Source organism: Desmodus rotundus, chromosome X, assembly GCF_022682495.2.
Source record: "Desmodus rotundus isolate HL8 chromosome X, HLdesRot8A.1, whole genome shotgun sequence".
Taxonomy (NCBI): domain Eukaryota; kingdom Metazoa; phylum Chordata; class Mammalia; order Chiroptera; family Phyllostomidae; genus Desmodus; species Desmodus rotundus.
The window spans coordinates 2951833-3240190 of NC_071400.1; the positions used below are offsets into that span (position 1 = coordinate 2951833).

Here is a 288358-nt window from a genome sequence, read left to right on the forward strand (position 1 = left end):
AAAGCTGAGAAAAGACTTGGCTTCGGAAAACCAAGGCTTTATATACATAGAACAGGATGCATGCTCAGAAAACACTTCAGTTTTCTAACCTTTCACCCCTGGCTGATATTTATGTTCAGTGGGAGCAGAAAGTGAAGGGTAAAGCGGGGTTGTGAACAGACTGGCTAAGTGTTGAAGGGCTGTACCAACACAGGACCAGTTTACAAATATTGGGAGAGTATTTTGTTGTTTTGCATTTAGGTGTCTAAGGAAATCACTCTCAAACCATTAGATGACCATTAAGGTAGTGAAACAGACTTCAATGTCCACACGTGACAAAGAATACAGTCTTTATGAATATAGTTTAGAAAGTTTACTAAGCAAAAACTACAGCATCCAACAACAACAAAACATGGGAAAAGAGACTCTGATTTCCAGTATGCAATTTCCTTAGGAAACTAAAAATGGAACTGCCTTTTGACCCGGCGATTCCACTGCTGGGCATATATACCCTAAGAATCCTGAAACACCAATTCACAAGAACTTATGCACCCCAATGTTCATAGCAGCAAAATTTACAATAGCTAAGTGCTGGAAGCAACCTAAGTGCCCATCAGTAAATGAGTGCATCAAAAAACTATGGTACATTTATACTATGGAATACTACGCAGCAGAAAGAGAAGGAACTCCTACCCTTTGCAACAGCATGGATGGAACTGGAGAGCATTATGCTAAGTGAAATAAGCCAGGCAGTTGGTAAAAGACAAATACCATATGATCTCACTTATAAGTGGAACCTAATCAACAAAACAAACAAGCGAGCAAAATAGAATCAAAGACGTTGCAATTGGGAACAAACAGACAATAACCAGAGGGGACGTGGGAGGGGATAAGTAGGGGAAAGGGGGAAGGGTTTTTAGGAACATCTATAAAGGACACATGGACAAAACCAAGGAGGGGTGAGATCAGGGATGGGAAGTGGGGGGGACTTGTGGGGGGAAAATGGAGACAGCTGTACTTGAACAACAATAGAAAAAGTTTTAAAAAAAGACTCTGATTTCTAGAGTTACCATATTATAATTTTCAAAATGTTCAATTGTCAACAAAAAATTTATGAGGCACATAAAGTAATAAAAAGTATGGCCCATTCACAGAAGAAAAAGAGAAATTAAAAGAAACTATAGCTCAGGAAGCCCAGACATTGGACCGATGAAAACTAAATCAGCTATATAAAAAATGTTTAAAAAGCTAAAGGAAACCATGTTCAAGGAACTAAAGGGAACAATGCCTCACCAAACAGAGACTATTGATAGACTATAACATCCAACAACAGCAACATGGTAATATGTGAGGTAAAGGATGTGTTCACTACTGGTAACCTTATAAGGTTAACATATCACAACATATACGTGTATCAAATCACATGGTACACCTTAAGCTTACATAATTTTATATATCAATTACATCTCAGCTGGAAAAAATAGAGCACTTTTTTGAGAGGGGAAAATTAAGAGATATCAGAAAAAAAAGAATCAAATAGAAGTTCTTAAGCTGAAAGATACACTATTAAAAAATGACTAGAGAGCTTCAAAATTATATTTGAGCCGACAGAACAAAATAGTGGACATGAAGAGAAGTCAGTTACAATTATCCAGTTGGAGAAGCATCATGAAAAAAAGAATGAATAAAATTAAGAGAACAGAAGAGAGGTGTGAGATACCATCAAGTACACCAACAAACACATGATGAGAATCCTCGCAGGAGAGAAAATACAGAAAAAGTATGGCTAGAAACATCCCAAATTTGATGGAAGCCATGTATCTACACATTTAAGAAGCTTACCAATCTCCAAGTAAAATAAACACAGAGTTCCCTAGCACAACAGCCAGCCAGAAAGGGAATTCCGAACATACCAGGAGAGAAGTGATTTGTCACTTGAAAAATTCTCTGTAAGATTAACAGCCAGTTTCTCATTAGAAACCAAAGAAGTCAGAAAGCAGTGGATGACATAGTTAACGTTCTGGAAGAAAAGAATTTAATCAAGGATTCTAGGTGGGGTGGGGTGGGGATGAAGGGATTGAGCAAAAAAGAAAAAAGACAAAGAACTCGGGAGTTATTTCACAATGAGAGTTCTGATAATTTCAGTATGGTGACTGTGGGGATGGGCGTGCGTGGAGGTGGAAGAGGGTATAGGGGGGATAAATGGTGGTGGACAAAAATAAAATAAAATAAAAATAAGTAAAAAGAATTCTATATCTGGCATAATGATCCTTTAAAAATGAAGGAAAGCCCTGGCCAGTACAGGTAGCTCAGTTGCTTAAAGAATCATCCTGATACACCAGGATGTGGGGTTTGATCCCTGGTCAGGGCACAGAGAGGGATCAACAATGAATGCATAAATAAGCTGAACAACAAATCAATGTCTCTGTCTCTCTTACCAATAAACAAACGTTTAAAAAAACAAATGAATAATTACAGCGTCCTTGGCGGTCCTAGGATCTGTCTCTTGCTGCAACAGGGTTTTGGATGGAGCAGACCTAGGGATGCACTTTCTGTCCAACTACCCTCCAACTTCTTTTCTAGTCACCACCTTCTAAACCACCTCAGCCATTCTCAGCCTCCGAGACCAGCTGACACCATTTTCTTTTTACCTTAACTTCTCATTCCCGAACAACGACGAGCTCCCAAATTCGTCAGAGTTATTCCATGCAGGTACAAGCTGCTGTCCACCGCCTGGCCACCCTGTTCCTGAGGGCTGGCCACACACCTACCTCTCTCTGGGCTTCTATTTCGACCTGAAATGTGGTTCTGCAGGTCGTGGGCTACTTCTTGCGACAACTGAATTGGCCGAGGAGAAGCATGAGGGCTATGAACGTCATTTAAGCTGCAAAACCAGCACGGTGGCCACATTCTTCTCCAGGATGCGGCAAAGCCGCGTCAAGATGAGTGCGGTAAAACTCAGGACGCCAAAGAAGCCGCCTGGACCTTGGGGAAGAACCTGACCTCAAGCCCTTTTGGATCTGCAAGCTCCGGGTTCTACCCCCACAGACCCTCAGCTCTGTGACTTCCTGGATGAGGAAGTGAAACTTATCAAGAAAATGTACGACTACCTGACTCACCTCCACAGGCTGGCCAGCTCCCAGGCTGGTCAGCTCCCAGGCGGGCGTGGACGAATATCTCTTCCAAAGGCTCACCCTCAAGCACGGCTAGAAAGCCTTTGGAGCCCAGAGGCCTTTGAGGGGCCCCTCTGCATTTCCCTGTGTCTGCCTTTGTCTGCCCGAGCCTCTCCCTGAAACTAGACACCTTTTTAACCACCCTGGAAACTGTCTCCCTTCCATTGGACCAAATGGAAACGATAAAACATTTTGCAGCAAAAACAAAATGGAGGAAAAATTAAGATAGTCCCAGATAAACAAAAGCTGAGAGAGTTAGTTCTAGTAGATCTGCCCAACAAGAAATGCTAGAGAAAGATGGGAGAGAGAAGGAAATACTAAACATTAGAGTGGAGATATGCAAAATAGAGAATAGAAAAACAATAGAGAAAATCAACAAAACCAAATGTTTTTTTTTAAAAGATCAACAAAATTGCCCTGACTGGTGTGACGCAGTTGGTTGGAACATTGTCCTGTGCACCAAATGGCTGTGGGTTCCATTCCTGTCAGAGCACATGCCTGGGTTTCGTGTTCTATTCCCAGTCCGGGCTTGTGCAGGAGGCAATTGGTTGACCTTTCTCTCTTACTCTTCCTTCCTCTCTCTCTAAAAGCAATGAAAAAATGTCCTTAGGTGAGGATAAAAAACATAGAATTTTCTTGATGTGCCTGCAAACTAGACAATTTGGGTTGTTTTGACTTAGTTATCTGCTTAAAATTCAGTATCTCTTGCTGTTTTTTTTTCTTCGGTCAGCCTATTGAGGTTTTTACTTCACTCTATTTATAATTAGGATCTCTATTTTGTTCATTTAAAAATATATTTATTTATTTATTTGATTTTAGAGAGAGAAAAGAGAAGATAAGAGAAGAAAGAAGAGGAGGTGAGAGGAGGAATGAGAAGGGGAGAAGAGTGGAGGAGAGAGGAGAGGGGAGAGAGAAGAGGAAAGAAACGTTGATTTGCTGTTCCACTTATTTATGCATTCCTTGGCCAATTCTTGTCAGGAATGGAACCCACAAACTTGGGGTGTCAGGATGATGTTCTAACCAGCTGAGCCAGCCGGCCAGGGCTCTGTTTGGTTCATTTTCAAATACACCAGATTGTTTTCTTATTTTCCTATTAGTAACTCTTTTGGAAATATCAAAAGAATTAAAAAGTGCAGTTAAAAACCTTATTAAATTGACTTAGGGTTGGACTGATAAAAATATTGCATAATTTATTGAACTCCCAGTGGTTTATTAGAAGGTATTGGTTTGGAACTATAAGAATATGCTCCTTTGGTGGTTTACTTCTTTTTTGAAGTATGATTAATAAACATTATATTAGTTTCAGGTGGGCAACATAATGATACTATTAGTAAATCAAAAACCATTTTTATTGAGAGATAATTCATACATAACATTAGTTTCAGATGTACAACATAACTCAATTTTTGTATATGTTGCGAAATGATCACAGTAAGTCTAGTTAACATCTATCACCATTCATAGTGACATTTTTTCTTGCGATGAGAACTTGTAAAATTTATTGTCTTAACAACTTTCAAATATGCAAAACAGTATTATCAATTATAATTGCTAAGCTGTACATTACATCCTCATGACATATTTATTTTATAACTAGAAGTTTGTACTTGATTTACCTTTTTTAAAAAGAATTTGACTAAGTTGACTATGGACTTCATTTTTTTAATTGTATTTTTTCCATTACCATTTATTACCCTTATATCCTGCTTCTCTCTATAATGTCCACACTGTTGTCCATGTCCACAAGTCTTTTTACCTTCTTTTTGATCCCTCTACCCCCTAACCCCTCCATAGCCATCAGCTTGCTCTCTATCTATGAGTCTGTCTCTATTTTGCTTGTCAGTTTATTTTGTTTATTAGATTCCACATATGAGTGAAATCATATGGTATTTGTCCTTCACTGTCTGGCTTATTTCACTTAGCATAATGTTCTCCAGGTCCATCCATGCTGTTGTAAAGGGTAAGAGCTCCTTTCTTTCTGCTGTGTAGTATTTCATTGTGTAAATGTACCACAGTTTTTTGATCCACTCATTTATTGATGGGCATTTAGGCTGTTTCCAGCCCTTGGCTATTGTAAGTAATGCTACAGCGAACATAGGGGTGTTTATGTTCTTCAAATTAGTGATTTGGGTTTCTTCAGATATAGTCCCAGAAGTAGAACTGACTTACTTTGAAAGATTCTGTTCTTCTCTATAATTTTCATAATTTAAGTGGGCAGGTGGTTTTAATTTTTTTTATGTCAAAAAACTAGACAGACTTAAGAGAAAAAAGGAATTGCTGCTTTACGATTTCAATTATATTCATTTTAATGGATTTTTTTAGTCATTTTAGGTTCACAGAAAAATTGAGCTGAGAGTACTCAGCATTCCCATATACCCCTTAGCTACCCCATTTCTCTAGTTTACTTTTGTTGCCTGTGCTTTTGTTGTCACGTGAAAAAAAATTGCCAAGTCTGATGTCCTGAAGGTTTTCTTTTATGCTATGTTTTCTTCTAGGAATATTATAGGTTTAGGCCGTCCTGGATTCACATCATCTGGACTTTACATCATCCTGTCTCCGTGGTCCAAGGTCAGCAAATCTCCTGGAGCTCAGATGCCTGAAGGTCGGAGAATGTATCTTTTGAAGTTAGTTCCTAGGATTCTTATACAACCATGCTGTTCATCTACAAGTTATGTATTAGTCAGAGTCAGCACTTACAGAAATAATGGCAAAAGAATTGTGGGGTGGGTTACAATTTCCCACTGTTACAATTTTCCATCGTTACATGGATTGACTAATTTATATAACCAGTGCCCCACTGAGGAACATCTATGTCACTTTGATGTGACAAATAACGCTGCAGTGAATAGTCTTGCAGACATCTCATTTTTCACATGTAGAGTGTATCTGTTGGAGACATTCCTATTAGTTAAATTGCATTTACCAGGGAATAAAATAAAAATTATGTAAATTGTATATTTAAATGATATTTAATGTGCGGAAGGAAGATAAGAAGAGAAGCAGTATTCTAGATATGGAAGGCTGGTTTCTACAGATGGCAATGGTACCCAAATATTTGAAAGATGACTTGAAATGTGTACAGGCTTCTCTTGATTAAAAGATTGTCTGAATCTATTGGGTTTTCAAAGTATTCCATTCCAAAAAGGCTCATCACTTTGTATTCCAGTAGAAAGCAGCAACCCTGTCGCCTAAATACAACAGGCGTTCTTGCACATTTCAAGAAAAGCTAATGGAATGAACTAAAACGTATCTGCAGAATACACTCGGAAAATTTTTGAAACAATTCAATTTTAGGAAGCTGATTTGTGACTTGTAGAGATTACCAATAGATAATTAAATTATAGAACACGAAAGCAGAAATCATCCAGCCGTACCTCTGTAATGAGGAAACAGACCTAGGTTGGTTGGTTTGTGAGCTAAGCATCACATCAGACTGGGGAAACGGTCTGTGTGTGGGCGTGTGCCTGCATACACGTGTTCCAAGCAGCAGTTTAGAGTTTACAATGTATCCAATATTGCAAGAGTTGTATGCAGATCTCAAGTTGGTCTGATGACGTATCTATCCACGTATATGTGTATATATATACGGCAGGTGGAATATTGTATATAAAACATCTAGGAAAGCTGGTGTGCTGAATATTATACATAAAACATCCAAGAAAAGCAATGCACTTGATGATAACCTGGAATATTAGAAAATATTTAGGGTCAACGCATAGATTAATGATGACGAGTGAAGTGTCTGGTCGGAGTCTAACTATTGTGGGATTTGGTGTCTTGGTTTCCTCATCTGGAAAACATGTCGGTAACTAGCGTGTGTCTGCCCCAAAGGGTATAAGGATTGCATGAAGTCATCTGGATAAAGATTTAGTATAGTGCTAGGCGTGTAGAAACTCCCCATGAATGTAAGTTGGTGTCATTGTTTTGCCAATATGTGAAGGAAGGAGGATGTATCAAAACGCATTGTCCGAATGAAGTCACAATAGTCAGTAGCACTTTCAGGTCAATGGGACTAAATTGGAACCCCTAAGAAAAGGTGGAGAGGATCAAATGACTTAGACCGCCTTAGCAACAGGCCCCCAAAGAATGTGAATTTCCGTAGCCAATAAGAATTCGCGGTGTGGAGGAGGTAGCCAATGGATGATGGAAAGAGGAAGAGGGAGGACGCGCCAATTCTCCTGCCTGAGCCTCGGCCCAACAAAATGGCGGCGGCGGCGGCGTCGCTTTGTTTCCGCGGCTCCTGCAGCGGTGGCAGCGGTAGCGGCCTTTGAGCTGTAGGGAGGATTCAGCACCAGCCATAGTGACGACCAACAGCCGAGTGCATTTGTGTCATAACCGGACGCCAGGGAGCGCGGAGCGGCGCCCTGCGCTCTCTGAAGCCCACAAGGCTTTGAAGCGAAAACATGACTGCTGAGCCCATGAGGTAAAGCACAACCCGGTCTCGTGGGTCTTAGCGTCTTTGGCCTAACGCGCCTTCCGAGTTGGGTGTTTGGCAAAGCTTTGGCTTGGTGGCCCAAGCCTGTCCGTTGCTTGGCGGAAAAGAGGCGTCGTTTTCTCTGTAGGTGAGAAGCGTCTAGGGGTTTGGCAGTAGGTTCCATCCCCGGGTGGGGGTGGGGGTGGGGGTGGCGTCGGTGGAGGCAGCGGTGGGGGGGCGCGGCCTGGCTGGTGGGGCGCCCCGTTTTACCTCCCCTAACCGGTGAACCTGACTTAGATTCCTCCGTCTATTCTTTAATGCACGTGGCATTGAGACCCCCAAAGTCGGAAACGGTTTTCGCTGTCCTCGTCATTCTTTCTAATCTTTGGGCCTAGAAACTGCGTGGGTAAGAAGCGGCTCGGAGCGGGGGGAGTGGGAGGAGGGGGAGGGGAGGGCGGGCGGGATAATGTGAGATCCTGGGAAGACTTAGTGGCATCCAGACCGCTGGAGACGGGAACTACCCCGGCGTTGCTGAATCGTTTTTTTTTTTTCTGCAGCTCCTGGGGACGAGCCCTTTTTGGGGGGAGTGAATGGATGGGTCTTGTCAGGTATTTGCATCCCTTCTCTCCTCCCGATCGTGAAGGGTATCCTTGGATTTACCTCTTGGCAGGGGGATACTAAGGTGGGGTTTTGCTTCCAGGTGGCCCCAGCTTACTACTTATTGGTGAAGTCTAGCTTTAACGGGTGGTAGGGCAGATCTCGAATGTTTCGCCACTTTCTGAGCATGTTTCGATCAAAAGTCGTTAGACCCTATTTTTGTTTATTTATTTATTCATGGGGGAAGGGGAGCAGGTAACCATAGATTGATGGGAAGTAAGATTTATTGCAAGGGAAGCTGTCCCTCGTAGGATGCCTGTTACCAATGAAGCACGTTTAGTAGGTTGAGGCTGGGTTTTTTTTTTTTGTCTTGTGTTTGATATATCTCTTGATAGTGTCTAAAATATGGGTTAATTTGAACTGTATACCACTTTTACACAGGTGACTGGCTTGCTTTTCACACAATTTGACATTTGGCTTTTCACTCCTTGTGAATTAAGTAATTTTTCTACTCTGAGATGTATTCTTGGCACCTAGTAGCAAAATAAATAAAATAACAGGGAGCATGAATCAGAATTGCATTCGTAGTTGCCAAAATGTGTGTCTTTGAGTCACTATTAGGATGGTATAGGTGTATAGGGCTCTTTAGCTAGGATGTAGAATTTCAGAATGAACCTGTGATACTTACTGTGTCTATTTTTCTGCACTGACAAGCAATAGATAGATGTTTTCCCTCCCTTGAGAAAAAAAATACACTTTAGTTCTTACATTATAGATCCCTGCTTGTGTAAAGATTGTGGCCTTGGTTTCTGAATTTATTGACTCAAGTATAGTAAACCTTTATATTTGGGGTATTGAGCACATAGAGGTCCCAGTACAACTTGTTGGCTGGTTATTATCAGGTGCTCATGTTCAGCTACATAGAGGGTATACTTACAGTTAAATATGACCTCTAGACTTTACTGCATCTCACACAATCTGCATTTAAAACTATAGGTTTTCTGAATTTGGATTTCTCCCTTTCTCTAGGGTGAACAAACTAACTGTGTATAGACTTTCTGAATAGAATTATTTATTTTATGCCAGGGTTAAATTTTCCTTATGGGTCTTGAATTTGTGTAGATCCTGGTGGTAAGAATAAGAATTCTAACTAAAATTGAGTGCTTGTTGATGAGGTGGAAACTGAGGCATAAGTTCTTTGAGATCGAAGAACTTGACCAGACTTATACAGCTTGTAATTGGTGCAGCTGGAATTGAACCCAGTCTTGACTCCAGAGCTTATGTTCTTTTTTAAAAGATTTTATTTATTTATTTTTAGAGAGAGGGGAAGAGAGGAAGAGAAACATCAATGTGTGGTTGCCTCTCACGTGACCCCCACTGGGGACCTGGCCCACAACCCAGGCATGTGCCCTGACTGGGAATCAAACCAGCGACCCTTTGGTTTGCAGGTCGGCACTCAATCCACTGAGCCACACCAGCCAGGGCCAGAGCTTATGTTCTTAACCACAAGGAATTAATGCCTCCTTGAGTTGCCAGATATAATGTGATTATGACCACTTTAATTTAGCCCAAGTATTATGACGGAAGAAGTTCACATTAGCCACTGCTGTGGTCATTTGTTGTAGCTTTGAGTTGCTAGGTGTTTATAGTATTTTGCCTCTAGCGTCCAGATGAGACAGTGAGATAACTGAAACATAAACTCCAGCAGTCTTTAAGCTATGTGAAAAGCCCTTTATAATGAACCGCGTAAATAAATGTAGAGAACTAATTTAAAAAAGCATGATGCTCCCTGTATATTTACAGTGAAAGAGCTGCAAGTGGGTATTCAAAAGAACTGTCTCAGGCTGAAGTGTCATTCATTTCAAGCCATAATCATAGATGATCAGACGGGTAATGCTTGAGGGAGTTGAACCTACAATACCAAATCACTCTTGATTGTCTTCTAATGTAAGACAGATAATATGAACAATTCTGTGCGTTATCATTAATTTTGTTATACAGTCGTTCCAGAATTTCTTCTTTGTCAGATCTTCTGCTAAGCACTTGATTAGTTCTGATTTTTACTTGTGTTCATAAAAAATTTTCTAGGATACTGTGGTGAAAAAAATACCCAAAAGACAAGAGGGAAGAAAATAAACTGATGACCTGGCTAAATTATACATTGAAAAACCAGTGGCTCAGTCTTTAAAGGTTTTCTTACTATTTTTAAAGGCTTTTGTTATTTGTTTTGTTAGAAATATGATTGGCTTGTTTTTTCAAATTTTTGCCATTATGAAAGGTTAGCTTCTGACTGACAGATAAACTTTATTTTCATATAAAGATCTTAGAGATTTGGTGGGACTTGTCATTGGAATCCTTATGGCAAACAGATTATTTGAAAAGCTGACAGAAGTATAGCTTGTTACTGGACTTAAATTATAAAAGGCAGAAGTCTAAATTGAGAGATGTTGGGAAAATGTCTTTCGAAAGTCGCTAGCTGTTATGTTTAATAGTTCTTAACATTGGTATACTAACCTAACTTTTGAAAAATGTTATCTGTGTAATACTTGTATTCCCACTATGTGAAAAGCATTAAGCCAGGTCTGTGGAAGGGGAGTAGATGCAAATTTTATAAAGGGTTTTGAAAACATTTAAATACCAGCTGTTCGATTATGTTATTGTAAGTGAGGTGAAAAGAAAGACATTTCTGACTTTAATTTTGATCAGGCCAGTTATTATTGCCAACCCTTGGTGTAGTTGGTCATGAGCTTTCAGTTATATATTGTATTTCTCGAGATGAGGAAAATGCAGTAGTTAAAGGAATTTCTATATAGATATGGATGTGTGAAATATTTTTCTCTAGGGAAGTTATGTATTTAATATTTATGTGCCTTTTTCAACTTTTGGAGTCTGAATAAATTCATGGGTACAGGTAGTTCTTGGGTTTACATGAAGTCCTTTTCCCCAGACCTTGAATATTCTCTTGGACTTTGGCAGAAGCTGTTCAGATGGTTTAAGCTACTGGAAAATGACGTATATAGATCTTCCTGTAGGAGTGTTGAGTGTAGCAGGGCAGTAAAAGGAGTGTCTAAGTGGGATCTCTGTGTACCTGTACGCTAATGCTTATGTTATGATTGCCTTGATGGCTGAGATGTAAGATTTTTAAATTCCATCTGTAAAATGGGAGTAAGTTTAATAGATATTGATAAAATCTGCAGTTGTTCTGGAGCAGGTAACATGGTTATAGCAGCAGTTCTTAAAAGACAGTAAACTAAAGCTTTTGGGGGTCTTTGTTAATGTTTAAATGTTTTAAGAGCTTAAAGAAGTCCTAGGTACATTTACACAATGGGATACTACACAGCACAAAGAAAGAAGGACCTTTACCCTTTGCGATAGCATGGATGGAACTGGAGAGCTTTATATGCTAAGTGAAATAATCCAGGCGGTGAAAGACAAATATCCTATGATCTCACCTATAAGTGGAACCTAATCAACAGAACAAACAAGCGAGCAAATAGAACCAGAGACATGGAAATAAAGAACAAACTGACAGGAACCAGAGGGGAGAGCGAGGGGATAAGGGGAGAAAGAAGGGGAAGGTCATCAAGGAACATGTATAAAAGCACCTGTGGACAAAGCCAAGGGGGGGGGTAGGATTGAGGGTGGGAGGTGGGGGGAAAATAGAGACAACTGTACTTGAACAACAATTAAAAAAGCAACGAAGTCCTAGTACTAAAAGTTTCAGAACTGCTCGTATTAAGGAATGAACACTGAACTGTGAGCCAAATCAGGGTTTTGTAGTTATAAGTCAGTTGCTCAACTGATTGTATGACCTTGGACAAATCACTTATCCTTTCTACGGCTCTTCTTTGTCATTTGTGGAATGAATTTGTACTATATGTTATACAGAGTTATTTAAAAATAATCCTGCTTATGTGAATATCATTTAAAGTTTTATTTGCCTTGTGAGATAGAAGGATAGTGATAAGAAGTTTCTTTATTCATTGTATGAACATCTTTTTTTGCCTAAAAACTTATATGGTTCAGGTACAGGTGTTTTGTTGCTAATATAATCTGTGATAATATCATTTACACATACTTGTACAAAAAACACTAGAAAAGAAAACTTTTTGGTGGGAAGTTTGTTAATTATTGTGGCTGAGGACATGTTCTATTTGGAAGATTACTGTATTCAGTTGTATTTGTACCTTTTTAGGATTTCAGATGAGACTTTTGAAAAGACCAGTTTTTTAAAAAAAATTATTCTTAGAGAAAGAGGAAGGGAGGGAGAAAGAGAGGGAGAGAAACATCACTGTGAGAGAGAAGCATTGATCGGTTGTGTCATACCCCCAACTGAGGTTCCTGCCCACAACCCAGGCATGTGCTGTGACCTTTCAGTTGGAACTCAGTCCACTGAGCCTCATCAGCCAGGCCAAAAAGACCTATATTAATTGAAGCCAACTGTGTTTTTTGCCCTGGAAAAGGGTTCTGTGAATTTTGCTCTGTAGCCACTATTTTCAGATACTTTCTCTTAGACTTTGTCTCTCAGTTTTGGCTTGAAGTAGCTATTCTTACTATGTAAAGTTTAGCTTTCATGTTAAACGTTCCATACAATATTTGTTTAAAAATTATTATATTGCAGTGGTGTTCATGTCTGTATGTACTACGCTCCATATTTGGGGGGGGGGATTGCTTTTTTTTTTTTCCATCCTCACCGAAGGACATATTTTCATTGCTTTTAGAGAGAGAGGAAGGGAGACAGAGAGAACCATCAATGTGAGAAACAGGGATGGGTTGCCTCCCTTCCCCTCCTGGATAGGGGATTGTACCCACCTGAAGGGGGATCCTATGGGCTTCAGACTGGGGATCACCTGCAACCTGGGGATTTGCCCTGACCGGGAATTGAACCCACAACCCTTCAGTTACCGATTGACTGGTCAACCAACTGAGCCACACCAGCCAGGGCAGGGGGGTGCTCTATTAGTTGATTATATACCTGAGTATCAACTAGGGGCCAGGTAGGTGGGTATGCAAAAGGCTGAAAAGGCAGAGCCTTCTGTGAGTCCCCTGCCATCCTCTAGACTCAACGTCCCTCCCTCCACCAACTGGCTCAGTGCAATGCTCCCATCCTGGATGGGGTTTCTTCTATGATACTGTCACCACAGCCCCTAGGTCCCTGTCCTAACCTTGTTTTTATGGCTTAACTGATTTTGAAACACAATGAAACTGCAAAGCTTGTTTGTCTTTATTCTCACCTGGACTTCCACGTGCTCAGCCGCAGTCTAATATGTTACAATCCAGAGCGCAGCCTCCTGTGGGCACACCCACTGCTGTCCCTGATAACACTCCTATGCAGCACCAGGCCCCGTTCCTGTCTCCCCTTCCTTTTTTATGGTGGAGGCACCTAATAAATAAATCGGCTAATTTCTTGAGGGGGGAAACTTATTTTAAGCTATAACTGTAACTCTGGGATCCCAAAGGACATTTCCCCACCTCAGGGGGCTTGTAAGAGAAAGAAAAGGAAAAGCCAGTGTAAAGAGAATTAAGTATTTGCGTTTAAAGGCACTTCACTGAAGTGGAAGATTCACTTAGGTGTTTTGTTTTTTTTTTTTTTTTTTTTTTTAAATCTAACAGCAGCTCAGCCCCAGCCTGGTGACACAAGTAGTTTACCTCCCTGGGATAGTGGTTGCTTTTTAATATTGCCACCTTGCCTGCTTTCAGGTTGAGAGGCTTTTAAGTCTAGTGTTTGTTACATTAAACATCACCAAAGGGAGAGATGGCTGAAAGGTTTCTCTCTTCACAAAATTTATGCCTCCTTAAGGCATTGTTCATCTAGCAAGGGAGTTAGCAAGGGAATGAGCAGTTACAAAGCAGTGCTAAAATGGAGGTACATTGGTTGTGCTAGGGATCAGAAGTGAAGGAAAGCCTAATTTGGGAGCTATCTAGGAAAAGTTTTGCAGAGGCGATGGTATCTGTGTTGGGTCTTGAAGATGAGTTAGCAGTTAAGGGTTGGCTCTGAAAAAGGACAGTCCAGGCAGAGGGATTAGTATGGCTAAAGATTAGTCTTATTTTCCACATAGCACAGGAAATAAAGCTGTTCACATAAATAATTTTACAGGAGTGTATAAAGTGGTAAATGCTGCATTAGGTAAAAACTAAGTTGCTGTGAGAGTTCAGAGTAGGAACACATTTCTGAAGGGGTCCAGGGAAGGTTTTATAGAGAGATAGCATTTGAATCCGGCCCTTGGAGAGTGGGTAGCTTTCATGAAGGAGACCGGACTGGGGGAGGATTCTATATGTGAAGTATAACAGCTTCAGTAAAGGAATGTTGTATATGTTTGTGTTTTCTCTTCTGAAAAAGGTTAACCTCGAATTTTTAACTCAACTCCTGGACAAATATTGTGTAACCATTGGGACTTAGTATGTTTTTTCCAGCTTTATTGAGCTACAATTGACATCTAACATTGCGTAAGTTTAAGGTGTACAATGTGATGATTTGATATATTTAAAATATTTTAAAATATTTAAAAACAGTGACCACAATAAAGTTAGTTAACATGTAATTACCTTTTTTTTTTTTTTTTTTTGGCTGTTGTGGTATTAAGTTATGTATTAAGAGATTGTTAACTGTAATCACCATGTGTACATTAGATATCCAGAACTTACTCATCTTATATTATAGTTCAGTTTCTGGGTTAACGTTTGTGGCTTGATGATTTTGTAAAAGCCATGTGTGCCCTTGTGAGTGAGCCCAATGATTTCAGTTAAGAAACACCAAAAGTTTTCCCTACTTTTTAAAAAGATTGTGTAGAATTTAATGCACAGATCTTGAATGACTGCACTTGTTTAAAATGTATCTTTAGTTTTCTTTATTTTGGTCATCAGAAGTGGTCCATTGACTTTTGGGTGGTGTTTGATGTATGGAATCTAAAATAAAAAATAATTTATTTTCAAGTAATACTGGACTTGTTATTTTGCTTATTTGAATTATGTTAGCAACTTTTTGGTGTATTTGATAGCATTTTAAACTTAATTCTGATATAATGCTTGTTTTGAAATGTGAATTTGTTCCAGTAAGGGAACAGTTTGTGCATAAGACAGTTTTCATTTGTTTATGCAGTATTTTGTCTGCAAGGTTGGGGGTCAGCAAACTATTTGTAAATAAAGTTCCATTGGAACACACCCAAACCCATTTGTTTACATTGCCAGTGGCTGCTTTTGTGCTGCTATCTCAGAGTTGAATAGTTGCAAAAGAGACCTAATGGCCCACAAAGCCTAAAATATTTACTATCTGGCCCTTTATATAAAGAGTTGGTAGGAAACTGCCTGAAGCTGAACTGAGCTGCATTAAAATACTCACATATGCATGCACACACCTCAGACATCTGCCAGCTACCTCAGTTCACCCCTAATGTTTTGAACTGCACTCATCCACATCTGTTACAGTTTTCCATCAGATTTCAGATAACCCTCCTTCCATCGCTTGACAATAATTCATGAGCTGAACCCTTCAGATGGCCTCTTCCATGAGCGAACTGAAGGTCTTTTTCGGGATAAAGTGCCATATTCATCATTGGATTTGTGTATTTCTTAAGCACTTGATATGTGTAAACTGTAAAATTATGCACTGTTTTTATTTTATTTTGAAAAATATATTATTTATTTAGTTTTTAGAGAGGGGAAGGGAGGGAGAAGGAGAGGAACACTGATAGATTGCCTCTCGCATGCTGCCCCAGGGTACCTGGCTCCCAACCCAGGCATGTGCTCTGACCAGAAATCCAACCAGTGACCTTTTGGTTTGTAGGACTTCGCCCAACCCACTGAGGCACACCAGTCAGGGTTATGCTACCATTTTTATTAGGTTTTTGTCTTTTTTAAAAAAGTGTCACTGATGATGTTTTTTTGAGTGTTGTGCTTCTAACCCATTTTTCCTATGGTGTTCATTGCGCAATTGTGCGTAACCCGGTGAGTTTTTAGGAACTCCTGTTACGTGATTGCAGAACTGACTGTAATTGTCATCCTGCAAAAAGTAGTAATTCATTCACCACCTGTTTCTTGGGCTGTATAAGAATTAAATGAGTTAATGGACACCAAGCACTTAGATTAGTGTTTGGGACATAATGATTACTCAAATGTTGGTTATTACTGACTACTGTTACCATGTGCCAGGAACTGTTCTAAGTATTGCTTATGTGAACAAGACAAAGTAAGGCCCTGTCCCCATGAAGCTTACACTATGCTTTTAAAAATCTGTATTAATAGACATTTTGACTAGTAACACAGTGGTCTCCCCTACAAAAAGATGTTTTGGTGTTTTTATAGATGATATTTTAAAAATATATATCCACATATCAAAGGGATTTACTTAAAATAACTTCCCAGTCAATGTCTCCTCATTCATCTCATGTAATATTTTATTAAATTGTTTTAATTTTTTAAAATAACTGTAACCTCAGGACATGAATCTGATCTACTTTCAAGGCAATAAAGAATAATCATCTCCTTTTTACTATATTTAAAAATGAAAAAGTTAAATATAATTTCAGACTTACAGAAAACTTGTGAAAATAGTACAAAGATTCTCATGTCTTTCACCCAGATTCAGCAAATGGTAATCTTTTACCACATTTACTTTTATCATTCTCTCTCTATTACTATTTTTCTGAATCATTTGACAATAAATTGCACACATGATGCTCCTTTACTCCCAAATACTTTCCCCAAATAGGAATATTCTCTTATGAAACCTTAGTATAGTTAGCAAAATTAGAAGTTAGCATCAGTGCAGTACTATCTCTAATCTCCAGATCTCCTTCACATTTTGTGAGTTGCTTCATAATGTTTACAAGTGCAAGAAAGACATTACTTTTCTGGAGCAGGATTCAATTCTGGAACACACATTACACTTCATTGTCATGTCTCTTTAATTTTCTTTAAGCTGGAACAGTTCACCTCGCTATTTTATTTCCTTCCAGTTTTTGAAGAACTTGGGCCAGTTAATTTGGGTTTGTATGATGTTTCCTTGTGATTTATGTATTTTTCTAGGAATACTATGAAGTGATGTGTCTTTCTCAGTGCATTTTATCAGGATGCGCATGTTATCTTTGCTTTCACTATATTTTAAAATGTTTTTGCTTTTAATGCAAGATTACTGGTTCATTCTCTGTCATTTAATTTAGAGAATTGAAGTTAGGAGTGGTTAATTTTTACAGTTTTATTTATTTCTAGGGTTTTTCTGACTATGTTGATTTCTTGTTTTAAAAAAGATTTTATTTATTTATTTTTAGAGAGGGGGAAGGGAGCGAGAAAGAGAAACATTGATAGGTTGCCTCTTACGGGGGACCTAGCTTGCTTAATTTTTATAGAGTTGGGAAGAACTTTCCCACATCTCATTTTTCTTGCCTTTCCCTATTCTACTTTTCTCAGCTACCCCCAAAATTCAAAACCAAAACATTCTATTTATGAATCTTGTGTATGCTGAGTATCTACTAAAAATAAAGGAACTGAGAGTGACTGTTTCATATTAAAGTAATTGGACCTGTTACTTGTTAAGTATATGTAATAATATATTTCTTTCAAAGACTGAATATAGTGCCTCCAACACAGCTTATTGAATATATCACTTTAGAGATAGAGGGGAAAATACTTAGAGGTACTAAATGACTTCAGGTTTTTCTAAATATGCGTAACAAATCACCACTCTTTTAAGGAATTCCTGAGCAGGCATTATCTTCATTTTAATAAACATTTATTTTTCTCTGTACAAGGCAGTTTGCTATTTCCCACGTGGAAAAAAACTGGATGAACCCAAACCAATTTCCTCTTTTGAGGAGCTTACACTTCAGTATAGAGAGTACTTTGAGTTTTCAACAAGGAACTAGAAGCAGAATGTATTGCTTATTATATATAAGAGAAGTAAAAGAAAACTTAATGGAAGAAGAGGGAGGGGAAGAAAACCTTTGAGCTTAGTTATCACAAGGTAGTATTAGAAAGTCATGTGTAAATTATCTTGCAGAGCTTTGAATGCTACGCTTAAAAGTTTGTACCTTCTCCTTATTTATAAACATTGGGAAGCTTTTGAATATTTTAAGTGTGGCAATGGCAGATTGAAAAACAGATTTAGAACCTGTTTAAGAAGGCCAAGCAGTATTCCACATAAAAAACATAATTTCAACCAAGACATTTTCATTTTCAGTATTAGATTCTAAAACCTTATAAAATGTGATACAGGGATAGGAGATGAGTAATGAGTAATAATTTCTAATAGCAAATAAAATTTACTGTTTATTAAAATGGATGTTTTGAGGACTCTTTTACATATTTACAAATGTCTATGCATTTTGGGGAATCCAACTTCTCATAAAAGGCAGTGTAGTTGAATGATAACAAAGACCTGGGTTAAAATCTTAACTCAGTTCCATACTTACTTTGGACATTTATTCAGTGTCTCTGATTATCTCCACTGAAAATGGGTATTAAAAGTATAGAAGTAACTGGATCAGTCTATATTAAATAAGATAATGTCATGTGCATTTTAAGTATTCAATATTATTAGTGATTAGGGCAAGTGTCCTAAGATGGAATGTTGCAATTTCACAAGGTTCTATCTTAAGAGGAGGAAGGCCATAGCGATAACAGGGTCTTAGATTTTGTAGGATTTGCAAGAAAACCTCAGTGATTTGGCTTTCACTTTATTACTTAATTGTGATAAAATTTACACAACTAAAATGTATTATTTTAGCTATTTTTAAGTGTTCTATTCAGTGGCATTAAGTAATTCTCATTGTTATACAATTATTACCTCTGTCTCCAAAACTTTTTATCATCCCAAACTGAAAATGCACTGTACCCATAATCTCCATTCCTGTCTCCCCCAAACCCCTATTAACCACCATGCTACTTTCTGTCTTTGTGAATTTGACTATTATAGATATCTCTATATAAGTGAAATTGTACAATATTTGTCCTATTGTGTTTGGCTTATTTCACTTAGCATAATGTCTTCAAGGTTCATGCATTTTGTAGCATGTGTCAGAATTTCATCCCTTTTTAAGGATGAAGAATATTCCTTCATTGTATATACCATGTTTACTTTATCCATTCATCTATTGATGGACATTGGGTTTTTTTAATCTTTTGGCTATTGTGAATCATGGTGCTATAAACATTGGTATATAAATATCTGTTCAGGTCCCTGCTTTCAGTTCTTTTAGCTGTGTAGTAGTTCCCCCTTATACGTGGTTTTGCTTTCTGTGGTTTTAGTTACCCGTGATCAACCATGATCCAAAAATATTAAATGAAAAATTCTAGAAATAAACCAATTCATAAGCTTTAAATTGCATGCTGTTATGTTCTAAGTAGTGTGATGAAATCTATCTTTGTCCTGACCCTACACGAATTATACCTTTGTCTAGCCTGTTATTCACTTAACTTAGTAGCCATCGGGGTTATCAGTTTGACCACCAATGCTTATGTTCAAGTAACCTTATTTTAATTAATAATATCACATTCATAAAACTTGTATTACACTATGTTGTTATACACCAGTTGGTTGTCTCTTGCACGCCCCCAATTGGGGACCCTACAGTATATTGTTATAATTATTCTGTGTTTTTATTGTTATTAATCTCTTACTGTGCATAATTTATAAATTAAACTTCATAATACTATATTTAGGATAAGACATAGTATATACAAGTTTCAGTAGTAGCCTAGGTTTCAAGCATCTACTGGTGGTCTTGGACCATATCCCCCTCAGATAAGGGAAAATTATTGTATACCTAGAAGTAGAAATCTATCTTTATATCTTTACTCTCTTGAGGAACCACCAAACTGTTTTTTTTAATCCTCACCTGAAGACATTTTTTCCATTACTTTTAGAGAGAGAAACATCAGTGGGAGAGAGAAACAGATTCCGTTGCCTCCTGTGCACACCTAGACTGGGGTTTGTATAAACCCAGACCAGGGATCATATGTACCCAAACTGGGGAATGAACCCACAACGCGGGTATATGCCCTGTCTGAGAATTCAACCAGCAACCCTTCAGTTACAGGATGATGCTCCAACCACGGAGCCACACTGGCCAGGGCACCAAACTGTTTTTCACAGCAGCTGCACTTTTTTTTTTAATTGTCACCTGAGATTATATTTTACTAATTTTAGAGAGGGGAGGAGAGAGAGAGACTGATGGAGAGAGAGGGAGAAGGGGAGGGGAGAGAGAGAAAGACAGACATCAATGGGTTGCCTCCCGTATGTGCCCCAACCAGGGATTGAACCTACAACCTAGGTATGTGCCGTCACAGGGAATCAAACCCACAACTTTTTGGTGCACAGAGTGACATTCCAAGCAACTGAGCCACCCAGAAAGAGCAATAGCTGCACTGTTTTAAACATTCCCACTTGCATTGTATGAAGTTCCAATTTCTCCACAGTCTTGCCAACATCGCTTTTTATAGTCTTTTTTCATAATGATCATCCAGATGGGTATAAAGTGTTCTCATTGTGGTTTTAACTTGCACTTCCCTAATGACTAGTGATGTGGAGCATGTTTTCATGTACTTGTTGGCCATTTGTCTGTCTTTGGGTTGCAAATGTCTTTTGAAGTTCTTTGCACAGTTTTAAATTATTTTTCTTTTGTTTATTTGTAGGAGTCATTTATAAATTCTGGCTATTAATCCCTTATCAGGTATATGATTTGTGAATATTTTTCTTAGCTTGTTGATTGTCTTTTCACTCTCTTGGTAGTATTTGATACACAGAAATTTTCAATTTTGATGAAGTCCAAGTTACCTATTTTTTTTCTTTGTTGTATGTGGGTTTGATGCCAAGCAAGAAATTTCCAAATCTAAAGTCATGAAGTTTTTCCTCTGTATTTTCTTTTAAGAATTTTATAATTTTTGTACTTATATTGAGGTCTTTGATCCATTTTGAATTAATTTTCATATATGGTGTCATATAGGGGTCCAACTTCATTATTTGCATGTGGATTTCCTGCTTTCCTAGCACCTTTTTAGTGGTGTTAGTATCATTGTCTTCTATTATTGGTTGATCATAGATGTAAGGGCTTATTCCTGGGCTTTCTGTTCTGTTCTATTGGTCTATATGTCTATCCTTATGCCAGTATCGCACTGCTTTGATTACTTTAGCTTTGAAGCAGATTTTGAAATTGGGAAATGAGAGTATTCCAACTTTGTTCTTTTTAAAGAACTGTTTGTCTATTTGGTGTTCCTTGAATTTCCATATGAATTTTAGGATTGACTTTTTCATTTTTGCAGTAAGGCTGTTGCAAATTTTATAGGGATTACATTGAATATGTAGGTTACTTGGGGGAGTATTGCTGTCTTAACTATTAAATCTTTCAGTCCATGAACTTGGGATATCATTCCATTTATTTCACTCTTGTTTAATTTTTTTAAGCAATGTTCTGTAGTTTTCATTGTACAAATTTTGAACTTATTTAATTAATCATTCCTACAATTTCATTCTTTTAGATGCTATTTTAAATGAAAGTGTTTTCTCAATTTCTTTTTTTGGAATGTTCATTGTTAATGTATCGGAATATGACTGATTTTTGTGTGATGATCTTATATCCTGCAATGTTGCTAAATTCATTTATGAGCTGTAATCATTTTTTGTGTGTGTGTGGATTCTTTAGCATTTTCTATATGTAAAATGTCATCTATGATATATTTCCCTATTTCTATGACTTTATTCTTTTCTAATAGCTGTTGAATAGAAGTGGCAAAAATGGGCATTCTAGTCTTGTTCACTGTTAAGTATGATAATAGCTGAGGGTTTTTCATAAATGCCTTTTATTAAACTGAGGAAGTTTTTTTTCTCTTACTAGTTCTCTGAGTGCTTTTATTGTGAAAGGGTGTTGAATTTTGTCAAACGCTTTTTCTGTGCCAATTTAGATGATTATATAATTTTCCCCCTTTGTTCTATTTATGTGTTATATTACATTGATTTATTTTTGTGTCACTCTTTGCATTCCTAGGGTAAATCCCCCTTGGTCATGACTTAAAAATTTTTAAGTGTGTCTTTGAATTTTGTTTGCTGGTATTTTGTTTAGGAGTTTTGCATCGATAATTCATAAGGAATATTGGTCTTTAGTTTTCTTATTTGTGATGTGTCTTTGACTGTGGTATCAGGGTAATGCTAGCCTCCTAAAATGAGTTAGGAAATGTTCCCTTGTTTTCAGTTCTTTTTGGAAGAATTTGAGAGAATAGAGACCAGGAATCTTACATTCCCAGACTGGGGAATGAACCTGCAACTCAGGCATGTGGCCTAACGGGAAATTGAACCAGGGACCTTTGGCTTTGAGCCATATGGATCGGGGTAAAGATAAGCCTTTTACTAAAAAGTTTAATGACTGGGGTGTGACTACTCACCACCGCAGGAAGAGCCTCAGGCAGGTCCTTCAGAGATAATCCAGGAGGAGGCATTGTTATCACAGGAGATACAGGCCTTGGCCCCGAGCTATGTTATTCTCTTTGAAGACATTCCAGTGGGTCAAATTGTGGTTATACTGCTGATCCTGATCTTGTGTAGGCCTAGGGTAATTTGTGTGATTATATCTCAGTTTTTTTAAAAAAAGTTTAAAAAGTAAAAAAAAGAAAAGAAAAGAAAAAAGCTTATGGAAAAGGTTATAAACAAAAACAATACTTTTGTACAGCTGTATAGTATGTTTGTGTTTTAAGCTGAGTTACTACAAAAGAGTCAAAAAGTTGAAATTTAAAAAGTTCATAAAGGAAAAAAGATACGGTAAGCTAAGGTTAACTTGTTGAAAAAAAGTATTAAAATTACTTTCATGTGGCCTGAGAGTGTTTATAATGTCTACAGCAGTTCCAGTAGACATTATGCCCTAGGCCTTCACCCGCATTCACCACTCGCTCACTGACTCAGCCAGAGCTACTTCCAGCCCCATTGCAGCCCCATACATTGTAGCCTACTGTAAGCCCCATTCATGGCAAGTGCCCTAAACAGGTATACCATTTTGTATCTTTTATACTGTATTTTTACTGTACCTTTTCTATGTTTAGATGTCTTCAGATACACAAATACTTACCATTATGTTACCATAACCTATAGTATTCAGCACAGAAACATGCTATACAGGTTTGTAGCCTAGGAGCAATAGGCTATCCCATATAGCCTAAGTGTATAGCAGATTCTACCATCTTAGGTATGCCCCAATGACAAAATTGCCTAAGAATGCATTTCTCAGAACATATCCCCATTGTTAAGTAAGGCATGTCTGTATTTAATGTTGTAACCGTGGAAAAATGTCTTCCTCCTCCCCAGGGTTTGTTGTTGCTGCTTGATTTGGGTTGTAGTTTTTGCTTAATGAGCTTCCTACGCTATTTTCATAAAGACTGTATTTGTCATGTACAGAAACTGAAGTGTTTGTTCTGGTAGCCTATTGGTCATTTAGTGGTTTGACAGAACTTTCCTTAAATGCCTAGGAGAAAACATAAAACAACTCTTATTTTTGCAGACTGGATCACTTATGGGATGCATATCAGTGCTTAGCCTGTTCATTTACAACTTTTCCCTAGCCCTTACTTCTTTGCATGGAGGCTAAAGGTCAGCAAGAGGTGAAAGCTTATGGCTTTCTCATGTCTCTTTTGACTGTGTGTCCAGCTCTGGGCATATGAGGGGCCTTCCAAATTCTGTGATTTATGCAGGAGCATTTTAGAGCCTTTATTTCCTCATGTGTTTCTTTCTCCAGCTTCTTCCAGTGCTTTTATGTCTGTCTAGTGCCTGATCCATTTGTTATTCCTCATCCCAGGTGGCTATGGATAGTATATTTGCCTTAAAATATTTTGGATAAACACCACTCATCTGAAAGTTCTGAGGTGGGTGAAAGAAAGGCAAACCCCTGGCACAATTCAACAGATAATGACTGAACGGGTGAAAACACACAACCACAATTCTTTAAGACTAAGGTCCACATTACTTCCTTTGGCATCTGCAAGTTGCATCAGGAATGTGGGCCACTGTCTTCGTGGCTGCCACCTACGCTGGGGAGTGGGGCATGGTAGGTATATAAGTTAAAACATCACAGTTGCCTTGACCTGGTGGCTCAGAGGCTTGGCGCAACATCCTATGCACAAAAGGTTGAGGGTTTGATCCCCGGTTGGTGCTTGTACAGGAGGCAACTTATCAATGTTTCTCTCTCATGTCGATGTTTATACCTCTCCCCCACCTTCCTCTCTCTTTCCCCCCTTTCTTCTCTCTTCCTCTCTGCGTCTCCCCCGCCCCTCTCTAAAATCAGGAAATAATTATTGGGTGAGGAGAAAAAAAAAAAAATCACAGTGCGCTCGTAATGAAGTTCAGCAGCTTATCCTCTCAAGTGTTCCCCTGATCCTTGCAAGTTTTGATTAGATTCGATAGTTTCAAAAAGTTGAAAATGAAAAAATGATGAAAAGTTGAAAAGTTCAAAAAATGATTCTGATCATTTTTATAAGCATAATTGTTGCCTTAATGGAGGGACACAGTTTCAGGGTACCTGCTCTACTATTGTACATGGTGTCGTTCCTGGTGTGTTTGTTTTGACCCCTCTGCCAGTGCCACATTTTCATAATAACTATAGTTTATTTTGTAGTCTTGATACCTGCTAGGGTGTGAATGCCCACATTGTTCTTTGTATGTACTGTCTTGGCTGTTCTTGAGGCAGTACTGTTCCATATTATATATCCCTTTATTTTTCTAAATTCTTCAATAAATGTTTTATTCTATTTTGATAAACCCTTTAAGGCCTAATGTGAGCTAAGCATTGTTTTAGATCAAAGTTTCTTAACTTTGCATTATATAGACTTTTGGTCCAAATAACTGTTGTGGGAGGCTATCTGTGTGTGCATTGTATCCCTGGCTTCTACCCAGTAGATAGGAACCAGTAACACTCTTCCCCTGTCTGTAGCAACCAAAGATGTTTAAATATATTGTCAATGGTCCCTGTAGGTGTTGGGGGAGTGGGGGTGACACAATTCTCGTATGTGAGAACCACTAATCTAGATGATAGGGATTCACATATATTTAATACTGGGCTAAATGGAGGAGTAAATGGCTGAAATACACTGTGATGGGGTTAAGTACAGTTACAGAGATATGAACCAAGAAATGTGGAAGAACAGCAAAAAATTGTGTTATATAGTTGGTGGCTCATATTCTCCAAAAGACAGACGTGGTAGATTTTTTAAAAAGATTTTATTTATTTATTTTTAGAGAAAGGGAAAGGGAGGGAGAAGTAGAGAGAGAGAAACATCAGTGTGTGGTTGCCTCTTGTGAGCTACCCACCAGGAACCTGGCCTGCAACCCAGGCATGTGCCCTGACTGGGAATCGAACATATGACCCTTTGATTCACGGGCCTCTGAGAGCACTCAGAGCACTCAGTCCTCTGAGCCACACCGTCCAGGGCCCCATTGTTCCTTGAACTCCCTCAACATGCATGTATATCATGTTCACATAGGTATAAAGGTTTTGATTAAATTTGGGAAATTGTTTTTCATTTAAAATATACTTTTCAGTTATTTTTTAATCGTTTTGATCGTGGTAAAATATACATAGCATAAAATTTACCTTTTAAACATTTTTTCTCTTTTTTTTTCCAATTAAAGTGTATATTCAGTTTTCTGTGTATTAGTTTCAGGTGTACAGCATAGTGGTTAGACAATCATATACTTTTTTTTTTAATAGTTTGTTTTTAATTGTATTTTTTCCATTACTTTATTCCCTTATACCCTCTTCTACCTCTACCCACCCTTCTCCTCCCCACATTCACCACACTGTTGTCCATGTCCATGATTTTTTTTTCTTTTTTGCTCGATCATTTTTCCCCCACCCCCCACAGCTGTCACCTTGCTCTCTGTCTTTGAGTCTGTCTCTGTTTTGCTTCGTCTATGTCGGTTTGTTCATTAGCCAAGATTTGGAAGCAGGCCAAGGGTCCATAAGTAGACAAGTGGATGAAAAAGCTTTGGTACATTTACACAATGGAATCCTACGCAGCTTTAAAAAGAAATCTTACCTTTTGCAACAGCATGGATGGACCTAGAAAATGTTATGCTAAGTGAAATAAGTCAGTCAGACAAAGACAAATACTACATGATTTCAGTCATGTAGAATCTAATGGACAATCATATACTGTACAAAGTGGTCCCCTGGTATTTCAGGTACCCACTTGGCCCCATACGTAGTTATTACAATATTATTGATTACATTCCTTAAGCTGTAATTTACACCCCTGTGATTATTCTGTAACTACAAATTTGTACTGCTCAGTCCCTTCAACTTCTTCACCCTATCTCCCTCCCCTCTGGCAACCATCAGTCTGTTCTCCGTATCTATGAGTCTGTTTCTGTTTTGTTTGTTTATTTTTGTTCTTTATATTCCACATATAAGTGAAATCATACAGTATTTGTCTTTCTCTATTTGACTTCTTTCACTTAGCATAACACCCTCTAGGTCTGTCCATGTTGTTGCAACAGGTAAGACTTTATTCTTTTTTTTAATGGCCAAGTATTCCCTTCCGTATAATGTACCACACCTTTTTTTATCCACTCATCTACTGATGGTCACTTTGGTTGCTTCCATATCTTGGCTATTGTAAATAATGTTGCAGTGAACATAGGGATGCATATATTCTTTTCATGTAGTGTTTTTGGTTTCTTCAGATGTATACCCAGAAGTGAAATTGCTGGGTTATAAGACAATTCCATTTTTAATCCATTTTTAATTTTTGAGGAATCTCCACATTGTTTTCCACAGTGGCTGCACCATTTTTCATTCCCACCAACAGTGCATGAAGATTCCCTTTTCTCTACATCCTTACCAACACTTGTCTGTTGGTTTATTCAGGATAGCCCTTCTGACAGGTGTGAAATGGTCCTGGGGAAGGGGAGAAAATGCAGACCACTGTAACTGAATAAAAATAAATTAATTAATTAAAAAGAAAAAATAAATTTTATATATATATAAAAAAGAAAGATTATAATGGGTGGAGGTGGAGGATGGATCAATACATTCAATGAAAAACAGAAGTAGTTTTTTTTTTTAATCAGAATTAAAAGGACCATAAATTTTCTTTTAACATGTTCATAGACATGTCTAAGAATATACTCTTTATATTCTTTAGCTTTAATAATGTGAGTAGATTTTTCTAAGTTTTGTTTTATTGCTGGTATTGTATTTAAATTTGCCATTTCTCTAAAACCACACTCTGAAAGTTTTTATGTAGCTAGGCTTTCAGAATTAAGATTTTCATGGCTTTCAGTGTTATTAAATGGTATGAATAGTATATTGCCTTTTACGAAATGGCTAGGGCCATATCTATAGCTACATTTATTTTAATTACTATCTCTTACTAATTGTATTTTTGATTTTCAAGAAAACTGCCTAAGAACAATTTTTCCTGTATTTGGATAATATTTATATTTAATATTCTTCTAAGGAAACATGGGTGTGGTTCATGTTTCCTTAGTTTTGAGTAGTGTGGCCTAGTTGTGATCCAATTTCAAGAGTGAGGAGTTCAGAACATTTCCTTTATTCATAAGTTTGCTTTTTTAAAGTTACTGATACAACCAACAATTATTTGTGTAATGAGAGGTAATACATTTTGGTTATTTGTTGCATGCACTTTTCTAAAAATTAAGAAGCATGACAGGGGGAAGAAGTTTGTCCTTACTCTCAGGCCAGATCTCTGTGAGGATTGTTGAGTGTCCTGCTTTTGACAGTATGATAAGTTAACAAAGATGAAGTTAACAATGATGGGCAAAGTAGATTTACTATATGATGTATTTTCCATTCATTGATGACTACTTGCTTAATTTCCACTTACACTTAAATAGTTTGAGAGGGAATGAAAAAACTTTGAAACTTTGGGTAATATAAAATAAGTCAAGACCTGGCCAGTGTGGCTCAGTTGGTTGGAGTGTTGTTCCGTAAACCAAAAGGTCATGGGTTTGATTCCAAGCCAGAGCACATGCCTGAGTTTTGGGGTTGGTCCTGGTTGGGGCACTTACAAGAGGCAACTGACCAATGTTTCTCTTTCCCATTGGTGTTTCTCTCCCCTCCTCTTTCCCTCCCTTCCCCCCCTTTAAAATCAATAAGCATGTACTTGGGTGAGGATAAAAAAAAAAAAGGTATTTTGGGGTCATGGGACATAGTGTTATTAATAGAATGAAATACTGAAAAAACACTGGACTAGGACCATGCTTCTGTAACTTTTAGTTCTGGGTCTTCTAACAGGCCATAGGCCTCATTTTTCCTTTTTATCTAGTCTACTCCCTCATTTTAAAGTGCTTTTAGCTCTAAAATTCTATCCCTATGACCTGGTAGGTTATATAACAATCCTGTGACTTACTTAGATAAAAAGAAGAAGGCGGTAGCATTTCAGAAATACAGTTTGGGGTGGGTCTCCTTAAAGGAGCTAGACATTTCCTTTAGTCCAACGATGGGGTGGATTAAAATGTAGGAATGTTGTTGGGATTAATACATTGCAGAGAAAAAGGGAACTGCTAATTGGGTATTATTTCCAGGAGTGGACATGCACCTGAGGTACTCTTAAAATCAGGTTGGATTGATGATCTCTTTGCGAAGGCAAATTTAATGGCTGGAAGGTATCTATAACTGTCACCTAGTAAAGTTCTCTCATTTTATAGTGAGAAAACTGAAGTTGAAGTTCGCTTAAGATTGGAGATGTGTGACTATCAGAAATTGAGCTAATGGAAGTCCTACAACTACAGAATTAAAGAAGAAACCACCTCTAGGCTGGTAGGAGGGGTGGAGATGTAGAATAGGCTGGTGTCACACCGACATGTGGTAGAGAAAATTGGGAGGAATATCTCAGGAGCGAAGGGTCACAGCCCCACACTAGGCCCCATAGTCCAGGGTTCCAGTGCCAGGAAGATAAGTAAGTCCCAATAACTCTTGGCAGTAAAAACCAGTGGTGACTGAGGCTGTGGAAGACAGAAACTGCTGGAGTCCCAGGCAGTTCCTCTTAAAGGGCCCACACACAGACTTACTCACACTCCCTCCCTCTGAGTTCCAGCATGGGGCAACAGATTGAAAGGAATCAGAGATATACAGGGAGGAACTGAAGTGTCTGGCACAAGGGTGAGAGCTGAGGGGCAGCTTTCTCCTAGACAGGAAGCACTGGCAGAGGGTCCTTTTCCCACAGAGTCACAGACCCAGCAAGAGGGTGTCATATCTGAAATTCCATATCTGGTTCACACTGTTTGCCCCACCCTGGTGATCCCTGAGGCCCTGCCCCTCCCAACTTTTAGCCCAACCAAGCTGTTTCCAGTGGTTTTTCCATATGAGTGGCTTGTCTTGGCACATGCCACAGACTTTCCTAAATAATCTCAAACAAAGAGTATCTAGTTTCAGCTAGCCCACTACCTCTCTAAGTTGTCCCAGGCATGGCACTAGCAGCAGCTGGCCTTGGTTCAAAACTTGGGCTCCCCTGGTTCCTCCAAGCCCAGCACAAGTATTAGCCATTCGCAGATTGCTTTGTAGCTAATGTTGTGTTATCCTGGACAGAACACAGGCAGTGGCTGACCTTGGATTTGTCAGTAGCAACCAAGGCACGACAACAGGAGGGTGTACACAGCCCACACAGAGGGCACACCTCGACTACCCAGGTTGGGTGATAGGGGAGGCTGTTCTACTGGGCCCTACAGGGCACACCTACTATATTAGGCCAAGCTACTGAGACAGGGGATCATAGCAGCTCTACCTAATACATAGAAAGAAGCACAGAGAGGCCACCAAAATGAGGAGACAAAGAAACATGGCCCTAATGAAAGAACAGACCAAAAGTCCAGAAAAAGAGCTAAACAAAATGGATACAAGCAAGCTACTAGAGACAGAGATCAAAACACTGTTTATAAGGATGCTCAGTAAACTTAATGGGGACCTGAGCAGCATAAAAAAGGGCATGGAATCCATAAAAATGAACCAGTCAAATGAAGGATATACCAATTAGAATAAAGAACAATTTACAGGGAATCAGCAGTAGAATGGAGGAAGCTGAGAAATCAGTGGAACATAAGGATGTAAAAACAACCAATCAGAACAGTGAGAAGAAAAAAGAATCCAAAAAAATGTGGATAGTGTAAGGAGCCTCTGGGACAACTTCTAGCGTTTCAACATTTGCATCATAGGGGTGCCAGAAGGAGAAGAGAAAGAGCAAGAAATTGGAAACCTAGTTGAAAAAATAATGATAGAAAAACTTCCCTAACTTGGCAAATGAAGTCGACATTCAAGTCCAGGAGGTACAAAGAGCCCTAAATGAGATGAACCCAAAGAGGTCTACACTAAGACACATCATAATTAAAATCCCAAAGTTTAAAGACAAGGAGAAAATTCTAAAAACAGCAAGAGAAAATCAGTTAGTTACCTACAAGGGAGCTACCATAAGATTGTTAGCTGATTTCTCAAAAGAAACTTTGCAGGCTAGAAGAGACTGGCAAGAAGTATTCAAAGTGATGAACAGCAAGGTCCTACATCCAAGATCACTTTATCCAGCAAAGCTGTCATTTAAAATGGAAGGACAGATAAAGTGCTACCCTGACAAGGTCAAGTTAAATGATTTCCTCATCACCAAGCCAATGATAAAGGGACTTACTTAAGAAAAAGACCAAAACCATGAACATTAAAATGGCAATAAATTCAGAACTATCAACAATTGAATCTAAAAATCAAACTAAGCAAACAACCAGAACAGGAACAGAAGCATGGATACAGAGAATGTTTTGATGTTTGCCAGGTGGGAGTGGGTTCGCTGGTATGGGTGAAAAAGGTGAAGGGATTAAGTACAAATTGGTAGTTACAGAATAGTCGTGGGGATGTAAACTACAGCATAGGAAATAGAGTAGCACATATGTGTGAACCATGGACATGGACAACCATGTGGGGATTGCCTGAGGGAACAGGTTGGGGTCTGGGTACAGGGGGGACAAATGGGAAACATTGGGACAACTGTAATAGTATAATAAAGAAAATATAATTTAAAAAGTTAGGAGCTCTAAAGTGCAATTAGGACTAGAACCAAAATTATTTGACTCCTCCCAGTTTAGGATTCTTGATATAGTACTATGTTTTTAACAGTCTATTAGGGGTTTTTATGTATTTCATAATAACTCAGTAATAAAGTAAAAATTTTTTGTATGTAGTGTGTCAGAACTGTTGTTCGAGAAAATTGAGTACATTTGTTATGTCTTAGTAATTAAAAAATTTTTTTTAATCCTTACCTGAGGATATATTTATTGATTTTAGAAAGGTAGGTGGTGGGGTCATAGAGAGAGAGAAAGGGAGAGAAGCAAAAACAGAAACATTGATAGGTCGCTCTGGTATATACTCCCACAAGGGATCAAACCTGAAACCTGGGTATGAGCCCTGATGGGGGATCTATCTCACAGCGTTATGGTGTACCAGGATGATGCTGCAACCAAGCAAGCCACCCAGCTAAGGCATCTTACACTGATTTTTACATTTTTCTGTCATTGCCACACTCTCAAGGAAGTGAATTAGCCACAATTCTTATTGTTGTGACAATGGATTATTTAGAATCTTCTTGATACTTACATTTTTGTTTATATGCTTCAGAGTTGTTTCCTTACTGTTTAGATGAGGTAATTATTTAGTGAAATCACTACATTATAGCTCAAAGAGCCTAAGGGAGCTTTCCAAGAGTGTGCAATTAGTGAGATAGTTGTTTTTGATCAAAAAAGTTCCTTTTTCTAATCGCAAAGTACTTTGTATGTGTTCTTTGTTGCAATGTGCAGTTTCTTTTTTTTTAATATATTTATTGATTATGCTATTACAGTTGTCCCATTCCCCCCCCACTCCACTCCATCCTGCCCACCCCCCTCCCTCCCACATTTCCCCCCCATAGTTCATGTCCATGGGTCATACTTATAAGTTCTTCTACATTTCCTACACTATTACCCTCCCCCTGTCTATTTTCCACCTATCATCTATCTACTTATTCTCTGTACCTTTACCCCCCTCTCCTCCTCCCACTCCCTTATTGACAACCCTCATGTTCTAGTTGTTTGCCTAGTTTGCTCTCGTTTTTGTTTTATGTGTGGTCGTTAATAACTGTGAGTTTCCTGTCATTTTTACTGTTCCTATTTTTGATCTTCTTTTTCTTAGGTAACTCCCTTTAAGCAATGTGCAGTTTCTACGTTGGATTTACATAGTCCATAATTTTGACCCTGTTTAAAATTTAATATCCACTTTAACAGTATGACTATTAGAGGTCAGAATAGATTCCATTTACTAGGAAGAGTAGTCTTGATGCCTACTATAGCAGGAGGGTATCTGGAGTGGGAGGGAAAACATGAGAGGAGTAAACCAATTCTGGTCTTAATTAGAGTTATTTTTATTCACTTTTCTGCTGTGAAAAATATTCCTTGCTTGACTTTTCCATTATGTGTTTAAGGGACCCATGGAGAAGGACAATAGTGGGGGAGGGGGATTGTCTTTGGGAGCAGGGATGGACAGGGCGGGGGAGAGTAATGGGGGAGAATGGGGACAACTGTAACTGAAGAACAATTAAAAAAAAACAAATCAGTCAGAGAAAGACAACTTCAATATGATCTCACTCGTGGAATCTAATGAACAAATTCAACTAATAAGCAAAATAGAGACAGACTCATAGATAAAGTAGGCAGACATTTGTCAGTTAAGGGAGAAATGGGTGGGGGGAAATGGCGGGGTTGATCAAAGAAGGAGAAAAAAAGAGAAAACGTGTGGAGTTGGAGGACAGTGTGGTGATTGCCAGGGGTGTCAGGTGCGGGGTGGGGGGAAGTGGAGGAGGGTGAAGAGGGGTCAAATGGTGATGGACAGAGACTTGACTTGGGTGGTGAACACACAGTACATGTGCAGATGATATGTTGTGAAATTGTACACGTGACACCTGTATAATTGTGTTCACCAATGTCACCCGGATAAATTCAATAAATACTTCCAGACATGGTATTATTTAGAACTTTTAAAATAAACTTAGAACACTAAGGGGTGTTTCCTTAAAATTATCTGTTTGCAGAAATATAACATTTTTTTCATTTGGTACCAGTACAAAGAACAGGTTGCCTTCTTGATTTCTTTTAAGTGACAATGTTTTCAGTGTGTGGGTTCTATAATATTTTGTGGTTCAGAAGCTATTACACACACGTTATTGAAGTATACACTTTTAACATTTTATTCTGAACATTTTCAAACTTAAAGCAAACTTGAATTTTACATTTACTCACCACCTAGATTCTATTGAATACCTTTAACATTTTACTATGCTTGTTTTATCTCATATGTATCCATCTATCCAGTTGTCCAGCAGTGCAGCAATTCATCCTATTTTCTTACTCATTTCAAAGTAAATTGCAGACATTAATGTAATTGAAGTTCAGTTTTTAAAGTTGCCTCTTCAGTTATCAGATTGTGTGTGTGTAAACTTTGTTGTTGTGAACAACTGTTTATATCTGAAGTTCAGAGTTGTGACAACTCATATAGTCTCTATGGTTCCATTGCTTCTTACTTTGAACTTTGCTTTTATATACTGCGAATCTGTCTTAAAAAGAAGTTCGTATTTAGCCAATACTAAGTAGAGTGAATAATAGGGTTTTGCAGGTGTGTTTTCACTGGTCTTTAAAAATATATAGTCTAGAAAGTCATTGTGTGTTCCAGGGTGGTACACTAATCGAGTATGCTATTTTTGGAATCTGTTTCAAAATTTTCCATTTAACAATGACTCTGAGAGCCAAAAGTCATTGTTTTAGTGTTCACCTCTTTCTTTGATCTTGGTATTCTGTGCAGTGCCTAAATATACTTTGATCTCCACATGACTTCATAACTTGTGACAGAAAAATCTGTTTACTGTATACATGATGAGCTTCTTGAATGCTCGTAATAGCCATATCGTAAATGTTTGTTGAGTAGATAGGGTGAGGCTGATTTATCAATTCTTAATCTTACTTACATTTTTTGAAGTTTTTCTTTACCTTTATTATCAAGCTTTTGATATGAAGGACTGAAGGAAGTATGAAGTTTTTATTCTAAATACTTTATTAGCATATTTCAGATTTAATGTAAACAAATAAGGTGTGAGAGTTCTAGAACATGTATACTCTGAATTTATTGTTACTTTTTATTAAATTCATTGGGGGTGACATTTGTTAATAAAATTATATAAGTTTCAAGTGTACAATTATATAACACATCATCTGTATATTATATTGTGTGTTTACTACCCCAAGTTGAGTCTTCTTCCATCACCATTTATCCCCCATTTACCCTCTCCTACCTTCCCAACCCCCCTGTATTTATTATTTAATTTGGAAATATTTCAGACAAAAATATACACCTCTGCACCTACCACCTAGTTTTATGAAATCTTATGTCATATTTGCTTCAAATATCTTTTAAAGAAATAAAACATCACAGATAGAGGTGAGGTCTCATGGATTTTAAAATATTTTCTGCATACAGACAAATACACATACACATGGACAGATATGTAGAAATGTATTCTTAAACATAAACATTATTTACCTCCCAGGCTGGGTAGCTCATTTGGTTAGAGCGTTGTCCTGATACACCAAGGTCACGGATTGGATCCCTGGTTAAGGCACATACAAGAAACAACCAATGAATGCATAAATAAGTGGAACAACAAATTTATTTTAATTATTTGCTCATTGTTACTATATTACAGTTGTCCCACCTTTTTCACCTTTGCTCTCCTCTGCTCATCCTAGCCCCCCTTCCACAGTCAATTCTCACACTGTTGTCCATGTCCCTGGGTCATTCCTATATGTCCTTTGTCTAGTCCCTTCCCCTTTGATTCTCATTCTCTCTCTCTCTCTCTCATATCAATAAATAAAACAAAATTTAAGAAATCATAAACATTATTTAGAATTTTTTTCAGTTTTATAAGTTTATGTACACCATATAGAATTTATTATCTTTTTACTCCTCACCTAAGGATATGTTTATTGATTATCTTGAGAGAGAGAGGAGGGGGGAGGGAGGGGAGAGACAAATGTGAGAAACATTGATTGGTTGCCTCCCATGTGTGCCCCAACCTGGGATTGAACCTACAACCTATATATGTGCCCTGACTGAGGGTCAGACCTGCAGCCTCTGGTGCACTAGTGATGCTCCATCCAATTGAGCCACCTGGCCAGGCCAGAAATTTTTGTTCAGTGTTTCTGGAATTTTGAGTAAGCTTTAGATCTGTCCCGTCCAATACAATAGCCACTAATGATCTGTGGCTAATGATTACTTGAAATGCAGCTAGTATTAATTGAGATGTGCTTGAAGTATATTTGAAGACTTGGTACAAAATAAAATTATGTGAAATATCTCTTATTACTAGTTCCCTTATATGGATTATATATTGAATATTTCGCTATAGTATAGTGACACATGACTGTCTTCTCTCGGGAAACCTAGATTTTGTTTTTATCCACTTTCCTCTTTTTTTTGAAGATTTTATTTTATTTATTTTTAAACAGAGGAGAAGGGAGGGAGAGAGAGAGGGAGAGAAACATCAATGTGTGGTTGCCTCTTGTGCACCCCCTACTGGGGACCTGGCCCACAACCCAGGCATGTTCCCTGACTGGGAATCAAACTGGCGACCCTTTGGTTCGCAGGCTGGCACTCAGTCCACTGAGCCACACCACCCAGGGCTAGCCACTTTCCTCTTTACCGAAAGAGGAATGAGGCTTTTATTTAAACTAGGTAAGTACTCTTTGCATTACAATGTATAGTTACAGAGATTGACTCTGAATCAAATTCTAGAGGAAAACAGGTTTTCTAACAGTGAGCAAAGTAAAATTGCATTTCTGCTTCATCTGAGGGTAGTTTGTCTTTTAACTTACTAAATATAAATACATTCCCTTTGAGCTAAAATACACTTCATCGTGATAAAACCTTTTAAAGGTTTCTTTTCTGAAAGAATTTCACATGCTTTTTTACAAAATAAAGGCAGTAATACTTATACTTAACTTTTTGTGTTAGAGTGAAAAGAATATATATTGAATTTAGTTAGACTTGCCTCTAACTAAAACAATAAATCTAAACTTTTCAAATATTTACTGCATATTCCCCACCTGAGTTCTCAAATGCATTTTATGGTAAGTTGCTTATTTTCAGTTTCATCTTTTTTCTTTTTAGCATAGGAGTGAGGACTTCTAAGCTCCTAACATGTCATACCTGACTGGTTAGTTTTTGTTTGTTTGTTTTAGAAATGGACCCATCTGAAATGCCATAGCTGTCTGTGGCTTTTCTTTGTTTGAAGTGCTTGCGTAAGGAACGCTTTTCAGATCTTGATCTTTGTGAGGATCAGGTTCTAATTTCAGTTGGAAATTTTAGGAATTGACTTTAAAATGACTTGTTTTCCTCATTGTTATCCTGCTACATTCAAATAAGGATAGTGTGGTAAGCACAGTGGCTTAAGCATGAGCAGTAAAACTAGAGATCTCAGGTAATTTCATGTGTTCATAGACTGTTTTATTTAAAAGATGAGTATATATAAAACAATAACAAAGATAGCAATGAACAAAGATAAAAACTTTGGAAAAGTATGCTATAGAGACTGAAAGTAATTTTGTGGACATATTAGTTTATCCTTAGTTCTTTCAAACATTCGGAATTTGAGAATTATATATCAAGGTAACTACTACTTTGTTATTCACTATATTATAATTAGCCAACTGTGCCTTGAGTTTCCCTAAGTGATACTATAGGGTAGGCTTTGGTTAGAGACAGAATTCTTGATTTTCCACTTAGCAATTGCAAGTGTCAATGCCTTTCTGAGAGTTAATTTACTGTAATAAAGTTCTCATGAGGTTTATTTTTGTTTTGTTTTAATTAAAAATTTTTTCAGTTACAGCTAGAATTCAATATTATATTAGTTTCAGGTATACTCATGAGGCTTAAAATCAGGCCAGTATGTATAAAATGCACATGCTAAAATTTGGTAAGGAAACCCACAACTTGTGTACCCACTAAGAAAAAATCTGTGGTTTATCCTAACAGCTGTTCTTCCAGTGGTTGATACTCAGTTGCATAGTAGAAACCTGTACAGGCCTGTATCACATTTGGAAATAAAATCAAGGCATAAAAATGTTATGGACAATTAGACTTTATTTTATATGCTTACATAGTTACTACCTGGCATGTTTTGAAAGGATTTCTTATAATTTTACCTGAATAAAAACATAAATTAGGAGATTTTTAACACTTTAGTGAGTAGTAAACTTGTGGTAAATAAAGTGTGGAAAGAATTTTGGATTAGTGAAAACTCAATTGTGAATTACTGTTTAATTTGTGAGTAAAGCAATGGATACTAACAAATAAATGAGCTATATATTTTATAATGTATTATGAACACATACAATAATTTTAAAACTCTAGAAATACATGCACGTATGAGTAATTTCTTCATTGGAAGTGGATTGCCTGAAAAACCTTAGGAAACTATTTTCAACTTTTAGCTTAGGTTGAGTCATTCATGTCTAATCTTCATTTATGAGATATAAAAGGAAATTACATGAATTAAAAAAGAAAAATATTACAGCATTAAAACAATGAATTTATTATATCATAAAAAGCTAGAAAAATATGACCTGTAATCTTATCATCTAGATAACACCATTAACATTTTTAGTATATTTTATTATATTTTAATGTGTTTTAAAAAATTTCCTATGAACTGTTTTCAAGATTTTATTTATTTATTTTTAGATGGAAAGGATGGGGGAGAGGGAGAGAAACATCAATGTGTGGTTGCCTCCCATGCGCCCTCCCCCTCCACTGCAGGCCAGCGCTTGGTCCACTGAGCCACACCAGTCAGGACCTTTCAATGTATTTTTAAACATAGTTGTAATCATTCTTCATGAACAGTTTATAGCCTGGTATTTTTGATTAGCATTGTAGCATGAACTATTTTTCATACTGTAATTGCACTTTGTGGATTTTTTAAAATCATTTTTTGTTACTCTATTACAGTTGTGTCAATTTTCCTTCCTTACCCTCCTCTGCCCATCCCACCCCCTGCTCCCACAGTCCATTCCCATCCTGTTGTCCATGTCTGTGGGTCATTCATACATGTTCTTTGACTAGTCCCTTCCCCTTCATTCTACCATTATCCCCCACCCCCTTCCCCTCTGGTCACTGTCAGTCTGTTCCATGTTTCCATGCCTGTGGTTCTGTTTTGTTCACTCGTTTCTTTTGTTCATTAGATTCTTTTTTAGGTGAGATCATATGATATTTCTCTTTCACCAACTAAAACCCCGAGTCACCAATTCGAAAGGACTTATGCACCCTGATGTTCATAGCGGTGCTATTCACAATAGCCAAGTGCTGGAAACAGCCTAAGTGCCCATCAGTAAATGAGTGGATTAAAAAAAGTATGGTACATTTACACAGTGGAATAGTACTCCACAGAATGAAGGAAGAAACTCCAACCTTTTCCTATAGCATGGATGGAACTAGAGAATATTATGCTTTTTTGATTTTTTGTTAATGGCTAGTATGTTATCATAGGACTTTTATGCATACCTGTTTACTTAGCCATTATTATACATTTTAATTTATAGTTTTTTGTTATAAATAAATCATAGCTTAATCTTTTGTAATTGAAGTTATTAGAATTTTCTTTGTATAAATAAAAGGCAGAATTAAGATAAGATTGATGTAAAGCTTATTGCTAAGTTGTTTACTAAATGCTGCTTGTATTACCAGCAGCCCTCTGTGAGTGTTTCTTGCTCTTCCTCTTCTCCTTCTGGCATTCCTATGATTTGGATGTTGGAATGTTTAAAGTTGTCCTGGAGGTTTCTGAGTCTTTCCTCATTTTTTAAAATCCTTGTTTCTTTATTCTGTTCTGGTTGAATGCTTATTTCTTCCTTCTGGTCCAACCTGTTGATTTGAGTCCCAATTTTCTTTCCTTCACTGTTGGTTCCCTGTACGTTTTCCTCTATTTCACTTTTCATAGCCTTTACTTTTTCCTCCATTTTGTGACCATACTCAACCATTTCTGTGAACATCCTGATTATCAGTGTTTTGAACTCTGCATCTGATAGGTTGGCTATCTCTTTATCACTTAGTTCTACCTTTGGAGTTTTGATCTGTTCTCTCATTTGGTCCATATTTCTTTGTCTCGGAGCACCTGTTACATTGTTAGGGGTGGGGCCTTAGGTATTTGCCAGGGTGGGGCAACCCACATCACTGCGTTGTGGTGCAGTCTGAATCCATGTTTTTTCTTAAATTCCTTGGTTGTCAGACTTACATATAGTTCAATTTTCTGGCAGTTTTGGTTACTTTTTGTTTTTAAATTTGTTGTTCTTCGTTTGGTTGTGTGAGGGCAAAGTGTATCTACCTACTCCTCCATCTTGGCTGGAAGTCCTAATATTCTTTTCTTCGTGTATTTTTATTTACTTTTTTAAATGAAAATGGTCATGCTTTTTTCAAAAGGTTCTGTAAGGAAGCCATAGCAAAGTAGTATGTTTTCCATTGTCTTATTTATTTTTTGTTAGCACAAACACATTTATGTGTACTAACTAAAGGGATGATCCTAATTAAGCCAACAGTTGGAAATAGTTGCGTGTAAAATGTTTGTGATGGGCAAAATTGAATACACAGTAATGAAAAAAGGAAGCAGTATGAAGATTTGCTTATCAAACTCAGCTTGCTTATTTTTAACAGCTAATTCTTCTGTAAAGTGAGGGTTGAATTTTTTTATACCTTTGCATAGATCCTAATAAGATGACATTGTTCATAACACACTCCATTATTTCCTATCTTCTACTTACAGTTTCCTTCTCATCCAGTTTCTGATTTTGAACAATGCACCATTTGTAAAGTTGAAGATAGTATGAGTTTTTCTGACATCAAGTGTAGTTTCTTAAACTTCTCTCCCAATTTACAAGAGAACTGTTTTCAAAATGCTCTCTGGTTCTATGGTGAGAGTTTTGCTGTCAGAAGTGATGACACAATTTGACTTGGCCATTGTGTCCATTTTTTACAGTGCTACTCTGACACTTACTTCATCATATATTCATCAAAGTCATCTTTCTACCATCTGATGAGTGGTGGTGATGGTGGGTGCGGGAAGCAGGGAACTTGGTCCTGGGTGGTGTGCTTTGCCTCACCCCTTTTTTCCCCTGCGTCTGTTTCCCGAGCCCAGAGGTGCAAATCAGTTCTACTCAGGATGCAAGGACTTCTCTGGCATCTCTGCAAGCCAAGGTGCTTTATTATTTTTTTATTATACCAATTAAAAATATTCTCACATTTAAAATATAAGTTACTGGAATATTGTAGATAAAGCTAAAGTCCCTTTTGAACTATTTTTAAATCTATATTGATTCATGTTCATTCATTTACTGCTATATACTTTTCCATCATCGGAACATATTGCAGAATCTAGGTGGTGAGTAAATGTAAAATTCTTTCAACTTTGCTTTAAGTCAAGAAATCATCACCAACTCCAATGTCATTAAGATTTCTCCCTGTTTTCTTCTACAAGTTTAATAGTTTTAGCCTCTATACTTAGGCCTTTGATAACATTTTGAGTTAATTAATTTTTGTATGTGGTGTTAGACAAGGGCCCGACTTCATTTTTTTTGCATGTTTTATGTTTAATTTTTCTTGCTTCATTTGTTGGAAAAGACTCGTCTTTCCCCATCGAATAGTGTTGACACCACCAACTTTACTAAATTCATTTATTTAACTAAGAACTTTTTGTGATCTCTAAGGTTTTCTGTTTTTAAAATATCATCTGTAAACAGAGATACTATACTCTTCCAATTTGAATTATAATATGTATTTTAAACACTCATGAAGTGGACAAAAATTTTAAGTTAACTAGCATTGATGTTTCTATAAAAAACATTTTGGTCAATATACCAAGATCATATAGCCAAATTTCACAGACTTTATGTGGTTCATTGCTATGTCATAAAGGTACCAGTCCATCTATAGCAGCAGATGGATGGATGAGTGACAATCAAAAACAGTTTTTTAAGATGTTAACATTATGAAAAATGGAGTAACAGATACACAGGATATTTATGCAACTGCCTGTGAATCTACAATTATCTCAAAATGAAAAGTTTAATTAAAAAAAAGGCTAGTTCCTCAATGCATATAATTCTCTAAAATAACTACAAAAAAGTTGTAATATGAAAATATTTTTGGAACTCCACAATTCCTCATGGAAAAAAATATATAAAGAAGTAAAGCATTCTAGAGAAAGAACATGGCCCATAGTTAAGAACATTGACATTAGGACTCGACTTGTCTAAAATCCAGTCTTTTATGATATGGTTTGTTTGCTTACATTAGGGATTTAGATTTTTGGGAGCTCCACTAGCCAGATAGGTAGATCAGGTCTTTGATGCAGGTCATCTGCATCAAAATCATGTTTTTTAAAAATCCTTACCCAAGGACATTTTTTCATTGCTTTTAGACAAAGAGGAAGGGGGAGAGAGGGAGAGGGTGCGAGAAACATCTGTATGAGAGAGAAACATCAATTGGCTGCCTTCCCATACATGTCCTGAATGGGGATTAAACCTGCAGCCTGGGGTATATTCCCTGACTGGGAATTGAACCCATGACCTTTTGTTCCACGGGAGGATGCTCCAACCAGCTGAGCCACATAGGCCAGGGAAATTGTGTGGCCACGAGCATGAATGCTGACCATGTTCTTTAAAAAAATTTTTTTTAATTAATTGACTTTAGAAAAAGAGAGGGGGAGAGAGAGACATTGATTTGTTGTTCCACTTATTTGATTGATTGATTCTTATTTGTACCCTGACCAGAGATTGAACCAGCAACCTTGGTGTATTGGGACTACACTTAAACCTACTGAGCTACAGGCCTGGGCCTGTTCACATTTTTCTTCAGTGGAGATTTTTAACCACTTCTCAAGGATCATTATAAGGACTTACCTAGAACCTAGAGTTAAGTGGTATATAGTAGTGGTGGAGTCAGCTTAATGTTTTGATAGAGGGAGGAAGAGTGACAACCATGTCTTCATTAAAAATATAGCTCCTGATAGTTCACAATTGTGAAACTGGTAAGTTAATGTGTGCAGCTTGGCCTTAGTAAAAAGGTTCTTCAATTTACAAAACAATAAGTGCTGCCTTTTTATACAGTTGGTTTGGTGTGTTTAAAAATACCATTTTTAATAACACTTAATTCTGAGGACCACCTTTAATGCTTGAGTCTGGAAATGAGGCAGGTTTTTAACTGAAATCAGAGCTTTTATATACAAAATGAACATTTCCCTTCTAAGGAGTCACCCTAAGTGGCCATACTGATAAGCAATGATGTCATTCCTGAGGACATTTTGAGAACTCTTCTTGTAACCAATTTAGAAGTCATACAAGAAAATACATTTTCAGGAATATTTTGGATTTTGGCAAAAACTGATTTACCCAAGTTGATAGACTTACTCTTTCATTATTCATCATATTTTTACTTTACATGACATTTGGGGTATTTCCAAAAATCACATTCATCCTCATCCTCATTTGATTTTTCAAATGAATGGGCAAAATTTTTTAAGTATCAAATTTTTTTTTACCATTGGACTTGCACCTGGTCTCATAATTTGTAATATATGCACTTCTATAGTTTATAATATAACAGCACTTTTATGCATAAAAGTGGTATTCTTCACAGAAGAGAGTTGTACTAACTCTATTGTTTTTATTTTTGTGTGTGGTGGGTACTAGTAGTGGGCTGCCGCTGATTTATCCATTGTCCTGACCTTGGCAAAGCTACAACGTGAATTCATGTGATAGCTAAGCAGGCTTTGTAGTTGGATTCCTGTGAGTTTGAGGAATGAGTCGGACAGTCATCATTTTGTTGGTTTGTTGTACTCCTTTCTAATGAACACCTTTTTGCTCTTGGCGTTATTTATTGATAGGACAAGAGGTAGGATGACATCATTCTGATGTGGGTTGACATGTTGTATATTTTCCTCTGGTTTCTATTTTCTAATTTAAGATTAAGGGCACCCCAGTGACTTGATTTTTTTCCCCTTGTACATCCTAACCCCTTTTCCAAAGGAAGATTTTAGCAAAAGGTAGAAATTCTGCGGACCCTTTGAGCCTTTATTTTAGAGGCAAATTAGTTTCAAAATTTTGTAAAACAGCCAAAATCATACCCAGGATCTCTAGTTGCAGTGTGGCTGTTATCTCAGGGGCCACTGGCCGTGGGGCCCAGTGTCCTGCTGGACTGGGGGCGGCACCTGGTGCCGATTCATGTGAATCGAAACACGATTCACGGTGTTTTAATGTGCATTCTGTTGATTATTAGTGAGGTTGCAGTGCTTTTTCTCTTAATTTTTTTGTTACACCCAGTTGTATTCCCCGTTAAAACAATCTTGTTTCTGTTTTTATTAATTTATCTACTAGGAATTAGCATTTTTTAGAAAGTATGTTTATTTCTATTTTCAAGTTATTTTACCTTTTAAATTTTGGTTATTTTTGAATGTGCTGCATACATTTTTATGTAAATAGATATGTATATTTTGGAATTTCTTTTTTTGCCTTTTTTATTGAGATAAAATTCACCATTTAAACCATTTTAGTATACAATTCAGTGGGTTTTTTTGTAAATTCACAATATTATACAGCTGTTACCACTTTTTAATTTCTAGAACACTTTTAATGCCCCCAAAAGATAGCCCATACCTCCTAATTCCCCTTTCTCCATCCCCTGTCAACCACTGATACACTTTCTGTCTCTGCCGATTTGCCTATTCTGGACATTTCATTATGTCAACGGAATCACTCAGTATGTAGCATTTTGGGTTTGCCCTCTTTAATATGATGGTCCAAGGGTCATCCATGTTTTGTCGTGGATTTGTAGTATTTCATTCCTTTTTATTGGGGTATAATATCCTATTATTTATTCAACAGTTTGAGTACTCTCTACTTTTTTGCTATTATGAATAATTACTGCTGTGTGCAGTTTTTTGTGTGGGGGGCATATGTTTTCATTTGCTTGGGTATATAGCGAGGAGTGAAATTGCTGGGTCATTTGCTAACTTTATGTTTAACTTTTTGAGTTCCTACTAAACTGTTTTTCATAGTGACTTTACCATTTTACATTCCTACCAACAATGTATGTGGGTTTAGCTATTTCTATATCCTTGCCAACCTTTATTGTTCATTTCCATTTTTTAAAAAGATTTTTTATATTTATTTTTAGAGGGGGGGAAGGGAGGGAAGAAAGACAGGGAGAGAAGAGTGCCCTGTCCAGGGGCTGAAACGGCAACCCAGGCATGTGCCCTACTGGGCATCTAACTGGCAGTCATTCACTCTTGCAGGATGTTGCCCAACCAACTGAGCCACACCGGTCAGGGCTATGTTTCATTTTTAAAGTTATTATCATATCCATTCTAATGAGTGTAAAATAGTACCTCTTGGTTTTTATAGGTATTTTCCTAATGAATAATATTGTTGAGCATTTATCATATGCTTACTGTCCATTTGTATGTCTTTGGGGAAATGTACACCTAAGTCCTTTGCCAATTTTTAAATTGGTTGTATTTTCGTTATTTAATGGTAAGAATTCTTTGTATTATTAAAGATTTAAAAGGATATATGTTATTTAAAAAGGCTATTAATTCCTTTGCAGATACAAGATTTCTCCAGTAGTATGGGTTGTCTTTTCATTTTCTTAATGACATGTGTTGGTGGACAAAAGTTTTCAATTTGGATAAAGTCAGTTTTAGCTATTTTACCCTCTTGCTTTTAAGTTTAGGAAGGCTTACTAGAAATAGGAGGTCGGAGCCCTGGCTGGCGTGGCTCAGTGGATTGAGTGCCAGTCTGTGAACCAAAGGGTTGCCAGTTCGATTCCCAGTCAGGACACATGCCTGGGTTGCAGGCCAGGTCCCCAGTAGGGGGCACATGAGAGGCAACCACACATTGATGTTTCTCTCCCTTTCTTTCCCCTCCCTTCCCTCTGTAGAGTTAGGTAAATAATAAAATCTTTATTTTTTATTTTATTTTATTTTATTTATTTTTTAAAATTTTTTATTGTTACTCAATTACAGTTGTATGCCTTTTCTCCCCATCCCTCCACCCCACCCCAGCCAAACCCGTAAATAAAATCTTTAGAAAAATTAATCTGTTCCAGCAGTAGATAGAGTAGTAAACAAACAAACAAAAACTACTGAAGCCTTCCAGAGAGCAAGTGCTCAGTAAAGATATTTGATAAATTACTGAGTTATTATTTTAAATGATGCAAAGCAAAATTTCATAATATCAGAATTTTACATCAACAATATTTTGATCCTAGGTAACTGTACAGGTAGGTTGTGTTACTCATATTTTTAAAAAATACATTTTATTTATTTTTAGAGAGATGGGAAAGGAAGGAGAAAGAGAGGGAGAGAAACATTGCTGTGTGAGAGAAACACAGTTGCCTCTTACACGCCCCCAACTGGGGACCTGGCCCGCAAACCAGGCATGTGCAGACTGGGAATCAAACCGGCGACCCTTTGGTCTGCAGGTTGGTGCTCAGTCCATTGAGCTACACCGTCTTGGGCTCATATTTTCATATCCTCAGAGAAATAAGAAAATTCATTTCCTTTAAGTTTTAGTTTTAATATGCATATTTTCAAACCACTTATGGTATGGATATAGTTTCCGTTTGTTAGAACTTTACATTTAATTAAATGTGTGGTAGGCTAAGGAAATTCTTCAAATTTTGTTTTGACAGTGAAAGCAAGTTGAATACATTGGTGCAGAAGCTTCATGACTTTCTGGCACATTCATCAGAAGAATCTGAAGAAACAAGCTCTCCTCCAAGACTTATGATGAACCAAAGCACAGGTAAACTGAAAAAGAATGTGTGATATCTTCTAGCCTATATTCCATTTATTTTTTATTTTTTTAAGAATTTCTTTTTTATTTTTTATTTACTAATTTTAGAGAGAGAGAGGGGAATGGAGAGAAAGACAGAGAGACAGACATCGATTTGTTTTTTCACTTATTTATGCATTCATTGGTATTTTCTCTCCACTCTTCCCCCCTTTCTAAAATTAATGAATAAAAATACAAAATAAATTAATTGCCAACATAGAACTCTGTTCAGTGAAAATGTCTTTCAAAAATGAAGGTGGAATAAAGATAAAAAGCAAGAACTAGATGTCAGCAGAATTATCAAGAGAAAATACTAAAGGGTTATTTCAAATCAGAAGGAAAATATTTTGAAATGTCAATATCACAATTCAGGAAGTAATGAGTAACAATGGTAAGGGTAAATAGGTGTAAAACTAAGTATGTACTGTTATATAGCCCTTGTTTTTATTTTTAATTCACAAATTGTCCCTACAGTGTTTTACAGGTAAGCCCTCTCAACCCAAGTCCAGTATTCAGTTGAAGTTTACACATTGCATATAGTTGTCTTGCCTTATTAGTCTTTAAAAATCTGAAAGAGCCCTGACTGCTGTGTCTCAGTGGATTGAGCACTGGCCTGCAAACCAAAAGGTCGCTGGTTCGATTCCCAGTCAGGGCACATGTCTGGATTGTGGGCCAGGTGCCCAGTTGGGGGTGTGCGAGAGCCAACCAATTGATGTTTCTCTCCCTCTCTTTCTCCCTCCCTTCTCCTCTCTCTAAAAATAAATATTTAAATTGTTGTTAAAGTACAGTTGCCTTCATTTTCCCTCCACCGCTCCCCCCACCCCAGCCATCCCTCCTCCCACCCTCGATCCTACCCCCCTTTGACTTTGTCCTTGTGTCCTTTATACATGTTCCTTGACCACCCTTGGGAAGGGTTGTAAAAGTAAATAAGTAAAACCTTTAAAAAAAAAGTTCAGATGGAGAAATGACTTAAAAAAAATCCAAAACAATTTCTCTGTCGGAACCATGACATTTGGTGATTGTCTCCTCAATGTGGATTTTTCTGATTAGTTGTAATTACAATAGATTAGGGTTATTTATTTTTGGCAGGATTACTACTTAAGTGGTATTATGTTCTTGTCAGTACATCATTTCACAAGGCACATGATGTAATCTTTCTCCTCATTGCTGATGTTAGGTTTCTTGATTATGTAAACTGTAATTGAAATATAATATTTAACCCATATTCAGGAAAAAAGAAGTCAATGGAAACTCTTGAGTGTGCCCAGTGTTTTGTAGTTATTCACATACTAATCTTCAACGTATTTTGTTAGATATTTACCTAGGTGCCTCAGTTTTTGGGTACTATTTTAAATTGTCTTGTTTAAAAATTTTCAAATGGAAAAAGTCAAGAATTATGATTTCACTCAAAGGTGGGTTGTAAAACTGAAAGCAACAAAGCAACAAGACAAACAAAAACACCCTCATAGAAAGAGACAACATACAGAGAATAGTATGGTGGTCACCAGAAGGAAAAGGGGGTTAGGGAGCTGTAAAAGGTAAAGGGACGAAATATATGGTGATGGAAGATGATTTGATTTGGGTGGTGGGCACACAATGCAATATAAAAATGGTATATCATAGAATTATACACTTGAAACCTATATACTCTTATTAATCAGTGTCACCTGAATAAAATTTAATTAAAAATGCAAAAAACCCTTTCAGATTCCATGTGTTCATTGCAGGTATATAGGAATCCAGTTTTCTTTCTTTTTTAGATGACCTTGTATCCTGTGAACTTGCTCTAGGAAGCTTTTATTTCCCTTTGCTGATTTATTTGGATTTTGTACTTAATTTTGTCATCTGTAAATAGGATCAGTTTTATTTCATCCTTTCCATCTGTGTGCCATTTAATTTCTTTTTTTTGTCTCATTATGCTGGGCAGGACTTTCTGAATTTTCCATTATTATGCTCTAGAAGAATGGTGATAGCAGACATCCTCTTGGTCATTTTGATCTTAGTGGGAATGCATTCAGTCTTTCACCATTAAGTACGATGGTTTCTGTATCTGTGTTGTGTAAGTCCTCTTCATCAAATTGAGGAAGTTCTCTATTCCTAGTTTGAGATTTTTTTTAATTGACATTTTTATTGAGATACTTGTAAGTTAGCTTGCAGTTGTAACAACTAATACAGAGCTCTTGTACACTTTGCCCAGTTTCCCACAATGGTGACATTTTACCATAACCAGTTTATTGATAGTTAATCAATCTGATTGAGGTTTCCTCAGTTTTACTTGTACTTGTGTATGTTTATTAAGCTCTGTACAGTTTTATTACCTTGGTTGATTCATGTATCTCTCACCACAGTCAAGATACGGATTAGTCATCTTGCCCTTTTATGACCATGTTTATCTCCCTATCTCCAAACGTAATTCTGCCTAACACCTGGCAATCACTAATTTGTCCTCTATTTATAAAATTTATAAAAAATTTTCATCTCCAGCTCAAACTCTGTTCCCATTAAACACTAACTTCCCAATCCCCTGCCCCCCAGCCCCTGGCATTCTATATCGTCTTTATGAATTTGATTACTTTAGGAAACTCATGCAATGGGATTATACAATATTTGCCCTTTTGTCTCTAGTTTAGTTCACTTAGCATAATGCCTTCGAGGTTCATCATTCTTACAGCATTTATTGAAATTTCCTTCCTGTTTAAGGCTCAGTAAGACTCCCTTGTTATGTGTACACTATACTTAGTCACTTATCTGTAAGTGGGCATTTCGGTCAGATACATGATTTGAAAATATTTTCCCTCATTTTGTTGGTCTTTACTTTTCTTGATGGTGTCCTTTGAAGCACAAAATATTTTAATTTCGATGAAGTACAGTTTATCTCATTTTTCTTTTGTTGATCATGCTTTTTGGTGTCACACCTCTAAGAGTCCATCACTAAATCCGTGGTAGTGAAGATTTACCTCCATATTTTCTTCCAAGAGTTTTAGTTTTAGCTCTTTGGTCTTTGATGCATTTGGAGTTAATTTTTGTATGTGGCTTGATGCAGGCCTTCAAATTCATTTTCTTGCATGTGGGTTCACAGTTGTGACAACACCATTTGTTGAAAAGGACTATTCTTTCCATATTCAGTGCTTTTGGCATCCTTGTTGAAAGTCAGTTGACCATAGAGATATGGATTTAATTCTGGACTTTGACTTCTTTTTTTTTTTATAGCAAAACTATAAAATAGTATTTTAATAGCAAACTTACAGGAACAACATAGAAGACAGACTACGTTACAACCATGTACTTGCATATAGGGCAAGTCAGTTAGAAAAGTATAGTGGAATGGATGGAATCTACTGTATGATAAAAATGCTACAAACACCATTTAGTTGCCATCAATAAGGAATTTACTTGTTTTTTAAAAATCCAAATGCTGGCATTGTCCAGAAAAATTTAATAGGTGTATTTATATTATTGTTATAAAGTTGAACAGCTGAAATTTGTTCACTGAAATACCTTGACTTGCAGTATTGCTTTATGTCCCCACATTTACATAAAAAAAATACACACACAAGTGAAAATGGAGAAACTGCCAATACCTGATATCTGTTCTGTTTTTCACTTGCAGTCATATACTTAGGTACCTTTTGACCCCATGGAAAAAATATATCTAACGTGAAGACCCACCAATAATAGGAAGAAGAGAATTTTTAAAAAGATTTTACTTATTTATTTTTTTAGAGGAGGGGAGGGAGAGAGAAAGAGGAGAGAAATGTTAATGTGTGGTTGCCTCTTGAGCGCCCTCTACTGTGGACCTGGCCCACAGCCCAGGCAGGTACCCTGACTGGAAATCAAACTGGAACCCTTTGGTTTACAGGCCAGCACTCGATCCACTGAACCACACCAGGCAGGGCAAGAAGAGAATTTTCTTAAAGAATGAAATGTTGCCCATCATAGTGGATTCTTAAGCACGTTCTCCACATATGTGGTATTCTACCTGGATGTCTCTTGGCATAATTGTTACACATTTGGCACAGATAACACACAGGTTGGTATCTTCAAAAAGGCCAAGCAGATAGGCTTTACTTGCCTGCTGCAAACCACTAATAGCTGCACTCTGGAAGTGCAGATGTGTTTTGATGTCCTGAGCAATTTCACACACCAGACACTGGAAGGGAAGTTTGCAAATCAGAAGTTCAGTGGACTTCTGATAATATCTAATTTCATGAAGTGTCACAGTACCAGGCCTGTACCGATGAGGTTTCTTCACCCCTCCATAGAGGGTGCACTCTTGCGAGAGCAGCTTTGGTAGCCAGTTGCTTGCTGGGTGCTTTACCACCGGTCGATTTGTGGCCATTCTGCTTTGTAAGAGCCATGGTATAGAGATCTGTTTACTTACTCCCCTTCTTCTTTGGGCTTTGGAACTGGGCTGGAGCTGGAGCTCCGCGAGCTGGAGGCTCTGGTGTTGGTAGAGAGCAGCAGTGGCTGCGAACACACCTCAATTCTTTTGACTGATCCATAATTCTTTTGCTAGCACTGCACTGTTTTATAGTAAATTTTGAAATCAGGAAGTATGAGTCTTCCTTTTTTTTTTTTTTTGGAGGTTGTTTCAGCTATTCTGGGTCCCTTTTACTTCTATGTGGAATGTAGAATGAGTTTGTCAATTTCTACAAAGAAGTAAGCTGAGATTCTGGCAGGGATGTTATTGTGTCTGTAGATTAATTTGGGGAGTGTTGCTATCTTAACAACTTTAAGTCTTCCAATTCATGAACGAAGTGGTATTTTACTATTGATTTAGGTCTTTACTTTCTTTTAGTGGTGTTTTAAAGTTTTCAGAGAGTAAATTTTGTACTTCTATTAAATTTGTTTCTAAATATTTTATTTTTGATGCTATTATAAATAGTTAATTATACTTTCAGATCATTCTTTGCAAGTGTGTAGAAATAGAATTGATTTTTGTATCTCATTCTTGTATCCTTTAACATTTTTGAACTTGATTATTAGTTCTAATATTTTTTAGTGGATTCCTTAGAATTTTCTATATACATGATAATGTCATCTTCAAAAAGAGATGCAGGTGACTCTTGAACAACACCAGGGTTAGGGGCTCTGACCCACCCCCCATTGTAAATAAATCCACATATAACTTTTGACTCTCCAAAAACTTAACTACAGTTGTCCCTCAGTATTTACAGTGGGATTGGTTACAGGACTCCCTGTAGATACTAAAATATGCATATGTTCAAGTCTCTCCATATCTGGGATCAAAAATACTGTCTTTCTTCTGGTGTTGGTTGAGTTGGTTGACTCCATGGATGTGGAAACCGATGAATATGGAGGACCGACTGTATGTTTATTGAAAAAAAAATCCACATATAAGTGGATCTCTGTAGTTCAAACCCTTACTGTTCAAAGGTCAATTGTTGTTTTACTTCCTCCTTTTCAATCTTGAGGCCTTTTATTTCTTTCTATTGCCTACATGCTCTGGTTAGAATATCCATTACAATCTTGAATAGAAGTTACAAGAGTAGATTTTTTTGTGTTCTTGATCTTAGAGAGGAAAAGAAAACATTCAGTCTTTCACCACTAAGTATGATACCTGTGGATGTTTTGTAAATAGTTGAGGAAGTTCCCTTTTGTTTAGAGTTTTTTAAAATAGATTTTATATTTCAGAGCAGTTTTAGCTTCTCAGAAAAATTGAGTGGAAAGTGCAGAGATTCCCTGGATATTCCTTCTAGACGTGCACAGCCTCCCTAATTGTCATCATTCTGCATCACAGCCATACAGTTGTTACAATAGATGAACCTACATTGACATGTCATTATCACCCAAAACCCATTGTTTACATTAGATTTCCTTCTTGGTGTTGTCTATTTTAGGAATTTTCACAAATGTATAATGACATGTATCTACCATTGTAGTATCATTACAGGTTAGTTTCACTGCACTTAAAAATCCTCTGCTTGTCTCTCTATCCTTCTCCCCCAACCCCTGGCAAACCCTGATCTTTTTATTGTTTCCATAATTTTGCCTTTTCCAGAATGTCATATAGTTGGAATCATACAGTATATATAGCCTTTTAAGGTTAGTTTCTTTCAGTTAGTAATAATGAATTCAAAATTCCTCCTTTTCATGGCTTGATATCTCGTTTATTTTTTGTTGTAAATAATATTTTATTGTCTGGATGTACCACAGTTTGTTTATCCATTCACCTTCTAAAGGATATCATGGTTGCGTCCACATTTTGACAATTATGAATAAAGCTACTTATAAAGATGTTTATATAAATAAAGATGTTCATAAGAATCTGTGTGCATGTCTTGGAGTTGACATAGTTAATTTTTATTGTTGAAACTATTACAGATGTCCCCTATTTTCCCCTCGTTTACCCCCATGCACCCAGGCCCTGCCCCCTGGCCTTAACCACATTGTTGTCTGTGTCCATGGACATAGTTTTTAACTTAATTGGGTAAATATCAAGGACTGTGATTGCTGGATCTTACAGTAAGAGTGTGGTTAAAATGTAGGAAACTGCCAAACTGTCTTCCGAAGTAGCAGGACCATTTTGCACTCCTACCAGCAATGAATGAGAGTTCCTGTTGCCCCACACCCTTCCCAGATTTGGTGTTGTCAGTGCTCTAGATTTTGCACATTCTACTAGGTGTGTAGTGGTATCTTGTTTTAATTTCCAATTCCCTAGTGACATATGATGTGGAGGATCTTTTTATATGCTTATTTACCATTTCTATATCTTTTTTGGTAAGATGTCTTAAGATCTTTTGCCTACTTTAAATTATGTTGTTTATTTTATTGTCCAGTATTAAGAGTTCTTTGTATATTTTAGATAATAGTCTTATTATATAACGTCTTTTGCAAATATTTTCCCCCAGTCTGTGGAAGAAAGATTTGTTTTTTATTCTCTTGAAGTTTGCTACTATATTATTGGACTTTTGCATCTATATTCCTAAGTGACATTGGTCTGCAAATTTATAAGTGATACTGGTCTGTAGATTTCTTTTTGTGGTTTTGGTATGATAGTGGTCTCATAAAATGAGTTGGGGAATGTTCCCCCCTTTTATTTGGAAGAAGTAGTGAAGAATTGGTATTAATTCTGTTTTTGTTTTGTTTTGGTTTTTGGGTTTTTTTTTTAGTGTTTTGGTATAATTCAGTGGCTAAGCCATCTGGACCTTTGCTTTTCTTTGTGGGTTGGTTTTTAAAAAATTTCTAATTCAGTCTCTTCAGTTCTAGATCTATTTGCATTGTCTGTTCTTTTTAAAAAATATGTTTATTGATTTTTAGAGAGAGAGAGAGAGAGAGAGAAACATCTATGGGCCCCAACTAGGGGTGGAACCCTCAACATAGGTGTGTGCTCTGACCAGGATTTGAACCCCTAACCTTTTGGTGAATGGGGCGATGCTCCAACCAACTGAGCCACACTGGCAAGGGTACATTGTCTATTCTTGAGTCAGTTTCAGTAGTTTGTGTGTGTTTAAGAATTTGTCCATTTCATTTAGGTTATCTAATTTTTTGATGTACAAGTGTTCATGATATTTTTTATAATCGTTAGAGTGACATCCCCTGTTTAATTTCTGATTCTAGCAATTTGGGTCTTGTCTCTTTTTCTTGGTTAATCTAGTCTAGGCTTTGTCAATATATTTTTAAATATTTTATTTATTTTTATAGAGAGGGGAAGGGAAGGATAAAGAGGGAGAGAAATATCAATGTGTGGTTGCCTCTCATGTGGCTCCCACTGGGGATCTGGCTTGCAACCCAGGCAAGTGCCCTGGCTGGGAATTGAACTGGTGGCTCTTTGGTTTACAGGCCCGTGCTCAATCCACTGAGCTACACCAGTTGTGGCAGCTTTGTCAGTTTTTTTCACCTTTCAAAGAACTGCAGTTGGCTTTCCGTATCTGTGGGTTGCGCTTCTATGGATTCAACCAAACATGAATGGACAAATTTTGGGAAAAGGATTTTATATTGTTGGTGATGTGTACTATGTAGTTAGGCCTGTGATGGTTCCATCTGTACTGAATATGTACAGGTTGTTTCCCTGCTATTATTCCCTAAACAATTCAGTATAACAACTATTTATGTAGCATTTACATTGTAGGAGGTATTACAAGTAATCTAGAGATGATTTAAAGTGTATGGGAGGATGTATGTATTGTTTCTTGCCATGTATAATGTGCACTTTTTTGCCCCAATTTTTAAAAAATTTATTTTTAAAGATTTTATTTATTTTATTTTTAGAGAGAGGGAAAGGGAGGGAGAAAGAGGAGAGAAATATCAATGCGTGGTTGCCTCTCACATGGCTCCCACTGGGAACCCGGCCACAACCCAGGCATGTGCCCTGACTGGGAATCGAGCCAGCGACTCCTTGGTCTGCAGCCCGTGCTCAGTCCACTGAGTTGCCCAAATTTTTGAGGGGAAAAATAAGGATGTGCATTACTCATGGGTATAATGATTACACACCATGGGTTTAATGGCATAATAATCCCATGTTTAATGTGCACAAAAATGTTGGGTGCACATTATAAATGGGAGTGCATTATACATAGCAAAAATTTGTTACATGTTATATGCAAATAGTATGCCATTTTATATAAGGGACTTGAGCCTCTGAGGATGTTGGTTATCAGCAGGAAGTTTTCAAACCAATCCCCCGTAGATGCCAAGGATGACACTAACTTTTGGTTTCACTGATATGTCTCTATCATTTTCACATTTCCTCTTTTACTAATTTCCTCTCTAATCTTCATTTTCTTCTTTGTGCTTGCTTTTTAAAAAATATTTGACATTTTTATTTAGGCTGCAAAAACAAGCAAGCAAATAAGCAACCAAGAAAACTTGAAATGAACTTGTCAGATGATAAAAATACATCTTTCCAGGGAAGCAGCAGGTAGAACAGTGCAGTTTATCCTCCGAGGCCGGATACATCCTGCTTCACTGCTGCTTGCACTCTGCTGGGTTTTGATCCTTCTTTGAGTCATAGTCTAGCTCATTTTCCTCCTCATCTTCTTCTCTTTCTTCATCATAGTCATCATCATCTTCAATAGCTTCTCCAGTAAAGTGCAACAGTGATCTCAGGATTATATGCTAGCATAAAAAGTAACCATTTCAAAGCCTGCAGCAAGGATAGCTTCAGCATCATCACCCAGATCCCCCCTCTCAGGAACTTCAGGAGGGGCAAATAAATGAAGAATCATTGAAACTGTTTTGTTACAGTGTGAACTGTCCCATGTCTCTTGTGTTTCTGCTTCTGTTTAGTGGTTTTCAAAGTGACATTCTTCCCTTTTCTCTAATATATCTGGCACTCTGTACAACCCATAAATTCTTGTCCCTTAAAAGAAAAGGGATCAGAATCATCTGCTTCTGACCTCATCTTACATGTGTTTATCAACACTTCATTTGGGAAATATTCATTGAGTTCAAAGTGAAATTCTAAAACAAAACTCATAGGTTGGCCAGCATCTGAGAACTTCACTTTAATATCTTTTAAGTGCTTCAGAATAGGCTCATCATGTTCTTGAACCATATCACTGAGCAGATCAAAATTCTTAAAAATAGTCAACCAAAATTTAAGAATTCCCTTGGGGTCTTGTTTTTTTTTTAAATTTTTTTCTCATCTTCAGTCTTGGCCTTTTCTTTCAGCCTCTCTGAAATTTCATCTTCCTCATCTGGTTTCCATTCACATTCTTCTTCTCTAGGTTCATAAATTATATTAATGATCTTGAATTGCTTATCATCAAATAAAGATAGAGAACAGCATACTTTCTTTCAAGATCATGAACTTCTTCCTCATAGAACTTGGCTTCTATCTGTGTACATTTAACTTAAAAGTTTTTGAGAGCATTCACTTGTCTTTTAACTACTTTAGGCAAATTTTCCATGTGTCCTGTTGGTGTTTCTATCAGAACATCTAGTGTTTCTTGGAGGACTGCAAGATTCTGAGAAATTTGCATCATTGGAACAGTCAGCTGACATACTTTTATTTGTGTTTCTTCACCACTTTCTTCTTCTTCTACTTCTTTGACATCATCCAAATCTTGATCAAGTTCAGACTGTTCTTTGTTGTCAGTGTGCCATGTTGTAAGAACTCCAAATATCAATGACCAGCACAGAGAGCCAGGTAGCTAGAGCTGCACAGTTAGTGACTCAGGGCAGTACAGGGAGGAGCAGGAGGCGGCGTGCTGAAGAGGTGATGCCTAAAAAACTCTGCTTTCTTTAGATTTAGTTCGTTGTCATTTTTCCAGTATCTTTTGGTGGAGGGAAATACAATTTATTAATAGTATGGTTTTATTTTTAGTAGAAGATGAAGCATAAACATTTTTAAAGAGAATAAACCTTAGACAATTATAGTAGGAAATGTTTTGATACCAGACTACTCTTTTTCAAAATTTAATCCTTTTTAAGAGGGGGTTAGTTAGTGTGTCTAAAGACAGTGATTTTAGTCAGAAAACTATTCTGGAAAATTTCAATGTGAGTATTTTATTATGAATACTGTCATGCTTCACAGATTGAAAAAATGGGTTTATAGAGTTGTAAGTTTTGGTGTTCTGTTTGATAATATATTGAAGAGACAAATAATGCTTTTATTTTTCTTTTAAGATAAAATCAGTGGTTCTGGAAATAACTCTGACATGATGGAAAACAGCAAGGAAGAGGTAAGAATAATTTGAAACATTTAAAAGAATTGCTAATAACAATTAGTGTACATGTCATCATATTTAATGCATGCATGTGTTTAAATTTACTGTTATATCCAAGTATCATTATGATATTTCATTTTGGGTATTTGTCCATTTTTAGAAGATGTTGAGTGAGTTTGTTATTGTTGTGGTTCGCTTCTGCAGTATCCCAACAGTTAGACAACTGGGGGCTTACCAACAGATAGATGATGGAACATTACTATATTGGTACAGTGATGCTCAAGGTAGTTGTTATGGGCAAGAAGACTCCATGGCTCTGAGATCTGTCAAAACTGGATATTCCTTCATGTGATACCCAGGCCTACACTATGTTTTGAGGTTCTTTCCACATAATGTGAAATATTTAATCCAATAAAATATATGTAGTATACTGGCAAAATGAGGGTCAATTTAGCATCTCCAAGCAAATTGTACAAGGTAGTCTGTGCCATAATTAGGGCAGAGAAAATGACACACTTTTAGATCCTTAAAACTCTCTACTTCTGTTGGGATCTGTTTACTCCTACATCTTTGTTTTGTCTTTGTTGACTTGGGCCAAGATCATGATACTGAAATGTATCCTCTCCCACCCCCCAAAATTGAACAGTAGCAATTTAATGAAAACTCAAAAAATTACCTTAAATCCAGGAAACCTGAGAATAAATGAGAATTAATTTTTAGGTGCCTTTTAGAAAAGTATTTTAGGCATATATATAATACTCTATTATTATATCAGTATATCAGAGGTCTTGACATAGGGAACTAGTTTATTGTAGGGATGTTTCTTTGGAAGTTTTACTCACCTCTGTGTTTATTTCTCAACGTATAGGGAACTAGCTCTTCAGAAAAATCCAAATCGTCAGGATCATCACGATCAAAGAGGTTGGTTGATATTTAAGGGGAAAAGGTTTTTTTTTTTTTTTTCAGGTTGTTTTATTTTTTTTCTAAGAATAATAAACTTTTCACTAAACTTAATTCATGCGCTTTTGTTCTAAGTAAACTTTTTGAAAAACATAAATAAAATGGGCAGTATAGTACAATGAATCTTCTATTTATTACTTGGCTTCAACAATTATGAATTCATTTTGACATTGAATTGTAATTGAATTTTCTGGGGAGAATTTATTATATACTAGTGATCTTGCAATATCTAGATCACTTCTTTTATATCATATATGTGCTTTGAAAAATGTGAAATGAAATTTTGAATGCCTCATGAGGCAGTATGGGGTTTTTTAGGGTTCTGTGAAATTGTCTAGGATGGGGAGGGGTAACCATTATAGTTATGAGGAGGTTACAAGGAGATGAAGAGTGGTACAAGTACTTTTCTGTGTAAAATTGTCAGCGAATTTTATATAATGAGTGAAACTACTTCCAAGCATACTGTAGTGCATAATATACCGTGTAGTATAGTTTTTATTAGAAGTTTGCAATTTATTCTTTTGGACTTTTGTTGTTTCTAACCAGTGGGGATGTCTCTTAATAAACATGACTTGCTTATTATTAACTTTTTCTCTCGAAAGTAGTGATTCTTAACCAGGAGTTCCCTTCATGATTCCTTGGTAGCTTTTTTTGAATACACATGTCCTGGTCCTACCTTCTGAATTGTAATCTTCAGTAATTCGAATAGAGATGTATGCTTTTCCTAGGTGATTTTGATATGTATGCCTGCTTAAGAGCCATTGCTCAATCTAAGTAAACATGTTATTTATATTCTTTGGGTGTTGTTCCAGTTGTTAGAAGTGTCCATAATTCTATGGACGTAATTCTTTCATAGGAAACCTTCAATTGTAACAAAGTATGTAGAATCCGATGATGAAAAACCTTTGGATGAGACTGTAAATGAAGATGCTTCTAATGACAATTCAGAAAATGATATTACTATGCAAAGCTTGCCAAAAGGTAATGTGTATTAATTTTTCACATGAAGTTAAAGTTAAAATGTATTTTTAAATATCATTATTATAAAATTGGAACTTGATTACTGTTAACTGTGTAAAGGACCAGTCTGACACTTTAATAGTGATGGTCTGGAAAACTATTAGTATGTTAATGATAATGTGTTTTATTGAGGTTAAAAATTTAGAACATTCAGTCAGCTTTGAAAAGAACAAAATTTGTTTTCTCTTTCTATTGGGTTCTAGAAAAGGGATTTTAGTTTTCATTATACTTGATTGTGGAAGTTGGTTTAAAAGTTTCATATATTAAGTTTTGGTTCAGTAAATTTTAATGTCCTTGCTTTATAGAGAAACATAATAAATATTCTGAAGACTTTTTAACAAAAACATTGGAAGTCGAGTTTAGTCTTACTGTATTCTTAAATTCCCTAAGACTCAAAGCCAAAGTTAACTGTTGAAGAGAGATTTAGCTATATTTCTTGCAATTGTCCCTTTAAAAAGCTTTGTCATATACTTCTCAACTGTTGCAGTTCTAGCCATAAAACATCATTAATTAGTTTTGGACAAAAAAGCCAAATGAAAATCTTGGACTTTTCAAAGTCCAAGTCTGAGAGCAGAATGATTGATTACCTGATGAGAGAACGGCAAGGGTCTTGGTAATTTCAAGGTGTTTCGAGTCAAAAGTTTGGACTTTTTTTCTTTATTAAATAGTTTAAGGCTCTTAGCAGATTTTTCAAATTATTTTGACAGCTGTGTTTACTAAATTTTGTTCTCTATCTATACCTATGTTTTTATGACACGTTTCTTGATTGCAGAAATTTTAAAAATTGGTGAGTAGGAGGACAAGACATTCATTGACTTGGACAAATTAGAAGATATAGTAGATGAAAAATGAAGTGAGGACGAAGAAGTAAATGAGAGAAAGAAGAGAGATAGAAGGAAAATTGATGGGCCTGTCATTTACTTGGTTTTGTAAATCATTTATGACAATATTATGTAATGGTTTTGGTGGCCAAGGGGAGAAAAAACAAAGCTGGAGTCCTATAGGCAGTGACTCATTTTGGATTACTACATTGTCAGTGGTTGTCACTGGGAGTCCTTATTATGGCCACTGGGTGAGCTAAGAACTAGGAATTCAAATCTTTTTTTTTACTGATGTTGTGGAAGAAAGTTAGTATGGGATGTTACTAACCTGAACTGAAGCATAATGCTCTCCCATCAAACCAGAAATAAACTCATTCAATACGGGAAACTTGAGGGAGTATAATTATTGTTAATAATTCTATATTGAGTATGTATAGATACTAGACTGTTACAAAATTAACTCATTTAATCTTTAAAACAGTGTTTTTGGTAGTTAGTTTCTACTTGTAGAGATAAAGGAACAAATTCAGAGCTCAAGGAAGTTTTTCAGCTTTAACTTGAGAAGTTAAGGTTTGAACCCATGTCTGCCTTAATCCAAAGCTCTTTCCACTCTGCTGCTTTGCTTCCATTTAGAGGAGAATCCTCAGAATTCCATTATTTTTTGTTAGTTATAAATCTTCAGCCTTTTTCAAATGCTGGGGCTTCTCTGAGAGTATATACTTGAAATAGTTGTTGTGGATTAAGTTTTTTTGTGGAGATTATGTAAATTCACCAGTTTGTGAAATCTCAATCCTCTGTTCCCTCTTTCCCCCTTTTCTCAGACACTCATAAATTCATTTAGCAAGATTGCTGCCGGAATAACATAGGCACATAGTTCAGGGGAACAGCCCCCAATGACCAGGTTTTACTTTGTTAAATGTCGTTGGTAATGTCCAATTACTAAGCCCAGCAATGCAGATAAATGTGAGACCTGGACCCTTTTTCTATTCCCCTGCTTTATTTATTCTTGAGAGATTATAATGAAAACCTAAATTAACAACCTCTGTCTTCAGTTCACATGTTCTATAACTAAGAAAGTACATTCTTTCTAAAATATTTCCATAGGGACTAACAGTTGATGCTATTCTACAGTTCATTGTTCGAGCACTTGAGCTTAAGTATCTTAAAGCAACCTTCTGTAATGAAACTCTTTAATGACTTTGCAGGGTTCTGAAACTTCGACGTAGTAGTTGGGAAATGCCTCAGAATAGGTACAGCAATAATACCAGAATTAACTTCTCATATTGTCCCCTATTATTCTCCTCCAAAGCAATTTAAAACAATTCTTAAAAATCTTTTCTCACTTTGTTAGTTATAAATGTTTAACCACTGTGTTGTACACCTGAAAGTAATACAATATAGAATGTCGGCTGTGATTGAAAAATATAAAAAAGAAAAAATAGAGAAGACCTCAAAAAAATCTTTTTCTGAGTTTATGATTTGGATTATGAGAAGAATAGGATGTCTTTTTAAAATGTTCCCTTCTGGTCATTTTATTTTATAAACTCTTTATGGAACTTAGCATGGATGTTCATATTCAAAATAGCTTTTGCGATAGGCACTATAAAAATTCAGAACTAGGCTGAGGCTTTCTGCTTTATTCACACATTTATGTTATAATTATTTCATAATACCTCCCTCTCCCATTTTTATGAGCTATATTCCAAAAAAGTAATCTGATTGTTGACACCTGGCCCTTTTACTAGTTCCCTGTTTTATTTTCTCTTGAGAGGTCCTCACACAAGTATTGAAAGCTTGAAAGAAACAAAACTATGTACCAGCAATGTTGGCTTTATCTGAAGTCTTGTACTTCACTTGCACATTTAATATGTGTAATGGTTTTTTAAATGAAATCATTCTAGGTACAGTGATTGTACAACCTGAGCCAGTGCTGAATGAAGACAAAGATGATTTTAAAGGGCCTGAATTTAGAAGCAGAAGTAAAATGAAAACTGAAAATCTCAAAAAACGCGGAGGTAAATACAAGTGAAAATGAAAACATGAGTTTAAATTGCTGTTTATAACCATATTGGAAAATCTGATGTGCTTACTAAAAATACCTCCACTTTTCTGCCCATTGTTTATTAAAAGCACTTCTTAAAAATAATTTTCTCTCTGAGCTGTGAAGCAGAAAAGGTTAACACCATTTATCAAAACACCTTTGCCTTCAGTGGCTATTAAATTATTTCAAGAAGCTTAGCATTTCCTTCTTGCACATGTTAGTTCTGTATTGCCTATATGCCAGAATACTATGTGTTCCCTCACCCCGAAAGAATTTTAGATTTGGACAAAATCTTGCCTGTGGCCTTCAGATAACTTATACATATCTAAAATGTTGTTTCACAGAGTGATGAACATCTGCATTAGTGTTACCTGGGGTGCTTTTTAAAATTTCAAGTCCCTTGACTCCATTCCAAACAAATTAGAATTTCTGGGGATGATGTCAAAGACATGCCCCAGTTTCTTCTTATGTACATTAAAGCTGGAGATCTAGTGATCTAAAGATAGCAGTGCAGAAGTGAGTAGGAAAGAAAAGGGAGCTAGAGCTAGTAATCTTCCTTCCATCTGTCTGAGCTGTCTCTCCCTTTGTCTGTCTACTCTCACTTACATACACTATTATATTGACTTATCACCTGTAGAAAGCTAGTATAAGGGGGATTCATTTAGAAATTTATGGCAATGGAGTATGTATCCCATTTGTTTGTGAGCTTTAAGTAGTGCCTATATGTATTTTTTGGCATATTAACAGAGTCAGAATCCATGATTAAAAGGAATGAATCAATAAAAGGTAGAACACGACACTAAATTTCTGAGTAGAAGTATAATGGAACTGTTTCTATTTAATATTTATCATGTTCATTGTGAAATTGTAGCGTAGTTATATACTGATGAAATTTTCTGTAGATTTTTATTTGAGTGCTATATGACTATCTGTTTAAAAAATCCTCCCTTGAGGATATATTGATTTTAGAGAGGGAAGGAGGGGGAGAGAGAGAGAGAGAGACACACACACACACACACACACATACACACACATCGATGTGAGAGAGAAACATCGATTGGTTGCCTCTTGTACATGCCCCAACTGGGGATTGAACCTGCAACCTAGGTATGTGCCCTGGCCAGGAATCACTCTCTCAACCTTTTGGGATGATGCTCCAACCACCTGAAGTAACTGAGTCACCTGGACAGGGCTATATAATTACCTTGATGGAGCCAGTGAAATATATCTGTATTTACAAAATACATGTCAGTTTTCGGGTTAAATAATATTTTAGTTGTTGGAGAAAACCAAGGAAATGTTGTTCAGTCTTTTGTCTACAATGGGGTTTCCTACCCCTTTCAAGCATAAAGAAGATTTATTAATCTAGTTCATAGTAGGATAATTGCCATTGCAGCAACAAAGGTCACCAAAGCTAAGTAGTGTTCTTAAATCAAGAGAATCAGTAAGTAAAAGGTGATAAGTAACGACAGTAGCAAGAGCTTCTTTTCTTCTGATTGTGGGTCCTCTAGAGAAGACAGATAATTAAGTATACTGTATTGTGTTAAAATTAATATCTAAATGGTGTCTTCTGGGGAGGGACTCTGGAGCACGCAGTGTTTGAAATGTCGATATGGGCTGAAAAGAGAATACAAAAAGAACCAGAGTTGTTGGGGAGGGCGTTCCTAGTGCCACTGTGCTATGCTGCTGGTATTTGCTCTGAGCTGATAGGTTTCTGGAACATTTTATTGAGTGTTCTGTGTAACAATATGTATATTGTACTTAAGGAAATACCTAAACCTATGTTTATACCCAGGTAGTCACTTAAATCTTTCATGGTAATTTTTGTCTTAATGATTTGCTATATCTTTAAGCTATCAGAAATCACATAGGAAATTTAACTGTGTACTTATATACACTTGTATGAATAAACTAGTGATCTGAGGTACTGAATTGCTAGTTAATATTCAGACATCTAAGGAAAGTTACTTCTGAAATTGAAGCCAAGTTTAGGAAACTGAAGAAGGTGAACTTTATATATAAAATATTCTTATTGATTTGAAACAAAATTAAACACAAAGATATTGCTATATTGACCATTTTAGGAGCCATTGTTTTGACATCCTTTTCCCACTTTAATTGTTAGAAAACATATTTTACACCTGATTTTTCCATATGGCAGAATCATTTTGTTTTCTTTTTAAAACTATTACAATATACTGAGCTCAGAAATATAAATGCCACTTTCATTTACATACTGTATTATCATTAAGACATTTTATAATTAGAAATCAAAATTTAAAACATACAGTAGAAACAAGTACATAAGGCAAAGGAACATTTCAGTGTTTTACAATATACGCTCCAAATATCAAATAAAATGTTGGTTCAGTCCTACTCTCATCAGTTTCCCTTTCCTACTGTTCCTCCAGTAATGGTCATCATGGAGTTTGTGTACGTGTGTGTGTCATTTCCGTGCACGTTTTTATATTTTTCTATACATACCTTTATTCATAAAACATTTACTTTTTTATTTAAATGTATACAAAATAGTTTCCTGTATGTATCTTTTTGCAACATTTGTCACGCCACATTGTTTTTGAAACATATCCATATTGGAAAATGTACATAGAGTTACTTGAGTTTTCACTGCTTTGTGGAATTCTGTTGTATGAGTAAACCACTATCCATTTCCCAACTGTGAAGTTATTTTCAGTTTTTTTGTTTTCAAATTTTTCTAATTTCCTAATTAGTGCTACAGTGACTGCCCTCTGTACGATTCCTTGTGCACACTGGGAGAAAGTTTTCAAGGTATCACCTAGTTTTGTTTAATTCTTGAGTGATATAAGTGCAAAAAGCACGTAGAAGATGCTTAATAAATATTATCTAGCATGGAAAGAACTTGCAAAGTCTAGCTTTTATTTATCTTATTCATCTGAATGCGATTGTTATTTTAAATGAAAAAGCACACTATTTGTTTCTGTTAAAACAAATACAGAATATATGAATACTTAAGATCAAGCACTAATGCAGGATAATATGATTTAAAATACAATATTAGCAACTTATAGTAAGTCTTCAAATTCTCTGTAGTTTTGGAAAGTATGATGGTGCCCTTATACCTTGGATAAATATTTTTAACGTCTCAAATAAAAATATTTGTGATAATGTTTGGGTCCATAGTGCTTTGGGCCTTAAAAATGAGTAAACAAAATAGGAAATTAAAAGGTGAAAAATGTGTATGTTGCTTTGCCCTTTATTTAGGAGTAGAGACAGCTTCTAATTTTTTAGTTGCTTCCCTTTTATTTGTGAATGCACGCATTTTGAATCATAATCTTTTGAATCATAATCTGCCTTCTTATTTGGATCAAGGTTTTGATTGCACATCAGAGTCAGCCATAAAACTTAAGGAAATGTTATGGGATTTTTATTTAGTGCTTTAGGGGTGGGGATAAGTATCTCTGTTTTTAAAAAGATTCACCACATGATTCTAATGTTCAGCTCACTTCCCTAAGCAGAATAAGAGTGAGACAGGCAGGAGAGATTTCCTCTTATTCTCTGTTGCTTAGGTTATCTTCAGTCTGTTTTTCTGCGGACAATGCCAAATGCCGCTGTGCCTTCCTCCCCACCCTCCCTCAACCATTCTGATGCTTTGCTGCCAAGATTAGAAGTACCTACAAGTTTTATTTGGAAATAGTGCCTGTATGGAGTAGACAGTGGAATAGACATAGACAGATGGCAGCTTAATGGGGATTGTGTATAGTATTCCAGTAAGTCTTAGGAACAGATTGGTAATATAATGTTATTAGGTTTTCACATACATACTGTATTGAAAGGATCTGTACAGGCAATTCCATTTTGAGGATAAAAACTTTATAGCATACCTAACTTAAGTATAGGGTTGAAAAAGAATCTGTTCCATATGTGTCACCTGCTTCTTGATAATTTAAGATGTGATACTGAATTTATTTGCAAATTAATAGCAAAATGAAAAAGCTCTTGACCCCTAGTTTTAGAATTTTTATGGAGTCTCTTCTTGTTATATCAAGTTGTTGTGAGAAATAGGGTTTGCATTTGTAAAGGGAAACAAGTTAGGGTTTTCAGCTCTGGGATTTTCCAAGGTTGTTGTGTTTTTATTAAGTTCATAAAATTATTAACCTTTTTACTTGTGTCCAAATGTCATTTTCCCAAGGATTATTAGGTATTTAATTTCCAATGTGAAAGATGCATAATTATGACTAAAATAAATATCTTTCTGTGTGTGTGCATATGTGTTAATAACGGTTACTCCTTTCTCCTAGAAGATGGGCTTCACGGGATTGTGAGCTGCACAGCTTGTGGACAACAGGTCAATCATTTTCAGAAAGATTCCATTTATAGACACCCTTCACTGCAAGTACTTATTTGTAAGGTATGTAATGATCTGATAATTCATTCCACAAGTAATTGAATGCTTATAATGTATCATACTTTGGTGCACAGTGTTAGAACTTTGCTGCATAATGATGAAGATGGAAGTGGTCTCTGCTCTTGGAGGGCTAATACTGAAGTGGGGAAGACAGAGATAAGCCCGATTAGTGCCATGATAGGGGAGATGCTGTGTACTATGGGTACACACAAGAATCCTTGGTATTTTAGAGTTGGCTAGGGGGCTTTATAATGAAGATGATATCAAATAGCGTCTGGTCATGGCAGGATGGCTCAGATGGTTGGAGTGTTGTCTTGTAAACTGGAAGGTTGCAGGTTCCATTCCTAGTCAGGGCTTGTGCCTAGGTCCCAGGTTTGGTCCCAGGTTGGGGCGTGTGTGAGAGGCAACTGATGGATGTTTCTCTCTCACATTGATGTTTCTCTCCGTCCCTTCCCCTCTCTTGAAAATCAATAAGCATATCCTCAGATGACGATGAAAAAGAGAAAAAAGGTACCTGGCTGGGCTGGGTAGTTCAATTGGTTAGAGCATCCTACTGATACACCAAGGTAGCAGGTTTTATCCTTGGTCAAGGCACATATAAGAAGCAACCAGCCCTGGCTGGTGTGGTTTAGTGGATTGAGTGCCGGCCTGCAAACCAAAGGGTGGCAAGATTGATTCCCAGTGAAGGATTCAAACCTGGGTTGTGGTCCAGTTACCCAGTAGGGAGTGCACGAGAGGCAATTGCTCATTGATGTTTCTTGATGTTTCTCTCCCTTTCTCCCTCCCATCTTCTCTCTCTAAAAATAAATAAATAAATAAAATCTAAAAACAAGCAACCAGTGAGTGCATAGCTAAGTGTAACAACATACTGTTCTTGTTCACTTTTCTCTCTCTCTTGCTCTCTCTCTAAAAATTAAAATGGTATCTGAAATATAAATAGGAATTAGCCTGATGAAGTGGAATTGGTTCAGCATATTCTAGGCATAAGCAACATGGTGTCAAAGGCTGGTCGGTAAGGGAGAGCATAGTGTGTTTGAAACTGAAGAGTGCATTTATGCACACATGTGCATTTTGTAACCTTCCCTCCACTTTTCATGCAAAAATATTGTTTTCTTTCCATTTAATTTTCTTTAAATACACATTTTTATATAATTTGAGGTCAGCTGACTGTACAATTTTATATTTTGACTAATTTTTCTTATTAAATTATGAACATATTCTTCCTTAATTGAATTTATTGGGGTTACATTGGTTAATAAAATTATACAAGTTTCAAGTGTACAATTCTATAACACATGTGTAAATTGTATTGTGTTCACCACCCAAAGTTTAGCCCTGTTCTGTCATCACTTATATGCCCTTTACACTCATCTACCTGCTTCCACTCCCTTTCCTTCTGATAATTACCATACTGTTGTCTGTCTGAGTGTTCTTCTTTCTTTCTTTTTGCTTAATCCCTTCATCTTTTCACCTAGCCCCCCCAACCACCTTCCCTCTGACAGCCATCAGTCTGTTTGTTATATCTGTGAGTCTGTTTCTGGGTTTTTTTTTTTTTTTCATTAAATTCTACATATGTGAGATGACAATGGTACTTGTCTTTCTCTGTCTGTTGTATTTTGTTTGGCATAATACACTATAGGTCCATCCATGCTTTCCTAAAAAATAAGATTTCCTTCATTTTTATTGCCAAGTATTATTCCATTGTGTAAATGTACCACAGCTTTTTTATCCCCTCATCTACTGATGGGCACTTGGGTTGCATCTAAATCTTGGCTATTGTACATAGCACTGCAATCAACATGGGGTGCAAATATTGTTTTGAGTCAGTGTTTCATGTTTCTTTGCATATATTCCCAGAAGTGGAATTACTGAGTTAAAAGGTTGTTCTATTTTTAATTTTTTTGAAGGATCTCCATTTGTTCTTCTTTCTGAAGATTCTTGTGGCTATTCGAGGTCTTTTGTAGTTCCATATAAATTTTTGCAATATCTGCCCTAGCTGGTGTGGCTCAGTGGATTGAGTGCTAGACTGCAATGCAAAGGTTTACTGGTTTGATTCCCAGTCAGGGCACATGCCTGGGTTGCAGGCCAGATCCCCAGTAAGGGGCACATGAAAGTAACCACACATTGATGTTTCTTTCCTTCTCTTTCTCCCTCCCTTCCTCTCTCTGAGAATAAATAAATAAAATCTTAAAGATTTTTTTTTTTTTGCAGCATCTGTTCTAGTTCTGTAAAATCCGTCATTGGTATTTTCATAGCAATTGCGTTGAATCTATAGATTGCTTTTGGGTACTATGGATATTTTAATGATGTTATTCCTGTCCATGATCATGGTATATGCTTCCACTTACTTGTATCTTTTTCAGTTACTTTCTTCAGTGTCTTATAATTCTCCAAGTATTTATCTTTTACATCCTTGGTTAAATTTATTTCTATGTAACTTAATTTTTTATGTGATTGTAAATGGGATTGTTTTCTTCGTTTCCCTCTCTGATAGTTCATTATTGGTATATGAAAATGTTACCAATTTCTGACTATTTTGTATCCTGCTACTTTACTGAATTCATTAATCAGTTCTAGTATTTTTTTGGTGGAGACTTTAGGGTTTTGGGTCCGATAGAACTAATGCCTGCTTGAGTGTGGTTACTGGACTAATAATATGGGTGTAATAATTTATAGTTTTAGTTCGAACATTTCACCTAAAATGTCACATGTGCTTGACTGTGATATTGTTATCTTACAGAATTACATGCTTATAATTTTGTAATAAAAAAGGAGCATTATTTGTGCCAGACCCTGTATATAGTATCATGTCATCTACCAACAATGACAATTTTACTTCCTCCTTTCTGATTTCAATGTCTTGTATTTCTTTTTCTTGTCTGAACACTGTGGCTAGGACTTCCAGTACTATGTTGAATAAGAGTGGTGGAATCAGACACCCTATCTTGTTCCTGATCTTAAGGGAAATGCTTTTATTTTTTACCCTTTGGGAATGATGTTGGTTATGGGTTTGTCATATATTTGCCCTTTATTATATTGAGGTGTGTTCACCGTATTCCCACTTTGCTCAGAGTTTTTATCATGAAAGCATTTTATGAAATGCTTTTTCTGCATCTGTTGATGTGATCATGTGATTTTTATCCTTCATTTTTGTTTATGTGGTGTTTTATGTTTATTGATTCATGGGTATTGTACCACCCTTGCATCTCTGGAATAAATCCTACTTGATCATGGTGTATAATCTTTTTAATGTATTGCTCTTCCCAGTTGGCTATTACTTGGTTGAGGATTTTTGCATGTATGTTTTCAAGGATATTGGTTTATATATAACCTTCCCTCTCCTGTATCCTGATTACCCAAATCTAAACTGTTTGTGGAGCAGGGTTTTGACATAATTTGGAGATAGTATAATTAAAAGGGTTTGGTGTGTGTTAACAGTTTATAATTTTATTAGTAATACTTTGGAGCTTATTTTAAATATTTATCATATCAAAGTTATAGTTTCTGCAACTCATATTACTGGTAAGATTATTCCTGTGTTAATTTGTTTTGCAATAAGATGTCTCCTTGAAATGCAGGGTCTGACTACACTTTCCTCAGAGTTCTAGTTCTAGATTGTTTCTTTTATGCATTTTTGATAGATATAGACCTACTTAAATGTACTAAATTTTTCTCCTTCAGAATTGTGTTCCTCCTTTCCTTGAATTCAGTACAGCATGTACCCTCTGTTGGGTACATGTTGTTGCCTCAAGTTTTAAATTTTGACAGGTAAATTTCATATCGCTGCAATATGCAATGTGCACTCCAAGTCTCTCTCATATATGTGATTGATTATTCTCCCAAGGGACAGTCTGTTGAGCCTAGTCCATTTCAGTAATAGTTTTCATGAATGTGTATGGAGCCTTCCCTTTATCCAGTCCCCATTAAAGGAATTTTGTGTCAGTCATACTTGGATTAGAATACTGTCTTTGCCTCTTACTAGTGGTATGACTTCAGCAAATTTATCCACATATTAATGAACCTTAGCTTTTACTCTTACATAGGGTATAATACCTTTGACCTTGCATGATAGGTATTTTGAGACTTAAAGATAATGTATGTTAATGTAGGATAATGTTGCTAAGTTGTACACATAGTAGTCATTACTATATGTTGACTATTGAATTTACTATGTAGCAACAATATGTGATACATTTTTTCCTGATTGATTTTATTTTTATTTTTTTAATTAACTTTATTGGGGTTACATTGGTTAATAAAATCATATAGGTTTCAAGCGTGCAGTTCTGTGTATATCATCTGTATACTGCATTGTATGCCCACCACCCAAAATCAAATCTTCCTTTACCGTGTGTTTGACCACCTTTATCCTTTACTGTCTCCACTTACCTTCCCTCTGGTAACCACCATACATTGTCTGTGTTTATGAGTTTTTGTTTGTTTTCTTGTTTGTTCATTTGCTGCTTTCAATTTTATATCCCACTCGAGTGAAATCATATGGTTCTTGACTTTCCATCTGACTTAATTCACTTAGCATGATATTTTCCAGATGCATCCGTGTTGTCGCAAATGTCAGTATTTCATCTTATGGCTGAGTAGTATTCCATTGTACATATGTACCTCATCTTCTTTATCCAATCTATTAAAACTACAACTGAAAATTGCAAATCAGAATTGCATATCAAAGCTACAGTGAGATACCACCTCACACCTGTTAGAATGGCTATTCTCAATAAGATAATTAATCACAAGTGTTGCAGAGGTTGTGGAGAAGAAGGAACCCTCATTCCCTGCTGGTGGGAATACAAACTGGTACAGCCACTATGGAAAACAGTATGGAGATTCCTCAAAAAATTAAGAATAGAGTTACTGTATGACCCAGGAATCCCTCTTCTGGGCATGTATCTGGAAAATTTGAAAACATTAATTTGCAAAGGTACGTGCACCCCTATGTTCACTGCAACATTATTCACAGTGACTAAGACATGGAAACAACCAAACTGTCTCTCAACATCTAAGGCATTTTTATGTAGAGCTTTAGTCATGTGAAATTTGACTAAATTTGACTAAATTCATTAATTAGAAATTTGCTTTACCAAAATCTTTTATAATTTTTTATATACAGAATAGTTGGCTTGATGATACTAAAATCTATTTCAAGGAATTAGTTTCTTCAGCTATTCCTATATCTGGACAGTACCAGTATTGAGTAGTTCATAGTAAGTGTTTTACTTTGCTTGTCTAAAATACACACACACAATCATACATACATGTTCCCTTCACTTATTAATGACTTAAAAGGTAAAGTTTTTGTGCTTTATGGATATTACCAGTTTGAAATAAAATTTTCTCTTCCCCTTTTCTTTTAATAGAATTGCTTTAAATATTACATGAGTGATGATATTAGCCGTGACTCAGATGGAATGGATGAACAATGTAGGTAGGTACTGCGTCATGATTAACTAAAACTCAGTGTTGTTTACTGTTTTGGAAGGGGGGATTCTTATATAATCTGTTATTAGATCTATTTTTTGTTGTATTATCATTGATGTTTTTTCATGGTAGATTGTTCTTTTCCACAAAGCCTTAGGTGTATGTCTGTTTTAAGTTTCTAACAAAGAATAAGCAGGTGACCTAAATTGCTTTACTATTAAAATTGTTTGCAGGGAAATTTAAATTGTTTTAATAATGAAAAAGACTTAAAACGAGTTTCATTTGGGAATAATATTTTAATTTTTAAATAATTTCAGATGGTGTGCAGAAGGTGGAAACTTGATTTGTTGTGATTTTTGCCATAATGCCTTCTGTAAGAAATGCATTCTGCGCAACCTTGGCCGAAAAGAGCTGTCTACCATAATGGATGAAAACAACCAATGGTATTGCTACATTTGTCACCCGGAGCCTTTGTTGGACTTGGTTACTGCATGTAACAGCGTATTTGAAAATTTAGAACAGTTATTGCAACAAAATAAGAAGAAGATAAAAGTTGACAATGAAAAAAACAATAAAGTATATGACCATACACCCAGATTTTCTCCAAAGAAAAATAGTTCAAGTTGTAATGGAGAGGAGAAGAAATTAGATGATTCGTATTCTGGTTCTATAACCTACTCTTATTCAGCACTAATTGTGCCCAAAGAGATGATTAAGAAGACAAAAAAACTGATTGAGACCACAGCCAACATGAACTCTAGTTATGTTAAGTTTTTGAAGCAGGCAACAGATAATTCAGATACTGATGCTGCTACAAAGTTACGTCAGCTTAAGGCTTTTAAATCTGTGTTGGCTGATATCAGGAAAGCTCATCTTGCATTAGAGGAAGATTTGAATTCAGAGATTCGAGGTTTTGATGCTGTAAATAAAGAGAAAAATACCAAAGAACATAAAGTCGTAGATGCTAAGTCTGAAACTAAAGCACGAAAAGGAGAAAAATTCTGTGCTTTGGAAAGGAAGGATGTTTCAAAATCAGAAGTTAAACTGTCAAGAAAGCAGGTAGATAGCGAGCACATGGATCAAAGTATTCCAGCAGAGGAACAAAAAGCAAAGAAAAGTGCCAGCGGTGAGCATGACAAATCTGACAAAAAAGAAGAACCTCAGTATGAACCTGCTAACACTTCTGAAGACTTAGACATGGATATTGTGTCTGTTCCCTCCTCAGTCCCAGAAGATATTTTTGAGAATCTTGAGACTGCTATGGAAGTTCAGAGTTCAGCTGATCATCAGGGAGATGGCAACAGTTTCACTGAGCAAGAACTGGAGAGTGCATCTTTAAAATTAAATGCTACTTCAAAAGACAACAAAGGAGGTATTAAATCAAAAACTACAGCTAAAGTAACAAAAGAATTATATGTTAAACTTACCCCTGTCTCCCTTTCTAATTCCCCAATTAAAGGTGCTGATTCCCAGGAAGTTCTACAAGATAAAGATGGCTGTAAAAGTTCTGGTCTGAGCCCCAAGCCAGAGAACTGTGAACTTGGACAGGAAAAAAATGATAATGCACTTCTGCTTGAATGTGAAGTTTTATTACCTTCAGAAGAATCTGATCTTCGAAGATCCCCACGTGTAAAGACTACACCCTTGAGGCGGCAGACAGAAACCAATCCTGCAACATCTAATTCAGATGAAGAAGGTAATGAAACACTTAAGGATAAACAAAAACTGTCAGGTCCAATGAGAAAAAAAGATAAGCAGAATTCTTCTGACAGTATTATAGATAATCCTAAAACTAATAAATTGTCTAAATCTAAGCAGCCAGAGATTGTGGATCAAAATTCAGATTCTGACGATGTGATAGCAGTCCTTAAACAGGTATCCAGAATGAATCACATTTCTTCCTCAGATACTGACATTAATGAAACTCTCATAAACCACGAGAAGACTTTGTATGATTTAAAGACTCAAACAGGGAAGGATGATAAAGGAAAAAGAAAACGAAAAAGTTCTACTTCTGGCTCAGATTTTGATATTAAAAAAGGCAAATCAGCTAAAAGGTGTATACTTGCTAAGAAGAAACGAGAAAACCAGTCTGAATCTTCCAATTATGATTCAGATTTAGAAAAAGAGATAAAGAGCATGAGTAAAATTGGGGCTGCTAGAACATCCAAAAAAAGAGTTCCAAATAAGAAAGATTATGATTCTTCCGAAGATGAAAAACACAGCAGAAAAAGAATGGATATTCTAGGGCAGCGAAGTTTGAAGGCTGCACAAAGAAGATTATCTGGTGAGGCTGAAAGGAAACCAGAGAGAGACAGTTTTTCTTCACCAGATGGCACAGTTGATAATGACAAGACCATCTTAGAGTTAAGAGAGAGACTCTCTAAGAAGCAGCAGCCAGGTGTTTTCTCTGATGCTCCTGATAAGCCTTCTTCTGGCAAAGAGGAGAGTTGTAGTTCTCCAGAAGACAGTAAGGTTGCTGAAATAAAAGCAAAGAGTAGGCATCTGAAAACCAAAGCCTGTAAGAAAGTGCAGGGTAGCGTATCTGATATTGCCGAGAAGTTCTCAAAGAAAGAGCACAGCGATGACTCCTCTGAAGATGATAAAAAGCAGAGCAAAAGGGGAACTGAAGAAAAAGAAAAGAAAACCACACCAATGAAGAAAAAAGTACTTAAGAGGGAACAACTATATGAATCATCATCTGATAGCAATGAGAAATTACCCGAGGGAGAAGTTTGTCATTTTCCTGAAGACATAAAACAAAATAAGAATGCCACAACCAATGGGGAGAAGAGAAGTAAGAAAATAAAAGACAAAACTTCTAAAAAGAAGGAGGAATTATCTGATAGTGTTGAGAAGTTACAAGGGAAACGAGATGGTTGTGCTTCTTCAGAAGAAAAAAGGAGTAAGAATGCAGCATCTGGAAGAGAGAAGAAAAGGTGCAGCTTGCCTGAAAGGAGTTCAAGGAAGAGACAGGATTTTTCATCATCTGATACTGAGAAATATTCTGTAAAAGAAGATGGTTGTCCTTCTTCTGATAAGAAACTGAGAAGAATAGAATTGAGGGAAAGACGAAATTTAAATTCAAACAGAAATACCAAGGAAGTACAAAGTGGTTCATCTTCAGATGCTGAGGAAAGTTCTGAAGATAATAAAAAGCTGAAGAAACAAAGAAGTTCACCTAAAAAGAAGTCAGGCAATGTCAAGGAGAAAATGAGAAACTCCCTCAGAACAAGCACTAAAAGGAAGCAAGCCGAAATTACTTCCTCATCTTCTTCTGATATAGGAGATGATCAGAATTCTGTAGGCGAGGGCAGCAGTGATGAGCAGAAAATTAAACCTGTGACCGAAAATTTAGTGCTTTCTTCACATACTGGATTTTGTCAATCTTCAGGTATGCAAAAAATAAATTTAAAAGTGTGTAATTTGTACTTATCCTTTCTTGAATAGCTACATTATTTATTTTTCCCTTGAAGCCAGTCAAATGCAGGGTTACCGTTTGGGAAAAGACCATTTAAAAATTCTTTACAGATTTACTAGAAACCTTTCTCCATTTATTTTAATGTCACCATTGGAAATTATTTGAAACATTGGTGTTATTATGTATTAGGTATACCAAATTTCTTAGTTAAATAACACAATTTTTAATTTAATGTTTCAGAATGTTTTTTGAAGTAATGAACAGTAGTACTTTATGAAGGAAAATCAGACTGGTGCCAGTAGTTCAGGAGGTGTCTGTTAATGTGATGAAGATAAGTGTTTCGTACTAGTGAAACATGGTGTATGAAAGTTTTAACTGATTCATCATGTATATGCCTTTTTTAGTTGGCCAGAGTAACTTTGTATCCTATTCAATCCTCTGAAAAAATTAATTTCATTGAAACTCCTTGCAGATCTTCTCATCAAGTTTTTTCTAATGACATTGACAGATATTTCTGTCTTTAGTATTAAAGATGAAATAAAGGAAGAAAGAAATGCAAAGAGTTAGATGGGTTACCCCCTACCCTGATGAGGTAGAGCACTAGGACACTTAGGGTTTGGGTCCACTGGTCAGTGATACTGCACTGCCCACCTCAATACTTATAAAAATAACTTTAATCATTATAGCAGTTCTTTTTTCAAATCAGTTGTATAATGAATGTAATCTTGTCACACATTGTCCTATTTTTTTAAGTCAGTAAAACCTGTCAGTTAAGCAGGGAAACTTGAAATTTTTAACATTTTTATGAAGTAGATTTTTACTTATAATGGACATTGTTCCCAGGACAAGCCAAATATTTACAATTTTTCTTTGATTTTTTAATGCTAGGACTTTTCATTTTTTCCAGTTGAATTTTAGTGAAATTAACTTGAATCTTGTCTTATAATAAAATTTTAAATTCTTTTATGGAGTGGTGATCTAATGAGTTGATTTGAAAACCAAGTATGATATGCATGGTGTATTCAGTTTAATACTCTGTTATATCACATGCCTAGATGGAACTCGGCCTGTGTGGTTACTGTAGGTCCACACTTTTTGAAATTCTTTAGCCTAATGTGTTTCAGAATTTTTAACTCTTTGGTTCTCTGAAAGATAATATAGAGTAGTTACCATATATTATATAATGCCTCCAATAGGGCCCAAGGCAACATATTATCAAACACACTAGTATTTCTGCAACGAAACATAAGAGAACATTCACACTTAGAAGAATAAACGGTTCAGATTAGTTTTGCTGCCAGATGAGCTTTCGCACCACCTTACATAACTTTTTAAGTTTTGAGAGCTTTTTGGATCCCAGAATTGTGTGTAAGAGATTGTGGACTTGCATTCAAAACACAATCTCGTAATGCAGCATTATATACAGGAGCCAAGATTTGGAAGCAGCTTAAGTGCCCATCAGTAGATGAGTGAATAAAAAAATCTGTTGTTCATTTACACAATGGAATACTACTGAGCCATAATAAAGAAGGAACTCTTACCTTTTGCAACAGCATGGGTGGAATTGGAGATTATTATACTCTGAAATATGCCAGTCAGAGAAAGACAAATACCATATGATTTCACTTACATGTGGAATCTAGTGAATAAAATAAACTAACAAAATAGGAACAGATTCATAAGTACTCAAAACAGACTGATAACTGTTAGATGGAAGGGGTCTTGGATATCTGGGTATAAATGGTGAAGGGATTAAGGAAAAAAACCTCACAGACACAGACAACAGTGTGGCAGTTGCCACTGGGAAAGGGGTTGGGTTGAGGTAGAAGAGGGTAAAGGGGGATAAATGGTGATGGAAGGAGATGACTTGGGGTGGTGAACACAATACAATATGCAGATGTTGTGTTGTAGAATTGTACACCTGAAACCTGTGTAATTTTATTAACATATGTTGCCCCAATACAGTAAAAATTAAAAAAACAATCTTACAGTTACTTTGATATCAAATCAGTGTTTCTGTTATCAGGTTAGTTGAGCAAACTCTTATTAAGGAGTATAAGAATAATAAATTATAATTAGTCACATGGAGTATTCTCTTTAGGAAATTGTAGGCTATTGAGCTAATCTTAAACTTTGGAAAACTGATCTCCATGATTAAACAGCTTCCCTAGTGAAATCAACATGTTTGATTTGAAATACTAATTTTAATTTCCTGAAGTCTAATTTGATATGACACATGTTTGGAACTGTTAATACCTAGTGTAGTATGTAACAATGTGTTCATCAGATCTTAAGAAGAGATGGTGACATATGGCAAATACTCAGAGGGTGCATTTCCCAGTACTTTCTTAACCCAGCACTAGTCTAGATCACGGTGCTTTATTTTGATTCATGTTACTTCATTCAGAAAAACCAGTGTGCATCATGGGCAGGTGAATCCTTTCTCATGTATATATTTAGAGAAGCCTTGAGAATTCAGCATGTCAGCAGATGCCAGTGTCTCAACTACTGTTCCGTAGAACAAACCTTGTTGTTCAGATTTTGTTTACCCTGTGTATTTCTTGGGACTCATTATGTTAGATGGAAAAAAAAAGATAAATTTGCTAGGGAGTCAACACATCTCAGAATTGGACTGTGTCAATAGAAATACTTAGGCAGAAAAGAACACGAAGGGCATTGAAAATAAACATTATGTAAAAAGTACTGTTTTTCAAGATAAGTTTTGGTGTTAGCCAATGATGCAAGTGACATTCCTTAAGAATTTGTTTGCATTGCCCTGGCTGGTGTGGCTCAGTGGATTGAGGGCTGGCCTGCCAACCAAAGGGTCACAGGTTCCATTTCCATTTAGGGCACCTGCCTGGGTTGTGGGCCAAGTCCCCAGTAGCGGGTACTCGAGAGGCAACCACACATTGATGTTTCTCTCCCTCTTTCTCCCTTCCCCTCTCTCTAAATATAAATGTAATTTTTAAAAAGAATTTGCTTGCATGTATATATAAGCAAGCTAAATGTATTCCCCTAATATGTCCAATTTAGGTGACAATCTTCATGAGCTCTTAAAAAGTCTTCCCTGCTTTCATGAACTTAGAGGATTCCAATTTATTCAGCAATAATTGGGTGTCCTATTACATGATAGAATATTTTCTGAGAAATTGGGGCTTGTAGAGGGAGTAGAATTATTCCTTTATAAACTGAACTGTAGTTCATACAATTTAATTTGCTGTAAATCAGTGTTATTCATTATTGTTTCCAGTTGTGAAGGCAAGAATGTATATAGATATTCCATATAGTTCATACTGAGTACCTGAATATCATGTGTTTTCTCCAAGCATATTTGTACTGACTTTTTGAAACTCAGATTATTTTTACAGAAATAAAGATTCATTATTAAAAGCAAAAGAAATTGTGTTTGCGAATGGCATAAGCAACCAAGATTAAGAACACAATCCTAAGGCCCTGGCCAGGTAACTCAGTTGGTTAGAGCCTCATCCCCAATATGCCAAGATTGTGGGTTCATTTTCCCGTCAGGGCACATATAAGAATCAACCAATAAATATATAAACAAGTGGAACAACAAATCAATGTGTCTCTCTCAATAAGTTAAAGAACACAGACCTAGGAGATTGCAGTCTGATGAGTAAGATAGACACAGATAAATCTTTTTTTAAAGAATACCAAGAGAAAGATAAAAGTAAAATGGGGCTTTGTGACAAATAGCAAGTGAGCCTCTTAATGTAACTATTGAAGAAAGACTTAAAATAACAGCATTTGAACACAATTTTAAAGGATGGGTCAAATTTTGAAAGATACACTAAAGAATCAGTAATATTGGTGGCAATATTATATTTGAAGATTGGTCTATTTGAATGAGGTATTATGAGTTTGCTAGGTTATTGTGAGATTTATTTTTGCCTTTATATATTTAGTGTATTTATATTCTGAACATGTAGCTTATGTATTCTTTATGGAGTTTTCTGTCCAACATTTTCTTCAAATATTATGGAAAACTTCAATATGCAGAAAAGTTTCTTTCATTAACATTGTAGCATATTTGCATATGTATTTTTAAGATACCTATATGTCCTTTATTCATCAATGCAACCAAAACTTTTTGCTTTTTTAACTTTTTTGAAATAATTATAAATTCACAGGATTTAGCTACAAAAAAAATTGTACAGGGTGATCTTGGATACCCTACATTCAGTTTCCCTTAATTGTAACATCTTGGGCAACTATAGTGCTCTGTCAAAACCAGGAAATGGAAGATTTATTCAGATTCACCAGTTTTACATGCACTTATTCGTGTGTGTATGTGTGTATTCGTAAGTATAGTTCTATGAAATTGTACCATTTGTAGCTTAGTAAATCACCAAAACCAAGATACTAAACTATTCCATTACCACAAGTTTCCCTGGTGCTACACGTAATGCACAGCTTCCTTGCTTACCTCCATTCTTAACCCATAGCAAGTGTTAATCTGATTTTTATCTGTGCTTTGCTATTTTGAAATGGAATCATGAAGTATGTAACCATTCAAGATTGGCTTTTTTTAATTCATGCTCTTGAAATTTTGGATGCATTCCAAAGTAAATAATAAACATCAGCATACTTCATCCTGCTTCAGCATATTTAGTATTAGTAAGAGTTCAATATTTAAGTTTGTTTTTGAGGCAAATTTACATATAATGAAATGCCAAATCTTAGTGTCTTTGGAGTGTTAATCAAAGGATAGAAAAAGTAGCTTTCTATAAGAAAATAAGTTTTACTGTAGTTGAATGTGGGTGTGATTCTACTCATTAATACTATACAAATCAAGTATATTTTGAAATTACTTAGTACTACCAAAATATTGATAATAATTTTTCTGTTCTTTATTGATACAGGAAAAATTATATATGTTAACTTTAAATTTAAAGATCACTACAAAGCTTATTTCATCAAGAAACTTATGCTAAAGTGATGGTGAACGACAAAGAGTTGTTACCTGAAGGATGAGCTTTAGAATTCTTGTGCTTTGAGAAGGAACTTTGAAATATAAGACCTAACGTATTTTATCATTTTACTACTGGCACTTCTTAAATTCCCCGTGTGCTTTTCTTATAAACTATTTTTAATCATGTTTTGGATCCCAGAGTACAGTTTAGAACCTGCTACTTGTTATTAAAGTTTTAGGCTTTCAGTTTTATTTTACATGGTTTTACTTGTGTAGTTAATTTAGAACTAATTTTAAGTATCCTTTTTCCCTTCAAGGAGATGAAGCCTTATCTAAATCAGTGCCTGTCACAGTGGATGATGATGACGATGACAATGATCCTGAGAATAGGTATGGTTCCATCTGTAAGGACTTTAAAAAGGTTATAACACACCCTAGGCGTGGGCGTAAACACCAACAGAAGCGCAAGCTGGTTGTCAAAACCGAGAGTGGCTGCTTTAGAAAGACTCGCTCACAGTCTTCCTGCAAGTTTGAAAGAAAGGCCAGAAAGTGGGCTAAAACTCAGAAACCTTAAGAGACAGTAACTATATTAACACACCTAGCATAGGGTGTGTTATAAATACAGTACTGTCAATTTTATGTTTTCATGTAAACTGTGCTAATTTTTGAGAATATCTTAATTTTGACAGATTAATTTCTTGATGAAAGTAAATCGTATGTTGGTGATAACAGGCATCTTTTTCCTTGATATTTGATTATTGTTTTTAGTTGTCATTCACTATGGTGGTCCCATTTATTAAAACCTGTTCAAAGTGAAAAAATGGAGATTGCTCAGATATTTAAGATATCACTATTAGAATCAATTTACAAAGTGTCCAGTCTGATAAGATTTTTAATTATTTTTTAAAATAAAATAGAAGTATGATACTGTTAACTTTAGTGAGACTTAACCAATACTTGAAGATAAACAGTGTAGCCTGTACAGATATATTTAAGTAAGGGATGGCTGGAAGAAGAAAAGCACGCAAGGCAAAAGAGAATAAACGATATTACAGAATATAACCATAATTTTTAAGATGTCATTTCAAATCTTTCCCTGTACTATAGTGTTCCCCACACTCATAATTTTCAACCAAGTGTGGTGTGGTGGGGGGCATTTTGGAGCAGTGGGTATAGGAATATCTGACTTCTCATGGTAACTTTTCTAATAACTGTCTCTGTAATCTTGGGCAAGTGACTTAACTACTCTGCCAGAATTTTTTGTTCCTTAAAATGAAAGTGCTGGATGAAGTTTTCTCTGATTAATTCTAGCTCCAAAAATCTGCAATAGACTTGATGAGTTTTACTGAAGAGCACTAATTAACCATTCATTTATTCTGAATACTAAGCTTTAATATTAAGAAAGCACGAAAATATACATGTCATTTTTGTGTCACCATTTTGTAAGGAATTAACTTTGAGCTAGTAAATGCTGTGGAGAAAGCTGTTATTATTGCTCTGTTTTTTGTCTTGCTAATGCTGATAGGTTTTCCTGTTACATAGATCAACATTCTCCTAATTGATAGGAGAACATTTTTATTAAGGTGAATGAACAGTTTTATTTTGCACTTTTGAGTAGAACTTAATCATGGATACAAAAACAGATGTTGCTTGCCTACTTATTTTTTGATTAAAAATATATATTCAGTTATTTTATGGGATGGGGTAGGGTTAGGGTTAGAATGGAATGGTAAGGACATACATTTTATTCATCAAGGATTTTATACTATATGATCACCGAGAGATTATGAAAGCATTTCAAAATTAATTCTCTTTTAAAATGTTTTAATTCCTCTTCATTTATTTATGCTATTTGTTTCCTTGTAACATATGAGCCCTCAAATGTTATTGAAATGCTAATAATGTTTAAAACATGCTATATGCTAATTTAACTGTTAATGATGAACTTTAATTTCATATTTAGCCACCAAATGAGAGTGTCATTAAGGTATGATAATTTTATATTTGTGTTAGAGCTTATCAAAATTAAACATCATTTCCATCTTTTAAGTTAATTTATTATGTCTCTCTAACTGGAAAGTACCATATTTTTCAGACTATAAGATTCACTTCCCCCCCAAATTTGGGAGGAAAATGGGGGTGCATCTTATAGTCCAAATGTAGCTTGCTTAACTTGCTGGGGGTGGAGGGAGGGGCGGCCGTGGTGAAGCAGGGTCACAGGAGGCAGGAGCAGGACCACATTTTTTGCTTGAAATTTTTTTTTCCTATTTTCCTCCTCTAAAACCTGGGTGTGTCTTAATGGTCTGTGCATCATATAGTCTGATAAATACGGTATTTTATTGGAAGGTATCCATAATTCTACCTTGTTTGTGATTAAAAAATACAACTCTCTTGAGTACTTTTCAGAAGAATTTAATTTTATCTTGAGCATGTTTTTCTTTACACTCAGATTAGTGTGCTTTTATAATATATATCTGCAATTTTCAATTGGTGCACCACAAGAATTTTTAAAACATACAAGACCTGACTATTTAGTCAGGGGCACTGACCTATTTTCCCTTAGATTGTCAAATTAAAAGATGACAACAGCCACTACAATAGCCATCTATTGTGAATGAGTCAAAATTATACCTATTTTTTTGTCAGGTCAGAAAAAATATATTTTTTAGTGTGCCGCAGAATTTTAGTAATTAGTTTGTGTGTGCCATGAGATAAACAAGGTTGAAAATCACACACACACACACACAATTAATAACTTGTTTCATATCCAGTATACTAAAGAGGTATCTATGACCCATGGGTCATCTAATGATGGAGATACAAATACCTTCTTGAACTATTTTAGTATAGACGATGTATTTGAGCATATTTGAATATGCATTAAGTAGCTTATAGAAATTTGCAAATCATGATTAAGTCTTAGAATTATTTTTACCAATCTTACATTTTTGAGTAAGGATGTATTATGGTAGCTAAGATGTACTTGTGTGTAACTTTGTACACAGTTGTGTAATTGTATATAAAGTGTGTGTAAACTTCATATGATTTGCTTTAGCAGTATTGTAATACATTTTCAGTGTTGATGTTATGGAGTGGTAAATAGTGTATTAATGCAAATGCTTAACTAATTGGGTGCAATAAATTTCTGTAAAACTTTTTTCTTGTTCAATCATTTGATTTTAAATATAATGTATCTTTTCATGGGACTTGAAAGAAAGAATTGAGATATTTAAGTGGCCTTTTAGCCAAAGAAATTTTGATATTTCTGAAATTGAGGAAGTAAATACTTTATAATTCCCAAAACATTTATTATATTTAACATATACTTTTATATGATCTATATACTTATATATTTCTGTGTAAGTTTTAAAACAGATTTCACTGTTGTTATTTTTACTATTTTAAATCTGTGATATCTTCTGAGATCATTAAAAAAGACTTAGCCATGTCCTGAATATTTTAGTAGGTGTGAATAAATAAGTTACTGTTATTTTAGCATACTATTATGTAGCATCATTCATATTTAATAGTAAATGTATGTTATTATGAGATAGAGTGGTGTAACTTGTAAATTTCTGTGCAATTGCATTTTCTAACAAACAATGACAAAATATAGATTGACAGTTTAACTTTCATTACTTTTTTGGTTGAGGCTTTTAAAAAATATAAATAGTAGACTGACTTTATCTTTTGAATTTTCCATTACTGAGAACTCACTTCATATTTTATAGCTTAGTCTTTATGTACTTTTTGAAAGGGGGAATAATTAATACCAAACAGTTTGTCAAGCTGTTTAAATTATATACATAATCTTACAGTTATTTGAATGTGCCATTATTTTAATATTGCATTTTGATTACCTGTTAATTGTGTTTTAAATTAGTTCTTTCATTGAAAAGATATTTATTCACAAAATTTTTTTACTATGGTTGCAGTTACAGTTAGGCTGGCATTGAAAATGCATTATGATTTCTTATTGTTTTAAATATAAATGGCCATATTTTGACCAAAATTTCTAATAATGTTATATATTTTAATTCTGTCACTGTCAATGAACTTTACTGATAAGATGGTATTGTGTTCAAGTTTAACAGCATTAGTGTTGAGGATCATTAAACCAAGATTTGTCTTTAGAGGTTGCATACTACAACAATCACTTAACAGTCCATTCTTTCTGAAAAAGTAGTTGTTCTTGTAATATTCTTTATTTGTATATTGTGCAGGGTACAGAAATATTTAAAACTGAGCTTTTAAGAGGAAAAACACATTGCTAGATTTTTTTTTCTAAATAAGCATTCTCTCTCTTTTTATGTCAATTTTGATTAAAAGCTGAGATTTTTATATGGATACCCCTCCCTGCCACACATGCACATATATTTACTGTATAGTTGAAAGGTGCTTAATTGGGTCTAGTAATACTCCATAGTTTTTCTTACAATTTCGCTGTCAGTGGGACTAGATAATTTTTTTCGTAGAAGTAAAATTTGGTGTGGAGATTGCTTAAAGAAATTGCCCTTTGTTAATAGAAGTTTTACTTAATTATAGTAGGACTACTTTCCTTTTAAAATTGGAAAATATGCTAATCTTTGTTTTTTCCCTACTAGCTTGGTGTATGTATTCTGATGATGAAGACTCTGTGCTTTTAATTTAGCATATTTTGGGAACTGATTAATGATTCTTGGATGTTGTTCATTAATGAAAATATTTAATGACTGTACCTGATTTCAACAACGATTAATGGCACAAGTGTCTCAAGTCCCTTCAACATATGACTTACACTTGATTTCCATTTTAAACTTTCCTTGTCCAAATGTTTATCTTCTATATCTGTGTTTATCTATTTTCTGTACTAAGTTGTTAAATGTGGAATAATTTTTTTCTGTTAAAGTAATTTTTTTATGGTTGTCCTGTTTGGTTAGCAAAATTGCTTTGGTTTTTTTATGTGTATAAAAGACAGAGGTAGCCCTGGCTGGTGTGGCTCACTGGATTGAGTGCGGCCCTGCTAACCAAAGGGTCATCTCATCAGTTCGATTCTCAGTCAGGGCACATGCCTGGGTTGTGGGCCAGGTCCCCAGTAGGTGACATGTGAGAGGCAACCACACATTGATGTTTTTCTCTCCCTTTCTTTCTCCTTCCCTTTCAATCTCTCTAAAAATAAATAAGTAAAATCTATTTTTAAAAAGACAAAGGTAGCATTTTAGTTTATTTTAATTTTTTTAATTTATTTTTTAACTTTATTGTTGTTCAAGTACAGTTGTCTACATTCCCCCCCCATTACTTCCCCCACACACAAAGGTAGCATTTTAAATTAAGTAATTTGTTTTTATATTTAAGTAAGGATTTTAAATAGCAATTTTAAGGTAATTCTTTCTCAATTTAGTCTGTCTTTATAGCACAGGTAAGTATTTTAAGTCATTTAAGTACAGGGTCTGGCAGAAGTAGTAAGGCCTGCTTGAGTGTAGTTGGTAGGGAAATAATATGGGTGTAATAATTTATAGTTTTAATTTGGACATTTCACTCAAAATGTCATATGGCATACTTGAGTGTGATATTGTTATGTTACAGAATTATATGCTTATCATTTTGTAATAAAAGATTTTGTAATATAAAGGGGCATTATTTCTGCCGGACCCTGAATAACAGGTATCTAGCCAGTAGATAAGATCTGTTTGTAGATATCTAAACTGTTTGGAGTTGCTACCAGCTTTGTTTATGCTAGAATTCTCCACAAAGAATGGAATCTGGTCAGTAGTGGTGATTCTCTGCTTAATATTTAAACATCATAACCAGCCTTCCTTTCATGTTTCTATTCTTTGGTGATATTCAGATTTTCAGAAAATGAAATATCCCCAACCAAGACTTTGGAATTTCGACTGTTAGCAAAAATAATTCATTTTTCTCAATTTATATATGCCTCCTTGTCTTTAACTTTGAAATTTAAAAATAAAATCAACACAAGTAAATCTTTTTACTTTTTAAGTATAAAAATTAAACTAGTTCAGGGAGGTTAAGAATAGTATAGGAAATGGAAAAGCCAAAGGACTTATATGTGTGACCCATGGACGTGAACTAAGGCGGGGGGGGGCATGCTGGAGGGAGGGAGGGTGCAGGGCAGAGGGGAATAAAGGGGAAAAATTGGGGAAACTAATAGCATAATCAATAAAATATACTTAAAAAATTAAACTAGTTCTTTAATATGGTCAAATTTCCTAAGTATATATCAATGTTTAATAAATTATTTCTTGTTAAAATTTCATCTAAAACTGGTTTAGATTTTTTAATAAAATCAAGGAATTCACATTTTATAATTTAATATAAATTGGTAATAAAATGTATGTTTTTATTATCATACAGTTTTTATTTTTACATTTGTATGCATTTTTGAAAATGTCCTTTGATATTAATTTTCCTGGTATCCTCGCTATAAAGAAAACAGTGCTGTTTTTCCTCAACTGCAAACATTGTAGGACATATGAATACAGAAGTTTCAAATTGTTGTGTAGCCTTTAAATTATTTAGTGAGTTCATTATTATCTCACAGATTCTACCATGTTGAGGTACAGATTATTATGCCTTAAAGATTTTATTTATTTATTTATATAGAGAGAGGCAGGGAGAGAAACATCAATATGTGGCTGCCTTTCAGGCATCCCCACACTGGGCACCTGGCCGGCAACCCAAGCAGGTGCCCTGACTGGGGATTGAACTGGTGACTCTCTGGTTCACAGGCCATCACTCAATCCACTGAGCCACACCAGCCAGGGCCGTATTTTTTATAGGAATGTTCATATATCAACATACTGATTTTGAAATGAAAAGTTAAAAAAATATGCTCTGACTTGTATGGTTCAGTTGGTTGGCTGTTGTTCCACAAAGTGAAAGGGTTGCAGGTTTGATTCCTTTTCAGGGCACATGCCTGGGGTGTGGACCTGGTCCCTAGTCAGGGTGCATGCAAGAGGCAACCTATTGATGTTTCTCTCCCTTTCTATTTCCCTTCCCTTCTTTGTAAACAGAAACAAATAAAATCTTTTAAAAAAGAGTTAAAAAACACTAATACATATTTTGACAAGGAGGAACTCCATAGTAATAGTGAGAATTTTTTTATTTTTATATCTGATAACATTTGTTAAAACAAAGCCTCAAGCTCTACTAGGTGAATATGTGTTCACCACCACCCTGTTCTCACAAAAAAATATCTTAACATTATTTGGCTGTAGTCATTTAACTTGTTTTCCATATCAGCCTTTTAAATGTTATGTTTTAGCACTGCATAGATAGTTGTTTTGTAACTCTAAAGGGCATGTATTTAAACCTATAATCGTATTCAGAATTCTGTCTTAACTAATTATTCTGTTAAATTGTGCACAAAATGTAAAAATAATTTTTTAAAATTTTCTAAAATATGTTTGGATTGATTCACAGTATATTGGCCTTCTAAAAATGTGTTTTTCTTTAGCAGTTTCTTTAAACCTGTTTTCAGACCCTGTTAAAAGGTAAAACAGTAGATTGTAGGACATGTGTTAAATGTCCTGTCAGCTCATTTTAGAGATGGACCATATTGAAGTAATGATGTTTAGAACACCTTTTTAAAAATCTTTCAAAATTAAAGTTTGAATTAGTTCATTTGTAAGTACATATATTGCAAATCAGTGAAATATAGGTGTCTTTAAGAATGTGCCTATAGTGTATTTCCCCAAGCACTCATTTGGACAGAAGTAGTGAATAAGTAGAGAACATAGCATTGGCATAGTAAAATTAGTGGCAGATTAGGACTCAGGATCTTAGGTGCTACTCTGGCTTTTCCACTAACTAGCTTTGTTTCTTTGGCCAAATCATTTCCCCTCACTTAGCCTGTTTCTTCATCTGTAAAATGACAGAATTGGATTCTAAGGTTTCTTCTTCTAGGTCTAACATGCTTTTCTAATGGCTATTTCTCTAAAGCTCCCTGGTGCAAGTGATTCTTGTCCTGATCATTCCTTTTTAAGAAATTCAACATTTTAAATTACTGATCTACCTACCAGCAAGAGACTGTTGACTTTCTTTTCCTGTTTGAGTGCTTAAACAACAGACATCACTCATTTCGTTTTAGACAGGATCAGAATTACTAAAGGCTTTCTTGGCTTTCCCTCTCTCTTTTTTTCTCATTTCTTGTCTGTGTTTGCATTGTTGGGCCCATTCCTTATTTTACTTTTGCTTCCCTTTAGTAGGTGAAGGTGTAAGGTATAATAAGGCATTATCTTGATATTCACTATGTGATTGAGAAGACTTAGCTTGTTGGTTTTGGAATTCTATTTATTCTCTCGTGCACCAGTTCCCATCATCATTTGTTTGTGGGTTTTTACCCTCCCTCCCGTATTGTTTTGCTTTCTCCCCCTCTCCCTTACCTCCCTTTCAGGAAAATGGAGGAGTGGCTCCATTACTTCCAGCTCTGCCCAGGTTTTCCACCCCAAGAGTGCACAGCCTGTGCCTCTAGTGCTTCTGATAGAGTCATGACTGCTTTGGATACTACACCTGCCCCAAGACGTAATATTGAGCATTGAGATTTCCGGGGCAGTACTTTGTTGCCTGGATGATATTTCTCAGAAACGTCCTGGAAGCCTCAAGAAAGGAAACTTCAGAGCAAACAGAATCAACTAGGGATCATGACTATACATCCATCACATGCATACCAGCACGGGTCCAGCCGAGGCCTCCAAAATGATGGTTTGCCAGCCTCAGCTGGTTCTCAAGTGATGATGTCCTTGAAGTCTGTGGCCTGTGACTCAAGAGTTAAGGTAGTGGAGTTTCCCTTAAAGCATCTCACAGAAGTCTTTGTAGATGGGACACGTCTCACCCCAACATGGTTGCTGACTACTGAGGGTGAAGGTCAGCATCAGCCCTTAGGTCCTTCTACTTAAGTTCTAATTTTGAGGTGTAGATTATGTGATACTCTAGGTTTATGATACACTGGGTCTTTGACATAGTGGAATTCAGCCATCAGTCGCAATTTTTGTGAGCTGATTTAGCTGTATGATCCTTTTTACTGCTTAATACACATCGCTGTACATGAGGTTTCCCCTTTGGTCAAAAGGTGTTAGAGGGCAAATCTAAAACATCTTAACGGGGTACCTGTATTTTGCTGTGTATAATACCCATGTTTTTGGCCCAAACTTTCAGGAAAAAAATCTGTCATTTTATTTTTTTAATTGAATTATTTATTTATTTATATTTAGAGACAAAACCGATTATCGTATTCCAGGGTATTATTTTGCATACGTATATCATTGTTGCTTTCTAGAGTTACACTTTTAAAGCATAAAATAAAAGAATTAAGAACATTTATATAGATATGGAATTAGTACTACTCTTGTATGATGCACATCCTTATTGTTCCCTCAAAAATATGGGCAAAAAGTGCATACCATACACGGCAAAATAACGGTAAATTTTAGGGAGTCTCCATTACTCTATGTATACCTTTCAATTTGGAGAAAAATGACCATTCTCTGAATGTGTGATTTTGTTTCTGTTTCTAAAGTGGCTTTGATTGTTCTATGTATTATGATCTTACTCAAGGTTTTTGATAAATTGTATAATTCTTCCATGTGTGGATCTCATTTCAATCTCCATGATTTATTAGTTGGCATAGAATTGTATCTTATTATCTCATGTATGTCATATTTCTTAGTGGATGACAGTCAAGAATATGAGTATGGTTCAGTTAAGTTTACATATTTTGACCTATTTAGTAGATGTATTCTTACGAGTCTGTAGAGTTTGAAAGGAGAAAAATTATATGGTTTCTTATAATTAGCAACCAAGTCTTTATAGGTAATAGGGCATTGGAAACTTTTTGAACTTTTAAATACAAACTGAAGTCAGGTGATTGAACTAACCTGTAGAGTCACTTACTTAATTGTATTTTTGTTGGCTATTATTGTACCACTGAAATAATGATATAATATCTTGTAACTTCAAGTGAACTGTGCTTTAGTAATTTGTATTTTATTACCTGATGCTTTAAACTGCACACGTGCATGCTCGCACATTTCTGTTTATCCCAAAACCGTGGTTTTACCCAAATTGACTGGAGAAAGATTTTTCTTATCTGTGGGAAATGACAATGTGATGTGTATTAAAGATGATTTTAGAGAGTATTTTCAGAAACATGTTTTCATTAAATTTAAAGAACCCCCCTTTATTCTGAAACTATTTCCTAATTTGTATAGGGTGTGTTGAAATAATTCTTTATTTTATAAAATGATGGAAGTGAATGATATTTGGATTTAAATTTTCTTTTGGCAAAATGAAAAGTTGGCGATCTTATATCAGCCTCCATTTTAAAAGTTTATTTTGTGCAATTCAAGTCAGAAAACCCTGGATTTTAAAGTTTAAAAGCAACAATTTTATACCTCAAGTCTAGTATGATTTAAACTAGAATGATCTGCTCTCCTCTTTATTAAAGTGTAAATCATGGCTGAAAATTTCAGAAATGTAAACTCATCTATGGTTCCTTTTAGCACATGGTAACTCTATGTTGTGTTAATATTTCTGATTCCTCTGTTAAGAAAGGGGCTACCAGGCCCTGGCTGGTGTAACTCAGTGGATTGAGTGCAGGCCTGTGAACCAAAGCATTGCCAGTTCGATTCCCAGTCAGGGCACATGCCTGGGTTGCAGGCCAGGTCCCCACTTGGGGGTGTGCTAGAGGCAACCATACATTGATGTTTTTCTCCCTCTCTTTCTTTCTCCCCCTCTCTCTAAAAATAAATAAATAGTTTAGAAAAAAAGAAAGGGGCTTACCAAAAGACACATAATAAGCATTTGAAGAAGTGATTATCTATTTTGCTTCTCTCTGTTTAGGTACCTTTGCTATATATCTTTGAATGTTAATAGCAATGTACATTCTACTTTCTATACAAAACTAAGAAGACATTAACATGCATTAACATCTCCTACTATTAAATTAGTTCTTGACTGACGTGTGAATGCATGTTAAAAATATAGAGTAGTTTCAAATCCAAAAGTAACAAAAGTTCCATAATTTCAGCCGCAAGTTTTTGAGTTAGAGAGTTGGTCAGACTACAGTGTAGATATTTATCCAATAAAATTCAGTTTATGGAAACTGAGAATCATGCCATCTTCCTCTTGAACCTTTCTGTGTAAGTTGTTCCTTTGTTATTATAATTTATGAATTTACATCAAAAGGACATCTAGGTTCAACACACCTGGTCTTGCACAAAAGTTGCGTGATTGCTTTGATATTAAATATGTGTTCCTTTAGTGCAAACATGGACATTTATTAGGAATTTTTTTTAACATAAGATGGCATTAAAGAATTACTTTGTTATACTTTTGGCAGTTAAGTTTTAATTAGCAAATTGTTCTTTGAGGAGCATCTTAAGAAATTTGAATATGGGTACTGCTGTTGCCCTTTCTGGTGTTTTTTTTTTTTTTTTTTTTTTGAAAGTGAAAACTCATTTATTATAATTTGCATTCTTTTACCGTGTGTGTAATTAATAGCACTCATATTCCTTCTCTGCCCTGGCTTGTATATTATTAGGGCTTTCTGATTGCTTCAATACTTAATGTTTAGTGTGTGCTTTCATTTGGTTAATAGAATTTATGAAATAAATTGAAATTTAAGGGCCAAAAATACTATCCCTCAGTTTGAGGCAGTTTCATAATGAAGTAGTTTATTACACATTGATTTTCAAGAATATGTTTTGCTGTGGCATAAATCTTCTCCCAGAGTTTTGTCTTGGAATGCCATTTGTGTGAATAAGTAAATTTACTATTGTGGGCCTGTCTGATACTGTAGTTGTTGGCTAATGGCACCAGAGCAAGTATAGGCTGGAAGGTTAACAATTATGAAGTTGGAATTGGTCAAAACAGTTAGTGAAGATGTTCCTCAGAATTTTCAGCACATTGCAGAATTACTTCGAATTGTGAAAATTTCAGTGCTAAGAGCATTTTCAAAAGTTTTCGTTATTAGCTTAGGTTAAAACATGGTTTTGGTAATCTTTTATTTATAATATACAATTTGTCTATTTTTAAACAGAATGTTTTGTTTTTATTTTAATTCATCACAGTTCATCTCCAAATATAATTTATTGTCTTTTTACTCTCAAGAATTGCCAAGAAGATGCTTTTGGAAGAAATTAAAGCCAATCTTTCTACTGAGGAGGATGGATCTTCAGATGATGAACCAGAAGAAGGGAAAAAAAGAACTGGAAAACATCATGAAGCAAATCCAGGAGATGAGGGTGAGCACCCCAAAGAAAAGTATAGGATGCCATAATTTGATTGTTTGACCAGTTCAGTCTTTGAAGACTATCTGGCCATAGCATTTCTTAATACATGCATTTGAAGTTTATTAAAATGTTTAAAACTTGACTACCTTTACTTTTTATGAGTATGTGATAATAATTGTGCATGTTTTGTCATTTACTGCCAATAAGCCTATGAATTTTAAAGCAAGGTATTTTTACCTTTTAAAAATCTAAAGTATGAGCCCTGGCAGGGTAGCTCAGTTGCAGATTTGCTCCCCAGTCAGCGCACTTACAAGATGCAACCAGTGAATGCATCAATAAGTGGAACAACAAATTGGTGTTTCTCTCTTTCTCTCTCGTTCTCTCTCTCTCTCTTCCTCCTTCCCTCCTTCTCTCTTTCTTATTCCCCACTTCCTCTCTCTAAAATCAATAAATAAAATTTAAAAGATTTCTTTTAAAAAATCTATAATATGTATTGATGATATTGAATCAATATTTAATAATAGTAATAGATCAGGTCTGATGTATGAAATTGTCTGATTTCACCAATGATACCCAGGTACGTATACAACTCTAATTTTTTCCATAAATCATGATAATTGTCAACAAACAATAGTTTCATAAAATGTTTTAAAGGAGAAAAGTCTGAAGGCTTTACTGATTTATTTTCTTCATTTAGAAGTGAAAAATGAAGTCAATTCTGAATCAGATTCAGATTCTGAAGAATCTAAGAAGCCAAGATACAGACATAGGCTTTTGAGGCACAAACTGACTGTGAGTGATGGAGAATCTGGAGAAGAAAAAAAGATGAAGCCTAAAGAGCATAAAGAAGTCAAAGGCAGAATTAGAAGGAAGGGTAAGATATTTTAATTTTGAATGTAAGGAACTTACTGGTTTTATAAAGTAATTACAGTAACGCAATTTAAGTATATCCTCTCCAACAATTGACCACCTATATTAAATGAGTATCAGCATACTGGCAATAACTGTCCTCTTACATGAGAGTGAAATAAAGTGTGTAGACTGGGAAGAGAACCTAGAAACTTGAGAGATGATACATATAATATTTTTAACCCTTAATAGCCATACATTTACTTTAAAATGATAAATAAATATGCCAACAAATAAAATATATTTAAAGGCTATGCGGAAAATATAGGAATGCCTATAACTGCAGGAAGAAATAATGCTTTCCTAAGAAAAGGTAGAAGATGCAGTTAGTTTGGGTAACTTTATATGCAAGCTTATATGCAAAACTTATATGTAGTCACATTAAATTTTTATTACTTAAAAATCTGAATCCTTCTGCATTGAGGGCTTAACATGTTTTAAAAGCATCTCTCATATGGTTCTGATAAGTAGCCAGGTTTGGCAGTTATTGGCTTAGTAAGAATTATTGACATTAATATTACAAGAAATTACAGCACCAAGAAAGATATGTTGTACAACAGAAGTATTGTATAGTGTGGCACAAAGGAGGATTTCTTTAGCTTCTTGGGGGGTGGTGGTTATCCCCAGAGAAGACTTCATAAAGATGAGGAGGTTTGCCTAAGATACCAAGTTATAAATGGGGAGCAGGTAGATGTGTTGTGAAGATTTCTAATGTAAGCAGGAAAAAAAATGTTAAAAAAGCTTGTGCAAAGTGTTTGGTAAATGGTGGAGGGGATGCAGTTAATATGGTAGGGCTGGGCAATAAGAGGGAGTAGGGAAAGGAAGAATAGAAAATAAGGCTGGGCCAATACCACAGACCAGATCCTGGAGACCTTGTAAGCCTGTGTTTCTCGTACTAGAGTGTTTGGCAGTGGACCCATAGGTACATGAGGCTGTACAATAAAGCATGGGACACCTCCTTTGGTTTGTTTTTTTTTTTACTTGAGAGTTGGGGGACAACATTCTTAGGTTAAATAATCGCATGCATATTGAGCAATTAACTGTTAAATTTCCCTAAGAATTTTGGCTAACAAAAAGTTCAAAAGAAAGTTTTTTGCTTCTTAGGGGCACATTGTGAAGACTACTACCCAAGTCCTTTAGGCCAGGTGAACTCTTTGCCACTAGGAATAGGAAAGCATTTTTGGAAGTGACTGAGAAGTACAATATGCTGTGTACAGGCTGGAGAGCCATTGAAAGGACTTAAAAAATGTTTTTTAATTTAAATAAGTATGTCATTTTTTATATCGTAGCTTTGTTGAGATATAATTCATAAACAGTACAATTTACCTCTTTACAGTGCTACAGTGTACAATTTAGTTACTTTTAGTATAAAGAGGAGTGCTACCACTTGAAATTTTTTATTTGAGGCATACTGTATACTGCATTTTGCCATGTATAATGCGCTCCTGTGTATAATGTACACTCACGTTTTTGGCCCAAACTTTCAGGAAAAAAAATCTTTCATTTCAATTTATTAATTCAATTATTTATTTATTTATATTTAGAAACAAAACCAATTATCATATTCCAGGGTATTATTTTGCATACGGATATTGTTATTGCTTTCTAGAGTTACACTTTTAATGCATAAGCATAAGTAAAAGAATTAACATTTCTATAGACATGTTTCTATAGTAATTAGTGCTATCCATGTATAATGTGCATCATTATTTTTCCCTCAGAAATTTGGACAAAAAGTGCTCATTATATAAGGCAAAATATTGTATACAGAAAACTGCACATTTCATAAGTTGACAACTTGAACACATTTGGCACCTAGATAAAGGCACAGAGGACATTCATTACCCAAGAATCACAACCTCAGCACAACCCACTGAAGGATGTAAGAAGATCAGATTAGTTGCCTGGTGTTCCATGAGTCTGAAGGCTTTGAGTCTGTTAGCAGTATGTTGCTGCAGTTGATGCCAAGTGCGGCTGGTGCAGAAGAGGAGGGTTGACTTGACTTACATAGGAGGTTGAATTGTTACGCCTGTTAGCTGATATTAAAAATAAAAGTCTAGGATGGCCATCAGGTCTTTGGGGTTGTTGTGGTATATTTTGAAAACCACAAAAATAGTTAAGATTGCGTAGTGGAGCTCTATAATGTTGTGCAAATGGAGGGCTAAGCAAAAAATCTTGGAATGCTGAACATTTAAAGGTCTTTGAGCGATAGTTACCCATTACAGAAGCAAAGGATGAAGTGCCCCCTCAACATACACAGATAATTGATATGTCGTGAACATTTTCATGTTAATAAATAAATAATAGTACATCATTTTGTGAGTCCTTATCTCATAAATTTCTTTGCAGCAAGTTACATAACAACATAAATTACTTTGCATCTTAAATAAAAGTAGAATTAATTGATTTTGCCTTGGAGGTTCAGCTTAGGATAGAGTCATTTAGTAGGCACAGTTACACTTGAAATACTGTATTAAAACCCAGCTTTTCTGTGACCTATGTTTTCACTGTCTTCTGTGGGTAACTTATTAGCCAATGCCTTTTGTTTGTTTTTTTGTGTAAGAGGGGAGGATTAAAATCCCATCATTTATGTTTTCAATATGGATTATGATTGTAGTGATTGATAACTGTACTTGAAATTGAATGATTTTCCAAGTTTTGCGTACTCCCGTGTCTCTATATTGTCTGGAAGCTTGAGTTGGGTGATAGGGAGAATTTAAAAGACAATAGCTTACTTATTAAATCAAGTACAATTTTAGGTGAAATTTAATTTTCACCTAAAATTGAAAAAGTTCTGTAAGCTATTTCTGTGATAATTTAAAAAATGTAATCATTGCCTTTATATTAGATGATATTGAATTAATGTTACTTTTCTCAAGTGGTATTTAGTCATGTAGGACAATGTACAGAGAGAGATAAAGGAAATGTAAATTCTTAACAATAAGTAGATTTAGGAGAAGGGATACAGGTGTTCATTCAGCAGTTCTGTCAAATTCTTGGTAGATTTGAAAGTTTCAAAATAATGTTTGGTGAGAACTTGATAGTAGGTTTAAAATTATACTTAATCACAAAATTGTCGTTGCATGCATGTGGACACATGTTCTCCCCAAATCTCCAGTTGCTTCGTAGGTCTTTTTTATTGTTTTTGGTTTGTTTTTTATTGTAGTAAAATATTCATAACAAAATTTTAACCATTCTAATCCTTTTAGATATACAGTTCAGTGGCATTAAGTATATTCACATTGTCGTGCAGCCGTTAACATTATCTGTCTTCAGAACTGTTTCATCACATGAATAACTATTTCCCTCTGCTCCCATAGCAATTCTTTATAATATTTATGTTTGCTCATTTTTTTAGATAGAACAGAAATTTCATTTTGATTTCAGGCCATGGTAAATATTTTCAAAAATTTTTATTTTGAGATACTTCTAGATTTACAGAAATGTTGCAGAAATGGTACAGAGTTCCCACATACATTTGAGTGAGCTTCTCTAACATCTTATATGTATTACATAGTACAATAATCAAAGACAAGAAATGAACAGTGATCGACACATTGCTATGAACTAAACCAAGTGTTGTCAAATTACACCAGTAGGCTAAATGTGACCATCTGCCTGTTGTTATGAATAAAGTTGTATTGCCACACAGTCATACTTAATCACTCACTGCTTTCATGCATTTAAAAAGGCAGAATTGAGTAGTTGCAAGAGACCATACAACCTACAAAATTGAAAATATTTACTATCATACTTTCTACATAAAATGTTTTCTGACCTCTGATGTGAAATATATAGATCTTTGCCCGCTAATGTCATTTTGTGCTTCAAAATCCAATCTATGATTCCTCATTGCATTCAGTTGTAATGTTGACTCCAAACTGTGACAGTTCTTTTGTCTTTTCTTTCATGACCTTTATACTTTTCAAGAATATTGATCAGTTATATTCTAGACAGTCCCTCTGTGTCTTTTGTTTAATATCTTCCCATGATTAGATTGAGTTTATTATGCATTTTGGCATGAATACCACAAAAGTGATACAGAATCCTTCTCATTGTATCATACCGTCTATATGATGACAATGTGTCTTAGTACTGGTAATGTTAAACTTAATTACTTGGTTAAATTGGTGTCTGCTGGGTTTTTCCACTGTAAAAAATATTTTTCTATTGATATTTAATGAATATCTTATAGGGAAATACTTTGAAAATATGCAAATCTTCTGTTTCTCATATTAAGCCCATTAATTTTAACATCCTTCCTGCCTGGAGCAGTTATTACTGTGATGTTTGTCTAGTGGTGATTTTCTATTTCTCTCATTTCTTCTACATTTAATAATTTTAAGGAAAAGCTATCTATTTTCCTCTATTTTTATATCCTATTACTTATAGTAATATGGACTTACAGATACTTATTTTACTCTGTGAGTTATAATCCAGTGGTTCATTTTGTTGCTCAGATTTTCAGGTTTGGCTCATGGGGAGCTCCTTCCAATTGGATCATGTGTCCTTTGAATGTGCCCCCGTCACGTTCTGAGCACTGCTGTGCTTTCTGGCATCATATGATGATATCCCATACTCATCTTACAGTTTTCCTGCTTGGCTTCCTCTAGCCAGAAAAATGGTTTTCTCCTGGGATTTTAGATGCCTGTGTCATAGTGCAATTTTGGTGAAGAAAAATAAAACTTTGGAGAGAAAAAAATCAGGGATTTCCCTTATATTCTTGCAATATGTGAGGCCCAGCTTCTATTTCCCAGTGCTGTGGCTAGAAATGGGGTTCTCCCAGAGTTCTCCCCTAAATGAGGTTCTCTGTGTAGTTTTGAAATTTAGCCTGCCTTCTTCTCTCAAAAGCAGGAAAGAAAGGAGGGAAAAAATTATACGCAACAGCCATGTCCCAAACCCCCAATTCTACAGGCATTATTATTATTCAGGTTTTTATTTCAGTCACTAATCTGTCTGCTATTGTTTTCTTTTTAGAGGTCTTAGGTCATTTCTTTATGTATTCTGTCCATAGTTTTTAGTTCACATAAATGACAGAAAGTCTACAATCACCCTTACTCCATCATGGCAGCCTACTTTGCTTGTTTTGAATAACTAGAGTTATTTTATTTTACTTCGTTTACCTTTGATAACTATGGATATATCAATATTTCATTGACAGGTAAATTCTTATTTTTAAAAATCATATACAGTTAATACTTATTTCAATGTAGAACCATAATTTTATAATCATAGTTGGAACTTCTGAATTATTATCATAAATACCATTTGAACCATAATTGCTCTAATCTGTATGGTGTAATCAATTAATGAATATACTGTAGACATTGTCACAGTGACCTAAGTTTTAATGAAAGTAAGTTCTCGACAGACTAAGTGAATTATATTTGTACTGGAAAGTATTTAACAACTTTATGTGTTTTCTTCTTCAAGTGAGCAGTGAAGAATCTGAAGATTCAGATTTTCTGGAATCAGGAGTTAGTGAAGAAGTTAGTGAATCTGAAGATGAACAAAGACCCAGAACAAGGTAAGTATTATATTGTTTTATTCAAAAATTGTAAGAATTAATCTGAATAACCATGTTTAAATTACTTGTAGAAAGGTTGCTGTTACTAATAAGTACTTAATATTTTGATTTGAACCTAATTGTTAAAATTACTAGTTTAAAAAGAGTACATATAAACATATGTATAATTGAATTATGTGTTCTAAATGAGGTGAACTTTCAGTATGCAAGAAACACTTTTCTTAATCCTCACCTGAGGATATGTTTATTGATTTTAGAGGGAAGAGAAGGGTGGGGATGTGTGTGTATATGTGGGAGAGAGAGAGAGAAAGAGAGAAACATTGTTGTGAGGGAGAAACATGGATTGGCTGCCTCCCATATGAGCCGAGGTTGTTGCAGGGGAAAGTTACAGTGTAGTAGATAAGAGACCTAGACAAACTACCTCAATCCAACTTGTGGTATTACTATTTTCTATTTGTAGGAATACCATGTGCTTTAGTTTCCTCATCTGTAAAACGGGGGATTATAATATATAGTACTTACCTTACTGATTATTGTGGGCATTAAGTGAGGTGGTTTACTGAAAGGGCTTATAATAGTGTTTACTTGAAAAATAGTAAGTGCTCCATAAATGTTATTTACTGGTCTTACTAGTACTACTAGTTTTACAACAATTAAGATGTGTTTGTTCTCCTGATATATAAAACCACTGATCTAGATTATAGTTATTTAAAATTTTGCTTCGTAGCATAGTGTTTTAGAATAATGCTAACCAGTCTAAGAATTTTTAAATTTCTTTTGGAATTATGACCCTTCTTTAATTTATTAAATGGGCAATCTGTATTTGTGTATGTGTATGTCTACAGAGGTGTCTACTCATAAATTTTGAAAAGGGAACCCTAGTGCAGTGTTGGTGGAAAGGTAGACTGGTACAGCCACTGGAAAACAGTATGGACTATCCTCAAGTCTGGCTGGGGTGGGGTGCAGGGGTGGGGAGAAAATGCAGACAACTGTAATTGAACAACAATAAAAAAATGTTTAAAAAATTAAATATGGAACTCTTTTTTGACCCAGTGATTCCACTTCTTGAATATATCCTAAGAAACCCAAAACACCAATACAAAAAAAATATATGCACCCCTATGTTTATAGCAGCTTTATTTAAAATAGCCAAGATCTGGAAACAGCCAAAGTGCCCATCAGTAGATGAGTGGAGAAAAAAGCTGTGGTACATTTACACAATGGAATCATACACAGCCCTGAAAAGAAGGAAATCTTAGCATAAATAATAAAATACACTTAAAAAAGGAAAATTAAAACCCAAAACATTTGAGATTTTTTCATATTAATATTTAGCAGGTTGTGCCTGGAATATAGCATCTTACTGTACTTTAAGGAAATATAATAGGATAAAATGATAATTTTGAAAAACTGAGAATTCATAAAACACAAAATTTACCATTTTAAAGTATAGAATACAGTGGTTTTTACAGTATTCACCAAGTTGTAAACAATAAAAGTTTTACAACATCTATTCCACATAGATGTCTGATTATTTCCTTGGAGTGTATTTCTAAAAGTGACATTGTTGGGTTAGAGTTGTACAGTTTTAAGACTTCTTATACCTATTTTTTGCTACACATATTCTTAAACTGTCTTATAGAAGCTAATTTCCCTCCTGCAGAAAGTGCAAGTAGCTATTTCCTTAGTCTTGAAGAATAACACAAATGAACAGTTTGTTAGCTATGACATACATATTATGAGGACTTTGATCTGCTTTGAGATAATTTTTGTATATGATACAAGATAGGAATCCACCCTCATTCTTTTGCATGTAGTTATGGTCAGCAAAGGTAAGCAGTTCTAAACTAATAGATAATTCATTTAAAGAAACTCATTGTGAAGTATTTTATTTAGTATTTTAAATGTTCCTTAGGTCTGCAAAGAAAGCAGAATTGGAAGAAAATCAGCGGAGTTATAAACAGAAAAAGAAAAGGCGACGCATTAAGGTTCAGGAAGATTCATCCAGTGAAAACAAGGTAATAATGACATTTACCCTATGCTTCAATTGTAATTGATGCAGTAGACCATGTAAGTGTCATTACCTCTTCTGCATTCCATTTGTTTGTCAAATTCCATTGGTTTATTTCCTCCTTTTTATACTTTTGTAGAAGGATTGACTTATGGAATGCATAAATATGCAGATTAATTTTGACATACATTTTTTGTTTCTTAACTAAATCTAATTGAAATTTTATGTGATTATAATTTATTATTTCACATTCCGAAGGGTATAGAATTGATGTGAATTGTTTTACTTTTTAAAGACACAAAATATTTTATCCTGAATAATTACCCAACAAGGAGTGAATTTCTTCCAGCAATGAAGTTAGCCAATTCGAGTTTCTGGTATATAAACAGAATTAGTTAAAGTACAAGTTCTCTGTAATATGTTTATTATGTCAGCACTATTCGCTTTTGGTGTGATTCATTTTTTTAAACAAACCCTTTAAACATTTTTAAGTGTGCAATTCAGTGGCCTTAATTACATTCAGAATTGCACATCTGTACCTATTAAATAATAACTCCCCATTCCTGACTACCTCCATCATAACCTCTGTTCTATTTTCTGTATATGAATTTACCTATTTTTAAGTAGCTCATATAAGTGTAGTCATATAATATTTGTCCTTTGGTGTCTGGTTTATGGTCATTGACATGGTTTCAAGGTTCATCCATGTTGTAGAATGTATCATAATTTCCTTTCTTTTTAAGACTATAAAATATTCCATTGTATGTATATGACACTTTGTGTTTGATGGGCATTTGGGTTGTGTCCATGTCTGGCTGTTTTGAATAATGCTGTTATTAATGTGGATGTACAGATTTGTGTTTGAGTCCATGCTTTTGATTCTCTTTTAAAAGATTTTATTTTTTTATTTTTAGAGGGAGGGGAAGGGAGGAAGAAAGAGAGGGAGAGAAATCAATGTGTGGTTGCTTCCTGCGTGCCCCCTACTGGGGACCTGGCCACAACCCAGGCATGTGCCCTGAGTGGGAATTGAACCAGCAGCCCTTTGGTTCACAGGTTGGTGCTCAATCCACTGAGCCACACCAGCCAGGGCTCATGGTTTTAATTCTTTTGACTATAATCTGAGAAGTGGAATGGCCAGATAATGCAGCAATTACATATTTAACTTTTTGAGGAACTGTCACACTGTTTTCCTAATGCATGAGGCTTCAGATTTCTCTACATCCTCATCAGCGCTTGTTATTTTCTGTATTTTAAAAAATAGGCATCATAATAGTATTTCATTTGTGGTTTTGATTTAAATTTTCCTAATAATAAGTAATGTTGAGTATCTATTCATGTGCTTACTGAACATTTCTAGATCTTCCTTAGAGAAGAGTCTATGCCTGTCCCTTGCCCCCTCTTTTGGGGTTATTTGTGTTTTATTAGTCTGCTTTAAAAAAAAACCCCTCATCAGAGAAAATGCTCATTGATTTTAGAGAGAGGAGAATGGAGGGAAATTGAGAGGGAGAGAAACATTGATGTAAGAAAGAAACATCGATCAGTTGTCTCTTGCATGCATCATGACTGGGGACTGAACCTGCAACATGGGCCTACTACCTGACTGGAAATCGAGCCCACTGTCTTTGCGGTTCAGAGGACAACACTCCAACCAACTGAGCCACAACAGCGAGGGCTTAATACTGTTCTTTATTGCAAAGTATAATTCTGAAGCTATTCAGTCTGTTTTGTTCCACCTTTTCTTGGTTTATCATTTATGTTAATATGAATTGGATAAATTAGGCAATTTTGTTGTATTTACCTTTGATCATTTAATTTCCATAGAGTAATTCTGAAGAAGGAGAAAAAGAAGACGATGAAGAGGAAGAGGAAGAAGAAGAAGATGAAAATGATGATTCCAAGTCTCCTGGAAAAGGCAGAAAGAAAATTCGAAAGATTCTTAAAGATGATAAACTAAGAACCGAAACACAAAATGCTCTTAAGGAAGAGGAAGAGAGGCGAAAACGTATTGCTGAGAGGGAGCGCGAGCGAGAGAAGTTGAGAGAGGTAAACCAGTTTTTATTTATGATTTCTTTTGAACATGTGACTTTCATAGATTCATAGATATATTTCAGTATTACAAGAATAGACTGTTTTAGTCATCCACAGATTTTTAATGGCAGTTGTTTTTTTTCTATTAGCAGTGTTTTAGCCAACTTAAAAATCTTCATTAGGCTTTATTAGTATAATTAGGTACCCAGAAAGAGTTGAGATTCTTGAATGATGACCATAGTGATTATGTTGTATATGAAATAGAAAAATGTTTAAATAAACTTTTTACTCTAAAAAATTTCAAGCACATGTACAGATGGAGGGAATAATTTTATAAATATCTTTGTACCCATTACCCAGCCTCAACAGTTACCAACAGATGGCCAGGCTTGTTTCATCTATTCTCTCACCTCAGATTGTTTTGTTAGAAGTCTCAGAAATCATATTCTGTCTGTATATAATTAGGAATATATTGTGTAATGGTAAAAATGTTTTAAACATTACTACAGTATCATTATTGCACTAAACTATTAATTCCATAGTACCAAATATCTAGTTATGTAAAATTCCTTCATTATCCCCAAAAGCTGCTGGTTTCTAAAAAATACGTGGTATGAACCAGAATCCTAAGAAGGTCTCAGTGCGTGTTATGTTACATTTGGATGCATTGTCTCACGTCTATTTTAACCTACAAGTTTTCCTTGTAGTACATTTGTTTAAGAAGGCAGATTATTTGTATGGAGTTCCCTGTATTCTGAGTTTTGCTGGTTGCTTCCCTGTGTTGTATCGTCATTGACTCCTGTATGTCCTATCAAGTGTTAGTTGTATATAGAGGCCTGATCAGATTTACATTCATTTTTTATTAGCAAAAATACTCATGGGTGGTAATACATACTTCCTCTTGCATTTCAGTTAAGAGGTACTTTAAATCTAGTGTCTTTTTTGATGTTAATTTTGTTTTAAAAATTTAAACAATTTAGGAATAGACATTAAAACCCTACATTATTATAACTTTGTTATTCTGATTCCTATCCGTATATGTATTATTCTTGTGTCTCACATAATCACCGCCACTGTGTGTGGCATTTGGTATATTTTCCTCTCCGTTTTATTTCAGGCAATTTAAATATGTAGCATCATATTCCGTGTACTTTTAACTGGTTTATCATGTTTACTTTCTAATTAAATATTTATGTTTATTCAATTGAATATGCAGGGATGGGCAAAAGTAGGTTTGCAGTTATAATACAAACAGATAATTAATAATTAATAAATAACAATATAAGAATAAACAGTGTGTTTCATGTAGTCACAACTATAAACCTACTTTTTTCCACCCTGCTTTGTTCAACTCATACATTACAGTAAGGCTACACTGAGAAAAATAACAGTCTTGTGTTGTGCCTGGATTCTACTCAGAGGAAATAACCCTCAGTTCTTTGCTTTTACCTCTGTGCTGCTGTTTAATATGCTTATGCTATTTCTTTATTTCTCATTGCTTTATTAGGAAGTTGTGGAATTAGCTCTCATTTACAACACACCAAAGATAGAGTTTCCTTTTCCCATTCTCTCTATATGATTATATCACAGTTCTGGTTAAATCGTTAGTCAGGGTTCACATGACTATAACTATGTAAATATTCACAGGATGACTACATAGTGCATATTGCATGTGTATCTCATACACACACCTATGTATGTGTACATCCACATTGCGTATAATGATAGCATTCTTTTGTATGTACTTTTTGTTTGCATTTCTTAGAATTAATAATGTTTTGGGCTTTTTTCTATGTAGTTATGAATTCGTTTTCTATCTTTCCAGCATAACTCAGTAGGTGTTGCTGATTTTGAATGTTCTAAATTCCAAAAGTCTCATCTCAGCCTTTTCTTTGGGCCTCAGGTGGTCAATTTTATGTCTCCAACTATAATGTCTTACACCTGGAACCTGTGGGTTTATAGTTGTCCCTTTGGGAAGCGACCCAAATCCATCCCTCCTTGTTGGTTTTGATTCTCTCAGGAATTGGTATCCTTTTGGTGCTTGCTTTCCAGTGTCTGAAAATATTTGTTTCATATATTTTGTCTACTTTTCTAATTGATTACAGCAGGAGGGTAAATTTGGTCCCTAATACTCAATGTATGATTTCATAACACACCGTACATCATGGTTCTTTATCTACATCAGCAGAAATTGGGTTCAACTTTTTTAATGTGTTTGTTAAATGGTTTTGTTTTCATTTTTTTTCTGTTATCAATTTAGATGCGGGGTACATTTCATGTCATTACTAATTCTTTACTATAGCTTAGTTTATCATTTTCCTAAGTTCTCCTATTTCATTGCCATCTATTTTTATTAGTGATATAAAATGTCTTTATAGTTTGAGTACATAAACCCATCTACGTAGTAATAATAAGTGGTAAATTTCTTTATAAATTATCTCCTACAGTTGGGAGGAAGATTTCACTAATCTCTAATCCTGAAGATGGCATTTATATCATCTAAATCACTAATAAACATAGGCTTCCAAAGTCTTAGTTAAAGCCTTGTGTATTAGTTTTTTAGTGTTGCATTAAGAAATTACCACAAACTTTGCTTCTTATGACAAAATCATTACTTCACATTTGTGTAAGTCAGGAATTTGAGAATGGCTTATGGAGCATGGTTCTACTGGGTCATTGCCCTGTTTCACCCAGCTGAAATTAAGGTGTTAGCCAGACCTGCAGTTTTCATCTAAGACTTTCTGGGTTTTTTCCCATCTCACTTGTTGGCAGAGTATGGTTTGATCATCTTTGAGACCAGGAAGAGAGTGTCTCTTACACATCAGTCTTTTCAAACAACTTGGCCCACCCAGGAGAATCCCTTTGAATTACAGCAAACCTAATTAATTAGAAACCCAATTATGGGAATGATATCCCATCATATTTACAGACTTCAGCCATACCCAGAAAGATAGGATTATATAGGGTGTTTACACCAGTGGGTGGTAACATTGGGGGTTGGTTTAGGATTCTGCCTACCACACCTTGAAAACAAGACAAGACATTCGGGGCATTTTCCATTTTGACTAACAGCTTTGCCGCAGTGATATGAAGCTGGGGTACACCTAAGCTAGGGCACAATGAAAATTTAATGAGTGCTTAGTCTCTGTCAGATACTTTGCATACATTGTCTTATTTAATTTCCACAACAACTCGTGAGGGCTGTTTATAATCTTTCCCATTTTACACATGGAGAAAAACTGAAGCTAAGAGAGTATAAGTAATTCATTCATATAGATTTTGGATCTAAATGGTCTGCTATTTATACTCTCCTACACTCTCTCCTAGTATTAATCTGGATTTGTAGATCATTCATAGATTTATGTAAGTGCAGTATCTAGTCAGGTGATCTATTACAAATCTGTGGGTTATGATTTTTTTTTAACGATTTTATTTATTTATTTTTAGAGAGAGAGGAAGGGAGGGAGAGAAACATCAATGTGTTGCCTCTCACACACTCCCTACTGGGGACCTGGCCTACAACCCAGGCATGTGCCCTGACTAGGAATTGAACCAGTGGCCCTTTGGTTTTCAGGCCAGCAGTCAGTCCACTTAGCCACACCAGCCAGGGCAGCATTTCCTTCATTAAAGTAGTATTGCGTAGTGGTTAAGAGGTTGGACTCTAGAGTCCAACCTTCTGGGTATAAATCTTAGTGTTGTTATAGTTAATAGTTGTATGACCTTGTATCAGTTATTTAACTTGTTTGTTCCTCAGTTTTTTTTAATCTGTAAAATGGGGATACTTGTATCTACCATTTGGAAAATGGGAATTCTTGAGTATACTATGTATTTGCTGCATGTTAGAAGAAGACAGCAAAAAATGTATGTACAGATATTCATGTGTATTTGTGTGTATTTACATTTTCTTTTAAATAATTTGATCTCATTGTTACCCATTTGAAATTAGAGGGTATTATAGGTTCTTGTCATACTTTCAAGTGTATGGCTCTCAAACCAGTGTTTCTATTTATTTTTCATTTCCCAGCATATTTCCATTGAGAGTCTTTTGGCATCTTGGGCAGACAGTTTTTGTTTGGAACTGCCATTCACGTTGCAGAACATTTATATTTACCTTCCCCTCCACCTACATTAAATACCAATCCTGACCAGTCATTGTGACAACAAAAGTGTCCTTGTACATTTTCAAATGTCCTTTAGAATAGAATCATTCTTGTTTGGGAGCCACATGTCTATTGAAATTTTAATGGTGGCACCATAAATTAGTTTCGAGCAGTTCTTTTCTCAAAGCTCTACCTGTAACGTGTATTGCAATACCCCCGGTGCAAATTGATGCGCTAAAGTACTGACGTTTCCACAGCGATTCAAAGTCTTGTGGAGGTTTTTAACATCTTTTTTTTTAATTTTTTAAAAAAAATTTTATTGCTATTCAATTACAGTTGTATGCCTTTTCTCCCCATCCCTCCATCCTACCCCAGGGTTTTTAACATCTTAAAACATGTAAACCAGTGGTCTATCCTGGTCTTACTGAACCAAAATATTGGATGCATAGTTTCAAAGTAGGTATGTTTTCACTTTGAAAAATGTCTTTTAGTGAGAGTAATACTCCACCCTTCTTTGCGGGATTTCTATGAGTTTAACTATAACTCCCTTTCTTGTAGGTGATAGAAATTGAAGATGCTTCACCCACCAAGTGTCCAATAACAACCAAGTTGGTTTTAGATGAAGATGAAGAAACCAAAGAACCGTTGGTGCAGGTTCATAGAAATATGGTTATCAAATTGAAACCCCATCAAGTAGATGGTAAGAACGTGTTAGACGATTAAAGCATTTCAAATTCAGTTTTACCAGTGTTTGGTGTTTGCTGTGTGTCTCACATTCTGCTAAGCACTGGAGGTACATTGGTGAGCAAAACAAACATGATCCATGTCCTTAAGGAGCATATAAGCAAATAGGGACGAAGAAAACTTGAGTGATTGCAGTGGTGATGCGTATTAGAAAAGGGGAAATAAGTACCACTTACAAATGGGTATATGTGGCTATTGGATTTCACCCGATCTGCAGTGGCTGGCTAAAGTCAGCTGCGAGGTAGGGAGAGTTCCGGTTAGCTAAAAGCCTTCTTCAGGCAATCTGATTCCAACGTTTTAAGGTACATTTCTTAATGATATTCCTATATTGGTATTAGACTGATACCAAATTATCCCTTTCCTCAGCTTTGTTAGTGTGATCTAACAACTGGCTAGCTGATGATATCTGTGCCTAATTTTAGTGTTATTTTCTTTCTCAGTATTTTAGCAATTTTATGCATTTTAATAGTCAAGCTATCACTTGAATGCTATTAAAGATTAATCATATATGCTTACACTAGGTTTCTGTCAGTTACCAAGGTGATTGATTCCGACTTTGAGGAAGATTGCTGACCATTTATATGACCACTAAGAACTAGTATTTGAGTTCTAAATCCGAATTTCATCTTTTGCACACCGAGGAAAAAGATTAATAATTTTACCCACATGAAGATGCTTGTTTTGAAGAATTGATTCCTTATCTTTGAATAGTTCTTTCTCCAGTTTCTTTATGTTGTCTAACATTGTTTTGGGTTTTTCCTCTTTGTTATCTGTTGCTTCCAGTGCCTATTGATGATCTTGGTAGAGTGGGTTTCTTCTGTCAGGCTTAATCTTACAGTGTGGCTCCTTTTTAACGGGATCTTCAAGTTCAAATATTGGTGAATTGGTGTCTACTAGTTGTGAAATATTTGGCACAAATATAAAAGGCTTAAAAACAGATTTCTCAGGATCAGGAGTCCAAGTAAAGAAATGACTGCAAGGAGGGTTGGAGTCTTGAGGTAAAATAGAAACCATGCTTTCAGTGGTCAGGAATTCTCCCTCCGTATTAATGCCCCTTGTTTCCTGTCAGAGAATTCCATCATTGTTTCAGAATTTATGTTTCCTTTGTTTTTCTTCAAATCTTTGTAGCTTTCAAGAGTATCTGCCTGGTGAAATCGTCATCTTGGCTGTGTCAGTATAAGACTATGTTAGTGCAAAATCAAACTCCTTTTTACCTTGTCACCAACCTTTCTCCTTAGCATACTTTCTCATGTTTGGGTGTTTCCTATTGATCTTGGTGGTTTAAGAATGCAGATTAGAAGTATTATGAACCCCCTCTAGGTTGAGGATTCCATCCCCCATCAGGGCGTTTACGAGAGGCAGCTGATTGATGCCTCTTTCTCTCACATATGTTTCTCTCTCTCTCTCTCTCTCTCCCTCCCCTCTCCCCCTCGTACTTTTTCTGCTGTCCAGTACTTTCCTTCAGTCTTCAGACTCCAAGATTCATTCCTATCGGCTATCAACAAACTTCTGTGATAGCTAAATGACATACCGCCCTCTTCACCATTTCCACCCTGGGTGTATTTTTCTTTTTCTTTTTTTGATTGTTGATACTATTATAGATGTCCCCCATTTCCCCCCACTTTTCTCCCCTCCACCAAACCTCAACTCCCCCCACCCCGAGCCTTCCCCACATTGTTGTCTGTGTCCATGGACCATGCATCCGTGCATATATGTTCTTTACCTAATCTCTTCCAGTCCCCTCACCCCCTGTCCCCTCTGAGATCTATCTGTGTATTCCTTGTGCCCATTCCTCTGGTTTTGTTTTGTTCCTCAGTTTATTCTGTTCATTAGAGTCCACATGTGAGTGAGATCATATGGTATTTCTCTTTCTGACCCAGTCCCCTTTCTTGTTCAGTCTGTACTAGTGAATAAAGGAAGAAATGATAAATTCTTTCCTGTTTCCTGATTGACTCAATAAAGCTGAAAGTATATTTGATAGAAATCTGTTTCTTCTTTGGATAAAGTTTCTAGGTTAGATTACTCGTATGTCTCTTTGGGCCATCACAGGGAATGGAGAAGGTCCGCTGCGGTTTTCTAGATCAGGTGAATAAAGGAAAGTCACCTTGTTGAGTATTTGTATTCACTGGCTTTTTTCTAGTTAAGAGGGTTATCCTCATTTACATTGAAGAGATTCTTTATTTGTTTTTCAGAGTTCTACTTCTTAGATGTTTTAGTAATGTTTTTGATCTGTTTATGAAGGAGGATTTTTAACTTGGGTCTTTAAATTGGACTTAATGAAGCTGTTATTTTTAGGTGTTCAGTTTATGTGGGATTGCTGCTGTGAGTCTGTAAAAAAAACAAAGAAATCTCCAGGCTCAGGATGCATTCTTGCCCACTGCATGGGCCTTGGTAAGACTTTACAGGTAAGAACATGAAGGTATTCTGTTCTTGTGCATTTACTAATTCAAGAGTATGGGATTCTGTTATATTCCTGCGTAGTTAGTAGAGGCTGGAGATTAAGCAATGAACAAGAATAACAAGGTCCCTTCCCCAAGAAACTTATATTCTTTCTGATGGTGGTGAGAGATTTTAATAAAATAAAATAAGAATATGTATTTTCAGATAGTAAATATTAAGGAAAAATAGAGGGGGAAAGTTTCTTTTAGGAGGTGATATTTGAGCAGAGATCCTAATGAAGTGAAGGAACGGGGTTACAGGCCAGTAAAAACTGCAAAGCTTCTGAGGGAGCAGTGGACTTCCTTTACAAGTTTTTGACAGTCTGTCCTCTTGTATTAATGAGAACATAAAATATTTTTCAGTATTAACATACTACATTTCTGAATGGCAGAAATTGTAGCAGACATGTGAAATTAGTGAAAATATGTTGTGATCTTAAACCATAAGATAATTATTATAGATTCAGAACTGTTTAAAGTGGAAAAAGTACTCTATAACACAATTCGCTCTTAAACAGGCAGTGGTATTTTCTGAAAGGTTATAGGAATGTTCTGTGGAGACCGGGAACTTAGTAGCTTTTTTGGTGTGCTTACTTCTTATATTCATATTATTATTATTGATCAAAGAATCGTGGATTTTAGAGTTGGGTCTTAAATATCATGTAATCCAACCCCCTATTTTTACATACGATATCTCTTCCCATGTACTTCGCCTGGAAATTGTGAGCATTTATTGTTTAAAGCAAAAAAAGAAAACTATTGAATTGTTGATTTATGAACTTTTTGTGGATATTGAAATGAAGGCAGTATCTTAATTTGTTTTCTTGCAGGTGGTGAGTTTTCTTCACACAGTTCTTTTGTGTGAGAAGTTGGATTTCAGTACAGCTTTAGTGGTTTGTCCTCTTAATACTGCTTTGAATTGGATGAATGAATTTGAGAAGTGGCAAGAAGGATTAAAAGATGATGAGAAGCTTGAGGTATTATATCTTAATGTTTTTATTACTAAAATAACTGCATGAAATTAGTATGGTAAAAAGATTTTTCATTATTAGTGATGCATGTTTCAATGGGGTATTTAGTATTTGTACATTATTGATATCTACCTTTAAAACTCTTTATTTTCCCACAAAAGGTCTCTGAATTGGCAACTGTGAAACGTCCTCAGGAGAGAAGCTACATGCTTCAGAGGTGGCAGGAAGATGGTGGTGTTATGATCATAGGCTATGAGATGTACAGAAATCTTGCTCAAGGAAGGAATGTCAAGAGTAGGAAACTTAAAGAAATATTCAACAAAGCTTTGGTTGATCCAGGTAAGATATTAACAGGCACTGAGAGATGGAAACAAGTTGAAGAAAAAATGTGCTTCATGTTTTATTTAACATACTAATTGAGCAACCACTAATAGTTGGTTTTGTTTCATGTATTCTTATCCTTCAGGTTTTTTCCTTTTTTTTTTAATCCTCCCTCAAGGATATATTCATTGATTTTTAGGGAGAGAGAAAGAGAGAAATCAATGTGGGAGAGAAACATCTGAGCTTGCCTCCCATACATGCCCTGACCAGCGATCTAGCCTGCAACTTTCTGTTTGTCGGGACGATGCTCCAACCAACTGAGCCACCCAGCCAGGGCTTTTTGTTTGTCGTCTTTGTGTTTCTTGATATAATTTCCTGAACACATAATCACCATTAATGTTGCCAGCTGTTCAGAATGCACTTTCTGAGTCTGGAAGTGTTTGAGGTTTTCGGAGTCATGCCCCTGTGTCACAATTGCAGACGTTTTCAACTGTCTGAATATCAGATGATAGCAAGAGTGACTTCATACTGTGAAAACAGTTCTTAAGTTTCTTTGCCAACTTTATGTCATTAGAAGAATTGCTGCATATTTTTCTCTTTTAAAGGGTCATCAATATGCAAAGTTAATAATTGCAATACTGTTGACCCTTATGATGCAAGATCCAAATATTTGACTTGTTTTTGCTACTTAGAAAAGCAGCAAGTTGTACTGTCCACAAAACTAATTAATTTTAAACATTAATTTGTATCTATAATTTTTCCTTTTAGTCTTCATCTCGTCATATCTAATTGCTTAATACACTGTTGAGGCTTTAGATATTTGTTGAGAAAGTCTAACTTTTCACTCTAAAAAATAGTAGTATTCCTTAGAATCCATGGGTTTGCCTCTTTTTATTTATTTGTTTATATATTTCAGCTTTATTGAGGTGTAATTGACACATTAAATTGTAAGATTCTTAAAGTGCACAATTTGATGGTTTGATAAACATTATGAAGGGATTCCCCCTTTGAGCTACACATATTTACCTGTTTTTACCACCTCACATATTTACCTGTTTCTGTAAGAACGTTTACGTTCTACTCTGAGCAAATTTCAGTTCCATAATACAGTCACCATGTTACACATTTAGATCCTCAGACCTTATTCATCTTACTCTTACTCATCTTATAACTGAAAGTTTCTACCCTTTTGCCTCTTTTTTAGATGATGATGGAACTAAGGTGTACCAAAGTAACTTTATCATTGCAGCACCAAGGCCTAATAATACGTTTAGCTTTTTCTCATGATTAAAATAGTTGTCTCTAAGTCATGTGGCAGTTCCATTGTCACAGGAATGTAAGCTGGTGAATAGTGTTGTAGCATGTTCTTCACAAGGTTTCCTTGGAATGGTTCAAAACAGTTGTTTGAAAAGCTTAATGTGTTGACTTGTTCATGAAGAAATAAATGAATTAAAGCTCCTAACATGAAGGGTAATATTGTTATTTCATGTAAAGTATTTAGTGCCATTCAAAAGAACTTTATTTTGGAATAACTTTTTGCTTACAGAAGAGTTGAAGTGATAGTAAAGAAAGCTTCTGTATACCCTGTACCTACATCCCCCACCAATATCTACGGTAATTTTGTCAAAATTAATAAATTGATACATTGTTGACATGTTAACTAAACCCCAAACTATATTTTGGATTTCATCAGTTTTTCTATTTATGTCCACATTCTGTTCAGGATTGGATTACATTGCATTTAATTGTCATGTCTCCACAGTCTCCTCTGGTCTGTGATAGTTGGTCAAACTTTTCTTTATTTTTCATTATACTCGTCTGTCTTGAGGAGTACTGTTCAAGTATCCTGTAGAAGGTTTACTAGCCTATACTTGTTTTTTTGTGATTAGACTAGGGTTATAGGTTTTTAAAATTAAACACACACACACACACACACACACACACACACACACACACACACACACACACACACCAGAGGTGAAATACCCTTCTTGTCACATGATATCAGGAGTACATTGAATCTGCATGACATCGTGATGATGTGAACTTTCATCACTTGTTTAAGGTAGTATTGGCCAGGTTTCTCTACTATAGAACACTGTTTTCACTTGTCTTTATTCTTTGAAAGCATATAAAAGTGTACAATTCAGTGCCATTTTGTATATTCGCAGTGGTGTGCAGCCATTACAACTAGTCATTGAATTCCACATTTTCATCACTTCAAAAACAAGCCACATAACATGTAGCACTCAGTCCCAAATGTGCCTTCTACCCATGCCCTGGAGACCAGCAATCTCCTTTTTGTCTCAATGGATTCGCCTTTTCTGGACATTTCACAAAAATGTTTCTGGACATTTTGTAAAGCTGTAGTCTTACAATATCTGGCTTCTTTCACTTAGTGTGATGTTTTCAAGGTTTATCCACATTGTAGCATCAACCAGCACTTTATATTTTTACATGCACACAAACACACAGTATTAATTCAAGTTACTGTTTGAATTAAACAACGAGATAGACCTGATTATGTTATTATATAAAATAATAACAAATTTCCACAGTGCATTGAACCGTTTCAGTGAGGCTTGAATTTTGAAACAGGAGATCTTTTCTCCAAGCCTCTTTTCTAAATCCCTTTGCTTCTGCTCCCTAGAGCCTCATGGCTGCATTTTCCCTGTGCGTTCTCTGAAACGGTTTCCAAGTGCAGCTATTTTCAAACCCTGCCACTTCATGTATATATCATTTGAATGAGTTTATCCAGAAAATATATTTCCATTTCCAAATAAATATATTTTTATTTCCAAAATAAAAGTATTTATTTTAAACATTAAATATGTACAACATTTTAATGTTTGGAAATGTTATATACAATCCTATTTAAACAAAATATGAATAATATTTCACTTTTTATTGACTCAAGTTTATTAATGAGTGTATTTACCTTTATTCTTTTTTCCGACTTCTTCTCCCTCAAATAGCCTCTCCTTCCATTATCATGTTAACAAATAGTGCTTTTCAAGTTAAATTATAAAAAAACAGTGTACGTTCTTAAGCAAAATACAACTAGAAGGAAAAGGTATATATTGAAAAGTAAAAGTTCCCTTCCTTCCTGTTCCACTGTTGTTTCATGTATGTCCTTGTGTAATTTTTTGTGCTTATGCAAGCATGCATTTTATTATTTTTACATAGATATAATTGATATAAAACATTGTAGCAGTTTCAGATATGCAACATAATGATTTGATATTTGTATATATTGCAAAATGATCACCATAGTAGGTCTAATTAACATCCATCACCACACACAGACATTTTTCTCTCACGATGAGCCGTTTTAAGATTTACTCTTGTGGAGGGTATAAGGGGACTGATTGATAATGGAAAACACAGAGATTCAGTTTTAAAAAAGATCTACTCTCAGTAACTTTCAAATATATAATACAGCATTGTTCACTAGTTACAGCGCTGTATAGCCCATCCCCAGGATTGATTGTTTATTAGGGGGAAAATTGTACCTTTTGACTACTTGTACCCATAATCCCCCCTTCCTGCCCCCATCTCTGGCAAACACCAGTCCTTTCTCTGTATCTATGGGTTTGGTTTTGTTTTTTTAGATTTCACATAACTGAGTTCAATTATGGTTTTGTCTTTCTTTGTATCACTGTTTCACTTGGCATAATGCCCTCAGGGTATACCCATGTTTTCCCAAATAGTAGGATCTTTTCTTTTTTATGGCTGAATAATATTTCATTGTATATATACACCACATTTTCTTTCTTCTTTCATTCATCAGTAGGCACTAAGGTTGTTTCCATGCCTTGGCTATTGTAAGTAATGCTGTAAGGATCATGGGAGCACAAAGAGATAATGATTTCCTTTGAATATACACCCAAAAGAGAGAGGGGAAGGGATGGAGAAGGAGAGAAACATCAATGTAAGAGGGAAACATTGATCTGTTGCTCCTCATATACTCCCTACCAGGGACTGAACCAACAATCCAGGCATGTGCCGTGACAGAGAATTGAACCATAGACCTTTAGCTTTGTGGGATGACGCCCAACTAACTGAGATACTCTGACCAGGGTTAAAATATCACTATTCCTATAAGAATGTTGTTTATCTTCCTACACAAGCAGCACTGTAAAAGGATTAATTTTATTTACTTGAATTGATTACATTTTCACATTTGTTATATATTAAGTAAAAGTTGTTTTTCTCTGCATTTTATAGGCCCTGACTTTGTTGTTTGTGATGAAGGCCATATTCTAAAAAATGAAGCATCTGCTGTCTCAAAAGCTATGAATTCTATACGCTCAAGGAGGAGGATTATTTTAACAGGAACACCACTTCAAAATAATCTGATTGAGTGTGAGTTAAAGTGTGCTGTTATGCTGTAGACTACCATGTTAGCTTTGCCACTTTGCCATATGCCTTTCTTCTATTTAGTATAGTCTCTGACCATGATCTGTATAAACCCATCTTACCCTGCTGTGAAAGAATACCTTACATTTCAAGTGGAATTCCTTATAAATATGAATGATAAACTGTAGTTAAGAGGTGTGTCATTGTGTTCAAATACATACAGTTTGATGTATATAATAAAGCATCTGAAGTCTTCATGATTGCTTTAAAGCACAAATGCATTTATGAGTATTCAGGAGATACTGTAACAAAATATATCTAGTTTAGGGGCAGATACTGGTAGGAAATTGAAAAGAAATGCCAGGTGTGAACATTTCAGGAAGGTGGACGTGGGCGGGAGAACTGTGTAGAATCCGCGTCAGGATAGAGTTTGTGGAGGCGGAGGACAGATCATGTGAACCCAGGGAAATTGACTTGTCATTGTTCCTCATTTTAATTTGTGTGTAGTGACACTGAACAGAGAACATGAGTTATTCAGCAATTAACAAATCAAAATTTCCTATTATAATCTGTTATAGTAGCTTTTTGTTATTTTTATGTTTCCCTTCATTTAATATATTTATAGTAATTTAACTTTTTTATTATTTGTAATACTGCTTATTATTTCACTTTAGCCTATATATTTATTTTTATCTGTTCTGGTTTCCTTCTTTTCTGTTACCGCACTTATAGAAATGCTATTTCTCATTGTGGTCCTGTTTGTATAGGGTAACTGATAATTCTGTTAAGGACTTTTGGAACCAAATCAGTAATGTGTAATTTGATATACTGTATTTTTCGGACTATAAGATGCACCCCCCAAATTTAGGGGGTTTGGGTGTGCGTCTTATAGTCCTAATGTAGCTTACCTGGCTTGGGGGGGATGGGGAGGAGGGTGGTATTTTCCCTATTTTCCTCCTCTAAAGCCTAGGTGCGTGTTATGGTCCGGTTTGTCTTATAGTCTGAAAAATACGGTAGTAGCTTATTCCATGATTTTATTGTTTTATTTCAGTATCTGGTTTTTTTCCCCACAAAATGCTTTTCCAGACCATAAAAATCATGGTTAGAATTATAAAATACTTGTTTTATACTTCATATCAATTATAAAGAATACTGAGTTAGAATAAAATGTTCTTAGGTGTTTTTCAAAACATTTATGTCTAGAATTTATTAGTTTTAATTTGAATTTCTCATCCCGTTTATGTAATCCAGTTCTAGATCAGACTTGTAACCAATGTTTAATCTACACTTGTTTTGGTGTTCTTTTTTTTTTTAATTAATTCTAATGCTTTTCCATGGCATGCATTTCATTTTTTTTGACATGAGCATCTTATCAGAGAATTTTTCTGAATCCTTTTTGCTATTGTTGTTTTTAATGAACTAATATCTTCTCTCTTAGATCATTGCATGGTTAACTTTATCAAGGAAAATTTGCTTGGATCCATTAAGGAGTTCAGGAATCGATTTATAAATCCAATCCAAAATGGTCAGTGTGCAGATTCTACCATGGTAGATGTCAGAGTAATGAAAAAACGTGCTCACATTCTCTATGAGATGTTAGCTGGATGTGTTCAGGTACAAATAGATTTCATAGTATTAAAATATTGTTACTTCATTACATTGCAATCCCAAAATGTTTTCTGAATTTACACTTTACTTGTGTTTTCTTCCCCCTTTTTCAGTATGTAGTTTCACAGTTAAATCATTATGCATTGTCTTTAAAAGCTAAGGAAACATTGATTTTTTTTTTTAATTCCATTGAGAAGTTTAGAACATAATTCATTTGCCAAGTGTGTGGCTTCATATTTTAATATGTAAGTGTTTAGATTACTCAGCCTTAAGATAGGGAATGTGTAAAAGGAACACCACTATTATGATTAAGAAATTCCTGTGCTCAAAATGGTTGTAGGAAAGGCAATTATGACCTATAAGAGGTGGCATTGTTAACGTAATCCTGTAGAAACAGTCTTATTTTGTCAAGTACAAACAAAAACCTGAATGGTCTGGTAGTGTTGTTTATATACCCATTTTCAGTGAACCTTTATTAATGAGTAGATAAGTATGTTGAGAGTGAGCCAGTAGTTAATTGGTCTCAAGATCTGCACTTTTACTTCCAACACGAGATACTAATGGTAGCCAACAACATAAAGCAAATGAGACAGGCTGTCCTTCTACCTGAATATATTACTGTCATATAAGGCGCAGTCATCCTGTTTGTTCAGGTTGGCCACAGGTACTAGCAAGTACTTGGTTTCTGTTTTGCTGCTACTACCTAGGCAGCGTTTTTTCTGTTTTAGGTAGTCATTTGTGTCTTGCACATTAGTGTTCTTTCCTATTCCTATAATTATGGTTTCAAGAGTGCTTATACGTGGCTTGGTTTCTCAGTTGGGCAAAGATTCCCCCTAGAGTTCTGTGTTATCCTCTGGCACATTGGCACATCTTACACATAGGACAACTCAGTGCATCTGACTTCGATTCATCAGTTTCACTGTATGATTAAAGCAAGTCTTTTTGCTAGCAGTGCCTAGTACATCCACTACCCACCTTTTGTCTTTTCCTTTTAATTATATATAGAGGAGACCATTTGAAAACCTAAATTAGTCACTTAGTAATATGACCACTTCCATTTAAAACCTGTGTGGCAGTATCTTTTTACCAGTGTATCATATTATGTAGTCATGAAATATATTAACTGCAGTCACACGGGATCATTGTGTGACTAAAGAGGGTAAATGTGTTTAAGAAGATGTTTTCTTGTATGTTGGGCAACTTGTTTATGTCTATCTTTTAGTTGCAGGCAATGATAATTCTTAGAGCAGTTGATTCCTGTCACGTTTAGGTGAACTAATTTGCATTCTCTCTCTTGTTAATTACAGAGGAAAGATTATACAGCATTAACAAAGTTCTTGCCTCCAAAACATGAATATGTCTTAGCTGTGAGAATGACTCCTATTCAGTGCAAGCTCTATCAGTACTACCTAGATCACTTAACAGGTAACAAATACACATAGTTTATTGTTTTTATCTTCTCTAATATGTTCTTTTTCTGTGGAATGCTACCTTGGCAATTTTACCATGTTAGTTGTTCATCAATTTTGCATTTGAATAAAATGGGTATGCTTATTTTGTAAAAGCACAAAATATTTCTAATTAAGAAACACGAATATTGTCAAAATAAAATTAAGGAATAAACTGGTGAAAAACCATATATGTGAATAAAGACTTCATTTCTATCAAGATTTTATTTCAAGAAAATTAGAAATATAAATAAATTGATAAAAGATACATAAAATTTCATTGTATTAAAAAACCGACCACATTAATAATGAAAGGCATGTAAATCAAATCCATGAAATCATTTCTCAGTTATCAAAATAAGCAATGTTAGAGGGAAAAGCAGAATACAAGGCAGATTGTATATGATGCTCCTGATGTTATAATAAAAATATATATAAATGCCTAAAATACACCAAAATGTTAATAGAGATTGTTTTCTGGGTGGTTTCATTATGATGAACTTTCAGTTTATTCCTTATTATTTTCTATGGGCTTTAAAAAATACAATGAATAGGTATTGTTTTATCATCAATAAACTTGTGTATGTGTGTCTGTGCATGTCTTTGGCTGTGTGCTCAAGGTTGTCACTGTTCACAGAACAAAACGTAGTCTCTGTCTTGGAGTGGGATTTCCTGTTGGTCACTTGATTCTGATACCTTTCCCCAAGTGATGTGTCACGTTAGAGAATAAAGTCTACAAGGTTCCCTTTAGCCATTGTGGATACAATAATTGATCAAAAAATAATGGAAGGTAGAAGTGTACACACATATTAAAATGGTACTTTATTTTATAATAATAGTTAAAGTGATGCTGTTTGTAACAGTAGTACATTTTATAGAGGACAATTGTTTTGCTTTGGGAAAAATAGGATTTGAATGTTAGTATTTTATAGAACTGCGTTTTTGCTGTATTACAAAAATAGAACTTTCTTGTTGACTTTTAGAAGAATATAACTTCTAATAAAGAATGTGTTTTCATTTGTATGTCACTCAGAAACCATAAGATTTATTATACCATCCTGTTTTGAATGACAATAATTATACACATAATTAAGTAACCAATTATAGACATCCTAATGAGACAGTTACTTTGTAGTTTAAGAAAGAGGGATGTTCAGACCTCCCTTTCATTAATTTCTGAATAATAAAGGGTGCTAAATTTGATCATTTAATTAATACATTTTCCATTTAAAATTTTTTTCAGGGGAAGTGTAGGTACCTTGTTTTCAAATATTAGAGAATCAATGTTCTTTAATAACCAATAGTAAAATGTTAATAGTTCATATATAGATGTTAAAATGTATTCCTTTGAAATCAATCCAATATTTAAGAATTAAGGTGGCCCAATTCTTTGTGATTTTAATTGATGGGAATCAATATCTAAAGTACTAATTGGCAAAGCTTTAAATCTCTGAAAGATATGATTGTTAAGTTACAATTTGGTGCCATAAATCTTTCAGTTATGAACAGGTCTCGGGGCTTCCCCCAGACTAAATATGACATTTTATTTCCTTCAGGTATAATAACCTGAGTTAATAGCCCCTTTGGGAAAACTTTCATGAAGGGCCAAATAAGTTATATTCTCAATACAAACCATTATAGTATTTCTCCCGAAATATCCTCCACCTGTTTCACTTGAATTTAAAATGTTTGGTATTTTTATGTTATATATTCTAAAAATTCTTTTGTTTCTATAGTTGACTCTTTTCAGACTCTACTTAGTTTTAAGAAGTTCACTTAAATTTTGCTTTTTAGTACTGGCAAAAGTTGGATGTTAATTTTAGTAGTGATAATTTGTAATATTTGCAGAATTAATATCATAAGGGACTGACTTTTAATGAATTTCAAGGAAATGAAAATCTATGTACTATTTTAAGGTATGCAGAAATGGAGCACATGAAATCACAATCCACAGAATGGGAGAAAATACTTGCAAATCATGTATCTGATAAGGGGTTAATATCCAGGATATGTAAATAACTCCTGCAGCTCAACAACAGAAATCCCACACAACCCAATTAAAAAATAGGCAAAGGACTTCAATACATATTTTTCTAAAGAAGATATATGAATGGCCAATAAGCATGTGAAAAGATGATCTACATCATCACTAGTTATTAGGGAAATACAATTCAAGACCATGAGATACATATCACACTGATAGGATAACTACTATAAAAGAATAAGAAAAAGAAAAAGAAGGAACATGTATAAAGGACCCACATACAAGGAAAATGGTGGGGAGGATTGAATGTGGGAGGGAAAGGTAACCAGGGCAGGGGAGAGCAATGGGGGACAACTGTAATGGAACAACAACATAAATTTTTTTTAAAAAAAAAAGAAAAGCAAGAAGTATTGGCATGGACGTGGAAAAATTAGAACCCTGGTGCATTGCTCTGTGGGAATGTAAAGTGTGAAGCTGCTGTGGATGAAGCAGTGTGGCAGTTTCTCTGAGTTGAGGATGAATTCACCATATGATCCAGCAAATTCCATGTCTGGGTAGATACCCAAAATAATTGAAAGCAGGAATTCAAACAGATACTTGCACACTCATGTTTACATCGCAGCATTATTCATAATAGCCAAAAAGAAGGTCAAAGCAACCCAACTGTCCATCAGTGGATGTGTAGATGAACAAAATGTGATACATGTGTACACACAAACATATACACAGTGGAATATTGAGTATGATATTAGCTGAGAGATTGTCATATATGTCCTTTACTTTGTTGAGGTACTTTCTTTTTTTTTTTTTTTTAATTTTAATTTTGTATTGTTATTCAATTACAGTTGTGTGCCTTTTCTCCCCATCCCTCCACTCCACCCCAGCTGAACCCCCCTCCCTCTCCCACTTCCACCCTCCCCCTTGATTTGGTCCATGTGTCCTTTATAGTAGTTCCTGTAATTCCCTCTCCTCACTGTCCCCTCCCCACTCCCCCCTGTCCATTGTTAGATTGTTCTTAACTTCAATGTCTCTGGTTATATTTTGTTTCCTTTTTTTTTTTCTATTATGTTCCAGTTAAAGGTGAGATCATATGGTATTTGTCCCTTACCGTCTGGCTTATTTCACTTAACATAATGCTCTCCAGTTCCATCCATGCTGTTGCAAAGGGTATAAGCTCCTTCTTTCTCTCTGCTGCGTAGAATTCCATTGTGTAAATGTACCATAGTTTTTGGATCCACTCGTTTGCTGATAGGCACTTAGGTTGCTTCCAGTACTTGGCTATTGTAAATTGTGCTGCTATGAACATTGGGGTGCACAGGTTCTTTTGGATTGGTGTTTCAGGGTTCTTAGGGTATAATCCCTGCAGCGGAATTGCTGGGTCAAAGGGCAGTTCCATTTTTAGTTTTCTGAGGAAATTCCATATTGTTTTCCACAGTGGCCTCACCAGTCTGCATTCCCACCAACAGTGCACTAGGGTTCCCTTTTCTCCACATCCTCTCCAACATTTGTTTGTGGATTTGTTTATGTTGGCCACTCTGACTGGTGTGAGATGGTACCTCATTGTGGTTTTAATTTGCATCTGTCTGATGGCTAGTGATGCTGAGCATGTTTTCATTGAGGTACTTTCTTTTTATACCCATTTTATTGAGTGTTTTAATCATAAATGGATGTTGTATCATATCACATGCTTTTTTTTTTTTTTACATCTACTGAGTTAATCATAGGATATTTGTCCTTTATTTTGTTTGTGTGATGTATCATTGCCAAAGGAGTTTGTGGCATAGATCAAGTTAAAACCCCTATTTTTAGAAACACCTTGGTTGAAATAGAGAATTCCGATGTCTTAACATTAACTGTTGTCTGTTTGATCAGGTGTAGGTAATAGCAGCGAAGGTGGAAGAGGAAAGGCAGGTGCAAAACTTTTCCAAGACTTTCAGATGTTGAGTAGGATCTGGACTCATCCTTGGTGTTTGCAGCTGGACTACATTAGCAAAGAAAATAAGGTAAATCAAGTAAAAGGTCTCTGTTGGAAGCAGAATAACTTTAGGAAAAAAGTTGATATATGTAGACTTAATGTATATTTGAGTTTTCTTTTGCTTTGTGGTATAGTAATTCAGTCTATTCTATGTCCAGTTAATTTCTATATGTTTGAATGCTTTATGATTATGGAATGAGTGCTAAATGTTAATCTTAACATTTTTCATAACCATAGTAAAATGATGAAAAGTAAGAAATGAACATTGTATGAATACTGGTATCTAAACAATAAACTGTAATTGGATTTTCTTAAGTTGTGTAATTTTTCTTTTTTATGATCAATCTAAGACCTCACATTACATTTACTGTATTTTGCCATGTATAATACACAGGTTTTTTTGCCCAAATTTTGGAGGGCAAAACAAGGATGTGCATTATACATGGCTAGTACTAATTCAGTATCTACATAAATGTTAATTTTTAAATTTATGCTTATGTTAAAAGTGTAACTCCAGAAAATAATAATGATATCTGTATGCAGAATAATGCCCTTTACAATACAAAAACCATCTAAATATAAATAAATAAATAAATAATTGAATTAAAAATAAAAATGGAAGATTTTTTCCCCTGAAAGTTTGGGCCAAAAATGTGGGTTTGCATTATACATGGGAAAATACAGTAGTAGTCATATCTGTCATGTCGCATTTAGTTTTCTAATGAGACTTCTTCCTCAGTTCTACCGTGTCTCATGGCAATTAATTTACTTTTAAGAAGTAAACAAGTATCATTATAATTTCCAATGTAAGTTGAAATAAACTATTAAAACATCCATCATTTTTTTCTCTAGGGATATTTTGACGAAGACAGTATGGATGAATTTATAGCTTCAGATTCCGATGAAACATCCATGACTTTGAGCTCCGATGATTATACGAAGTAAATTGAATGTTTCTGTGCCCTGTGTTGACACATTAAAACTCCCTACTTGCTGATTGTCCTGAAGATTGGCACGTGTATCTTTACAATACTTTTCTAATACTTTGAATTTGTTCTTTATTTTAGAAAGAAGAAAACAAAGGGTAAAAAAGGAAAAAAAGATAGTAGCTCAAGTGGAAGTGGTAGTGACAATGATGTTGAAGTTATTAAAGTCTGGAATTCAAGATCTCGAGGAGGTGGTGAAGGAAATGTGGATGAAACAGGAAACAATCCCTCAGTTTCTTTAAAGACAGAAGAAAGTAAGTCTAATGAATGTTGCCTTTCTCATGGAACATTGTTTAGGAATATAATTATCATGTCAGCGCATTTTCAATTATTAATTATACTCTCTCGCCCTGGCTGGTGTGGCTCAGTGGATTGAGCGCTGGCCTGCCAACCCAAGGGTCACTAGTGAGATTCCCAGTCGGGGCATGTGCCTGGGTTGTGGGCCAGGTCCCCAGTAGGGGGTGCCTGAGCGGCAACCCCACATGATGTTTCTCTTCCTCTCTTTCTCACTCCCTTCCCCTCTCTAAAAGTAAATAAAATCTTTAAAAAATTATACTTGATTGAAAGGAATATCTTTCCTAAATTGGAAAGCATGTAGGATAATCAGGTACACATGAAAATAAATACCTGATGGCTGTTTATTTTAAGCAAGTGTTTGTGCTCTCTGGTGGTACCAGAGGAAAGGAAAAAGTAATTTTTATTTACATGTAAACTCTATATTGTACTTCATGTATTAGCTGACTTAATTCTTGACCAGCCTTGGTGGGATTCAGATCAACATACATTCAATCTACAAGCCACAATGGTCATTTCTCTTAATAATACATAAATAACCGGAAGAATTTCAGGGAATCAAGTATCATTGTTATTAATTTCATGTAATGAAACTATTTTTAATGGTTTAGTCTTTTTCCTTGGTAATTCTAATCTACTTTAGGTTTCCTCTGTATTGTGCCTGAAAGAAAACAGGTGTTCAGAATAAGCCATATTGTTTGTACAAACTATCTAGGTACAGCGAGCCTCTCTTATCACGGAAAGTTTTATATCAGTACAGGGAACTGTTTACCATTCAGGTTCCCACACAACAGCCAAGGGCCAACCTTAAAGGGAGGCTTTTCTAAGATGAAATTTTAGTTTACTGTGTTGAAGGATAGTAAAGCATAAACAGAACTTCACTGGGTAGAGAGGAGAAGAAAATAAAATACATTCAACGGTAGGTAAGGAATCTTGCAAATGTGTGAAACGGTTAGGCAATAGTTCACTGTGGTTTCAGTATAAATGCTTAATCACCTTTCTAAATGAGATGAAAATCACTAGAACCCAGATACAAAGAGGGAGCTGATAAATAGTAAGCTCAAGAAGGACACATGAACAAATCCAAGGGGGAGGGTGGAGAGGGGGGAGGGAAGTGGGTTCACCTGGGGTGGGGTGAAGGGATGGGGGAAAAGGCATACAACTGTAATTAAATAACAATAAATAAATTAAAAAAAAAAAAAAAAAAAGAAGGTGTACAATAGGGATATGAGACTAGAGATTTCATTGTTACCTACCAGGGATAGGATACTAGGCCTTGAACCACTTAAAAGGTAGAGAGTTCTTAGAACCCAGATTAAAGCTGAATCTCTTGAAAGGGTACATATTTCATGGAAAGAGGATAGAAAAAAATTGCCCTTCAGTTCAGGGAAAAGATAAGAAGACAGCTTGTTCTTTAGCCCTGGGCTCTGGCTTGGGAAAAATAGTTTCCTTGGATTCATAATCATGGGCTGGCCCTCACATAGTTTATGGTTTGAATTTATATTACTCACATAGTCTGAAAATGTCAGACTAAAATACTGACCTCAAAAGTAATTCTGGATTGGTAATCCCCTGGAGTGCCTGGCAGAAACAGATGCAGAATCACTATGGAGATGAATGACCTCAACCTGAGCTACATAGGATTCTCCAGTAGTACAACTACACTGAAAGTGAAATGACAATAAAAAAATACAAGGCAGGGTCTGACAGAAGCAAGGCCTGCCTGAGTGTGACTGGTAGGGTAATAATATGGGTATAATAGTTTATAGTTTAATTTGAACACTTCACCTAAAATGTCATATGGTGTGCTTGAGTGTGATATTGTTATGTTACAGAATGACATGCTTATGATTTTGTGATAAAAAGGAGCATTATTTGTGCCAGACAATGTATGTTCGAGGAAACAATTAACCTTAGCCAAAGGTAGCAACAAAATAAGTTAGCAGTCACCCTGAAGAAAGTTAACACATAAACAGCAAGGTTCAATTTTCAAGAACCATAGATAACAGAATTATTTTATAAAGAGTATGAAATAAATATTTTTAAAGTGATACTTTCAAAATTATAAGAATAACTTTATGCTGGGCAACTTAAAACTTAGATGAAGCAGAAAACATTCTAGAAAAATGTAACAGCATTTAATGTTCATTGCAATTATTTCCAGTAGCCAAAAATTAGAAATAACCTAAATGTCTAGGAACAGGAGAACTAACAAATGATGGTGTAGTGGAGTGCCGACATGACAGAATGATTGAATAAGTCTTACTTCAAAAATGAAAAGCTTATTGAGTTAATGAGTTGCAGAATGCTAAAATTGTATGGTATAATATAGGAAGTCCTCACTTAATGCTGTCAGTGGTTTTGGAACTTTAAGCATAACCACGTATAATGAAACCAGTTTTGCCATAGGCTTATTGGTGTAAACAAGCATTAAGTTCCTGTGGCATCATATTAATGTTATACCAAAACAGCTTTGAACAAAAGGACATTATTTGAGGACCTGCTATAATTTAAAAACAAAAGATAATGTACAGCTTAGAGATACACATACAGTGAAAATATAAAAATATACACAGAAATAATAAATATATAATTTAAGGTTTTAGTTACCTCTCCAAAAGAACGGAGAGGAAGACAAAAGTCATTGGGTGAGGTCACATATTAGGCTTCAAGTGCATCAGAAGCAGAGTTAACAAGTCTTAAAATTTGGTAAAAGTGGGATGTGGAAACACGGCTGTTCATTATATTCTATATATATTTCTGGATATGTAAACTATTTTTTAATTGCTAAACCTATACATTTCTCATTTTGAATTGGCTGTTTATGTTTAGATCTATAACATTATTTTGTGTCATTTTCTTCTTACACCTTTTATAGTCAGTTTGTGGTGAAAATAACAAAAACATTTAATATATTACAGTGATTCTGGGATCAGTATTTGTTTCCTGCCTGTGCCCCTGAGATCTTTTCTCTCTTGAGGCCTGCGTCAGCCAGCCTCCCCTCTCTCTCTTCCTTTCTTTCATTTTTCTCTGTCTCTCTTTGGGTCTTTTTCTGTCCTGGTACCTGTCTTTTGCGATGTGTTTTGGGGGTTATTATGTCTCAGGGCCTGGGGGCTCTGCCTCTTAGAATCTCTGCCTTTCTCAGCCCCCTACCTCAAGCCTTGCTCTGCCAATATAGAGCTAGCTTTCTCTCTCGCTCTCTCTGCCAAATCCCTATCTAGTCTCTTTCTCACTCTCTCCTAAGGTTGGTCTATACTATACTTGTCTCTCTTGGTCTCTTTCTTAATCCCTCTCTTGGGGTCTTTTAGTTTCTTTCCTTATTTACCTACTTATTTATGTTTCATTTATTTTATTTAGGTAAAGCTACTTCCTCTTCTAATCCAAGCAGCCCAGCTCCAGACTGGTACAAAGATTTTGTTACAGATGCTGATGCTGAGATTTTAGAGCATTCTGGCAAAATGGTACTTCTCTTTGAAATTCTTCGAATGGCAGAGGAAATTGGGGATAAAGTGTAAGTTCTTTCCTATTTTATTATACAAATGAACTTTTTGATAACCTTTCTATTATTTAAACAATTTATTTGAAAAAATATGTTTTGTTTTCTTTCTTTCTGAAGATGTCATTACTTTGGTTCGTGTATTGATAGACAGCTATCTTCCTTCTTAGCCATTAGTTCTAAGTGCATATTCTGGTTATTTCTTTAGTGCTGTTGTTTTTTTTTTTTTCCTGCTGGCTATTACACCCTGGATTTATTTCCTTGAGCCAAGCCTGTAGTTGTTATCTATGTTTTACCATCTTCAAACTCATTTTTCAATCCATGTAGCCCAGTTTTTACTCTTTTACTTTACTGAGGTTTTTCCCACCTCAGGTCCCTTAATTACCTTGTAATCTCCAAATCTAGTGGACATCTCTCAGACTTTATTTTATTTCACCTGTCTGGGTATTCTCTTTATCATCTCTCCTTTGCTTTATGTTCCTGTTTGTTTTACTTCCAGCATTGGTGCCCCCATTTCCTTCGCTGCATTCCCCAGCCCCCAGTCTCATACTTCAAATTAGTGTTTAACAATATACCTTTATAATGTTGAGCCAGGCCTATTGTTTAGGCTGTTATAATGTCCCAACATCTTATCACAACATAGTTTTAAAATGTATCTGTATGCTTTTAATAACAATTTATCGTAAGGCTAAAAAATCAGTCATCTTTGGCATTAGTCAAAGATGAGTCCCAGGCTTCTAGCCTAAGTGGCTGGTGGATGATAGTGTTATTTACTAACATGGACAATATTAGGGAAGAATTAAGTTCACTAGAGAAGTAAAGCATACTAAGCTTTAACATACTGAGCATACTGGGTGGATAGCATATCCAGTCATGCTCTGGATATGCTGTATTTGACTCTCCTGTTAGATATCCAGGAGAGATGTCAAGTAGAAAGTAGATATTTGAGTTCTGAGTTTCTGAAAGGTAAGGAGAGATTATTGCTGTAGACATGCTCATGCTTTTTTCTACTGTCTCAACTTCTATAGTTTAAAATTATTTTTTACTTGGGTACAAGAATTTTACCCAAGAATTTTAAGAGAAGAGATTTTGTGGTCTTTTAATTTCCTAACCAATGCAAGACTCTCTCTACCATATTTATCATAGACATTCTCCTACCTTTCCTATGATACAATAGTTGCCATCTCATGAGGCTACCTATAGTTGAATACTTCAAATTATTAGAAAATGTATCCTTTACTTTGTACACTATTCCTATAGCTGTTTCCATTCTGGTGTAAAATAGAATATATCTCCTGCTTTCTTTACACTGTTATTAATGATCATTTTTAGTTAAAAACCTAGCTGATGGATGTTATTAGTGTTAAGACTATGAAACTAGGCATTTCCAGAATTGTGATTACCACTATTCCTTATCTAACATTTCATTATGAAAATTTTCAAACATAATGAAAAGCGGAAAGAATGTTATAGTGAATACCTATATACCTGTCACCTAGAATCAGTACTATATTCTATATTGACTGTATTTTCTTTATTTCATACCTGTTTATGCATCCATCGATCTTATTTTCCTGATGCCTTTTAAAGTAGGTTGTAGACATCACTACTACTATTTCAGTTGTCTTATCTTTCAAGAGTAGGTTTATCACTCTTCTCATTTTTAGCTTCTCCTCTCAGTTCATTGATTTTTATATGCCATGATTTCAGTCCTGACCACATGGTCTTGAATCTACTTTAGATTTTAGTGCCCATCTCAAAATGTGGTTGCGGTAAACAAAACACTTCAGCTGAGTTTTTATTAACACAAAGCTTTTAGTAATGCTGGACTCTCTACATCCCTTCAGGGAATCCTATAGAGAGGTTTTCCAACTTTGGGGAAGGAAGAAATTTTACTCTACCCTTGTAGGTTCTTTTACCTGGTCTAATAAGAAAATCAGGTGCTGGCTGGTGTAGCTCAGTGGATTGAGCACGGGCTGTGAACCAAAGGGTTGCTGGTTTGATTCCCAGTCAGGGCACATGCCTGGGTTGGGGGCCAGGTCCCCAGTTAGGGAGCTTGGTTGAGGTAACCACACATTGATGTTTCTCTCCCTGTTTTTCTCCCTCCCTTCCCCTCTCTAAAAATAAATAAATACAATCTTTAAAAAAAGAAAACAATACAATAATTAATAAATAAAAATAGAAGAATAAAGTCTGTGTTTAGCATACTCACAACTATAAACCTTTGCCCCACCCTGTAAAAAACTTGGTATTTCCACAGGGTGAGAAATAAATAAAGTTTAGTGATTTTAGCCAATGGTGTGTTGATAAATGTTTAATAGCTGGCTCTCCAAATGAATGAATGAGTAAATTGATATATATTGGAGAAAGCAGAGACACGAGAAAGGAAAGCCTAATTTGTAACATTTACTGATTTCCATGGTATAAATGCTCCCACCATGGCCAATTCAACCTACCCACATGATGTCACAGGTAAAGAAAGGTATTAACAATCCACTTTTCTTGTTTCAAGCTACTTAATAGTCAACTCTAGTATACCACTGATTGCAGCTCAGCCCTTCTGATTAATTTTTCTTTCATTTAAATATTAAATTCTGATTTAATCTTTATCCCCAGATTTTTGATATGTATGAATTTGTTAAGTATTATCTTTATATTTTCACACGGGTCATTTATTAAATAGATAAAGCCAAAATAGTTTACATAAGTATAAAAATTATTACTAATCAGCACAGTAGTTCTTCATGTTGTCTGCAACTATAAAAGGTTAACATAAACAACCATTAGCTTATAGTCACTTAGTCCTAATAACACTACCTTTTTCATAGTGAGACTTACCTGAGCTCAGTGGTTCTCAGAACCAACCTTAATACTGACTCAAGTCAATTGTTTTCCCAACTAGTAGCCCAAATTCCAGAGTAATTCCCATTAAATAATTAGCATTTCTAAGAACTTAAGTCTCCCAGTTACATGAAGTGTTAAAAACTTAATTTGTAGTTCAGAGAGAATCGACTCAATTCAGTAGACTTTGACTACCAGTCTACTGAAGGATCAAGGCATAGCCCCTGATCATTAACACTGAGCACCAGGAGTACATTCATTTACCTCTCGGTACTTTGGGAGTACCAACTGGTAGACACTAGACTGCCACAGCGCAGAGTTTGGGAAGCCATGCAGTAGTCAGTGCATATGTTGTTACCTCCTAACAGCTGTTTCACAGTTCAAGTTGTTCTTTTTAGTTCTACTAAAGCTGAAGACATCTACTAGTAAGAGGGAAAGATCTTTTGGAGTCATAAACACCTCTCTGTCCTACATTACAACTTTCAAAACCAAAGCAAAAAAAAAAAAATGCTTGCTACAGGTGCCTATGTCCTTGCATACTGACCTACTTTGTTTGCATATATAAGGGAGAGAATGAATTCTCTTACATTCTTTCTAGAACTTTTTTTCACTTCCAGGTATGTAATTATGTCCACTTCTCACCAACTGGGTAGAGCAGAGCATCAGTTTGCAAACTGATTGTCGGAGCTTTGTAAGTTGATGACCTAGAGCAGACGCTGAGGAGCCGTTAACACCTTTTCTCCTCCCTCAAAGCCTGAAACACCTTGCTTTAATATTATTTTTTATTTTAACCGTGCATAAGACATTATGTTTACAAATAGTGTTCATGGCTAAAAAGGACTTAGAGAACTACTGGAGATAGAGAATGGAGAATCTGCAGACACATTTGAAATAGAATGGCAAAGTATTTAGAATGTGTACAATCTAAAATTACTCAGATACTTTTAGTGAGAAGACTTTTTCTCATGTTTTCTAAGCTGTGTGTTTTGCAGAGTAAAAGTCCCTGATTTTGGTGAAGTCCAGTTTATCAACTTTTACTTCATAGATTATAGTTTCGGTGTCATATCTAAGAATTGTCTAACCTCCAGTTAAGATTCTTTTCTGTTTGTTTCTAAACATTCTGTAGTTTTATATTTTACATTTAGAAGTATGTTCGATTTTAGTTCATTTTTATAATAAGTATGAGGTTTAGGCCAAAGTTCATTTATTTGAATATGGATGTTCAATTTTGCTAAAATCATGAAATTGCCCTTACCTCTTTGTCTAAAAACCAATGAACTGTTCTGTGTGGCTCTCTACATGGGGAGTCTGTGTTTTGTTCCATTGAATTGTGCTTGTCTCTGTATCAGTACTACACTGTTTTCATTACTCCGGCTTTGGATGTGTTGAAATCCTGTAGAGTTAGGTCTCCAAGTTTTTCTTTCAAATTTGTTGTGGTTACTCTATATGCTTGGCATTCCCATACAAACTTTAGAATCAGCTTGTTAATTTCTGCCAAAAAAAACCCTTCTGGGGTTTTGATTAATATTATGTCAAATTCGTGTATCAGTTTAGGAAGAAGTGATATCTTTACTTTATAAATCTTCTAATCTGAGAATACTCATCTGTTTTTTTAGACTTGTTTTCAGCCAGTCTCTCATATCTCTGGACTTGATTGAAGATTTTCTTGAATTGGCTAGTAGGGAGAAGACAGAAGATAAAGATAAACCTCTTATTTATAAAGGTGAGTTACAAACATTTCTATATTGTAGGTTTTAAGACATTCATTTATACATCTCGTATAAACATTTTAACAGTAAAAGAAAAAATACTACTCAGACTCACAACCCTAATATATTCATGTTTTTCTCCACTTTATTTTTGTCCTTATTGATATAATTATGGTCTTGTTACAGTTTTAGCATAAATTTAAATGTTTTTAAAACAGCTTTATTAAAATGTAATTCACATAAAGTGCAATTGAACCATTTAAAATGTACAATACAATGGTTTTTAGTATATTTATAGAGTTGTGCAACTATCGCCACAGTCAATTTTTAAAAATTTTAATCACCACCAAAGAAACCCTGCACCTTTAAGTTGTGACCATTCTACCTCCCCTTCCACTGCTTCCATACCTAGGCAGTCACTAATCTACTTTCTGTTTCCTTCAATTGACTGGTTTTGGACCTTTTCATATGAATGGATTCATATAATACATTGTCTTCTATGACTGGCTACTTTCACATAGCATGTTTTCAAGGTTCATTCATGTTATAGCATATGTCAGTACTTAATTCCTTTTTATTTTCTAATAAAATTTCATAGTATAGATAAAAACCCACATCTGATTATCCATCCATTCATTCAAAGAGGTTTAGTTTGTTCTCACCATTCGGCTATTGTGAATAGTGCTGCTATGAACATTCGCATACAAGTTTTTATGTATTTAAACATCTGTTTTCAATTCTTTTGGATATATACTTAGGATTGGAATCACTGGATCATATGATAATTCTGTGTTTAACTTATTGAGGAACCACCAACTGTTTTCCACACTTACTACACTATTTTACATTCCCTCAAGCAGTGTACAGGGGTTCGGATTTCTCCACATCTTCGCCAACTCTTGCTTCCTCCCCCCTTTTTTTATTATAGTGATCCTGTTGGTATTTCATTGTGATTTTCATTTGTATTTCCCTAATGACTAATAATGCTTATCATCATTTAACGTAATTGTTTGCCATTTGTATATCTTCTTTGGAAAAGATGTTTATTCAGGTCCTTTGCCAGTTTTTGAATGGGGTTATTTGTCTTTTTTATTGATTACAGGTTTTTATTATTTTCTGCATACCAGTCTCTTGTCAGATACATGATTTGTAAATATCTGTTCTGTGTGTTGTATTTTCACTTTCTTGATAGTGTCCTTTGAAGCACAGAAGTTTTTCGTTTTGATGAAGTCCAATTTATCTCTTTCTTGTTACTTGTGCTTTTAGTATCATATCTAACAAACTATCGTGAAATGCAGGTTCATGAAGATTAACCCCTATATTTTCTCCAAAGAATGATCTAGTTTTCACTATTTACATTTAACTTCTTAATCCATTCTGAATTAATTCTTGTATATGGTTTAAAAAAACGGTCTAGTTTCATTTTTTTCTATGTATCTGTTCAGTTCTCCCAGCAACATTTGTTGAAGAGACTGTCTTTACCCCATTTATATTCTTGCCTCCTTCATCATATTTTAATTGACCATATAGACATGGGTTTATTTCTTGGCTCTCTATCTATTTCATCTATCTACGTTCCTGTTTTTTTGCCAGTACTGTGGTGTGGAGTACTGTAGCCTTGTAGTACACTTTGATATCAGGTAGCATAATACCTCCAACGTTGTTCTTTCTCAAGGTTGCTTTGACTATTTGTGATCTTTTGTGGTGCCATATAAATTTTAGGATTATTTGTTCTAATCCTATGAAAAACCTCATTGGTATTTTGAGAGGAATTGCACAGAATGTGTACATTGCTTAGGGTAATATGGACATTTTAACAATGTCAATTCTTCCTATTCATGAGCATTGTATATATGATTCAATGCCTTACATTTGCAAGTACAGGTCTTTTTACCTCTATGATTAAATTTATTCTTAGTTACTTAATTTTTGATTCAAATGTAAAAAGGATTATTGTCTTTTAAAAATTTTATACTGATTGTTTTTAGTGAGAGACAGAGAAAGGGCAGTTTGAAAAAGAGAGAGACACTAATTTGTTGTTCTACTTATTTATGCAGTCATTGGTTGCTTCTTGTATGTGCCCTGACCAGGGATTGAATCTGCAACCTTGATGTATTGGGATGATGCTCTATCCACCTGAGCTCCTGACCAGGGTGGGATTGTTATCTTAATATCTCCTTCTCATAGTCATTATTGGTATATAAAGTGCAATGGATTTCCGAATATTACTTTTGTATCCTGCTATTTTAGTGAATTAATTTGTCAGGTTTAATAGTGCTTTAGAGGAATTATTAGGGTTCTCTATATAAAATGTCATGTCATCTACAAATAATGAGTTTTACTTCTTCCTATCCAAATTGGATGCATTTTATTTTTTTCTTATCTGATTGCTATGGCTAGGACTTTCAGCACTATGTTAAAGAAGACTGGTGAAAGCAGACGTCCATGTCTTGTTTCTGGTGATATTAAGGGAAATGCTTTTAATTTTTGCCTGTTGAGTATGATGTTATCTGTTTTCATATATGACCTTTATTATGTTGAGGTATGTTCTCTTTTTTCCTCCTGTGCTGAGAGTATTTTTATCATAAATGGTTGCTGGACTTTTAAAATTATTTATTTTTGTGTTTGTCTTTTGATTGAAGCCTTTGTCATTTACATTTAAAGTGATTATTGATAGGTATATATTTATTGCCATTTTATTCTTTATAATTGTGTTCCCATTTTTTCTTTCTTCTTAAAGACATTCCTATAAAATTTAATACTGGTTCGGTTCTAATGAACTTTAGTTTTTTCTTGTTTGGGAACCTTTTTATTTCTCCTTTAATGTTTTGAAGTATTTTTTATTTTCAATTATAGTTGACATACATTATTATATTAGTTTCAGGTGTACACCCCAGTGATTAGACATTACATAACTTAATAAGTAAGTGATCATCCTGATAAATCTCACATCTGACACCATACATAGTTATTAAACTATTATTGACTATAGTCCTTATGCTGTATTTTACAATCCATGACTATTCTGTAACAAATTTGTACTTCTTAATCCCTTCACCTTTTTCATCCATTCCCTCAAATCTCCTCCCATATGGCAACCGTCAAAATGTTGTCTATGTCTCTGATTCTGTTCCTACTGTTCTTGTTCATTTATTTTGTTTTATTGGATTCTTTTGTTGATAGATACATATTTATTGCCATTTTACTGTTCATATTTTTATCTTTTTCTTCTTAAAGAAGACCCTTTAACATTTCATATAATACTGGTTTGGGGTTGATAAACTCCTTTAGCCTTTTCTTGTCTGGGCAGCTCTTTATCTGCCCTTTGATTCTAAATGATAGCTTTGCTGGGTAGAACAATCAGGGCTGTAGGCTCCTGGTTTTCATCACTTTGAATATTTCTTGCCAGTCCCTTCTGACCTCTGCAAAGTTTTGAGAAATAAGCTGACAGTTTTATGGAAGCTCCCTTGTAGGTTATTACTTGCTTTTCTCACGCTGCTTTATGATTCTCTCTTTGTCCTCAACCTTTAGCATTCTAATCGTTATGTGGCTTCTTCAGATTTATCTTGTTTGGTTCTCCCTGTGTTTCTTGGACTTACATATGTATTTCATTCCCCAGGTCAGGGAAATTTTCAGTAATTATTCTTTCAAATAGGTTTTCATTTTCTTGCTCTCTCTCTTTTTTTCTTCTGACCCCCCTGTTGATGTGAATGTTGTTACACTTGATGTTGTCCCATTGGTCCCTTAAACCTCCTCATTTAAAATATTTTTTGTTTTTACCGTTTCCAATAGGGTGCTTTCTGCTATCTTGTTTCCACATTGCTGGTTCAGTTCTCTCCTTCATCTGATCTGCTGTTGATTCCATGTAATATATTCTTCATTTCTGACTTTATTTTTTATGGTTTCAGTCTCTTTGTGTACATTCTCATTGAGTTTGTCTGTTTGTTTGCTAAGTACATTGAGCATTGGTATAAAGCAGTGTTTTGAACTCTGTATCTGGTAGATTGCTTGCCTCCTTTTTGTTTCTGTCCTCTTGTCTTTTTTTTTCATTTGGGACACCTTTTTTGTCTCATCATTTTGCCTGACTTCCTGTAATTCTTTCTACATGTTAGGTAGATCTGGTACATCTCCAAGGCTTCACGTGGTGGCCTTATGTAGTAGGTGTTTTATGAGGCCCAGTGTTGCTGTCTCCCTGGCCACCTGAGCTGGATGCTCCAAGGATATTCCTTGTGTGGATTGTGTGTGCCTTTCCATTGTTACTGAGCCTTTATTGCTGTTGGCACGTCTTGTAGCTGGGCTTGTTCCTCATGCTGACTGACTGTGAAAAGCATCTGTGACTACAGTGAACAAGCTGTTGTATCGGGGCTCACTGCAGGGAGGGTGAGTCACTTTATCTGTGCTGTGGTGCTTGCTGAGTCCACCATTTGGGTGTCATTTATGCAGCTAATTGTGTGGTGCTCTGGTGTTGTCTAAAGTCAGCCATCTAGTGTGTTGGTTTTGGCGCCTGTTGGGTTGGGCCCTGGATGCAAGCCAAGTTTATCTGCTGCCTGTGCCTGGCCTGGGGCCACCTGGTAGAAGCTACAAAATGATCTGCGGTTGTTGGCTGCCTGTGCTGTGTTGGATACTCCTGGAAGAGGTTTTGTTGCAAACTTACGGAGTTTTAATAGATTTTATGAAAGTCTGTAGCATAGCTGGAGGCGGGCTGCTTGTGTGAACACCTGCTGAAAGAGGTTCCGGAAGGTGTGCTATTTGGGTGTGACCTGGTTTCAGGGAATCTTGGGGTGTGGTGACTTAGTTAAGTTAATGGAGACTCAGATTTGGTGTTAGGCTAATGTCAGATTTGGCACTTGCCCGCACCTGCAGGGTGTGAGGGGGGAAGGCTCAGCAAAGGAATAATGGTGCCTGCCCACACTTCTCTCCAGGGCAAGTTGCCACTGCAGTCATCACTGAAGCCAGAAAATTGAGTTCCTTCTTGAATGTCTGTGGTGCTTTTCTACCTGCTGTCCCTTCCCTGGAGCTTAGGGCAAGTGTGGCTCTCTGTGTGGTGCTTCAAGAGGACACGTGGGTATACAGCAGCTATCTGTCTCATTTAGATGGAATTCACTCTGGTTTTTACAAGCAGATATTGTGGAGACTCTTCTTCCTGGCACTGGTGCTCTGGGCTTTGGTGCCTAGTGTGGGGCAGGCACTTTTTGCTTCTCATGGATTACCTCCACAGTCAGTATTTCCAGCCAGTTTTGCCTCCCTGCCCCTCTTACAGTCTGGACATGGCTCCTTCTTTATATCCTTAGTTACAGGAGTTCTGTTCAGTGAGTCTGGAGGTGGTTTTCAACGTGGCTGTTCTGTAATTTAGTTGTAATATTGATGTGGTTGTGGAAGGGGGCAAGCACAGCATTTTTCCTACTCTACCATCTTGACCAGAACTGTAAATATGTTTTTCTATTATCACTATGCATTAGTTTTGTTAGTTAGATTTTGTGTTCTGACAGTGTTTCATTATCTTAAAGACTGTGTCACAAAAAAAAGTTATATCAATTGACTCTACCACTGTAAAAATGCCCACAGTGGGAAATGCCCATTTTATTACTATATACCTGTAGTACTATAATTATATTTTCTTCATCTTTTATGGGTAAGAATGGTTCTTTTTGTTTAATTTATATTTTTCTGACCACTGATAAGGTTGAATATTTTTCCATATGCTTGCTAGTTCATATCTAATCATATAAATTGTTTTATATTTGCTTTAACCACTAATTAATTCAGTTTATCTTTTGAGTACCTAGTACTACTTCTGCTGCTGCTACTGCTACTATTACTACTATCACGATGACTGCTAGTGCTGTGCTGAAGTAAGGTTCGAGAGGTATTATAGGAGATCACGTTAGAGAGAAGGGTCAGACACATACATGTGCCATAATACAGCCAGATATGGTTTGCTCTGGAATCGTGAGTGATAATACTAAGTACTGCATAAGTTTAGTTACCGTGTGAAAGGCACTTTCTAAGTGGTCTTTTTTCTTAGATTCATTTAATAAATAACAACCCTATGCAATAGGTGCTTTGGTTATCCCCCATTTTTAAAGATAAAAACAGTGAGATACAAGGACTTCAATTACTTTTCCTTAAGAGAAAATGCCAGTAAATGATGAAATTGGGATTAAACTCTGGGAGTCTGACTTTAATGTGTTTATTTTTCATCACTAATCTATACCACTGTATCATAGTTTTTGTATATTGGATTCACAGTAGTAGTAGTACAGAATGTTTATTTGTGTTATCATGGAAAAATATCTTGAAATGCTTATTAAAGTATTTGTATACTCTTTTCAGTTATGATCAGCATATTTACTTTAATAATTATCCTGCTAAGTGAACAGTTAATGCAAATGTGACTTCAATCCCTTATCTTGTTATCTAACCATCTGTGTCAAATTCTTTTTTTCTTAGCTGTGTATGCCTTTTAATCCAGTTGAAAGAAATAAACTTAAATAAAGAAATTGCCTTTCTTAGCCATTACTGAATTTTTAGCAAGGAAATTCTAGGATGTCGATATAGGTGAAGATGTAGGTATGTAATAAACATGTCAAAAAGCACATTTTAAACTAATGACCTAATTCTTTAAGTAAAAAGAGTTTGCTGAAATACATAAATCTCAGTTTTGCCATCATTTTTTATGTTAAGACTCTAGGGTGTGGTAAGAATTTTTCTAGGATGTTAAATAGTATTATGTTGAAAGTTAAAGAATCGGAATAAAATTATGTATGAGATTATGTCATAAGCATTTAAACCCTTGGTAATTTTGTATCAATGTAAGCATCGGGTAAAATTTTACCTTACTGTACAAAAGGCAATGTGTCTGAACAGTGTTTAACTTAACAAAATTTGTTCCTTTACTTACACACACACACACACACACACACAATTGACATAAAATAAGAACATATGCTGACATTTGTTGCTAGGCTATAGAATAGTTTTGGCACATAACAGACATTCAGTAAATATTTTTTCAGTGAGTGAATAATTGTATTATATGTCTCTGTTTTATATCCGATCAGTATCAATTTGTTAGTAAGAAGAGTGGAAACGTGGATGTTTTCAGATTTAATTAAAACCAAGCTTTATGGACGTAATGCAACTGAACATATTTTGACAGTTTTAAAGAATTCTAATCAAGGAAATCTTAAATTCACATGTATAAATGATCATAGTTTTTAAAGTATCTTTGTTTTTCAATGTCTATTAGAAGGAAATGTGTGGTGAATTTATTTGTAATACCATGAATTACCACTTGATTAAAAAATTGTTTTGCTATGCAAATAGAATATATATAACAAGCTTTTAAATGGTACGCAAGGAAGAAAAGGATGTATCAAATCTCTTTTTCTTATTAAATTTTCAGGTGAAGGGAAGTGGCTCAGAAACATTGACTATTACCGTTTAGATGGTTCTACTACTGCACAATCAAGGAAAAAATGGGCTGAAGAATTTAATGATGAAACTAATGTCAGGTAGGAAACCTTTTCTGTTTGGGTACAGTTATTAAAAATAATTTTAAATCTACATACAGTAATCATCACTCTTTTTAGTGTATACTTACATACTTTTTGACAATTGTAAGATACACTCAAAATATAAAATGATTTCATCACCCCTCAAGAAAATTCACTCATGGAATCATGCAGTTTGTAGCCTTTTGAGTCTCACTGCGTTCACAACGCAAAATACATTTGAGATTCATCCATATTGTTATATATGTCAGTAGTTTGTTCCTTCTTATCATCGAGTAATATTCCATTCTATAGATGTATTATAATTTATTTGTACTTGGTAGACATTTAAGTTCTTTCTAGGTTTTGGAATTAAAGTTGTTCTGAGCGTTCATGTATAAATTTTTGTGTGATCCATAGATATTTACCTAAGTGAAATAAAAATCCAGGAGTGCAATTCCTGGGTTGTATGGTAAGTTTATGTTTAGCTCGGTAAGAAACTGGCAGTTTTTAAAGTGCTTGTACAATTGTTCATTTTCACCAGCAATGTCAGTGTGTTCCAGTTGCTCTTCATCCTTGGTTAGCACTTGGTATTACTGTGTTTTCTAAAAATTATTTTGTCCATTCAAATGGGTATGTAATGGTATCTCATGTGATTTTAATTTGTATTTTACTGATGATAATTGATTCAGGGTATCTTTTCATGTGCTTATTTGCCATTTTTTATTATCTTTGGTGACAAATCTGTTACAGGGTTTTGATGTTAACAAACTATAGCTGATTTCTTATATTTATTGTAGAAATTTGAGTCATATATAGTTGACTTCAGCAGTGTGGTAGTTAGGGGCACCAACAGTTGAAAAATCCACCTATAATTTTTGAATTCCCCCCAAATTAACTGCTAATAGCCTACTGTTGACTGGAAGCCTTAGCGATAGCCCAAAAAGTCAATTAACACATGTTTTTGTATGTAACATATACTGTATACTGTATTCTTATAATAAAGTAAGCTAGAGAAAAGAAAATGTTATTAAGAAAATCATAAGGATCATATGGTATTTGTCTTTCACTGCCTGGCTTATTTCACTTAGCAAAATGCTCTCCAGTTCCATCCATGCTGTCGTAAAGGATAGGAGCTCCTTTTGTTCTGCTGCGTAGTATTCCATTGTGTAAATGTTCCATGTTTTTTTGATCCATTCATTTACTGTAAAGTTATAAAAGTATATGTTTAAATGACTGTTTAAAGAATAGTACAGCCCTGGCTTGTGTTACTCAGTTGGTTGGGTGTTGTCCCACAAAGCAAAAGGTTACCAGTTTGATTTCTGGTCAGGGCACATGCCTGGGTTCCAGGTTTGGTCTCCAGTCGGGTGTGTACTAGAGGCAACCCATAGATGTTATGTTTCTCTCTCACATCGATGTTTCTCTCCAGCCCTTCCCTTCTCTCTCTCTAAAAAAAAGAATAGGTACACTGTTATATTCTGTTACCGTGTTTTTAAAAATTATTGTTTGTTTGAAGGAGTAATTTTATTCACTGAGTAAACCTTCATTTAATTTGTCAAACTTAAACTAAACCATTGACTTTGTTAGTTTCCCAAATATGTAAATACCACAATAGCATATGATTTATGTCATAACATTTCATATTTTATTAGCAGTAAGGAACAACATTGAAATGTGGATGCTGAGCTGTCAGCTTGGGTTACTTACTAGCAAATTCACCCCCACTCCTCAGAAACATAAGTCAAAAAGTGTTTCTGATTCAAATTCAGTTTATATACATACATATCATGTCTTCAGATGTAGATACTGAAGAGTAACCACTCAGAGTACTCTTACTCTTGAGTATCTACGCCTGACTGGATTATATTCACAAATGTTATAGATTAGGACTGCTGTCTATGTTCTATTTTCTCACAACTCAGTAATTTTCAGAAAATATAATATAAACATATTTGTTTATGGCAAAGCAGTTGGAAAAACACATTAAGATAAACTTAGAGATAATGACTATTTCTAATGTTGTGTCTGACCAGGAGATAGTTTTCAACAGTCTAATGGTCCTTGTTTAACTTGATACTGAACATTGATACTGATACTGATATTGTATAGGGTTTTTTTAACTGTTTATTTAGAAATAATTATAGATTCACTAGAACTTACAAAGACAGTATAGAAAGGGCTTGTGAACCCATCACCTAATTTCCCCTGAGAGTTGTGTCTTACGTACTTGAATATATCAGTATATATACATACTTATCACATATGCAGAGATTCCTATAACCACCACTGCAGTCAAGGTGCAGAAATATTCCATCACCACAGAGATTGTGCTCTTATAGTCACACCCATTCTTACCACCAACCCGGCCATTATCCCAAACTCTTGGCAATAACTAATTTGTTCACCATCTTTATAATTTTGTCAAATTGAGACTGTTATATAAATTATATCATCCTATATGTGACTTTTGGAGATTGGCATTTTTCACTCAGCATAATGCCCTTTAGTTCCATTCAAGTTGCGTATATCAATAATCCGTTTCTTTTTATTACAGAGTCGTATTCCATGGTAGGGATGTACCAGTTTGTTTAATACAAATTGTACATCTATTACAGGGCATTTTAGTTGTTTACAGATTTGGCTAGTATGAATAAATCTGCTATGAACATTATGTACAGATTCTGTGTGGACCTAAGGTTTCATTTCTCTAGGATAAATGCCCAGGAGTGCGGTTGCTAGGTTGTGTGGTAAGTGACTATTTAGTTTTTTAAAGAAACTGCCAAACAGATTTCAGAGTGGTTGTACCATTTTATATTCCCACTGGGAAAGTGTGAGAGATCAAGTTTCTCTGCATCCTCACCAGCATTTCATGTTATCACTTACTTTCATTTTAGATGTTCTGATAGGTATGCAGTGAGTGGTATCTTGTTGTCATAATTTGCATTTCCCTGATGGCTGGTTATATTGAACTATCTTCTCATGCATGTATTTGCCACATGTGTATTATCCTGTTTGGTGAAATGTTTCTTCATGCCCTTTGTCCATTTTCCAATTGGATTGCTTGCTTTTTTTTTTTTAATCCTCACCCTAAGATGTTTATTGATTTTAGAGAGAGAGGAAGGGACAGAGAGAGAAACATCTATTGGTTGTCTCCCATACACGCCCCCGGGCATTGAACCCGCAACCTAGGTATGTTCCCTGACCAGGAATCAAACCCACATCCTTTTAGTGTACAGGACTATGTTCCAACCAACTGAACCACCCAGCCAGGGCAGATTGCCTGATTTTTTATTGTTGAGTTTTGAAAATTCTTTATATTATTTATTTATTTATATTTTTAAAATATATTTTATTGATTATGCTATTATAGTTGTGAAAAACTGAATCCAATTTTCCCCCTTTGGCCCCCTTCACCCGGTATCCCCATTCTCTCCAGCAGTACCCTCCCTTAGTCCATGTCCATGGGTTGTGCATAAACGTTCTTTGGCTTCTCCATTGCCTGTACTTTTCCTAACATTCCCCTGTCTATCTATTCTGTACCTACCAGTTACACTTCTAAATCCCTGTGCCTTTTCCCCATTCTCTCTCCCCCCCACCAGGTGATAATTCTCCAAATAAAACAAAAAGGTTTCTCTGGGTGAGATCCGGTGAATAGGGAGGGTGAGGCTGGGGGTCATGGCATTTTTGGTCAAAAACTGCTGAAAACTCAACACTCGTAAGTCAAGTCACCTGTCACAAAATGGGCAAACACGTTGAAAAGGTCTTCAAAAACAATTTCCTGAAGCTGAATACATACAACGCCAGCTGATACACTGATACAGATGGATATCTAGAGTACTACCTAGTGGGGGAAGTCTGTACCACAAGGGGACCACCCTCCAGAAAATAATTCTGGAGTTTTTTTGGTTCATCTTCTCATTCCCTCCAAAGATCTTTCACATAGCAAACATTTTTAATTTTGATGAAGTCTAGTTTCTCCATGTTTTTGTTTTTGTTTTTTTAGCATGTTTTTGATGTCAAGTCTAAGAACTCTGACTAAAGCCCTAGGTCCTAAACATTTTCTTCTAAACATTTTATAGTTTTACATTTTTTAAAGATTTTATTTATTTAGTTTTAGAGAGAGGAGAAGGGAGGGAGAAAGAGTAATGTAACATCGATGTGTAAGAGAAACATCAATCAGCTGCCTTTCACATGCCCCCACGTGGGGACCTGGCCCATAGCCCAGGCATGTGCCCTCACCTGGAACTGAACCGGTAACCTTTTCCTTCACAGTCCTGTGCCCAACTCACTGAGCCACACCAGCGAAAGCTATAGTTTTACATTTTATATTTAATTGTGAGGTGCATTTTGAATTAATTTTTGTATAAGATGTGAGATTTAGCTGGAGTACATTTTTCTTGTCTTTTTTTTTTCTTTTGACTGTTGATGTCCAATTGATCTAACAACCATTTGTTGAAAAAGCTGTCTCCAATCAATTGACTATACTTGCTATTCTGTTCCATTGGTCCCCACGACTGTACCTCTGCCAGTACCACAGTCTTGATTATTGTAGCTATGTAGTAAGTCTTAATATTAGGTCGAGTGATATCCCCTACTTTATTCTAACTTTCCCAAATTGTTTTAGCTAGTCTCATTTTAATCTTTGCCCTTATATATAAATTTTGGAATACTCTTACCTATATCTTCAAAAATCTTGCAAGGATTTCAACAACAGTGTATTAAACTTGTTACCAATTAGGGAAGAATTGGTATCTTCACTATAATGAGTCTTCCGTGAACACAGTATCTCTCTATGTAGATCTTTGATTTCTTTGGTCAATGTTTTGTAGTTTTTCAGCCCTGTATATGTTTTGTTAGATTTATACCTAGGTATTTCATTTTTTAAGTATTTGTAAGTGATGCGGTGTTTTTTAATCCTCACCTGAGGATATGTTTATGGATTTGAGAGAAACTTTGTTCCTTTATTCCCTTTGTCTCCCTCAATTATAACTATCTAGTATTTTATCTTCATAAATATATTAACACATCAGACAGTATAATAATTTTTCTTAACCAAACAATTTTGAAAACTTAAAGAAAATATTTTATTCATTCATATATTTTATTCTTTTCATTGTTGTTTCTTCCTTCCTAATCTTTCGGCATTCCTTTTATCATTTCCTTTCTTTTCTGAGGATGTCTTTAGTCATTTTTTCAGGGCAGATCTACTGGCAACAAAGTCTCTAAATATCTTCATCTGAGAATTCCCTGACAATTCTGAAGAGTGTTTTAGCTGGAGGTAGAATTTTGGTGTGGCAGCTCTTTTTCTAGCACTTGAAAAATATTGTGCCACTTTCTTCTGGCCTCCATGAGTTCTTACGGAAAACCTGCCGTTTTTAAGAGTTTAACTTTTTTAGATTCCACATATAAGTGACTTATTATCTGAGCATAATATACTCAAGGTTCAAATGGCAGGATGTCCTTCTTTCTCAGGTTAATATAGATATTGTGTGTGTACACACCATATCTTCTCTTTCCATTCATATATTGATGGGCACTTGGAGTATTTCCCTGTTACAGCTATTGTGAATAATGTTGCAGTAGACATGGGAGTGCATATATCTCACTGACACCCATTTTCTATTTCTTTGGTGTATATACCCAGAAGTGGAATTGCTGGATTACATAGTAGATCTAATTTTAATTTTTTGAGAAATCTCTATGTTGTTTTCCATAGCGTATGAACCAGTTAGTGAATATAGGTAACAAACAGTATTTAATTACAATAATCAAACATGCTCAGAGACTAGAACTTAATTATTCTAACCACTAAAAAATGATAATTATGGAATGTGATCAAGGTGCTAATTGCTGTTTCAGTGTCAGTCCTATTACAACACATAAATGTGCCAAATTGATACATGGTACACCTCAGTTTTACACAATGTTATATATATTTCAAATATATTCTAACTTTTTCTCAAAAAATTAAAAATAGAGTTACCATATAAACTAGCAATCCCTCTTCTTTGTTATCTACCCCCCAAATTTGAACACATTTATTTGCGAAGATATATGGACCCCTCTATCTTCCTTGCAGCATTATTCACAGTGGCCAAGACTTGGGAACAGCTGATGTATCCTTCGATAATTGATTGGATAAAGAGGATGTACATGTACACAGTAGGAATCATATGATCATATCAATAGATGAAAAATTCCATCAGTTATTTCTGATAAGAACTCTCAGCAAAGTGGGAACATATTTCAACATAATAAAGGCCACAGATGACATACCCACAACTAACATCATTCTAAATGGGGAAAAGCTAAAAGCATTTTCCTTAAGGTCAGGAACAAGATTGGGTTGTCCACTTTCACTACTTTTACTTAGCGATGTATTGGAAGTCCTAGCCAGCATAGTCAGACAAGAAGAAGAAATAAATGACATCCAAATTGGAAAGAGAAAAGTAAAACTCATTATTTGTAGATGACATGATACTGTATATAGAGAACCCTAAAGATCCCACAAAAAAACCTATTAGAACTGATACATGAATTTAGTAAAATAGCAGGATACAAAAATTAATATTCAGATATCCATTGCATTTTTATATCAATAATGAACTACAAGAACAAAAAATTAAGAAATCAATATCATTTACAATTACAGCAAAAAATTAAATAAAATACCGAGGAATATATTTAACCAATAAGGTGAAAGGGCAGTACTTGGAAAATTGTAACACAATAAAGTAAGAAATCAAAGAAAATAAAAATAAATGGAAGCATGTTAAAGTGTCCATACTGTTGCCCTTGCAGGTGTGGCTCAGTGGGTTGGGCATTGTCTTGTAAAGCAAAAGGTCACTGGTTCAATTCCTGGTCAGGGCACGTGCCTGGGTGGTGGGTTCAGTCCCTGGTCAGGGAGTATACAGCGGGCAGCTGATCAGTGTTTCTTTCTCACATCAGTGTTTCTCTCCCTCTCTCCCCCTCCCTCCCCCTCTCCCTAAAAATAAATAAATTCTTTTTTTTAATGTCCATATTACACAAAACTGTCTATAGTTTAAACAAAATCCCTGTAAAAATCAGCAATGGCATTTTTCACAGAAGTAGAGCAAATAATTTTAAAATTTACTTGGAGCCACAAAAAACCATGAGTAGCCACAGCAATCTTTAGAAAGAACAAAGTTAGAGAAATTACATTGTCTGATATCAAACTATACTATAAGGCTATAGTAATAAAAACAACATGGTACTAGCATAAAAACCCACATAGATCAATGGAACAGAATAGACAGCCCCAAATTAAACCCATGCCTATGTGATCGATTAATATATGACAAGGGAGGTGAGAGCAGATACATTAAAATATGAAACTAGACCACCTTCTTATACTGTATAAAAGAATAAACTCAAAATGGATTAAAGACTTAAATGTAAGACTCAAAACCATAAAACTCCTAGATGAAAACATAGCCAGTAAAATCTCTTATCAGTATTTTTTTTCTGATGTTTTCTCGAGTAAGGGAAACAAAAGAAAACAAATGGGGCTACATCAAATTAAAAGGTTTTTGCACAGCCAAGGAAACCATCAAGAAAACAAAAAGCCTACAGAATGGGAGAATATATTCAGCAATGATATACCCAATGAGGGGTTAATATCCAAAATTTATAAGGAGGTCATTCAACTTGACACCTGAAAAAACCAAGCAGGTCAATTAAAAAATGGGCAGAGGACCTGAAATAGACATCGCTCCAAAGAGGACACACAGAGGGCCCACAGACATATAAAAGATGCTCAAGGTCACTAATCATCAGAGAAATGCCAGTTGAAACCATAATGAGATGCCATCTCACACCTGTCAGAATGGCCACCATGAATAAATCAGCAAGTGCTGGTGAGGATGTGGAGAAAGTGGAACCCTCATGCACTATTGGTGGGAATGCAGACTGGTGAGACTGGTGTAGCAACTGTGGAAAGCAATGTGGCTGTTCCTGGAAAAATTAAAAATAAAGGTACCTTATGATCTAGCTGTTCCACTTTTGGGTATATACCTGAAGAAATAAATGTAAAACAGTAATCTGTAAACATACATGCATCACTATGTTCATTGCAGCATTATTTACAATATCCAAAATATGGAAGCAGCCCAAGTGTCCACCATTAGACGAGTGGATAAAAAAGCTGTGGTACTAATATACAGTGGCATACTACTTGGCCATAAAAATGCAATGAAATTTTACTATTTGCTACAAGATGGAAAGCCATAGAGGGTATTATGCGAAGAGGGAGACAAATACCATATGGTTTCACTTATATGTAGAGTCTGATGGACAAAATGAACTAATAAGGAAAGTAGATACAGACTCATAGATTAAGCAGGTGGACAGCTGTGGAGATGGAGGGGTGAATGGATTGAACAAAAAAGAAAAAAGAACTCATGGACATGGACAACACTGGGATGATTGCGGGGGGGATGTGAAGGGAGATGGAGGAGGCAAAAGCGGGAAAGCTGGTGATGGACGGAGATGTGACTTGGGCTGGTGAACACAGTACAGTGTACAGATGATGTGTTGTAGAACTGTGAACCTGAAACCTGTATGATTTGTTAACCCATATAAATCCAATAAATTCAATGAAAAATACTTGTAATCTAAAGAACAAAAGAAACAAACGGACTCATAGATACAGAGAATATCTCGATGGAGGAGCATTTGGGGAGCTAGGTGAAACAGGTGAAGGGATTAAGAAATGCCCTGGCCTGGTGGCTCAGTTGCTTGGACCGTTGTCTCCTACACCAAAAGGGTGTGAGTTTTATACCTGTGAGGGCGGATACCGAGGTTGATGATTCCTGGAGAACGATTGATGGTTCTGTCTCACATCTATGTCGCTGTCGCGCGCTCTCTCTCTCTCTATCCCCCCCCTTCCTTTCTTTTAAAATCAATAAACATATTCTTGAGTGAGGATTAAAAAAATAACAAATTGGTAGTTAAAAAATAGTTACGGGAATGTAAAGTACAGCATAGGGAATATGGCCAATAATCTTGTAATAACTGTGGATGGTGTCAGGTGGGTACTGGGATTAGTGGGAGGGTCATTTTGTAATGACATAATTGTCTGACCGCTATGCTGTACAGCTGAAACTAATATGAAATAATATTGAATGTCAAGTATAATTGAAAGATAAAATAAAAAATGGTAGTGAAACAATTGGTTATTCATAGGCTGAAAATGAACCTTAACCCTAAGCCTCACCCTATTTTAAAATCAAGTGAAAATGGATCATAAATGTAAATCATTATACTTGTTAAGAAAACATAGAAGAAAATCCCCAGGAAGTAATGTTAGGCAAAATGTTCTTAGTTATGATACCAAAGACATGTAATTCATGAAAGAATAAATCAATAACTGGACAATCAACATTATAAACTTTGGTCTGTGACAGACACTGTAAGAACAGGGGGAAAAGTCACAAACTTGCAGAAAATATTTATAAATTGCATATCTAACACAAGACTCATACAAAGAATTTTCTAAATGTAACAGTTAGAAAACATCATCGTTCAGTTTGAGAAGGCCAAGGACTTAAAACTGATACTTCACTGAAGAGGATCTGTGTGTGGCAAATCGATAACCACATGAAAAGATGTTCCACATCATTAGGCAATGGGAAAATAGAAATTATCCACAAGGAGATACCATTTTATATCCATCAGAATATTTGAAATAAAAAATAGTGACAAATACCAAATGTTGGCAAGGATGCAGAGAAACTTGGTATCTCCTTCAGTGCTGGTGAGAATATAAAATGGCACAACCACTAGTCCTGAAAAACAATTTGGTACTTTCTTTAAAGGAAACTAAACAGTTAAACATATGCTTACCTTGCAACCCTGCAGTCACACTCTTTAACATTTATGTCAGAGAATTGAAAATGTGTTTTCACATAGAAAGCCTTTCATAGATGTTCTTAGCATCTTTATTTGTAATCACCGAAACTGGGAACAAGCCAGATAACCTTTAACATGCGAATGGATAAACAAATGGTGGTATAGCCATATAATGGAATACTGCTCAGCAATAAAAAGGAATGAGCTATTTATATTGACCCAATCAACACCTGGCATGGCTCTAATGGGCTTTATGCTAAGTGAAAGATGCCAGTGTTCAGAGGTTACATATGGTATGATTCCATTTATATGGCCTTCTTGATGTGACAAAATTATAGTGATAGGGAACAGATTAGTGGTTGCCAGGTGATTAGGATTAAGAGTAGGTTGTAAATACTAAGGGGGTAACATAAAGTAGGTGTGTGTGTCTGTCTGTGTGTCTGTGTGTGTGTCTGTGTGTGTGGTGATGGAATGATTCTTTATCCTGCTGGTGGTCATGGTTACATGATTCTACATACATGATAAAATTTCATAGAACTATACATCAAACAAACAAGTACATATAAAAACTGGTAAACTTTAAATCAGCTCTGTGCCTGAGTTTATAGTATTATACCAATGTCAGTTTCCTGGCTTTGACAATGTGCTGCTGTTATGTAAGTTATTGCCATTGGGAAAGCTGTGTGAATGGTACGCAGGAACTCTGTACGACTCTTGAAACATTCATGTGACCCTTAAACTATTTGTAAAGGTTATAATACAGAAAGGCAATACCATGAGTTGTCAGGGATCTGAAACAACTGGAACTCTCATACACTGCTGGTGGGAATGTAAATTGGAATAACCACTTTGGAGAATTATTTGTTCAGCTTTAACAGTACCATATACATACGGTATGACCCAGCAATTCTACCTTTAGGTATATACCTAAGGAAACATATGTTTTTGCCAACAGACCTATAAAGCAGCACTGTACAAATAATGGTTCATGTTTTATTTTGTTTTTAGTATATCCTTTAATAATGATGTTTATTATTTTAGAAATCTAAAAATATCCTGGTTAATTTACCTCAGTATAGACTTATATATTCCACCCTGAATAATATGAAAGGTCACATAGTTAGAAAACAATTCTTAATAATAGTTCAGTCACTTGTCTCTGTTTCTTTGTCTTTTTTTCCTTTTGAGGACAAACTTAAACAATTTTGCTTCCCATGTGTATGCTTTTAAAACCTAAATATGTCATTGACTACATGTATACCTTATAAAAAACAGCTATTGCAAATTAGACCGCATTGCAATTGTTTATGTGTCTGTTGTCTTATAGTCAGTGGTCTCCTTTAGTGCAGTGACCAGGTATTTTTTCATCTTTTATATTCCTAATCTGGCTTGGTATTGGGATGCATAATGGTTTGATAAACATTCTTATTAAACCCATTCAACTCTACATCAGTAGATGGATACCAAAGAGTTTTGAAGTTCTCTACAAAGTTTCCTCTGTGTGTGTGTGTGTGTCTTTTTTTTTTTTTTGTTTTAATATATTTATTGATTATGCTATTACAGTTGTCCCATTTCCCCCCCCACTCCACTCCATCCTGCCCACCCCCCTCACTCCCACATTCCCCCACTATAGTTCATGTCCATAGGTCATACTTATAAGTTCTTTGGCTTCTACATTTCCTACACTATTTTTACCCTCCCCCTGTCTATTTTCCACCTATCATCTATGCTACTTATTCTCTGTACCTTTCCCCCTCTCTCCCCCTCCCACTCCCTTAATGACCACCCTCATGTTCTAGTTGTTTGCCTAGTTTGCTCTCGTTTTTGTTTTATGTGTGGCCGTTAATAACTGTGAGTTTGCTGTCATTTTTACTGTTCCAATTTTTGATCTTCTTTTTCTTAGGTAACTCCCTTTAACATTTCATATAATAAGGGCTTGGTGATGATGAGCTTCTTTAACTTGACCTTATCTGAGAAGCACTTTATCTTCCCTTCCATTCTAAGTGATAGGTTTGCTGGATACAGTAATCTTGGATGTAGGTCCTTGCGTTTAATCTTGGGTAATGTAATTATGATGTGCCTTGGTGTGTTTCTCCTTGGGTCCAGCTTCTTTGGGACTCTCTGAGCTTCCTGGACTTCCCGGAAGTCTATTTCCTTTGCCAGATTAGGGAAGTTCTCCTTCATTATTTGTTCAAATAAGTTTTCAATTTTTTGTTCTTCCTCTTCTCCTTCTGGCACCCCTATAATTCGGATGTGGGAACGTTTCAAGGCATCCGGGAGGTTCCTAAGCCTCTCCTCATTTTTCCAAGTTCTTGTTTCTTCATTCTTTTCTGTTTGGATGTTTGTTTCTTCCTTCTGGTCCACACCATTGATTTGAGTCCCAGTTTCCTTCGCATCACTATTGGTTCCCTGTACATTTTCCTTTGTTTCTCTTAGCATAGGCTTCATTTTTTCATCTGTTTTTCGAATAGATTCAACCAAGTCTGTGAGCATATTGATAACCAGTGCTTTGAACTGTGCATCCGATAGGTTGGCTATCTCTTCCTCGCTTAGTTGTATTTTTTCTGGAGCTTTGAAGTGTTCTGTCATTTGGGCCATTTTTTTTTTTTTTTTTTGTCTTGGCGCGTCTGTTACTTTAAGGGGCGGAGCCTTAGGTGTTCACCAGGGCGGGGTAACGCTGGTCGCTGAGCTGTGACGCTGTATGTGGGGGAGGGGCCGAGTGGGAGCAATGGCGCCCGCCTCACTCTCCGGATTTCAATCCTTCACTCCGCTACCCACAATCAAACTGGGCCACTCTGGTGCTGGTTCCCGAGTGGGTGGGCCTGTGCACACTCTAGGCCCCTGTGGGTCTCTCCAACAACCTCTTCTGTGATGCTTGGAGTCTCTCCTGCTGCTGCCCCAACCCCCAGGGGCGCTTTCAATCAGAGGTTTGAGGCTTTATTTCCCGGAGCTGGAGCCCTGGGTTGCACGGTCTGCTTTGCTGCCCGCCGTTCATCAGGTTTATCTGTGGGCGAATTTGGTGCCGCGGGGTGCTACCCGCTGCTCTGCCTGCCCCACTCTCCGCCACTCTGAGTCCGGCCCTCTCGGTTTATCTGCGCAGATGTGGGGCCGCAGGGTCTGCTAGTGCTCGGACTGCCTGCGCCATCTGTCCCACACTCCGCCAGTCTCAGTCCCGCCACAGCCACGCGAGTCCTCTCCACCCCGGTGCCCGTCTCCGCCCCTCCTACCAGTCTGGATGAATGTTTATTTTGTATTTTCTTGGTGTTGGTCCCCCTTGCTGTTCGATTCTCTGTCAGTTCTGGTTGTGCAAGGAGGCGCAGTGTGTCTACCTACGCCGCCATCTTGGTTCTCTGTGTGTGTCTTTTTAACCTATGTAGTGTATACTGTTCTATATGTTTGATTCGTTTGCTGGTGTGTAATAGATGTAAATAAGTGGAATTTGAGGGCAGCATTTGCCTATAAATCCTTACATATGTCCACCAGTTAAAGAAAGCACAATTTGTTCTCTGTAATGAGTATGTATTATTAGAGAAGTACAAAGAAGAAAATAATTATAGTGATCATAGTGACCAGGGATCACCACTATTAACATTGTATGTATGTATGTATGTATGTATGTTTGCTTGTTTGTTTGTTTTTTAATGGAGTTCCAGTTATACTTAGTAGGGTTCTATAGCCTGTTTTTTTTTCATAGAATATTGTAGATTTTTTAAATTTTAATGTAAATAGTTGAAGAACCAGAGTATAATTTAGTCCTCCGTGTTATATATATTTTTGTTTTCAACCTTATGTTCTCTTAAGGCTTTGTGTATAAAGGCACTTACGGAGGTTGTTGAGAGCTTATGTTCCAGGGGTTTTCTTGCTCTAAGTTGCCAACTTTGTGAACAAATTATATAGTCATTCAATGGAATGTTAGGCAGCTACCAAGCCTGATATTTACCAAGAAATTTGAGGAAATGCTCATAGTTCCTTGAGCAACCCTTTCCTACTCTTGCAGGTAGCCAATATCAACTCTTGGCAGTTCTGGTATTTACTTACATACTTCTTTTCTACCAGCTGAGGTGGGAATTTATACACATGTACACATTCACCTTTCCTTATTCATTTTTTCAATATATTTTCTCATAATATTTGCCAAAATCAGAGTATTTATGTTACTGTGACTGTAAATATTCACACTGAAGCCATTTGAAGTACTGTGATTACTTTTACTTTCTTGTATATCTGCTTTTGTTGAAGTAATAGTTTTTACCATTTGCTTAGTTTTCTGTGAACCTATCACTCATTCCCAAATTCTTCTACAGAAACATAAATTCTTGTGTTCTGACACAGCAGGTAATCAACCAGTTTTTTTTTTTTTTCCCCCCCCTTGAACACATTCTTCCTGGAGCTCTCTCTCTTCTCGATCCTGTTTTACCTTGAATCTATCCAACTTCTCTCCTTACATTCATTACACTGTATTGTAATTGCATACCAGTCACCCCTACTACACTCAGCTCCTGGAGCACTGTCCTTCATTCTGATGCCCTTAGTACTCATCATAGTATTGAACACAATACAGACTGTTGAGGTATACACAAATTTCCTAGATTTACTCAGAAATATGTAACTACCTTGAATATATTATAAACATGTGATTTCCATGTTTATCTTTATTCCTAATTCAGGCTATTTCATTTTCCAGCAGTAAGATTCCTGGGCATGTAAATCATCAACCTGACTCTTTAGATATGTCTTGTTTTCTTCAGTAAGTGAGAAATGAATTCTCTGAACTCCTGATTGTTTAAGAAACTGCCTTAGGATTAAAAAGTTCTATTGTAATTAAAATATATTTGAAACACTCATTACTAAAAGCTTTTATATTTTCATTTTCAGAGGACGATTGTTTATCATTTCCACCAAAGCAGGATCTCTTGGCATTAACCTGGTAGCTGCTAATCGAGTGATTATATTTGATGCTTCTTGGAATCCATCATATGACATCCAGAGTATATTCAGAGTTTATCGCTTTGGACAAACTAAACCTGTGTATGTATATAGGTTCTTAGCTCAGGTATGTTTATAATTTATATTCTTATTCTTTTTTCATATTGAAATATTGGGTGAAACTGGTCATATTTGTAGAGTGCAGAACATAGATGCTTTAGAGAGGCAAACAAAGTTGAAAACATCTTTCCTATTCATGAAGCAGAGTAGTCAGTTTGGGCCTGTCATGGTTTTCTGTTTTGTGGCTCATCCATATCTGTAATGCCAACTTTCTCTGACTGAGGTGGATTTGATGGGTAAACAGATTTAGCATTTTCTTGCTGGGTCAGGAAAGTTAAAACATTTATAGTTCTTTAACTTAGTGTACACAGAAAAGCCAGTAACTAAATCTAATTTGCTTATAGACATAAAGGTCAAATGGTTGTTTTCAGTGGCCCCCAGAGTCTCTGAATTTGAAGAATGTGGGTATATAAGAAAATAAGTAAGAAAAATTTAACTTCTAATAACAAATAATACATAATACTTTCTAGGTAAGAATATTAAAGTAATTACCTTTAAATATGAACTCAGGTATTTAAAAAACAGGCAGGTACTGAAATTGAGGAATAGTAGTAAATCAAAGAGATGCATGCAGTTCAGGGTAATGCAGGTTTATAGAATCACTTCGTACTTTTAACTGGTGCATCTGCTTTGGGAGCAGATGCTACCCTTTACCCCTGCTTCCAACTCTGGGTTTGTCAACCAGAGGCTGCTTTTTATTGGTAGATCTTTGCTCATTTGATCTTTAGTACATGATGTAGTTGGTAAACTACACGGGAAAATCCTTCCTACTATTTAAATGAAGAACTCCTTTATGTTCTAATTTAGAACGCTAAATATGTAATAGATAGGACATTTTAGCCATATTAATTTTCCTGAAATTATAGAAAGACTTGATGTAAAGGCAGTTTATAGTGATTGCTGGGAGCTTATTTTAGTCCATTGAAAAGTAATTAAGCTGCTCTCTTACATTCTTACTCAATAATCCCCTAAAATCTTATTTTATGTACTCCCTTATTTCTGTTTACCTTCGTATCTGCCTGCTCTTCTACTTCTGCCAAGTTCAGAAATATATAAAGCAGCACATGAATCATATTAGTAAGATAATAGAGGATGATTTTTGTCAAGGTGAACTACACTGAACAAATGAAATCTCATAAATTAAGTAGCATGGCTAATAAAATTTACTTTATGAGAGGTATTACTCTGAAGTTTTGCCATTTCATATTAACCAGTAACTATATTTCTAATTGATTAAGTTTTATGTTTACAAGTTTTACATTTACTTCTTTTTACAAAGGGAACCATGGAAGATAAGATTTATGATCGGCAAGTAACTAAGCAGTCACTGTCCTTTAGAGTTGTGGATCAGCAGCAGGTCGAGCGCCATTTTACCATGAACGAGCTTACTGAACTTTATACCTTTGAGCCAGACTTACTAGATGACCCTAATTCAGAAAAAAAGAAGAAAAGGGATACTCCCATGCTGCCAAAGGTAAAGATCTTTAGATTATTAGCTCAAAAAAATCCATATGGACTAAGGAAATTTTACTACTGCTATAACAGTCATCTAAGGCTGTATTTCCAGATTTTTCAAAGAGCATAAAATTACGTTTAAATGAAGTGGTGCTTGGTTAGTTCTCCACAGAACAGCACGAAAACTTAGTGTAACCTGAAATACATATCTTATGCCAAACAAAACGTCAGCCCTACAGAAAAGGTTTCCGGGTAGAAACCTTAAAGGAAGTATGGGGGTGGGCAAAAGTAGGGTTACAGTTGTTCGTATAGAAAAAATATAATTTAATAAACAATAACACAAAAATAAACTGTACTTTGTGTACTCACAACTGTAAACCTATTTTTGCCTACCCTTGTAGTATGGTTCTCTTTTAATAACCTCCAGTAGAGGGCGTACATAATTTTAAAATTATATGTGAAATTTAGCTGTCTCTTCCTTAACATTCTTTGCTGTCATATAGCAATTAAGAATCAGCAAATAAAAGTGTCTCCTATTTGATGTTTTTCACTGTCATAAAGCAAATAAGACTTGAAAAGGGATCTTACAGGTAATTTGGTCAAGTCCTCTCATTCTGCGAGTAGGGAAACTTGGGGTCAGAGACATTCAGTAACTTGCCTACAGTTTTTAGCTAATAAGGGACAGAGTCAGGACTAGTATCTACGTGTCTTCTGGTCCATTGTCCTTGGATAAGAAAACATTTTTTATTATTAATATAAACTTTGAGTCTTTGAACATAACAGAAAACCATATGTTCTCTGAGCTAAATAAGGAATTTGTGTATTTAAACCTATTCTAGTTATCTAAAAAGCCATTTTAGGAAGGTGCTTTTCCTGTTGTCTTGGTTTCAAATTCAAGCACTTAATGTTCTACATATTTGCTAAGAGAATTGGGAAAGCAGCTCCCAGGTTATGGTGTGAGAAAACTCAAGTATATTAAGCTCTTCATATGGTTGGACACATTTAATTAAAATAAAAGTTTGTGGGAATAATTGCTAATGCTAAAATAAATCACTGATTTCTCTAATTTTAATGTACATGTCAATTAAAGTAACATGAACGTGTTTAGAAGTTTTAAAAATCATTTGTCTATGTAAGCAAACAGTTTGCTTTTATCATTGAAGTTTTCTTTCATTTAAAGTTCACTATTAGAGCATTTAGGAAAAAGGTTTTGTGACGACCTCTATCAAATCCCTTTTTTAAAAAATTTATTTAATTTTTTTTGGATTTAATACTTTCCCATTACCATTTAGTCCTCTTATATCCCCCTGCCCCCAGCAATCACCACACTGTTGTCCATGTGACTTAAGCACCTGGGGATTTAAATCTCCCATTTTTATATTACATTTAAAGTCCTTTTTAAAAAAAGAATCATTTCCAGTTTCCATGATGTGAAATATGAAGTTGATAATGATTTGGCTTTCTTTCTTAATTATACTATTACAGAATGTGAGTAGGATTCTTGAATAATCTTCAGAAAATTTTCTGTAAGCGAATTTATTTATGTACCTTAAAATAACACATAAGCGCAAATGGAATCATACCATACATATCATTATGCAACTTGCTCTTTTCACTTAGGTTTTACTTGAACATCTTTCCATATTAATATGTATACCTCTACCTTATTTTAAAAAACTGCATAGTGTTCATCTGCCTTGTTTTGTTTAGCTCTTGTATCTCCAACACCTTTCCTTTCAGTTACTTAATTGTGTTTGGCAAAAACTATTCTTTTACAGACTTGCAGATATATTTATGTTTATAATTTTAAGGATAGTGAAATCCCTTTTCAACTTGAAAATGATCATATATCTAAATAGCACCTTCCCTAAATTTCACTTAGCCTTAAACTTTAACTTCTATGAGAAACAATCCATGATTAGTAATTTGTGATAGGCAAACATTACAATTTGAAAAGGAGTAATTGATTTAAAGTTATTTGTTTATGTGGTAAATTCTGATTGTGTGGAATCTGTTTGGTTTGATAAACACTTATTGGTTATTTGCCAACTTGAGGTGTTCTGTGAGGGTACACTAACAAGAATAAGACATTCATTGTCTGTGCTTTGAAGAAGATTTAAAAAATCAGCAGGAAAGAAATGCTGTTTAATCATTATAGGATATCTGGAAAGAAACCATGTGCTTTATAACGGCACTCTGAGTCGTCATAGATGTCATGCTTTTTTATTTATAGAGTTTACTGTGTTCTGATTTTGGTGCTATAAGTCTTTGCTCAAGAACAAAAAGGAAAATGATTATGAAATGCTGCATTAGCACAAAGTGTTTCAGCTCTCCTACAGCTCTTCCCAAAAGGAAAACAATAGTTAATTTATAGATTTCTTACTGGGTTTCTTACTCTTTTGTTCAGATTATCTTCCATAATCCAGCAGCAACTGCAAAACTGATAGTGCTGTTTTCATTTCTGAGGTGAGGAAATTAAGACTTGGAGAGGTTATGTAACTTACCTAAGTTTATATATACACTTAATTAGAGGCGAAGCTGGCCTTCAAACCAAGTCTGCCTAAATCGAAACCATGTACTCTTAATCATTATATTTTATTGCCCTCCAAATGGAGATTAGTAAATTAATTCCAAGAATAAGAAACAAGGCAGAGGACCTGGGATTCCTAGAATTGAGTGGCATTTAGAATGCTTTATTTTATTTTAAATAAAGCTGGATTTTAAAATATAGAATGATTTCACAGACAATACCATTGTGTGATATAACTGTTAAGATTGTATAATATAACCAGTTTAGCTCATGGCTTGTAAAGCTGTAAATTCCTCAAATTTATAGACAGCTATAAAGTTTACAAAGGTCTTTCTCATACATATTTATTATCTGAAGAAACTGAAGCTTAGACAGGTTGTGATTACCCAAGGGTATGCGGCCAATAAGTGTTAGAGCTAGAACTTAACCCAATAGTTTTCAAATTGTATTCCAAGGATTCCCCAGGAGATCTACAGAGGTGTTCCAGGGCTGCCCTGTGGCTAAGTAAACAGGGAGAGGCCAGACAGGCAGCAATGCAAGCCCTGCATCCATTTCAGTCTCATTCCTTTTATCTCTTTTATATACTGGGCTGCAATGTAAGACTTCCTTTTTTTAAAGATTTTATTTATTTACTTTTAGAGAGGGGAAGGGAGGGAGAGAGGGAGAGAAACATCAGTGTGTGGCTTCCTCTCATGCACCCAGCACTGGGGACCTGTCCTGTAACCCAGGCATGTGCCCTGACTGGGAATTGAACCGGTGACCCTTTGGTTTGCAGGCTGGCACTCAATCCACTGAGCCACACCAGCAAAGGCCGTAAGATTTCATTTAAAGAGGGCTGGTACTGCTTTTTTTTTAATGTTTTAAAAACATGTAGTATATCACTGTCACAGTAACTACAGCCTGTCAGGTACATAGCAGATTTACCTAAAGAAGGTGATAGTCCACTTGTGGAGAGAAAAGTAAAATATTAAAAATCAAACAATTAAGGCACTGAATGTTTTTGCCGTAGTATAATAGCGCCCCTTATTCACAGTTTTGCTTTCTGCAACTTCCGTTACCCACGGTCAGCTGCAGTCTGAAAATATTAAATTTCCTCAGACATCAACATCTTCATGGCTCCATGATCCGGGTCACCCAAAGCAGATGATACTTCTTCTGACGTACTGTCAGAAGGTCAATAGTAGCCTAGTACTATGTCACAATGCCATTCACCTCACTTCACTTTATCACGTAGGCACTTTATCATCTCACGTCCACACAAGAAGGAGGGTAAGTACAGTACAGTAAGATATTTTGACAGAGCCCTGGCTGGTGTGGCTCAGTGGATTGAGTGCCAGCCTGCAAACCAAAGGGTCACCAGTGAGATTCCCAGTCAGGGCACATACTTGGGTTGCGGGCCAGGTCCGCAGTGGGGGGCATGTGAGAGGCACCTACACATTGATGTTTCTGTCCCTCTCTCCCTCCCTTCCCTTCTGTCTAAAATAAATAAATAAAATCTTTAAAAAATGACATTTTGACAGATCAACCATATTCACATAAGTTTTATTATAATGAATTATTATAATTTTTCTATTACATTATTAGTTTTCTTGTTAATCTCTTACTGTGCCTAGTTTATAAATTACACTTTATCATAGGTATGCATGTATAGGAAAAACACAGTGTAGATTGGGTTTGATACTATCCACAGTTTCAGCCATCCACGGGGTTCTTGAAACATCTTCCCTGTAGACAAGGAGGTTCTACTATGTATGGTTAAAAGGGGGAGGATGGGCATTCTGTTTTGATAACAAAAGTCAGACAAACTGGCCCATGAAGGATGGTTAGGATTTAATTGTATTAGGAAAAAATGAGGTGAGAAAGTAGGATAAATAAATTAGACAGATGAAGAGTTGAAATTAGATGGGTTTGGTGGGGTCAGCTTTTGGAGAGCCGTTTTGGCTCTTTCCTAGAAAAGTTCAGGATGGGGAATTGACATTAGGAGGGTTTGAACTGATGCTGAAAATAGAAGCCGGTGGTTGTTTACATTGCTATGAGGCAAACAGTGAAGGCCCTTCAAGTGCAGAAGCAGAGGAAATAACACATGATATAACACAGCATGGCAAGTTTTGGGAGTCTCAAGTAGTTAAAAATAAATAACGCAGTGTAAAGAAGTAGCGGTAGAGTAGCAGTGGGTGTGGGAGGGAGGAGGTGAAAACAAAGGCTGACCATGGATGTTAAAGAGTTTGGACATTGTGTCATACAGGCTGTAGGATCTATTTAATGATTTGAAGCTCAAGACCAACATTAAATTTTCATTTTAGAAAAGTCACTTTCAGTATTAGTGTGCAGAATGGATTGCAGAAAAGAAGATGGATATTAAGATCCTTGTTAGGAGGCTATTACAATTATCCACCTGAGAGAGGTCACGCAGTCCTGAAGTAAGGTGGTAGCAGTGGGGATAGAGAAGTTCCAGGCCCAGTGTAGTGACTTTAACATTAACTTTGTTCCCTGGGCTTATGTTTAGAATAATATGTAACTGGGCCCACTACTATTTGGTTTTTATTTCCTTTAACAAGAATTTGAAAATTGGTCCTCTCTGAAAATGGGTACAAAGTAGGTGTTTTTACATTCATAGTGAGGGATTTCTTGGTATTTGAGCTTGCTCTTATTAAAGACATTTCAAAGTTGGTTCCTATTATTATGGTACAGTTGCAAACAACTTCCTTTTTATACATAATTTTTAAAGATGAAAGACTGCTAAAAATGATACATTTTCATTTCCCCCTCAAATTGCTATTATCTAAATAATGATTAAATTGCATGCCTTTTTTCTTAATTATTCTTTCTCCTTTGATAGTTCTGAAAGTGTTTATTTTCAATGTACTTGCTATGCAATTATTATATCTTTCTGCCTTATCACTTCCTGTTTAAGTCATTGTTGTATAATTCCTCTTCCTGTATTTCTCCTCTTGTTCACTTTCTTCTAGTTCTGCACATTCTAATTAAATTTAATGTCAGGCTCAATTTATTAACCACCTGTTTCTTGTCTTTTCAGTTTTGCAGCTCTTTAAAGGCAAGAATGATGTTCTTTGCTACTTTTCTTTCATGCATAATGAATTACACAGTGCTAGCACTTTTATATGACCTTTCTTGAAATTCTAGTCACCTTTACAATGATATTTAACTGGACTTTATATTGTTTCTTAATGATCCATATATCATTGAAAAGTGGTGTTAGAATTAAACTTACATTTGCAAGCAGTAAAATGGAAATGAAGAGTGATTTGTCTGCCACAGCAGTTGTGTGAAAGCTAGAAAACTGGAGCTTTAATTCATGTCCTCAGTTCTATATACTGAGCCAGCTATCTTGGCTCTATTTACTGCTCCAGCCATGAATGATATTATCTTAAATCCTGTCATTGGGTTTTTTTACTGTTGTTGGTGTTGCGGCTTTTCCTTTTTGGAAATATAATGGTCCTTTCAGGGATGTCCGCTTTCGCCACTCTTATTCAACATAGTACTGTAACTCTAGCCACAGCAATCAGACAAGAAGATGAAATAAAAGGCATCCAAAATGGAAAGGAAAAAGTAAAACTGTCATTACTTGCAGAGGACATGATATGGTATATAGAGAACCCTAAAGATTCCACATAAACAAATACTAAACCTAATAAATGAATCTGGCAAAGTAGCAGGATACAAAATAAATGTCCAGAAATCAGTTGCATTTTTATACACCACTAATCAGCTGTGAGAAAGGAAAACTAAGAAAACCACCCTATTCACAATTGCTTCAAAAAAATTCATAGGAATAAATTTAACCAAGGATGTAAAAGACCTGTACATGGAAAATTACAAGACAGTGAAGAAGATACAAATAAGTGGAAGCATGTATTTGTGTTCATGGATAGGAAGAATTAACATCATTTAAATGTCCATACTACACAAAGCAATCTATAAAGTTACCAATTCCTATGAAGTTACTAATGACGTATTTCATGGCACAAGGACAAATATTCTAAAATTTTATATGGAACCACAAAAGATCCCAAATAGCCACTGCAGTCTTGAGAAAGAAAAAAGTTGGATGAATCACGCTTCCTGATATCAAACTATACTACAAAACCATAGTAATAAAAAACCGCATGATAGTAGTATAAAAACAGACATATATATCATTGGAATAGAATAGAGAGCCCACACCTCTATAGTTATTTAATATTTGACAAAGGAGGCAAAAATATACAATGGGTAAAGATAGTCTGTCCAATAAGTGGTGTTGGGAATATTGGGACAGATGGATGCAAAAAACCGAAACTAGACCATCTTGTTACACCACACACAAGAATAAACTCAAAGTGGATTAAAGATTTAAATGTTAGACTTGAAACATAAAAATCCCAGAAGAAAACATACGCGACAAAACCTCGGACATGTCCTGTAGCAATACTTTTTCTGATATAACTATGCAGGCAAGGAAAACAGAGGAAAAAATAACCAAATGGGACTACATCGAGCTAAAAAGTTTTTGCATAGCAAAGGAAGTCATTGTCAAAATGGAAAGTCATCCCACTGAATGGGAAAATATATTCACCAGTGATAGATCTGATAAGGGGTTAATATCCAAAATTTATTAAAAAACTTATATTACTAAACACCAAAAAGTAGAAACAATCCAATTACTGAATAGACACTTTTTCAAAGAGGACATACAGATGGCCAATAGACATATGAAAAGATGCCCAGTGTCACTAATCATCAGAGGGATACAAATGAAAACCACAATGAGATATCACCTTACACCAGTCAGAATGACTACCATCAATAAATCAACAAACAGCAAGTGCTGAAGAGGATGTGGAAAAAAGGGAACCTTAGTGCACTGTTGGTGGGAAGATAGACCGGTGCAGCCACTGTGGAAAGCAGTATGGAGTTACCTCAAAAAATTAAAAATGGAATTGCCTGATGGCCCAGCAATTCCACTGCTGGCAATATACACAAAGAAACCCAAAACGCTAATTCAAAAGAATATATGCACCTGTATGTTCACAGCAGTGTTATTTACAATAGCCAACATTTGGAAGCAGCCCAAGTGTCCATCAGTACATGCATGGATAAGAAAGCCATGGTACATTTACACAATGGAATACTACTTCGCCATAAAAACAGAGGATGTCTTAACCTTTTGCAAGAGCATGGTTGGACCTGGGGAGCATTATGCTAAGTGAAATAAGCCAGTCAGAGAAAGACAAGTATGATTTCACTTACATGTGAAATTTGATGAACAAAATAGAAACAGATGCATAGATAGAGAACAGGCTGGCAGCTCTCAGAAGAGAGGGGGCTTGTGGTGCTAGGTGAAAAATGTGAAGGAATTAAACAAAAAATAAAACAGATGCAATAGTATGGTGATTACCAGAGGAAAAGGAGGCAGGGAGGTGAAGAGGGGTAAATGGTGATGAAAGGAGACATGAGTGGGGTGGGGAACACACAGTACAGTGTACAGAGGGTGTTTTACGGAATTGTACAGCTGAAACCATGTAATGTCATTAACGAATGTCACCCCAGTACATTCAATTACAGGTATCAGAAAGAAATGTAATGGTCTTCTAGCCTTGTGATCCTATTTCTTAGTATTGGTTTTAAGGTCTCTCAGATCATGTCTACGAAGAGTCTATGCATGTATTTAGCTGTTTAGGGTAATAATGTTCCTCAGCTGTTTTGAAACTTCAACATGATCTAAACTTGGGAATAGTTTTGACACAAGTTTATAATGATATAGATTTGTTGAGTGATTCTTAACTATTTTTCAAATATTAAGGTAATACCTAACCGAACCTCTGTTAATGTTTATGTAAATTATGTTAGGGAAAGTACCTTTTCTAGTAATAAACTTATGACTTACACCGATACCAGAGATGAAAATCTTGGTCAAGGTTATACTTCATAATGTGATTAAGTGGGTGTATTGCCTAAGCTCTGTACCCTTTAGTAAGAAAACAAAAGTCAGTAAAATGACAAAGAAATATTTTCTGTGCTTCCTTTTTGTAGCACTGTACTACGTGTGTCTTTTTAAACGTGGACTCTGTGTTGGTAATTACAGGGAGAACAAATGGGGATTTAAACTAAAGTACCCAAAGTGAGGTTTTAGGTTTGCTTCCTGTCCCCTGATGTTGTGTCTGCACAATTGTCTCCCTTTGTCTTTAGTCATTTATTCAAGTTTTAATACCCCAAAGCATAATTTACTCAACAGAGATGTTATTGTTCAGTTTTATTAGCCAGCAGATGGTAATGCAAGGTTTAACATTAGAGAGAAATATACTCCATTAAGATAATTTGATGTGAAGTATAAAATAGCTAGTCAAGCTATTTCAAGAACTTGCATACATTTACTTTGGAGGAAAAGAGGTTCAAAAGGACCAATTTAATTGTAGGACAAGTATTAGTAGCCTACAGCACAGTAACCACATGGTGGCATATGAACCCAATTTTTGTTGATGTTGACATGTACCTCTGAGGAGCAATGCTCATAATTGAAGTATGCATGAGGTTTATGTCATTGTCTCCTACTTCTCTGCGTCTTAAAACAAATTTCTATGTTTGTATTTGCTGGCATAAAAACGATTATATGAATGGGAATAGATCACCAGAAATCATAGTAAATTCTAGAGAAATTGTTTTAATTCTACCATTTCTGTGTAAGTAACAAAAAGTCTCCCATTCAGTGTTTGCTGGAGTGGTTGATGCCAAGTAAAAAGAGCAAATGGTTTAAGCCCTGCTCCTTTCCCAAGTAACCTACCAGCCACCCTATTTTAGGGTGTAATCTTAGGCAAGCCATGTAATCTTTCCAAGCCTCACTTCCCTCAGTAAGATGAGAGTGGGACCTACCTCACAGAGGAGATGATGCATGTCAAGTACAGTGCCTGGCAGATAGTAAGCGTTCATATGTTAGCTGTTATTTTCCTTCTGTGGTTATTATTAACATTGCCATTATACTCAGTTTATTTCTCTGAAACCAGTATAGACTTAAATTTCACAAGAGTGATATATGGGGTCCTGATCCTTAGGACAAGATTAAGTTTAGCATCACTGATCAATAGAAGACTAAAAATCCTCTAGGGGCCAGAGGCAATAATCTCTAGGTTACAGAAGAGGGAGGTATTTGAAGCTTAAATTCTTTTAGAGATCAATTATAATCAAAAAGAAATATAATATTTAATTAGTAGATATAGATAAATCACTTTGAATGATGTTAGCATGCATTTGACTATCAAATATAACCCTTTCTAGCCTTTAGGGATTTTTTTTTCCTTAAATAATATGTACAATTTTAGAAGAATTGTCTACCATATAGCCAGTTGATACGTCTGTAGAAATGTTTAAAAGTGAAGGAGTGCTTCTAGCGTACCTCCACAAACTACAAAATAAATACTTGTTAATAGACTGACCATGCTTTATTTAAAGTGCTGCTCTGTATCTTATTTTGATTGTATCAAAACTAAGAAAAAGTATTAAGGAGCGAAAGTCACCAAGTATTATAGGGAAAACATTTGGGTTAAAGAGACCATGGTGCAAGTGATGCTCCTAAATATCAGCCTGCCAATCCCTGGCACGTTCTTACAAATCACTGCTAATGGAAACATCAACATGTATGAGGCCTCCTTGCTGGCGGAGTTGGGGGTGGAATGCAGTATTTCATTAGGGAGCATTTGGGGTAGACTTCAGGAAATATTTCCTTTTTTAAAACTTTTATTGAATTTATTGGGGTGACATTGGTTAATAAAATTATATAGGTTTCAGGTGTATAATTCTACAACACATCATCTGTATATTGTACTAGGTGTTCACTACCTCAACTTAAGTCTCCTTCCATTACCGTTTATCCCCACTATACCGTCTCCTACCTCCCTCACCCGTTCCCTCTGGTCATCACCGTACTGTTTGCCTGTGTCTGAGGTTTTCGGGGGGGTTTTCTTTGCTTAATCCCTTCATCTTTCCACCCAGCCCTGCAATACTCTCTCCCCTCTGACAGCTGTCAGTCTGTTCTCTATGAGCCTGGTTTTATTTTGTTTGTTAGTTTATTTTGTTCATTAGATTCCACATATGAATGAGATCATATGGTATTTGTCTTTCTCGGACTGGCTTATTTCACTTACGTTAAAGTTCTCCAGGTCCATCCATGCTGTCACAAAGGGTAAGAGTTCCTTCTTGTTTGCAGCTGAGCACTATTCCATTGTGTAAATGTACCACAGCTTCTTTATCCACTCATCTACTGATGGGCACTTGGGCTGCTTCCAAATCTTGGCTGTTGTAATAATGCTGCAGTGAACATAGGGGTGCATATATTTTATTTATTTTTAAAATTTATTTTAGAGAGACAGTAAGAGAGAGGGAGAAAGAGAGGGACAGAGAGAGGGGGAAGACAGAGAAAGAGAGAGAGAAATTGATTTGTTGCACCTTTTGATGCATTTTGGTTGCATCATTAGTTGGTTCATTGGTTGGTTTCTTCATGTGTCCTGACTGGATATCAAACCTTGGTGATGGGATGACTCTAACCAGCTGAGCTGCCTGGCAAAGGCAGCAATGTATACATTCTCTCAAATTAGTATTTCGTGTTTCTTCGGATATGTTCCCAGAAGTGGGATTGCTGGGTCATAATACAGTTCCATTTTTAATTTTTTGAGGAAACTCCATACAGTTTTCCGCAGTGGCTGAACCAGTCTGCATTCCCACCAACTGTGCCCTAGGGTTCTCTTTTCTCCACATCCTCGCCAGCACTTGTTGTTTGTTGATTTGTTTATGATGGCCATTCTGACTGGTGTGAGATGGTATCTCATTGTGGCTTTCATTTGCATTTCTCTGATATTAGTGATGTTGAGCATCTTTTCATATGTCTATTTGCCATCTGTATGTCCTCTTTGGAGAAGTGTCTATTTTGTTCCTTTGCCCATTTTTTAATTGGCTTGTTTGTTTTTTAGGTGTTCAGCTTTGTAAGTTCTATAAAAATTTTGGATAGTAAGTCCAGATCAGATGTATCCTCGGCATGTATGTTCTCCCATTCATTGAGGTGTCTTTATTTTGTTGATGATTTCCTTTGCTGTGCAAAAACTTTGTAGTTTGATGTCCCACTTGTTTATTTTTTCTTTTGTTGTCTGGGAAGCTATTTCTTTTGCAATTTTAAAGGATAGCCTTTCTCTGTAGTTAGTCTTGGTTGTAGGTCTCTGCTTTCATCACTTTGAATATTTTATGCCAATACCTTCTGTCCTGAAATGTTTCTGTTGAGAAATTAGCTGACAGACTTATGGGAGCTCCCTTGTAGGTAACTAACTGTCTCTTGTGGCGTTTAGGATTTTCTGTTTGTCTTTAACCTTTGTCATTTTAGTTGCGATGTGTCTAGGTGTGGACCTTTTTAGATTCATCTTGTTTGGGACTCTGAGCCTTCTGGACTTGTGTGTCTTTTTCCTTCACCAGTTTAAGGAAATTTTCAGTCATTATTTATTCAAAAATTTCTCGATCCCTTGCTCTCTCTCTTCTCCTTCTCCTACCCCAATGATGCCCATGTTGTTGCATTTCATGTTGTCGCAAAAGTCCCTTACATTATCCTCATCTTTTAAAATTCTTTTTTCTTTTTGTTGCTCTGATTGGGTATTTTTTTCTACCTTGTGTTCCAAATTGCTGATTCAATCCTCTGCTTCATCCAGCCTGCTGAATGGTCCTTTTTTATGGTTGCTGTGTTTTATTTTCCTGCCATTGAGCATCCTTATAACCATTACTTTGAACTCTGGTTCTGATCAATTGCTTGCCTCCATTTCCTTTAGCTCTTTTTCTGAAGATTTTCCTGTTTTTTCATTTGCGGCATGTTTGTATCCCAGTTTTGGCTGCCTCTTTGTGTTTGTTTCTATGTATTAGATAGATCTGCTTTGACTCCCAGTCTTGGTGGAGTGGCCTTATTTGTAGGTGTCCTGTGGGGCCCAGTAGTGCAGTCTCCTTGAACTCCTGTGCTGGATGCTCTAGGAATGACCCTTGTGTGGGTTATGTGGGCCCTTCTGTTGTAATTGGGTACTGATTGCTATTGGCCCATTCGTGGGTGGCATCAGCCCTCAGGCTGGCTGACTGTGAGGCTCAACCATGACAACGGCATGGAGCTGCTGCGGAGGTGCTGACCGCACAAACTGGAATTCGTCTCAGTGGGTTCTGGTATGTGCTGGCATCTCCCTTTGGAGATGCCACCTGTGAAGCTCACTGGATCCAGTTCTGATGTTGTTTGTAATGGGCCACTGGGTGTTTTGGTTCTGCAGCCTCTTCAGAGGGACTGTGGTACAGACAAATGTCACACACTGCCTGTGACTGGCCCTGGGCAACCTGTTTGGAGCTACAAGTGTTCCACAGTTTGTGGCTGCCTCTGCTGGGTCTGGGTGCATGTGGGAAGGACCAACCTGTACACTAGGGCTGGCTTTTACCAGCACTGGGCTCAGGTGCAGGTCAGTGAAAGTCTCAATCACCTTGCAAACTGTCTCTTCCTGCCTCTGCCTGTTGTGCTTAGTCACTGAAAGAGCTTCTGGTGGTACTGGAGTTATAGGAGGTACATTGTGAGTCACCAGGTCAGAGGGGGTGGTGTTCTGCAGCATGATACAGATTCAATCTCAGTGTCAATGCTTGGTCTGAGGCCACTCGGCAAATGTCCCCAGGTATACCAAGTCTGTGTGCCACTTGTTGGCTGCTTGCACATGTTTGTTTTGGAGTGGGGTTTCAATGAATCATCAGGGCTCAGCCAACAGAGTTTATCAGGCCCAAAGAGACCAAATTGAGTTGTGTAAAGCCAGGGGTGGGGCATGTGTGGGAAAAATGATCCTTGTCCAAGAGCCATACAACTCAGTTTGTCCCAGATTACACCAGGAAGAGATGGAGCTCAGCAGGGTCAGGCCTTCCTGAATCGGGAGGATAGGGTAGTACATCTCCTTTGACTGAGAGGTGTTAGACGACTGGGAATGTGGGGGGCTGTGGCCCCTTCCCAGAGCCACACAACTCAGTCTCCCAGATTTTGTGTGGACCTCAGCAGGGCGGAGCTACTAGGTAGGTGTCAGGTGGGTGGGACTAGCAGAGCTCCCATGAGGGCGAAGCTCCAATCAGGTTCACAGGAAATTGGGGGTAATGGCCCCTGCCCAAAGCCACACAACTCAATCACTGAGAATCCCTGAGTTAGCAGAGACCTCTACACCCTGCGCAAGGAAGCTGATTCCTCAGCAGAGCGTAAGTTCTACTGTGTGTGTGTGTTGAGAAGGAATCTTTAGGGTGGGGTCTCACTTTTACCTAAGCTGATACAACCTGGAGGGGAGTGCTCCACTCAGGGTAGATGGCGTCTGTGATGTGGTACAGTGACTCAGCACAGGGATCCTGATGGCTGTTCCTTCAGCTCTCTCCCCAGAGCCACAAACCCCAGACTCTCCTCACATAACTCTAGTACATTCCACCCTCCCTCTGTTGGAGCCCAGAGTGAGTGTCTGGGAACAAAATTGTGTGTGTTGGCCCTTTAGGAATGCACCCGTGTCTCTAGCAGACTTCTATCTCTCCCTAACAGACGGAATCCCATTCTTTCACAGCCAGGAGTCATCTGGGCTCCTCTTCCAGACTCTGGTGCTCTGGACTGCGGAGCTCAGCTTTCCATTGAGATCCCAGCATCTCAGGGGAACCGTCACAGCTGAGATGTCCTTCCGGAATGTCAGTCGTGGCCTGTGTGAGCTTGGCAGCCTTTTTCATGTCTCTGTCCTCCCTACCAGTCTCGATGTGGCTTCTTCTGTAAATCCTTGGTTATAAGACTTCTGTTCAGCTAGATTTCAACTGGTTATTCTCTCTAATTTAGTTGTAATTCCACTTTGGTCCTGGGAGAAGGTGAGTGTAACTTTTAACTACATCACCAACATTTCCGGAAGTGTCTCCTTTTGAAGTACTAGAAATATCTGCTACTCAAGATCATGGAAATTCTGAAATTTGAAATACCAGGTCTGTCTTTAGTAAATGCTCAATAAATTAATGAATTAAGTGGTGGGAATGTTTTGGCTTACTAGACAAACGAAAAGATGTATTTGTTCTCTCCAGATTATGAGCTTCCCACCAGCGTATGAGAGCAGGGTGTGTGTCAGTGCATCTTCATGACTGTATCCCTGGCACCGTATTCAATAAAAATGTGATATGTGAAATTTATGTCCCAAAATTGAAAGCTGACCATTAAGCCAATGATTTACATGCCTTTAGAAGTAGACTTTTTCCTTGTGTGTAGTCCTTGAACTAATCTGTAGCTTGGTAAAAATGCTGATTCCTGGCCTCATCCACAATCTACTGAACAGGATCTGGGTGTGGGCCCTAGGAATCTGTTTTTAACAAAACCCTCCACTGTTGACGGTACACGCTATGTAGTGGCATGACTTGCCTTTATAATCATTATCAGCTAAACCTTTGAATTTAGCATAATAATGAACAGTAGCTACCACTCAGTACTTTTTATGCCAGTCACTGTATTGAATCTTAGTGTTTATAGCAACCTTACAAAGCCAGTGCAGTTTATTTGTATTTTATAGATGGTGGAATTATGGCGTGGGTAAGTGGTGGCACCTGCCTTAGATCTTAGTGCTGACGTTAACACGTCATACAATTAAACCTCTGGAAGAAGTAAATTGAGACATTCTCCTTTGATATGACTTCATACTTTTTTATTTCCAACTGTTTCCACTGGTTTTATGTTGAGATAAAATTGACATGTGAGTACAACATAATCATTCTACATATGTATATATTATAAAGTGGTCACCACAATAAGTCTAGTTAACATCCGGAGTAGTATTGTCTCTATGTTATATCACTGGAACTTACTCATCTTTTTCTTTTTTTAATTATTATTATTCTCACACGAGGACATACTCATGGATTTTAGAGAGAGGGGAACGGAGGGACAGAAGTAGAGAAACATCAATTGCTTGCTTCTCATACATGTCCCGACCAGGCACAGAACCCACAACATAGGCATGTGCCCTGACCAGGAATCAAACCTGCAACTTTTTGATTGACGGGATGATGCTCCAATTAACTGAGCCTCATCGGCCAGGGCCAGAACTTACTCATCTTATAACTAGAAGTTTGTACCCTTTGACAAACATTTCTCCATTTCACACATATACTCCCGGCTCCTGATAACCACAACTCTAATCTCTATTAGTTCATCTTTTTAAGATTCCAAATGTAAGCAAAATGATATGGTGTCTTTCTCAGTCAGACTTACTTCATTTAGCATAATATGTTCCAGGTCTGTCCATGTTGTTGGCTGCATAATATTTCTGTGTGTATGTGTGTAATTTTCTTTATCCATTCATCCATCAGTGGACACGTAGCTTATTTCCATGTCTCAGCTATTGTAAATAATGTAGTAAATATGGGGGTGCAGATATCTTTTCAAGTTAATGTTTTCATTGATTTTGGATAAATACCCAGAATTAGGTTGGGTCTATCCTTAATTTTTTGAGGAATCCCCATACTGTTTTTTCCATAGTGGGTGCACTGGTTTACATTCCCATTAACAATGCACTAGGGTTCCATTTTCTGGGTTCATGGAAAGGCATTTTCAGTGTTATTAAAGTATGTAGTATTGGAGAGTATAGATTTCATCCTTTAGTTCCTGCAAAATTTTTGATGGTATAGCTGATCCCAGTCCTCCTTAATGATCTTTGATGCTGAACTTTTACTGATCCACAGCCTGGAGTCAGTATAGCATAGTGGTTAAAAGCAGGAGCCGTTGGACAAAAGGCCGTCTGGGTTTGAATCTTGACCCAATTAGAGTTATTTGACTTCTCTGTGTCTCAGTTTTTTGATGTAAAATTCTGAAAAAGTTATGTCCGTTCTTCTAAAATCTCATCCTCTTTATTTTTATTGCCTTTTGAGACTGTTACTACTAAATGCTTGCCCTTCTGCTTTTAGCTTCCACATCTTTTAGCTTTTCTTTTGCATTTCTTAGCTCTTTGTCCTCTCCTATCAGTCTTCTGGAAGAGTGTCATTTGGTCTGATGTCCTAGCTCATTAAGGTATTCTTTAGCTGTACCTCTACCACTTATACTATACATTGAGTTATTTACTTCAGTGACTATTTTTATCCCTAATATTTTATTTTGACTCTTTTTACATCATTTTTGGTTTTATATTAAAAATGTCTTCCCTTTGTTTCCTTAAGTATACGTGTCATGCTTACTTTGAATTTTCGGTACTGCATCTTTTTCAATAACTCTGCCTCAGATTGCATATGGTACCAGTTTGTTGTCATCCCAGGGATGGGGTGTGTGTGTGTGTGTGTGTGTGTGTATATGTGTGTGTGTGTGTCTGTAAGTTTCTAGAATTCATGTTTTGCCTTCTGTAGTTTCTGCAGGTTGGTTGTGGGCCGAGGGAGTCAGCAGCCCATGCTGAGTCATGGTCTTAGAAATCTCATCAGTAATATGAGCCTAACAATAGTATGTACTTTATCGAGTTATTATGAAAATTAACTTAGATATTCCATGTGAATGCAAGATTCATTAGGGAGGATTTACAATTAATTTTAATTAATTTAAATGTACATGTAAATAGCCATATGTAGCTACTAGCTCTTGTGTTAGAAAGTGTACACCTAGAGACTTACTGGGTTTAAATCCTAGTTCTAGCACTTACTAGTCCTATATCCTTCAGCAAATTATCTCTCTGAATCTTGGTCTCCTTTCAAAGTCTATAAAATGAACCTAGTAAGGATCTACTTCACAGGGTTACTGTGGAAATTAAATATTATGCATGAAGTGCTTAGCACAGTGCCTGGTTTACCAGTGACCTTTGCACTGCTAAATCAAATGCTCAATTCTTAGACCTGACCCTATCCATCAACCAAGTAACATTTGACAGAATTTAATCACTCTCTTCACCAAAATACTTTCTTCTCTTTTTCAACTAACTGGGACAACCCTACTGGTGTTACATGCCACTTTCTCTTACTGATAATACCTTTTCCAAAGGTCTAGAGCAGTCCTGGCTGGTGTGGCTCAGTGCATTGAGCACTGGCCTGTGAACCACAGGGTCACCAGTTCAGTTCCCAGTCGGGGCACATGCCTGGGTTGCGGGCCAGGTCTCCAGTTGGAGGCGTGTGAGAGGCAGGCTATCAGTGTATCTCTCACACATCAATGTTTCTCTCCTTTTCTCCCTCTCTTTCCCTCTGTCTAAAAATAAATAAATAATGTCTTTAAAACAATAAAAGAACCTTGACAAAGTGACGCAATAACCAAGAGCAGTGTATACCTTGAGTGGATCCTGATTTGAACAAAGCACGTATCAAAGACATTTTACAGACAAGTGGTATAACCTGAATATGGCTGTGGTAGTCGATGTTGTTAGAGAATTAAGAAGTTATTAATTTTATGGTATCTTGGTTATATAAGAAATGTCTTTATATTTCAGAGGTTATACTGAAATATATACAAGTGAAATGTAATAAGGGAGGCAGATGTAGCAAAGTATTAACAGTTAATAAATCTAGGCAATAAGTATGTGAGCATCCATTCTATTTTTCTGATTTGATGATTTTGGCAGTGCAAAAGTTTTAATTAATCATACTTTCTTTTAAAAAAAGTTTGGCAATTAGGGAGACATACAACACTAGTGTCTATGCGGCAGAATTGTAGTTCTTCAGTCACGTTAATCACATTTTCAAGATAGGCCAGAGTCTAAAAGATTGGTCAGTACCCTTTTTACCCCTAGTTAGCTCTACACTTTCACATATCACAGTTTCCTAAAGCTGGGATCTGAATCCAAGTCACCCCTCTATAGATTTTTCTAAAGCTAAATCGCATAACTGCATGTTAACGCATGGAATATCTAATTTAATTTTCACATGGAAAATGCCTTATTATGCCCATTTTACAGGCTAGGAGACCAAGAGTCGGAGAGATGCCTTGCTCAAGGACATAGGCTAGTAAGGGTTAGAACTAGGATTTAAACCCAGTAAGGCTCTAGGTCTGCACTTTCTAATGCAAGTGCCAGTTGCTACACGTGGCTAGTTACATTTGAATTAATTGAAATTGTAGTTCTTCAGTCACGGTAATCACATTTTCAAGTGCTCAGTAGTCACTAGATACCATACTGACCAGTGCAGACACAGCACCCTGCTGTCATTACCCAGAGTTCTGTTGGATAGCAATACTCTAGAGCCTGTGATCTTAGCTACTATACATAAAGCCCCTCAATTTTCACAGTTGTAAGTGTATCTATCGATGTATATTTTTTTCATTTAAACTAAATTCTGCCATTAAACTTTCCTCTGAAATTCAGAAGGCCGACACAGGTCTTTTTACAAAATCAGTTGATTTCAGCAAAATTACATCAGTGTTTACATTTTAAGCAGTGTTTTGATGAAATTGTTGTAGAGAGAAACCTGGGAAGCCAGGCTCTATGTCCTTCCACTTTTTCCAGTTTTATTTAGGGGAGTTCAGAAGGACATAACTAACATGTATGAATGATCAGTGGTCCTGAAATAATACAGGTACTCGGGGGCCACAATATCCGTATATTAATATCCTCCTACAGCGTGTTGCTCAGTTGGTTAGGGTGGCTTACGCAAATATGTTGTGTAACATTTCCAGGAGTAGGAGTGGTGGAAAATTGAAGCTGACATACTTTTAGGGGAATTAAGTAGGAGAATGTCTCACTTTTGTCTCTTCATTTACTGATGTTTCCATGACCATGCTTTTTATATCAAATTTAATAGTTTGGCCTTAAGGGAATATAAATTGTGAGAGAAATTTGGTTAATGTACAGATCACTAGATGGCCTTATTTGTTATTTTTTACCACTTTATCTTTTAATGTTTTCTTTCTATAAGATGTAATTTGGACTGCCAAATAGCTGCATTCATGCCTATTTTGTATATCTTCCATTTCCTGTTTATAGCACACTTATAGTTGAGTTAGAGGATATAGTAGTGTTTGTGCAATGTAGAGATAACATGAACTCCATATTGTATAGCCTGAGAATTGAATTCCAGTTCAAGCTCTGCTTGAAAAGCTGTAACCTCTACAAAGTTACAGTAATTTAAAATCTAGACCAACACCACTTCACAATGACTGGTATGTGGCATGTGTTATAATAATGGATAATTAATTTTTAAAGGTTAAATGCTAAATATAGTATCTACTTCTTTAAATGTTAAATTGAATACAAAACATTCTTATCAAAGGAGACTCTGACTTTTACCTTTCACCAAAGTCATTCCTACCTTTTCTTTCCTTGGAAGTGACAAGTTCTATAGTTGTCACTATCTTATTCATATCTACAGTTTGGGAATCTGGATATATTTATAAATGCTCTTTGGCAAAGGTCATGTGCTCTTGACCTGAAAATCTGATGTGAGCTGCTATGTGAACTTCATTCAATAGCTCTGCAGTTACTTATCAAATATGTTGCAGTTTTTTCCAGTGCAGTTTGGGAAGAAACAGGCTTCAAATTTGAAAGTAGAAGCTTTTTTCACCAGTAATATTAAGTTTTGGTTTTTTTTTTTTTACTAAGAATCTAGACTTATTTAGGTAATAAAAGGAATTCTTCATAGCTTTTTGAGTGGGTCTTATGGCACTTAAGTATTCTAGTGATGTTTTATTTCCAGATATTATAAAACTGAAATTCAAAGTGATAGCAAGCAAAATATTTTGAAACATGGCAAACCCCCACCGCCACCCCCAGGCAAAGCCTTGATTGTTTTTTAAAAATTTTATTTTCAAGGTTGAATTTCAGAATTAATTAGATGGGAATTTTTGTCAGCTTGCCAAATACTTTAAACTTCTAAATAAATTAACTTCAACTTTTAATTTATCATTAACTTTGTTTTATTAATTGAACTAGTCATTTTTAAAGCTTAAACTAATTTACGTTGTTAGCTAGAATATAGCCCATGCTTTTCCCAGCTTGTGAGCCTTCTCACTTATTTAAGGGAAAAATAAAGTTTAGACAAAGAAAAGTAAAGGTACACATTTGGATGTAATTTAAACCTCATTTTGATGACTGTTGGCCTAGTGATTATAGATTCTGTTCCAGTATTGTTTTCAATAATAGTGTTACTATAGCAACTAATATAAATGCATGCTTCAAGGGGAAAAAACAAAAAAAAACCTCTCCACCGATTGTGTTGTATATTGGGATGAAATTTTTCTTTATTAACTTTTGTAACTTGCTCTAGACTTTGCAAAGCTGTTTTTCCCAAAGAAATATTCGGAGGATCCTGTTACAAATACGGTTTTGCCCTCTTAATCACATCATCTGTTTCTTGTATTGACAGTATGCTGCAATTAATTTAAAAGGGAAAAGATGTAGAAAGAGTTTGTTTCAGAAATCCTGTATCTTCTCTTTCTTATTTGTGCTTCATGCAGTACTCCAGAGGAAAGAACACTTTCTGCTCTCCTGCTTCTGAGCTGTGTAAATGAATTGTGTTTCTGTAAAAGTCTGTTACCTTACGTGGAATGTCTTGTCTTTGTTAAAGTGAAGATTGTGGTAAAACACACTTGTTCAAGTCCTTGAGTTTTATCGGCATAATTATTGTACGAACAAGTGGTTGAAAGATATTAAAATTTATCCATTACCGGTTTCATTGCAGATTCAGTAATTTATAAAAGTGACTTAAATGTCTTAAACTCTTAGGAGAAAAGTAAATAGATGATAAAGTATATCTACATAATACCTTGCAGCTCTTAAAATTGATGGTTGTATTTGAGGTAAAATGATGTCAATCGAAAGATATTAAGGCAGAAAAGAACTGTAAAGTACAATCCCATTTTTATGTAAAAGTGTGTGTGTGAGTATAAATGTGTGGAGGAATATACAGATGTTGCCAGTAGTTATCTCTAGAATAGTAGCATTGTTTTCATTAAAGTTTTTTTTAAATTTCTTTGAGAAGAAGTGTGTCATAGCCAGTAGAAGCAATATGAATTGGTTTTTGATTTCATGTTAGGAGGGTGGTAACATTTAGGAAAAGGGTCCAAAATTTTTTAGTGATTAAAATGAAGTCACATGTACTTTTCTTCTGACTTTTTGGCGGTTTAGTTGACTCTTGGTCAAAATGAAAGATATTACATGGGCAGAAGCTGAATCTCTACTGTAATCTGACCTTAAGACAAGATAGATCTTAAAACTGGAATTGGTGGGGAAAAGTCATTTTAAAAGGTTTTAGAAATGGGATTTCCTCAGATGAAAAGTGTCCTGAAGATGAAAACGATAAGATAGTTCAGGTCAGATTTAGGCTGTGCCTGAACTGGCTGTTCACAAGTTTGTGTCTGAGAATTGTGTTAATTTCAGTTTTTATATTTTCTTTAATTAAAAATTAGCATATGCTTCTTTTTTAAAAATTCAAAAAGTACAAAAGTGTTAAAAAGTGGGGGTGGGGGAAAGACCTACTTTGGTTTCCCCCTCATGCAGAATCCTCCAGGGCATTATCTTTTCTATGCAAGAGAATAGGTCCGGGAAATGGAAGCAACCTCAAGAAAACAGTCCTTCTTTATAGTGTGATAGAATGATCACGGAATAGAAGTCAAGCAATTTAGCTTTTAGTCTTAGCTACTCCTTAGCTGTGTGATTAGAAAAAAGTTAGTTTGCCTTTCTGAACATCAGTTTCTACCATTTCCAAGATAGTAAGTTTGGACTTTAAAATTATATAGAATGCTAATGACTGACTTGATAAAGCTCCCTAATATCTCAGATATTTTTTTTTTACTTTTTCTTTTTTTTTAAATCCTCACCCGAGGATATATTTATTGATTTTTAGAAAGAGAGGAAGGGGGAGAGAAAAAGAAACATCGATCGGTTGTCTCCTGTATGTGCCCTGACCAGGGATCGACCCGCAACCTAGGTATGTGCCCTGACCGGGAATCAAACCCGTGACCTTTTGGTGTACAGGACGATGCTCCAACCAACTGAGCCACCTGGCCAGGGCTCTTAGATATATTTTAAAAGAGTATATATGAGTTATTTCTGCTATTCTCAGTCATTCTGTTTCACAGGTGATCAGAGAGTATTTCATGGTTAACTTACAGTCATAGGTAGACTAAGTTATTATCTGGTGTTACAGACAGAATCAGTAGCATAGCTGAAAATGAATTCAGTTCCTAGCCTACAGTTCTCTTGGTCTTTCCCTCAGATTGCTTTCTTAGAGAAATGAAGTGATTTTTAACTATATTTAAGAACATCACATTGCCAAACAGAAGTAAAATTAGGGACTATATCCATAGAACATTTGTACCTTGAATCTGTTTGGTATTTTGTAGAACAGCTGAATCTTCTAATTGTATTTGGCATGATCACTTGCTAAAAATATTAGTCAGTGTTATCTGGTTTTATCATATACCTCTTTCTGGAGTTAGGCTTGGGGAGTGCGCACGGGAGACACATGTCTAAAGAAGCATTATTTTTAATAGGATTTAATGCAGACTGGCCTGTCTCCAACCTGCTTGGTCGGTAACTCTGAACTTTGGAGATCTATCTAGTGCTCATAAACCTGCTCTGTATAGTGTGGGCCAGAGAAGTCAGCTTTGGTGGCAGGTTTCTACACTGACCACTGGTACAGGAGAGAAATGCTTAGTTAACATTTCAGAAGAACTAAACCTATTAGCATCTGTGTGTTCCACCAGTAGACTTTCTTGAATCCTCTCATTTGTACGGTCTTGGGATGTTTTCTGTTTTCAACAAAAGAAATAACACATGCATGTCAAAATGAAGTATAAAATCTCAATTAACAGCAGTATCCATTAAGAAAACCAGTCATTTTCTTTCATGACATTATGAAGTATTTATTTCGGGTGTTTTTTGGGGTAGCAAGATAAAAAGTTGTTTACATGATTTCAAATATCAGATTATGTGGAGTTAGTGTCAGCGTTTGCTATTGTACATGATTTAAAATTTTCATCTTGAGTTATTTAACAGACATTTGAGTTCCTACCATGTGTTAGACCCTGTACTCTAAGTATGGTTAAAGATATCAGTGAAAGTTCTTTATAAGTGTGGGCTTTGTCTATGCTAAAACTTATGGGGGCATTAAGAATTACTGAGAAAACACTTTCTGGGAATTATTGGCCTTTAAATGTAAGGTGATGGTAACAATGGATGCTAAATGTATATATACACATATATATGATTATTTATGTGTGTGTATATATGTATATATGATTATATGTGTATATATGCATATATAATTGTACACTTATATATGTATATATGATTATATATGTGGTTATATATGCATATATATATATATATACACACACACACACACACATATATATATATGAACTTGCAAAATAAAAAGTTGGCAACCAAAAAAGAAAAGAATTACTACATACAAATTAAATTTAAATTTAATGTGCTGTATACCTCCCTGTACGTTCTTTTGACCAGTAATTATTTATGTTCCTTCACTAAATCACACTTAATTTAGACAGCATGTTCTAAGGGAACTTGCGTTCGAAGCTGTGGAAAATCATTTTGTGAAGTGAATTAATTTGCCTTTTATATATTCAGGTTTTCATCTGTGATTTCTTAATAAAAAAACTTGTGAACATTTTGATTTTTATGAGCAAGTAACATGTCTGTCATTCACTTTAATCCTCTTTCCCCAGGCTTGTGTGTGTCTCTCTCATAATTACACAGAGCAGGAATTTGGTGTTCTTAACTGAATATATAAATGATCTCAATTTCTGAGTTTTTATTTTTTTTTAACTTTAGAAGAGTCACTTAAGACACTGTAACTTTGAAAAAAGACATTATGATAATAAATTGATAAACAATATTGTTTTAAATTGGGCCATGGGTCCTTACAGTGTAATTTATATTTGAATTCCCTACAATTGAAATATAAGCACTAAATGTTTCAGTTAAACTGTCTTGTAACTGTTTAATTTAAATTTGGTTTTTGTTAGTATAGTGGTTGATAGCTAAAGTGATTGTGAAAATAAACTTGTTAAGTATTTATAAACAGGAGTAGCCATGATTTTTTAGCATAAGCATCCAATGTAGTTTCTGATTTAAGAAGACTTATGTTAGCATTTATTATCAACACAGAGCAAAGCAAAAAATACATATAAAAATAGAAGTTGGAGAAAATACTTTGAAAGCTGAAAAGTAGTCATCAAAAAAGTTAATCCATAAAACATGCTATGTAAACGTGCAGTTCTTACATAAGAGGCTGGTGTTGCATGTTTAGCAACTGTTTTCTAGGTAATTTATCACATATGTCAGAAATAGGTGTAACAGCCAGTTTCTAGTTTATAGTCTTAACAGTAGGCCAAATATGATCCAGAGGGAGGAAATAATTCTGTGTTATTTCAACCCCTCTAAACAGGACACCATACTTGCAGAACTTCTTCAAATACATAAAGAACACATTGTAGGATATCACGAACATGATTCTCTTTTGGACCACAAAGAAGAAGAAGAGTTGACTGAGGAAGAAAGAAAAGCAGCCTGGGCGGAATATGAAGCAGAGAAGAAGGTAGTTTATTTGCAATGCTTTTTGGTTTGGTTTTGATGTTAATAATTTGAAAGACAAATGAGGAAGAAAAGGGTCACATTTAGAACAGGTGAATCTTCCCGAACAGAGTCCCCGGATGTGAGAGTCTGTTTATAGGCTTTGGCTACCTTTGGTGGTAGAGTGGGAAGAGGAGGGAAGAAAATATTCTCCATGTAAAGAGTAGCAGCCCCACTTCTGCTTAGCGCTTGCTGAATCAAGAGATTAGTGGAAAGGTATATATTTAGCATCACTTAACTCCCATCAACACCCTCACTGTAGAAACAGACACGCAGGAGCTTAGAGTTTGGAGGTAGGAAAGAGTAAATGCTGTTTTAGCATGCGTGCCATGAAATCTAAATTTTGACTGACTCTGTATCAGAACAGAGAAGTATTTCACTATTGGACGTTAATGTCCATCTCCAGCTGAAACTTCATTTAAAATAGTTCCATGTCTATTTCAGACACCAACTCACTTGAGCAAAAATGTGCCTGAGCATGGGAAACCTTATCCTAATACATGAATCCTTTTTAAACTCCTCCCTCATTGTACCAAACTTCTTTAATGTTAATGTGATGTTAGGAGTCTCATCAGAATTATGAGTTGCCCCATTCCGTGGGAATTATCAAAAAAGAGTATACCTTTAGGGGTTAAAGCTTTCTGTGTAATAAGATCTTGGTTTCAGGTGAAAAGGGTGTTTTGTTTGTGTGTGGAAGAGTGTTAATAATTTCCTAGATCTGAGAATATGGATTCTTTTCTAAACCAGTAGGTGATGTAGAATTTCAAGTTTTAAATCACAATGTGGAAAGTGCATAATTTTTTGTTTTTAGGGACTGACCATGCGTTTCAACATACCAACTGGGACCAATTTACCCCCTGTCACTTTCAACTCTCAAACTCCTTATATTCCTTTCAATTTGGGAGCCCTGTCAGCAATGAGTAATCAACAGCTGGAGGTAAGTTGTGAACTACAAAAGTAGTTTAACTTGAATTAAAGGCAATTTCAAGTGCCCTGTTGTTGAGGGTTCCCTGTGCAGGAATATCACATTCTCCAAAAGATTACCTATGAATAGACCAAGAAATTTTTCTTTTATTTGTTGACCTTTTTGAACTAGCACAGTGTAGTAAAATGTGGTTTGTTCAAAGCACAAGGGAATCAAGCCTTCAATTAATGTAGTTTGAATTATTTTAGTTAAGGAACAGTAGGGCAGCTGACTAGGTAGAGAAATAGCACTTTGTCCAGTTATAAAATATTTTGAATAAACAGATTACTTGCTTAATGTTGGAAAGCAGAATAAATGCGCACCTCGATTTATATTCTAATTCCATGTAGATGCAGCACTAAGTATATGTTAATGCCCGGTATTATGAAATAATTGATTTCAAACTAGAATCAATTATGAAGTAAATGAGAAAGATTAGGTTTCATTGTTCTAATAATTTAATAACTTAATTGAATCTGTGGTCTCCTTTTAAAAATGTGCTTATGGAGTCATTGAAATTATTAAATTATTGATTCAATGAAACCCAAACTTTCATCTTTCTAACAAGACCTTCACTGATGAGTTTTTACTCCACTTTGTTGATGCTGAAGTTTGCACGTCTTTTCAATTACTTCTATAAAGTAGCAAGGGGAAGAACCCCTATATTTTAAAACTATACTGTCTTTTATATGCCCTACATAACTTATTTCTTACATCCTTCCAGGACCTCATAAATCAAGGAAGAGAAAAAGTTGTGGAAGCAACAAACAGTGTGGCAGCAGTGAGGATTCAGCCTCTTGAAGATATAATTTCGGCTGTAGTAAGTTACTTGGCAGTTGTCTTACTCCAACTTGAAATTTGTGTTCTTCCCCTTACCATTTGTTTTAATTCTTTCTTTTATCCTCAGCCAAGGACATTTTTTTCATTGCTTTTTTTTTTTTTTTAAGAGGGAGGGAAAGGGAAAGAGGATGGGATAGAGAGAAATATCGATGTGAGAGAGAAGCATCAATAGATTGCCTGCCATATACACCCAGACCAGGGATCGAACCCGCAACATTTTGGTTATGGGACGATGCTCCAACCAACTGAGCCACACCAGCCAGAGCTGTTTTAAATTTTTTTTTTAAGATTTTATTTATTTATTTTTAGAGAGGAGAAGGGAGGGAGAAAAAGAGGGAGAGAAACATCAATGTGTGGTTGCCTCTCAAGGGTACCCTACTGGGGACCTGGCCTGCAACCCAGGCATGTGCCCTGACTGGGAATCGAACTGGCAACCCTTTGGTTTGCAGGCCTGCGCTCAATCTACTGAGCTACACCAGCCAGGGGTGTTTTTAATGTTTTAATTATTGTTTGGTTCACTATTTGTAGGGGCAGGGGCTAGCATAATTCTTATAACTTGATTTGTAATAGTAAAATACTAGTGAACTGTATAATGGTGGCAAGCTATAATTCAACAGTTTCACCCAGATTGTTGGCACAAAAGAGAAATGGTTGAAATCTAAGAAATGGGAACTCAATCATAGACATGTATGGATTGTTTACATAAACATATTTTAATGACTAGTTGCACAAAGGAAGTACAAATAGTTTTATTCCAAAGATAGCCAACCCTTGTACACACAGTGGAAAACTTAGTACCCTGCGTTTACACCATTGTTTTCTTTTAAAAAGAATAAAGGGAAAGGGAGACAGAAATTTTAAAAATCCCAAATATCTTCAAGTAGTTTCTTTTTCCTCAATTCTACTGCAATAGGAGTAACTGGAAACTTTTTCTTTTAGTGGAAGGAAAACATGAATCTCTCAGAGGCGCAAGTCCAGGCATTAGCTTTGAGTAGACAAGCCAGCCAGGAGCTTGACGTTAAACGAAGAGAAGCCATCTACAATGACGTATTGACAAAACAGCAGATGGTAAGGATTCTTTCTATCTCTCTATCTCAGGTTATGTTTTCTTTTCTTGAATTTATAATAATGGGGGTTGTATGATGTCTGTGTCAATAACCACCCCTCATATGGACGGATGGATAGTCATTGGTTATTTCTCGAAGAAATTTTGTCCAAAACCCTAGTAATGTCAAGAAAAGGTAATATCTTTTATTACAAAGGAGTGATATCTTTCCAAATGGGTCCCCTTGAAGTTTATATAGGCAGTCTCCCATATAATTTTATTTCTTATACATCCTGGACATATAAAAAGGAATTCCTTTTTTTCCCAAGTTGTTTACATTAGAATTTTAAAATTAAATTTGATAGCTAGACATACATGCGTGTGTATATACACATCTGACTTAAATGCAGATAAAACTTATATTCCTAAAAAGGAATATCTGCGAAACTCCTTCTTTTTAACCATATTTACCATTTTGAAACAATTCCTGAAAATAAATGTACTTTTTAATGGATTTAATTTGAGGGTGGAACTCTAGATGGCATGATGCAGTCCCTACTGCACAGCAGTATTTGATGACAACACAAGTAAAATGTTGCTTTGTTCAAAGAAAGAAAGAGGGCCAGCATATCCCAGGGTCCTTGATCATCTGTCCCAGCACTCGTTTGCCGGCCATCTGCCTTGCGCTGGGAAATTTCAACTCCTGACATCAGGGAATAAATTTCTGTGGCATGAATTTTACCTAGAAAGCGCTGTAGAACTCTGCGGTTTTAGATTATCTTAGGAAATTTCAGACATTCCAGGTAGGAGTTATTCCCACTTGCGAGTGCCTTTTCCCTGTGGTGTTTGTCACTAAAAATGTTTATTTGTCTGTCATAATGTGAAATATTCAAAAGAATGACAAAGAAAGCAGAGCTGACAGAAAGTGCTGTAACTAATACTTGAGACTAATCACAGTGCAGGGCAGGTTACTATGGCAACTAACCTAAATGCTCCTTGCAATACAATAGTCAAGTCATTAGGAGAATTTAGCCCTAAATGGTGTTACTAACTGGTTTCTACAGTAATGGTCCTGTGAATGCCATCAAATTAGTAATGGTGACAACAATAATGTGTTTTCCTTTTGGTATGGTACCCCCCTAACAAATTGATTTTAACTCAAAAACTTGATACTTGCCTCTTTGAGACAGGTCATGCACTTGTAACAGCTCCCTTTTCTCTCCCTAGTTAATCAGCTGTGTTCAGCGAATACTTATGAACCGAAGGCTCCAGCAGCAGTACAATCAACAGCAACAGCAACAAATGACTTATCAACAAGCAACACTAGGTCACCTCATGATGCCAAAGCCTCCCAATTTAATCATGAATCCTTCTAACTACCAGCAGATTGATATGAGAGGAATGTATCAGTCCGTGGCTGGTGGTATGCAGCCGCCACCGTTACAGCGAGCACCGCCCCCAATGAGAAGCAAAAATCCAGGACCTTCCCCAGGGAAATCAATGTGATTTTGCACTAAAAGCTTAAAGGATTGTTAAAATCATAGAAAGATCTTTTATTTTTTTAGGAATCAATGACTTAACAGAACTCAACTGTATAAATAGTTTGGTCCCCTTAAATGCCAATCTTCCATATTAGTTTTAAATTTTTTTAAATAGGGCATACCATTTCTTCCTGACATTTGTCAGTGATGTTGCCTAGAATCTTCTTACACACATTGAGTACAGAAGATATTTCAAATTGTTTTCAGTGAAAACAAGTTGTTCCATAATAGTAACAACTCCACAGATTTCCTCTCTAAATTTTTATGCCTGCTTTTAGCAACCATAAAATTGTCATAAAATTAACGAATTTAGGAAAGAATACAGATTTATATATTCATTCTTTACATCAAAAAACACAGCTGAGTTCTTAGAGTTGATTCCTCAAGTTATAAAATACTTTTGTACTTAATCCATTTCTTGATTAAAGTGATTGAAATGGTTTTAATGTTCTTTTGACTGAAGTCTGAAACCGGGCTCCTGCTATATCATGCCTGTGACTGAAAGCTCGAAACTAAGGGTTATCTCTGACACAGAATTGCGTGCAATATTCTTAAATACTACTGCTCTAAAACTTGGAGGAGTCTCGCAGTGATCTTGGCATTGTATAAACAGCCTTAAGTACAGCCTAAGAAGAGAATTCCTTTTTCTTCTTTAGTCTTTCTGCCATTTTTTATTTTTGGTTCTATGTGCTGAAATAATCACTAGTAAAATTTCAGGGTTGTGGATTATCTTCCACACACGATTTCCTCTCTCCTGGCACTCATATAAAGCACATCTCTCTAACTGCTGGGTGCCAGTGCTAGTGCTTCATCCTATTGCTGGCAGTGGGATGCAGACTAACACAAGTTCTAGCATTTTAGGAGGTTAAGGACGGCGCTGTGGTTGTTAGGTTCACGCCCTATTTTATAAACAGCATCAAGATGGCAGAACCATTGCTGACTTTTAAGTTCACACGAGGAATGTGCTTTAACAATTCCTAGGATTGTCAGTATTGTGAGTTAATTCCTTTTAAAGATAAGAATCACTGGCTTTGATGCTCCTTCTTTTCTCTCATCTTGTTCTTTCCCCCCAACTCCACTATGTTTTCTTACATTATGTCTCAAAGTTTGATATTTAAAAAAAAAAAGTAGGTCTGTGAGGCAATTTTCTGATCCAAATGACCTCATCTAATACCCTTTCAAGAAGTTTTACTAGAAAATCCTTATGTTGTTTTTTTTCTTAATCCAGACCTGTAAAAATCACCTATAAAGTTTATTCATGTACAGCTTGGTTGCTTGAGTTTCTTAAAGGAAAACATTGTCAGACTATGGGAGTCAACTCAACATGGCAAAAACATTTCTGAGATGATGATGTAACAGGTAGTGGAAACAGCTAAGGAATTCCAGAAAAAAAGAAAGCTGGGTGGAGGATTGATTTGCTCCAGATATCACTGGATTAGAGTAAGTTTAACATTAGCCAAAACTGTTTTGAGATGTTTGGATGATTAAGAGATTTCCATTTTTAACTTGAAAGAACTAGTGGTAAAACATCTAAGAGCACTAAGTTGGGGATAACAAAATTTGTGAGCTTTGGTGGATTCACCCCCCACTTCCACATGCTGAGTTATCACTAACAAATTCCATATATTTGGATATTATGCCAGCCATATAATCTATTTAATTGGTGGGGGTGGGGGGAGATGTGTGTTTAGGAGAAATGAAAAAAGACGAGATTTATGTGATAAATATTTGAAGACAGTACACTCTGGCCAACTGTTATCAGTTGGTATTTCTACAAGTCCAGAATACTTTAAACCTGATTTATTAGACCTGGGAACTTTTGACAGGGTCTAATTACTTGCTCAAAGACATAGATATGAAAATTTTAGCAACCTTCTAAACTGTTTTTACCATAGATGAAACTATGACTTAAAGAATAATACATAGAAGGATTATTTGGAAATAAGAGAGTTTGAAATAAAACTTGGACCACTTTGCATACACTCTTCTCACTTGACATTTTAGCTACATAAAATGTACTTTGAGTATAACATCAAGCTTTAACAAATATTTAAAGACAAAAATCACGTCAATAAGATACTAAAAGGCTCATTTTTATATTTGTTTTAGATGTTTTAAATAGTTGCAATGGCTTAAAAAAATGACGATTTAAAATGTTGCTTGTAATACAGTTTTTGCCTGCTAAATTCTCCACATTTTGTAACCTGTTTTATTTCTTTGGGTGTAAAGCGTTTTTGCTTAGTATTGTGATATTGTATATGTTCTGTCCCGGTTGTATAGTACTGTTTCAGTCCGTCATCCAGCTTTGGCTGCTGAAATCATACAGCTGTGAAGACTTGCCTTGGTTTCTGTTAGACTGCTTTTCAGTTCTGTATTGAGTATCTTAAGTACTGTAGAAAAGATGTCACTTCTTCCTTTAAGGCTGTTTTGTAATATATTAAGGACTGGAATTGTGTTTTTAAAGAAAAGCATTCAAGTATGACAATAATACTATCTGTGTTTTCACCATTCAAAGTGCTGTTTAGTAGTTGAAACTTAAACTATTTAATGTCATTTAATAAAGTGACCAAAATGTGTTGTGCTCTTTATTGCATTTTCACAGCTTTGAAAATCTGTGCATATATTGTTTCATAGAAAATGTATAGCTTTTGATGCCCTATTTAATGGTGGTTCTTTTGCACATTTAGTTATTTAATGTTGGGAGGTGAAGAAGTTTGGTTTTTTAATTTGTTATATACTAAATTCTGTAAAAGGAGATCTTTAACCTCAAAAATAATTTACATACCAGGAAACCTATGTGTGTTTGTGTTAGTTTTGGTTGTCTGTGTGTAATCCAGCACCACCCTCCGCTTCCCAAGAGCTGCAGCGCTCTTCGCAGTCCCGCCGGGCTACCGGTCCACGCTTGGTACAGAAGCCGCTTACCATCCTGAAGCCGGAGGAGGTTGGTGGGAAACCCTATTACCTGGCCTCCCAGAGAAGCTGACTGTTTTGCAGTCGTCCCTTAGCTACGCCTGTTCTCCCTTTAGTATCATAAAATCGGGTACATATTCTGGGCCTCAAACAAAACTTTAAAAACAATTATCTCAGTTAACCATTGTTTCTTTTGAGGGTGGCATGCTGTGAGGCTTCTAGATACTAACTAACAGTAAAATAGGTCATCCTTTCATATCCTTATTTCACTAAAATTTCTGTTCAGATTATTATCTGCTTTATTTAACCAGAATGCTTCTCAAGTGACTTTTGCCTATGTCCAAATCAAATCTGCCCTTAGAAATTGAAAATTCGTCCACCGTTGACTCCCCCCTGCCCCCCGCAAAACTCTGTATTCTGTGCCAATCCCGAAGGAGTGACCAAGGTTCAGAAATACTTTTTGTCTGTGCAACATTTTATATATGCTGTTATACTGAGGTGAATAAAATTTAAAAATCCAAAATATATACTGTTCGTAAGCTCGGTATCTGCCAGGTGACCAGACTCTGCCCGCATCACTCGTGTTGGACTAATAACACAATGGCCCCTCCGGCCTCCATGTAAGAGTTTTACTCCCCAGAGTGTAGACAGCCATAGAAATACCGTCTCGTGATACTGCCACCCTTGTTTTGCAATAACCTTCCTGACACCACTGGTGCCTATTTAGCTAATTAAGGGAGTCGCCCTTCCTCCCCCTTAGGGATCTGTCCTGATAGTGAGCACTGCACACCTTTACGCAGGAAGACAGCATAGGAATTGAGTCTGTTGTTAAAGTGTTAATTGAATGAAAATGTGAGACGAATCCTAAACTATTGCAGACCCTCTTTAATGCTTTGAACTAGCACATATTCCGAGCAGTCTCTAGTCAGCAGCACTATCCCACGCTCTGCTCCGGACCATTCTGTCCTGGTTTGTAAGGGAGAGGAAGCTTGGCTCCATTCTCTTTTAGCTAATCATATCCAATAACTACCAAGAGTCTTCTACTTATTAAAAAGACTTCACCCCCCCAGCCCCTCCTCTCCCTGTATAATCCTCACATCAAATACGAGTTGATTTTTCAAGAAAAGTGAAGAGAGATGACACCACATGCAAGAATGGGGTTTATTTCACATATATAAGGAGAAAGTATATTGAAAGAAAAGGAACTCAGAAGGATCAGGAATTAGACAAGATTGGAGTGGATTGATGGAGGGCCTTGAAATCATGAATGAGTAATTCAATAGGGAGGACAACGAGGGCTTGTGAGGTGAGGTGCCTGGTATGTTCAAAGTAGCTGGTAAAGGCAGTGATTTGGGCAGGGGTAATTTGAATGGTTCAGAATGCAAGGTGAAGAAAGATCGGAGACAGGAAGATAGATAACCAGTCCAGGCATTCAGTGACCAAACTACACATCATTTTAAGGACAAAAGGCCCCAAACCATTAGAGGTTGTATAGGATTCTTAACTTGTAAGAAAAACCTGTTATTTCCTTTTACCCTTCCCCCAAGGAGCCTACTTTGTTGAGGATTTTTTATTTTACAAGGAAAATTTCAGCTCTTTTGATTACTCTCTTAAACCTAATGATAAATCCATCAATGGCATTCCTGTTCTTTCTCAATTTTTCATTACTGCTAATTCCACTCTTACACATTTGCACAACGTGAGTTTGGTCCTTTTAACTAAGTTGAGTGTAATTCTTATTTCTTTCCTCAAGGTAATTCTTCAAAGGGCCAAATCCATTCCTGTTACTTCCCCTCGAGATCCATCTATTCCAAATGCTAGTATCTCTGTTTAGTAATGTTATATTTATAAGCTTCCCTTGGTATTTTGAAAGTGCTTTGCAGTTATATGTATTAACCTGTATACAAAATCTGTGAGGAAAGTGAGGTGAATAATTACATTCTCCTCATGACAGTTAAGCTAAAAGACCAAAATCAAATCCATTGCACTTAGGAGGCACAAGACGTTCTAGTTACTTGAACTATCTAGGTCTTTCATGTCTCATTTGGGAAATGGGACTATAATAACGCCTTAATTTCTTGAAGGCAAGACATTGAACCAGGTGATTTCCTGAGGTCCCTTTCAGCTCCAAGCCTTAGGCTTAACTGTGAGCAAAGCACAGTTTGAAGCCAAAAGGCAATGTGTTTGTCTAATGTTACATGGTAAGTTTGTGAACAGAATTAGGAATCCTTTCCCTTTGGCTAACCCTCTCCCTCCCCTAAGCTATACCTTTCTTTTCCTGTGTTTAGAAAATGAGAGGTCTGACAGGCATTTTAATGACAATGCAGATAAGTCAACTTGTAATTGGCTCTAATTACCACTTCCACAAACTAACCTCCTTTATCTTTCCCCAGAGGCGCTCCCAGAGCTGGTTCCTTACTGCCTCTGGAGCTCTGCAGAAAGTTAAAAACATATTTAAGGATCTGACTCATATCTTGGTTGCCTGACTGGGTTATATACATGACAAAACATCAAGGTAAATATAAATCACCTTTTGTAAAGTCAACTTTTAAGTATATGATTAACTTCCCATTCCATTGTTGAGGCCACTATTTAAATTGTCTGGTCTGGATGAAGTTCATAGTGAGCAGGAGTTTACATTTGTTTATATTGACTCACGTAACACTATATGGCATACTTTTTGGAACTGGGGGTTTATAAAGAGTCAAATCTTGTGACAAAAACTATGAAAACTAATAGAAGACTGAAATACTAAATTTTTTGTCTGTAGCTGCTTGTCCCCACATGCCAGTAGCGAAGCAGGTAGGAGCCTGTGTCTAGCCTGCTGAATACATTTCAATGAAAACAAAACCAAACTTAAGAGAAAGGAATCATGGTTAATATAATCATCTGAGGTCTTGTTAGTTCATTCCCAGCTCTTGGTAGGTTTTCAACAATATAGCATGGAGGTTGGGCTTCAAAGGTATTAATGATACAGGCTTGTTTGGACCCTAGCCTTAGCAAAGTAAACATTTGATTCTTTTAGCAAGTTTTCCTGCCCCCTCTTCCCGCATCTTGCACACTCTACCGGATGTGCTAAGCTCAAATGAAGTGCCTGCCTGCAATTTTTAATTTTTTCCCTTCTCCAAACTAACCCCCGGTTTTATATTCTAAAAGCTCAGTTGCGGGGTGGGGGGTGGGAGCAGGGGGGCGGGGGGAATCACAGAACGTTAGAGATGCTGTAGTCGAGCCCTTTACAATCAAGAAAAAAAAAAGCCCAGAGACGCTCAAGAGCACCCATGTCTTCTAGTTACTCATTCCACTCCATTAAGATTCCTCCTATTACTCTTAATTCCAATTCATTATTTCAATCCGCCAGACCACATTAAGCAAATTTTCAGAATTGGAACTGAACTAAGCTTTAAAATGAGAACTGTCTGTGGGAATTACAGGAGTGTGTGAAGTAAAATGAAGGGGGAGGACATTTCTGTGGGACAACTGTAAAATGGGAAGACCTCTGACATTCCGTAAGACTTTAATTTGCTATCCGGGGAATTAGCTTCAGGATTTTGTTTCAGAGGGGTATTTAGTTTGTTCAGAAGGTTCTTCTTTCGCCACACACAGCCCAGTTTAGACCAACAATATCTAGAAGCAATGTTTCACCTTCTGGATGTCACTGTCCTTCAATGCCAACATTAGAATCATTCAGCTTTCTTCGGAGAAGGCCGACTGCTGTAGCAAGTACTTCAAAATCCTCTGTTTCCAGTTAGAAATGCTGCTATATTCACAAGGAAACCAAGTTGTATTAGTGTAGCCACCTCCGTCAGGAGGATAGGGGGAGAGTATTCTTGAGTCACAGAGATGTGCCACAAGGACCACGAATAGTTAATATGTTTCCAAAGAACTAGAAAACAGCAAAATGATTTTAATTTGCTAGAATTTGGGGGCCTGGTCCTATCTATAATCTCGGACAAGTTACTTCACCTCTCTGAATCTTCTCTCAGCCCACAATGTTTATTGCGTGCCTGTTATGTGTCAGGCAGTACGAATAGTCACTTTTGTTAACTCCTGTTTTATGGATGAAGAAATAGGTTTAAAATCATTACACTATTTGCCCAGTGTCACATGACTCATTGAAAGAGGCAGGATTCAAAATTGTGTATCTGATTCTATGTTTTGCCACAAGTTTGCCACTGTGCCTAGAACCACAATTTAATACAAGCCCTTTGCAAATCATTTATTTTGTTCTTTAATTCTTTTTGTTCTTGTTCTTTTGTTCTTTTTCTTCCTGTTATTTTGTTCTTTTGCTTATCAGCTCTCACCTGTCTGCTTTTACTTTAAAGCAAGGCCTGAAAGAAACAGGATCCTCCCCTTTGGTGTTTTCAACGCACTTCCTTCTGGCTGAGAGGACTTGGCTGTCTCCTTTCATTTCCTTCTGTGATCTAAATGGAAGTGTCTGAAAAATTCAGTGTGAACACTTTCAAATATGTTTTAAGATATCAAAACCCACTCATTTTTAAGATATTTTAAAAATTTATTTATAGACAAAGGGGAAGGGATGGAGAAAGAGAGGGAGAGAAACATCCATGTGTGGTTGCCTCTCCTGTGCCCCCAACTGAGGGCCTGCCGTGCAACCCAGGCATGTGCCCTGACTGGGAATCAAACGTGCAACCCTTTGGTTCACAGGCTGGTGCTCAATCCACTGAGCCACACCAGCCAGGGCAGAACTCACTCATTTTTAAATGTAGTGGTTTACTCACTAGTTCAGCTAGGCACCAATTGAGAATCCTAAAGGTAAAAGAAGTATTCTGAACTAAGTTTATTTTTCATTTTTCCACCTGATAAAGTCTATGTATCATGTAGGCAATGCCTAAAACAGCTAGAACATGGCCATGTAGAGACTAAGGAAGAGGGCACGTCAGAGGAGACCGCAAGCACAACACATGGAAGTGGCAAAGAAGAGAACTCAGAATAATGGTCCCCAACATCATTACCTGTGATGGTAATGATGGTACTGGTCCCCCCAGTACCTGTGAATGTGTTCAGTTTCAGGGCAGTGAAGAAGTAAGGCTGCAGGAACGAAAGGAGTTAAGGTGGTGGGATAGATCGTCTGGAGACGGGGAGAGGCGCCTGCCTTATGGGGCGGGCCTGGTGCCATCCCAGGGCGCTTAAACGTACCAGAGGGAGACCAAGGGGCAGGCACAGGCACATGCCACGCTGCTGGGTTGGAGGTGGAGGCAGAGGGTCCTGAGGCAGGGAATGTGGGTGGCCTGTGGAAGGTGGAAAGGGTGAGGAGAAGAATTCTCCCCTGGAGCCTCCAGACAGGAACACAGCTCTGCCGGCACCTTGATTTTAGCCCCGCGAGACCCATGTCAGACTTCTGTCCTACACATAGAACAGTAAGATAATAAATGGGTGGTGTTGTAAGCCACTTAATTAGTGGTAATTTGTTACAACAGCAATAGGAAACTAATACAAATAACTGTGTGATTACTCGATTAATGTCTTGGTCCCCGGCTAGATATGTGAGCTCCTGAGGGGCAGGAACCCTGTCTGGTCTGCTCAGTTTAGTATCCTCAGTACGTGACAGAAAAAGTGTAACACACGTTTGGTGAACTTATGTGTAAATGTCTTGCCAGTCATATGTTACCAGAGAACATGGCGACATCAGTACCATCAAAATCTGTTCCCTGAATGTATATGGATGCCTCTTTCTCTTTTTCCTTGGATCTCTTTCTCCCTCCCCTTCTTTACTCTCTCATGTCTCTTCCTGATTTCTGTACCTATGTATGTTGTTTCTTAAATTTATTGGGGTGACTGGTTAATAAGATTATATAGGTTTCAAGTGTATAATTCTATAACACGTCATCTGTATATTGCATCGTGTGCCCATCACCCAAAGTCAGATCTCCTTCCGTCACCTTGTATTTGACCCTTTACCCATCACTACCCACCACCCCCTTCCTCTGGCAGCCACCCTACTGTTGTCTGTGTCCGTGAGTCTTTGTCTGTCTTGTTTGTTCATTTGTTGCTTTCAGTTTTAGATTCCACATGTCAATGAAATCTTATGTGCACAACACATTTTTTAGGTGCCAAAGTCTCTCCTACCCTAAAAGCAAATGCAAACTGTCCTTTCTCTGCTTCTTCCTCCAGCCATGGTCCTATCTTCCCCTTGTTCTTTTCTGCTAAACCCCGAAACTACGGTCTATACTTGCTGCCTTCACTTTCCTGCACCTGGCTCTTCACCCCTTAGGCCCAACAATATGCCTTCTGCTCCTACTCCTCCACAGAAGCTACTTTTTGACAGGAACCCATGATATCCTAATTACAAAAATGTTTTTTTTTTTTCTGAAAGAAAATCTCACAACTCTGTGAACTGGAGCCACAGCCAAGTCACGCTCTCTAAAGTCGGCTGCCTCAAAACCCTTCTCAGGGTCCCTCATCAGCTGCCTACTACCCTCCTCTCTATACCCAGGAGACGGCCCCGCCTTCTAATTCATGGAGAAGGATGAGAGCCTCATCCAGTCAGAACCTCTCAACCTGCTTTCCACCCAGTCCCCTGCCCAAACTTACCTTTCTTTTCCCCTTCTCTTGTGTTTCAGGGTCAGTGTTTCCCTCCTGGCCGTAGGTGAATTCCCCCACCCGTGCTATGGAGCCAAAGTCCTCTCTCCCTAAATAGCCATCATCCCCTAACCGGGAATGAAACCAGTGGCCTTTTGGTTTATGGGACAACATTCCAAACAACTGAGCCACACCGGCCAGGGCAGAGCTAATTTTGATTCTGCCACTAATTAGGTATGTACCCTTAAATACATTACCCTCTTTGGGTGTCAGTCTCCCCATTTTTAAAATAAGGAAGTTGAAGCAAAGCAAATGTCTTTTAAATGAATGGAAAGATGGTTAATCTCAGTCATAAAATGGAAATGAAGCTAACATAAATACATTTTTATCATTAGCAAAGATAAAAAACATTTTTTTTAAATTTTGTGGCAACGGTATGGGAAAACAGGCATCCTCATAAATTATTGACGGTGCAATAAATTGGCATAGCTTTGATGAAGCATAACTGGACACTGTCTATCGAAATTTAAAATGCTCATTCCATTTGTCCCAGAACATTTCACTCCCAGGAATTCATCCTGCAGATATACTCACATGTATCCACAAAAATATATGTACAAGGATATTCACGTGAATGTTGGCTGTAGTAGCAGAAGACTAGAAACAACCTAAAAGCCCATTGACGGGATTGATTAAACGTTATAATGGCATAAATGCAGTCAACTATATGGATAATTATACACGCTCACTGTACAAAAGGTAGAAAAATTCAGAAAAACATGGAAGTTAAAGATAAAAACCTACTGCTCAGAAAAAAGCACTCAACATTTTGGCTCATTTACCTCTATTTTTTTTTCATATGTATGGTATATTTACATACTTGAGATCATAATGTAATACAATTCTATGTTCAGCTTTTTCTTTTAAATTATTCTGAGAGAATGTCTCTATGCCATTTAAAATATTGAACAACCTCATTTCAAATGGACTGCATAATAATTGATTATAGTGATGTACCATAATTAATAGCCACTCTTCTACTGTTGAATAATTTTCTTCCTTCCTTCCTTCCTTCCTTCCATTTTATATATAATGTTGCATCTTTGTTTACAACTCTTTGCGTTATTAGAAGTGGATTTACTGGGTCAAAAAGCAAAAACATTTTTATTTTATTTTTTTAAAGATTTTATTTATTTCTTTTACACAGAGGGGAAGGGAGGGAGAAAGACACAAACATCAATGTGCGGTTGCCTCTCATGCACCCCCTACTGGGGACCTAGCCCACAACCCAGGCATGTGCCCTGACTGGGAATTGAACCTATGGTCCTTTGCTTTGCAGGCCAGCACTCAATCCACTGAGCCACACCAGCCAGGGCAGCCCAAACATTTTATATTGGTTAATTTATATTATCGAGTTACATCATCAGTATTCTCCCAGTAACAGTATGATTCAGCCTAGTTCTCTGCACCATCATTGGTCTTGAGTATTACTACATTTTTTCGAGCATTATTACATTTTTAAAACTTTGTTAATTTAAGAAGAAAAGTAGATTTCATTGTTTTGCACTTCATTAATAATTTTGAGGTTGAAGTGGGTTGCCCATGTTTTTTATCTTTTGTACATCTTTTATGAATTGAATTGTCTACATTCTTTGCCCATATTCTATTGGAGGCTTGGTGGTATTATATATTTGTGTGGGTCCTATATTCAGTATGTTAAGAATAACATTTTAAATTTTGTAGCAAATGTTTCCCCAAGTTTTTTACCTCTTAATTTATATACATTTAATCCTCACCAGAGAATATGTTTATTGATTTGAGAGAGAAAGAAACATCAATATCAATGTGAGAGAGAAACATCAATCGGTTGCCTCCAGGACATGCCCCAACCAAGGATCAAACCTGCAACCTTAGGTATGTGCCCTTCCTGGAAATCAAACCCACAACAATTTGGTGTACTGAATGATGCTCTAACCAATTGAGCAACCCAGCGGGGCTATTTTTTTTTTTTTATTTAAGAGTTTACAAAATTCTTGATAATTTTCTTAATGGCTTCATCCTTCACTTGTATGTTTAGGAAGTTCTTCAAGAAAGAGAGAAATTTGAACATGTTGAAAGCATAAGGCTGTGTCGAAGACTTTTGGATCAAGTGTTCAGAGAAAGGACATAGCTTTCAGAGAAGGAGGAACACTCTCTGAAAGAGGAGGAAAGGAAAAATGAGTCTAAAGTCTGCTTGAAAGTAATTAAAGGAGATCTAAATAAATGGAAAGACATCCCATGTTCAGAGACTGGAAGGCTTAATATAGTTAAGATGGCAAATGCTCCACAAGTTGATCTACAGATTCAATACAATCTCCATCAAAATCCAAGATTGGTTCTTTGTATAAACTGACAAACTAGTCCTAAAATTCATATGGAATTTCAAGGAACCCAGAATAGCTAAAACAGTCCTGAAACAGAAGAACACAGTTGGAGGATTCTCACATCCTGATTTCCAAACTTACTACAAACCAATCTACAGTAATCATGACTGTGTGGTAGTAGCATAAGGATAGACATATAGACCAGTAAGTAGAGTTGAGAATGCAGAAGTAAACTCATATAGCGGTGGTCAATTAATTATCAACAAGAATGCCAAGACTATTCAGTGGGGGAAGAATAATTTTCAACAAATAGTGCCAAGATATTTGGGCATACACATACCAAAAAATGAAGTTGAATCTCTAACTCACACTACATTATTGTGTCCATAATAAAGAAATCTTTTACCTCAATAATAAAAAGACACACAACCCATTTTGAAAATGAGCGAAGAGCCCTGGCTGGTGTGGCTCAGTGGATTGAGCACCGGCCTGCAAACCAAAAGGTCACCGGCCCAATTCCCAGTCAGGGCACATGCCTGGGTTGCGGGCCAGGTCCCCAGTGGGGAGTGCGGGAGAGGCAACCACACATTGATGTTTGTCTCTTTCTCCTTCCCTTCCCCTCTGCCTAAAAATAAAATTTAAAAAAAGGAAAATGAACAAAGAATCTGGATAGACATTTCTCCAAGGACGATATACAATGGCCAAGAAGTACTGAAAAAGATGTTCGACACCATTAGTCACCTGGAAAATTGAAACCAAACTACAGCAAGATATCACTTCACACCTACCAGGAGGGCTAGAATTTAAAAAAAGTGGAAAGTAACGAACGATAGTGAGGATGTGCAGAAACTGGAACCCTCACATATTGTTGATGGGAATGTAAAATGGTATGGCCTCTTTGAAACAGTGTTTGGTCTGTTTCCAAATCTTGGCTCTTGTAAATAATGGTGCAGTGAACATAGGGATGCATATATTCTTTCAAATTAGTTTTCAGGATTCATAGGCTATATTCCCAGAAGTGGGATTGCTGGGTAAAAGGCAGTGGTGGGCACACGATGCAGTGTGCAAATGATGTTTTGCTTAGTTGTACACTTGAAACCTGTACAGTTTTGCAAACCGATGTCACCCCAATAAACTCAATTTCAAACCAATACATTAAAAATTAAAATCAATGTAATGCTTCAGTAATATGAAGACAATATAACAGAAACATTAATTTATAATAAAATACTACCTATTTATGAAAAAAAGAAAAAGAAGTGTTTGGCAGTGTCTCAAATGGTTGACCATAGAAGTACTATACGCCCCAGCCATTCTACTCCTAGGTGTATGCCCAAGAGAAATGAAAATGTGTTCATACAAAGACTTGTACGCAAATGTTCATAGCAGCATTATTCATAATACCTCCAAACTAGAAACAACTCAAATGCTCATCAACGGATGGATACACAAACATGGTATATCCGTACAATGGAATACTATTTGGCCATAAGAAGAAATGCAGTACTTACATATGCTACAGTGTAGGTGAACCTTCAAAACCTGATGCTACAGGAAAGAAGCCAATCACAAAAGACCACACGTTGAATGATTCCATTACATAAAACGTCCAGGACAGGAAGTCCATAGAGACGAAGTAGATCATGGGTCACTTAGAGACTGGGAAGAGGAGGGAATGGGGAGTTATGGTTTAATGGCTTCACAGCTTTTGTTTAGGGTGATGACAAAGTTTTGGAAGTAGATAGTGGCAATGGTTGTACAACATTGTGACTATAGTGCCCCTGAATTTTACACACTTAAAAATGGTTAAAATGGCAAATCTTGTTATATATATTGTACACCAATAAAAAAAATTAAAAAATATTTTCCTTAGAAGAAAAAAAAAGCAAAAATAAACAGCACCAAAAAAGGATTGATAGGAAGCTGCTACTAGATGGCTCGTGTCTCAGTAAAACGCAAGTGAGGTTTCATCTACAGAGAGAGACCGGAGAGTGCCTGATACAGAACAGGCTGAGAGTGCGAGTCGGAAACACGGAGACTTGTAACATCTCACATCAATTAATGCAGCATTTACCACCTATTCCCATGATAAGAATTACTTGGAGACTTGTGAAATAGATCAGTGATTCTCCAAGTGTGGTTTCAAAACTTGTGGGGTCCATGAGGTCTTTTCTAATCACACATCTAGGAGTGGCCAGTTTTTCTTCCTACACCTCAACCAAGAGAACATACAGCAACAGATTGAATGCAGAAGCCAAAATAAGCATCCAGCTGTCTTCTTTTAAGGTGGATATCAAAGAGGTTTGGAAAATATAAAAGAATACCACTCACTATTTGGCAATACAGTTATTTTTCATAAAAATGTGATGTATAGTCATGTTAATGGGTTTATTGTTATTTTAAGTGAATGATTAGATAATAAAAATTCTGATTTTTAATTTCTAATGTAGTAAAAACCAATAACTATAGCTCACATAAACCAAAGCTCTTTGAGTTCCTCAGGTCAAAAATTTTGAGAACCATCGATATAGGTAACCACGCCTCTCAGTTGGAAATTCTGACTTAGGAAGTCCCAACAGAGCTGATGAGTCTGTATTTTCAGACAACTACGCTGGGTGCCTACCAGAGAAGTTTGGTTAACACTGAGCCAATCCAAAGTTGTTTAGATATTAGGCACTTTTATGATGAACTACGGTGAATGCCAGACCAAATCAAAGCTAAATGAATAAAAGGGCTGTCAAGCAGAAAAGGCCTGGTCCATTGGAGGTGGTGTCAGCCGTTTGATGACCCAGTTTTCATGGCTTTACCTGGAATGTTGACAATCCAGGAACAGAAGCAGAGAAAGTGGGCACTTTAGAGTTGGATGGGACTTTGGGCGGGGGCTCTCTAAGTTACTCTGCGCTAGATATATACATGGCATTCAGATTGTCTGTTGGGAAGGCGATGCCTTGGATTTCTACTGGAGGAAAGTTTTAAGACCTATTGTGTGTAAGTATAGTAGCCTAATAGTGAAGCCTGGGGAGACCTATAGGACACAGTGATAGGTAAGGTGAGATGGTATGATGGGTTTGGGAACTCAAAGTATTTACAACTGGTGGGACACAGGGAAACCGGAAACTGACAGCGCGTGTGTATCCATCAGCAGGGGTTTACTAGGGGTCTAGTGTGTGGCATGTTAAAGGGGACTGGGATGAGGCCTACAGGGCACAACTATACAGAAGAGAAATGAAAATGGAGAGTTTTGGATATGTGGCACCCATGTGACACTGTCTATTCTCTTTTTTTATTGTGCATTTAAAAAAATTAATTATATTTTATTAATTATGCTATTAAAATTGTCCTGTTTTTTTCCTCTTTGCCCGCTCCACTCAGCGCCCCCCACTCCCTCAGACAATCCCCCCCCATTGTTCATGCCCATGGGTCCAGTGTATAAGTTCTTTGGCTGCTCCATTTCCTACACTGTACTTTACATCTCAAGGGCTATTCTGTCACCACCTATTTGTACTTCTCAACTCCCTCACCTCTTCACCCATTCTCTCTCTCCCCTCTCTCCTCTAGCAACATTCCAGTAACTAACTTCTCCTGCTTTTAAGATTCTCTCATTATCTTTAACTTTTGTCATTTTCATTATGATGTGTCTTGGAGTGGGCCTCTTTGCATCCATCATAATTGGAACTCTCTGTGCTTCCTGGACTTGCATGTCTATTTCCTTCACCCAGTCAGGGAAGTTTTCTTTCATTATTTTTTCAAATCGATTTCCAATTTCTTGCTCTTTCTCTTCTCCTTCTGGCACCCCTATGAGGCAAATATTGGACCTCTTAAAGTTGTCCCAGAGGCTGTTTATACTATCCTCGTTTCTTTGGATTCTCTTTTCTTCTTGTTCTGATTGGTTGTTTTTTGCTTCCTTAGGTTCCAAATTATTGACCTGATTCTCAGCTTCACCCATTCTACTATTGTTTCCCTGTAGATTGTTCTTTATTTCAGTTAGTGTATCCTTCGTTTCTGACTAGATCTTTCTATGCTGTTGAGGTCCTCACTAAGTTCCTTGAGCATCCTTACAACCAGTGTTTTGAACTCTGCATCTGACAGATTGCTTATCTCCATTTCGTTTAGCTCTTTTTCTGAAGTTTATTTTTTAATTTTTATTTTATTCATTTATTTTTTATTTTTATTCAGTTACAATTGTCTGCATTTTCTCCCCATCTCCCCACCCCACCCCAGCCGAACCCACCTCCCTCCCCCACCTCTACCCTCCCCCTTGATTTTGTCCATGTGTCCTTTATAGTAGCTCCTGTAATCCCCTCTCCCCACTATGCCCTCCCCACTCCCCTCTGGCTATTGTTACAATGTTCTTAATTTCAATGTCTCTGGTTATATTTTGTTTACTTTTTTCTTTTGTTGATTATGTTCCAGTTTTCTGGAGTTTTGATCTGTTCTTTCAATTGGGCCATGTTTCTTTGTCTCCTCATTTTGGCAGCCTCCCTGTGTTTGTTTCTATGTATTAGGCAGAGCTGCTTTGACTCTGTATCTTGCTAGTGTGGCCTAATGTAGTGGGTGTCCTGTAGGGTCCAGTGGCACAGCCTGTCTATCACCCAACCTGGGTACTTGAGGTGTGCCCTTTGTGTGGGCTGAGTACACCCTCCCCCTGTAGTTGAGCCTTGGTTGCTGTTGGCATATTAATTGGAAAGATTTACCCAGACCAGTTAGCTGCAAGGACTGACTGTGACCACTGACCACCAACCTCCACCCTCCGTGGAGGATCAGCTGTGCAGGGGCAGGGTGGTGGTGCCCCCACGTGGTCTGTAGCTGTCCACTGGGTGCTTTGGTCCTGGGGCTTCCTGGGTGGTGTAGGCCAAAGTCAGCCCCCACCTGTGTTTCTCCCGTGCCACCCTGCCTGAGCTGTAAAACAATCTGAGATGGCTGCTACTTGTGCTGGGCTTGGAGATTCCCAGGTGAAGCCAAGCTGTGAATCTAGGCTGGCTGCTGCTAGTGCTGGGCCTGGGGCTCACCGAGGCCAGCTGTTGCTTGCTTGAGAGGATTTAGGAGTTGAAGGTCAGCCATTCTTGTGGGAAAGCAGCTTGGGTGGGGCTGTAATTTGGGTGGGGCAGAGTCTCTGTGGATCTCCAAGGTGGGTCACACAGTGTTAGCCAGGTTGTTGGAGTCTCAGATATGGCAGCAGCCTACTGGCTCTGTGCAGTGAGGTCTCAGCAAAGGGAAAATGGCCTCTGCTTTCCCTGAAGCCAGACACTTCAGTCTCTCCCTGTACACCACTGGTGCCCTTCAAGCTGCTACCCTAGTGCTGGAGCTCAGAGGAAGTGAGTCTGACTAGGTGAGTCTGTGTGTGGGTTCCCCAAGAGGAATTGTTTAGGGCTCCAGCTGCCTCCTCCTCCGACTCAATCCCCGCTGGTTTTCACAGCCAGAAGTAGTGGGGACTTATCTTTCTGGCCCTGGAATCATGGGCTGGGGGGCTCGGTGTGGGTCTTGGACTCCTCGCTCCCTAGATATCCCTCCCGAATTTTTATCCACCACATGTGGGTATGGGGCCAGCCCATTCTGTGTCCATGCCCCTCTTACCAGTCTGGATGTGGTTTCTTCAATTCCGTAGTTGTCAGACTTCCATTCAATTTGATTTCGTAGTTGTCAGACTTCTATTCCACTTGATTTCTGGTGTTCCTTAGTGATGGTTGTTCTATAATTTAGTTGTAATTTTGATGTGGTTGTGCAAAGAGATGAGCCATGTTTGCCTGTGCCGCCATCTTGGCTGGGAGCCAACACTGTCAGTTTTTGATGGGGTAATGGGAGCCTGGACAAGGGAGGATTCTGGGACTGGCATGCACTGCTAAAATGTAACTAAAATAGAAGTTGGGTGAGGGCTGAGAGATTCCATTGCTTTGCTTCACACCAGGTACATTAGAAGATGGAGTTTCCAAGTGGGTGCTCTCATATGTTCTTAGCAAGAACATATGATTTGTGTGGCATGGCTGTCCCATGTGCCATCTTGCTTTCTGGTACCTGTCCTTTGTAAAGCCCCAGAAGAATCATACATACAGGAGGGGGGTGGAATGATGCATATGTTCATTCAGAGCTATGTCTTCAAATTAATATTACTAATAATAAAGAGTGAAGTCAAGGTAATAGCAATAGCTAACATTTTTTTTTTAATTTTTTTTTATTGTTATGCAATTACAGTTGTATGCCTTTTCTCCCCATCCCTCTACCCCACGCAATAGCTAACATTTAATGAGCGCTTACTATGCACCAGGTACTGTGTTAAGCATTTTACACTTTCTATATATTATCTTATTTAATCTTTACAGCAACAGCTATTGAGGTAGGCAGTATGATCATCCCCATCTAATAGGTAAACACACTGTGGCTTACTACAGTTCAGCCATACTACTTTCCTATAGTTTATTCCTTCCTGCCTCTGGACTTTTATATATTCCTGGTTCTGCCTGGAAAGCTATTTCTACCCCCAATGAAGCTAATGCCTACTCACCCTCCAGGGCTCACCCCAAGCATCACTTTTTTAGGAAGCCTTACCCCCTTAATAGGTTATGTCTCCTTGATAAACACTCTCATAGCACTAGCACCTTGTACTCTTTCTTTACAGCTCTTACTACAATAGGTGGTCTGTCTGCCTGCACCATGTCATGAGGAGAGGAACTACGTCTGTCTTGTTCACCACTATGAGGGAAGGGGGTGGGGAGGAAGATAGGCAGGGAATCATCAATGTGAGAGAGAAACATTGATCGGTTTCCTCTGCCCTAGACCAGGGACCAAACTCGCAATCCAGGCATGTGCTCTGACCGGGAATTGAACCCGCGACCTTTCACTTTGCGGAATGATGCCCAACGCACTGAATCTGAATGTAAATGAGGTTGGTTTGACTCCAGGACCTGAAGAACATGTTATGTGCATGTCTTTTGCTCCGTTGCCAACAATAAAGAAGAAGGCTGATTACACACCTTGTCCGGGAATTGGAAAGAGGTGCAGAGGGAAAACAGCCTATGCTAGGATGCAGGAGCGGAGACTGTCAAGGGTCAAGGAGACAGCTGGGTATCTCTCTGCAATCGCCCCCACAGTGCTGTAGGACAGACCTATTAGAAAGGCCTTCCATTTTCTTTTGAAATGGAGGGAGCTCTAGGAAAGACAACTAAATTCTGTTCGGATCCTTTTACTGAGGAAGGGAGTTAGATGCCTGACAGTGAACATGTCTTTTCCAGAGAGGCTTTTTCCTTTGTGGTCCCTTTCTCTCTAACTTCTCACATACTCAAGAGATCCCTTTTCAGGAAGTGCTGGGCAAAGGCAATATAGCTGCCACTACTTCAGAGAGAAGGAAAAGCAGTCCCCAGGGCCAGCGCTTTCAGGAGGATGATAGCTAGGCAAGTTGGACCAAACCTGTGTGAACTGTAGCCCAAGTAGAGCCCCGAGACTGGTGGATTTCTGACTATTCAGCCAGGGAGTCAGTGGGTGAGCACTGCAGTGACAGGAAAGGCAAGATAAAGTCACGTTCTTTTATTATTTCAGGCCTTGGATTAAATTCCTTTCGGGAAGGAGTCGACTTTGATGGCTCTGATAAGCTCCTTGTGTCTGTCCCTGCTGGGTTCAGTCTCTGGTTGTGTTTTGAATAGGAGTGACATTTGCCTGTGGCAGCTCGAGTGAGAAGAGCGCTGTGCAGGGAGGGGCAGACCATGGGCCGAGCTTTGTTCAGAACCGCTGAGCGGTGAAGCCATCCCAACTCCTCCCTCTTCCCTGTAGCCACACTTGAAGCTATGTCTTAGAAGACAGGACTCAAAGGTTTCACATATAAAATCTACATCTTTTGGGAAAAAATCCCAAACTAAAGACTCCGTCAAGTTTTTCACAGAGGATCACAGTGGCCACCAGTTCTTATACCACAGATGCTTTGAGGCCACGGAAAGTCGTAAGGTACTTAGTTGTTCCTAACATTTTAGGGGATATTTTGAGAACCAGTGAAAGGTGAGATGTACATACATATAAAAATATACATACTATTTTGGGAGTTCAGGCCCAGGGGGGCCGTCTGTGGATCTCAGGAACCCCAGGTTTGGAACCTGTGGTGTACAATGTTTTCCGTAGCCTAGAACAGCAGTTGGGCAGCAGTCTTAGGTCTTACGTATGCTTTCTGGAACCACTGTCGGTACTCAGGAGAAATGTGGGGGTCCCACAGAGTAAACCTCAAACTAATGCCACATTGTGCCATTTTTATCTAGTATTCACCCTGTCCCCTCTCAAGGATTCAATATCCTTGTCAAGAGGATGTCTAGCCTCTGCTTAAAAACTTCCAGTGACAGGGACTCACTATGTCTCCCGAGACACACTCTCGTTTGTCTAGTTTGTCATGGTTTGCCTATGTAAGAATTCTCAGAACATAATCAACAAAACAAACAAACGGACAAAATAGAACCAGACACATTGAAATAAAGAACAAACTCACAGTGACCACAGGGGAGGTGGGAGAGGGATAATGGGGGAAAGAAGGGGAAGGGTCATTAAGGAACATGAATAGAGGACTAATGGGCACAGACAATGGGAGGGGATTGACTGTGGGAGTGGGGGATGGACAGGGTAGGGGAGAGCAAAGGGGAAAAAGGCGGGACAACCGTAACTGAACGACAATTTAAAAAATTTTAAAAAAGAATACTCAGAACTTACCATAACAGTTCAGATGATTCAGTTAAATGATGCATTTACTCTCTTTCGCCGGCATTTGTATCATGCACATGTTTGCTAAAGGTGTCTCTGTCTTTCTCCATTCATTCACTTCCTCATTCATTCTTTCAATCAACCATTCCTTTATTGAACAAACATTTCCTACGTGTTCATTTCATTCCATGAACACTCTAAACACTGGAAGGGATGCAAGAATGAGTAAAAAATTGTCTCTGCATGTTTTCATTCAAAACCAGAGGCCCAGAGCTTATTGTTCTAGATCAGGGGTATCAGACTCACTTTCACTGGAGGCCACATCAGCCTCGCAGTTGCCTTCAAAGGGCCGAATGTAATTTTAGGACTGTATAAATGGAACTACTCATTAACTAGGGGCAAGGAGCTGGGCGCCACCAGGTAGAAACAAGGTGGAGGGCCGGATTCGGCCCTCGGGCGTTGTGTTTGCCACCTGTGTTCTAAAATCCCCTCTAGGTTAGCAATCAGCTGTCGACTAAGGTAGGATATTAGGTCATCTCTTTCCCATTTCCTTTCCCACAACTTATCTTTCCCCTCTTTTCCAAAATGAAAACAGCTGCCTATTGGCATTTTCTGGTCATATGTTCCTTCATTGTTATTCCTATAACTCAATACCAAAGAGTGCCTCCCTCACTCCTAATGAACTCCTCCTGCCTCCTTGGAGCCTACACCCTTTTTCTATTCTTTTCCCTCTACTTCCACGCAGAGAAAAAAGGATGGCCTGACTGGGAGTCTTTCCCTTTTTCATTACAGTAGTGTTTTCCTTGTAAATCCCATCTTATAGCGTGGTGCTTGTGGCCTGTCAGGCTGTGTCCGGCCCATGTTAGGTGCCTCACTAGAGTAACACTGGCCCTACTCACAGGGAAGTGACAGCTTCCTGTTGGTTGAAATAGTTCTCATTTATCTCACAAGCCCCCTGCAGTTGTGGCTGCAAGCACAGCATAGGAAATACAGTCACTAATACTGTAATAACTATACATGGTGCCAGGTGGGTACTAGACTTATTGGGCACATCACTTCATAAATTATTCTGTAAATGTGTAACCACTTTGATGTACACGTGAAGATGATATCAAATAATACTGAATGTCAGCTGTCATTGAAAAAGAAAAAAGTTGTGATTGTTTATCACACTTGTAGGTAGCTGAGCATAGATAATGTAGGTAAAGTTTTGGTTTTCAAATAAAGGTGTGATACGCATGAAAATGTGATTTAAACTGTGACACAGCTGATTTTCATCCTTTTCCCAGAGATCTCTGGGGGTGATGTCTCTTCCCTGTAGTCCAACATATACATGTCCGTCAGCCATGTTGCCTCTCCAAATCCTGTTGGTTCTTCACGGCAGGCATGGCCACTCCCAGGAAACTTTCCCTGCCCACCCTAGCCCCGGGCACTCGCTGCCTTGGTGATTCCATTGGTGAGCGCTGTATGATCACACACACCATGCAAGTTAGCCTTCTTCATTCCGCAGTCTTATTTGCTATCTCATGTATAGTCTCACATGTGTGGTTTTCCTGTTGGGGATTTAGATTTGGATGAGCTTTTATAGACTTTTTGGTGTGGGTTTTTAAGTGAGCTGCTACCTAAGCTATTTGCTTCCCCCATTCAACCAGTTGGAAAAATAACAGATGCCTGTATGATGTGCTGGAGGAACACCAGGAGGAACTATCTTTTTTTAAAGATTTTATTTATTATTAGAGAGGGGAAGGGAGGGAGAGAGAGAGAGAGGGAGAGAAACATCAATGTGTGGTTGCCTCTTGCACACCCCCACTAGAGACCTAACCTGGCCCACAACCCAGGCATGTGCCCTGACTAGGAATTGAACTGCTGACCCTTTGGTTCACAGGCCAGCACTCAACCACCAAGCCACACCAGCCACGGCAGGAGGAACTATTTTAAAGCATAAACTGTTTCCTACCAGCCCTTCCTGGTGCCTGAGTGCTCAATGAGACTTTGATTGCTTTGGTTGTTTCCCGACAGTATTCAGTTTGGAAATGCTACTAACCATATGCTCCTGCTTCAGTAAATATCAGTGAAGATGCCAGGGATTTTAAACCGCCCTCCGCATTTACCTAGAGCTACTCTACTTTTTTTTATGGACTGAAATTATCCTAAAGCATTATTTATAAGCAATTCAGCTGCACAAATAATTGTTTTTGAAAGCTATTTCTTTATAGCAGGTAGGCTTCAAACTTTAACATGCACAGGAATCCTGTGGGAGGCTGGTTAACATACAAATTGCTGGACTTCCCCCATTCTGTCCTGAGTTTTTGATTTGGCAGTTTCTAGGGTAGGGCCTGATAATTTGCATTTCTAACAAGTTCCCAGATGCTGCTGGTCAAGAGATTATATACAAGAGAACTGGTGCTTTAGGGAAATGTGTTAACAGCTTTCAAGAATTCTATAGGAAAAGCACCCACAAGGGATGGGGGTTGGGGTTGGAGAGGGAGTGGGAGAACACCTCCGCAAGGTAAGTTGACTGGTTCAAAAAAACCAGTCTCCCTGTGGATTGGCTTTATTTTGAATCCCTTCATCTTCATATCTAAAGTAAGAAGCCGTGGGAGGAGCACTGAGGCAAACTCCGGCTCCCTTCCTTCCCCTTCCACCCTTCTCCTCCCCAAGGCATGCTATCCTTGCTCTTGTGTTTGCAAAGCTCCAAGGGCCCTTCTTTTGCTTCTGTAACTTGTTTCCTGAGCCCATACAGCCCAGCTGGCTCACTTCTACTACCTCTATAACTTTGTAAATCAACTTTCTTTTGTAAAAATAAATAAAGTAAGAAGCCCCCCATTAGGGTTTCTGACCTCTGGACTTTGGGACCTAAACAAATCCCAAAGGAGGCTTTCCCTACACCCAGTCCTCAGTTCACATGGGAGCTTCCAAAAGAGCTGTTGATCCAGGCTTTCCTGAAGTGTTGGCTCACCACTAAGTTTAATGTCATGGAATCAGCAAGGACTTCCTATAGGTCCCCTAGTTCATGCTAATTCCATGAAGGATGGGTCATCGAGAGCCTAGGTAGTGTGATGCTAACATCAGATTCTAAGGAGTTGGAGAAAAAGAAGCTAACCAACTAATCCTATTAAAACTACAAATCAATACAATTCGACAGCGGTTACAATATAAAGACAATTTTATTGCCAATAAAAGCCTTTAATAACTCATTTATCCCATTTCAGTAGGACCTTATTCTTTCTGATGAAAATCCAGTCATAGCATCTCTCATTAAAAATAAAATTATTCTGAAATAAATAAATATATAAAATAAATAGCATATACATTTCATAAATAGTTTGTCCTTATGCACAGTATCCATGCTTACATTTTAATAGCATTTTCTTGCAACCTACCCCATCTCCCACTTCCAATGGCAGGAAAACCGCATGTCAGGACAGATGAGAAACCTGCAGAGCCCATGCAGGCAGGGCTTGCAGCAGGGCTGTAGCCCTGAGGATTTTCTGCATGAGACTTTTCCAAAGCTCTGTAGTAGCATCTGTGGCAGATATTTTGGTCTTTCATTTACCTATTGTCAAGGTATTTGGGTAGATTGTGGGGCAGGACACCCCTGGCCCCTGGCAGGGGCCCCCGTTCTTTCTCTTGCCACCTCAGGGGAAAGAACATGAGTAAAGAAAAGAGTATATACAAGATTCCCTCTAGCCCACCCCTCCCCCCCATCCCTCCCCAAAATAACCCAACCTTGATATACACTTTGAACAACAAGGGAACAGCTGGGTTGAGTTGAACAGCAAGTGCTTCTCTGCTATCTAAATTGATAGGAAAGAGGACTGAAAAGCTATGAATATAGTGCTTGCAGACACAACTGTGGCCCCAGAGTACACGGATTACAGAGGTCACACTAGGGTCCGTTACCTATAGCGGAAGAGGTCTCTGGACATGGAGGGTAACTTAGAAGGATCTACTGGCCTGGGTAAAAAGTGAGTGAATTTCTGGTGTCGTTTAGTCCTGTATCCCTCCCGGGGTGAGCCGTCTTTATTCAGGGCCACGTAATACTGTCTCTCCGAGTCCGAGTGTTTGTACAAGGTGGAGGCATAGGTGTTGTACCAGTTTTCTTCAAACTGTTCCCGGAAAACACATTCACGCGTGAGTTTCTTCTGTGAGGAAACAAAACAAAGCAGAGCCCATTATATGACTATTTCTCCCATCCCAGCACGCTGGTGGACAACCCTGAAATAGCAATAGCACATTGATATTAGAAAATTTCAGTCCTGTCTCCTGGTATTATTGAGGTATCTTCTTTCCAAATAGCACCAAACAGTCCTGTCTGTATCACCTGCAGCCTCTTTCATGAGCCACACAAAAATGTTTTACGTGAGATCTTTCCTGAAGGCAGGGCACTGGAGGAGAAGGCCTCACCTGGCCCCTTCAGCCTGAGATTTTTTGTTTTTAAACATTTTTTATTGAATTTATTGGGGTGAATTGGTTAGGAAAATTATACAGGTTTCAGGGATACAATTCTACAACAGAGCTCCAGATTTTTCTGAGCCTGAAGATTTCTGCTATGGCTGCCCAGAGCCCCACTGGCACCCCTGAGTTTTCTGCCTGCTTAGGGCTAAGGATGTTCAAGTCCATAGAGATTCCAGTCAACCATGTCAACTGATAGGCAAAGGCCTTGGATCTATATAAAGTCCCACGGGAGGTGAGCTGTGATCTCTCCTGATGAAGGGTCTCAGGCCTATCAGTTGGAAAGCTTAGAAAAGATCTCCTTGCACAGCTCCTCCAATCTGGCTACTTCAAGCTAGCAGCTCCTGGGTCTCTTGCCTCTGTCCCTTCTCACACTTGAACCAGCCGCCATAGTACTTGCTGGGGTTGCCGATACTGAGTGCTGGGGACAGGCCTATCGCTTAGGTGTCAGGGAAAAATGTGCTCTGATTTCAAGGGGTGCAGGCAGCCAGAAAGCATGCTATGTGACTCAAAAGTCAATGCCACGATTTGGGATCCCTGGAAGGGGTTAAGTTCAGCAAAGTCACTGCCTGGTCCCCAGCTCCTGGCTAGCTTCCAGAATAGAGAACATGCACTGCAGCCAACCCAAGCCTAGCTGGATACTGAGGGCTGTCACCCTGGAACCCTCACCCTTCATTTGTTTGTTTCACTTGGCCTTTGGGACTCAGCAGAAGCAATTGGAAATCAGGGACTGTGTTGTTCATCTCAGAAGCCTCAATCTGAAGGCCAGCTCTTCCATCACCTGTTTTTGTGCTGGCCAGTCTGCTGATCCTGTGGGCACGCACTAAAATTCAGATGTGCTCCTCAGGAAGGTGAATGCCCCAAACCCTTACCATCTAACAAACGAGCATGGCTTACTATTATCATCATACCAGCTGGCCCTTGAATGGAAAAGGCGAAAGCAGTATGCTGCAGTAAAGCTTATATTTTTTAAAAAAGATTTTGTTTATTTATTTTTAGAGAGGGGAAAGGGAGAAAGAAAGAGAGGGAGAGAAACAACAATGTGTGGTTGCCTCTCGTGCACTCCACACTGGGGACCTGGCCTGCAACCCAGGCATGTGTCCTGACTGGGAATCGAACCAGCAACCCCTTGCTTCACAGTCTAGTGCTCAATCCACTGAGCTACACCAGCCACGCTAAAGCTTATGTTTTGATGGAGGCTGAATGAGTGAAAGTGTTATGCAACAAGTTCCAGGTAGCCACACGTGACTAGAAGACGCTAACTTTTTACCATTGACAAAAGTACCTTCAAGCGCCAGATAAAAGTCTTATACTTTTGCCTTACATTGTCCCAACGCTGGTGCTAATAGTCACTGATGAAAAGAAAACCTTCAACTTACCGACCCGTAGAGCTCTCCTCGCTCATTCATTCCTAAGTATAGGCCAGAGTCCACTCCACGGATGCTGATCAGCCCCACGGCCAGGCTGATAAACTCCAGGATGCCTAGAGCCAAAAAAGTGAGTGCCATTTCCATTACTAACATCAAGCTAAGAAGAAGCTGTGCATGTAATATGAGCTACCAGTCATTTACCCACAACTGGAGGCCAGCCCTGGGTGCCTTTCGTGAATGACCTGATTAAACCATCTTTTGCAGCAAGAATGGAACCACAGAGAAGACACTGAGTCTCTCTGGACCTCAGTTTTCCATACACGAAATGGGGAAAACCCATCTCTGCCTCTGCTCGACACCCTTAGGCATATTATGAGGAAGAGATCAAACCAGGAGAAGGCTTTGGCTACAAAAGATCCTAATGATAAGCCACTATGACTGTTAAATACCACCATTTCAAGAAATGGGAGGGCAGCTTCGTAAATGGGAGAATATAGCCAGGTTTCTGTCTCTTCCCGAAGTCCCTTCCCTCCTCCCTCCAGCACACAGCATTACCTCGCTGTCCTCTAGGCTGAACTTGTTTTGCACCCTCTTAGCTCCCATGTCCTTAAAGCCACATGAGGCTGTCAACTGCCCGTAGCTGCCTCTAACAAAGGCCACACAGGCCACTCATGAAGTTTGTTTCTCCTACCATAGGCAGGACGCAAAACTTGGCCTGGTAAGAGCTTTCTCTGAAAAGTGCTCTCAGCCACTGCAGCCCCGGGCTGACAAGCATGTCATTCTCCCCTTCTCTCTTGAGCGTTTCAAGTTTATCCATGGCAAAGAGTTGGCAGGTAGTATCAGACTTGGTACTGATGTTAGATGTTGCAGTTTTAAGGGGAAAGGGAAGACATTCAGAATGTCCCTCTGACTGACAAGGTTAGAGGTGAGGATTTCAGACCTTCTTCATTTACTGAGAAGCAGTAAGAGGAAAAAGGAAAACCACTAAGAGGGAAAAAAGACCAAAAACTGAAATGCTGGTGACACTGAAGACTTTATACTTCTTCCTAAGATACCACGTCTATTATATGGATGCACATATGATGGGCAACTAGCTTTCTCTGAGGCGTTCCTGTCTCTGACCGTGCTTTTCAGTGTACAGACCCAAACTTGATACGATCGACTCCCAGGGGCAACCAAAGGTATGACGTAAGCTCGTATCCGGCTGTCTTTCTTATCCAAAAAATGCAATTCTTAAGGGTAATAATATTCTATGTAATCTACATAGAAAGAGACTGATTTCCTCAAAATCACTATAACGTGCAAGTGGCTAATGTTGAAATCAGGTTCAAAACTCCAGTGGGAAGTCCGAAGAGCCTCAGTGACGCGGGCGGATGTTCTGGTGCGGCAGCTCTAGGGCGCATGTTTCCATGGCCCATTTGAAGAACGTCAAGTTCTTTGGCTGCCACTGTGCAGAACACTCACAATGTAGGCTTTGGCCTCCAGCACTGAAGTCCTCCAAACTTTATTCTCAGTCTGCTTGTTACAGTACAAAGGAGTTCTGAGAAAAGAGGTTGACAGAAGACGGTAGTGGGGGGAGGGAAAATACTCGGTGCCAAGTAACAGTTAAGCAGATACTGATTTAAAGGGCCAAACCCTTTAGATGTACTGTGTGACATTCTCATTTGGGTGCCGCCCTGTTTAACATTTTAATAAATGACTTGTAAGAGGACGTAGAGGGACTGCTTACCCTCGTTCCAGAAGACATACGGCTGAGAAGGTGACACAAACAAAATCCAAAGAGGTTTCAAGAGAATGGAAAAATGGGCTGACTCAAACAAAATAAGCTTTAATTAGAATAAAATGTAAAGTCCTGCACTTTGGTCCCCAGACCAATTACCCGAGATGTTTTGTGTCTGGGGTTTTGTGGGGGGAGGGTAAGCCTCAAGTGCAGACAGTTGAGCAAATCACACTGCTCTGTTTTGCGCCTATTACCATCATTGATTGGTCTGTGCAGGGGCTTTTCATTTATCCATTTCTTTCTTTTTATGTCCACACTCTGCCCCCATCGCGCTCCCCATTTCAGGCAACCGTGTACATTTCCTTAAAAACATGTACTGTTCTTTTCTGTTTTCATGCATTTTGTTCAAATGCCAGTCTGCCCATCTTGGCAATGGGGAGATGTGGCTTTAGCAAAACATGCGCAACAGCAGCTTAGGGGATTGGACTGAACGTGGTGATTCAGGAGGTTATTATGGAGCTAATGTAAAACTAGTCATGTCAAAATAAAATGATTAAAAAGCTAGTGTAAAACATAGGAAAAAGGGAAAAAAGCTAATGTGATTTTGGGCTGTACTGATCCTGGTCTCGTAGCTGGCATAAGGGAGGGGACTGCCCCACTCTGCTCCGCCTTAGTTGGGCCCCACTGATAGGATTGGTTTTAGTTCTACTGGGTTTGGAGAAGGCTACAGAAAAGGGAATAGATTGAAAGAACAGCCAGTGTGGCAAGGAAGGAGAAACCAGGTCATGATTCAGTTCTGGGCGCTAAGCTTTGAGGGATACCAACCCACTGGGGCCTTCAGTCCTTTGCTCCGCTCAGGCAGATTACTTCTGAGCTTCAAGTCGTACTTCCCTCATTCCCTGAGAACCTCATGTCTCTAACCACCCTGAGCTCATTAAGCAGCCGAGGTCAGCTTGTGATCTCACCACCCAAGACCTGGTGTGAGAACAAATCATGAAACCCAAGAGGTGTGGCCATTTGAGTCACCACAGTTTTTCTCCAAATCTCTGTTAACATGATGCCAAAGGACAGATCATACCGGAAGTCACTTGGGTTGTGTCCAGTAACAGGGGTCTCCAACAGCTGGGATCATCCCTGCCCAGCTGTCTTTGGGCATCATTTTCCTCTGCCAACTTTCCTATTAGCTGGATTCAAACTGTGGGAACCCAGTGGCACATGATGATGGAACAGATATTCCTAAACCTTCTCCTGAATCCCAGCCAGCATGAAGGGAGAGAGAAAACAAGCCATTTTCTCATTTTCCCAGCTACAGCTGGAGAGGGGTGTTAACAGCAAAGTGCGGAGGCAAAGTATTAAGTAGACAGAGTTTGTCCTCGGTCCTCTCACCACCCCCCACACAAAGCTCTGCTCTGCCACATCTTGACCTGCCCACCTCAGCTCTGGACTTTGCTTGACAATTCCCGGGTCCCACTGCTTCAGAACCTAGCCAGAAGACTGGCTAATGTGTCATTTAATCTGGCTCCATAACTTGCCTGAGCTCCCTCAGCCATCCTTTCAGACCTTCATGGCTAAGACAGTGCTGCCCTGGCATCCTGCCAAATAAGAACCAGATCGCTCAAAACCCAAAGCAGCTGCAGGAGCTTGCTCCATCCCACCTGGCGGGAGGCCTCTCCTCCGGTCTGGCTCCCAAGCCCTACCATGCCAGTCCACAGGTGCCCCTCAGAATGTCAGGGTCCCTGTGAACCTCCCGTAAATGCCACCAGCCAGGGGGAGACTGGAACACTCCTGGCTACTGATTGCAGAATGGGGGTTTGGGGGCGGGGAGGGGGGAGGATAGGCTGTGCCAACAGGTTATTATTTGGAGTCGGGGCTGCTCTTGGTCTCAGCCCGACTCGTTCTGAACACATGGATTCCAGGGTAATCCTTGGGGGCCCTGCTCTCCAATTACAACAAATAGCTATTTACTTTACATGGCCTTTGGAGACTACCTCCTCCCCCCAAGCAGAAATCTATAATATTTTATATCTTAAGTCTGGCCTACTTTACCCTGCTGGAATGTTGACTGCTAAAGCACTTATGGAATGTTAAAGTTTCGATTTATTGAATACCCTGGCTGATTAACTCAAATGTGGAGGGAGGAGTTAGCAAACGCAAACGCCACCTCTTTCTTTGCCAAAAGCTAGGCTGAGAAAGAGTAAAAATTGTGTTTGAAAGTTGGCAGGGGAGGTTACAAAGAGACAGCTTTGACCAGTTATCATCTCCTTTACGGAAGTGCCAGGAAGCCCAGGAAGGAGGAAAGGGAAAAGGTGATGCAGAGGTGGTCTCGGGCAGGGTTGGTTTTTTTTTTTTTTTTTAACTCAAAACCCAAAATGAAGCAGTCAGTTAAGCAGCAGTGAAAACATCCCTTCTTCCTGCCAGTTTTATTTCCTTTGGTTTCTCCTTAAACTTAACACCCTTAGCAGGCCCGAGAGATGAAAAGAAATCGAGATGTGTCCTTAGGGATGTAATTAAAGACCACTTATCCCAAGAGCCTATTACTGATTTATGTTGACCTTGTAGGTTATTGGGCTCAGCTTAGGCACAGAGTCAGACAAACCACTTGTAGCTGCTGGGAGCCAAGCTCCTCGTTTCTCCACCTCTGCTGCCCCCGCCCATCATTTCATGATTTCGCTTTTGTATATGAGGAATGAGCTCCTCCAATATTTTTCGGCAATTTTTGGGAGACTCTGGGGGGCTCTGAGGCCAGGGTGGGAGTCCCATTACCTGGGAAGAGGAACAAAAGGGGACTGCAAGGTCATAAGCGATGGAAGGAAAGGGAGCCAAGTTAACACTGCCTTTCCCTCCACGCCACCTTATCGCCCTTTTGAGGACATGCTGCGAGTTTATACAGACACCTGCACCCCTCCGTTACCCCCACCCCACACACCACCTACTGCACTCCGGCTCTGTGAGTGCATTTTTCCAAGATGACATAGACCTCATTAGGGTTCCTGCTTGCTCCCAGCAAGGAGCACCAGCCCTGGCCCTAAGTTGTTTGTTAGACTTGGCCTCTGTGCACCCCCCTCTTTACTGTGTGCTCCAGATGCAGCTCTCACAGGGCGCAGGGAACAGCAGGATGGGGAGGTTTGTGGGGAGTGAAGGAGGGTGGGCAAAAGAAGGGAACTTCTCCTATCTGGAGGTAGGCAAAACCTCTTATGGGTTTAGGGATAGAAGGTGTCCTTGGGCCACAGGATCCTTGGGAGGAGGTAGGGACACTGGGGGCTAGAGGGCCGGAGGAAGGGTTGCTGTCACAGCACCTGAACAATGGCTTGGTAGAGAATAGCAAATGAACATTAAATATGGCCAAATTATGGAGGAGTGAACACGTTTGCTTAGAAAGCTAATGATCTCTATCTCAGATCTAGGTTTGTATTAATTGTGTTGTGTATGTGAGACAAGCAGTTTGCCCTTTGAACAATCTGCGGAATTGCTGGGGGTGGGCACAGACAAAATCCTGGATGGAGGTTGGACATTTCCTGTCCTGAGCCCAGGAGGCACCTGTTTCTGTGGCTGAGAGTGGGCCCACGGCTGTTTCCTCCCTGAGGCAAGGAGTCCACAGGTAGCTCTGGGCAAAATCTACCCCAGGGCTTGTGCCTTTCCACAGTGCACACCGGAAGGCTTTCCTAGCTTCTCCAATACCCAGCTCAGGCCTTGCTGCTGCTTGGATTGGCCCCACCCCGGGCAGAACAACCCAGAGGCGGCAGGTGCGGGCCAAAAGTGACTTGGATGTGGGCCGCCCGCCCCCCACGTCCATAGCCCAGGAAAGCTGCTGGTCCAGGCCATCGCCCGCAACAGCCCTTCCCTCGAGGCTCAGCGCCACGCTGCAGCTGCGGCAGTCCCTGACTTCTTAGGCGGGTGCTCCTACTCCTCTCCCAGCTTCACCTGCTTCCATCTGAAGCAAAGCGTCCAAGTCTCAGAACGATCCCCTCGCACCGGGGAAAGACGGAGGAGGGTGGAGTGGAGAAAGGAGAGGCCGCACCTCAAGGCACCCGCATCCCCGTCCCCTCCCGATCGTGTCAGGGTGCCAGGCGCCCTGACGCCTGGTGGCTCAAGTCCGCAGGGTTGCGTCCCGCCAGCCCCGAGTCCCTGGCGGCCTTCCGCCTCGACGGCACTGAGCTGGGGGCGGTCCGCGGCGCCCCAAGCCTGAGCTCAGAGCCGTCAGCTCCCCAGCGCGCCGTCTGTCCACTCGCCTCCCGTCCCTCCCGGCCGCGTCCTCACCGAAGCGGCTGTGGTCGTGACGGGTGCCGTGCACCGTGCCGTTGGGGAAGATCTCCAGGTGGAAGCCGGTGCGGCAGTACAGCTGGCGGCGCCGCAGGATCCCCTTCAGGTGGGCGAAGTCTGTGGGCGAGCCGCGCTGCAGCTTTCCCTCGATCTGGCCCAGGCGCTCGTTCAGGAAACCCGGGGAGTCAGCTAAGGGCACATTCCCCAGAGACGAGGAAAAACCGTGCAGATCCCAGTCCAAGGAGGCGAAGACCCCCCCCACCTCCGCCATGGCGGGGTGCGTGGGGCCGAGCCGGGTAGGAGGTGCGCGAACAGCCTCTCCCCGCAGCGGGCGTGGGCGATTCGCCGGCGCTCACTCGCTCGCTGCTCCGCGCTCTGCAGAGCCGCAGTCGACGTCTGTTCGCGTCCAAGGAACTTCTCAGCGGCGGGGAGCGTGGGGCAGCGCGCTTCTGACCTTGCTCTCAGTCAAAGTGCCGCTCTCCCTCCGCATCCATCTCCCCAGGCCTCTCATAGCTGGCTTCGTCGAGGTATCGGATGCAAACGGCACTTTATATACGTACCCACTCCCCTTACATTGACATATTGGATATTTAAATACAAGCCACACCTCACTGGCATCCCCTCGGAGATTGGTGTGTGGGTTCTTTTTTTTTTCCTCCCTTCTCGTATCCATTTGGCTCTTTTTGGGAGAGGGGGGTGGAGGGGGGAAGAGAACGAGCGAGCTTCACTCCCTCTTTTATTATGAAAAAATGGCAGGAAAAAGCTACACATTGCAGTGAGGCATAACTGCTTTTGGCAGGTTTTTCTGAAACTGCTGATGAAATAACGGAGCCCAGTGCGTTGAGGCTGCTGGCGCCCACGGCCACTCAGGCCTATTGCGTGGAGTTGTGTCTGCTGCACGGGGGCAGTCCCCACCTCCCACGCGTCCTCGGGCTGCTAGCCTTGGGAAAGTGTCCTGAGGCTGGGACCGGGGCGTTCCCCCTTTCCTGAGCCCCTCTTGTTCCCTGGCTGGTCGGAGGCTGCAGAAGGGGTGCCTGGCCTGGGACAGGGGCTCCTTGGTTTCTTTGTTCTGTTCCCCCCTCCCCAGTCCCACTCCCCACCTGTAGGTCAGCAGGGGGCTGAGGAAGTGAAGAATCCGGAAGCGAATGCTGTTGCGAAATTTGGGATTGGGGGTGGCGGCGGTCCCTGCAGGCATCAAGGCGGGGCCTTAAGGGGTCTGGGAGGAGCGGGAAACCCCACGGAGGAAAGAAGACATTTTTTTTTTAAGGGACGTTACAGCTTAGGAGAAGGAGGGGGTAGTAAGAAATAGAAAGCGATCTTTTTGAAAAATGATCTCTACTGGCTTTCTGGGCGCGCTTTTACAAGGCTCTGGAGAGCAGACTCGATGAGGGGCTATTGGAAGCCTGGTAGGGGTTTCCCCCCACCCCTTTTCTTGTTGGAAACAGGTGTTTCCTCGCTCTGTTCCGTGCCCTGCTCCGAGATATTCTATCAGGAAGAGCGGCAGTTGGGACAGGAGCTGGCGGCACTCAGGGCAACGGGCAACGGGCAGCGTGCAGAAGAACTGAGAGCAGGTGCCCGACCTGACCCACACCCCCCTCCGCGTCCCTGCCCGGCACCTGAACCCTGGGACCCCTCTCAGGCCCTGGTTCTCAGCGTCCCGCTCGCCTACTAAACTGCGTTGTCGCCTGTAGGTTGCACCCACAGCGGGCTCTGGTCGACTTCTACCTCTCCGGCAGGAGGAGCAACAGAGCCAGCATCCCCCCGCCCCGCCTTTGCAGCGCCTCCTGCTGGAGAATCCGTGACTCACGGCGACTCCGAACTCAGGGTCTCCATTAGGGGAGAAAACAGATACAGCTCAATTCATTTAGTACAATTTGAGGTCCTGGTGCTGAGCTCCTGCGTGCACCCTGTGCTTTCTCTCTCGTACCGTGGCAATTCTTGGTTCGGAACATCGTGTCTTGGTTCGGAACATCGTGTCTTGGTTCGGAACATCGTGTCTTGGTTCTAGTGTGTCTCCCTAGCTCAGCCAGAGCCTGCAGAGCCAGGCATAAGGTCTGGCACATAGTAGATGCTCAGAAATCATCTTTTGATAGGCTCCCAGTGGTAGGGAGCACAGATGTAAATGCTCTTCAAACTGCAGGGGACACAGAAATGCAAAAGAAGGCATCTATACGGGAATATTATGGATGAAATATCAGTCTCTCTGCGATTTGCTTTAAAATAACCGAGAGTGAGAAGGCAAGAGGTAACAGTATTGTTCCTGTGTTCCTCGTTGTTGAAGCCAGGTGATGGGTACATGGGTGTTCATTTTATATTTCTTCTACTCTCTGTATGAATATACACACATGAAATTTTCCATAATAAAAACTTTAAGAATGGGGCTGACATAAAACAACTGAGAAACCATCCCTTCCTTCTCTGTTCTTCCCCTGGAAGATTTTGTGGATTCAGTGAGAAGGCGGGGAAGGAGGGACAGAGGTTAAGACCAGTATATAAGTGACTAGAATACAGGGCTGTAGAAGATGTACAGGGCTGTGTGGATTCATAAAGCAGAGAGAAGGCTGACCGAGGGTTCAGGGCTATGTTCTGGACCAAGGTGGCATTTGTAGAGGAGAGGTATTGAAGGGAAGATGAGAAGGATTTTGCAAATCCAGGTGGGCCACTTCCAGGAAGGGGAAAATAGTAACAAAGCAAGTGGAACAATTTTAATTGGTAAAGACTAGTTCTTGCGGGGGGGGGGGGGGGCGGGGAGAGGGTGTTTCATGAATGGTAAGTAAAATACTGTAGATAAAACTACTTTGAGAAGTATGTGATGTAAAGAATTTAGCTGTGTCTCTGATGATATAAATAATGCATCGATGATTTCCTGAACAGTCACTTCAGGGACCTTCCGCATTCTTTGTCCCCCAACATTCCCAAAGTCACCAACCACAGTCGCAGACTGGGAGGCCTACACGATCAAAGGTCAGAGGTACAAATGTTCCTTTGCTCCTCTGGGGCTCTTTTCAGATTAAGCTGATGATTCTGTTTTAAATATCGTTTCCGTGAAGTGTCCCAATGACTGAGCACTTCCATGGAAGTTATGTAATTTTCACAACCCTGTGCAGCAGGAGGTGCCATTACCACCTCCTGTAGAGGTGACATTAAGTGATTAGCACAGAATCATATCGTTAGTAAGGAGCAGAGGAATAATTTGATGTAAGATCCAATGGGGCAAACTACTCTCAATTTATAGGCCTTGGGATTATGCAAAGATCCACTTGTTTAGGGTCATGAGATTTCAGAATACTTTGGTTTACAGAAAATCCTCAACAGGACAAAATCTCAGACCAGGGTCGCGCTGGATATATGGGATGAGAGAAAGGTATAGGAAAAAGAAGTAACCCTCACTGGATTCAGGATGTCATTTGTACAGTGAAGGGGTAACTGAACCCCTTTACAGAGGTATTGTGAGGACAAAATGAAGTCACCGTTCAAAAGTGATTCCACAACGCATCCGAGATTCTGTCCTCCTTTCCCAATACCTCACAGGCCTGATGTGAAAAAGAAACCAACTTCTGTGAACAGCACATGGAAAACCAACATGCCTTTAGAAAAAGGACAGTTGTCCCTGGCTGGTGTGGCTCAGTGGATTGAGCACCGGTCTGTGAACCAAACAGTTGTTGGTTTGATTCCCAGTCAGGGCACAGGCCTGGGTTGCAGGGTGGGCCCCAGTGGGGGGAGACGCTAGAGGCAACCACACATGGATGTTTCTCTCCCTCTCTTTCCCCTTCCCTTCCCCTATCTCTAAAAATAAATAAATAAATATTTTTTTTAAAAAAAGGAAAAGAATTTGTATTGCTCTTTTGTCCTTTGTTCCTGCCTTCCTTCTTCTGCTTATAAGCTAAGCAGCGATATAGTCTAATGGTTGTCTGTGGTGTCAGACTCCCTTAGTTCAAGTCCCAGCTTGAAGCCATTCTAGCCTCAGTTTTCTCTTCCATATGATGACGATGATGATGATGATGATGATGATGATGATGATAGTGATCATAGTCATTACTGCCTAAGCTTGCTATAGGTTTAAATGAAAAAAATATACAGAATGTACTGAAGCTGTGCCTGGCACATATTAAGTGGTCATTGTTCTTAATATTATATACATCCTGTCTGGCCCCAGTTATTTTGTCCCCAGGTTTCCTCAAACTATGCTCATTTTTTTCCTAAGGGAGAAACGAAGTAGATGAGAACACCATGCAAGGCACCCCAAAGCAAACAATTCCAAGCCGATCACTCTTTCTGTGTGGTATTCGGTCAGCTTGTTCTCTATGTGCTTCAGAAGGCCTGTCTGAGAAACCGGCTGACTTAACCTGTCACCTCTGTGTGGGCAAGCAGGTAGTGAGGGAGTGGAGGTCAGAGAAAAACAGGAAATCGCTCATTTGTATAATTGCATTTACTGAGCGCCCTAAGTGCCAGACACTACACTTGCCCCCCCCCCATTCACGGGGGATCTATTCCAAGAACCCCCGTAGATGCCTGAAAGGACTGATAGCACCGAATCCCACATACACTATGTTTTTTTCCTATACGCACATGCCTTTGATAAATTTTAATTTGTAAATTAGGAACAGTGAGAGATTAACAACAAGCACTAATAAGCAAATAGGACAATAATAATAATGTAAGTAAAATAAGGGTGACTTGAACACAGGCACTGCAATATTGCAAAAGTCAATCTGATAACCCAGCCGACTTCTAAGTGACTAATGGCCGGGTGGGGAATGCATACACTGGACAAAGGGATGATTCACATCCCAGGCAGGGCAGAGCGGGACAGCGTGAGATTTCATCACGCTGCTCAGGACAGTTTGCAATTTCAAATATACGAATTGTTTGTTTCAGAAATTTTCCACTGAATATTTTCAGACCACTGTCGATCGCAGGTAACAAAAAGCAGAAGACAAAACCGTGGAGAAAGGGGAACTGCTGTATGGAAGTGTCGGACATTGAAATCACGCCCCACCACCATGAGGTAGATGAGATGATTATTCCTGTTCTTAGCAGATGGCATAGCGGAGGGCTGGAGAGCTTCGGGACCTTGCTCAAGGTCATACAACTTGTGTGGTGGGGCTGAAATTCAGTCCTGGCAAATGGCTCCTGGTACCATTTCGCTGGTCAGTACACTACTCCCAAAAGTACTTGGTCCTTGTTCAAAAGAGAAAGTATAATAATACAACCCAATTGTCTTCTGGACAAGGAAAACCCGGGTCCAAAAGCAGTATTTCCCCCACCCCCCGTACCTGATTTGTAGCTAAGAGTTTGAGAAACCTGCAAACATAAGACTACCTTCTGATCTCCCCACCCCCAACTCTAGGGCGCAGAGAGGAAAGGAAATCTCTTTGGCTGGAACGAGCCCCCATCTTACCTGTCTGGTCAGTCTCCTCCAGTGACACTGAACCACAAGTCTCCTTTGTCTCTGCTGTCATTCTCCTGTGGGCCTACCTGTAATGGGGGTGGGTAATGGACCATTTATTCTGGCTGTAACTTGCCATTAGTAGGCAGGTGATGACATCTCTGTGAAATGATCTGTTAGTTCTCTGAGGGGAATGGGACACCGTGGAATGTGGCTCTAACCCTGGCAGCCTGGGTCACTTCTCAACCCCATGTGTGTGACTGTGAATGTGGGTATCAACGGTGGCTGTGCATGCCCGGGGCTGGGTGTCGGAGAGAAGTGTGGGCAGAGACTATGGTCGTATTGGGTTTCCCAACACAAATGTGGGCTTAGGTTTGTATTGGTGACAGCATGCAGAAGAATTTGCATGTCTGTGTAACAGCAAGTGTTGTGGGTTTGAGGTGTGAATAAGTGGATGTAAGTATGTGAATCTACAGGCAACACCTGCTAATTTGCACGGAGATTATACATGACCATTGTGCAACTGAGTTCATTTAAATCCAAAGTCACTACTTTCTTAAGAAATTTGAGATGATTTGTTTAGTCCCATAGCCTGAGAGCAGATTCAGCTCAGGAGATAAGGAAGGAGTTGCTGCGGGGGCAGGGTGGGGTGGGAGGCTCCTCTGAGGGGCCAGTTTCCTTGGAGTCTTGCTGTGGTGGCTTTAGAGCATCTACTTTCTTACAGAAACAACGGGAAGAAGCAGACTCTTAGGATCATCTCTTTGCTTCCTGGCCATAGCCTCTGATTAGCGGGACATCCTCCTTGCTTTGCCTCTCTCTCCCTAACACTGTCTCATCATTTACACTCTGATGTCTGGGAAACGGGGCCTTATTCACTGTATTTGAAGCTAGCCAAAGCACTGAAGGTTCTGGTCTGCTCTCTGAGCTGCCGCCGCCACAGCTTCCCTACCTAAGGGTAGGTGTATCATCCTTGGCCAAGAAGAAACAGTGCTGAAGGGTAGGTGCAAGAGGTGGCACAGAGTGAATGAGGAAGTCTAGTTTTCCGTCAGTAGTCACCTGAGCAAGTCACTAGGCAAAAATGTGCATCTGACGGGGGTGGATTGTGGTCTTAGCTCTTGCTGAACTCACTGTCTGGGGCTTTGGCCAAGTTATTTCTCATCTGGGGGCCTCAGTTGTTCTGTGAAAAGAAAGGGCTGAACTAGATCAGTCTTCTCAAATTTTAATTTATTTTTTTAACTGAATTAACCCTAATGATAGAGGAGAGGGAAAATGAAATCCCCAGCACGGGTAGAGGAGAGGGTTGGATGGGGGTAACCCAAAGCAGCCTACTGCATGTTCTAAAGTGTCTTTGAGGGCTCATGTTTTATCTTAAAAATGTGTGCAAAGTTTGCATTCTTCTCCATGATACAGTCATATTTGTTTTAATATGGAAATGTTTTAAATTTCTTATACTTGAGTAAAACTGACACCCTAAGAAAGCATGCCATGTTTATCCTGTGGCTTGGTGGACCCCCTTGGCACCCTGCCATGGACCCCCTGGGGTGTGCACACCCTGGTTTAAAAGTTTGGGAGCAAACGATTAAGATTCCTTTCCACTCTAACACTCCGTGGTTCAATGACCTGGGGATAGTTGTGGTGTCTTTGGTAGCTGCTCCCCAGGATGCTGGAGGGTTTTTGTTTCATAGCTGCATCTGAGCACTCCATTTTCTAGCCAGTTATGTGAAAAGAATGGGAGCCCCTGATTTTGTCTCTAGAACAAGCATCTCCACTGTGTCTTTGCTGAGCCCCAAGTCAGGCTCAGGCCTATGCTAACTGTCCTGGGTGAGGTCAAGAAGGAGGCTGATGATAGTATTGTGGCGTCTAAACTGGCTTACATGGAGTACCAGGGGTTAAGAGTTTGGTGAGTAAAGCCCTGGCTGGTGTGACTCAGTGGATTGAGCACCAGCCTGCAAATTAAAGGGTGACTGGTTCAATTCCCAGTCAGGACACATGCCTGGGCTGTGGGCCAGGTCCCCAGTAGGGAGTGCACGAGAGGCAACCACACACTGATGTTTCTCTCCCTCACTTTCTCCCTCCCTTCCCCTCTAAAATAAATAAATAAATAAAATCTTTTAAAAAAAGATTTTGGTGAGTGAAGCACTAGATCGTGTAGCATAGATTTTTAAGTGCTGCAGGAGGGTGAGAAGCAGAACACAGGTGTGCTTCCTGGAGGAGGTGATAGGATAGCAAGAGAGAGGTATGCAGAATGAGTAGGGCTCAGATATATGAAGGGAGGGCAGTGGCATTCCAGCTGGTTGGAGGGCATCAGTAAAGGTCTGTGGGCTGTCAGGATTGTGTCCTGCTTGGGCCCAGGCCAGAGACTTGCTCAGTGGCAGGAGGCAGAGAAAGCTGAAATGGAGCCTTTCTGCCCCTGGGCATGAATTATCAACTACTATGTGTATACTGCCTTTTTTTTAAATAGGAGGTTGTGACCGGAGCTGACCCCCTCTGCTGTAGGGGATATGGAATCCATGGAACAAAACAAAACAACCTTAAAAAAGCATTTGGGGGAGTGAAAGATAGAAAGATAGCTACATGTTCTCCTTCACTGTCATCCAATCCAATCTGTGATTAGATGTTTTAGCCTGTAAACCATTAGATTTCTGGTCTTTTGGGTACATGTTATTTCCTCTGTTTTCTTTAATTTATTGATAAAAGTTCATTTCAAGGGCACCTGCATGAATGGTTCAGGGTGGCTTAGAGTGCCAGGCAGCCCAGCCTGCTGTCTGTGTCACCTCAGAGCACAGCATGAGGGCCAGAGTCAAGGAACCCGCCCAGTACCTGCTGGTGGCCAGGGATGCCGAGACTGCTTGAGAGAAGCACTTAAGGAGAGTAACAGCCCAGGGGAGCAGAGCCGGTGGCAAGAGGCGGCTTCATCGACAAGCCAAGGGAGGACAATGTTGTAGGTTTGCTGTCAGGCCCAGGGAGCTGGGCAGTGAGCATTGACGGGGGACCTGGCAGGAGGCTTTAGAGAAGGCTGTAGGGAAGGGAGTTGGTGTCAAGGAAGTGATGTTGCAGGTGGCAAGGGCATGTTACCTTTGTCTGGTTAGAAATTCAGTCAAAGTAGCCCTGGCTGATGTGGATCAGTGGATTGAGCACTGGCCTGCGAACCAGAGGTACACGGGTACGATTCCCAGTCAGGGTCCCTGCCTGGGTTGCAGGCCAGGTCCCCAGTAAGGGGCGTGTGAGAGGCAACCACACATTGATGTTTCTCTCCCTCACTTTCTCCTTCCCTTCCCCTCTCTCTAGAAATAAATAAATAAAATCTTTTAAAAAAAGAAAAAAGAAATCTGGTCAAAGTAAAAATACTACTATGACTAACAGAAATAAGGAGGTGGTAGGAGAGGAAACAGGCAGAAATGAGTGAGTACTGATGTTTTTTTAAGCTGCTCTGAGGCATGATGGACATATGGAAAGCTGTATGTACTTAACATACACCACTTGATATGCTTGGGGATAAAGACATACCCATGACACTGTCACCACTATGTATGCTAGGAACATATACATTACTTGCAAAAGTTTCCTTCCATCCTCTTTATTTTTATTATTATTACTATTAATTTTGGTGGTAGTATGAAATATAATTTCTATCCTCTTAGCAAAATGTTAGGTATATGGTATAGCATTATTAACCATAGGTACTATGCTGTACAGTAGGCCTCTAGGACGTACACATCTAGCATAATTGAGCGCTGATTTCTTAATCTTTCCTACCAGGGAACCAACTGAAATGTAAACTTTAAAATTCCAAGGGATTCCAATTGCCTGGGGAGGACCCAGGTTGGGTAGGGATTGCAGGGGTTGGAAAGGAAGCCCCCTCTCCCGTTGATGCTAGAAGAATTTGTACACCTAGGGAACTGTTAGAGCCTCAGATATTGAGGGAATAAGACAGGAGCCCAATCCCAGGAACTGGGGTCAAGGCACGTACTCATACGTAAGGGAAGGGACAGGAGCCCAGTTACTGGAACTGGAATTATGAGATCACAGCAGGGCCAGAAACCACTTACTTGAGGCTCAGCTGGTGAGGTATGGATGGAGATATTCTGTTTTCCCCTGATTCAGGATAGAATGAATCGCAGAATCCAGGTTTCATAGAAACAGCAGGGGGCGGGGGGGATGGTGGGGTGGGCGGAGAGCTATCAGTATGGGTCAAGTGGCCTTAGAAGGGGCATGAACCTGGACCCGTCATGTAAGTGTCATGCAGACATGCTCACATAGCCATACTCTCTGCAGCAGCATCAGAGGCGTCTGCCCCTCACCTCCCTCCTCCCTGTCCTCCTCTCCAGCACCTCAAGAAAGGAGCACAAAATTGTCCTTTCAGGGCATTGACTTCACCGGCTCTTGACTGTTTGCCTGGACCTCCCCAAAGCCAGGCCTTTCTTGATTAGCATCTCAGGCCCACAGAGGACGATGAGGTCACCCTGGTGTGAGATGAGATGACAGTATCATGACTTGGCCGGCCATAAAACGACTGTTTTTAAAGATAAATGTTGTAATGTCATAGTTTACCCAAGGGGTTGCATAATTCAAAGCAATGACCAAGAAGCTATTTGTATAATTCTGACTTTCTCCTGAACCAAGTGTGGATGAGCGGGTGGTTTATGGCGGTGTGGGAGGCAAGCATGGTCCAGATGGTTAAGGAGGGGACCAACACTCAAGGTTTCTGTTCGTGTGACAGAGGTCTCCTCTTCTGCAGATATAAAAAGCTTTGTCTTTTCAAGTGCCTCGAAGATTTCCAAAGCAGAAGGTGCTTAACCTACTGACCCCAACCTGGAAAAAAGCAGAGAGAGAGAGAGAGAGAGAGAGAGAGAGAGAGAGAGAGAGAGAGAGAGAGAGAGAATGAGAATATCCCAGCAGGAATTGCTCAGCCTCCTAAATTATAACTGGGACAGCTGGCTGCTTGCGTGGGGCAGGATGACGTGCTCTCCATTAAGGGTTTGGGGCTGGGCCATCCAGAGGCAGACAGCCTTGGAATAAGATATACAATTGTGGGTCTCAGGTGCTCTCTGAGTCCAAGAATGAATTTATAGAAGGTGTGAAATATAAGGTAAAGGTTTGATAAGCAGTGGAGTCTACTGGATGTGGAATCTGACAGATCTGAGTTTGACTCCTAGCCCTATCTTGGCTATGTGACCTTAGGCAAGGCATTTAATCCTCTGCAAGTCTGTCTCCGCTGCTGTAAACTGAAACAATAATTGAAGCTACCTTTTAGGTGATTATGAGTCTAATATGGGAATGCACATATATCTATATCTCTACATCTATATCTACATCTATATCTTTATTTGTATCTCTCTCTCTCTCTCTCTCTCTCTCTCTCTCTCTTCTCTCTCTCTCTCTCTCTCTCTCTCTCTTCTCTCTCTCTCTCTCTCTCTCTCTCTCTCTCTTTCTCTCTCTCTCTCTCTCTCTGTACCTGAAAGTCTCACAGTGAGTTAGTAACACAGTTCCATCTAGGCATGCCAGGGACCCTGTGGCTAGACATTAGTTGGTCTTTTGATTCTTTTTTATTTTCATGATTGGAAAGTTTTTGAAAGGTGGATTAAGGTGACCTTGCAGATATGACTGCTCTGTGCATGCCTGCTGCTTCCTCACCTGACTCTCTCCCTTTCATCCACACGTTGACCTTTTCAGCAGATGAGAGGCAGCCGAGAGTTTGACAAACTGACACCTGACTCAACCCCAACTATTAGGTTTCATGTAGTCACCAATATTTGGAGGAAGTTGAGGGGGTTAGCTGCCTCCCCACAACCATGCTGCCCCTTTGGAATAAAAGCAAGTGTCACACCCAAATCTGCCACACATATAAACATTTGTTAGCAAACAGGCACAAACACAGTCACAAAACCTGTTCTCGAATCTCAATGATATTTCAGATCTCTGCCCTTTTTGGTTCTTTTTCCAGGCAAAGTTCACCTGAGACAAATGTGATAATATTCGAGCCACAGATATAGGTAACCATTTATTGAGGTTGGGGGCCAAGAATTCTCTGGAAATAGCAGCAGGACTCAGGACCCTTTAGGAATCAGGTTGAGAATACAATCCTTAAGAGTAGAGACCACTAGATTTTTATGCCCTGTTCAAGCTGAAATATTTTAATCTGTCCACATAGTTTGAATACCACTAATTTCATCAATAAGAACCTATTTTTTAATAACCATTGTATAAGTTAAAATGCTTGTCTTCTCCAATGAATACTTACTCCTAACAGCTATTTTGCTAACTAGCATAGCCTCTCGTGTTAATAGGAAGTAGTGACCACTGAAGCTGATGGCTGCGGTAGCCATGTCTGCAGTGTGGCTTTGAGCGACAGGTCCTGATAGGGCAGCTGCCTACACATAGAGTGTAGAAACTAATCACACAGAATATGACACTGTCTGCTTTAATATTTTTTTAAAGATTTTATTTATTTGTTTATTTTAGTGGGGAAGGGAGGGAGAAAGAGAGGGAGAGAAACATCAATGTGTGGCTGCCTCTCATACACCCCCCACTGGGGACCCGGCCTGCAACCCAGGCATGTGCCCCGACTGGGAACTGAACCAGCGACCCCCTGCCTCACAGGCCAGCACTCAATCCACTGAGCCACACCAGCCAGGGCTGCTTTAATATTTTTAAGTGAATTACAAACATCCTAACAGGTACTTCATTCTGATGATCCTGCGATCAATAGAAGTTGAAGAAGCAGAAAGCCTTTAGCTTTTCAGTGTGACATCAGTGCCACCAAGAATGCTGGAGTATATCCTCCTCAAGATAATTCTGCTCACAAATCATTCAAAATAGCCTTTGGCTTTCCTGAGGCTCCTAGGCTTCTGCCATAGTTTTTCTTCCTCCAAAGGCAATGGTTGCTCAGTATGTGGACAGTTTCTGGAATGTTAAGCACTAGATGGTTGGGCTGCACTAGTATTAATAATTTCTTACCTCTGAGGCTTGTCCACTAGAGAGTGGTGTCTGATTTGGGTGGAAACCCCAAATGCCAGATGTTTTGTGGAGACAACTGCTGGCAGCTGATTGCTAAAGAACAGAGCTGTGCACTTTTTCAACTAAAAGAGGGAGCCACGTGCCGAAGTGCAGTTCAAGACTCCAAGGGGAAGAACTCTACTGAGGCCCATGCCCTCTGCTTCCGTGCTTCCTTCACTGCACTGTGAGGCCATCTCCAGGGCTGTTCCTGCATGTTCTGCAGCCACTGGCACATCTCCCTCACTGCAAAGTGGCTGTGAGATAAAGACGAATGAACTATTGAAATATGAAAGGACTAGGATGAATCCTAAGGCCATTAAGCTGAGTGAAAAAAGTCAGTCCCCAAAGGTTGCAGACTGAATGATTGATTCCATTTATATAAGATTCTTGAAGTGACAAGAGTTAGTAAATGTGGAGAAGAGAGTAGCAGTTGCCAGGGTTTAGGGAAGAGAGAGGAGTGAAGCAGGTGTGAGGGAGGAGGGCAACATGAAAGGTCCATGGGGAGATGGGACCATTCAGCCGTTTTGACTGTGGTGGTGGATCCACAGACCTACACAGGCAATAAAATAGCATGGAATGAAATGCACTCATATGCAAATAAATGCAGCAGGTCCTAAAATAATGTCTTTTCATTCAATGTCATTGTGTTGCAATGTTAATGCGATGCCTTAGGACCTTAACTCATGTTTATATCAATTAGTCTATGGTAAAATTAGTTTTGTTTAATGTTGTTTCGCTTAAAGTCACAGAACCCATCAATGATATTAAGTGAAAAGCTACTGTGCACGTAAAAGTGGGGAAATCTGAACAAGATAGGTGGATTGTATCTATGTCGATAACCTGGTTGTGATATTGTATTAAAGTTTTCTAAGATGTTACTGCTGGGGAAAACTGGACAAAGTATACAAGAGATCACTGTATTATCTCTTACAACTACATGTGAATGTACAATGTTCTGAAAAATAAAAATTTTAATGACAAAATAGATGAATGTGGTCATTGTTGCACAACCCTGTGCATACCCTAAAAACACTTTAAATGGGTGAATTGTATGGTATGTGAAGTATATCTCAATGAAAGTGTTTTGAAAAATAGGTGTAAGGATCTTCAGAGAAGCTGACTAAGGAATCCAAGGTGAATTCCAGGCCTACAAAGGATGAACGTGATGATGGAATTGTTATTTTGTTCAAGGGGACTACAAGCCCCTGCCTCCCCCATCCTTTCCTAGTTCTCTGCCCTGAGACCATCCTGAATAGGGTATGGGGACACTTCAGCTGCCTCAGCCCATCCCTTATGACTGGAGTGAGCTGTAAGGAAGACCCAAGTACTTTAAGCCCTCTGGTCCCAGCCTTTTCCTACCCTCAGCTGTGTAGCCCAGTTCAACTGCCTGGGCTCTCTTCTTGGACTAAGGTCCACTTGACTGAGGCTTTGATTCCATACCTAACTCTTGCCAAGTTCCTTTCCTGGGGGCTGAATGCTTTGCTCTGTCTTCCTCTGCCAGTGTCTGAGCCTCAGCTGTGGATGGACTCAATGCTACCATCCACCTAATTTGTGATCATGCCTTTTAGCCAGGGTGCATGGTTCTGCTCCACTGCTCCCTCCGTCAGGGCCCAGCCTAAGTGGTCAGGGTGCTCACTCCCAGCTCTAATCTCACCCGGCACTAATGTCTTCTTCCTCCTCACTGGTCCATATTATATGCCTCTCCCCCCAGAAACCCTCAGTCATGAAAGCACAATGATTTGGCATGACCAGTCCAGGGAAGAGGCTCTCGCCTGCGGTAGCTCCTTCTCTAGTGGGAGACTGATGCTCTGAATCTTGTCCCAAGTATCCTGCGACCACATCTCTGGACTTCATCATTTCTGACACGGAGCTGGGGTTTACCTTAGTTGGGCTTAAGGACTTGTCTTTTTTTTTTTTTAATTTTTAACAGAGAAAACTTAACTGAGCTGTCACCATCATAACTTGTCACCCTCAAGCAAATGGTCAGGCTGAAAGGACGGTCCTGAGACAACTGAAGCAAATAGCTAGGAAAACTAACTATTCTTGGCCAACAAAACTTGCCAAGTTTCTCATTGCTCACCAATTCGCTCCATGTTTGACAGTAGGAGTCGGTCCTGCAATCTTATCAAGAGGAAAAAAATATATCTTTGATTCACCACCATCTCCATTCAACTGTCACTTCTGCTATTATCAGTATTTCTGCCTCCTCGAAATTGACTACTCGCTCTCACTTGCTGTGGTCACAAAAACAATAAATATACTTGTAAGGACTAATCTGAAGTAAAGTGAATTGGCTTCGAGAAACATTCTTTTATGACTACAGCCTGCAAACTTTACTGTGTGCATGCTAACGTCTATTGTGACTTCTGGGAGGCCTTTCCCCACTTCTAACTTGTTACGCCACTCTGTTGCAGGTACAGGAGGCTGCCAGAGAAGCAACCTCTGGATGAGTGAGGTGTTATTCAGTTGGGTTCTGAAGAGTGGGGCTAAATTCTCTTTGCTCAGGCCCCCTGGGTAATGGCAGAGGGAACTCACGGCTGTGAAATATGCAGGTCAAGCAGCATGTAGGCTGGGCTGGCCGCGCAATTCCTTCACAGCAGCTGAAGCCTGAGGCTCTAGAGCCTGGGCCAGCACATCTGGGGAAGAAATAGGGGTGGGCCCAGGGGAGACTAATGAGTGTGTGTGTGCGCACACATGTGCACCCAAGACAGTACAGAATAGGGGGATGGGGAGGGGAGAGAAGAAAAGGAATCAACCTGTACTATAACTCAGGGCCCCAAAGCATCTTGGGATGGCAGTCATTCAGCCACCCTCTTTTCTTCCAGATCTTTTAACCAACTTCTTTCCTTTCTTTTCTCACCCACTTCTTCCTCTTCTCTCCCTTCTCCCTTTTCTCACTCCCCTCCTTCCCTCTCTCCAGGATAGTGAAGCAAGTGCAGTGAAGTTTTTGAAAACAGGAGAAACTGTCATCTCTTTGCCTTTCCCCTCTACAATTCAGGGATTTCTAATTCCTCCATTCAGGCCCTGTTTGCGTCTCTCATTCCTCTTCATCTTGGGAGGGTGACTGAAAGCACATGAACTACAACCCTCTCCTCTGATAGCCCTGTTTCTCCACATTTTCCCCTGACTCACTGGGAAAAAATCACACATTTCTTTGGATGGAGCACTTGGCTGGAGGCAGAGGACATTGTTCTTGTTCCCAAGCTCTACTCTATACTTTTGGTGTGACCTTGGGCAAGTTCCTGCCCTCTTTGGGTCTTAGCTTTCCTGTTAATAAGTATGATAAGTGGAAAGGAAAGCCTATGGAGCCCACAGTTAAAAGTGATGCTAATTAGGATACTTGGACTTTTCCTAGCCTTTACTCCACCCTGCTCCTTCCTACCTCTCCTCCTCCCAAGAAGCAATTAGTTAACTGAAAAGCCACACCCATGAGTATGGTCTGAGTAGAGCGAATGAGTTATTGTTTCACTTCTTAGGGTAAAAGATACAATCACAAGGAGTCCCCAAGCAAGAAGAGGGCAGAGTTACTGTTCTGGAAGTGTAGGAATTTTGTGGATAAAGGCAACAGTTATTCCTCTGAATTTTCCCAGGCCCTTCTACTCAAAGGTCCAGGATGAGGTGTTTGGATCGCTGTTAAGTGGGGAGTTTGGCCTAGAAGCAGCCCATTTCCCCTGCGGTAGTTGGGGGTGGGAGAACTGTTGGTCTGAACAGGACCTACTTGGCTGTGCTATGTGAGGATTTGTGAGCGCAGTCCTTCTTAGCTTATGAGTGAGTACCTAGGAGCAAGGTTGTGGGTCTGTTTTACTTTGTCCAACTGTGAAAGAAGCAAGAATAGGAGCCTCCATGAAGGCCCGCAGCTGCCTTCCAAGGAATTTCAGTGTATCTGGGAGCACAGAGGCTGAGTCATATTTTGGGAAGGATTGTGTTTTTATACCCGCAACGCAGGGTGTTGCCATATATTAATCATTATTACGGTTAAAAACAAATAAACTCATCCCGCAGTTATGACAAATCTGTGTCTTGGCTCTTTCCTGCCCCTCATTGTCTTTCTTTTAGTGTGTACCTTAGGGAATCAGAGTTTAACTCCATATTGCCAGGATAGGCAAGTGTCTAATATCATTTTTAAGGATGCATGTAAAATACCAATTAAAAGAAAAATAAACTTCCACATCTGTTTGCTAAGACCTACAATTCCACTCTACTAAAATGTAAATACTCCTTAGATCTCATGAGTTACTTCAATATTAATATTAGTGGGCTTTTACTATTGTTTCCTGAGAGAAGGAGATTGGGTAAAAAGAGAGACCTTGAGGGTCCTGAACATCTGGTCAGGGAAAGATTTTCTTCAAGGGAAGAGAAAGGCGCAGAAAGGGGATGCTAGGGTACTCCAGACAAATCACCAACCTGGTGGTTTTTCCATGAACTACTGTATTTCACCATGCATAATGCACACGTTTCCACCCACAGTTTTGAGGGAAAAATAAGGATGCATATTATACATGGGTATAATGATCACACACCATGGGTATGATAATGGGCATAATCCTGTGTATAATGCACACAAAAATGTGGGTGAGCATTATCCATGGCAAAATACATTCTGTGTAGACACAGGTTGTAGCTATTGCTGCAGGAGTTCTGTGACTGTAGGGAACGCTAAGGGAAGGGCAAAAGAAAAATTCACTTAAGTTTAATTAGCTATTTTTCCAGCATTGGCCTCAGGTCCTCACTCTAGAGCAATAGACTGACCTCCCAAAGGAGAGAGATGTCTACCTACTCATGCATTTAGGCCATTTTAGGCTGAGCGCCTTGGCATAGGGCGATTTTGGTGGGTCAGGCCTTCGCTGCAAGGCTTCTCTCAACAGAGTTGAGAAAACTGAACCACCTTAGGAACTGCTGAGCATTTGAAAGGAGAAAAAGAGTGTGTGAGGGCTTGAGCTTACTGAAAGATTTGAATGTTAGGACAAAGTGTACACTTCAATGTAGCCCACTCTGGTGGGCTAGGGTCCCAACCTGATTTTACCCAGTAACCCAAAAGTTTACCCAATCATGAAGAGTCCCCAGCTAAGGTCTCAACAACCACCTTTCCTGTCACATTGTCCACTGTTTTCCTATACCTACCCTCATTTGGGTTGTAGCAAAAATGGCACCTCCTCAGATGTAGGCCTTTATTCCCTTATTTAGATAGCTCCTCCAACCCCCAGTCATATTCTTAGCAGCCAGGTGGTACCAGAAGTTAACTTGCAGGCCCTGGTCAGGTAGCTCAGTTGACTAGAGTGTTGTCCTGATACACCAGGGTTACAGGTGAGGGCACTTGCAGTAGTTAACCAGTGAGTGTGTGGAGAGGTAGAACAACCAGTCAATGTTTCTCTGTCTCTGTCTTAAATCAATAAATAAAAATTAAAAAAAAATCAAGTTAACCAGCAGAATTGGAACTTGGTTCAGCAACCTTGGTTCTTGAGTTTGGCTGGGAAAGGATTCAGAGCCAAGAACTCAAATTATAAGACAAAGTTTATTTAGAAAGTCACAGAGGTAGGAAAAATGAGCCAGCTGAGCTGTGTGGACTCAGGAAACAAGTCACAAAACAAGGGTCCTTGGAGCTTAGGAGACAGAAACCAAAGATACATGCCTGAGGGAAGGAGAAGGGGAAAGGCTCAGGAATGTTCCAGAGAGAGTATGTGCTGGGGAAGGAAGGGGGTGGGCAAAGGTGCGGGCAATGCTCAAGAAATAGAGAGACAGAGACAGAGAGAGAGAGAGATGGCTGAGTCCTTTGTCTTGAGGGGTTTTATCTGGAGGTCTCAGGGGGAGGATCTCCATAGAATATTCATCAGCCTTTTAGGTGTGTCCCATCAGGGTCCTGGTGTCCACTGATTGGTTGGCCCCCGGACAGGGGGTCATTAGCCATTGCAGCTGGTCCTGTCAGCCATGATGTTGCTGCACCTGGTCTTGCTGCTTATCTGGGCCTGGAGCTAAAACACAACTGAGGCCTAGATGTTATCTCTAGGGCTTAATGATTAAGGGAGTGGTCGTGCAAGGGCTTGTATGGGAGTCATGTGAAATTATTCTCTGGCCCCCTTGTTCCTCATCTAAGGGAGTCTACCACATGACTAGTGACAAAAAATGGGGAGGCAAGGTCAGGAGAGGGTCAGAACTGTATGACCAGTGATATGAAAGGTCAGGGGGTCTAAACCGCTTGACCAGTTTAGGACCAGTGATATGCTGGGTGGGGAAGAGGTCACCCTGGGGGCAAGGTCCCAACTTGTGATTGTCTGTTGCTACTCATTCTGGGCTTTCCACCCTGGTGACATTCTGTATCTGGCTTGTCTTTCTTTCTCTGCTCCTAACTCTCTACTATACTAACATCACTCTGTTTATTATCTTTACAGCACCTGTTGCTACCTCAAATCTCCATTTGGTTATTTGCTCATTTATTGTCCCTCCCCATCCCTCTGACCCATGTGAAGAGGGGCTGACTGTGTTTGGTCCCCCACTATATCCCCTGAATATAGTCTTCATTGTCCTCACTTTATACTTACTCTCTGTGGAATGTGTCTCCATTGTCCACCCAGTCTTTCTTGTCCTGCAGTGCTGGACTCAAAACCTACCTCCTCCAGAAAGTCCTCCCTGATCACCTCAGTCCACAGGAGGCTTTTCCTTCTCTGACTGCTATAGCCTTGACTGTCTTTGTATTTTCCTAATTCATTCTTCATTGCCATTGTATGTATTCCTTCCCATATTGTTCCCCTTGCACTGATCTTAGCTCTCCCAGTAGATTGTGTTCACAATACTTTCCTGCTTTTGATTAGGTTTAGCTCTTTCTGTGTCACCTAAGGGTAAAAATGAGTTTGATTGTGCTCATTCAGTGACACAGATGGTGCAGCAGGACGCATGAAATAGTCTCTGTGTGTTCCGAGGACCACATTTGGCCCTTCGTTAAATGCAGTTTCCCAGGCACTATCTGTACAGATTCAGAATGTGTATTCTGGGGTGGGGTTCTGGAATCTACACTTGAGAGAAGATCCTTCTGACACACTAAGTTTGAGAACCAGCAATGTAAATTGACCCATCTTTGTTTTGGCACAGCCATTAACCAGCCATGTGGCTTTGGGTGACTCACTTGTCCTCTCTGCACTTCTGTTTCAGATAAAGGTGTTGGGCATCATGATTTTTCAATTCTGAACATCAGCAAGTTTATGTTCTGTGAAATCTTGGAAAGTACATTCCTTGGCTTACATATCTTAGAATTTCAATTACAGTACATTCAAGTATAGTGCCTTAAAATGTAGTAGGTTCTTAATAAACACCAATGATTGAGTGAATAGAGTGAGTAGCTGGGAGGCAGGGGATGGTGGAGTTTACAGCAATTCAGGGACAGTAGTGTAGTGGACACTACACAGGCCTGGGTGAGAATCCCAGGCTCTGCCAAGTCATGTGACCTAACTCTCCATTTCCTCATCTGTAAACTGGAGGTGTTAACAGTACCTACTGCATAGGGCTGTGGGAGGATGAAATGAGAAAATGTCTACAAAAAGCTTAGCACAGTGTCTAGCACATAGTAAACACTTAATACCTTTGTTTTTAATTAGGTCACCCCAATGAGGAGAAAATGATTGATTTTCAATGAGGCAGAACCTGAACTTCAACCATGTCCCAGGCTCCTCAGGTCTCCCCCTTCCCCACTAGCACACAAGTTACAGGGAAAGAACAATCAATGGTGTGGGAAGCCCATAGCGGCCGTGACGATGACGGCAGGGCCTGGAAGCCTGGCTGCTCTGACAGTCACAGCTGGAAGGACCTGATGTTATGACTTGGGAGCCATGGGATGGCATGTTGGAGCATGCTGTACCTTATTCATGGGCTGAGAAAACCAAATTGTCAATGCATCCTGATGCTTATCATTAGGGGTGTATAGAGAAGAGGGGGTTGGAGCGAGAATACTTGCGTTGAAGTCTTGGTTGTTGCAGGCAGCCTTCCTTGACCCTGCTGCACCCCCACTTCTCTGTCTGGATCAGATGGCTTCTTTTTGGTATGTCCTCACAGTGCCTAGTATTCCTCTTATTATGGTATGTGCATCTGTTGTCACCACATCTTGACTGTCATCTACAGTAGACTGAGCTCATTGAGAGTGAGGACAGTGTCTTGACCTTCTCTGCAAAACCGTATTGCCTGAGTGGGGCACATGTGCAGAAAAAGCTCATAGAGCTCAACTCAGGTAATGAGCTGACAGACTGTTGAGTTTAGCAGTGGGTTAACTTTGGGCAAATCAATTCACCTTTTTAAACCTATAAGAGAAGGCTGGATAAACAACTTACCAGCATTATTGTGAGGCTCATACACTTTGTAATCTGTAAGAGAATCATACTGTCTTTTGGGCATCTTTCCCATCCCCCCCCCCAACCCCACCTTGCAACCTTCACCCCAAACTATTTACCATCCCTTTAGGATTCTACTTTCTGTTCTCTAGGCTATTTTATCAGTGAATCTGGATAAAGACTCCATGCTAATGTGTTAATTGGACAATATATTTACATTTAACAGGGAGTTTACACTCCTCACCCTGCTTCAGGAGTAAAGAGTAATGGTGGATTCCAGGTGCTTTGGTAGGGGAGGGCTGGATTTTGTTGTTGTTAGGGGCCTCTTAAGCCATTTCTCAAACTTCCCTGGTAGGGGGCCACCTACTTTTCATCTACACAGGGTTGGCCATGCTGCACACACTGTGTGTTTGCAAGTAGGAAATGCCTGAGGCATATAGAGCCACAGTGGGGGCTTCTCTCTTGTGAGGCCTCCAAGAGCACACAAAACCAATCTCTAGCAATTTACCTGCTCTTTCCCTGAGTTTTGAGTCACACTGACTCAAGAGGCCTGATGAGTTCTGTTCCAGGCTTGGAGATCAGACCTGGGGCCCAGAAAAGCCATTAATCTGTAAAGATTATTTCTGCTAATCCCCCCAAGCAGCTCCTAAGGCTTTTCACAGGATCACAGAATAGCCTGAGGCTTTTCCTGGGGTCCAGTGTTAAACTCCCGTGGAAGGAGGTGTAATTCCCAGTTAAAAGTTCCTCTGGTGCTATTAATGTTAAGCAGAAATAAGTTTTGTGCCTGAAATATCAATGCCAAGGATTTCGTGTGTGTTGAGGACCAGGAGGGGAAGGTGAGGGGTTTACTGGCTGGGGCTAGTTTGAGTTTGCAGGTATGGGCAGGACTGGGGGAAGGGTGTTACTGTGTGGGCTGTGCGCACGAGTGTGTATGTTGAGTGTGCATGGCCTGTATGCTGCTCTGGTAAATTTGTCCTTTGTTCCTTTTAAGGATTCTCTAGTGCAAGAGTTGGCTATGAAATAAATTGTTCTTTCTTGCTGCATTCTCTGTAAGTAAAGCCAGCACTAAGCTTCTTGGAACATTGTTTCTAAATGTGTTGAGGTCTGAAATACCCTGGGCATGATAGGTTGCCACTCCGGGTCTCAGTGTTTTTGATTCAGAATGTGCAGACCTTAGATAAATTTTGGAAAAGTGGCCCAGGAGAATTTGAACTACAGGGCATATACTTTGCCAGAGTTAGCTGTCTTGTGGTTGGTAAGTTATCACAGGGCTCATATGCCATTTATTTGTTTTTAAAAAAGATTTCATTTATTTATGTTTAGAAAGAGAGGTAGGGAGAAAGAGAGGGAGAGAAACATTGATGTTTAAGAGAAACATCTTGTATGTGCCGATAGGGGACTGAACTTGAAACCCAGACATGTTCCCTGACTGGGGCTCGAACTGACGTTCTTTCAGCTTTGTGGGATGACACCCAACCAACTGAGCCTCAGTAGTCAGGGCAACCATTTCTACTACTGTTCCTCTTGCCTACTTCTCCGCAGAAAGGGTGAAGAGGGAGAGAGCTGAATCTTACCTACCTTCAGTTGGAAAATGTCTTGTTTCCCAGCTTTTGTGAGATCAGTGGCCACCAGATTGTCCTACAGTCCAGCCCCTACCAGGAATGATGATGAAGCCTCTGCTGTTGTGTGTATTGCAATTTCACCCGCTGGCTGTGGTAGACTGAGGTGGATCTATTCTCTGAATGGGGCTGGCTTAATATGTAAATGTGGATAATAATGTTCATGGGCCAACAGGTGACCTACAGGTGATTTGCTTTTAGTGCAAATGGGATTGCCGGGTAATTCTTTTTTGGGCCAAGGACATCTGAACAGAGGTTCGGAGCTGTGTTGGCAGCTGAGGTGGGGTGGGGAGCAGCTGAGAGGGTCAGGATCTCCTTGGGGATGAGAGTGGAAGTTGCCAAGTGGCAATCTGAAGGCCAAATTCAGCATTCGCAACTTATGTGACTTGAACAGTGTTTTAAAACATTGGAACTGGTTGCTCACAATTACAAATTCATAAACTTGAAAATAAAAGGATCAGATAACAGGACAAGTTGCCTGCTTGAAATTAATTAGTTATACTGAGTAGTAACTGCCACATTTGGGCACGATCTGCACTTTCCAGTTTTTCACAGTACCCCATTTCTTTATTTGTTGTGTTGTACCAGGTACGCTTCTTTTATTTAGACTATCTAGCTGACTCTTGTAGACCAGTTTGTGATCCCTCAACGTTCAACACTCATCATGGTGGGATAGGCCTTATGGGGGAGATTCTGCTGCAGGGTGTGTGAGATGAGATGAGTGTTAATGAGGCAGGAGATAGAATAGGAAATCCTGAGACACTGCAGCTGTCGTCACTCAGCATCCTGATTTCCGAGAATCGCCTTGTGACACCTGCTAATAATTAGCATTGTGGTTTCCTCCCCGAGTGGGCAATCACGGAGGATTGTGGAGAACTGCATGTGTAGAAGCTTAAATAAAAACCCTATAAAGTCTGTAACTATTCAATAGAAGAGAGCCATTCCTTGGCCAGGGACGGCCCGCTCCCGTATCTTGGGATAACGAAGCCCAGAGAACCAAGGCTGAAGGTACTATCCCCTTGGTTCCTGGAAGAAATGAGGATTTTGTGAGTCAGGATGATTTTGATTTTGGAATTTGTAAGATATGTGTTTGAGTCAAATATTTTAGTGTAACTTTCATTATGATTGCATTTCTGCAAATAATTCTTAATTGGTAAAATCCAATTCTTGACACTTTCTGTATGATTACCGTCCCTATCCCTTTGTTCCTTTTTCTCTTATTTCTTGATGCTTAGGCCAAGGGCTGGGAATAGGTAAGGGATTACCTACTAGGAGCAGAGAAAGAATTGATTTGGAACTTTTGAGATGATCCCTAATATACTGTAATGATGTGCTTTCTTCTCTCTAACTGGATTGGGTTTTTCCTTTCTTTTTGCCTGGCCACTTTAGCTGGCGCACAAGGAGGTATGGGGCCATTTCAGGATTTGGTCTTTCTAATTAAGTGGGTCCTGATTGTCAGGTTTTCCACTTATTTCCCTGGATATTTTGATGGTCAGCATTGGCTCTGGTGGGTGTTCTTGGTTTTAGGCTTTTTCCTGTTTCTCAGAGGATTTGTCAATCATGATGCCAGAAACTTTCCCTCACTTGCTCTGCTTAGTTTTGTTTGTGTGGTCCATGCAATTCTTTGTTTGTGACCATCAAGAGCCTGAACTCTGTCTCCATCTGCAACAGTAAAACCTGAAAATAGTCTGAAAGCCTGAGTGACAGAGACAGCCTGGTGGGCATCCTGTGAGGCAGAGGGATCACAGCACTAGGAAGCTCAGAATCCAGCATCTTGTGAAAACTTGGGGAGGAAGCATGGCTGGAAGGAACATTCGGCAAGTAGGAAGATAGAACCACACTGTCTGAGGTCAAGTGACCCTGTCACAGCCCTACCTAAACCCTCAATGACTTCCCATTGTTCTTAGGATAAAGAGAAAAAAACATAGTCAGCCAACCTGACAGTGTTGAACTTTATTTTGAGCCCTGTAATTCTGGAAAACCTCTTACCCTTGTATGAATGATCCTGTTGTGTTCTGAGATGTGGCTAACTCCAAAGGACCACTCTGCTCTCACAAATTATAAGACAAGACCAACCTCCACCCTTTCTAAATGACTCAGATAAGACCCACTCCAAGATTCCCCCCTCTTTTTTGATATATTCCTCATTCATGAACATTCTGTCTATGGCAATAGCCCAAATAAAATCAACTCCTTAATTAATGGTCTGACATTTTCTCTTTCACAGTTTTGTTGCCATGACTAGAATTGGTTAAATCTCACCCTCAGATATGTATTTACCAGGTAACAAAACCACTCAGAGCCCTTTGTGTTCCTCTCCTGAGTGGTGATGTAGGCATCCAACAGTGAGTCCAGCTCCAGATCCTGCATTCTGGATTCTTGCCCGCTGCTAGTACTGTAAGGATTTGATTTGGACTATTTTGGAGTACTTGCTTGATTCCTGGTGGTGCCTTGTTTTGGTTTTCATGGCCTGACCATTCAGTGATCTCTGTAAATACGTTAATGGTTTGTAGAGATCTTATCTCTGTTGGGTGAAAGGTGACAGGAGCTGGTTGGTGTTTTTTCCTGTTTATTTTGAGCTTAAATCAATTAAGAATCCCATGCCATCTGGAAAAGAACAGCTTTTTGATATACAATAGTGAGTTTTATAATTCTGTTTACACTTAAACCACGGCTGAAATTATACAATTAAAGCTATAAGCTGTCTATTTGTCTGTCTGTATGTTTATATGTAATGCAGAAAGACCTTTGCCTTTCACTGTGTGATTGCTATATTTTTCTATGTCTGGATGGTATAAAATTAGATTATAAAATCTTTTAAAGATCTATTTTGATTGGTTTACAGATAAATAAGTGCTTGTATAAATTGAATGTTCCTAAACTTTTCAAACATTAAGAAAATCATGTTGTATTTAATACTTTCAATGTGCTAAACAGAAGTGTTCTTACAGAAACTAATTAAATATTTTAAGAATTCAAGATCACATAATTGAGATAAAATATAACAAATGAATCACTTAATATTTTTGACTTAAATCAGAACAAGGATAGCCGTTTTTATTATCAGTGTTGAATATACTACAGGATTTTTCTTTCAGATTTTATTTATGCATTTTCAGAGAGAGGGGAAGGGAGGGAGAAAGAGAGGGAGAGAAACATCAATGTGTGGTTGCCTCTCGCACGCCCCCTACTGGGGACCTGGCCTGTAACCCAGGCATGTGCCCTGACTGGGAATCAAACCGGCGACCTTTCGGCTCACATGCTGATACTCAATCCATTGAGCCTCACCAGCCAGGGCTATGATTATGTTCTTATTCTACTTAAGTATGTTCTTCTTAAAGGTATACAATTTTACTTATTATTTTATTATTATTACCTTCAAATCCTTAACTGAGGACATGTCCATTAATTTTCGAGAGAGGGGAAGAGAGAGAGACATTGATTGGTTTCCTCCTGTACGTGCTCTGACCGAGGATCAAACCTGCAACCTAGGTATGTGCCCTGACCAGAAATTGAACCCACAACCTTTTTAGGTTTATGGGACCATGCTCCAACCAACTGAGCCAGCTGGCCAGGGCTAAAATTTTACTGATCAAATAAGCTACTATTACTTCCACTAAATATTTTAAGATTCTGAGGAAATAATTTGTGTTTAGCCAAATCAAATCATTACTTTGACAAACCCTATTTCAATAGTAATGGTGTTTTGTTGTTAAAATGTTCATACCACCCAAAGCAATCTACAGACTCAGTGCAATCCCTATTAAAATACCAATGGCTTTTTCTTTCCAGGACTAGAGCAAATCAAACTAGTACATCATTAAAATATTCATACTACCCAAAGCAATCTATATATTTAATGCAATTCCTATTAAAATACTAATATTTCACAGAACTAGAACCAATGATACAAAAATCTATGTGGAACCACAAAAGAACCTGAAAATAGCCATAACAATCTTGACAAAGAAGAACAAAGTTGGAGGTACCTGATAACAGACATAACAGAGTCAGAAAACAGACATATAGATCAATGGAACTGAATAGAGAACCCAGAAATAAACCCATGCCTTTATGGTCAATTAATCTATGGCAAGGGAGGCAGCAATATACAATGCGGTAAAGACAGTCTCTTCAATAAATGGTGCTGGGGAAACTGGGCAGACAAATGCAAAAGAATTAAACTGAGTCACTTTCTTACATCATAAACTCAGTGGTTTAAAGACTTAAATGTAAGACCCAAAACCATAAAGCTCCTAGAAGAAAATGTAGGCAGTATATTCTCTGACATTACTCTCAGTAATTTTTTTTTTTTTGGTATGTGTCTCCTCAGTCAAGGAAATGAAAGAAAAAATAAACAAATGGAGCTATCTCAAAACAAACATTTTTTGCACAGTGAAGAAAACCATCAACAAAATAAAAAGACAAGCTACTGAATAAAATATATTCACCAAAGATTCATTCAGTAAGGGGTTACTATGCAAATTACATAAGAAACGCATGCAACTTAACACCAAAACACAAACAATCCAATTAAAAAATGGACAGAGGACCTGAATAGACATTTCTCTAATGAGGACATACAGATGGCCAATAGACATATGAAAAGATGCCCAATGTCACTTTTCATTAGAGAAATGCAAAATAAAACCACAATTAAGTATCACCTCACACCTTTCAGAATGGCTTCCATCAGTAAAGCAACAAATGATAAGTGTTGTTGAGGATGTAGAGAAAAGGGAGCCCTTGTGCACTATTAGTGGGATTGTAAATTAGTGTAGCCATTACAAAAAAAATGTATGGAGGTTCCTCAAAACTTAAAAATAGAATTACTATATGACTTAGCAATTACTCTTCTGGGTATTTTTCCAAAGAAATCCAAAACACTAATTCAAAAATACATCTCTGTGTTTGTTGCCAATATATGGAAGGAACCTAAGTTCAATTTATAGATCAATGGATAAAGAAATGGTATATCTATACTGATGCGGACTCTGGCCAGCAGTGTCTGTGGTGCTGTGGATGAGATGAGACAAATTCATGCAGGGTACTGAAGTCCTGTGGAGAAAAAGGGACGGCACAGCCACTCTCTCAAGAGGTGAGCACCCCGACCAGACCGTTGCCTTGACAGGCTTTTATTGGCTTTCTAATAGCATATATCAAAGAAGGTTCTCATTCATTATGCTTAGGTTTGCTTTAGGTAATTACTTTTTACAGATAGCAAAGGAAAGGATGTTACTGATTATTTCCTACAGATTAACAAGGAGAAAATGTCACAAATGCAAGGGAATGATAAGAGTAATTGGTCTGGTTACACTTCAGTCCTTGGGAGAATTAGCACAGACTTCAGGAAGTTACTTTAAAGATATGCAGTAAGCATTTGCTGCTTCAACTCAGGGTGAGGGAGTTTTAGCAAGAGCAAGCCTCAAAGCAGCCTAGGTGTAATGCAGGTCTGGTTTCCCACAGGAGAGCCGATCTGTGGATTTGGTGTCCTGTGTGCTGCCACATGCCTATGGGCTTTCCAATAGGGCTGGGCTACATTTGCCATTCCACATGGATAGGTTCCCTATATATACAATGGAGTATTACTCAGCCATAAAAAGGAATGAAATCTTGCCATTTGCAACAACATGGGTTGTTGCAATACCTAGAGGGTATTATGCTAAATGAAATAAGTCAGACAGAAGAAGACAAATACTGTATGATTTCACTTGTATGAAAATCTAAAAAATAAAATATATGAATAAACAAAACAGAAATAAACTCATAGATACAGAGAACAAACTGATGGTTGCCAGATGAGTGGGAAACTAAGGGGAAGAAATTAAGATGTACAAATTGCCAGTTGTACAAACAGCATGGATGTAGAATACAGCACAGGAAATATAATCAATAATATTATAACAACTATGTATGGTATCAGATGAGTACTAGAGTTATCAGGGTCATCACTTAGTAAGTTATATAAATGTTGAATCACTATGTTGTACACCTGAAATTAATATGATCTTGTATGTCAACTGTAATTAAAAATTAAACAAATGAAAACAAACAGTAGTTATGTTCTGTATCATATCAGCTTGAAGATAATTTCTAACATATTTAGATAACTTAAAACCTTGGAGTGATACACAATTGAGTTGATTAATGGATATTCATTAGATACCTTAGATCATTTCTAAGATAGACTACTGAAACATTAATCACTAAACAATTTTAAGTTTATATACTTTTGCTTATTTTGATAATGCTATATAGAGGGTATATACACTTGGGTCTGTTAATAAATGTGTTTGTTTTTAGTACTTTCAAAAGTTGTACTGTAATGGTTGTGTATGGATATAGAAAGTTGTAGAAAGTTTGTGGAAAGGGAATTTAATTTATTGTGTTTAAAGCTGGCTAAGGCTTGATGTGCTTATTTATAAGATTTTCAAAAAGAGCTTTAGTATCAAATATTATTTTGACAGAAAACTAGAATTGGATTTCCTCTCTGATTAAATGTCAAATTTTTATTGGATTATTGGGCTGCTCTTAATAAAAGGTTATAAGAGGTTATTCCTTACTTTCTGTGTAATCTGCCTAGAAGACAAAGATTCTGTGTCTTGCTAGAATAAACTTCTATTGTTTATGCTGACTTTATGATGTCCTTGATTATGTAAGAAAAAAAGTCTTCTTACTTAGGAAATAGCTATGGTTCTTTAGGAAATAGCTATGGTTCTTTACAATCATGTTATTTCTTATTTTTACTTTTTAAAACTTATACAGTCAAATTGGTCAAATAGATAGCTGAGTATTGTTTTTCAGTAACCCATGATCCTCTCTTTTTTTAATCCTCACCCAAGGACACTTTTCAATTGCCGTTAGAGAGGGGTGGGAGTGGGGTGAAAGGGAGAGAGAGAGAGAGAGAGAAACTGAGAAACTTCACTGTGAGAGAGAAACATTGACTGGTTGCTTTCTCATATGTGCCCTGACCGGGGATACAACCTGAAATCTGGGTATGTGCACTGCCCAGGAATCAAATTTGTGACCTCTTAGTCTACTGGACAACACTCTGACCAACTGAGCCACACTACCCAGGGCACTCATGAGCCTATCTTAACCCAGTGTTCAAATACCCTCACAAATTTGATATTTTGGCTTCCCCAAAGCTAATCCTAAATGATATGTTTTGCACCTAAAACTGTCTTTCAGATTTTCCAGAGGGCCCCTGAAACATAGAAAAAAGGATTAGTTATTTTACCTTGTAAAATAGAACTGCTAGTGATAATTGAGTTTGTTTCATATATCACTATGGATGAGTTTCAAGAGAAGAGTGGTTAATCAGAGATTCTCAGCCTTTCTTAGGTTGAAGCGGTATAGGTAAAATGTTATTAATATAATTATTTCAGAAATTGTATGCTATATGGGAAGTTCCTACAGAATTTTCAATGCCCTCCCTGTCCATGAAGGGTTTCTGTTTGTCAAAGTCCTAGTGTTGTTTTGCCTGATAATAGAAATCAACAGTATAGTATTATCAGTCATAATCTCAGTTATTTTTTTTAAATGCTACCTTGGTTAGAAGTTTATTTAGTTTGAGTCTAGCATCTTCTAAGCCAGTGATTTGTTAATTGGGGATTTACATCCCTTACCTATTGAATTTTATTAATATAAAGATGTTTAGGACCTGCTCTAGACTTGCAGACTCATTACTTGATATTCTTGATATATTCTTGGTATATTATAACAATATGCTTATTATGGCATATTATGTTAGGATTATTATGTTATATCTGAAGATTTTTTCTTTGTAAAGATTATGTTAGGCCATTTTTATTAATTAGATATAATATTCACTCTTACTTAAAAATAGGGCTCACCTGAAACTAACACAAAATAATATTGAATGTAAACTGTAATTGATAAATAAATAATTAAATAAAAAATAAGGCTAATCGCTATGTTTACAGATATTTTGTTTAAAACTTTTGTTTGGATTGACTTTATTATCTTGTTTTCCATGCCACAGAAACAACCACATTTCCTTGATGGTTATTTTATTTTTGTAATGAAATCTCATCACATTTTTCACTTTTGAATATGGTCAATAGTAAGATAACCACAGCTATTTTAAGTCTTTTGTCATGTATTTTTTACTTAAATTTATTGGGGTGACACTGGTTAATGGATCATATAGATTTCAAGTGTCCATTTCTATGACACATGATCTTCAAATTGCACTGTGTGCCCACCACCCAAAGTCAAATCATCTTCTGTTACCATGTATTTGGCCCCTTTTACCCTTTACTACCCCCACCCCCTTCCCTCTGGTAACCACCACTTTGCTGTCTGTATGTACAAGTTCCAGTTTTATATCCCACATGTAAGTGAAATCAGATGGTCCTCAGCTTTTTGTGACTGACTAAATTCACTTAGTATAATCTCAAAGTCCACCCATGTTGTTGCAAATGGCAGTGTTTCATCATTTCTTATGGCTGAGTAGTGTTCCATAGTATATATGTACCATATCTTCCTTATCCACTTCCCTGAAATCATTTGTAATCAGCTGTAGGCCAGAGTGCTTCATCTTGAACAAAGGACTCTCTCGAAGTTCCTTTAAAAAGGACTATGCCAGGTACTAATGGGTACAGGGTTCTGATGTCATCATTTGAATAATTTCGAGACAATACCAATAGGCTGAGTTTGGATTTCCAGAACTCTAATCAAGAAACGGGTCACTAACTCAAGACTCCTTGGAACAGAACTGATTACATAGGTCAATGAATTAATGAGGGATAATTGTGGGTTTTGTTTGTAATGTTGTTAGTGTTTTAACATTCTATTTTCTAGATATATAAGAAACCCTTTTCTCTTTTGTCTTAAGTTCTGTTACTTATTACAATTTAGTAGACTCTGCTTTTGTAAACAGAAAGGACATTTTGTAAATAATATCTTATTCTTCCTGTTTAGTCTCTCCAGAATTCTAAAACTTTTATTAAATATTTTAATTTTCATGGAAATATGATTACTTGCCTAAGTTCAATAAGAATTTGTTGTCCTTATTAACAGGACATGTTTGGAAACATGGACTATGCACATAAGGACTTGCCTGGAATGTCATATTTGAGAATGATGCTCATTAATCAGATATGAGCAGATGATTTTCAGGAACTCAGATTGATTTTAGGGAACCAATGCTTAAGAAAAGTTGCCCGGTGCCATCCAGGCAACTGGATGGATTAACAGCCTTCCAGAGTTCCCAGCCTTTCAGGTGAGTAAGGAGAGTCACTTCCTGGCAGATGAAGTGTAGCATCCTAGTTTTGAAAGCTCAACAAGTGGGGCTGCATAATTGAGCTCTTCCTCCACCGACCTCATGGAATCTACTGCACTGGTTTTAGAGACCTTGGAAAGCAAACAATTTGCGCAGATTTATAGGCAGCAAGGTGAAATCTGATGGTGAGTTTTTAATTTGGCTTACTATCCTCAAGGGCTTTTAAAATGCCAATTTGAAGTTCCTTATGAAAACTCCCAGAAAAGCAAAAGTAGGAAGGCCTTATAGAAAATTAGGCTTACTGCAAAAATGTAAATAATTAGATCAATTCTAATGATACCAGCCTATTTGTGTGATCAAGAGGAATCTGAGATTATCTTTTACGCAGAATGGGGATATGGTAGAGATAAATTCTGTGTTTCAGTAGGACACTATACACATTGCTCCTGTTCATTGTCTTTGAGCTACTTTGATCTCTTTGTAAACTGAAAGCAATTTATGGGTATGGAAACTCTGTCTTGTCTAGTGGAGATTTATGACTTCTTCCCCAACTATGGGAAACCAATTTTGACACCTATCTGTGAAACTCAGCAAGTATTACATAACCAAGATCTTCTTCCACCCACCTCTTAGAATCTAGTGGGCTGGTTACCCCCAGGGTTAAACAGTTGGCTCTTTTACTTTTTTAAAAAATTATTTATTTTTTATTGTTGTTTAATTACAATTGTCCCCATTTCCCCCCCATTACTCTCTCCTGCCCTGCCCACCCCCCACCTTCCACATTCAATCCCCGCCCCATTGATACAAACTTTTATATTAATACTTTCATTTTTTCATTTTACACACTCCTGTTTTTGGATTCTTAATCTTCAGGATCCTAAAACAATTGACCTTCGCTACAACTTTTCAAAATATGGCTAAATGGTTTTTCAGAACAGCCAACAAAAGTTCCGGAGAGACTGTTTCTCAGAAACTGCTTCAGTCCTCTGAGGAGGTTTATGGTTGCCTCTGAGTTGTTCAGCCATGAATAATATTTATTTATTGTGAACAAGAGGGGAAACTGATGGCTTTGAATTTTATTTGAGCCTTGTGCTCCCGGAAAGCAATGATGCATAAGAAATCTTCCATCCTTTTGAGACATACTTCCACTGTTCCTAAATGACTTTCTTGCTTTATAAAAACCATGAGCTTTCTTCCTTTTTGGGGGGGAGATGTTTCTCATTTATGAACATGCTTGCAATAGCCTGAATAAAATATTTGTAATTGTCTAGTGCATTTGCCTTTTATAGGCCCCTACCTTTCTTGCCAGCCTTATCATCTAATACTCTCCCTTGTTTACCATTTAAACAATGCTATATTTTTTGTCTGTATATCAAGCCTAATTGCTCTCTGACCTATAGCCTGTGAACATGCTGTATCCTATGCTGGCATTTTCTTTTTCAACCCTTCCTCTTATCCAGCTCAGGTGAAATATCAGTTCCTCAGGTAGGACAGGATGCCTCTCCCCCACCATTATTCTTTTCCATAGTACAATTGATCTTAATTATTTGTGCGTTCTGTATTTTTGAATTTGCTTACTTGATAAAATTTGTTTGTAATCTCAAAATCAATATTTGTGACAGGGCTCTGGTTCAACATGGTGAGGGAAGAAGATCCTGAACTTCCTCCCATGGACACACTGATTCTATAGCTGCAAATGGAACAATTTCCTCTGGAAAAACCTAAAGCCTGGCTGAGTGATGACCATGTATCAGGCAAGCCAGAAGAAAACCTCATCAAAGCAGGTATGAGAGGCTGGGACTCATTCTTGCTGTAATCCTTCCCCAGAACAATGGCCCACAACTGGGAGGGAACTCAAAACCTGGAACTTCTTCCTGGGGCTTCAAACCCAACATTAGGCATGCCCAATTTAAGACACTTGAGATATGAGCTCCCCAAATATCTAATTTTGAAAACCAATGAGGCTTGCATCATTTGAGAAATGCAACTTAAAAAAAATTTCAAGCCAATTAGTAAAAAATTAACAAACAATGCTCTTTGTTTATCCTTAACATTATCATCAGAAGAGAGGCTAGAAGGAGGGAAGAGAAGGTCATTGGGGAAGGTATTCAGCTTGCTCAGGTGCCTTCTCTTTCTGGATTCTTTACAGGCATATGTTTTCTTTTGGACTTTAAATAAAAATCCTCATCCGAGGATGCTTATTGATTTGGGGGGAGGGGGGGAGAGAGAGAGAGAGAGAGAGAGAGAAGAAACAATGATCAGTTGCCTTCCATATGTGCCCTGACTGGGGATCAAACCCACAACCCAGGCATGTACCCTGACCAGGGATTGAACACACAACATTTTGGTGTATGGGATAATGCCCAAACCAACTGAGCCACCCAGCCACGGCTCTCTTGGACTTTTAAAAATATTAAAGTTTAATTGGCATACAATATTATAATACTTTCAGGTATACTACATAGTGATTCCATATATATATATATATATATATCTTATGATTTGATCACCACACTGTCTAGTAACCATTGCCATATGCAGTTATGAAACTATCATTAACTATATTCTCCTTCACCTTTTTCACCCACGCATCCCCTCACCCCAACAAATATCAGTTTGTTCTTTTTTCTATTAGCCTGTTTTAGTTTAGTTTTATTTATTTATTTATTTATTTTTATTTTTATTTAATTTTTATTGTTATTCTTTTGTTAATATATTTAAAAATTTTTTATTGTTATTCAATTACAGTTGTATGCCTTTTCTCCCCATCCCTCCACCCCACCCCAGCTGAACCCACCACCCTCCCCCATCTCCACCCTCCCCCTTGATTTTGTCCATGTGTCCTTTATAGTAGTTCTTGTAATCCCTTCTCCTCACTGTACCCTCCCCACTCCCCCCTGATATTGTTAGATTGTTCTTTTTTTTTAATTTTAATTTTGTATTGTTATTCAATTACAGTTGTGTGCCTTTTCTCCCCATCCTTCCACCCCACCCCAGCTAAACCCCCCTCCCTCCCCCACCTCCACCCTCCCCCTTGATTTTGTCCATGTGTCCTTTATAGTAGTTCCTGTAATCCCCTCCCCTCATTGTCCCCTGCCCACTCCCCCCTGCCCATTGTTAGATTGTTCTTCAATGTCTCTGGTTATATTTTGTTTCCTTTTTTCTTTTATTTATTATGTTCCAGTTAAAGGTGAGATCATATGGTATTTGTCCCTCACTGTCTGGCTTATTTCACTTAGCATAATGCTCTCCAGTTCCATGCATGCTGTTGCAAAGGGTATAAGCTCCTTCTTTCTCTCTGCTGCGTAGAATTCCATTGTGTAAGTATGCCATAGTTTTTGGATCCACTCGTTTGCTGACGGGCACTTAGGTTGCTTCCAGTACTTGGCTATTGTAAATTGTGCTGCTATGAACATTGGGGTGCATAGGTTCTTTGGGATTGGTGTTTCAGGGTTCTTAGGGTATAATCCCAGCAGTGGAATTGCTGGGTCAAAGGGCAGTTCCATTTTTAGTTTTCTCAGGAAATTCCATACTGTTTTCCACAGTGGACAGTGGCCTCACCAGTCTGCATTCCCATCAACAGTGCACTAGGGTTCCCTTTTCTCCGCATCCTCTCCAACATTTGTTTGTGGATTTGTTTATGTTGGCCACTCTGACTGGTGTGAGATGGTACCTCATTGTGGTTTTAATTTGCATCTCTCTGATGACTAGTGATGCTGAGCATCTTTTCATATGTCTCTGGGCCCTCTGTATGTCTTCCTTGGAGAAGTGTCTGTTCAAGTCCTTTGCCCATTTTTTTAATTGGCTTGTTTGTCTTCCTGGAGTGCAGTCATGTGAGTTCTTTATATATTTTGGAGATCAGGCCCTCATCTGAGGTATCATTGGCAAATATGTTTTCCCATACTGTTGGTTCTCTTTGTAATTTGGTGCTGTTTTCTTTAGCCATGCAGAAGCTTTTTATTTTGATGAGGTCCCATTTGTTTATTCTTTCCTTTATGTCCCTTGCTTTAGGGGATGTGTCTGTGAGGATGTTGCTGCGTGGAATGTCTGAGATTTTCCTGCCAATGTTTTCCTCTAGGACATTTATGGTGTTACGACTTAAATTTAAGTCTTTTATCCATCTTGAGTTTATTTTTGTGTATGGCATAAGTTGGTGATCGAGTTTCATTTTTTTACACGTAGCTGTCCAGATCTCCCAACACCATCTGTTGAAGAGACTGTTTCTGCTCCATTTTATGCTCCTGCCTCCTTTGTCAAATATTAATTGACCGTAAAGACTTGAGTTTATTTCTGGGCTCTCTGTTCTGTTCCACTGGTCTATGTGCCTGTTTTGATGCCAGTACCAGGCTGTTTTGATTACCGTGGCCTTGTAATACAGTTTGACATCAGGTATTGTGATCCCTCCTGCTTTGTTCTTCTTTCTCAAAATTGCTGCAGCTATTCGAGGTCGTTTATGGTTCCATATGAATTTCTGCAATGTTTGTTCTATATCTGTGAAATATGTCATGGGTACTCAAATAGGGATTGCATTGAATCTATAAATTGCTTTGGGTAGTATGGCCATTTTCATAATGTTAATTCTTCCAACCCATGAGCATGGTACATGCTTCCATTTGTTTGTGTCTTCCTTAATTTCTTTCTTCAATGTTGTGTAGTTTTCCAAGTACAGGTCTTTTACCTCCTTGGTTAGGTTTATTCCTAGGTACTTTATTTTTCTTGTTGCTATATCAAATGGGATTTTTTTCCTGGTGTCTGTTTCTGCAGTTTCGTTGTTGGTATACAGGAATGCCTTTGATTTCTGAGTATTGACTTTGTATCCAGCTGTTTTGCCGAATTCATTTATTAGGTCGAGTAGTTTTTGGGAGGAGTCTATAGGATTTTCCATGTACACTATCATGTCATCTGCAAACAGTGACAGTTTCATTTCCTCCTTTCCAATTTGGATGCCCTTTATTTCTTTTTCTTGTCTGATTGCTGTGGCTAGGACTTCCAATACTATGTTGAATAGAAGTGGTGAGAGAGGGCATCCTTATCTTGTTCCTGATCTTAGTGGGAAAGCTCTAAGTTTTTGTCCATTGAGTATGGTGTTGGCTGTAGGTCTCTCATATATGGCCTTTATTATGTTGAGGAATGCTCCCTCTATTCCCACTTTCCTGAGTGTTTTTATTCAGAAATGGGTGCTGTATCTTATCAAATGCTTTTTCTGCGTCTATTGATATGATCATGTGATTTTTGCCTTTGCTGTTGTTGATGTGATGTATTATGTTTATTGATTTGTGAATATTGTACCATCCTTGCATCCCTGGGATGAATCCCACTTGGTCATGGTGTATGATCTTTTTAATGTATTGCTGGATGCGGTTTGCCAATATTTTGTTGAGAATTTTAGCATCTATGTTTATTAGCGATATTGGCCTGAAGTTTTCTTTCTTCGTTGTGTCTTTCTCTGGTTTTGGGATTAGGATGATGCTGGCTTCATAAAACGAGTTTGGGAGTCTTCCATCAGTTTGGATTTTTTCGAATAGTCTGTGAAGGATATGGGTTAGCTCTTCCTTAAATGCTTTGTAGAATTCTCCTGTGAAACCATCTGGTCCAGGGCTTTTGTGTGTTGGGAGTTTTTTGATGACTGCTTCAATTTCCTCTGCTGTTATTGGTCTGTTCAAGTTTTCTGCTTCTTCTTCATTCAGTTTTGGAAGATTATATTTTTCTAGAAATGTGTCCATTTCACCTAGGTTTTCAAATTTCTTGGCATACAGTTCTTCGTAGTAATTTCTTACAATCCTTTGTATTTCTGTGGTATCAGTTGTAATCTCTCCTCTTTCATTTCTAATTGTGTTTATTTGGATCCTCTCTCTTTTTTTCTTGATGAGCCTACTTAAAGGCTTGTGGATTTTGTTTATCTTTTCAAAGAACCAGCTTCTGGATTCATTGATCCTTTGAATTGTGCTTTTAGTCTCTATGTCTTTTAACTCTGCTCTGATCTTGGTTATTTCCTTCCTTCTGCTTGCTCTGGGCTGTCTTTGTTGTTGTTCCTCGAGTTCTTGTAGGTGTAGGGTTAGGTTGTTTATTTGAAATGTTTCTATCTTTTTAAGGTAGGCCTGTATTGCTATGAACTTCCCTCTCAGGACTGCCTTTGCTGGGTCCCATAGGTTTGGGGTTGTTGTGAGTTCATTTTCATTTGTTTCCAGAAAGTTTTTGATTTCTTCCCTAATCTCATTCTTGACCCATTCATTGTTTAATAGCATGCTATTCAGTCTCCATGATTTTGAGTGTTTTGGGTTTTTACCCTTGGGGTTGGTTTCTAGTTTCAGTCCCTTGTGGTCAGAGAAAATGCTTGATATGATTTCAATTTTCTTGAATTTGTTGAGGCTCGCTTTGTGTCCTATCATGTGGTCTATCTTTGAAAAAGTTCCATGTACACTTGAAAAGAATGTGTATTTTGCTTCTTTGGGATGAAAAGCTCTGTATATATCAGTTAAGTCCATTTCCTCTAGGGTATTGTTAAGTGACACAATATCCTTGTTGATATTTTGTTTGGAAGACCTGTCCATTTTTGACAGTGGGGTGTTAAAGTCCCCTACTATAATTGCGTTGCTCTCAATATCTTTCTTGAAGTCCTCCAAGATTTTCTTCATGTATTTGGGTGCTCCTATGTTGGGTGCATATATATTGACAATGTTTATGTCTTCTTGGTGAATTCTTCCTTTGAGTATTATGAAGTGACCTTCTGGGTCTCTCTTTATGGCCCTTCTTTTGAAGTCTATTTTGTCTGATATGAGTATTGATACCCCTGCTTTTTTTTTCCTGTTCGTTTGCTTGGAAAATTTGTTTCTAGCCCTTCACTTTTAGTCTGTGTAGGTTTTTGTCCTGAGATGGGTCTCTTGTAGGCAGCATATGTGTGGGTCATGTTTTCTTATCCATTCAGCTATTGTATGTCTTTTGATTGGAGCATTTAATCCATTTACGTTTAAGGTTATTATCAATAGGTAGTTATTCAGTGCCAGTTTTTCCTACCTGTGTTCCTCTCTCTTTCTCTTTTCTTTCCTTTCCTTAAAGCAGTCCCTTTAGCATCTCTTGCAGAGCTGGTTTGGCGGAAGTGTATTCTTTTAGACTTCTTTTGTCTGGGAAACTCTTTATTTGGCCTTCTATCTTGATTGAGAGCCTTGCTGGGTAAAGTAGTCTTGGTTGCAGGCCTCTGGTTCTCATTACTTGGAATATTTTTTGCCATTCTCTTCTGGCTTGGAGCATTTCCATTGAGAAGTCAGTTGCTAACCTTATTGGGGCTCCCTTGTATGTTACTTCCTGTTTCTCCCTTGCTGCCTTTAAGATCTTCTCTTTATCTTGGAATTTTGCCATTTTAATTATGATGTGTCTTGCAGTGGGCCTCTTTGGGTTCCTCTTGTTTGGGATTCTCTGAGTTTCCTGGATTTGGCTGACTTTTTCTCTCATCAGTTTAGGGAAATTTTCCATCATTACTTTTTCAAACAGGTTTTCTATTCCTTGCTCTTCTTCTTCTCCTTCTGGTATTCCGATTATACAGATATTGTTACATTTCATTTTGTCCTGCATTTCCCTTAACCCCTCTTCATTCTTTCTGAGCCTCTTTTCCTTTTCTTGCTCTTTCTGGGTGTTTTTTTCTACTTTGTCCTCCAGCTCGCTGATCCGATCCTCTGCTTCATCAAGTCTGTTTTTGATTCCTTTTACTGTGTTCTTCAGTTCAGAAATTGTATTCTTCATTTCCTCTTGGCCCTTGTTGATAGTTTCTATTTCCTTTTTCATGTTGATATAGTTTGCAGTGAATTCATTGTAGTTTCCCTGTAGTTTCTGGTAGTTCTCTGTGAGCTCAGTGAGCTTCCTGATAACCATTGCTTTGAAGTCAGTATCTGATAGTTGAGTTGCCTCTTTTTCAGTTAGCGTTCTTTCTGAGGCTTCCTCCTTTCCTTTCATTTGGGGATTGTTTCTTTGTCTTCCCATTGTTTGTGAGACTCTTCTTGTTAGCCTCTGCTTCTTAAATTGATCTGTTCTGACTCCCTGGGTTTATGGTATGAACTTCTATGGTAGAATGCCAGTGGGATTCAGTGGTGCTGTCTCCTTAATCTTCTCTACTCACTGGTCTTGAGTGGACTTTTATGGGTCTAACACGGTCTAACTCTGATCTTTTCAGTGCTCCAGGTTTTATTGTCTCACCTGTGGGAAAAAGAGAAAGAAGGGGAAAAAAAAAGGGAGAAGGGAAGAAGGGGAAAAGGGAATAGAAAAGGAAAAGAAGGAAGGAAGGAAGGATAAAAAAAGATCGGAGGAAAGATAAGAAGGAATTTTAACAAAAATTAAAACAAAAAAATAAAAGAAGGCATTAAGAAGGAATAAAAAAGGTAAAGGATGGAAGGAAGAAGGAATAAAAAAAAAGAAAGAAGGACAGAAAGGAAGAAGGAATTTAGGGGGAAAGGAGGAAAAAAAAAAAGTCTTCTGCTGGCTTTAAATTGGTCAGGTTAGTTCTGCTGGTCTTCCTGTCTGTGAAACTCGAGGGGGTGGTTGGAAGGATTGGTTTCACTTTTCTCCCTTCCTGAGCCACACTCTTCGCTGTTGTTCAGCCTGCAGTCCAGTTCCTCAGGCTCCTTCTGCTCCCCACTAGGCCTTTAGTTCACCAGTTGTGCTGTCCTTGAGTTGCACCAATTAGGGGCAACTGACATTCCACCTTCTTGCTCTTTGCTGTCTTAGATGCTAGGGGCTCTAGGTGCTGCTATGGGGTAGTTCAGCCCCCTACTGGGTCGAGTCTTTCTGGGGAATGCAGTCTCCCCTAGCCCTGCAGCTCCCCTCTGCTGGGTGTTCTGCCTTAGTCCTAGAGAGCCAGTAGGCCCTGCAGGGCTCTGTGCACAGGGGCTAGGTAGGAGTTGTTCAGAACCAGTGCTTTTAGGTGTGTTCGCCCACAGTCAGCCAGGCCGTTGATTTGGTTGTGGGGCCAATCCGAGGCTTTGGGCCTGTGTGAGGGGCAGCCAGCCACTGATCCGGGTGCGCACCCACCCGAGGTTTCAGGTGTGGGCCCCCAGTCTGCTAACCTGGGTGTGCGCCTGCTGGGCTTCAGGTGAGGGCTGGGGCTGCTTATCCCACATTCACAGTCCAGGGGCTGAGGGGGGAGGGGCACCAGAGGCCAAGGCTGCTGCGGAGAGTTCTTTAACTAGCTGCTGAGTGCCTCTATTTTCTCTTTTTCTTTTCAAGAAATTCTTACTATTCAAGCCCCCCTGGTCCAAACAAGCACCTGGCTGCTCACACAGCTCAGCCTGGCTCTCTCCCAAGAATCCTGCAGCAGACCCTGCGACCAGGCCAAGGCTTCAGCTGCCCTGGTCCCCGTGCTGGTCCTGGGGACCTTATTGTCCTTAAGCACTCTTCTTACTGTCAGATCTTTCAATGTCCTCTGTCTTTGGTGTCCGATCTTCATATATGCTGGAGTACTGTTGCCTGTTCGCTGTGTTCCTCAGATCAGCTAGGTGTTTCACTGGTGCTGCGGGGAAGTGGACTCCCCTCCCACCATCTCGCTGCCATCTTCTGAAAATGCCCGTATTTATTTATTTTTAAATTTATTTATGTTTTCAGTTACAGTTGTCCCCATCCCTTTCCTCCCCATTACTCTCCCCTGCCCTGTCCAACCCCGCTCCCAAAGACAATCCCCACCCCATTGTCTTTGCCCATGGGTCCTTTGTACATGTTCCTCTTCTTTCTCCCATTATGTGTGTTTTGATTTTTAAAATCCACATATAAGTGAAGTCATGTAGCATTTTTCTTTCTCTGTCTGACTTATTTCACTTAGCATAATACCCTCTAGGTCCACCCATGTTGCTGCAAATGGCAGGCTTTTATTCTTTTTTATTGCTGAGCAATATTCTGTTGTATATACGTACCACATCTTTATCCACTTATCTATTGGTGGACACCTAGTTTGTTTCCATATCTTGGCTATTGTAAGAAAAACACTTCTTAAAGAGTTTGTATGCTCAGACTTACCCACCCCAGACCCCATTCAGAGACAGCCAATCATGACCAGACAAAAAGTGGAGGAGATTCACCTGCTTGTTTCGAGAGACAGGCACCTAAATTAATACACCCATCTAGCAGCCTTGTGAAATACTCTCCAGGGACAGAGACTGGTAGGTGCCTTCTTCACCTCTGTCCTCATTGTGCTACAGAGTATCAATATCTCCTGGAATGGAGACGTTACATACATCTGTTGCCCAGGTTTTTGTGACTACTGCCAAGGGACACCTCTACATCACCTGGCTCTGGTGGCCAGTGGACCTTATGCTTGTGGGTCCCACAAGACTGTAACCAATGGAGAAAGAGTTCTTAAACAGCTACCACCCCCCAGGCACACAGCGAGAGGCAACAGACCAGGAGACTGGTCTTTCTGGGAAGGAGACCTATTACATAATGATCATGACTGCAGCCTGAGGGGTGGGCTTCTCATTAAACATACATCTAAGGGATGACTGTAATCCTTTCCAGAAACCACAGAGGATGAGTATTGTTTTTGTGCTTGCCCTCTGCTGAGTAGGACAGCACCAGTGTCTCCTGGAGGGGAAGTTTACTTGTGTCTGGTACCCAATTTTTGTGACTGATGCCCAGGGGATGCCCCTTGCTTTTCTGACTCTGGTGTCTGGAGGAGCTTGCATTGCTGCATCCCATGGGACTCTGGCAATCAGAGGGATGGTTGGCAGGCTACCACTCCAGGGCATTGCTCAGACAGTCTTTCTGTAAGTGAGCCACTCTGTTTCTCCTGGAACTTTGGAGTGAGGAACAGGTTTTATGTTTGGCACACGTTGAGTGGCCTATGGAGCTGCTCTCAGGGATCATAAGCTGTGGATACCATCTTGGTGCTCTCCCTCTGCTTTGCTTCAGCTTTCCTGTATCTCTCATAAAGGACCTTATACACACATCTGGAGCCCAGCTATTTCCTATTGTTACCCAGGGCACACCTCCACATCTCATGGCTCTGGTGGCCAGTGGGGCTTATGCGTGGGGTTTCTCAGGAATATATACATTTGTATAGTTTCAAAAGCTGCTATCTGAGGGTCTGGCTTCCACTCAGCCTGAATCTAGGTGCTGGGACCCTCAGCCACAAAGCAAAACTTATAGTAAATATACAAATGATAAACAGAAATGATAAAAAAGAATCTAAGCATACCACTAAAGTAAGTCATCAAACTACAAAAGAAGAGAGCAAGGGAAGAAGAAAGAAATAGATAAGAACTGCAAAAACAGCTAGAAAAATAATTAAAATGGCAATAAGTAAATACCTATCAATAATTATTTTAAATGTAAAGGGGCTAAATTCTTGAATCAAGAGACATAAAATGGCTGGATGGATTTAACAAAAGACTCATCTATATGCTGCCTATAAGATACAAACTTTAGGTGTAATAGCACACACAAAGTGGAGGAATGAAAAAAGATATAGAAATATATGTAAATAGAAATAAACAAATAAAAAACCTGGAGTATCTATAGTTGTATCAGAAAAATAGACATTAAAACAAAACTGTAGCACTGACTGGTGTGGCTCAGTGGATTAAGTGCCAGGCTGTGAACCAAAGGGTCACTGGTTCGATTCCCAGTCAGGGCACATGCCTGGGTTGTGGGCCAGATCCCCAATAGAGGGTGCATGAGAGGCAACCACACATGATGTTTCTCTCCCTCTCTTTCTCCTTCCCTTCCCTTTTCTCTAAAAATAAATAAATAAAATCTTTTAAAAAATTGTAATAAGAGACAAAAAGGACATTACATAAGGATAAAAAGGGTGGGTCAATTAAACATTTGTAAATATGTATGCATCCAACATAGGAACACAAACACCTAATATATATAGAAAATATTAACAGACCTAGAGGAAGAAATGAAAAATAATACAATAATAGTAGAGTACTGTTTTTAAAAAAATCCTTACCCAAGGACATGCTTATTGATTTTAGAGAGAGGGGACGAGAGTTGGGGGGGGAGAAACATTAATGTGAGAGAGAAACATCAATTGATTGCCTCTCATATGCACCCTGATGGGGCACCAAACATGCAACCTCAGCATGTGCCCTCATTGGGAATCAAACCTGCCTCCTTTCAGTTTATGGAATGATGTTTCAAACAATAAGCCATACCAATAGTAGAGAATTTTAATACCCCACTTACATCAATGGATAGAGTATCCAGACAAAAAATCAATAAGGAAATATTAGCTTTAAGTGGCATGTTAGTCCACATGGGCTTAACAGATATTTACAGAACGTTTCAGCCAAAAGCAATAGAATACATATTCTTATACATTGCACAAGGAACATTTTTGCAGATAGTTCATATGTTGGGCTATGAAACACATTTTAATAAATTTAAGATGATTAAAATCATATCAAGCATCTTTTCCTCCAAAATGATATGAAATTAGAAATCAATTACACGAAAACTGGAAAATCACAAATATTTGGAGATTAAAACAACATGATACTAAACAACTGAACGGTCAAAGGTGAAATCAAAAAGGAAAAAAAATACCTGACACAAAGGAGAATGCGTATTTAACATACCGAAATTTATGGATATATCAAAAGCAGTTCTAAGAAGGAACTTCATAGCAATAAATACTTACCTCAAGGAACAAGAAAAATCTCAACCTAACTTTACCCCTCAAGGAACTAGAAGAAGAACAGTAGAAGGGAGTTAGTAGAAGGGAGGAAATAACAAAGATGAGAGCAGAAATAAATAAAATAGAGACAAAAGACAATAAAAGAGGTCAAAGAAAGTAAGAGCTTGTTCTTTGAAAAGATAATCAAAATTGATAAACCTTTAGCTAGACTCACCAAGAAAAAATAATACTCAAATAAAAAAAAAAGAGATATTACAATTGATACTACAGAAATACAAAAGACTGTGTGAGACTACTACGAACAATTATATGCCATCAAATTGGCCAACTAGAGGAAATGAATAAATTCCTAGAAACATATGATCTTCCAAGACTGAATCATGATGAAATAGAAAATTTGAACACATCAATTACGAGCATAGAGATTGAATCGGTAATCAAAATCATTCCAACAAATGAAAGTCAAGGACCAGGTGGCTTCATTGATGAATTGTGCCAAACATTCAAGGAATATTTTAATGTCAATTCTGTCAAACTCTCCCATACACACATTATGAGGCCAGCATTATCCTGATGCCAAAACCAGGCAAGGTCAATGGGAAGGAAGGAAAGGAAAGGAAAGGGAAAAGAGAAGAGAGAAGAGGGAAAGAGAAAAGAGAAGAGAGAAGAGGAAAGAGAAAATAAAATAAAATTTTGGGCCAATATCCCTGGTAAACATAGATGCAAAAACTGTTAGTAGCAGGGCAGCATGGTTGCAATGGCCAGACCATAGGACTGTGGTGGGTGGGTGGTCATGGAGGATCCTGTTTAAGATGGGGTGGCTTTACCAGCCACCTCTGGACCTGGAAAATTTAAGGCAGAGATAATCCTTGACTAGCAGACTCCCTGAAGAGTAGAAGGCTGGAACATTGCTCCAGGAAGAGCTTACCAAGTTTGCCAAAAAGCAGATGATGCTAATACAGAAAGCTAAATCAACATATACAGAATTGGAGAAAGAAATTGAAGAACTCAAAACCTGTTGCTAGAGGAACTGATGATATTATTAAGATTTCAGTGACATAATTCAGTAGGGAAGGTGGGATACCTCTTTTTTGGAAGTGTCTCCCATAATTCCATCATTCAAAGCACGTGCATATACGTACTGGAGGAACAGAATCAAGATCCATTAAAATTGACACCTGACTACCAGAAGCTCACAACATATCTCACTTTTCATTCCTGAAAAACAAAACAAAAAGACCCCCTTCAAGACACTTTATCAACTTTCTTAAAACTAGGAAGGTTATTGTAACTATATGATTGTCTAAAAGGTGTTATTGCTCAATTCAGGCATATGGGAGAATGGAAATTTTCTGAAAAATGAAAAGACAAACATGGAGAGGTATTCAATTGAGTGAAAGAAGTCAACTTGAAAACGGATATACCATATTTTGCTGTGTATAATGGACACTTTTTTGCCAAAATTTTTGAGGGGAAAATAAGGATGCGCATTATACATGGGTAGTACTAATTCTGTATCCATATAAATGTTTTTAATTTTTTATGTATGCTTATGCATTAAAAGCATAACTCTAGAAAGCAATAATGATATCTGTATGCAAAACAATACCCTGGAATATGATAACTGCTTTGTTTCTAAATATAAATATATAAATAATTGAATTAAAAATTAAAATGAAGAGTTTTTTTCTGAAAGTTTGGGCCAAAAATGTGGGTGTGCAGTATACATGGCAAAATATGGTATGATTCTATTTATTTGACAGTTTCTTAAAGACAAACTATAGGGATAGAGAACAGATCAATAGTTGCGAAATGTGAGGGGTGAGTGTAATTATAAAAGGAACATTTTTGAAGTGAAAGGATATTTGTGTATTCTGATTGTGCTGGTGGCTACATAAAAAAATAAGTTAAAATTAATAAAATGCTACCACCCTGACCCAAGAAGTCAATTTTACTGTATGATAATATTAGAAATAAGTGAATATTAAAAATATCCTCATTAAAATATTAGCAGACCAAATTCAACAGTAAGTAAAAGGATCATACACCATGTTCAAATGGGATTTATTTTTATTTTTCTTAAAGATATTATTTATTTATTTTTAGAGAGAGGGGAAGGGAAGGAGAGAGGGAAACATCAATGTGTAGTTACCTCTTGTGCACTCCCTACTGGGGACCTGGCCCGAAACCCAGGCATGTGCCCTGACTGAGAATTGAACTGGTGACTCTGGTTCGCAGGCTGTCAGTCAGTCCACTGAGCCACACCAGCCAGAGCCAAGTGGGATTTATTACAGTGATGCAAGAATTGTTCGACATCCTCAAATTAGTCAATGTGATGTACCACATTAACAAAATAAAAAGTAAAAGTTATATAATCATCCGAATAGACGCAGAACAAGCATTTGACAACAAAATGGTTGTACCTCAACATAACATAGACCATATGTGACAAGCCCACAGCTAACATCATTCTGAAAGGTAGAAAGATAAAAACTTTTCCTCTAAAATCAGTAACAAGACAAGGATGTGTACTCTTGCCACTTTATTCACCACAGTTTTGGAAGTTCTAGCCAGAGAAATTAGCGAAGGAAAAGAAATAAAAGCCATTCAACTTGGAAAGTAAGATGTAAAATTGTCACTATTTGCAGATAAGATATTATTCATAGAAAGTCATATAGACTTCATAAAAAACTATTAGATCTAATAAATTCACTAAAGCAGCAGGATACAAAATCAATACACAAACACTTGTATTTCTTTTTAATAATTTTAATTTAATTTATCAGTGATATTGGTTAATAAAATTATAGAGGATAGATGTTAGTTCTTCTTTGAATGTTTGGTAAAATTCACCTGTAAAATTCTTTCGTGTTTGCTGGGATTTTATTTTATTTATTTACTTATTTAATTTTATTTTTTTAATTTCTTAAAAAATTTTTTTTGATTACTGCTTCAATTTCAGTAGTTGTAATGAGTATATTCAGATTCTCTGATTCTTCCTGATTCAGTTTTGGAAGAGTGTAAGTTTCTAGGAATTTATCCATTTTGTTCAGATTGTCCAATTTGTTGCCATATGCTTGTTTATAATACTTTCTTATAATCCTTTGTATTTCTGTGGTGTCAGTTATTACTTCTCTTTCATTTCTGATTTTATGTATTTGGGTCCTTTCTCTTTTTTACTTGATAAGTCTAGGTAAAGGTTTGTCAACTTTGTTTATCTTTTCAAAGAACAAGCTCTTGGTTTCATCAATTTTTGTATTTTTTTTAGATTTTATTTTATTTATTTCTAGTAAACTAGAAATAGTTTATTTCTTATTTATTTCTGATCTTTATTATTTCTTTTCTGTTACTCACTTGTGGCTTTGTTGGTTTTTTTAAAGGTCCTTTAAGTGTAAAGTTAGATTGTTTACTTGAGATTTTTCTTGTTTCTTGAGATAGGCCTGCAATGCTATGAATTTTCCTTTCAGGGCTGCTTTTCCTGTGTCCCACAGATTTTGGGTTGCTGTGTTCTCATTTTCATACATTTCAAGGCATTTTTGATTTCTTCCTTGGTCTCATTGTTAACCCATTCATTGTTCAATAAAATGTTATTTAGCCTCCATGTTTTTGTGTGTTTTCCAATTTTTTTTCTTGTGATTAATTTCTAGTTGCATAGCATTACTGTCAGAGAAGATGCTTGATATAATTTCAATTTTCTTGAATTTGTTGAGACTTGTTTCGTGTCCCAACATGTGGTCTATCTTAAAAAATGTCCATGTGCACTTGAAAAGAATGTATATTCTACTGTTTTGGGGAGAAATGCTCTGAAGATGTAAGTTAAATCCATGTGGTCTACTGTGTCATTTATAACAGCTGTTTCCTTGTTGATCTTCTGTTTGGAAGATCTATCCGTTGTTGTCAATGGGGTGTTAAATATCCCCTAATATGCATTACTGTCAGTCTCTCTCTTTGTGTCCATCCAGATTTGCTTTACATATTTATGTGCTCCTATGTTGGGTGTATAAAATGTTTACAAGTGTTATATTCTTTTGTTGGATTGTTCCCTTTATCATTATGTAGTATCCTTTTTGTCTCTTAGAATAGCCTTTGTTTTAAAGTCTATTTTGTCAGATATAAGTATTGCTACCCCAGTATTTTTCCTTTTCATTTGCATGAAATATCTTTTTCCATCCCTTTACTTTTAGTCTGTGTGTCTCTTTCATTCTGTGGTGGGTTTCTTGTAGACAGCATATGTATGAATCTTGTTTTCTTATCCATTCAGCTTATTCATTGGAGCATTTAAGCCATTTACATTTAAAGTGATTATTGACAGGTATGTATTCATTGCCATTTTATTATTTTAACTACGTTTTTGTTTCTCCCCTCCTCCTCCTCATTCTACCCTTCCTCCTCCCTCTCCTTCTCCTCCTTATTCTTGTTTTTCTTCTTAAAGCAGGGCCTTTAACATTTCTTCTAATCCTGGTTTGGTGGTAACAATGTCCTTTAACTTTTTCTTGCTAGGGAAGCTCTTTATCTGTTCTTTGATTCTAAATAATAGTTTTGCTGGGTAGAGTAATATTGGTGGAAGGTCCTTGCTTTTCATCATTTTGAATATTTCATGCCAATACCTTCTGGCCAGAAATGTTTCTTTTGAGAAATCAGATGACAATCTTATGGGAGCTCTCTTGTAGGTAACTGTCTTTCTCTTGCTGCCTTTAAGATTCTCTCCTTGTCTTTAACCTTTGACATTTTAACTATGATGTGTCTTGGTGTGGGCCTCTTTTGATCTGTCTTGTTTGGGATTCTATGCATTTTCTGCACTTGTATCTTTTTCCTTCACTAGGTTAATGACATTTTCATTCATTTCTTCAAATATGTTTTTGATCCCCTGCTCTCTCTCTTCTTCTGGTACCCTTATGATACAGATGTCACTACACTTTGTGTTGTCTTAAAAGTCTTTTAAACTCTCCTCATTTTAAAAATATTCTTTTTTCTTTTTGCTGCTCCAATCGGGTGGTTTGTTTTTTTTTTCCTACCTTGTTGTCTAAAACACTGATTTGATCGTCTGCTTCATCCAACCTACTGTTTATCCTTCCAGTGTATTCTTCATTTCAGATATTGTATTTTTCATTTCTGATTGGTTCTTTTTTATGGTTTCTATGTCCTTTTTCATGCCATTGAGCATCATTATAATAATTACTTTGAACTCCACATCTGATAAATTGCTTGCCTCCTTTTCATTTAGCTCTTTTTTGGAGATTTCTTCTGTTTTTTCACTTGTGACATGTTTCTTTGTTTCCCCATTTTGGCTGCCTCTTTGTGTTTATTTCTATGTATTAGATAGATCTGCTATGACTCCCAGTCTTGTGGGGTGACCTTATGTAGTAGGTGTCCTGTGGGGTCCAATAGTGCAGTCTCCTTGATCACCTGAGCTGAGTGCTCCATGAATATCCATTGTGTGGGTTATTTGGGCCCTCCTGCTATAATTGAGTCTTGATTGCTATTGGCCCATTTCACGTGGAGTCAATTCTCTGGCTGGCTGACTATGACGCTTAACCCTGACAATGGCATGCAAGCTGCTGGTCCAGTGCTGAACACACAAAACTGAATTCACGTCAGCAGGGTTTGGTGCCTGCCTAGATCTTCCTTTGGATATGCTGATTGTGAAGCTAATTGGATCCTGCTCTGATGTTGTGTGAACCTCACCACTGAGTGTGTTGGTTCTGGGCCTCTTGAAGTGACTCTTTTGTAATCCAGTGTCAGATGCTGTCTGTGACTGACCCTGGGTAACCTGTTTGGAGCTATAAGCAATTCACAGTTTTTGCTGCCAGTGCTGGGCCTGGCTGCACACAGAAAAGACCAAGCTGTGCACTAAGGCCTGCTTTTACCAACACTGGGCTTGCAGGCAGGTCAGCAATAGGCCCAAGGCACCCTAAGATCCATCTCCATCTGCTTCTACCTGCTGGCTGCCTGTTAAGCTCAGTCACTGAAAGTGCCTCTGACTGTACTCCTCAGCAGGGTGTAAACTCCACAGTATGGGGCAAGAGGGAGTTCATAGGGTGGGGCTATTGCTTTCCCCCAGGGTGATGTCACATGGAGGGGAGTACTCCACCCAAGATAGATTGTGTGTCTGTGGTGTGGGAGGTAGAAGGATTCAGTACAAGGATCCTGGCAGCTGTCTCTTCAGCTGTCTCTGCAGAGACACAAACCCCAGATTTTCCCCGTGCGACTCTAGTCCACTCTGCCCTTTCTCCACCAGAGCCCAGATTGAGTGGCTGCAAATGAGATTTTGTATTCTGGCTCTTTAAGGGGGTGCCTGTGTCTCTAGCAGACTCCTGTCTCCCCCTGGCGGACAGAATCCCTGTTGAATTTCACAGCCAGATACGATGTGGGCTCCTCTTCCTGGCTCTGGTGCTCTGGGTTGAGGTTGAGGCCCTACACTCCTGAGGTGGAATTTAGGCATCTGAGATATCCCTCTGGAATCTCAGCCACTGCCCCTGGGAGTGGAGCCATCCCTCTGCACATCTCTGCCCTTCCTACAGTCTTGATATGGTTTCTTCTGTAAATCCTTGATTATAAGACTTATGTTCTGCTAATTTTCAATTGGCTATTCAAGTGGAATGTTTCATATTTTTGTTGTAATTCCAGTTTGGTCCTGGGAGGTGGTGAGTGTAACTTCCACTTACTCTGCGGCTATCTTGGGTCCAAGTTGTATTTCTTTACATTAATAACAAGCTATCACAAAAAATAAACTTAGATAACACTCCCATTTACTATTACATTAAAAATACCTAGAAACAAATTTAACCAAGGAAGTACAAGACCTGTGTATTGACAGCTACAAGACATTAATGAATGAAATTGAAGAAGATACAAATAAATGAAACGTTGTTTCATGCTCATGAAATGGAAGAATTAATATTGTTAAAATGTCCATCCTACCTAAAGCAAGATACGGATTCAATGCAGTCCCTATCAAAATTCCACAATTTTTTTTTCACAGAAATAAAACAAAATAAAATTTGTAACAAACTATGAAAGGTTCCTAATAGCCAAAGTAACCTTGATAGAGAAGAACAAAGCTGGAAGTATCATGCTTCCTGATTTTCAGCTATATGAAAAAGCTATAATAATTAAAACAGTGTGGTATTGGCATAAAAACAGACATATAGGTGAATGGAACGGAATAGATAGTCCAGAAATAAATCCACACATATATGGCTAATTAATTTACAACTCAGGAGCCAATCATAAACAATGGGGAAACATTCCCTTCGATAAATTGTGTTGGAAAAATTGAACAGCTACATGCAAAAGAATGAAAGTAGACTGCTATTTTACACTATACACAAAATTTAACTCTAATTAGGTTAAAGACAAACAAAACCTGAAACAATAGAAGAAAATATAGGTGTAAATCTCCTTGACATAGGTCTTGATGATGACTTTTTTTGAATCTGACACCAAAAGCAATAAAAAAGCAAAAATAAACAAATGGGACTACATCAAACTAAAAAGCTTCTGTACAGCAAAAAAAAAAAAAAAAAAAAGAAAGAAAGAAAGAAAGAAAGAAATAAAGAAAGAAAAAAGAAAAAAAGACAGCCATCAACAAAATGAAAGGCAATATACTAAATAGGAAAAAATAATTGCAAATCATATATCTGATTAGTGCCTAATATCCAAAATGTGCAAAGAACTCATGCAACTCAATAGCAAAAAACAAACAATAAAACAAAAAAAACCAACCCAATCTGATTAAGAAATGGGCATAAGATCTGAATAGATATTTTTCCAAAGAAGACATGGAGATGGTCAACAGGTAAATGAAAAGATGTTCAACATCATTAATTATCAGGGAAATGCAAATCAAAACCACAATGTGATATCACCTCATACCTGTTAGAATGGCTATTACCAAAAGAAATATATAACAATGTGTGAGCATATGTGGAGAAAAGGGAACCCTCATGCACTGATACAATCACTGTGGAAAACATTATGGAAATTCCCCCCCAAATCAAAAATTGCATTAGTATGTGGTCCAGCAATTTCACTACTGGGTATTTATCCAAAGCAAATAAAAACACTAATTCAAAAATATGCATACACCTTCATGTTATTTGCAGCATTATTTACAATAGCCAAGATATGGAAAACACCTAAGTTTCCATCAATGGTTAAATGAATAAAGAAATTCTGAGATATATATGCAATGGAATATCACTCAGCCCTAAAAGTAAATAGATATGTATGGATCTTGAAGGCATTATGCTAAGTGAAATAAGTCAGGCAGAGAAAGACAAATATTATATAATCTCATTTTTTTTATATCTAAAAATATCAAGCTCATTGATGCAGAGAAGAGATTGGTGGTTGCAAGAGGCAGGGGGTGGAGGGTAGGAGAAGTAGACAAACGTTTTTTGGTTTAAATAAATTGAATAGAAAATTTTAAAGATATGCATTGTGCTTTGGCTATCATTTATGGACAGGCACATGTCAGTGAGAATTTTGAGTTGTCCAATGCATGTGTTTCCAGTTGAGGCTGAACAGGGACTCTGCCTTTCCATTTCAGCTCTCATATTGTAAATGAGTCCTTCCTGTAATCTATTTAGTGCCATGTTTTTTTTCTTTTTTCATTTTTTTGCTTTGTTGGTGATTTGCTGTTTAAAATGCCCTGATGCGTAGAGCTAACATACTATCTAGTGTTTCTAAGCACAAGACTGTGATGTGTCTTACAGAGAAAATGCATATGTTAGATTAGCTTTACTCAGGCTTGAGTTATAGTGCTACTGGCTGTGACTTCAATGCTAATGAATCAATAAAATATATTAAAGTGTCTTCAAACAGAGACGCACATAAAACAAGACTATGTATTGATCAGTTGATAAAAATATTGTGATCACAGGCTCACATTACTTAACCCTGTATTTCCCCAGGAATAGTTCACTAATTCAGTGTTGGTGGTGACTTTACAGGGTGTAACTACTATGAATAATGGGAATCAACTGTACTTTGGTCTTTTCATTCATAGCATTTAGCACAAGTTATAAGTGTATGTTTATTTGTGTAATTTTTATATGTCTGTCTTCTCTGCTATAATGTAAGCTTCAGGAGAACAGGGACTGAGATTATTTCATTTGATTAGACTCCCAGTACCTGATACAATGGTTAGTATTTATAGTTGGTGCTTGGTAAAAAATGTTGAGTGAATAATTAAATGAATGACTGAATGAAAAAAGGGCCTATAGCTATGCAGTACAGAGGAATACCTGGGAAGGGAGACAAGCAGCTCATTACAGGGGGAGGTCACAGGCTGTAATAGGAGAGACCATTGGTCTATTCTCCTTTTCCATTATAGTAACTCTTGTCCTATAGTGTTGACTATACTCAATGTATAATGGAAGGGTTTTCCATTGAAAAACAGATGTGTTTCAGGTGCCAGAACAAAATACCACCTTTTAAGTAGTTTAGTATCCTTTCATTGTACTACAGTAAAAACAGTCAAAAGTAGCTCCTACAACCTGGTGACTGCAAATACCAGACAGATTTAGAAGGGGCATGGAGTTTGCTTCCCTCTTCCTGCTGCAGGCCCCAAGTTCACTCTCATATGCGGCCAAAACTCCTTTTGGGGTTATATCTGTTAACATACCCCAGGCAAAGGCCTGGAATGCATCTCTATATTATGTTTATTGAAATTAAATAACTCAGGCCTTTCTAGGCGTTCTGACATAATACGGCCAGACAGATACTTATTCATTTAGTAACTTCAGATGGTGGATGATGGAACATAATCCACCTATCAGAAAGCTATTTTGAGGAGTCAGTCAGTTGGGCCATTGGGAAAAGGAAGTCAAAATAAATCCAGGGCCAAGTCAGGGAAGGCTTTATACAACTTAGTAAAGGAGTGTTTAAAAGCTGATCTTAATGTGTAGGCATAAATGGTAAGTAACTTATTTTGTGTTCACCTATCTAGAAGGATTTGAGGGTCATCAGGAAGGGTTTTCCCACCCCATGTTCCATAGTGAGGTATTTTATTATACCCAAACTATGCTCTTTGTTCTCTTCCACAGGACAGACCCTTTTTTCTTTCAGCCTTACTTAATCTTACCTTTTATTCAAAATGCCACCCCTGCAAGAAGTCTTTTTGAAAATTAGATCTCAGTGCCCTCTCTGAAATCCAATGTCTGACTGTTTGGGTACCGTAGTACCCCTTTGCCTTTATTACTGATAAACAGTAAGATAACTAACATAGTATGGTTGTGTGGACATGTTTTCCTGAAGGACGTTACAATGTATTGGAAGACAGGGACCATGTCCATCATTTCCTTAGTATTCCCAGCATTTCCTATCACAGTCTCCTGCACACTTTGGCTCTTAGTAAAGATTTGTTCAATAAATCAAGTCAAGCAATCAACCTTTGTGAAGCTTCCTCTCACGACCTTTCCTGTAAGTGAACTCTCTATCCTCAGAGCCCTATATTGCCTTGACTGTATTCCAGATAAAACTCTGGGTAAAGAGAGTTGTGTAGTAGGGGCTAGTACAAATATGAGCATGAACTTGGCTTTACCTTCTCCAGGGTCAACCCAAACACATTTGAAATGCAGGTAGAGATAGTGTTTAGTGTCCTGCATTCTCTCTTGCCCATGATCTCCCTACCTTTGCCCCTATCCATTCCCTTTAGTTGTGTTCACAAAGTCCAAATATGTGCAGGCTGCTATCATTTTCCTTCTCAGGTTTGCTCCAGTCCAGATTTAGTTTCTTTCTTCTGTCTTCATCAATCACACTGGTTGATTTTCCAGGATCATATTTCAAGATCTTATGTAGGCCTTCCACTGCCGGTCTGCCCAGGGTATGGCTCAGGGTATTTTTCCTAATGACTGGAACCCTGGATAGAGGGCCAGATCTTCCTGTGCCCCAGCTAGAGATTGGGACACTCTGGGAAACCCCAGAATGACTTCTGCAGCTCAACGCATTAAGGCCAACCTGGCTTATTGGTGAGCAAGACCAGGTATCTCTCAACCCTGATGTTCTTCAGCTTCCTCCTACCTTGGACATTTCGGTCTTTCAGATCTTTTCCCAGTTACGTAATTTATTTTGTGAGTGTCTAAGTGGGATCTCTTTTGGGAAGTCTTTTGCATATTCCAAAGCTTGTTCTCTCTGCATGCTGCCCATGTCTCTGTTTCCATTCTTCTGCTTTTCTCTCTATGTCCTTCTCTGCTGAATATTCTCTCCTTTGTGAGGGTAAGTTACTCATTGTAGTATGGATGGTGCTTCTAGAACTGTAATGGGGACCATGGTTCACAAGTCCCCTTTCGAAAGGTCCTGGATAGGAGAGAATTGGAGCACTGCTTTTAGGGCTTTTAAGCAAAAGACCTCCCCTATTCTATCTGAGGCCACATTGGGCAGGACCTGGACACTGTGGTGCCTGGGCCCTGGCATTCCTCCCTTTTGCCTTATTTTCTACCTCATTTCCTATTGTTAGGAAAAAGAAGCATATTCCCCCATCTTCAGCCAATTTCCTACGCTCTAGGTCAAGCTTTCTCATTCTTGGCATGCTCAGCATTTTGGGCCAGGTAGTGAGTGTGGGCTGTCTTGTGTATTCTAAGATGTTACATAAAATGAGTTGGGTTTGTTTCATTTGTCCTTGGTTTTTTGGTAAAAACTCTTTGTGAAAAAAAAAAATTCCAATCTTGTCCTCAGTAAACTAAGGGAAAAGAGGAATTTCCCACACAACATTAGTTTTCTATTTCTGGGTTACAAATTGCCACAAACTCAATGATTTAAAACACAGATTTATTATTTCACAGTTTCTCTGGGTCAGGGTCCAGGTACAGATTAGCTGGGTCCTCTGCTCTGGGTCTCACCAGGCTGAAATAAATGTGTCCACAAGGTTATAATGCCACCTGAGGTTTTGCAGTCCTCTTCTAAACTCACTGATTTTTGGCAGAATTAATTTTCTTGTAGTTATAGGACTAAGGTTTCCTTTTATTCCCCTGGCAATTGGCTTGGCATTTAACAACATGATTAAACCTCTGCTGCTTCGAATGTCTCTGACTTATTTTGAAGTGCTCACCTGATTAGGTCAGGCCCACCCAGGCTGATTTCCTTAAAAGAAAGTCAATTGATGAAGGACTTTAATTGCATCTGCAAAATCCCTTCACATAGAACCTAAATGAGTGTTTGATTGAATAAATGACATATTTATACCAGGGTCTGGGGATCTTGGGGCACCATCTTAGGATTTTGGCTACCACATACAACTTGGTCAAAAAGAAGAGTAGTGATGGAACTAAGAAAAAACTGTCCAGGGCAGGGGGTGGGTTGTATTCCTTTCAGTCAGGGCTTTTCCCAATCGGTTATTCATAATAACAGGGAGTGTGATTGGATTCTTGGGTAAGTCTCTTCAGCAACATGGCTCCTTTTGGAGAAGGCAGGGATGCCTTTGGTCATGATCTGTGCCACTCCCTCCTTGCTACCCTAAGCTGCTTATTTGGCACACAGGGCAAATATTCCATTTTTTCCCCCACCTGTGATTTTCAAGTTAGGTTAGACTGTGATTTGAAACAGAATTAAGGGTAATGTGGTGTAGAAAAAAAATGTGGTGTATATTGAATGCTTTCAATAGGGTTACTCTCTCAAGTCAACTGGTGTTTATAAGCTTTGCCATGCAAACTATGAAACAGTGTAACACAGTCTCCATCTCAAGGAGTTCAGGGTCTTGTTGGGGTGACAAGATGCATATATCTTAATCAATGTTAGAGGACATAAACTGAGGGAGTAGAGCTCTGGAGGGGGACTAGAGGGAACTGAATCAAAGGCACGGACTGGGGCACTAGTGTTCTCCTCAAAGATAAGAGAAAGGAGGAGAGTAAGAGCAAGGGTGTAGAGTTTGAGATATTTGAGGTAGAGTGGAGGAAGCTTGGTCCTGATAAGTCTATCTTATAGCAGGAGGTGAGATCATCTTCCAAGAAAAAGTAGGTAGAAGCCAGTGCATTAAGAAAAATGGACAAGAGTTGAAACCATTGCTTTGGGGAGTGAATGTGAGATGACTAGAATATATGTTGGGCAGTAGGTAGATCCCAGTTGGATCCAGAGGGCAAGTATTTGTAGTGGCTATAAATTTTTTTAGTCAAGTTAATTGCAGCCTATTAGAAATAGGGCAGGACAAGGCAGGAAGTGGGATAGGATCAGAGGAAGACAAGAGGGAAACCAAGGAGTGAGTGTAAGGTGACTTTGATAAAACGATAATGAGGACAGAAAGTCCAGCTCTCCCTCTCCTTCAAAGGCGTCTGCTTGAACTTGCCATTCATATAAGAATTTGGCTGCTCCCTCCGTCATGGACTGGCTTGCACACCTTTCAAACTGCAGTAACAGCTCTGGCAACCCTACCTCTCAGGCTTTAGTTCAAGGCTTAATTGTAAGCACTTTTTTAAAGTTCACCAAATCAAATAGCCTTCATTCTGTGCTCATTTTCTTGACTACTTTTCTCTGTGCTCACCCTCTTTCTGATAACTTTTCTCCCTTTCATGATGATTTCCTCTTGGTTCCCCTTCTACTTCCTGACTGCCACTTCCCAGTGTCTCTGGTTGAGCCATTCTACTTCTTACTCATTTTTCTTAAAGTAATTGGGCCCAGGAGTCCAACCTTGGCCCTCTTCCATTCTTCCTCTAGAAGGTATCTTTCAGATTTCTAAGAGAGCCTGTTAACTGCCATGGCTTTAAAAATGATCTCTTTCAAGTTGATACTCAAATGTTTACCTCCAGACTTCACCTTTTCTGGAGCTTCAGATCCACATATTCAGTTAACTGGCTGGTAAAATCTCCACCTAGATGTCCCTCAAGTAGCCTAAATTAAACATGTCTTCAATGGCAAGTCACTTCTTCAAGTCTGTGGGAGTCTTTTTTCCCCATTACAGGAATGAGTTCCTGGAGGGCAGACTCTGGGCTCCTTGGCTGTCTTCATAGACTGGAGCTAAGCCAGGATTACAATGAGAAGAACAGATCCTATCCTTGCATAAGCCTTAACAAAAGGGTGACCTTGGAGGAGTGAGTTAGGAGCAGGTAGAAAAGAGGGCTGAGTGGGGGTAGGCACTGCTGTGCTTTGCATGTGGATATGATTCACACACTTTGGGTACCTTAGCCATTATGCCTCCTGGCATCCCTGGTCTCCCTACTCCAGGGTTTGCTCATACGCATATGGACTCATGCCCGAACCTCTCTCATGTCTGCTGGAAAAGCATGCACAAATTCTGCATATGTCACCCCCATCAGCCTCAATTTAAATAAACTTCAGAATCAGGGAAGAGTGGAAAATGGGGCCTGGGAAGGCAAGGCATGTTTTAACTGCTCCATCGTCCTTCGAGTAACACTCCTACCCTCTAAGTAGGGACTGACTGTGCCCTGGGGCTGGGGCTGAGGGATTGTAGGCTGAACAAATGTATACCATATTTTCTGTCATTTAGTTTTGAGTAGAGCTATTTATTTTCTGGGCAAAACCCTGTGAGGCAGGCTGGGAAGCCACTATTATCTTTGCTTTGTAGCTGAGAAAACTTAGGCCTCAAAAGAAGTGATTGGAGATAGAGGTGGGCCTAGGAGTTTTGGGCTGCTTATTTGTAGTTCAGAGCACTTGTCACTGTCCCACACAACTAAGCTCAATCAGTTCCTAGAGATCCTGATTTCTAATTCAGGGAAGCAGTAGGGACTTAAGGGAGATGCTGCTGGGGTCTGGCTGAGCTGGGATTGTTTGCTTTGCTTAGGAGATAATGGGGCCATCAGAGAGCAGGGGCCTGTGAGCTGCTGTGAGAAGAGAGGGAGGGGCTTGGGATTTGGGCCCAGGAATTCCCATCAGGAATGAAACACTTTCCACCTGCTGCGCCTAAAGCGCCTAACTCCGTCATGGAATTTGCGTGCAGACAGTTAGATCGGACTTTGGAAACAGAGGATGAAAAACGAGTTTCCTTCTTTCTGTTCACAAAGGCCAGCCAAGAGCCAGAGCTGGAGCCAGGCCTCTGGTCATAAACTAAACAACAGAACCAGTTATCGGTTTCCAGTCTGACTGCCTGCTCTTGTAAGGACTCTGGAACTTGGAGAGGCTCCCTTACTCTTTTTAAACCGGCAGAAAGGTATATATGGTTGTCAAGTCCCCAGAGAGAATGGCAGGTACACTCCAAGGTGGAGTGGGAGGCTGAAAGTGCTGGTTAGAATGTATTTAGTAATTTTATTACTTTAATCCTTCCATTATGTCTATGAAAAACTTGCTGGGAAAGATCCAGTTTGGGGATGGGTGGGTGGAGGTGGGTGGAGGTGGGGATTAGGTAGGCAATACCAAGGCATGAAGTGCCATGAAACTAGGAGCTGGGAGCTTAAAATTATATTAACTTTTGGGACTTAAGGACAGCCCATAAAAGTGCTCCAGGAGACTAATACTCTAGTCAATTCTTGACATGATGGGATATAACATATAAAATGTGGCATCATCAAGGCAATTGTCTTTGACTCTTGGCTCTTCTACCTATTAAGTGTGTATGTGGGGAAAGACATGTCTGGTCACTCCTCTGTTGCTTTTTATGTTAAATGGGGATGATGCTTATCTAGCTCGCAGGATTGTTGAGAGGATTTTAAAATCTATCTCTATCTATCTATCTACCTATCTTATCTATCTCCTTACCTAGAGGACATGCTCACTGATCTTAGAGAGAGGGGTGGGGAGAGAAGGTGGGGGGGGGGAGGGAGAGAGAGAGAGAGAGAGAGAGAGAGAGAGATCAATGGCCTCTCACAGTGAACCTTCAACCTAGGCTAGTGCCCTGACTGGGAATCGAACTGACAACCTTTTGATTCACCAGACAATGCTCCAACCAATAGCCACACAGGCCAGGATTGTTGAGAGGGTTGAATAACCACCATAAACATGAAAAAGACCTTATAAGCTAAAATACCTGGTGCAAATATGAGGAGTCAACGTCATTAAATGGCCTTTTGGCTTCTCTTAAGTAGCACCTTTAGGAGAGAATCAGGAAATCCCAGGATCATGGGCAAAATACAAACAAGTCTATTTGAGTCTGGGTGACCTCTAAAGAGGAAAAACACATGGTTGGGGAGGCTGGAGCTCTTCCAATGATACCCGTTCTCCTGGGTATATGTTCACCTTGTCCTCAGGGCTGAGGTATTGAGTTGGGCTTTCATAACTCCCTTTTGGATATCATTTTGGTCACTTCTCTGCCTGGTTGGAATTTGAGCAGGCAAATAAAACTAAATTCAGGAGTTAGAGTCCTGTTAAAGGCCAGTCAGCTTTACATCAAAATGAAGATTGACTCCGTAAACACTGTTTGATGCAACATTCAGCCCAGGCAGAGAGGCAGTGTAGAGTCAGGGGACAGCACTCGAGTAGCAGTCAAGCCAGAGTTTCTGCTCTGGCTCAGCTCCTCACCAGTGAGACCTTACATAAGCCTGAGAGTTGTGTGTATATTATGAAATGAGAAACAGTATGTGAGAACCCCTTCTAAGTTGTACAGCAGCATAGAAATGAAGCAGCTATTATTATTACTTATCTAATGTAGGGAATTGCTATTTTTGTTTCTCTGTCCTTGAATGTGACTCCTCAAATGGGATGTCTTTGGTTGCAAAGGGACAAGGCATATTGGATGGGTATGTCTCATTTTCATTTATTAAACAATCGAAAATGCAGAATCTATTGTTTTTATCATCATTAGCATATATTTAAAAGATTTTATTTATTTACATTTAGAGAGAGGAAGGGAAGGAGAAAGACAGGGAGAGAAACATCAATGTGGGAGAGAAACATCAATTAGTTGCCTCTCTCATACCCTGACTGGGGACTGGTTTGCAACCTAGGCATGCGCCCCTGTGAATTGAACTGGTGACTTTTCAGTTTGCCAGACTACTCCCAACCAACTGAGCCACACCAACCAGGGCTCATCATTAGCATATTTGAAGAACAGGTTTATTCAATAGTGGAGGGGCGCCTTAAAGATTTCCATCCAGATATGACATTCATGTTGGGGGTAATGAACATGTTGCAGAATTAGAAGGGGTGATAGTTGCACAATACTGTGAATATACTAAAAACACCACTGAAATCACTTTAAAATAAAACATTTTATTTCAATTTTAAAATTCACAAAAAAACACACCCTACCCAGAAGTCATGCGGGAAGTGAAGCCTACCTCTGAAGCAGTGAGAACAGGTGCAGAGCAGGCAAGTTAAACATTGTTTCTTACTGTGTGAACTGTGTACTTGTGAGAGATAGGGGAGTCTTTTGGGTGGTATGTGTGAGAGAGACAGACTACTTAGATACAAATGCAGTGCATCCCAGAAACTGGGTGGAGAAGCACAGATAATTGGAGTGAAAATCGTGATACCAGTGTGGTTTGGGGAAATTTCACCTGAAGGATCCCTATTGGCTCCAGGGATGAGTAGCCTACATATACTTCTCTGAGGGGCAAGGGAACCAGTTACTGTTGTAAATGCAAACTTTGATTAACCAACAATTCTGGTTTTCCCAGAAGTGAGGGCTTTCTTGAGATGGGGACGGGGCTTGGGACTGTCTTTTTGTTTATTTTCTAAAAGTTCCAGCTTTTTTCTAGTTTTATTGAGTTATAATTGCCAAAACTTTTTGTATATTTTAGTTTGTACAATGTGATTGCTTAAAATGTACAACATGATGATTTAATATACATATATGTTGTATAATCATTACCACAATCAAATTGATCAATGCAGCCATCATCTCGCATAGTCATCCTTTATTTTTTAGTGTGTGGTGAGAACAGTTGAGATCTATTCTCTTAGCAAATTTCAAGTATTCAAACAGTATTCTTAACTATAATCACAGTGATGTATATTAGATCCCCAGAACTTATTTATCTTATAACTGAATGTGTTTACCCTTTGACCAACAATCTAAGTGTCCATCAGTGAATGAATGAATAAAGAAAGCATGGGGCATATATATACGATGGAATATTATTCAGCCATGAGGAAGGAAGAAATCCTTCTATTTGTGACAGCATGGATCAACCTGGAGGTCCTTATGCTAAGTAAGAGAAGCTGCACACAGAAAGATAAATACTGTAGATATCACTTGGCATGTGGAATCTTAAAAAGCCAAACTCACAGGAGCAAAGGTGGTGGTCAGGGCCTGGGAGGTGGGGAAGAAGGGGAGATGAGGGACTTTCAATGTTAAAAGTGGGAAGGTCCTGAGCAAACTGGGTTGCCCTTAAAGTGGTACTCTTGTTAGCAGAGAGGGTGAAAGGTGAAAGGGCCTAAGGAATGCCTTACAACCCTCTGATTTAGATGGAAGTGAAATGTCTTCCCCAGTTGGGATAGGAGAAAACAATTCAGAAAGGAATCCAGAATGAAAAACAGTGTGAGGGATACTGGACAATGAAAACCATTGCCAAGATGCTGGTGAATTGGAACCTGCGTCAGGGGTAAAAAGAACATCTTTTGGTGTATTTCTGGGCCTTCAAAGTGATGAGGGGTACCATTTACAGAGGATGAAATTTTTGGAAGCACTAGCAGCAGTTTTGTGGTTTTGAAACAAAGCATGAGGAATGTTCATACAAACTAGAGAATGGGGAAGAATAGGGTTCCTGGATCTCTAAGTCTAAAGCTAGATTGGCAGTTTACTCTCTTTTGAGACTGACAGATGTTATATCATACCTAGATCCCAAATGGCCAATTGAAGTTAGATTTCCTTTGGGATCTGCATTCAAGATGAGGCATTGATTTGAATGTTTTACTGAATATCTATAGTGAACTATGTTGTATGATCAAGTGTGTTAGGGATGAAATGGTAAACAAGATTGACATGATTTCTGCCTTGATGGCAGGTAATCTTTTAAGAGCTACAAGAGAAGTATGGAGCTTCAGAGAGAATATAGGAGGAGGGATACCTGACATGGGCTGAGAGTCAGAGGAAGCCATCCAGAGGAGAAGGGTTCTAAGCACAGCCCTGCAGGATAAATATGGCATCCAGGGCACAGGGAAAAATGTGGGCAAGACAAGGGAGAGAGCATGTGCATTTGAAGAATTACAGTAGAGTCCAGTATAGTTAGAGTAGGCTGTAACTTGCCAAGTGTGGTCCGCAGACCATCTGCATCAGAATTACACAGGTTGCTTAAAAATGCAGGTTCCCAGGTTTACTGTAGCTCTGTAATGGGATCTGCGAATCTGCATTTTAATTTGTTTCTTTGATGATTTTGATGCAGTATAATGTTCTATTTAATCTATAGATTATATGTAATCTACATGGCATTTGTGTATCCAGAAAAAGAATATGTGTGTGTACTATTTAGGAGCTGAAGAGAAGATTAGAAAGGGAGGGACCACAGTTTTGAAAGGCCTGTTTTCAGCCTTTTTCACAAGTAAAAACACTGCTCTTCCTAAGTCGAGGTCTCTGGTGCTTGGCTACCCCAGTCTTTTCTGCAGGGATAAGGGGATTGATACCTGGGTATACCTGTAATTTATTTAGGGCACGCTGTTCAGGAAGCTCTGCTGTTGGCCATGATAAGGACTATACACTTTGCCCAATAGGCAATAGGGATCCATTGAAAGATTTAAGAAAGAAAGTGACTTGAACTGATTTTTTGTTTAAAAAAAATTATTCAGTTCACAGAGGGATTAGAGTGGGGCAAGATTAAAGATGTGAAGTTTAGCTAGAAGACAACTGCAATAGCCAAATTCTTCAATGCATCTGACATGATAAATACAACATATATTGTTTTCATCAATGATTATAGGTTAACAACATACTCCTTATGCCCCTGTTTTCTTTTTTTTTCATATATTTATTGATTATGCTATAACAGTTGTCCCATTTCCTGCCCCCCTCACTCCACTCCATCCTGCCCACCCCCTCCCTCCCACATTCCCCCCCTATAGTTCATGTCCATGGGTCATACTTATAAGTTCTTTGGCTTCTACATTTCCTACACTATTCTTACCCTCCCCCTGTCTATTTTCCACCTATCATCTATGCTACTTATTCTCTGTACCTTTCCCCCCCTCTCCCCCTCCTACTCCCCTATTGACAACCCTCCATGTGATCTCCATCTCTATGGTTCTGTTCCTGTTCTAGTTGGTTGCCTAGTTTGCTCTTGTTTTTGTTTTAGGTGTGGTCGTTAATAACTGTGAGTTTGCTGTCTTTTTTACTGTTCCTATTTTTGATCTTCTTTTTCTTAGGTAACTCCCTTTAACATTTCATATAATAAGGGCTTGGTGATGATGAACTTCTTTAACTTGACCTTATCTGAGAAGCACTTTATCTTCCCTTCCATTCTAAATGATAGCTTTGCTGGATACAGTAATCTTGGATGTAGGCCCTTGCCTTTCATGACTTGGAATACTTCTTGCCAGTCCCTTCTTGCCTGTAAGGTCTCTTTGGAGAAATCAGCTGACAGTATTATGGGAACCCCTTTGTAGGTAACTGTCTCCTTTTCTCTTGCTGCTTCTAAGATTCTCTCCTTATTTTTAATCTTGGGTAATGGAATTATGATGTGCCTTGGTGTGTTCCTCCTTGGGTCCAGCTTCTTTGGGATTCTCTGAGCTTCCTGGACTTCCTGGAAGTCTATTTCCTTTGCCAGATGAGGGAAGTTCTCCTTCATTATTTGTTCAAATAAGTTTTCAATTTTTTGTTCTTCCTCTTCTCCTTCTGGCACCCCTAGAATTCGGATGTTGGAACATTTCAAGATGTCCTGGAGGTTCCTAAGCCTCTCCTCATTTTTCCGAATTCTTGTTTCTTCATTCTTTTCTGGTTGGATATTTGTTTCTTCCTTCTGGTCTGCACCATTGATTTGAGTCCCAGTTTCCTTCACATCACTATTGGTTCCCTGTATATTTTCCTTTGTTTCTCTTAGCATAGGCTTCATTTTTTCATCTACTTTTCGAACAGATTCAACCAATTCTGTGAGCGTCTTAATAACCAGTGTTTTGAACTGTGCATCTGATAGGTTGGCTATCTCTTCCTCGCTTAGTTGTATTTTTTCTGGAGCTTTGAAGTGTTCTGTCATTTGGGCCCTTTTTTTTTTTTTTTTTTTTTTTTGTCTTGGAGAGTCTGTTACTTTAAGGGGCGGAGCCTTAGGTGTTCACCAGGGCGGGTAACGCTGGTCACTGTGCTGTGATGCTGTATGGGGGAGGGGCCGAGAGGGAGCAATGGCGCCCGCCTCACTCTCCTCCGGATTTCAGTCACTACCTCCACTACCCACAATCAAATTGGGCCCCTCTGGTGCTGGTTCCCGAGTGGGTGGGCTTGTTCACACTCTACGCCCCTGTGGGTCTCTCCAACGACCTCTCCTGTGAGGCTGGGAGTCTCTCCTGCTGCCACCCCAACCCCCACAGGCGTTTTCAATCAGAGGTTTGAGGCTTTATTTCTCTGGGCTGGAGCCCTGGGTTACGCAGTCTGCTTTGCTCCCCTGGTGTTTGTCCTGGTTTATTTGTGCGCTGGGGCCGTGGGGTGCTACCTGCCGCTCTGCCTGCCCCGTTCTCCGCCACTCTGAGTCCATACCTCTTGGTTTATCTGTGCGGATGTGGGGCCGCAGGGTCTGCTAGTGGTCAGACTGCCTGCCCCGTTCGTCCCACACTCCGCCAGCCTCGGTCCCGCCAAGGCAACGCGAGTCCTCTCTGCCCGGTGCCCGTCTCCACCCCTCCTACAGGTCTGGATGTATGTTTCTTTTTTATCTACTTGGTGTCGGACTTCCTTGCGGTTCGATTTTCTGTCAGTTCTGGTTGTGTGAGGAGACAGTGTGTCTACCTATGCTGCCATCTTGGTTCTCTCCTCCCTGTTTTCTTTATGCCTGTTATAATCAGGCACTGGTATGAGTGTCAGGAACTGCAAGGAGAATATTCTGTCCCATATTTGAACTTAACTGACTATGATGGCAAAAATTCTTCCCCACACTTGAAGTTTCTTAAATTGGAAATATGGGAAGCTGAGGCTAATGGAAGTCTTACCTTATAGTTGGCTCTGGGTTCTGTCCAGGAGTCCCCTCACTGGATGGGGGAGGTGAGATGCCAGTTGCGCATAAATCTGAAGAAGCAGAAGTAACTGAAGGCCAGGGATAGCGGTCAATGGGGGAACAAAGTGGCCAGGGTAAACGGGACACATTCTGCCTGACCCATGTCCCTTGGGATCTTGGAGGCACCCTTGCCTCCAAGGATGGTAACCCAGACTAAAGTAATCTCAAAGGCACAAAGGGATCTGCAGAGGGCAGTGGCATGCAAGCCTGGGGATTTGAAAAGCTACCTGTCTATGAAGCATTTGTCATCTGGGGAAGAACTGATTCATCCAGGGAGGAATCTGACTCCTGAAGATGTGTGGTGTGGTCTGACCCTGGCTGTTCGGGGTCAGTCTTTCCACCCTAATTAAGACTTTGCTGCAGGTAAAAGAAACAGCTGCTGCTATCCGGAGTAAATTAGTCACAAAGAAACCTGCTCCTCATTCTGTCTCCTGGCTTCCCATAAATGCCTGAAGCCCAGCCTTAGAGTTGGTATGTACTTTTAATTATTTCAAGAGCTGGCATCGCTTGCCTCATAGTAAAAGTGTCATGAAATTACTGTAAGGTTGCATGAGTTTGGGCCATAAATCTTATTCACTTCGGCTACATCTCATACCTTAATTCACTGGAGTATAAAATGCCATTTACACTGGTTCTTAGTTCACTTAATCATAATTAAATGACCTCAGAGGGCAGTAATTCGTTGAGGCCCTTGCTTTGATGTGACACAAATAACAAACTTGGTTTGCCATGTGGACGGGTTCCTCCACACTTTTACATTGGCCACAGATCTCGTGGAGCATATAATGTCGGCTTTTTGGTGTGGGCATGTGCTCTGGTTACATGGAACATCTGGGCCACAGATGTGGTTGAGAGGACCAGTTAAATGGCCCCCTTTGGAATTTTGTTGCACCATCTTCAGGCCCCTCTAGGCCTTCCCTTGGTTCCTTTCAGTTCTTTACAGAATGAGTGTTTGCCCCATGTTGAACCTAGATAAAAGGTGACGAGGGCATTTCCTTTTCCAGCTTACCATCCTTTTTGTTATTCTCTTTCTACAGTGACTAAGGGATCAGTGACCCAAAGGCTTTCAGACTTTACCTACAAGTATAAGTTTCCCAAAGATGATGTCCCTAATCATAACCTGTCCCTTGGGATCCAGGTCCTCAAGACCAACAGCCCTAGGGACCATTGCCATTTGTTCACTACACTTGGCAAAACCTTTGTTGCCTTTCCATCCAAATGGATTCCTCTCATCTTCTCCATCATTATTAGTGGCAGGCACGACCATCCTTGTGAGCTCCCAAGTTCTATCCCTAAAGCTTGTGGTAGGCAGAATAGTGTGCCCAAACCTGTAAAGATGTCCACGTCATAACCCCGGTACCTGTGAATGTGTTCAGTTTCAGGGCAGTGAAGAAGTAAGGCTCCAGGAATGAAAGGAGTTAAGGTGGTGGGATAGATCGTCTGGAGATGGGGAGAGGCGCCTGCCTTATGGGGCAGGCCTGGTGCCATCCCAGGGCACTTAAACGTACCAGAGGGAGACCAAGGGGCAGGCACAGGCAGATGTGACTGGGAATGAAAGGCTCAAAGACATGCCACGCTGCTGGGTTGGAGGTGGAGGCAGAGGGTCCTGAGGCAGGGAATGTGGGTGGCCTGTGGAAGGTGGAAAGGGTGAGGAGAAGAATTCTCCCCTGGAGCCTCCAGACAGGAACACAGCTCTGCCGGCACCTTGATTTTAGCCCCTCGAGACCCATGTCAGACTTTTGACCTATAGAATTTAGCATAATACATTTGTGTTTTTTTAACCCACCAAGTTTGTGGTAATATGTTGTAGCAGCAATAGAAAACAAATATAAAGCCAATTTTCTTTTTATTTTTCTGCTTCACCATATCTAATTAGATGATAAATCTTGTGGATCATTTCTCAGCCACATCTCTCAGACTCTCATTATCACTTTTCTTGGTATTTTCCACCTGCATTACAATTTGGCTAGTTTTATGGACTCCAAGATTCTTTGCTCTAAATGATTTTATATGTGGATAATGGAAGAATTATTCCAAAATATGATTTTCATATTATTTTTGCTCAGTTATAAGTTATGGCATTATACCGCATCCATTCCCAAATTCTTATTCAGGCCTCCAAAATTTCATGTTTAGGCTATGGGGTTCATAGTAAAGTACCTTGCTATCTGCAAATCATTTATGTAAATGTAAGGAATTATTATTAACAATAGGGGACTTCCAATCTCGATTGCTTATGAATGAGACTGATAACTTGTTTTCTTCCTTGTTCAGACAAGCTGGTTTCACACAGGAAAAAATCTAAAATGTACACTGTACTCACATCCCACCACTTTGTTATTTTGTAAAGTGCTTTTTAAAAGATTTTATTTATTTACTTTTGTTTAGTTTTTATATCATAAACATAAACTTAACTCTGTAATCCAGCTAGACTTGGAAGGGGTAAGGAAAATATGGAACCCAATGAACTGTGGTGAGAGCATGAAGATTATACAATATTCCCAGCAGATAGGGGTGAAGGGCTGTTCTCCTAAGCTACAGAAGGAATGGTCTGGTGGTTAAGATAAAAAACACAATTCAGCACTAGGTGGTGTGGCTCAGTGGATTGAGCGCCAGCCTATGAACCAAAGGGTTGCCTGTTCCATTCCCAGTCAGAGCACATGCCTTGGTTGTGGGCCAGGTCCCAAGTAGGGGGCGTGCCAGAGGCAACCACACATTGATGTTTCTCTCCCTCTCTTTGTCCTTCCCTTCTGTGTTTTCTAAAAATAAATAAAATATTCAAAAAAACCCACAGGTCAAATTTATTAGAGTTGGCCACAGTCAGTACCCCAAAACTTAGGGCCTTGGAACAACAATAATTATTATTTCTCATGATAGTGTGGGTTTTCTGGGAGAATCTTCTATTCCAGTGATATTTGTTGGGATCACTATTGTGTCTAAGGTTGGCTGGTGGAGGAGCTAGGGTGCCTTCATTCTTCTCCATGTGTTTTCTCTCTCTGCATGAAGTCTTATCTTCCAGGGCCTAAGTAGCCTGTTTCTCTCTCCAGTAGGATTAGCTCAGGTCATGTTATACCATGGCATCTGGGCTCCGAGAAGGAGCATTCCAAGAAGACAAGCCTCTATTTGTATAATGCTTGCCAATATACCATTGACCAAAACAAGTCACAGCTCAAGCCTAGAGTCAATGTGGGAGGGATCTACACAAGGGCATACACTGAGAGGTGTCATTCATTGGGAGCCACTGATATGCGTCTACTACAATTCTCTCTCTGTCTCTCTTTAGAACTTTTAAAAATCAATAGATTATGTTTTAAAGAATTTTAGGTTTACCAAAAATTGAGCAGATAATGCAGAAAGTTCCTATATAACACCCACGGTTTCTCTTATTCTTCCTTTTTGTTTTTATTTATTTTTAACAAATAAAAAATTGTATATATTTGAGGTGTATAGTAGGATGTTGCGATGTATGTATATGCTGTAAAATGATTACCACTATCTAATTAACATATTCATCACCTCCCATACTTATGACTTTTTGTGTTTCTGTGTGTGTCTGGTTAGAACACCTCGGGTGTATTCTTTTAGCATATTTCAAGTGTACAATACAACACAGATAGTCTCACTTATGATGTCTGCACTTATGATCTTTTGATTTTACAATGGTGTAAATGTGATACAAATTCAGTAGAAACCATACTTTGAATTTTGATCTTTTCTCAGGCTAGCAATATGTGGCACTATACTGTCTCATAATTCTGGGAAGTGGCAGCGAGCCACAGCACCCAGTCAGTGACATGCTCATAGTGATAAACTGGTATTCTACAGTGCATTCATTATGTTACATGGTTTTGCTCAATGGGAGGGTAATGTAAGTGTTCTGAGCATGTTAAAGGTAAGCTGGGCTAAGCTATGGTGTTCACTGGGTTAGGTGTATTAAATGCATTTTTGACATATGATATTTTCAACTTACAATGGGTTTATTATGATGGGACCCCACTGTAAGTTGAAGAGCATTTGTATTACTGACTATAGTCACCATGAGGTACATTAGGTCTTCAGAATTTATTCATCTTCTAACTGAAAGTTTGTACCCCTTGATCAATATATCCCTTTTTCTGCTACTCCCATCTTCTTGTAACCACCATTTTACTCTGTCACTGTAAGCCAAGTTAAAAAATTTTTTTAGAGTCTACATGTAAGCATAATCATGTGATATTTGTCTTTCTGTGTCTGGCTTATTTCACTTAGCACATTCTCGTTCAGGTTCATCCATGTTGTTGCAAATGGCAGGATTTCCTTCCTTTTAAAGACTGAATAATATTGCATTCCTGTGGTACATTTGTTGCTATTGATGAACCAATGTTGGTACATTATTATTAACTTAAATCCATCATTTGTAGTAAGGTGCACACTATGTGTTATAGAGTTCTATGGGTTTTGACAAATGCATAATGACATATACCCAACATTATACTATGATACAAAATGGTTTCACTGCCCTAACCATCCCTTGTGCTTTGCCTATTCATTCTTCCCTCCACCCCTAATCCCTGGCAACCAGTGATCTTTTTTTAAAATAATTTTTTAATTTTTCAATTATAGTTGATGCACAGTTTTATATTAGCTTCAGGAGTACAACCCAGTGATTAGACATTTATATAACTTACAAAGTGGTCACCCGGGTAAGTCTAGGACCCACCTGGCACCATACAGAGTTATTATAATATTACTGACTATATTCCCTGTGCTGTGCTAGACATCCCGATGACTATTCTGTAACTACCAATTGTACTTCTTCATCCCTTCACCATTATTGATCTTTTTACTGTCGCCACAGTTTTGCCTTTTCCAGAATGTCACATACTTAGAATCATACACTATGTAGCTTTTCTAGATTGGCTTCTTT

General features: G+C 38.1%; 2 protein-coding genes and 2 pseudogenes across 7 annotated transcripts; 1 reads left to right on the forward strand and 3 right to left on the reverse strand.

Moving 5' to 3' along the window:
• Nucleotides 1–7340: 7340 nt before the first annotated feature.
• On the forward strand, nucleotides 7341–188402 carry ATRX (ATRX chromatin remodeler). Of its 6 annotated transcripts, XM_024574998.4 has the most exons (36): nucleotides 7347–7575; nucleotides 45882–45994; nucleotides 56615–56670; nucleotides 57524–57576; nucleotides 58472–58596; nucleotides 61358–61471; nucleotides 65778–65887; nucleotides 71257–71324; nucleotides 71635–72689; nucleotides 72777–74711; nucleotides 79986–80058; nucleotides 91777–91910; nucleotides 92596–92772; nucleotides 98241–98334; nucleotides 100250–100352; nucleotides 102167–102388; nucleotides 107032–107173; nucleotides 109513–109622; nucleotides 110486–110632; nucleotides 110788–110965; nucleotides 115175–115312; nucleotides 116745–116920; nucleotides 118222–118339; nucleotides 122219–122349; nucleotides 123174–123262; nucleotides 123389–123561; nucleotides 126959–127112; nucleotides 131555–131661; nucleotides 139053–139161; nucleotides 153886–154063; nucleotides 155336–155530; nucleotides 180395–180544; nucleotides 181391–181516; nucleotides 182268–182363; nucleotides 183323–183451; nucleotides 184656–188402. In XM_024574998.4, exons 1-36 carry the CDS (start codon nucleotides 7556–7558, stop codon nucleotides 184932–184934), a joined length of 7377 nt encoding a protein of 2458 aa, XP_024430766.2. In that variant the 5' UTR covers nucleotides 7347–7555; the 3' UTR covers nucleotides 184935–188402. The 6 variants fall into 6 exon arrangements, with proteins under 6 accessions (XP_024430764.2, XP_024430767.2, XP_024430766.2 ...); XM_024574996.4 differs by having other exon boundaries at nucleotides 7341–7575; nucleotides 71635–74711; XM_024575001.4 differs by having other exon boundaries at nucleotides 71635–73013.
• On the reverse strand, nucleotides 54937–56152 carry LOC112317933 (nucleosome assembly protein 1-like 1; annotated as a pseudogene).
• LOC112317922 (secernin-3 pseudogene) lies at nucleotides 107727–108558 on the reverse strand (annotated as a pseudogene).
• A 20198-nt stretch (nucleotides 188403–208600) lies between the features above and the next one.
• On the reverse strand, nucleotides 208601–217781 carry FGF16 (fibroblast growth factor 16). Its single transcript, XM_024575003.3, has 3 exons — nucleotides 217255–217781; nucleotides 211287–211390; nucleotides 208601–209597 (listed from the first exon to the last, which is right to left on the reverse strand). The coding sequence occupies exons 1-3, from the start codon at nucleotides 217526–217528 to the stop codon at nucleotides 209352–209354; spliced, it is 624 nt and encodes a 207-aa protein (XP_024430771.2). The 5' UTR covers nucleotides 217529–217781; the 3' UTR covers nucleotides 208601–209351.
• Between the last annotated feature and the right edge of the window lie 70577 nt (nucleotides 217782–288358).

Coding starts and splice junctions, on each gene's coding strand:
- ATRX (XM_024574996.4), top strand. CDS start 7,556: ATGACTGCTGAGCCCATGAG. Junction 56,671..57,523: donor TGGAAAACAGCAAGGAAGAG/GTAAGAATAATT, acceptor CTCAACGTATAG/GGAACTAGCTCTTCAGAAAA. Junction 181,517..182,267: donor TGAGTAATCAACAGCTGGAG/GTAAGTTGTGAA, acceptor ACATCCTTCCAG/GACCTCATAAATCAAGGAAG.
- FGF16 (XM_024575003.3), bottom strand. CDS start 217,528: ATGGCGGAGGTGGGGGGGGTCTTCGCCTCCTTGGACTGGGATCTGCAC. Junction 211,391..217,254: donor TCACGACCACAGCCGCTTCG/GTGAGGACGCGG, acceptor TTTTGGCTCTAG/GCATCCTGGAGTTTATCAGC. Junction 209,598..211,286: donor GAGGAGAGCTCTACGGGTCG/GTAAGTTGAAGG, acceptor GTTTCCTCACAG/AAGAAACTCACGCGTGAATG.